Raw genomic sequence first — 260832 nt, forward strand, 5'->3', positions numbered from 1 at the left:
AAAAGCATTCTCGATTCAACTGGAAGAGGAAATGTTTTCCATAAGAACAACACAGTTTGGGACAGACAGAACCCAGTATTAAGGTGGACCTATGTTACTAACATTTTCTGTGATATTTAGATCCACATGGTTAGACAAAGGATGGAAAAATCAAATTACAAGTTTTGTGGCATCTTCAGTTTAGCTCAGTTTGTCACCATGACCGATGAAGACAGTTACTTTTCCTGATTTTCACTTGATGGAGAAGGCACTTCTCCAAATTTAACCCATAAAATGACTGTATTCTTTCACACCAGGATATCCTTCTTCATGATGTAACAGTTCTAATTTGTATTCTGCATTTTGTTTGAAAATTAAAACACAATAAACACCTGCTAATATTTTCCATATAATTTTAAAAAAAAGCAAGAAACTGTAACGATTCGATACCACTTTTCTGTATAAAAGGGTGACTAAAAAAATACATCAAACTGTATCTTGATTGCTTCTATTAAGATATCTAAATTGCTACTCACATTATGTATTTATCATTCACAAACAACACTGAGGTTTTGTGGAGACGAAACAGAAGTTAAACTAGGAAAACAAGCTCACAGCATTATTTTCAACTCTTACTTACGATTCTCCTTGTGCCATACTTTCAGGAACATAAACAAAGTATGATATGTTCGTAAACTGTGGTGGTCGAAATCCAGCAATTATAGAAACAGAGGCTGGCGGTCCTCTGGTTCCAAGTTTATCTGCTGCCAGTACAGTCAGCAAATACTCCTTGTCCCTCACCAATGGCAAACCTGTCGTTTTAATCAACCCAGTGTCCTTCTCAACTTCAAATCTGTCTTCACCACCTAAAAAGAACAGATCCACAAATTGTTGTCAGCAAAGAACATTTTTACTTGATTAAAATCAAGGGGAGAATACATTATAAATTCCTGAGTTAGTCTGGGCCCAGAATCAGCATGCACACAAAAATCCAGAAGTTTGATTAGAACTTAGAAATCAGCGATTACATTCTAAGTTGCATTATACTTTTCTAAACAATTATCACTCTTCTCTATCCTCCAATACATTGCTGTTGTTTGACCCTAAATATTCCTTACAAGAAAATACCCTGCTAGAGTCCTGGCCAAGAAGAACAAATTTACCTTTGGAGAGGTATTGCTACTCCCCTTCTGCTCGGACAGTTTTGAACTATTACTAAAGTTTCTTTTAAGAATCCCACAAAGAAAATAATTAGTGAGTCTGCACTAATTTTGCAAAGCTAAGCCAAATTGTTAGAAATGAACCAGAAACTTCTCCTGCAAGGGAGAAGGAACATTAACCCTCTCCACCCAACCACCTGTGCTCCATGTACTGCTCTACCTCAGGACCAGGCGGCCCCATTGCCACCCCCTTGCCAAAGCCCTGAGGAGCATCGACTGCTCCAGCCCCCCATTCCCTGAGAGAACCCCACTCTACACAGAGAATGTACTTCAAATCTAGCAAATCTTGCCTGCACCCTCAATAAAAGTTGCTTTTTCTCACACAGAAAGCTGAAGGTTTATGAACCTTTTGCAGGGAAGATTTTTTCACTAACAGAAGTGAGGATAAAAGAGAAAAAATTCACAATAGTGAAGCCAAATATGCAGGAAATGAGAGGGTTAAAATTTACCTTCCAAGAGAAAATATTCTACAGCTCCACCAATCCCTTCGTCTGCATCCACAGCAAGCAGCTTGTACACTTCAGTACCTCCCGCAGCTTCAGGGGAAACCACAGCCAAGAACGGGAAGGGCTCCATGGCCCATTTGGGGACATTGTCATTCACATCTGTCACAGTAAGTGACAAGTGCACCAGGTACCAATCCTTTCCTGATGGTCACAGAAAAACAAAGAAATCCTGAGGCAGTTACTTAATGGCACTCAGAGAAACAGTAACATGTATCAATTCCTGAGTGCGTATTGTCTGCAATATTGTTGGCATGTAATCCAGAAAAACTTGGCTTTTAAGGCTCTTCTGCAATCAACAGCATCCAGACACAATGCAGGGAAAAAATAACCAGCACAAGTATCGCTGAACTGCAAGATCAGGGACACACATGTTACATTCATCTTTTTAGGAAAGATCATGTATTCTGAAATTTTTAACATTTAAATATGTGTTTTCTGAAATCTTTTTTTGCTGAAGAAAAAAAAGGTATAAAGAAATATTTTGTCTCTACAATGATTACAGCAACTCTGAATTTTGAATTTTAAATAACTGTTGCCAAAAAATCCTAATCGATCTACTTTAACTAGTGAGTTGTCTGGTTAGCAAGTTCAGAGAAATCCTAATATGGTTTTCACTTCTATTAAAGATTAAATGTTGTTAAAAACAAACAAACAAACCAAACTCCAAAAACAAATCACCACAGAATGGAACTATGCAATTCCCCAAAGATCCACAGTACAAGTTCCTTAAAAATGGAGGAAAAAGTATTTGTTATACCTTTGCCATTATTTAATCAAGTAGTGAGGACAGTAGTGCTCCTAAACAAGTAATAAATATCAGGCAGGTGTTGCTGAAAAGGTGGCAGAAAGGAAGAATGTCAGACTAAAGAAACTGCTCTGAAATCTCCAGGAATGAAGTTAAGTATTTCTGTTAAAGGAGAAAAGAGTAGGAAAATATCCTCAGTGAAGAAAGTTTTTGAACGCGAGACCAAAGGGTAGGATTAAAATCTTCATGTTACAGAGAAAGCAAAGTGATACACAAGGCAGAAAGTCATTTTCTCCTTAATAAATTTATATACATTTTCAACTGCAAAATCGCTTCCTTCAGTCACACACAGCTAGCTCAGACTTCGAAGAAATTTAGCTGGAATAACATAAGACTGTGATAAAGTATATATTTTATTTTGTGACTGATAATATTTACCAGTAACATCAGGGATGTATAAACATAACTTAGGCCTTTTGGTCGGCCTGGCTCCAAGCAGACCAGCACTGAACTTATGAAAGGTTTTGCTACAGAAGCCAATGTGTTGCTGCAGCCCACGGTCAGTGCCTGTGGCTCCAAACAAGGGGGCACGCACAGCCAGCCCCTCTGAGAGCCGCGCAGATGCACTGACATGGTCCTGAGCCCTGCTAACAAGCCTGGGGAAGCAAAAGGGAATGTGGTCCAGGTAAAAACAGCTGTCTACATTTACAACATCATTTATCCGCAAGTTTAACAATGGATGTAAAGTCAGAATTTTTAAAGCTGATGGTGTTATGACTTGATTTCAGTGTGTATTTTTTATTTATACATACATGAAAACATACCTACACATGCATGTATTTATTTCCAAAATAGCCTTACAGGAACTGAAACAACACACAAAGAGTAACACCTAAAATTAGCAGTTTTAATTTAAATCTAATTAATAATACAAAGAACCTAGTATTTAAGACTCTAAATATAAAGTGTTGCCTAAACATCTAATCTTGTAAACAGTGTTATCTTGCTAAGGAGAATATTCTCCCAGGAGGATGGGCCACTTCGGCTCAGCAGCAGTAGTCCCTCTCCACGTCCTTAATTGCAGTGTTATAGCCTTCTCCGAAAAACACCCATGTTCCCATTAAAATACGTTACTTCTGCCTGATGTCTGCATTTACTAACGTTATCCCCTCACTCCCACGGCAGTACTAATATATCTTTCACATCAGTCTCTTGCAAGCTTCAGCTTTTCGTAATTAAGCACCTCTGTCTGATGGCGAGTGGCATATTTAGTACATCGTATCATAATCTGCAATCTATAAACAACCGGTAAGTGGATTGTCGTAAAGAAAACTCCTTGGTGCTGTGATTAACAAAGCCAAATGCAAGTTTCTTAGTTTAGATTCCTGAGACTTAATCCATCATGACCTTTGAGTACTTTCTGTTCTTATCCAGAAAATTCTCTTAATAGAAAAATCAGCATTCACCCAAGATAACCACAGAAGTTCTTCTTAGTTAAGCTTGTAAAACGGTATGAATTCATCTGAATTTTAGAACAGCAACTGTGAGTACATCACTCTTTTTTCTTTCTCTAAAGAGAAACAGAAAGCGAATTGACAGAAAACTTGTTAAATCCAAATGAATTGCTTTGTAATTATATCCTGTACTCAGAATGTAATGTTCCAGAGAATATATTAGCTTAAGATAGCACATATGCAAAAAATAGTGACTACAGCAAAACTAAACTTCTAATTTATCAAACAGTAAATCACAGAAGTTTCCTGAAAAATAACCCTAAACATGCCTTACACCATCACAGAACATGGATACATGCAACAAACATTTTTATATTTTCATGGAAAAAGTCTCAGTTACCACGTATACCCAAGTCTTACAAGGTCTTCTTGACTGAGACAAATGGTGCGTGTTGTGTATTGCACCGCTGCAGTGCTGGTGTAAGGATGCTCAGTTCAGCTTTCTCTAGCCAAATGTTCTTTATAACATAGCATGGAAGGCTAAAGTTTCCAATGCTAAACTCGAACTGCCTCATTCCAAAAAGAGACCGATGTTGAGGTGAGTGTACTGTAGCCCACAGTTATTGCACTGTCCTCGCAGTCACCCAGCTATTATTCCCTTCAACATTTAGCCTGTGAAATCAGCTGCGTGCTTTCTTCTCTGCATAGCACAAAAGAAGCCAGGAGGAGCATCAAAAAACAGTCAGCATGGACATTATTTCCCACTGCCATACTAACAGAACCAGGCGTGTTTCATGTCAGAATGTGTGTTCCAGAAGTTCCAGAGCAGCCAGCCCAAGACACCTGAAGAAACTGCAGAGGAGGGAACTCGATAGACATGGATCTGAGCCTGAAGTTGAAATACACCACGGCAACCCACGATGGCGTAACTTCTAAATGAGAAGTGGTAAATGAGATTATCGTCTGTTTGAATGATCCAAAGATTTTAATTAAAAGGTTGCCCCAAAATAGTAAGTGCAAAAGGGAGAAGCTTGTGTGATAATTGCCTGTCTCTTCCCAAAAGAACAGGTCTTGTAGAAGCTGTCCCAAGTTTGTAAACACCCACTATCAGCTTAGTTTGCCTGGGAATACTGCAGGCTTAAAATGGCAAGCACTAAATTAGAAGCTGAGTTAAGAACCTTCGGAAATCCACCTCTATAATAGCAAGATCTATTGAGGATTTGAATGTCACCTTGGTAACCCTGCCAGGAGCAAAAGGTTACTGATCTTTGTCTCTCTGGAGTCTGGAAATCAGTATCCTAATCAACCCACAGACTCCTTCTGTTTCAAGTTCTAAACATCCATGTATTCCTCTATCAAAAAATAAGTCACAATAGAAGAATAACTGATTTTTACTGAATGAGTAGTAATAAACCTGGGTATAAATTCCACTCCTGTCACTTCCTGATTGTCAGTTCACTGCTGGCACTTAGTTCCTAATTATAACTGAGAAATATCTCTTGTAAGGAAACTGTGTAAAACTGCATCAGGACCGAGATTAACCCTCACATGCTCTACTAAACTTTATTAATCAAAAACTAAAAGGACTTGGGCACGTTCCTCCAGGTACTTCTGTTTTAATAGTTAAGAGACCTTAACGTCATTTGACATCTTGGCAAGATCAAAGCTTTCAGCAATATTTGGTTACCTCTGAAACATCTGAATACTCTTAAGAAATCTGTTGGGCTAGTCAGCAGGAACCGCATGCACGTAATCAAAGAGACAGGCCTAAGTGCCTCTCTTGACCAGTATACGTTTCTACCACATATGACCTCACAGATTTTGTTGGTATATTATCTTCTTCCATCAACCATAGGCAATCTGATTCATAAGCAAAAATACTAAATAAATCATCATGATTTCACTTTCAGATAAAGGTAGTCTGGAGGAAAATGACTGCAAGTCAGTTTTCACTTGACTGCGTGCCATATATCAAAGCAAAAACTATAAGAGAAACACCGAACAGGACTGTATTTCTCTGCACAGAGACCTACAAATGTGACCTGACAACTTGTAGAAACAACATCAGGGTGCCCAATGAAGCGTGATCGGACAAGGACTTGCCAGAGGACAATGAGTGTGACGAAGAGACTGACATGGACAATAATGTTCAGTATGTGTATGTCTAGAAGGACAACGCATTAAGAATTTCAAAGTACATGTTTGTAAATGTGAATTTTTTTCATAATAACTTCACATTATAATGAGCACAGTAAATATTTAGAAGTTTTTCATTTGTCATAATTATCATGACATAAACATCACAAAATGCACTCTCTTATGTTTTGCAACTGACATAGCTGCTTCCTACAGAATAGTTGTTTTCCTACAGAATGGAGCTTAAACTAAACCTATAATTTTTATAAGGTATGTAAATGTCATTTTAATATATATAATATATTCAAATTATCCTATTTATGAAAATCATTTGTACTTCTAGATAGTGGAAGGAAATTTTAGAAAGATTCATCTCCTGATAGTTCAGGTGTCTCAGTGCCTCCTTTCATCAAAACACCCCCCATATGTATCTTGCCAATATATTATACATGTACATCAGTATATTAACACTAGTAGTACATTATTATGTATCTGCATTTGTATATTATGATTAATAATAGTTTATTAGTAGTATATAGGTAGTACACGTGCAATAATATTGCTACATTATGGGAGAACTAATATATTAGAATTCCACTCAAATCTTAGCAGAAACAGCTTAAAACTGCTAATCCTCTGTGGATTTGGGTTAAGACCTACAAACACACACTTTAATTATCTGTCCTAAATACCAGGCCCCAACAATGAGTGGAGATACCTACAACTATACTCCACAGTGTAAGTCCACCTACTACTGAGATCCTAAATCAGGAACCTGACACGGGCTTAATTATCCCTAAAAGAATTTTCAAGCTGTTTTGTAATACACTAGCAATAAGAATCTCCTCAATATTAAACACTAGATGCTTGACTTTAAAGCCAGACACACTGTAGATACCCTACACAATGTCATCCATTCAACAAAATCCTACTAAGACAATAGTTCTGTTAATTACACCATTAGCACATGTAAAGATTTTGCATCTGACAGATTTTCCTCCCCAGCTTCAGCTTTCTCACAGATACTGGGTAACGAGAGAGAAAACAAGGTGGCTCTTGCTGCATATAAACACGACAGTAACATAACACTGGAACATCTTATATTAAAAATTAGTATTTTTGAAAGTCATACAGAAAATAATACCTCATATTCAAAAAGGTGAAATCATATTTTCATTTTATCAGAAAGTATTTTTCCTCTTTTCTTACTTTTGTTCATTATGGAAACTCATGAAAACAGGTTCTATAAATAGATTCCTTTTCCCACATATTTGCAAACACCACTTTTTTGCCCTTTAGCAATATTAAAACTAAGCCCTCTCTACAGCTCTCTTTCAATTTATATAAAAAATTAAAACTGAAATTATAAACTCTAGTCTAGAGCTTTTTCCTACTTTAGCTGCTTAATTCCCTATTAGAGTCATTATGAGTATCATCAAAAATCCTTCTTAGGGTAGCTGATCCTGAAGTCTGCTTTTCCTCCAACATTGCCTCCAGTTGGAATTGCTTCCTTTTAACCTATTATTACTGACAAAAGCTGCAGCACTGAAATTCATTCCCTATCACCAAAACCAACCTTCATAATCCACTGCTGAAACCTCATCACAGGTATCTGTCCGTAATTGCTTATTTTTCATGCCTATCTATAGTTGAAAACTCATAAGCAGAAGTTACTCTGAATTCTGACTGCATTAGGTAACATAACACTGGCTGGCCCAAGTTCTGTTCACAGGAAATATGTGCTGTGCCGTGACTCACAATTTTTATCCTTTGAAGAAAAAAATACATAAGTAAAACATTAAGTGGTTTGCTGGGAAGTTTAACCATAGCAAAAATGCTCTTTAAAGCCAGCAATAAGTAACTACATTAAAAATGTGTCACAACTTCGCAAAATAATTAGTAATTTTTCACATCAAATTTAAGACATATGAGGGACAATATTTAGAAGGAACTGAAAGGCCTCAAAATCATGAACCTCTAGGGGAGTCGAAGGTTTGTCAAAATTGAAGAACATACTGAAAATTACAAGTGACCATATATCTTAATTGAACAATGGTTCCTTTCTTCTTTAGTTTCTCCACTAGTTCTTTATAGCTCTACCAAATGTGTGTTTATCTGAAAAAACTCTTTTGCGGTGTTTTTTATAAATGAGAGTTTCAAAGTAAAGTACCATGAACTAGCTCCTCCAACCTGACACCAAAGTCGGTTTATAAAGATTCACTGGATTGCACACAGATATTGCAAACCAATAAATCCTGTCCTTTCATACAGCAACTCAAAAAGATATTCCCCCACCTACCCATATTGTTACACCAAGGGTGGCAGGAAGGAGGAGACGGCTTCAGTATTTATTCAGTTAACAACTTTTTAATGTTATCCTGGTCAAACCAAGCCTTGAAAGCCATGCAGGCTGAAATAGCTTGACTGCAATTTCAAATACTGTAGGTTTAGTTGCCTCTAAACCCATCTCTTTTCACCATGTCAAATTATAAAAGATGCTGTCAATCTGTGAAATCCAACGTATTCTCAGACTTCTGATTTCATTAGAATTATATGACTGTCTTTTCTCTCAAAAATCCAATGGATACTTCTATAAGACAAGACCTGAAAATAAAATCCTCGCTTTTGTTAACAATGTAGGCTTCTCTGCATCGGTATAATTGATAAAACTGACAACGCCAGACATTCCGATTTTAAAAATCTGACAATATAGAATATGTACTTGACTGAACATGTCTCTACAATTGTGGACAAATACTGTACATACTCAGGGAAGAGGTATGATATTATTATGATTAAACAATAATGGGTGAGAAGCTAGGTCGCTCCTGGCATTTTTAGGTCATTTCAATTTATCTGTAAAAGGAGATTATGAGAGTGTGAAAAGTTTTGCAGGCCTTTGGGTCAATATTGCTATTACATTCTGGTTTGCATCTGCAAGCAAATTAAGTATTCAAGTTAGTTTGGGTTTGGTTTGGTTTTTTTGGGTTGGTTGTTCTTTTGGTTTTTGGTTGGGTTTTTTTTAAGTTGCTCCAGCTTCTAAGACTTTTACCTTAAATAGACAAACGTTTTCAAAAAACTCAGGGGGTTGTTATTTGCTTGGGTTACTACAAGTAAAATATTGTGGGTTTGGTTGAGAAGACGTTGTTTTGAGGAGACTTTGCAAATATAATACCGAACTCTTTGAACACCGCACTCTAGAATATGTCTTCATGTAGAATATCTACTGACCTAAGGTTTGGGAAGGTACATTTCCAGACCTGTCCTAAGTCTCTAGTTGCAATCAGGAGAAATCTCAGATCCCACTTTCAGACCATAGCATGAGGTAAAAGCTACAAGTTATTGTGCCCAGTCCCACTGTATACCCTTCAAAAAACAGGACAATTATGCATGAGCCTTACTGTCATTTCTGAAAAATTCATTAAGTATATGATGTGCTACTTTTAAGTACAGTAGTTTGCTCATTAATTAAACATAAACCTTCTAAAGAGATAACTTTGATAGGCTCAAGCTGTGGACAGCCCACTTTAAGCATTCTTTACCATTTTATATAATGAAGTGCATATTACAAATTACTAATAATAAAGGACACTAAAAAGATAAAGGACAAAGATGGTAGACTTCATATAAAGCATCTAAAAATCTGTCTTATCTTTGACATCATTGCCTGGGTTGAAGAAGAAACTAATGCTAGAATTAATTACTGGTTAGTTTTCAATTCTCATCTACCAGGCAGCAAGAATTAGAGGGGTAGAAAATAAAAAACATAGTAAAGTAATTAATACAACTTTACACCACTTGAACATATAGCAGCATCTGATACCATAAGTGCTAATACCAGAAAACCATAGCTGCTGGAATATTAATGGTTATTTACAATGCAAATTAAGCCAGCACAACTATTAAAAGCAAAAGAAACTGGAGAAAGAACCTGAACTTACACTTTTTCTCACAGCAAAATTCAGTGTAACCAGCTCCATGCTTTAATTCATTTTGAGAGCTCACTTCTGTAAATAGTGGTCTTTCCTGGAGCTTTTGCAATCTTCTGTATCTTCTTTATTTCAGATGAATAAAAACATCTAGTTCTTCTAGACATCTTTTTCCCTCTCCTAACCCATTCTTTTGATTATCTTTTCTCCCATCACTGAAGTTTGATTGTGAGCAACAAAATACACATCACATTCTAAATCTGTTTCAAACACCTATGTATTTTAACTCTGATAAAATGAGAATGTAAGCATTCTGCAACTTAAAAGAGTTTTAAAGGCGTCAAGTCATTACTAGCCTTTAGTTGATGAAAAAACTAGTACTAATACAGGTGTACTTTTGAATTTAAGCTCCTTTAAACAAAGAAACTTAAAATCATATGAAGTATGCCATTTACACTGTCCAAAATCAATTGCCATCTACTTAGTCTCTGAAAGTCAGATTCTAGTTCTACATATTTCTTAAAGATTATCACCTTACTGCTTCATACTACCGGCAGTAATATATCAGGCCAGTGGAAAACACTCCAAAATATTTAGTAAAACTACAAGATGGTGAAAAAAAATCCCTGAAAATAAGTTAAAGTCGGGGGGGGGGGGGGTGGTGTTTTGTTCTAACTGGGTTAGTAAACATTGCTTTGGAAAAGAAATCTCTCGCATGACAGTGACGAGCTTTGTTCCAGGCAATCTCAGATTTCTATATTCAGGCTACATAAGAGCAAAAAACACCACAAAGGTGAGACTGGCAGTAACCGGGGGCAAGGTTAGCTACTGCTTTCCTAGCAACATCGTCCTGATCCTGACAGAGGGAGCTGTGACACCAACAAAGGGCCAAAACTTGAGCTCCAAGACACAGTGGGTGAACATCCCAGCAACATGCTCTGATTGACTCGAGAGATTTTGTCACTGCCTCCCAGTAATGACATTCCTTTTGGCACCTAGCCTTGCTCAAGATTGAGTAGTGGAGACAGGACACAGAAAGCATTTGTTTTTTGGAAATTGGTCTATCAGCCTCCAGGTTAACAGCCAAAGCTCAAGCCGGAACACAGTGCAAAGCCAATACAAGTGACTGACACCAACACGACAAAAACCCAGCGAGAACCAGAGAAGCATCTGAGAGTTGTTCCTCAGGACCAGAGTGAAATGAGTTCACAGGAGGATGTATCCATGTCACTGAAACTGCCAGCACTAATTAGGATCCCTGCAGGCATCCTCAGGGATTTAACAGACACCAAGGAATAAACTGCCGCACTCCTACGGGCTGCCCCTCAGTCAGAAAACAGAAGAAATGAGGGCCAGGAATAGCGTGGGAAGTTTTCATGCCTCCTGCCAGTGCTGCTCTGTGGCCGACTGAAGCTCCTCTGAGCAACTGCGCTGCTCAGAAGTTAACAGTTTTCACAAACACTGTAAGTCACATTACATAAACCCCTTTCTAAGATGAAATCAAACCAACTCACTTCCACTGATAGGATTTTCTCCAAAATGCCCACATTCTAGACAATCTTCAGAACATTGTTACCATCACAAGTAAGATGAAAATAACGAGAGACATGGTGAATGTACACAGATATCCACCATTCGGTGAATTAAAAAAATGCTTATACTAAGCTGTATTTTAATAGGTGCAAAATATTAGACAAGATGACAATTAAAAAATAATTTTTAAAAGTAATAGATGTAATCAGCCAGAGATAAACGAAATGAGCTATTCTGGTAAACTTGCATAAGACCCTCTGAATGATGACAATTTAAATTGTAAACATGCCACTTAGATGGTGCACATTTGAATCCTCAGATTCTTAAAATAAGAGCAAGCACATAAAGGCACCAATCTTGAAAAAACTCACACCATGTTTGTGAGTCATATAAGTTTAACTTTAATAACGACTCAGATCTCAGTGACTGCAGCCGCGTGTTTCAGGTGGAGCATTTACAGGATCAGAGCTATGGGAAGTGTTTCATCAGGAAGTAATTGTGTGTATGAAGTGTGGCATATTTAACGTGCTTTGTCTCAATGTGTATATAAGTAACACTCTTTGGTTAGGCTGCACAATTTCCATTCCATTAATGAGTAAGACTTTTAACAGATTAAACAGTTCAATTTTGATAACCACCTTACGGCTGCAGGAATTTTACACAGCTATACAGCTCATATTCGCGAAACTATGGAATGCTTCTTGTCACCTCCAGTGTTTTAACAATTTACAGATTTAAAAGACCAAAACTACATTCCACAGTGTGACAGCACGTGACACCTGATGAAACCGTCGTTCCGTGCTTCTTGTCACTTGGGGACTTTTTACTCCTCAGAAGACAAACCACCCTCCAACCTGCTGACGGGACACGACCACTACTCCGTGCGGGACAAAACTTTTTGCGCAGCCGCGGGGGGAGCGTAGGAGGCCGCGGGCAGCCCAGTTCCCATGCCCGCACCTACCTCTGCGCTCCTGGACGCGCACGACGAGGTCCCAGGTGGGCGCCGCCTCCCTGTCCAGCGCCGCGGCCAGCGTCACCTCCCCGCTCTCCCGCTCCACGCGCACCGGCGACTCCTCAGCGGGCGGCGACACCAGCTCGAACCAGGCGGAGGCGAAGCGCGCCGGGGCCAGCGCGGCCAGGCGGCTGCCCGGGCGGGCGTCCTCGGGCACGGAGAGCGCCAGGGGCGCGGCGGGCGGCAGCGCGGCCCGGCGGCGGCGGCGGGCGGCTGGGCGGGGAGGTGGCAGCCGCTTGGGCTGTGGCAGCACCTCCAGCTCCAGGGGGTCGCTGAGCAGCGCGGGCCGCCCGCGGTCCCGCGCGTAGAGGCGCAGCGGGATGGGCGCGCGCAGGTGCAGTAGGGAGCGCACCAGCACCACGCGCCCGCTGCGCGGCACCACGAAGAAGTGCGCGCTGCGCGGGAGGGCGAAGTAGCGCAGCTCCGCGTTGGCGCCCGCGTCCGCGTCCTCGGCGCGCGCCTGCCACACCTGGGACTTGAGCGCCAGCGTCTCCTCCACGCGGAGCTGCGTGACGCCGGCGCGCGGCCCCCCCACGAAGCGCGGCGCGTTGTCGTTGTCGTCCAGCACTCGGACGGTGAGCGCGGCCAGCTCGGCGGGCGCGGCGCCGCGGGGCCGGCAGCGCTTGCAGCACAAGCCCAGGCGGAGCGAGTAGAGCGCCCGCGCCTCGCGGTCCAGCGGGCGGCGGGTGCGCAGCCAGACGCGGGCGGTGCGGGCGTGCAGCGACGCCTGGAAGTGCGCCTGGCCCTCGCCCAGCAGCTGCAGGTGCCAGCGGCGCCCCTGCACCTTGGCGCACCAGGGCTCGCGCCCCAGCCGCGTCAGGGGGATGCTGAGCCCGCGCACACGCGTGCCCGCCGGGCGGTTCTCCGCGACGTGGCCGCCGAACGAGGGTCTCCTCCGCGGGGCGGCGCGGGCGGCGGCCAGAGCGCAGCACAACAGCAGGCAGCCGGCGACGCGCCGGGCTCCGCGGGAGCCCATGCCGGCTGCGAGCGGCGGCGGCTGCCGGGCGGGCTGCGCTGCTCCCCGCAGCGGCGCGGAGAGTGGGCGGGCGGGGAGGGGCCGGGCCGGGCCGGGCGGGGGTCGGGGCAGTGCCCGCCTCTCCCCGGCCTCCCGCCGCGGGCAGCCTGCGCGCCTCCCAAGTCCACACGGAGTAAACTGTCCCCTGCATCTGGCGTAGAATGTCCCTACGGGTTAACTGCCCGCTAGCCCAAATGGTCCTTCTTCTGTAACAACCACCCCTTGCTTTCCCTCCTCAAGCCCCCGCCTACCCCAGGAGCCGAGCTCTTGGTCCACTCACCCCAGTCAGCAGCGCAGTGATGTCCTGCCGCCTGTCACACGGGTCCAACAGGCTCTCCCAGCTCTCAGGTGTCTGCTGAAAACAGTTTCTTGTTGATTTCTAGATAGCTACGTATTATCAAATCCCGGGTTTGCTCCCAGCTTGTACTTCAGCAATGTCACTGGCCTGAAGTTACACCTTTAGTCACAAAGAATCAGCTCCATAATTCCTCCTGATCTGTAAAGGTAAAACGAACTTTTTGGGTGAAATGCAGCTTAACTAAAGAATGTTTCTGGCAATAAACAGAAAGAAATAGAATCCAAATTTATCTAACTGTGTTGGATTTTTGGCATAAGTGAGTAAAAATTAAAAAAAAAAAACAATAAAACTTAATTTCCCCATTAAAGTTAACTGACTACATAAATCAGGTATGCTCCAGGAAAAGTTACTATATTAAGCAGTTCCTCTCCAAAACAGAATTGTGCTTTCAAGAATAAAGTCAAACACAATCTAAAACAGGCATTAGCTATATCTGTGTAGTACATCAATCACTTATTTAATCTTAAGAACCATTCTGAGATTAAAGAAAAGCAAAAAAAAAAAAAAAGTAAAAGATACTGTGTAATACAGCAATTTCAGACTGACAAATCACTTTAGAGTCCAGGGCAGGTTTAACTCCTCTGTTCACCCACAGAATGGAACAGACACAAGAACTTCCAAAAATAAAACATCCATCCCTAACGTGCACTGAAGTGCAGAGAGGGTAAAAAGGCTGAGGAAAAGCCATCTGAGATAGAACGATGCTACTGACAACACTCTGGTGGCCCATCAGAAACCCAGAACCACTTGCCTGAAACAAAATAAATTAGAGTACTAACAGGAATTGCTTCTCCTGTGCCTCAAATGTGCCTGTGATTTCACACACAGCATTGAGCACAAATGACCAGCTGGTTACTGAGGTTCACCTGTGTGATCAAGTGATGGCAAGGCTAAGGTAAAATCATAATTTCTGTCAAAAATGAGTAATTCGCATTTGAAAATTCCTGAATTGTTGTCTTTGTAACTTACTGATTTACAATATTAATGTAAACTTTTACAGAAATGTAATTCTGAGTATTTGATGCAGAATTTGCTTTTTACAGATTAGATTTCCTTTGAAATATGAACAGGAAACATTCTGAGGAAAATCTTGCCTTAACCTTATGGAACTGTGCTGTAAATATTGAGGCAGGAGAGAAGAATGATGCTAATAATTCTTCCTCGTTTACACACACCTTGTAGCTGAGGGGCAGGATGGCTTAGGGGAAGGTGGCACAATTTACTTTGCCTGTGATCAAAAGGCAAATATGCCTGAAGTGGTGAGTGCTCTTGACTACCGCACACTCACCAGCTGCCTTTCACAGGGGAGAAAGGAGCTGGGAGTCCCCTAAGAGCTTTTGCTATAAATAACTATAAATATATATCAATAACAGAACTAATCCTCCCCTCTGGAGCCAGGGGATCGATATGTCCCTGGTACACCTGAACAACACCGGGCTGAACTTTCAGGAAGGGTCCTGTCCCTGCGCATCGGGAGAACGGCAGCTCAGCTCTTCCTATGCTATTTACTTCCCAATCAGGACTCCCATGCCTCCACACACAGCTCTGCAGGTTCCAGTCCAAAGCGACAAACCAGTCCCTCTGCTATTTTGCACGGTTTGTTCATTGTCACTTTTTGTAACAACATTTGTAGCTCCATTTTCTCAAATGCAAGTACAAGTGATAATCCTTTCCTGCATAATTTTGCAAACTAAACCTAAATTATTCAGAAGTACAGCTGCTGTTGTCTAATCCTTGCGAGCTCTTTATGCGGCTTTCTCACTACACTTCACAATTTTTTCTTGGGATCTAGCAGTTGAACGAGTGCAGGAAACACCTTCTGTCATGCTAAGAGCAGAATCCTTCCTCTAAAACTGAAAAACTGATGACGTTTTCAGTATCTTTCAGTATTTTATAACATTTCCAGTTTATTTCAGCTAGCTGGCAGACCCTCTCTGCTGTTAAGCATACCGTGCTATATACAAGTTGAAGAAGGTTAGAATAAATGCTTTAATTACAATAATCTACGTAAATGGATGTATTTATGCAGTCAGAAACACCTCCTACACAACTTATAATCAGCTCTATACATACAAATAAACAAGTGAAATCTGAGTTGTGTTCAAATCAAACAATACAGTAATGATAAATTCTCACTGAATAACACACTAATGGTATATTCTGTTTTCCCTGGCTGGTGCCTTACTACTTAACAAATTAATTACATTATTAATAGTCACAGTAAACAGCTTGAAATTCTTTACAGAAAAACTTTCTTAAAAACCCTAAGTTTTCACATGACAGTTTTTCTATTAATCAGATTTTTTAGTGACTGACACAGAAAAAGTCATTTCACTTTTTTAAAGTAATGAATTTTGTAAATGGCTTCATACTACTCTCTGAACATCCATTTTCCTCAAAACTATGCTTCATTCCTAACTGCCTTAATAAAATGTCTATGTAAGAAACAAACTGCTGGTTTTGCACTCGATACATAAAACACAATGAATGCATATGCCTGACACTAAATCTTTGTAAACCTTGCTTAGAGCATTCTTCAATTATTTGTAAATATGCAGTAAACAGAAAGAATCAATTCATTCTTGCTTGTATTTCCTATTTGTAAGCATAATTCTCCAAAACTTCAATAGCTTTTGTTTTGGTCATCACATTTTTCTGGGTTTCAGAATCCCAAACTCTGTCCACCTCAGCAGAACTGATCAGAACACAATTAACGTTGTCAGAATTTTCAGATTTGGTGAAGAAAACATGCAATTCAGTTCTGCTCAGGTTCCAGTACAAGCCAGGCAGGTTTCTGATGAGCTTCTCAGCATCCTGCCTGCAGGATGAAACCTGGTCTTCCAGATTTGGCAGTTCTGGGAAGCACATCGGGTACACTGCAGCCTCATGGCTTGGGATGCTAAGGCCTCCAGGGTCTGGAGCAGAAAACTGCTACAAAATCAGGGAGCTCACATCTGCCAAGGCCAGGAGCTCTGGAAGGCGCAGATGGACTGACCTAGATCCGATGTAACGCTCCTTCCCAGAGATTTTCAAGGTTTGAGAGCGGTTTGCACCGAAGTGGTACAAACCAAATTTTTAAATATCACACATTGGTACATTGAACAAAAAAGTACTTACAACAGGTTTACATAGAATATGTTCATTTAAATAACCATGAACAGCTTGACAGCACCAAACACTGGTGTCTGTGCTCATTTAAGGTGTCTTACACTGTACATCAGAATTAGAATGTGTGTCAGTCAGATCAACAATTATGATAAGAAATATTTTGGTTTACAGAGTAATGAAGAATAATGTGCTACCTACAAAAAGCAGAAACTACCTTTAACGTTTTAAAGTAATTAGTTCATCTTTGTCTTTGAAAATTAAAGAAGCTCTTGAGTGATAAAAAGCTAAACTAATATTTTAATCTGGTTGACTTCCACTTCAAGCTCTTAGGTGTTAAAAATACCAAAGCTTATGGCTGTAATAAAGGCATACAGAAAATCTACACAAGGGAATACAGAGAAAAGATTCCTGTTTCTACAGCCCAAGGAATCAGTAAGGACTGATGCCTTCATGAAACATTAATCATCTTCCTTCCTCTTACAGGAAGGTGTGGTGAGACAAGCTGAAGGCTGCCAGTCTACCTCAGTTAATTCTATTGCAAATAATTCTAGGTAAAAGATGGCTCAGGCAGCAGATCACCTACTCTCCTTATAACATGGGTTTAATGTTCAATTTTGTCCTACTTCCACAACCCTTTTCTGGAACAGCTGCTGACTCGTGTGTGGAATATCTAAAATGCTGCAGGGGTCTGCTCAGATTTTCTCGCCATACCTTGACCTAAGCAACAGTGAAAGACAAAAATAAAAAAAAGAGCAAGCACTATTTTTTATCCCAGTCTTACCTTTCCTTTCCCAGCTCTAGTCTCTTCATCACTTTCCTCTATAGCATTCTGGGCAATCTGGCCTCCATTTACTCTTCTGTCTCTCTTCCCACCTCTATTTATGAAATATTAACAGCAGCCTAAATGGGTAACAGGCAGCAAGTGAAAGTGGCTTAACTTCAACGTTTTTAAAATGCATCCTCTATTCCATGGACTCTTGAATAATTAGAACCAATACTATTCCATACCATTTGGAGTGGATTTTCTTCCATAACCTAGACAAAAATATAATACTTGGAATGCAATAAATACTTCTCTTAATGAAGAAAAAAAAAATCAGTCTAGTGCGCTACTTGTGCCTGTATCAGTTCCAAAAGCAAGTTAAAAATAGCAATAGTCTATCTTTGTTACTAAAGAAAGCAGATACGTAATACAGAGGACAGGACTGATAGATTAATGTATTTGATTTTTACATGGTAGTATCTTTTAATAGAGCCATACTTCAAGCTTATCTACTTCAAAGGATATAGAAGGGTTGGTTTGGTTTAGGTTTTGGGGGTTTTGTTTATTTTGGTTTGTTTGTATGTTTGTTTTTAGCAACAATTAGTTTTGGTGGAAGACAAGGGTATATTACCATACTTAAATTAGCAAAAGTTATGAAACTCCTAAATAAATGCTTTTAGAAAAGTGAGAGTCTCTAATTTTATTACATAAAACAATACTACGGGCAACTACAATGGCTTTACTTTAGCCTAAAGAGATATTTCTAAATTGTCTCCCCCCTGTTGTTTATCGTTCAGTGATTTACTCAGGAGCTGTAGAACGTGTTTCAGAACAAGCAACGTTCAGCTGCAAGTACAGCTGAGGAAGAAGAACAATCCTGACCTTCTCTTACCAAAGTGCTTAACCTGCTCAGCAAAGCTAAGTACAACAGTTCTAGACTGTTAACACAGTTGTTCCATTCAAATGAATTCTTAGTTTCAATCCAAAATACAGTAAAAATGTCCTTAAGAAAGGACAGTAAGACAATGTAGTCAGCATTTGTCATGATTCAAACTAACAAATAAGTGACCAAGTGCTTCACCTTGTAGAAATTTAACAATCCAGCAAACACTCTTATAGGAGAATATGATGATATATTACAAATCCAAAAAGCAAACAGGAAGTTGCTTTAATCTACAGTCCACCTCTCACTTCATGTATGTGCTGATAATGCGGAGTTCACGTTTTATTGGCTTTGCTGTGCTCCAGCTCATTAAACACAGCTGCTTCACATGGGCACAAATACATTACCCAGAAAGAGAATGAGCAATCTGAGGTAAAGATTTTAGCACCAAAAAAAAAAAATGAAAAAAGGCATTCACGCTCTAATTCTTGGTAAAGGGAAAGAAAAAAATGTTTATTGCAGATGTTTAAGAAAATTAAGGCATCAAAGCAATAAAGCAATAAAAATCACATTAATGGCTTCATCCTACTTAAGGGAACTGCTGGCACTTCTGCAGCAGAGCAAATCCATGAGTGATGACAATCCTAAAGTAGGAATTATATATATATATAAATGTCACTGGATTTTCCCCTGGGCTGAAAGTTACACATGAACTCAAGTACTTTGCAGGAGTTGGACTTAAGCCCTGACTCAGTTCCCACTGAAATCTGTCAGATGTTATCATCAACTTCACAGCTTCAATATCAGACTTTAATTATACGCATAGCATAAGAAAACATTGGAGCGTGCTGCTCAGATTTGATGGCACTATATTCCCACAAAACATGTGCTGCTTATTCTTTGAAATAAAATGTAATAAAAATGTCTATCTATAAAAATGTAATGAATAATATTTTCCCTTTCTTCACTCCCATCTTTTACAGTCTGAGATCTCCTCAAATCTGACTCGCATGTTGACATCATTCCATTTCCAAATCTATTCTACTGTACTTATATATTGTTGCATACAAATCTTTGTAAACCCGTGACCTGGACATACACTCAATTATGAACATTTTGAGTTTCCCATTCTCAAAGAAAACCCATGTTACTACTGTATGAAGGGTCTTGGTTCACACATCAACTGTCCCATTCTTCATGCCTGGTCTTTCCATTTTCTGTCCTGTACCTTGTCTATAATCCTTACCTGCTTACTCACCCCAACAGTACAGTTAATAACTGCTGGTATCAAACGTCGTGAGCATTCGGCAAACATGACTTGACTTGCTAACAGCAACACAAGACAGACAAACTATCAACACTGGGCATTATTCAGGCAAGCTCAGTTTGGCAGCACCAGCCTAAGCTTATGAGATAACAACCAATCTCATGTTATTTACCAAGGTTTGATGTGACTGATAATGGGAAGAATTAATACTACTACTATATCAGAATATGCAAGATGCAGTATTTCTAGAACAATGTACATCATGTTAAGATGGCTGAAATGGTTCAGTATCTTAAAAGATGCCATGAAAATACTAGAATTGTTACCACATCAGTTCTGTTTAAATCAAACTTGCCTTTCAATGACATGGATTTTAACTCCTATTGAATTCGCTGATATTCATATCTGTGAAATTTGACCTGATGCCTCAGGTAGGACAAAATCATACCCCTATGATGCTATATAAAATTTCACTACCACAACACAATCCTATTTTTCGGCTTTTAAGCCCTCATTGGCCGTGCAACAAAGCCTAAGCTTTCAAATATCATTCAGCTTATGGGAATTGAATAGCCCAGTTTGCACTGGAAAATTATGTCTGTTGAAATGCCTCAAAACAAGATATATCAAAATAAGGCTCTTAAATATATTATATATTAAATCTATTAGAATATAAAAAATATATATTATCTATATAAATATATAGATAATAAATATATTAAATATATGCACTATACATTCATACTTTAAAATGCATTTATATTGTATAGAGGGATTAGTTAGCAATATATAACATTTTCTAGTAACTACACATAGTATGTTTGTTATGTAATGTAGTTAACATAGTTATATAGTACTTATGTAAGTATATATTTATAGCACTCTAAGAGATGCACGTTATCAGAAAAAAAAAAAAGTTTAAATAATAAAAGTGTTTTTAAAGCATTTCTCTTTTGTTAACCATTCTTCATCAATATAAATGACACATAGGAGTCTGTGGACATACCAAATGCATATAAAACTTTCAGGAATCCACTATTTCTGCATCACAATTAAAAGTCCTGAACACTGTAAAGCAACTCAACTAGTACTTCAAAACCTGTATCTATTGTTTCATGTTTTCACATTCAGAGCTGTCCAGTTTGCAGAGGTGATGATTTATACCTCTAACCAGATGAAAAAGAAACCAGGCAGCTGACTAGCCAGAGATTACATACAACATAAAGCACTGTGCTACATGCCTCCAGATTTCTTCTAATGAACCGACCTCTCCTCTTTGGCTTCCTGAATCTCATACCGTAATTGACAATAACTACAACGATACCTTCTCAAAACATAAAACATCAACTGCCAGCTCACTGCTAACAAACTCATTTAAAACAACTTATTAAGACATAACCTTTAAGTGTGTGAGCAAACAATATGCAATCAAACACGCAACACAAATATCTACAAAGCTAGATGAAGTATTAGGATTACTGCAGCTTTCTCTGACTGGAGCCAACCATATGGTTGTATAATGGAGCATGAATTTACAGCAGCAGAGATGTACGATATAGATTAAAGCTTCATCTGTAAGAACATACTGCAAAGCAAAAAAAAAAAAAAAGAACTATTTTCGTGTTTTTTGGTTTATGGCAGGATAAGCAACACTTTTGTAGAACTAGGGCTCCCTCTGCTGATAACAAAGAAGTAAAACCCAAAACTCTCCCTCAAATACATTAAATAGACCATAATCTTAATTTTGAAATAGACCCCGATTTAAAATTTATCAGCCTGAGAATCATGTTTATACCTTGATGATCTGGATGGACACAAGGTTTTCAGGTAGGAATGACAAGTTCGTGTTATCCTTTTGGAGCACACAGCATGGAAAGCTCCAAAGAAATTAATTCCACTCCACCGATTGTGTTTGCATTCACTGCAGGAGTACTTAATTAAAGGTATTATGAAACAAGCACTTTGATAGTTTTTGTTACTTTTTAAAGCTAGACGAACAATATCTAGCAACATCTCTATATAGAAACCTCTATTTTCAGGAAGTCATGGCTTATTTATCCTGGTAGAACAGCTTTTGATGTTAAAGTTGTTTCTCTGGTTAGTTACATCTTGAAGTATGAGTGAAAAAAACAGAGTCTTTCATAAGAATGTGTGGTTGACCAACATGAAAAGACAAAATTCGAGATGTCAAAGTTACTCATTTAACATGACTGAAGCTATCAAGTGAGTCTGTTGACAGTAGCTGCTCTTGAATTGATAGTAGAGTGACCCTGTACCAAGTCTGACCAAGGGCAGCAGCTTTTTGTCAGCTCTCTGCACCCTTAGGTTCCAGAGACAGGGCCAGACCTCAGAGCTCAGGGGCAGGATGCTGTATAATTTAATGCATTTTTTTTAGTCCCAATTGCCAACAGCGGATTGAGCTTGGGAGCCGTAGTCACAGCACAGTGAGTTATTTCTCAGGGAGTCACAGCTGAACAGAGTTTGGGGAAATGTCACTCAGTGTTTCATGTGCAGAAGATTAATCCAATCCTGCCAGCCCTGCCTTCTTTTTTTTGATGAAATCAGAGACACAGCCAAAGGGCCATCCACGCAAGGGCGGTGGCTCTGAACGCAGCACCAGACTGCAACAACACAGAGAAACTGACGTACTGAACCAAGGCGGTTTCTACCAGCCTAGTAGCAGCTTACCTGGCATAACAAACATGACCATCCTGCACTGCATCCTCACAGACGCGGAGCCAAAGAACAAGCAGGCCCGACCCAGCCCGCTTCGGGCTCCTCATGTGTGCAGGTTGTGAGTTCCCCCGCTTTCTCCTCACAGCATCAGGCTGGAGAAACCGAGCTGCGTGTGGGGTCACCGGCCTGACAGAGACGTGAAATTTGACCTGATGCCTCAGGCAGGACAAAATCACAGCCCCATGATGCTATATAAAACTTCACTACCACAACACAACCCTATTTTTCAGCTTTTAAGCCCTCATTAGCCATGCAACAAAGCCTAAGCTTTCAAATATCATCCAGCTTATGGGAACTGAAGAAAAGGGAAGAGGAAGAGACAAGCTCCTGAGCCAGAAGTTTGGACGGCACCACGAACTACTGCACGGAGCGGGGCTGAGAAGATGTGGGGGTGAGACCACAACCGGCACCTCCGCCATCTGCTCTCGGCCGCCCGGGGGGGCGGTGGCTGCGCCATGAGGCGGCACCAGGCGCCAGGCACTCGAGCGCTCGGCGGTGGATTGGCAGCGCCTGGCCGGGCCGCGCAGGCGCGGTGGGTGCGCGGCCGCGCTGAGCCATGGCGGACGAGGAGCTGGAGGCGCTCCGGCAGCAGCGGCTGGCCGAGCTGCAGGCCAAGCACGGGGTGAGGCGCCTCCCGCGGCCGTGTGCGGCGGGCACGCAGGAGGGGAGCGCGGGAGACAAGGGGGCGCGCCCTGTGGAGGTCTCTCGGTGAATAAAGGCTTCGGCTTGAGGCCCGGGGAGTGGCCCGGCCGGCACAGGGCTTTGGCTGGAAACACCGCTGACTGCGGGCTCGGTGACGGGCGCCAGGCCGGGGTGGGAAGGTGAGGCCCGGCCCAGGGGGGAAGGTGAGGCCCGGCCGGGCTCCCCCGGCCGCCTCCTCTCCCGTTACAGGAGCGGCCACCGCGCTCGGCCCGGCCCCGCCGCCCTGGTGCTGCCTCGGGAGTTCCGCACTGACGGTCCCCCCCCGAGCTTTTCCGTGCCGCTCGTGGTGGATTCCCGTCATCAGCCTTCTCAGTCATGGCCGTTTTCAGAGCTGCAGTGTATCAATCTGTTTTGTGAAGGGATCTCCCGTACCTGTGATCAGCCTCGTTTACTTTCTCTCTGGTTTCCCATTCTGCTTTCACACTTTGAAATGTTACCTGTAAAATCTGAGATGCAGATTCAACATAAAGCTCAGCTTGGCCCTCTTCTTTTTTGTTATTTGCTTCTGAAGGAAGAGTCATCTCAGCTGCCTGTGTTAGTTCCAAAATACCATGATAGGATTGTGGCTTTTTTAAAAATATTGATAAATACGAAGTGTTAGATTTAATTTCATTTGTTCTTAGCTTACTTTAATGAGTTTCAAATATTTTCATCTGTTTTCTGGGCTTTGGGAAAGTTCATTATCTTAGGCCTAATGGGAAGGCCTTTTAATGTCCAAACCTACAACAATGTGTGGATAGATCCAGTAGCTCTTGTCATCACACTGGTTTGCGTTTCTGCTTTGTGAGGAAAGCACAGTGTGGCATATTTATTTGCTAGGGCAGCAGATTCTTATTTTCAGGATCTCGTCTGTGGCCATGCAGTTTAGCAGGCAGGTTTAGTTTACATTCATTGTGATGGAATATCTAAATTTACTGTCCTGTATGTAATGTTTTTGGATGAGTGTATTTATTTTAATCTCATTCTCTAGGATCCTTCCAGTGATCAGTCTCAACAGGAAGCAAAACAGAGGTATAAATGAGAACTATTCGCTTTTGGTCTTACATCTAATCATTGTGAACCTTTTTTTTTTTTCCCCAAGTATTTCTTTGAAATACCCACATGATTTGTTGTTGTTGTTGTAAAAAATGACTGACAAAGAAGCCGAGAAGTCAAAGACTTAATCCAAGGGTAGCTAAAATGTGACTGATGCAGATGTGGCTCCCTGGCTGTGACTGTACTGGCTGGTCTCCAGCAGAGCTGTCACAGTCTGAACCCTGACTGGAGCGGGAAGGAGTGGAGGAAAACAACAGGAGCAGCTCATTTTTACTTTGGGACTCTGCTGAGTGCGATAACCTCACAACCCTTAGTGATACAATAGGATGTTTTTGGGAAGGGTCACCATTCCCCTTCTCCTCCCCTTCTGGAACTCAGAAGCCTGGGCTTTCCAGGGTTGGTGAGAGTTGGTCATATGAAAATCTTGAGGGCTGGCAGAACTCTTCCCAAACTGGAGTGTTGTCTGAGTGTTGAGTTGGGGTTTGGCTCTGTTGGTGCAATGGGAACATACCTTCCTAGCTGATTTTTTTCCAGGACATCTATTGCAGTTAAAAATATGAAACAAAATGATTCATGTCAGAGCTTAGTGCAGAAACAGCATTTTGTATTTGCACTAAGTAGAAAATGAACAGCTAGACTTGGCATAGAAAGTTTGTATTAACCAAAATGCATAAACTAAAATGCCAGTTTTGCAAATACTTGATCAAATGTTGTAAGCACATGAAGACTGACTGAAAAAATGTAAATAAGGAATGAGGTTTGCTTGTGCCTTGCAATTGCATGGACTGTTCCTTATGCCCACTCTGCCATACACGGCTTTTGCTGAAATCCCCTATGCCAGATCTTTCCTGTGGGTAGTGTGACTTTTGTCTGTAAGATGTCATAATAAACAGTAGGAAGGTGGAAGTAGTAAAATCCATCTAGATTTCTTGGAAGATGTTGTCACTTTGTCAACATATCCAGAGCTACTCATGACAAAAAAAATGCTATGAAAGAAATGATGTAAAGTTTGAAGGGACCTCAATAAGCCATTTACGTGAATTGAAAGTCTCCTGTAGTTTGCTGTCTTGTGCTTATTGTTTTAGGTATGTGACATCCCACTTTTAATGTGTGGTTTATTTTTCATTACAGGGAAGCAGAGATAAGAAATACTATTTTAGCTCAAGTTCTTGATCAAGCAGCTCGTGCAAGATGTAAGTATTCTGGTGACTTTCTAATAAAAAATTCTCACCCAGTTTATTCCAGCGCTGCTCAAATCAAGCACGTATGGGCTTCTATAGAGGCCAGACTAGAAAAATATTGCTGTTGAGGGGAAGATAAAGCTAATTACAGCTTTTCAGTTGGTGATGACAGTGATTGGAGGGGAACAGTTTACTGACATCTGAATTATGTTCATTTTTTTTTAATTAATAGTAGGAAATGTAGTGAGAGTCAAAGTTAGTTAATCTAAATTGGAACAAATATCTAAAAGTAAGAAATAACTATCTTGTATCTTTATTTTATATAAATGGAAATGGCTTTTTCGGTTTATTTTATGACCTGGCACAAAGAAGGTGGTTTCATAGGGGCATTTGTCACTTTTTAGTTACTAGTGAAAGTATTTGATTATGTTTTGAAACCAAATGAACAGAGCCTGTTTTTGTTGCAGTAAGCAATTTAGCACTTGTGAAACCAGACAAAGCAAAAGCAGTAGAGAATTACCTTATACAGATGGCAAGATTTGGACAGATACCTGGAAAGGTGAGTTATGTTTTTCTTTCTCACGTATATTCATTTCCAAACCAAATTCACTCTAAAAAAAATTGCATGTTTTTAATATCAGTAAATGAAACAACTGGAAAAGTCAATTGAGAGCCTCTAAATACAATTATATAAACACCTTTTGTAAGAAGGGGAAGTGTGATTCAGTTGCTTGATACTAAGCATCTCTCGGAATGCATTTATGTGGCTCTTCCTTTCCTAGGTGACAGAACAAGGTTTGATAGAAATACTTGAAAAAGTGAGTCAACAAACAGAGAAGAAAACAACAGTGAAGGTAGGCTTTGTTTCCTAAATGTGAATTTAATTTGTTATAAAATAGAGCAGAAAAATTGCACGTATTTGGCCATTTCAGTTCAGGGTAGAACTTAACTTTGTATTTACCACCTGTCTTACTACACTGCTAAGTGCTGGGATTAAATCTCAGCAGTGTAACTTGCAGATAGCAGCAGTGGGATGTTGGTGCTGTGAGACAACTGCCCTGTGTCTGTGCTCCTGTGCCAAACAGGGACTTGGTGGGGGCGGGTTGCGATGGGGTCCACGTTCTGTCCCCATGTAACATAACGTGTTCATTTATCAAACGCGTGGAGTTGGAAAGGCTTGCTCTATGTTGGATTTACTGTGACGCTTCACTTTTCACGTCATATATTTCATTTTAGTTCAACAGAAGGAAAGTGTTGGATTCTGATGAAGAGGATGATTATTGATACTACTGTAAGACTGTCTGCCAAACGAAGGCCTGGAGAAAGGCAACATACTATTACCAGGCAGGATGCAAGATCTGAAAATGTTTACGCTTCTTTTACTTCATTTTGTTCTGTTTTATAAAAAGGCCAACAAATGAACTTGTATTGTAAAATAAATCTGAGGATTTTATAACTTAAACTTTTGTAGTGTAAGAGGCCTGAGCAGTGTGGGGGTCCCTGCTGCTTCATTAGCATGAACTTTTTGTTGCCCTCTACTCAGTGTGTAAGTGATGCTTTCAGCAACTGCACATGTTTAACTGGCTGCTGTTGGAGATGCCACAACATGAGGAGCTGTTGGTGTAAAGCTGGGAACAGCCACTCCCTCCAGGAGTTTTAAGACTTGGCTCCAGGCTCTGAATCACAGCAGTGTTAGGAGATGTCCTGAGCCCAAGGGAAGGAGCCTGATCCAGCAGCTCACTGGATATTTATAAAATAAAGCAAAGGTATCAAAGTAGTGTTTGGATCACAGGACTTCATATCAGGCAGTCTGTGTAAAGAAACTGTAACCAGCACGCAATTGAACTGTTCCCCTATGAAATAATCAAGCTATCTCCAAAAAAGCAAGTTAACTGTGTAAAACAGCACTGTTCAGACACTAGGTATCGTATTTTTCTTAAAACTACCTCCACTTTTATCAAATGGTTGGAGTGTTTCTTACCTTGCAAAAAAGACCGTTTTCCTAAACTTTCTGCGACTCCTGCATGCGTAAAGTAAAACTGAACTTGTGCTATATGTTTATTCCAAAATATGGTTATGGAAATAAGTAGGATAAATACTGTATAATGTGCTGATAAACACTCTACACCACAGAACCCTTTTCTGACATAATTTAAGAACATGGTATGATGCCAACTGCAGTGGTTTTTGGAACAGAATAAAATTCTGCACTAAAAGTGAGTACTAGTGGGTGTTTTTCCTTTTGTATGAATGTGGTTTAAAAGTATTTAAACAGTTATTTTTGTTTCATTTGGACTAGATTGGGCATTTTGCTTGTGTCTGTAATGCTTTGGATTTATTTTAACTGAGAACCTTTTGGAGATTAATCTGGACTACGTGGCAGCATGTTTTGCAGACAAATAGTGTCATGAGGTTGACTTCAGTCTATTTGCACTAGGGACTGCAGGGGGAAGCTTCCAGGGGTACTCCCTTCAAATACTAGTCCAGTTTAGCCCTTGATCATCCTATCTTTAAATACTAAGGTGTTTTTTTAATTACAAGCTTGGTTAAGCATGTCAAAGGAAACGTGCAAACTATTTAATCTGGCTAAATAATTTGTTACTCATTATCTTTTCCTAATTTAGATGATAGTGGAACTGTTTGGCATTTAAGTGTTTTTTTTAATACATATGCTACCCATCCAAAACGTCTGGAAATAAGCTTTATCCTAGACTGGATACTGAATAAAACTGAAGCCTGGCTCAGTCACCGGTTCACAAGGACAACTGTTCTGATACTGTAATAGAATAGGAAACTCAAGGTAATGCTAATAAATCACTACTTTTTTCTATAAAACTCTAAAGAAAAAATATATTCTCCTGTTAGATGTCTTAAAACACAGATTTTGTTAACTAGGCAGGATGTACCAAGTCTGCATTAAGTTGCCTTAGTAAGCTACTACATTTTTTTCTTGCAGATGTTCTATTTTTTGGGGGGAGGAGAAGTTTTTCAAAGGCATCTGCTACATTAACACTTGGCCAAGTCAAATTAACCAATAATTACATAACCATTCATATCAAGGCTAAAACTTGGGAGAGTTGCAGCTGTCTCACCACTTGCATAGAATACAACAAAATACTTTGATGCTGAAAATATAACAGTATTGAACCAGCTGTTTTCAATAAAAGCAAATTTTGAATACAACAGGTTAATAGGGGAAAAAAAAGCAACTAAATAACGAGTTCACATCTTGACACTTATCTCTAACACTTTTCAGCATTATTTAATGAGCTATCTTAAAATCTGTGTCCAAAGCTCTTCGAGCACACTGTGCCTATTATTAAGAATTAAGAAAAAAGATGATACTGAACACTTGGTGTCACTGTTCTAACTCCTGGTCTGTAGTTGCAGCAGGATATTCCGTACTTAAACTCTGTAGCATGCTATCACCAGTATTAAAAAGCTTATAAACTGATTTTTCTCATCCATATTGTCAAGAAGGTTTAAGAATCATGTAGTTAAATGCACAGTATAATTAAAACACAAGCAAAAATCTCATTATGTAGTTTGGACCTATGGATCTATGAAAGTTTACTTGTATCTTAAACATTTTAAGTTACATCTAGGCTAAGTGACTTACTCTAGGTCATTGTTACAGTATCACAAGAGTAAAAAAACTAGTTCATGGGTTTTTCCTCTTGGTCGTTTGGCTTGTAATAGCTGAACATCCATCCTACTTTTCTTTTTCTAATGGGAATGTACGGCTAGAGAAGTTATGTGAAAAGGTTCAGTTTCACTGAATGGTACAGCTCTGCCTTCAATCCAAAACCACACAGCCTAATAACAGTAACCCATGAGTCTGTGAGGAAGAAGGTTACACTGAACTGCCAAGTCCAACAGATCCCTCAATTTAGACATAGACACAAAGTGAAGTCTTCAATTGCCTACAAAAACAAAAGCAAGGAAATGACAAACTCAATGCTTTGAAAAAATCGCTCAAAGAAAACAGCATTTTCAAGAGTTATTTTACTAGTTTTTTCTTTCAATCATTTGGCACAAATCCAAGGCACATTAGAAAAATCAGATAAGCTCATAAATTATTAGAAAAATAAACCCATGACCTTCATCTCCAAATGTCCATACGTGCACTTATTGCACATTTTACCTCTTGGATTAAAAAGTTACTTGAAAAAATGACCAGTATGTATTCCAGCTTTGTACTCTGCCAGGCAGCTTCCTAATACCACAGTTAAAAGAAGTACAATTATTCATACTAATAGTTTAGGAAATAAAATGCAAGCTGGATGTGACGAGCCAAGAATAAAGAATCCTGCACTTAGAAACCTGGCCTGTGCTCTTTACGCTTCTCTTACCGCAACTGGAACAGCAGAAAATGAAGTCTGAAATCCAAGCAGCCATCTCCTAGTAACCTGCAAACTTGCAGTTCTTCAGTGGTCACCTCTAGGAATGGGGTGATATTTGGCCTATTGCAACAAATGCTTACCCATGGGAGACTGGAATAATTGGATAATTGGAATTTCACCTTTTTAAAGAGAAGTCCAGAGCTGCCTCCTAAGCAGTTTTGTCTGCAGATGTTGCCCAGGTTCAAAATCGTGAATACTTGTGCATTTCTGCATTACTTGCTTTAGAGGGAGGGGGAAAAAAAACCCCACATGCCAACTTAAAACAATTTGGTGTATCCTTATACATGCTTGCTTCTGCCTTTTTTTAATTTAGCTGTGAACAGCGAGTCCAAAGCTCAGCTTTGTCAAGGGCTCTGTACTTTTTCCCCAGTATTTTGGCTCCTGTATAAGAACTTGCTCTTGCAGATCCAATACAGGGGAGCACTGCAAAGGCATTAGCAAGGATTACATCCCTTCACATTAATAGCACGTATATATTTCTAATGCAGCATCACACATGTTATGGACTATTGTTTTCCCAGCTACTGAAATATACAGAAATATATACTATAATTGTTTGTAACATTACAATAAAAATAGAGACATTTCAATTACCTCTGGCAATAAATACCTTGTTATCCAATATATCTTTATATATATATATAAATATATATTTATATACTTATCCAATGTAGTGATAAAAACTGAAAAAGCAAAAATTATTCAAAGACTTTTAAAAACAAAGCGGGTGGCTGAAAAATACAATACGGGGTTTCATTTGGTTTACTGTTACATATAGTTTTTTAGTAAGTGCTAAGTAAAATAGGAAAGGAATTTTGCTGCCAACATCTCAGTACGTCCCTGTTTGTTGAGATCAGGAATGATCCGGCTGTGAAGTTACCTCCAACATGAACAGAGGATTCGGTCTTTGAAAGCGCCAGAACTTTCTGTTTCTGCTGAAGAGTCGCCCCGTGTTCCTTGTACGTGTCAACTGAATTCTTCGATATACAGTGAACGGTTATTGAAAATTACCACCACCTCCTTCCTCAGCTTTTGACACCAAATTTGCACTTCCTTGTCAATGTTTTGAAAGCAAGTCATCACAGCAGTCTCTTGACTGTGAAATACTTGGATTTCTAGGGCTGGATAAAATATTATCGCCGACGTTCTCTGCTGAAAGAGGCACATTAACAGTGTGTCTTCGGTGCATTAATTTACTCCTGTGAGGAACTTCCGTCACGTCGTCATGTTTCACAAGCTCACCACTGCATCCTGTGTCAATCTTAACTTTGCTCTGGTCCAGCGTTTCAACAGATTTTAACTTGGTTTTATCAAAGCTTTTAATAGCTAACTGTGAGGATAGAAAGAAGTAAAATGAATATAGCATTTCTTGAATAGAACTATCCCATGAATTTCAAAATACTCTTTATACTGAGAACACAGCCAACAAAAGTAGCACACTCTGTAGGACAGTAATTATATTTGGTCTACATATGAGAAAACAAGAAGAGGCCAACCTGCCCCAGGCTGCACATCAATCAGCACCAGAACTGAACAGATAACAAGGGCATCCCAAAACTTATTCTCACTGCACTATCCTGAATATCATCTTAACTCTTTTGAACCTTTTGTAACACAAGTTTCAAGGTACTTGAACTGAACAGCCATTTCTTTTACCATTAAGAACATGTAAGTATTAATACAGCTGGGCTCAAGCAGGCACTGCTGAAGGCAAAGGCAGAAACTCCCCCATTCCCGGTCTCATCTGCCAGGGCAGAGACACCCGCCCCCACAGCCCCCTTAAAGACTCTTTTTGGTCATTCCAACTATTCCTGTCTTCCATATCTGCTCCTGATTTTTCCTTTTCAGAGTGGGTGGCTCTCCTTGATTACTGACCACCCTGCAAACGTTAAAATAACAAGAGAGAAAAAAAGAAATCCAAGGATGCTAATGGCAGATTTTCTAGGAGAAGAACTGAAGGCAGAAATCAATTACAATACCTTTTTACTGAAATAATGGCAATCTAGAAAATGTTTCAGACTGAGATTACACATTTGTAAACCCACTAACAATTTAAAGCTGTATAACCTGTATATTCACAAAGCCATGAGTCACACATGGTTTAAGTGCTATGTATCATGGTCACATTAGATTTTTGACACCTGCTGTACGTGCATGACATACCTCACGTTCAGCAATCCACAATTACAAAATCTAAATCCCACGTTTAATTAAACAAGCAGATTTATTATGTAAACGCCCATTTTAATCTGGCAAATTTCTCTCTTGTAAATGCATCTCTGCTTGGCTATTGCTGTAGAGGTTTTCAAGCCTTAGTATAATGCAGGTTCTGCCAGACGTGACACAGAAAACGAGACAGAGATGAAGGCCGCAGTAAGAGGCTTAAGTGGTTTAAAAGTAAGAATAAGGTGTTTAAGAGGTGTTACAGAAGCACCATTGAAGTTTGAATAATGATGAAACATTAACAATTTAGCAGACGGGTCAGAACTTTGGGGATTCACTGGCCACCACTAGTAAGAAACTTTCCTGTTGTATGTATCTATATTAATAGCAGACAAAACAAACAGATTCACTCTATTATACAAATAGTTCAAGCAACTATTTCCTCTTACCTGATGCAATAACTGAGAGTCAAAATTAGGAACACTTTTATCTCTTGTTATTGTTCTCCGTAAATGTTGTGCTCTAAAAAAAATATTTTAAAGAAATTAAATATGACCACATAAGCCTTTTCACAAGATTCTCAATCACAACAAGCACTATCTCAACAGAGAAAGGCTGCTACCTGACATCTCAGAATGACAGCCTGCTAGTATGTTAGTTTATCGCCGAGTAGACATTAGTAGACATTAACGTTTAAAAAGATCACAGGCAAACCCAACCACTGACTAAAGTGCTAAGATAATATTTTTAAGGCAGTCTGGCTCTGAAATTCAGGATTTATGGTACACCAAGTATTAGTACCAATGAAATTTTACATATGTTTGCCAGTCCTCCTTCCCCACCAGCGTTTCCCTCCTGCTGCCCAGCACACCACTGCTGTTCACCCCAATGCACCCCTGCCTGGGGATCCGCACCTGCTCGCCTCGCAGGATTCACATCCACCATCAAATTAGTCACATGTGATTCATTAACAATGCCTGACCCACGGCTGGGCTTTGTTAATAGTTGTATTTCTTGTTTGCTTATGGGAAACAATAACCGTACTTTGGAGGAACCTTCTATGCTTACTTGTTAAATCTGTTAATTGATTGGACCAGTTGAAGTTGTCTGCTTATGGGATCATCGGCTTTCTCACATGGCTTAGAATTCACTAGGGGTTTAAAAGAACAGGTAGCTAAAATTACAACTGAGTCACACTTTGGAATTAAAAAAACCCCACAGTTCTGAATTAAGAGAGGTATCTACTAACATTAGATTTTAAATTCTACAGTAAAACTATAATAGTAATAACTTGAATCAGAGTCCCAACTTATCTTTGGAAATTCTAAAGCATTTTAAGTCACATGAGTAAGCGTTTTTCAGGTAAGTATGGCTGGCCAAGCTTCTGAAGAGACCATGTAATTCTGGACTTTGAGGCCCTTAACTCCAATTTTTACAAGCCTGAACTAAGCACCACACAGACACTACACCACCTCTTCATTAATATTACTTACTCATGTTTTCTGTCGTTCTTTTAGAACTATTCTCATAATATTTGAAAGGACTACATCAGTCTTTGGTATTGGCATACTGTGATTAATTTTGGTTTTGTATTAATGGAACATTCACAGTCTTTCCTAGGGAAGCAGGCAAGAGTTATTTTGAAAAGCCTGACGAGAACTCCTGGATGCTGAAATGGGCACCGATGCTCCTCATCCACCCCAACTCCTGCTTAATGGTCCAGACTGTTACCTTTGTAGCTCTCATTTCTCTCCCATAATATGAGAGACAGTAATTAATGGAAGCATCACTCCCTAACCTGTTTTAGGGCAAGGTAAATGACAACTAGAGGCCACTTAAATTCATCTGGTTTACTTTGCAATGAAATGGACAATTATTACATGGTTAATTACATCATCTCAAATGTGGCAAGTTTTTTAAACTTGAAATGGTTTTGCATATAAAATTCACACACACAACCCCCCAAAAAAGTGAAAACTGAATTTGTGGCAATATCATTAATATAATACAAAGTCTGCTGCATTTAGTTATAGTATTTTAGGAGTTCCCTGTAATAAGTTTGCAAAACAGCTGTTTGTCCTTTAATTATACGTAAATCTATTACATAAAATATTTGATGCAGTTGCACATAAACTCCTAAATCCCTTTTTATTCACACCAGTAGAAATGACACGTACCTTTTTTTCTTATCTTGATAGTAGCGTGCTGCTCACACCCCTTCCCTCTCTCTGCGGATGCAGGCACACAGCTGGGTGCTGTTTCCAGCAACTTAATGATATTTGAATTCTTAATTTTAAAAGTTTCCGTTTTCGCCATTATTATAGAAAAAGAACAACATCAGTACAATTTAAGATTCTAGTCTATGCAAAGTGTGTTAATTAATTGCTGTCCAAATTTATGTAACTGTTAAGTAATGCATACAAAAATACCTCATTATCAATACGAACTTTAAATTGTATCATTTTGAGTAGGGACAAGATCAGTGTTCCACAAGTTGCACTGCACCAGAGTGATGACTGTGGTCTTGACCTATTATTTTAAACTTTATTATTTGCAGTTAAGCTAATTTCAGTTTAAATGGTAATACATATGCTAAAATGGATCCAGTACAGAATTTTGTGGTCATTATGCTATATCCCAGAGGCCATTTAAGGGCATAAAGATAGGGACCATACATCAAATAATTTAAAGAGTAAAATAATTCTTTATAATTCAATTTACATATTATGTTATTGATGTTATTAAAGGGGAAGTCAGAGTTATTGATGACAAGATAAAACATGTCAAATGCATGAAGGGCAAAAGACAGTAGGTGGAACAAAGAAGATTGCTGGCACTGTAACTGATTGGCACATGTTCATTTTCCTACGTTCAACATTTCTTCTGCTCTCTGTCATTATCAGCATAGATTTCAGTGTCATTTTCATTCACATACGTGCTTTCGTTCTTTCTAGACTCACCCTTTTTGTCTAGATTAACTTGTTTTAGAAACACACAGGGTTTCACATACAACAGGTACCATAGGGTATGTTGTACAGCAAACAGGCATCTTAGTCTACATCACATATAACTGCTAAATACAGACATCTTGACAAACGCTGTTGTGATAAATAGTTACATTTGCCTTCTTTCCCAGGTTGTGTGCATACGGAAGTTTAGAAACGAGCTCTGCGCACTCACGGGCTCGGCGCAGTCGGCCGGGGTGCAGTTCCTGTGGTTCCTGAGGTGCGGCACCGCGCCGCTGCGCAGCAGCAGCTCCACCAGCGCCTCGTGCTTCCCCAGCACCGCCTCGTGCAGCGCCGTGTTCCCCTTGGCATTGCACAGGTTAACGGCAGCTCCATGCTGGACGACAACAGAAAATGAAGGTGTAAAGACTGAGTAACGTGACATGGAGATAGGACATTGCTATTCTGGTTTTCTCGCCTTTTATTTTTAATGCGTACATCTGGAATATTGTGTCCAGTTCTGGGCCCCTTAGTTCCAGAAGGACAGGGAACTGCTGGAGAGAGTCCAGCGCAGGGCAACAAAGATGCTGAAGGGAGTGGAGCATCTCCCGTGTGAGGAAAGGCTGAGGGAGCTGGGGCTCTGGAGCTTGGAGGAGACTGAGGGGTGACCTCATTAATGTTTACAGATATATAAAGGGTGAGTGTCAGGAGGATGGAGCCAGGCTCTTCTCTGTGACAACCAACTATAGGACAAGGGGTAATGGGTTCAAACTGGAACATAAGAGGTTCCACTTAAATATGAGCAGAAACTTCTTCTCAGTGAGGGTGACAGAGCCTGGCCCAGGCTGCCCAGGGAGGTGGTGGAGTCTCCTTCTCTGCAGACATTCAAACCCGCCTGGACACCTTCCTGTGGAACCTCAGCTGGGTGTTCCTGCTCCATGGGGGGATTGCACTGGATGAGCTTTCCAGGTCCCTTCCAACCCCTGACATTCTGTGATTCTGTGTGATTGGCAATCACCAGTTCAACAATAAGCCACCTGATCATATTAGCTCCTCCTCTCAGCTTATTTCATTTCTGTGTCTATCTACTGCACATTGCAAGAGATATTATTATTAAAAAAAAAAAAAAAACACCACAAACCATGAAATCGCAAAAAACCCTGTGTGATAGAATCATAAGCAAGAAAACCTAGCACCTGCCACAAAAACGTTCCATAAAAACAGCGAGCTGTACAACAGTAAAATAATATTTATCTAATAAAAAAAAAAAAAACAAACAACATGAGGGGAAGGGATTGAAAAGAGTTAGATAACAAATTTTTCCCCAAGTAGTTTTGATAGAGAAACGCATAACAAAAAATACTGATCCTGAGTACCGGGTAAGCACAGATATCACATAAGAAATACTATTCTGAGCATTCTGTTTTCAGTGATCTTACCTGTAACAACAAGGCAGTAGTCTCATACTGACCATTCAAGCATGCATAAATTAAAGGAGTATTCCCATATATATCCTTTTTATTTTGTTTAGCATTATAATCCATCAGACACTTTACCACCTATTGAAAGAAGTAACAAGTCTTTAATTTAAGATACCAGCTAACCATAACCACGCAGTGACAGCTCTTTTTTTAAAAGAGCTTTCTTTTTTTACATCTAGAATGACAAAGAGATGGAAGAAAAAAGGATGGAGAAAACAAGTCTCATCTTTGCCAAACAGACAATAACCACAAGCATGTCTTCCTATCATACTAATTGTCATATTTTACCATACACCTTTTAAAAAACCTTAAGCAACTGGAAGAAAGGCCAGAAAACAAAATTCAAGGTATGTAAACACATACATAATCAATAACTTCAAACATCAAAAACAACCCCCCACAGCAACAGTATCCTTTCCCCCTCTTGAAACTCATCAGAACACTTGGCAGTTCTTTATATTGCAAACACCTTGTGAAATAACCTTCATTAACCTACAAGTTTGAGTTGTATTCTCATTTTCTTCTTGCTTCCCTAGTGCTTTGTCTCCCTATCATCTTCACAGTTCTCTCCATTTTTGCCCCTTGAACTCCTCAGCTCCTTATTCTTAAAAACCATTTTCCACATTTCTGCATATTCCCATTTGCCTCTCTGCACCTGCTTTGTCATGATCATTATTTTCCCCTCTCATTTCCCCTCTCCTGTATTAATATCCTCCCCTCATTTCCTCGTGTTGCTCCTTCACTGCTGACACTTCCCTGACTTGAAGTCAGGGCTGCGGTTTCCAGCTGCACTTGGCTTGGAATCTACTTAATGAGCAGAAGATACAGAGGAAGATCCAACTGCACGGGGTATTTTTGAAGTGTTTGATGTACCACAGTAGCTACTCACATTTCATTAAACCATTATTCTAGGTAATTTAGGAAAGAAAAAGTGCCTACTGAAACTGTTCCAGTCAAAAGATCCCCTTTCTGTCTGGAGATTTCAGACATTGAAAAAAAACCCAACAGAATCACCAGATTAATTTTCCCTGTTACTGGTCTAGTGTCGTTGGTAAATTGTTGCTAACAGCTGGGATTTATGAAGAGGCGCAGTTACCTGGAAGTGACCTCTCTGGCAGGCCAGATGAAGAGGAACGGCGTGTTTGGCGTTCCTGGCACTGATGCGGGCTCCGTGCCTCAGCAAGAGCGAGACGAGCTCCGAGTGTCCGTGCAGCGCTGCCACGTGCAACGGCGTAAAACCATCTTGGTTTGAAACATTGACTCCGAGCCCATTAGCAGAGATCCTGCCAAACTTCTGCTCAGGAAAACACACAATAAAACTGTATCGTTAAACATGCTACATTCTGTTGACCAAAAAACAGCCAAATACCTGCTAAGTATATACAAAACAGGTAGATGGAGATTACAAGAACTGCTCCAGAGCCTCATTTGAGACCTTCAGGAAAAGAGTCAGTAAACCAGAGCAGCTTGGTAGCATTTTTCAACAGAAAAATGAGTTATTTTTTCCTTCTTCTTTTCCAACATGATAGCTTCATATAGAGAAATTCCAGGCAAAGTATTCATGATATTAAGAACAGGCTAAAGCAGCACAGGATGAGACAGAAGTAAAACTCTACAGCTGTTAGGCTGCTCTTACATATGGGGAGTGTTAATACTATGAGTTACTTTAACTTATACAGGCAATTATGCTCTTGGAGACAGACACTACACACCTATTTATTGCTACATGAAGCTCAAGGTAATGAGGATACAAACTAAAATTAATTTTATTCATGTGGAAATAACACTGGCTCAGAGAACAGACTACCATGAGAAGTCAAGGTAAGGAACCCGCCTGGAGCACACCTCACACAGCAGTGCAGAACATCCTTTATCACTCCCCGCAAGCTGTGTAGGTGCCTAGCATTTACAGCAGCAGACAATCTTTCATTCTGCCTGTCTTCAATGAGCTTTTAAATGTGCGTCTGCCTAATACAGGGGTTAAGATTAGTTAACAAATTCTTTCTACTTTTCATTCAGGAGGCAAATTCCACAGCAAATGCTGTTCCTTCCCCTGTTATCAATAAAATGCACTTAATGGCCCGAGGCTCTGGCATGTTTAGCACCTGATCTCTGTGCACAGGGTACACGACACACATTATCAGAGAATGAGGCACGGTGTGAATGTGAAGCATTTAAGGACAAGCAGCATACTCTCCCCCTGCACAAAGCAAACATCAGGTAGTAGTGAGAAATTCAGAAGTTAAGCCATCTCACATCTTCTCTGTTCAGTGACATGGATACTGTTACGTCAAAGTAGCCACTACACTGAAAATTTATACTTTGGTTTGTTTTGTGATGATTCATCCAGTTATGTATACCTTCAGACACAGTAATACATTTTCTTCCTGAAAGGAAAGTAATTGGTTTTCTGTGTCCAAGAAGCTGGGATCATTCTTTATTTAGATTAAAAAGAAAAAAGTGTATCGTAAAGCCTTATTCTCTTCTACAGTTCGTGATAAATAAAGGGAAAGGAAGCCTTTGAAATTGTACTTAATTTCTGAATAGTTTTTAGGTATAGCTTGTATGAAAGATGTCACACAATCTAAAAAATACTTTAGCAGCATTATATTTATTATAGGATTAGCAGGTATCCCTTGCTAAACTGAATACTAAGGAGATACTCTGTGACAGTTAGCAAAGTAAACTAAAAAAAGAGAACGAGGAGAAACTCAGGCTTAGAAAAAGATTTTTCCCATCTTTCAAAGTTGTCCAAACCTTAATAACAGCAGTTCACGTATTCTAAAATCAAACTGCACACTTATTTCACTCCATTAAGATACTGAGCAAGTCTTTGAACACTGCTTCTGTATCCAAAATTTTTTACAGTTCAACTAAAAAGAGAACAATTTCATGACATCAGATGAACTCTGTTACGATCTGTATGTATTTGGTTTTTTAGACAGAGGTGTTGGGCAATATAAATGCTATTTCCCTAGAGCTAAAATTACGTTACCAGAACATAAATTATTCCTTTTACAGAATGAATATTCCAACCTTTTGTGCTGGCCCACATTTTGAGCACTGGCATAATGGATGGCAGAATTCTGGTTTCGATATACTGACTGTGTCGTCCTCATCTTCTAAGTCTTCTTCCATCCATTCCAAGAGATAACGTACCTGGAATAAAAAGCAAGTCCTCTTTTACAGAGTCCAAAGGTTCTGTGTCCCAATAGGTTTCCATATGTAGACAAGTAAGATTTTACAAACACAGACTTGTGAGTATCTTGGGGAGAATACAGAGCTACCTCCTGGCAACCGTTGCCCACAGGGCACATTAAAAAATGTTGTTGACAAAGCAGCCAGGAAGTTCACCAAGTAGAGCAGTGAAGTAAATGATAATTGACTTTCTGCTGCCTAATCAAGACTTCAGTGTTCACCCATTCTCAAGCCCTCCAAATCCTTTCAGCTCAGATGATTTGTGCTAGCTCATATCAACATGAATTTTGTTTCATCTTTTGCTTTAACGAATGTAAGAAGTGACAAGGATGACAACATTTAACCGCTATACACAACTACGCAGGGGCACTGACTTCTCTGATGTTTGCAATGTGCAAACAGTGGTGCTTACTGCATGTTAATTTTACACTAAATTCTATGCAACAAAGAAAAGCTGTTTAAGAAATACATTTTTACCTTGAAATTCATTAATCCACTGTAAACTAAAGACATGTTAGAATTAGCAGTGACTGTATTAAGTCTCCATTATTGCACCACCCAGCAACGTTAAGCCTGACGTCTATCTAGTGTATCATTCTGAGCTTGCATTATGGTCAATGAGACAAGTCTTTCAGAAACTCAAGGCAGAAGTGGGCATTAACTTGGTCTCATCACGCCAGGGATAATATGTTATCGGTCACCTTTTTGTAGCTGCATGAAAAGGGCCGAGATCACGGTACTCAGAAACCAAGACAGACACACACTGAAGCATCTCAGAAAATTGTCCATAATCTCTCTTTGCTGGTTAACTTGTCATCTAAAACCTTCTTTACATTGCAGAGTAACACACTTCCAGGAATATCTAGCAGAGCACCCCAGGAGCACTGTACCCTGTATGCCAGGCTTTTCACTGCTCCACAGGATTCATTTTATACAAGAGATTTGTTTGTTTCGTTGGTTGATTTTTTGGGGTGGATTTGCACATACCCATTCCAGCAGAATAGTCAAGACTAGCTGGGTAGAAGAAATTTCAGAAGAGTGCCCAATCCATTATTTTAAGCTGAGACTATGTCAGTTCTTCCTTAATACTGTTGGCAGATGTTTGATCAATCTCTTCCCAAATACTTTTAACACAAGAGGTGCTGTGACCTTCCAGGTCTGTTCTAGTGTTATCCCACTCTGATAATAAAAGGGGTTTTTTATTTGCTTGGGTTTTTTGTTAAATCTAAGTATCTTTGTTGAAAGCTGAATGGTTCATCCATCACAAAGGGGCCGTGGTGTACACCTGACCACCAAATCCAGTCACTGAGAATTGATGTTAAGCAGCATCCTCTACTTCTACACCATCCTTTACTGACCTAGAGACACCTAAAGGCTTTGTTCAAAGCAATACACAATGGGCTAAAACAATTCTGAACAGTATCCACCCCGAATGGAGCTATCATTATCTTTTACCAATTCAGCAACCACTAAACATGTCAGAATACACTTAGGGAATCTCTCTCAAAAAAGCTTCTACATAACTCCGAAATGCATTTTAGGATAAAGCTTAATATTTTCAATACAGATATTCCCTCCATACTGTCTAAAATACTTCTTTCTCACTACAGACATAGAAAATAAGGGGACTAAATTTATTTTCAAAATGTAGAAGTAGTTGCCATTGAGTCAGCTAATTAAAACAACTCGCTGATTAACATCACTCTCTCCAATCTGAAGCATACTTGCTTTTGAAGTTTGCAGGCGCTACGATGATGACAAAGGTTGTTTTCTAGCTTCCTGAACAATCACAGCATAGTACTTTTTTTTCAAATCTTCCCATTTCATAGCACTTTTTTTCAGTGCTTCCTCTTGCAAAGCTCAATTGGCTGTCACAGCAGGAATCTACAAGAGCACTAACAACCCTACTGCTGCTTCTGTTCCTATGGAGACAGAACTCAGGCTGTCAGAACAAGATGAAGTGGTTTTAAATAACCGTGGTTTTCTAATAGATAAGCAAGCTGTAACTTTTGCCATCCAACTGGACAATTCTCCTTATAATGAATGGTTTTACATGAACTTCAGCAATGTGGCAAGTAAAGCCACAAAAATCGGCTGATTCTGCCACCTGAATGCACAGGTTAGATTTCTATATGCTTTTCGTCACTGATACCTGTTGAGCAGTGCTAGATGTTAATTTTTCAGAGTATAGCACTATATTTAATTTTCTTCAAATGTTTTCATGATGCAGTTTAGATTTTAACACAGTCTATGAAAAGTTAATTGTAATACATTCAGGTTTACTACTTGCCAGGAAGATGGTAAATATCACCATCGTATGTGTTGCTGCTCCTTAAAAAGACTTAAGGGCTGACCTGGTAATAATTACTAAGATTAAGTTACACTGTAAAGTAGAATAACGATATTTACTTAACAAATGAGCTGTTCTTTCCTCTATCAGTTCATAAATTGTTTCTATCATCTAACTGGAATAAAACATAGGAGAATCAACATTAGCGTGGTATGTATATTGTGATGCACATTATCTATTTTATTCTGATTGTGTGATGCTTCATTAACATCTATAACTCCTGAACACATTTTTCAGAACACATGTCCAGCAGAGAAACCCTGCATTCCCACATGGGTTCACAATCTTGTTCTGTGAACTACCAAACAATTAAGACATGTACAGCCTTAGACATTTTCCAAAGACAAAGCTTCTAAAGATTTCTGTGTCCCCTTCCAATTTTCCAGTAGAATGACATTGCAAGCACCTTATTGTTCACATTTTCAGGAATAAAGGGAAATAGTAACTTTATGTCAAGTCAGGTGGTGAGTATCATCAATTACAGTACATCAACTCTGAAACTGGTGTTATAGCCATCAGCTATCTATTTGAATGGAAATCCAAATCACAGGGAAGTTGTATGTCCATAGGATAACTTCTCTGTACTGACTGCCATCACCTAACTTTCCTCTCTGTATGAAATATTAATAGAAAAGTAACCCAACAAAATATAAGAGCCCATTTTTCATTTATAGTACCTATGCACAATTATTACATGCAGCAAACACACAATAAAGAGTAGACAATATTCAAAGCATTAGAGAAGCCGGCCATTTAGGAATCAAAAAGCATTTGTGGATTTAAAAACACTGTATTACTGGAATGCCAAGTCAAAAACCCACAAAGCATAAATGCCACCATTCCATTTCCAGACCGGGTGCACAGCATGGCCACTCGAGCACGGGCTTCAGTTCACGTATGAGAAACAATATCATGTATTTCTGTGACGCAGGAATAATACTGGGAATACTAACACATTCTATTGGATTTGCTGCCAAAAACCAGGCTTACCTGAAAACTCATCTATTTTGCCTTTTTATTGTTGTTGTTTTGTGCTGACTGCACATCCAGTCCAATATTGTGACATCAGTATATTATCTTTTTACAGTTCTGCAACACACCACGATCTTTATCTAACAACAGCATTTGACGGTTCAGCTTGAGCACCTGCTAACAAATAAACTGCTCCTTTCCACAATATTTCTTTTCAATGTGCCTGCCCTGTATGTTGTTCTTCCCAAGTTCTCTGCATCTCCTAGAGGTGATTTTGCATACATTTTACATGATGGGCCTTCACAAAGGAATTATTCAATTTAAAGTAGTTCCTTTACTGTAAGGTGTCACAGAAATGTCAAAATAATGGGTCTTCAAGCACTGTGGATGAAATAATTCAGGGACATGGAGTGAATATTCTTTGCAGAAATTGAGCTGAATTTGTTCATTGCCGAAGGAAAGTATTACCTAAAGCATTTTTCATTTAATATTATTTACAAATAACTTCATCAATTTGAATGAGGTGAATCGGAATTCAATCACATTCAACAGCCATGCTAAGACTCACCATTTCCAGATCTCCATCAGCAACTGCTCTTAGGAGTTTTTCCACCTATGTATGAAGAAAACAATTTATTCGCTTTGTTAGTATTGGGATTAAGCTGTACACAGAAAATCCTGTTTTTTTCACTAACCTCCTAAGATCACATGGTAGAATTACTGCTGGGCCATTCCATATTTATCGATATAAAGGAAAAACCTTCTTCCTTTATGAAGTACAAAAGCTGTGTAAGGCCTGTGGCCATTTGATGACCTCTGACTTGCTTAGTTAAGCGGTATTACCTAAAGAGAGGACATGTAGTCCACACACAAACAAAGCCACATAAGCTTAGCAGCAGCTGACCATGCATTTCTGTTGTGAACCTAACCTTAAAAATCCCTACTCGAGACAAATTTCTACTCTTATAAACATAAGCATTGTTTGGACTCTTGCTGAGCTACTACAGGTGACCAGAAGCACCAAGGACAGTAAGTTTTGCAAGCTGCAGATTTCATGGACTAACAGCTACAGTCACATTTTAATCTTTATCTGCAAATGACCATCTTGTTGATTGTGACAGCACTGTTTGGTAACGCAAACGATGAAGCATGAGACTAAAAGGTGGTTGTGCTTTACTGGTCTGGTCTCTTCACGGTTTTAACAGAAGAACAGGACACATCTACAGGTGAAATATCAGATGCCAGATTAAATCCCTCCATCCATTTTTATCTCTTTTTAGTTTTATTTTATTACTACTATTTTATCGCTACCTTTCTAACACCAGGTGAGGCTCATGGAAGTCAGTGCAAGGCACTCAAGGTAAGATTCCTCTTGTCTAACTTCGAATGTCTACAAGTGAACTGCCTAAATCTAAGCCAGCCATTTACACTCCCTCTCTGTTAACCACCAAACACAATGTGGTCAACAAATGACACTCAAATGCAACTCGGGTCTAACCAAGCATGTTCAAAATTAATTTCTCTCCAGATAAATTACCACATCTGAAGTTAGGTAAGCCAAATCCCAACCTCTACACGTATACATCTAAAATTGACTATATATAGAAGGGAGATCTGTGCCTCCTATCAATTTCCCCATACCACATAGGATAATGTCACCGGAGAACATAAAGGTATTGATTTTCAGTAGCCAGTCTTATCACATATAAGATGCCTCACAGTAACTGCAAGCGACCCACAAGCTCTGATAATTTCTTTCCAAAAGGAACAACTTCCCTAGAGTTTCAAGAGCTGCAATTCACTCAGAGGCTCAGTTTTTCTGTTGCTGAACACAAATTGTGCAAGGAGTTATCAGTTCCAACAGAGGAAGCTGCAAATTTATACATCCAGCTCTTTTACTCTCCCTTCTCTAAGTTGTAGACAAGTCAGATACAAGATATACACCATGACTGGCTCATTTAAGCGGAGAGTTTAATTCATCAGCAGTATTGATGAATAAACATCTAACCGCATTCCCATGGGCTAAGCCTTAAAGTCTGGAAAACTGATCCTACTATCTTCCCATTACTTCCAGAGGTGTCCCCTTCCCTGAACTCGCTCAGGCCGGGGCCCTGGCCCCTGTGCTTCGGAACAACCAGAGCCGGGAGCACACGTGAAACTGGGCAAACAGCAACAGCCTAAAGCTGGATTACAGGAGAAGGTCAATCTAAGGTGTAAGCTGCTCGTAATCTTTTCCCCTGGTTTGAACTACAGTCTTAGCTCTTGGGTGTGATATATTTGTTCCTTCAAGGAAAAATAAATCCTCAATCTATGAGGTGGACTTTTACATTCAGGTAACTTTATGTTAAGACTTTACTTGGAGTGCTTGACTCCGTACAAACAAGGAGGCACACTCCTATGTTGAGGCTCTCATAGAATAACAGATAACGAACTCTGAGGTAATACCTTCCAGTCAAACTTTACATCTTTGAGCTTCTTGAGCAGTTTTAGAAAACAGAAATTTTGGGTAGGAGAACAATCTTCTAAAAATAGAAGAAAAAATAATTTGAATGGAGAGGTGATATGGAAACAAATATACTAAGGAAGTCAGTTTGGAAAAAATGGAGCAGCAGGACTGGGAAAAAACAGAGAAGCATCAGAAGGAGTGATGATACCACAGTCTTAGGAGGGGATAAATGGCAAGTATGGATCTGAGGTCCCACTTCAAAAAAATCCAGAGGATGGCACCTTGGTTGGTATGGACAGAGCAAAATCAGCAAACACACGTGCAAGATATTTAGTGTCAAGTGTGTGGTTCTTCACATGATGCAAAATTGATTTCCTATGCCTATTTTGAAAGCTTGTCTTAACATTCTAGTTTGTTGTTTGCCAGTATGACTGTACTAGTCTCTTTTCCCTGACAGACTCTGTAACCTAACAGTGGCATTTAAATCCTGGAGCACTGATTACCATTGTAACTTTGTAAACCTCAAATGATGTAGTTAATTGAAGTAAATCTGAACTCCAAATATGCTTTCAGTTCTTCCCCAGAACTAACCAGCAGAGCAACTGATACCATACAAAAATCAGGGTTTAGATACTAAGACAACAAGCACCTCAGGACAGATAATTTTCCAAACCAGACAGAAGGTTATTCCTGAAGAAGCAGTTAAAGCAGTGTTGCAAAATATCACTCTTTTAGCTTCCTTCACTTTGTTTATTGTCAAACTTATACCTCAGTCTTACCTCTTTATAACTGTTTTTTACTTCTTCTTGCCTAATTTCAGTTGATGCTGATGACAGGCTTGAGACAGATGATCCTCTGCTGAAGGTTTCTGCTGAGAGCTGAGGAGACCTAAGCGGTGACTTGAAGTTGGGGGAGAGAAAAGTTACCTATCAGATTAAGCAGGTTAAACATAGGCAAAAAAAGCTTAGCAACTTGCACTGGTTGTTACCTCGGAAGCGCACTGTCCTCTTTCAAACGTTAGATAGTTTAATTCCATCAATGACAAAATCTGCATAAAAATATTAATAAAAACAACCAATGTAACTTGACTTAAAGAGGAATTTACTGACTGAGACACACCTAATATTAGTAACAGATTATGACTGAGCAGATTAAAAGCATGCATTTACAAGTTTATGTTGTATACCACAGGCTGTATTCATGCTGTTAGATTCAAAACGTGACCATTCTTCCTTAAAGGCAAACATACATCTTCATTTTAATAGTACCAGACCCCAAGCTCCTATTAGCAGGTAAGCATCTACGCTGCTGTGGAATTGTATCAGAGAGAAACCAGGCTGGAAGACAAAGAGGAATACCTTGGAATTCAATGCGCACTGTAGGGAAGTCTCTTTCATGCGGTTTTGAATTTCTGGATTTGCCCCATTTTGCAAAAGCACTTCTATGATCCCTTGATAGCCCCACCGAGCAGCTATATGAAGAGGAGTATCTCCCTTTTCATTACCAATATCTAGCCTGCAGGAATGCACATCGTAGTAGACTAAAGCTTTGACACACTGGAAAGAAAAGGAAAGTTATCAATAAATTCTAGTATTGTCTCTCAATTCATAAAACAAGTGCAATCCTAAAAAGTCTTTTTCATTGCTGCTCATATAACTTGTTGTCTAAAGGACAGGCTTTCACATTTCAGTGTCATCAAAGCGTTAAACAACTCAACTAAAATTGCATAATACTGGTATCTTTAAAGTGAATACATAATAAAAATTGCTACGAACTACTGAACAAAGTCCTCATTTACAGTGTTAAATAGCCTCCAAGTCTTTTTTAATTTACTTTTAAAAATATGTAAGTTTAGTACAAATTTGCATCACAGTTTAATTCCCTTCCATTAGAATGCCCATTTAGTTTGTTACAAAACAATTACTTACATCCTCATGACCATAAGTGCAGGCTAAATGAAGTGGAGTATTTCCATTATTGTCCTGAACATCAGCACTTGCCTTATAGTGCAACAAGAGAAGCTTAAAAGAAAAAAGAAAGTAGACATTTAAGTAACTAAAAAATTAATGGACAAATAATTGTTATTCTGTGGATTCCTTTAGGTTTGTAGCATGATGAAGCACTTAATGAAAAACTAGCTATGCCTCTCCTGTTTCAGACACTACCCTCTTGGCATTACAGAACTGTTTTTCCCTACTCTAGGAACCAAATAAAAGCTCCTTCTTACATACACAGAGTTGTCAGTGAAAAATGAATAACCTACTGCAGCAAACACTGCAATACATATACTACGTGATAATTTATCCCATATTTTAAGAGCCTATGTAAGTGAAGAACAGCTGGATTTCAACAATGCTAATCAATGAATCTTGCATATACAAAATTCAAGTACACAATAATTAATGTAGTCACAAAGTCCACCCTAAACACAATGTGAAGTCATTTCGTTCATTCCAATGACTGCAATGGTTCTTAAGAGCAGAGACGTCAACAGGCTCTCCGTTTGTACTGTGTATTAGAGATTCGTATTAATAAAATGGATTAATTATCAGGCATGCACAGCTGTCAATTGCTTGGTTATTAGAAATGGCTGAAAACCTTGCAGTATAGGAAAAAATAAAATATCATGCAAACTACAATGATAAAAGAGCCACAACTCTGCCAGTGTACACAGTTCTGGTAAAAGCTTCTCAGAAGACCTAAATAACAGTAATAGTAGAACAGCTCAGTAGGAGTACTATATTTATCGTTTAGGTTAAGTATTTATTTTTGTTTCTAATTAAGCCTTTTGGTGCTTACCGTAACATTTTGATATCCCTTCTGACAGGCAAGATGAAGCGGAGTTGAACCGTGGTAATCCGTAGCATTGACAACAGCTCCTTTGGCTACCAGTAAATCCACGAATGCTGCTTGTCCTTGGAAAATACGCAGACATTAAAAGAAAGAAGTAAACTTTCCACGAGAACATTGCTAATTTTCAAATTCAAACACGAACTACAAACCAAGATGTCTTGCATACTATGTTTCTATATACCTTATACTTACTTCCTTAGTATTTGGAGTTTCTTTTGTTACAGATTACTCAGAGTTAAAGCTCCATAAAAGAACCTCCAGCTAAAAGCAAGCTCTGCTTCTATCTTATAAGTAAGAAAATAATAGAAAATAAAGCCGTGTCACACAAAGCACTCTCCTACTAGGATTCAATAATTCAAAAAAGAAATTATTAAAAAAACCCCCTCACTAAGAAAACTAATACCATCTTCTAATAAATGTAAGATCAATGGCATAATGAACCTTACAAGACAGGAGCTGGTAGAGGTCTACCATGCACAACCAGGTGCAGGAGAGAGAAAAGATTCACTTCTCAATATGCCAGTTTTTTAAAACAAGACCAGTTTCTGATGACACACCTTTAATTTTTTCACAGCTACCGTGGTAAACACTGAAGCAGGAGCAAACAGCCAGGAAACAAATAAATAACAACTTAGGCATAAGAAACTCAGCTTAAAAGAATATACAATAACTTCAGTCTGCGCCAAGATATCAGTTTGCATAGCAAATAAGAACAACACGATTTAATGTACAATTCACTCTTTAATGCAAAATTGGAAAACATGCTAACAGAAAAATAAGGAACATAAGGACAGTAAACACTGGTGAAAAAGCACCACCACTCACCACAAATAGCAGCTATATGAAGTGGTGTGTATCCTCGGTCATCTCGGGAAAAGGGAGTGATAATGGAAGGATCATTCAGTTTCCTTTAAAACACAATGGTTTAAAAGCAGCTCAGTTACCTACGCAGCAGTGGTAAGGAGGAGAGAAAGAGAAAAATTGCCAAGGCCGACACAAAATGGACTCTGGAACTTTCTATCCTTTATCATTTTCTCGTTGACAAATTATTCTATATAGAGTTCTGCATTTTGTTGAGAGACATGGTTTTGTCCAAGATGTTCAAGTCAGGTTCAAGAGAAGAAATTCCACACCGCATTTGCCCACAGACATGCAGCCTCCATCACAACACTGGCTGGTTCCAAGGCGTTCAGTATTCTCCCAATATTTCTTGTGCTCTTTCAAAGCACACAAACACACGCTCTCTACTACATCCCAAGCGTTACCAACTTACTCCATAACCAGAAGCAGCTTGTTTTCTAAAGCAAACCTTGGATGAGTACTTTTACATAGCTTTTTATGTATTTGTGGAGAGGAAAATTGCTTACCCAGAAACTAGTTTCTCACATTTGTCGCAGTAACAGAGCGGGTGACACATTTTCTGTACAGTGTCCTTATCACTGTCACCTTGACTTAGTAATCGCTCCACTTCCTCCTGATTACCTGAAGCAATATGCTACAAAAAGCCAAGAGAAGAGAATGAGAAACCAATTAAAAAGTCTCTTTTTAAAAAGAAATTTAAAAAACAAAAACACCTCCCCCCTCCATCACACACCCCAAAAAAACAGAGTAATTTACTGAAGCACAAAATGAAAGGAATTGATTATAAAAGATGTGTATTCAAGCATTAGAAAGCAGAAATGAACAATGTCACAGCACAAAACCCCATAATGGGCATTCAGTATTAAAAAGAATCTGTTCTTGGCTTACTTCACTTTCTATAAAAAATTAAAACAATTCCTATTGTTCTCTTTAGAGTCAGTCATGAAATTGAGCTCCCTCTGTTCAAAAACATTTCTTAAAATTACTAAGTCTCTAGCCATAAGCTGTGAACACATATAATTAGAAGTTCTGCTTTGTGTCCTTGTATAGGCAAAATTCTTTTAGAATGTCAATGTAAGATTAACACACAATATGAAGGAGTTGTCAGGTGATCACATTTAAATTATTTCAGAAACTCTGTCAATGTCAAGTCCTAAAAGCTGTGAGAGACAACCAGATAATATCACATCTGTGCATTAAACAGGCAAATCAACACCAGCAGCATTTAATCCTCATTTGCTTCCGTATTCCTTACAACATGTGCTGAAATCCATAAGATTATATTAACTTGGTAATGTTTTGGCACAGAAATGCACTGGATTCAAAACACTTTTAGCATCTACTGAAATACATTTTGCAGTACTAATGCAATTAACACTGCATTACATTTCAGAAAATTCCCAAAAGAAACGGATATAGATGTGCAGTAGGTAAGTAAATACATATTCTGCCATAAAAGTTATTAACCTTAAATAAGCCGTCTATTGGAGTAGCAGACATCTGGGACAAGTTCATCCTTTGTCTTAAAAGCAGCTTGTCACACAGTCTCTCAGATTCCTGCAAATAAAATATATATATTCATTATTTACATGCTCATTTACAGGCAGTGGAATTTACTTTAAAAATATCAGATGCTGTATTTTCCACTTACAAATCATCAGATGCACGTAAAACCTAAATCAGTCTCACATTTAAGACTCTGAGACCTGAAGAACCACACACCTGCTGTTCAAAGACAGAACAAGTAAATGTTCACTAGACTATTCCTTTACTGTAATTCTCCACAAACTAACTGAGCCTTAATGAAATAATGGTTGTACCATCTAAAAAAGAATGCATCAAAACAAGAAAATACATTAAAAAGACAGCAAGAGGTGCAATGTAGCTTTCTCATGAGGAGAAATTAGGATTCTTCACTCTGGAAAAGATTTTATTGTGCTACAGTGGGTCTATAAAAATCACAAAAAGTCCAAAGCAAATATGCAAAGAATGAATATCCGCTCTTCCTCGAAATGTAAGAACCAGGATGCCCAACACAATCATCACACATTAGGTCTGGAGAAGGAGTATGGAGAAGAGAGGGAAGAAAAGATGTTATTGTAGAACTCATTGCCACAGGGTGTTGCCAAAGCCAAGGAGCCATCAGACAAATTTGCTGAAGACACATCTACTGGGGACTATGAAAAAAGATGACCCAGATGCAACTCTGACTCTAAGACACGGCTGAACTTTTTGTTACTTGTTGGTAAATAGAGGATTGTAACAGGTAAAGCATCACATTGAACATCACAGGAAATAAAACAACAATCTAAAGAAAACACTTTCTAAGAAAGTAGATGGAAACGCACACAGTTGATTCTGATCAACTGCTGCTGTGGTTGGTATTATCATTTCTTCAGATGTTATTTTTGGATAGCGATCATCTCCCTAGAAATTGAAGGACTCCCAACATCCATCAAACTGAAGACCATTGCATTTAAGACAGATGCCTACATATCAGATAAACTTTGATGGTTTAGTATCTGGGCTGTAGCTTCTGCAATTAAGTCCGTAAAGACCAGATATAAATAAGTAAAAAAAGTCCAACTCACTCTTAACATTAGTAAGTCATCATGAAGTTTAAAAACTTGGTGAACTACAAATAAATAAGATCACTTGAACACTAAAAATAAAGGGTTCAGATTTTCTAGAAATTGGATCACTCATTTCAAAACCAACACAGATGCCACTCATAAAGCTCTCTCAGAAAAACTCTACTGTAGAGTAGCATCATTAAAAACATGTCTGTGAAGCCTAAAGATAAAGATTTGTATCTGTACTTCCCAGTAAGCTGTTTGGTGAATATCATCTTCATGTGTCTAGACACAATCTTTTCAAAGTGAAGTACTCCAGCTAAAGATACGCATGCGTATCTTTCCAGAATTACAAAGCACGTAACACCAGTCTCCTTGGATAGATTCTTCAGCACGACAAGTAATAACTTCCCTAAGAAATATTAGATCAACAATTTTACTAACTAGAAAAATCACGTTGAAGCTTTACTGCTGATACAAGTTTCTAATCAGAAGTTCTAATATGAATGCTCAGACAGCTTTATTCATTCACTACAAAAAAATCCTAAGTAACCATGAGCAAGACCTAGTGTAGTTCTGTACTGATCCTTCCACAGTGTATTTTACAAGAAAAGTGTTCCCCAGGAAAAAAAATTATTTTAAAGATCCAATTGAGGCAGCAATCAACATGCAGAGGTATTATATTGTTTATTATATAAATCAGAAAAGTGTCCCTCACAGATGAGATTAATATTTGAAGATATGTAGTTTCTTTATCTAACACTACTCTTCATAGTAGAGAAATGCAATATTTATATCTGTAAGAGTGTATCTGTATAATAACCTGTCCAAGGTGACTTTCAAAGATTACAACTGATGACTTGGGGAAATTATCTCCATTCCCTTTCCTCCTCCCCACACTTCATTACCCTCAGCTTCTCCCACCTGCCCTTGCTCCAGCTTCATTGCCACCCGCAGCTCTTTCCATACAAGAACCAAATGCCTGTTCCCCAGTGGCTGGCTCCAACTCCCACGGGTACCTACTTCAACCCTCAGAACTAGAGGGTCTTACTACACATCAGTTGTGTATAGGAACATAACTAAGGTCCAACACTTGTTAGCTGACAACTTCCAGAAGATAAAAATGGAATTTCTCATGCTATCAGTGACCTGCTCCTCTCCTTTCCACATCAAAAAATGTCCCTCTAAGACTTGCACAACCTTGGGTGAAGGGATTTGGCAGGTGTCTCATGTGCAATTTTCCCACTGCCATAAGGGTGATGATATGCCCATTATCCCACAGGGTACAATAGCTTCCTGCTGAGTTTTCTTTATGTATTTAGCTTCATTAGGGATTGGACAACAGCATCACTCAGCTGCCAGAAGCTCCATTTGAAGCCAGCTATAAAATTAAGTGTAGCCACATGAGGGGCTGTAATGAAGCCCCAGGGTACAGCAATGTTCCTGCTCACTTCAATCCCACAACCCCTTCTAGTGCCATCTGGAAAAGGAAACCATGGGGCACCAATGTGACAGCTGCTGTTGCTTTGAACAGAAAGGTTATTTCCTTTTAGCAGGAAAAAAATTCCCTTCACCAGAGAACAAAGGAAATAACTGATAAGTTCACAAACAGAGTAGTGCTACCCTACCAGAAATTCCTACCATGTTCCTCCAGCTCCTCACTACCTTCCTCCAATTCCTCTTCATTTTGTGCCATCTTCTCCCTGACCCTAGACTAAAGGGTGGTCAGTCTACCTCTTTCCTTTTCAGCTGTGCTAAAGGGCTAGACTTCATTGTCTTCAAGGTTCTGCTGTTTTCCCATCTCAGGCCTTCAAGCCACAATGACTCCTATGAAAGGCCATGTAGATTAAAGAAGTTCCTGCTGCACACCCTGTATGCACATCAAAGTGAGAACTGTAGAGGGTGGCACTCTAGGGCTAGAGATGATCCAGCTGAGGTACAGATAGAAACACTTATCACTCACCCTTATATTCCCTAACATTCTGCAGTGTAAACACTACCATAAGCAGTACAAGACCACCCTCAATTTGCCTTCTCAAATATGGAGTTCACCTTTCAAGACATACTATATTTATTTCTTTGGGAGATATCTTAATATGAGTGGCACTTAAGTTATAATGCCCCTTGAAGGAAACCACAGTATAAAAAACTGTTATCCTTAACTATATAAGGAGAGATAGGACCAGACATTTAATAGGAAGCAGTTTTTATTCTGGAAATTTAAGAACAGAGGTTTTTTTTTCCAGCTTGCTGGCATTGTTGTGGAAGACAATTGTACTTTGTTTCCAGTTCTCCATGCAGTCTCCCAGCATTGCTGGTTGTGTATCAATTGTTTGTGATAGCCAAGTGACTGCAGGAAATAAAACTGTTTGGCAGGTTGTTTTCCTTTTAAACTAACATTTATTTTTAACATAATTCAATACAGCATTACAGACAAGAAATACCACAGTCTCTTTACACAAAAGTGTCTTTTTTTCTCTCATGTGTACAAAAACTTATGCATGACAGGTTCGTGGAAAGATCATAGACAAGACAAAAATGCCAAAAAACATCAAAAGGCTAAAATGTTACTTTAAGTGCTTCTTTAAGATTGTGCCCCAGGTTGTCCCATCCCAAGCCCTGCACACTGAGCCATTATTCTGGCCCCTGCAATTAGATCCCAGTGCTTTGCAGTTGGGCAGACTGAGACACGTTGAATTCACTCTGGTTCCACGCTCACTCCTTTCGATTTCCACATCAGATCAGGAAAACCTAATTTTGCAACAGTAGAAAGTTTTATAGGAGCAGTAAGACTGGCTTACTTCACTAAATAAGCTATAAAGTTCTTAAATCATAGAAGTGTCTGAAGTCACACCAATATCATCCTTGACTGGACTGCAGGGATTTGACCTGACAGAAGGTCTAGTTGCCCAGAATGAGATAATTCATGCATCCACAAACTTTCTGCCCCTGCCAGGTTAGAGATCCCGAGAGCCAAATCTGGCCTTCGCACACCACCCTATCATAGTCCTGCACTCCCATTCAACTATCAGTTTGGTGCAACATAGTACTCTGCACCGCAAACACTTCAAATTTTCAGACTACAAAGATTTAGTGAGTCATTAATTTACAGTGCAATCTCCATTCTGCCAACACAGCTAAGCTTTTTAAAATTACTAAAGAAAAATCTGTTTATGCTGTGTCTGTTCTCAAGTACTGCATTGCTTTCACAGCCATGACAGAACAAGTACAAGAGATACTAAGCTTACTGAAGACTCAGCTGCTCAAAACAGCACTGTCATTATTCTTCCAACCATATGAAGAGGCAGACTTGACATTTAGCTACATGCTCAAGGACTTTACAATGAACAAGTACTGCTACAGAATTAAGACTTCATTGTAATCACTTAGATCATTTCAGCATTTGCTCCAGGTAGTTACCTCAACTCCTTTAAATCCAAAGAACTCTCATGTTTGTATCCTCTGCTTGTATTTACTCCCACAGTTGTACACAATACTACAAGCTTATCAAATACACATTTGACAAACTTTAAAAGTAGCTTACTGTTGATCTGTCAGAGAGGTTGCCTTGTCGTATGTATTCTATTGCAGCCTCAATTGAGGTTAGACAGTATCCCAATTCATCCTTCACTGAATTGCAAAGCCTGAAGTTCTTAATGTAACTCAAGTTGGCCATCCTGAAATAAAAAGTAAAAGCCATGAACCGCTAACAATAAGATGACACTAGCATGCACTATTTTAATACTGCAACTCATCTTAGGCAATCCAGGCAGACAATAGGTGTGTGTTAAGAAAAAGCTTCTAGCAAAACTACAGCTGTTCCAAGTTTTGTAGATTAATCAGAACTCTATCTTAACTATTCAATGAAAAGCTGTTAATTGGATATAAAGAATATGAAGGACAGGGTAAAGACAGCAGAGGGAGATTGTTTCACATGTTTCAAACGTCTTAATACTTCAAGTACCTTAAGCACCAGTGTAATGTGATAGCTACAAATTAGAGAAAAATGCTAATCTCCAAGATACATGATACGCCAACATTAAAATTCAGTTCAGGCTCAAGTGGAATGCTTAGATATAGTGATACTGATGACAGAAACACAATGGCATAGTCTAGCAGCAAGCAATTAAGCATTCAAATCTGGTTTCTCTATATGAAATGGATCAAATATTTCAAACAGTTAGAAGCTGCACAAGATTTCACAGCTCCAGACACAGATGGGGAAGGACCAGTCTGTAAAGTCCATATTGAACATACAGAATTGGTATACATATGGCCTTCCCATTACAACTTTTTCCCTAGGCTGGGAATCAAAACAATAACACAGCACTTAAATTCCTGATAGGTCCTTAACTCAGTCAAACCTGGAATATATCTTTGCTGTCTGTCCTACTAAAAATAGTTTCCTGCATTACATCAACCCCTCTCACACTTAAAGTTATTACTACATGTTCAGAAACATTTGCCCTTACAGCAGCATTACATGTATTATACGATGGATCTCTCTACAGTCAAAGTATAATTACATACCAGTTCGGGATTTCTGTTTTTACAAGTAAGTACAGCAAAACAGAGAGAAGATCATCTGCACACATGGTTTCCATGTTAACTAAAAAAAGAATTTACATCTGGTGTTAGCCATGTCATGGTTCAAATCAAGAGCAATACCTACAAATGGAGTTCTGCTTCCTAAGACTAAGGGCCAGCTCTGCTAGTAGAGAATGCATTGAGTAACTAAGGCAGCCCTTCAAATTTTCTCAATCTCCCTCTAACATAGGCTGCCAGAAGCCAAAAAACAAATACAGTTTGTACTGTACAAATTGCAATACTTGACTAATATCCCCTCCTTCATATACAGAAAGAGCCAGAGCATTAGACCTCAAGATTTCCAAAATTATTGAGGGCAAAAACCAGCCTCTAAGTTGACACACTCTTCCATAACCCAGGAGTCTTCCTAGAGAAAAGAAGAGATGAAGTAGGAAAAGCACAAGTTCATTGTGCTGCTCCATTTGCTTAGTGGAAGTGTTTTCTCTCTCCAGACTAAATAAAAGAAATACCAGGTGAAGAGGTCCATGCTGTCCTACCACAGAATCATTTCTGTAATCTATGGTAGGACTCTGAATGCAGCATACAGAAGGTTTGCTTGTCATCCACCAACACTGCATTTTGCAAAAGATGCATCTCAAGCATATTGATTTCAAGATTATCAAGGAGCATGGACAAATAGACAGGAATGATCTAGCAGCAATCCTCAGTGTTTAAAATTGCTCACCCTCAGTACTTCTGCAGGAGAACATCCTAGCACACACAAGCTTCTCACATGCACTAACACATGTATAAGCTAATCAAGTACCCTACCTCAACCAATGAGAAATACTGTCAAATTATCTATCTTGTCTCCATTTTGCTTTGTTTAGATACTTGCAAGACAGAGTCCAGTCTGTGTTTAACCCACAAGTTCTATTCAAACAGCTGTTTATATACTAAAGTGTTTTGTGTGTACTGGTTCAGGAAAAGGTTTAAAACTAAGTTATTAATTCACTAATGACTGACCTCTTTGGCTAGGAGATTGCATAATAATTTGTACCACTTTCCGTAGACAAAGTAGCTTCTGTTGAGGGGAAGTACATTTGTTCAACTGACCCAGTTCCCGCTTTGCGCGTGGTATATTAAAACTGTGAAATAATTTAAAAGAAATTATTAGCACACAGAGTTCCCATGCAGGATGTCCAAAAACCAAGTTTAGCTTGTTCAGAGCTGAAATGGAGAACGTTATTAAAATATTTCCACCCCTGCTCCAAGCACACTTGCATTTCTGTACCCTGTAGATGGGGAGGGAAGTAAAATAATATAAAAGCAAAGGAGAGAATGATCTCAAAGACTGCCATAAAACAACACTTGCAATGCTTTACTTTTCCATCTCAAAAGTATGGAGAAAAAACTTGCTGTTCTCTGGCAAAAAATACTTTTTGGTTGGCCTCGTACCTATTTAAGATCTCAGTGACTCCTCAAAGACTCCACAACCAATTTCTCACCTGAACTCAGGCTTTACTCCAATGTCTTTTTGCTGCAGGTCTTGAAGGCTTCTTGTGATTTTGTTAAAAGCGGCATCCTAATCAATAGAAAGGGAACAGTTGTGTTTGTTGGGTGTTTTAATGCCTTAACATAACTGAGCTTCAGCAATCAAACTCACCTCACTTGCCTCAATAGTCCCCACATACTTAAAGACTAGATCATAAATAGCATGGTGGATATACATCTGTAAAGAAACAGAAAAACACAACAGTACTTTAGGCATGAAAGGGAAAGTTAAAAATAGCTTGCTAATTATTTTCCTTCATTTCAGATGCTTACTTCAACTGCTTGTTTAATCAGATTCATCTGCTCTTCTTGCTTTGCAAGCATCTTCTAAAAAAAGAAAATCCATACAAATGGTGAGAGAAAGATAATCTATCACTTAAGTAATACTATGTGCAATGTATTTAGTTGAATAAGGGTTTACCAAGTGTGAATCTCTCAGAAGATGCTGGAGACATTTGGTATAAAGTGCATTCACAGAATCCTGGTGGGGAAGAACAAAAACAAAAGGCATTCAGGTTAATCTGACTTGAAGCAACAAACCATGAATAAGCAAAGAAAGGAAGCCTTCCTTGCCTTAGAAGTGTGCACAATGATAAGATCTAAGATCCTAAGCTAGAAAATTTGCCTTTATTAATAGATAATATGGTAATTCACAATTAACAATTCTGCTTTCTCTCTTCCCACCTTCCTCAACTCAGACTACTCTAACATAAAAAACCTCAATAAGACAAAGATAACCAAAGCAGTGAAGTGAGTTATACTTAGTAAATTAAACACCAAGCAACAAGATACTGACTATGTAGTGGCGGAGGCTTTTCCTTTCATGTTCTTTGAATGTTCTATAGAAAGATCCTATGTATTTATCAAATCTCTCACAGTGCCTTCCCAAGAATTCTCTAACATCTTCAATATTTTTAAGACAATAGGAGTTTGATGAAGCTGTAGATTCACCTAAGATAAAAGACAAGAATTAACACATAGATTTAACATGTATGCGTGCTAAAGTACTCTGTTCCTACATACACAGCCAGCTTGTGTGCAACAGAACACCAGTTCAGCTTACCAGACCTTTAACTGAAAAGTATTGCTTTTAATTAGAAGAATTTAATGCATCACATTTAGAGTAAGCTCTCTTGCCTTTTATCTCCAATATTTATTTATTTCATATAGCTAACACTGTTTTCACATGCCTTTATATCCCGGGGTAACTTATTGCCACATACACAACTCATAATCTGAGTGCAAGTCAAGCCTGAAAGTAGAAGAAAAGCACTTTACAGTATTGACTGAATGCCCATGCAGAAGTCAGCATGCTGCAAGTGAGCTGTAAAAATCCCATCTTGGATTTTTACATAACCTATTATTTATTTAGATGCACTTTCTCTGAATGGGAGAGCAAGGTTGCTTCATGTAAACATTAAACCAAATCCACTTTCCTTCTGAATAACACAACTGGAACCCTCACTTAAAATTCACATTGCTTTTCCAGAAGTTTTTTTCTAGGCAAGTCTTTCATTCGCAAAAACAGGCAACTAATAACAGCCTTAGATCTCATTCATTGCAAATTACTTTTGAAATTACAGATTAACTCACTTCTGAAAGACTGCTATATAACTACATTAAGTGGTGGTCAAAAAAAGAATGCCACAAGAATAATTTTTTAGATTTTGATTAACATTTATAGAATTTAAGCCTATATGTATGTCAGCTTTTTCTGCAGAAAAACCTTCATACATCCCTCACAGCACTATTTTCACACTACCCTAGTATTACTTCACTTTGTCATCTTTCTTTCCCGAAGAGATACGTATTTAGGAAGACTAGATGGTTTTATTTCAGAAAAAGCCTATGTTTTAAAAAGCTTCTGTTCCTTTTAATTAGTAAACACAGATTGTTATGCAAATTCACAAGGAAATCCTGTTACATTCCCAGCTTAATAGTAGCCTTGGAAAGTGTTCCAGCCTTACCAAGAGCACTTGCAGTACTAGGACAAAAATTAACACATTCAACTTAACGACACAGACCAGCACCCACCAGAAAGGCTTCCATGTAACTATGCTACACAAACTCCAACCACTGATGAAGTGATCATGAAAGAATTAACTGCTCCAGTTTTCTGTGCATCCATCTTGCATCTCAGGACACATCACATTCAAGATTAAATCCCTTTAAGCAGTCAGCACTGAACTCAGCATTGCTAAAAAGAAAATCATGCTGGATCAAGCATTCTGCAGATGAAGTTTAGTGCTGAGACTGGGGCACAGACCCTACAGAATTAAGTTTGCCTTGCAGCAGTCTAATATTTCTCCCCAGCAGCACAGCAACATCCACCCCAGCAGGGTAGTAAATGCCACGAGCTTTCAGCCAAGCCAACCCTCTTCAGAATGAAGAAGCACATTAAGCGCAAACCTACTAACTTGCTCCCTGTGCAAACAAGACCACAAAGTTAACACTTCAATACATACTTGAGCTTTCTGTTTCTTCCAATGGATGAGCTATGCACAATATACTGAAGCTTTCTTCTTTTTCATTGTAAAATGTTTCCTCAAAAAGAACAGGTACTGAGAGGTGATAATTAAAACCAGTTCCTAAAATGATGAGGTTTCCTTGTATGAAGATCTCCTGAAACAGAACAAAACACACATCAAGTGTAAAACTCTGCCAGAATAAAGTTACACTCTGGCTTCCACACTGCATTGCTACATTTCCAGGGAAATGAGAGAACCTCGCAAGACAAAGCCCCAGATTCCAGAAATTTCATGCTCTCCTGCTGTGTTGGCACCGAAACAGACTACTTCAGTCTACAATGGCTAGTTGAACCTCACTTGTACCTACTTTCTTTACAAGTCTACTACTAGAGGAGGTTTCAGACAACCTACAAGGTCAAAGTGACTAATTTGCAGATTTTTAAAGCACTTTCAATAGAAGGGAAACAGAAAAGCAACCTAGAATTGCGGCCTAAGTCCAGCTTCAGAAAAACACAACACATCTTGTCTACATTGCTCATGCTCAGCTTTATCTTCTCATGCAACTCAAGTGAAGACACCTGCAGTAGGAAGATCTAGAGTAGGGGTGTCAAACTCTCACCAGGGGCCACATCAGCCTCATTGTTGCCTTCAAAGGGCCAAACGTAATTTTAGGACTGTATAAGTGTAACTATTCCTATGTTTATACAACCCTAACATTATACACAGCACTTTGAAGGCAACATTGGTATACCAGTTAGCATTGGTATCAGGGCTCGTCGCTACACTGGGCAGTTTCTACCCTACTTACTGAACTGAATTAATACACCAGGCCTCAGTTACAACCTGATACCATCATAATTTTGTCTTAAGCCCTGATGAACTCACATCTGCATACAATATAGGTAGACTATTATTTGCCTGAAAGCTAGAGAGATAGTTCTTAACCAAGTGAAAGGCTCTTCTGACAAAAAATTGCTCAGCTACAAAAGAGATAAATTGACAAAGCTGCTTTGCCAAAGTAGTAAGATGAAATCAGCAGCAGTGTTACCATCTGAACAGGACAACTGTTGTGTATATGCCAAAACCCAGCTTTTGCTATAAGAAGTATATCCCTGAGAACCTTGGCTTAGATGGGCAGCTTACTACTTTTGCCAGTTAGCGCTAACTCCTGGTGACCTCTCCTGTAACTGCACTGTCACAGTCACCAACCACAGCCAATCACTTGAGTGTCCCCAAGCTACATTCCAATATCAATCAGAAATACCTTTCCATTTAAGGTCTGAAAGTTTTCTTCTAGCGGCTTCAGAACATAAGATTCAAACTGGCAGGCGGGCAGACTGCTGCTTGAAAGGCTCCCTTTGCATGGAACTAGGACCTAAAAGAGTCAGATCACGCTTTAGAGAGAAATGCCATGTATGACCAGCTACACCCCAGCAGCTTTTGCCCTTTAGAGGCAAGCAATTTCATCTGGTTTAGGAACATTTACTTGTAAACATATAGCAACTATTAGTGCTTTTGTTTAAATAAATAAAAAGGAAAGGCCATTGATAGACACACAGTCTGACAATTAACCTAGAAGGTTCATTTAGTGACTTATCTGAAAAAAGATGGCAGATGTAACTGAAGCAAACCATACTAAGATGAAGATAAATCTTAAAGCTACTTAGCACCAGTCACCTGAATGACATAAAATTAGGCAGATAACAAAAATCTAAGATACAAGCATCTCTGGTCTACTGCATGTCAACAAAATGGCAGTTTGAGACAAATTCTTAATTATAAAGCAATACATTATGAATACAAACTGTATACATGCTGAAAAGAAATACATCTCATTGTCAAGGGAGAAGCATGAAGCAAGTGGTTCTTTCAGTATCCAGCATGCTGTCAGAAATCAGTAGTTGTCTGTCCACCAGGGATTTCAAACCATTAATTTCATTTTAAATTACAGCAAGTGGGAGAATATGTAACTTTAGTTCATAGCAAATAAGCTTCCTGTGAAGTTTAGAAACAACAGCAACTTTGGCCTTTCATTGCCATGCAATATATCAAGAGGTCCATATTAGTAAGCAATAAGCAAATTAAACTAAAAGTTGCTGTCCGTCACTTCCAGGTTTTGTAGGCTTGCACTAATCTTCAAGTGCCATAGCAGTCATATGGTTTAAACTCACCCAGCTACTATTTATTAAGCAGTTTTTAAATTCAGTTATTTATACTTACAATACCATGGAATTCTGCAACTTTGCTGCATAGATCAGGACGCCGCTTCTGAATGGCCAAATAAAAGGGATTTTTCAAGATATCTTCATCATACATAGCCATATGGACTTCAGATATTCCAGGATTTTCTAAAATACATATGGAAAACTGTTAGTGTATCATACAAGGTATCTGTTGAAATATACTATATTTGGGAATACCTGGGGGGGGCAGTTTGATTGTCTAAAAGGAAAAAGCAGTTTGAAGTCTTGATTTAAGCAGCCCATGGCACGCTGAACTAATAAGGTAACTACAGTTACTCAGAAGTTATTCAGAAAGATTATTTTCTGACCATACACTTCCACCTACATAATTATCCTCATAATGTCTCCACAGCCCTTCCAGGTTTTAGAGTCTAACAACACATTATATGTTTGGAAAAAACTTAAAGGAAGAGGAGAGACTATCTACATTATCACTGCTTTGATACACAAGCTAACCAGCACTGCTAAGGTCTAAAATAAGAGACATGAACTAGCAGCTTCTTTATAGTAGATTCTAGCGCATCGCAGGACTCAGGTGAGTCTGCAGACTCACCTGTGTAAGGGTTACTGCCTGACACACACCAAGGAGACACACAGAGTGTAACAGGAATCCTTCTGTAAGGCAATCCCCAACTTTCCAGGGAAAGTTACAGGAAAGAGAGATGGATACACTAAGGAGATATGAATACCCAATGCCATAATTTAAAAGCCACCAAGAAATGCACCATCTGCAGTTACCCGCTCCCACAGAAAAAGACTCAAATGATCCGAGGCCAGGCTGAAGCACAACGTCTGGCAAAACACTGAGCAAAATAAGTGACTGGAGACAGAAAGCCCAACCTGTAGGCATTGGAAAAGCTGTCACCAGGTGTGTCACAGGGAAAAGACGATCTCTAGAGCTACCAGAGCCTCAACTGCTTGCTTCCTCAGTTCTAATTCCCTATTAGAACTGACACATCCTAGACACAAGGGCAGGAAAAACACCAATAGGTCCATTCTGGAATAACTCCATTATTTTATTCAGAAGAATTTAGATTAATAGGCTTACAAGTCCTTAATTAACTAGTCTGTTCTATGCCTTTGCCCTCATCCAGCTTCCTTTAGGAATCCACAGAAGTTGCACAATTTCCTCAAGCAATTTCAGATATATGCCCTAGGAAAGGGTGAGAACAGCAGAACTTTAACATGAGCAACCCACCCTTACACAATCAGTATTCCCTGTTTTCTTAAGTGTAGAATTATATCTGGCACACTATTTGCCCAGGGTGAGCTTCTTATGCCTGTTCTGCAACACTTGTAGTTTACTACCTAATGCTGTACTGGTACTAAACACCTTTGGAAGAGACATGAAACCACTGTACGGCAGTTTAATAGAGTGGAAAAACACACACCCAGCTCCCACCAATTTTTAGATAGCCTCTGAGTTTCAGCTGTGCTGTTAACTGATCTACCAGTCCAGTAACTGATCTACAGTCTGGCTCCTCCTTATAATTAAGCACAACCAGAACTCCCTTACAGATCTAAATAGGAACATGATCAGCTAAAGTTGCAAGTGATTTCCACTCTAAAGTTATCACCAGTTACAGCTTGGACAACCTCAGCCCAAACCACTGAAATGTGGCAGCAGCTGATAACTCCCTCAAGCAGAGTTTTCCTGTGAAGTTCCAGATAAAACAGTTCAGCCGCTTTGAGAACATACAATAAAACTAAGAGCTTCTGTGAAATAATGTTAATTCAGCAGACTCAAACCAGTGTTCTTTGGAGCATGGATCTTAAACTTGCTTACACAAAGGGGAAGAAAACATTTGCTCATTGGCACATTCAAAAGACTAGTCAAGTTTAGTAATTACAAGACTTCAAGCCTAGAAGTACAGCTTTGCACAAGGTCTGTCCCATCACAGCGCCTGGGTAACTGGGCTCATCACCAGTAATTCCACCACTGATGACCGCTGTAAACATTTCCCACAATCCAAGTTCAAGCTGTGGGCTTCCTCAGCCATGGGGGAAGAAGAAAAGGCAACACAAGCCTATCACTGATCCGTAGAAAAACACGGATAAGACAAACCATAATAAGCAGGACTAATTAGCTACAAACAAACAAACCTGCCAGCTGAACAGCTGGCTAGGCCATAATTCCAAGGAGGATCTTAAACAGCCACAGCTTACACTCTAAACATGAATCGGTACCAATTTACTATATATAGTAAGTCAAGCACTAAACAGGGTTGTATGTACACACATACAACCTGCAAAATGGTCTGCCACAGCAAGACTTATTTTGGGGTCCTACATCCTTTTTTGGGTGCTGCATTTCAGAGGAGATTAACTGACCGCAAGAGAATCTGAAGTGAGAAAGGTGAGAAAGCTCTGGAAGCAGAATCCAAAATATGAAATGCAGTGATGCTGTTTATACTGAAGAAATTGCATGGAGCAAGTAAGAATTTCCCCAGATGGATCAAGCTCTCAGTTAAGGGCTTTTTTTCCCACATTAATAGAAGAAACAAGCCTTAGCTGAAGAACAGAGACTTAAATTACAGATCAGGAGCACCTTTCAAAAGAAGATAAACACATGTTTTCTTGGTACATTGAAAATATTTAAGAAACTGTGAGACAAACCTCTACTAGAGGTGAAAAGGAGGCTAGGGGACTAGATTATATTATCTCAAGGTACTTTCAAAACAAGCTTTTCTGAATGTAGTTGGCCCACTCAGGCATCTTCGTCTGCCTTTTTATTTGGTGAATTCATGTTCAGTATCTGGTGAAGTGGTAAATGAGACTAGGACCCTCCCCACAACAGTGACGGAGAAGGTGTTGCATATACCATGTCCTGTGTCAGGGCAAAGAGCATGTTGACATGAGAAGGCAGCCAAGCATGAGACTGCAGAGAAAAACTGCAGTGCACAAGTGTTTCCAATTATTAGAGCTATACTGCTATTTTTTTCAGCTTAACAAATCTTTAGAAGCTCAAAGAGTTCTTTCCATAATAGTAGGGGGGAAAGGAACACATTCCACAAATCCTCCTTGTCTAGAAACATCTATCTCAACATCAAAAACACACAAACTACCAACCACACACCAGCTGATAAGGTTTGTCTAGAAATGAATTTAAAACATTTCTTCACCTGGCAAAACAGGTAGAAGATATCTATGGGAGAAGGAGAGCTCCCACAGAAAACCTGAGCTTATGAAGCTCGCTGTCTATACATCTGCTGTAGTTCTTAAGTCATTACCCGCACTTGAAAATAAAAACACAAGCAAGTAGAGTACTTTAAGAATAATTTCAATCAACCGATTATCACAGGAAGAGCTTGAAATTATAATCTTCAATTCCTGGCTCAGGAGTTAAACACCACAAATAACTGGTTTTAAAACACTTACTGGCAGCCATGTAGATTCTTCTACTACAGAACTACTGATGGGGTTGAGTAACACTTGAGAGCTTCAGCAAGAAGCAAAAAGAAGCCACATTCAAACCCTGAACTCTGGCACTTCAGCTGCCGTAACAACATCCACACGCTGTACTCCTATAAGGAAGTTAAAACTTCTAGTTCACATGGGTATTTGTCAGCCACCTTGACCAGAAGCAGACTGAACTCTGAACTGCTCAGCACAGGCATGTTCCTCCACCACCTGCAGCTAAATTAGTACTGCTTTGAGAATCACAACTCTGAATTTCCTTCCCTTTTCTCTCTCCCTTACCCCTGCATCTGCTCAGTGCTGCATTAGTGGATGGCTATTCTATCTGATTAAAATAAAGCTATGAAAAAAAAAGGTAGAATACTTGTCAATCAAAACAGTTAAGTTACTATATTCACTTGGACCTCCTTCACCTATCCACAGCAATAGTCAGGGAGACAAGTGTGCATGTATAAACCATTTACAGTTTAAGTAGTTACAGAAAAACTTTATACTAAACCTAAATAGATTAAGTTTACACAGAGCACACTAAAACTTCCGCAAATTTTGGCTCAGTCATTTTTGAGATTAAGTCAATTTCTTTTGCACCCCAAAACATTAAATGCATCTGAAAATACTGGCTAATGCATTGCTGTAATTCTAGGAACGTATTAAGAATACTCAGAGTTTGCTGCCAGAACACGACATCCAACTTCAACCTAATTTAACTGGAGGCATGGCACCAGGTGGATACAGACTTATTCTTCTAGTTGCACCTTGGACAGCTTTAGATTTACTAACATTAAACTAAAAGCGTACAAAACCTTACATACATTGCCAGATCTGTTCATGCTTAACAGAGACCCACTAAAAATTGTCATAAACCATATTCACTAAATTCTATCATGCTGAGCTGTTCAAGTAATACTCAAGTACTAATGTTATATAAAAAGGCTTAAATGGAATCACTTAAGTGTGTGTGTGGCTTTGTGCCTGTAAACACAGAAATAGCTCAAATTGCTGGAAGAAGAGAAGCTAGCTGATCAGAGAATCTAATAAGCATTACATTACTGTTTTCAAAAAACAGAATCATAACCTCAAAACAGCCAAATCTTTTCTAGATAAGAGGAGAGAGATAATTCTGATGATACAACTCATTATACAAGAGACAGCTACAGTGAAACACATACCGTGGAATTTAAGCACATTACCATTTCCTCCAAAACACTGGAAACGAAGACTTACGACCTTTGGTACTAAAAACCATGAGCAGGATTTAACTGACAGCTCATCATTGATGGTGTTTTTCTTTAGAGATGGGTCAAGTGGGGTACCTTTCACAGACCCATCAGGTTTCAGTTCCTTTTAACAAACAATTTAGATAAACAGCAACTGATTGTTACTTGGCAGTTACATCATGTCCACATGCAAATTATACACTATTTATTCAGTTCTTTGGCACATCATTTTCTGAATGTCCTGCTATACCACTATCAAAGATCTAACAAAACATACCGCAGAGAAAATGCCCTTCCTAACAGAATTGTGGATTCTGTATACAAACTTCATATTCAATGTTCAAAAGCGTAAGATTATGTATTTTCACAGAAGCATTTTAGTAATACTCTGGCAGAGCAGAGACGGTAAAACAGCTCCCAGAGTTGGTAAAGATTATTGGCCTAGCTCAGTAACCTGAAATGTCCGCAGGAAAGCAAGTTGGGATATTACACTGGGATGCTAACATCCAGTACATCAGTGTCCTCCCTGCAAAAGTCCCGCTACAAAGGAGCGGAATGCCACATTCACCAAAACCTTCAATGCCAGATCCATTAGCATGCCACATTTAAGCAGCACAAATTCATTGAATTTTACTTCCATAGCAATGCTGTGAAGTTTCACACAACAACATCAATTTCACCTTAGGTTGCAGACTCTACAACAGTAAAAACTAAGGCTTAGTACCCCAGTTACTAGAATAACCATTTGCTGAAATGGTCAAAATAATGACAGAGTCAGAACAAGCAGCAACTTATTAATCAACTAAAAGATGCTTAGCTCTGAGTAGCAGACAAACATTTCTGATAAAGTTAGCATGTATATTTATCACACTAGCAAACTGCAGAGCTCTGCAGAAGAAAATAAGAGGAAGCAATTGTTCCCTAGTTATAAATTACTTAATTTTTTTTCAGCTGAAGCTAAGCACATCTTAGAGCACTTTGCAAGCAAACAGGAATCTAAGAGTGGAATTTAACTAGCCTCAGTTCAAATAAAAATCTAGTTACCACTTCAGCCAGTTTTACCTGCACTATTACTCCTCAATTACCCCATTTCTGGGTAAAAGCTACAAAAGCTGAGAACGAGCCCTCAAATCAGCATTCACATCAAAATGAAAAACAGAAGATCCTTTTCTGTTTTCGAGCACAAAAGGAAACCTTGTTCCCTCCTCTAAGGGATGAACACTGAGCATCTTAGGAAAAACAGCTCTGAGACATGTTCCAGGGCCCTTTGCTCACCACAGGGGAGCACAGGAGGAAACAATATATTTATGTCCCTCTTCAACACAAGCTGCAGCTGAATCTATTTCATGAAAGTGAAGTATGTCAGAGTAACACCTCTGAATTATTACAGAGTGGTGAATGTGCATCAGTCAGCTCCAGGCTTCCTAGCAACAAGGGAAAAAAACACTAAGTTTTTACAAACCCAGAACATCGGCCTGACAGCAATGGAACCAGCTCTGGAAAGGAGGGGTCGGCAGCACTCCAGGAAGATGCTCATTTCTCTCAACACCTCCCCTTCAGGCACACATTTCTTCCAGTGAAGGTTTAAGAGCTGGCACAGGATCTCACAATTCTGGTTTTGTCTCTGCCCAACACGCCACAAGCTCATTTTAGGCCCAACAGCACTGGCTGTCCTGCCACTGCTCCCACCCTTCTCAGATAGGCCTCCCAGACCCCAGCAGCTGCACACCAGCGCAGACACCTCCTGTCACTCCTCACACAGCTTTTCATTGTGAACTCCACCTCAAACCCTAAAACTGAGCTCGTTCTTAACTAGTAATACAAAGTCCACCCTTTGTATTTTAACAATGCATTGTCACCGTAGCTTGATGTGGACACGTTCTTGTCTCAGACTTGAGGCTTGACTCTCCGCAGTCACTATTTCTTTTCTCCAGAGAAAAGTACATTTTAACAGGAGTGGCTTGTCCTTCAACAGGCAGGTTTCCCACTTTTATCCAGTCACTTCACTGATTTTTGAGATAATCTTTCTTGCCACTAGCCAAGTATTACGAATAAGCTGCATTCTCCTCTGGACAGCAGAATAGAGACTAGATTGCCAATTCTCAGTTCTTCCAGGTTTAGAAATCCAGCAGAGCAGCTGCAAAGAATTTTCATTCTTTGGCTCACCACTATGAAAGCTGCATTAAACTCTCAGATGGGGAGCCCTGAGCTATTCCCAAGCAAGCCCTGGAACAGAGTGCAGAGAGTGTTAATCAGTGAACCACAAACAATTACAAGAAACATGTTTAGAGGAAAAACATTAACAGAAAGCACAAAGTTCCCCAAACAGCTTCTCAAATAAGGCAACTTTATCCATATATTAATGAGTTATATTTAAGGCCACCTCCTCAGGCCTGCAGAGGCATCAGTACATGTACTTTTTTGGGGAGATGGAGCAAAAATAAAGGAGTTGAAATACAACTATAACCAGCATTTTACTTAGTCCAACTATTCAGATCCTTTAGTTAGTGAGGCACAGTGATCTAATTCCCAAGTGCATCGAGTGTGCAGTGGGTCTGAACACTGTGCTGTGAGATGGGGTCACAGAAGGTAACACCATCTCTTGGCTACAGAGTTACAGACCAGCACTGTCCACAGCAGGACCCATGCAAAGTTGGTACCAACTCCAAGATGAGCAGTAAGTCTGTAAAGAACCTAAGTATGCAGGGTCAGACCCAGCACAGGCCACCTGAAGAAATACACAGGAACCAAAGTCAGCAACCCTGTCTCCATTTACCTTGGTTTGAATTGTGTTTAGACCAGACAACCAGACAGGAATTCAATCCATTCACCATGCATCTCCACAGGAAAGCCAAGTCCCTGCAGGCCCACATCAAGTCTTACCTTGTCATTGCAAGAAACTTAAACATCAGACCATTACTAGACTATCCACTTATGGAAAATATTACAGAATTACACTAGTTGCCTTCTTTAGGGACCAGAGCAAGGGTAAGGATGGTTGGAACACAATTCAGCAGGTAAATTCTTCTAAGTGGCAAAATAAATCATTTTAACCACCACTGGTGTTTTGACACTACATAACACACCACACACCAGCCTGAGGTAATTAAGACCTTCCTGACTGTAAGCACCATGACACAGACATATCAGTCTAACATTCTTTCATTATATAAACTAGATTCTTGCTACGGATCAAATCCTCAATTCACTTCAGCAGCAAAATCCTTAGCAGAAAGCAAAGCACAGTATAGTTACTGAAGGAAGTCTATTAAAATGAGGATTTAGAATTTAACAAGTAGTGATGTTCAAGAAACATCACAGAATACTTCACAAACATTTTAAAGGGTACTGAAATAGGATGAATATGATCACTAACATCTATTGCAAGAAAGCTTTTCTACAGAAGCAGGAAATATATTTCTCCTCCTGCTCATTATGCTGCTTCCCAATTAATTTCTAAGGATTTTTACACTCCATCCTAATAGTTTTCCCAGGACAATATTTTAGCTAGCCAGCATCTGATTTGAAATTGGTATTAAGATTTGGATTTTTCAGAACACCATGCCTGACAAATGGCAACTGAATTTTAAGAGTTTCCACAATTTATCCAAATTGGATAATTGCATGTAGCTGAACTTAATTTAGAACTAATGTAAAAACAGCCCCTTTCTTCCAACATGACACATCCAAAAATGTGTTCGGGCATTATCTGATACAGATTATAACTGCTGCCACCTTTAGGTTTAAGTAATCACACGTTCCTGAAACAATATCCCTTCCCTCCCCTCTTCAGCTACTTTCAGAGAAGCAGTTTCAAAATTCTGATGTACCACAATTAACAGTAACTTTAGTGCTACATGGCAGACTTTAACCACATCTACTATACACACACAAATATACATAATTTAGTTAGCAATAAGCTTAACACTCAAGTCACACAGCTCTCCAGATTCAAATCCAGAGCTAATCCTCTTTCCACCTGACAATGATTAAGCAATTATAAGACTTCACTTATAATCAGGTCAAAATCATCCTGTGTTTCTTTATTCCTACAAGGAAACAGGAACTAGCAATTTGCTGCTTCCAGGCTACTGATACACAGGGTGGTAGAGAGCTACTCCATTTCCTCTGTAGTAACTTGCCAACCTACGGAAGCTAAAAGGAACTTTCTTCCACAGGTGCCAACCTGCAACAGAAGCTACACATGTCTCCAATTTGGGCCAAAATTAAGGCAGAAAAACAAAAAGTCAGTGGAGGCCAAGCTACCAAGATCCAGAAGGAACACAGCCTAGACAGACTCTTCAGGCTGGGCTCAGCACCAGAAAGCCAGCTTGCCTGGACTCTGCTACTCATAGCACACACTGCATTACAGAGGGGGCATGGGTAAGGGAAACGGTCACGCTCCCCCTCCTCACAGGACTGCGGCTCCACATCTTTTTCAAGTTACTATCGCAACAGGAAAACAAGAAAAAAAAAATCACTCAGTTACCCACAAACACTGAGGCATATGTAGTAACATATGTTATGACAAGCAAGTTCTCCAGAAGCCTACTCTAGCAAAGACACATCATCCGCTAGAGACAACATAGTTTAATGTGCTACACAGCACTCAACATCCTGACTTCTGTTCTTCTAGAAGGTTCAGATACACATACAAACACAGACTAGCGTCTGTCACTAATGACTACATTGTACTTCAGCACATTCACAAACATAGTCCGTGAGGCACCATTTCTGCCAGCACACCCCCGGTGCGTCTCCTGCACTTTTTAATGGATAATTACTGGAGTCAACTGCAGACATTCTGGCTCTCACACCGGCCGCCCTAAACACCCCGTGCGAAAGGTGAAACCACCACGAGCTCGTTCCCCAGCCCGGAGCGCTGCCGGTGCCCCGGGACACCCGCCGGCTGCCCGCACGGAAACACTCTGCGCGGCGGGGGATACATGAACTTCAACACATTAAACGTTCCTGCCCCTTCAACGCGGTACAGGAGCGGGACGGTAGGCAGGTGCCAGCGAGTCCGTGGGCACTGACAAGCGCCGCCTGTTCGTGCGGCCGAACCGCACGGGAACAAGCGCGCCCCGAGTCCCGCCGCAGCCCCGGGCCGGCGCAGGCCGCACAGCCCCCGCCCGCCGCACAGGCCGCGGCCCGGCAGCTCCGGGCACGCGAGGGCGCGCGCGTCCCGCTCCACTCCCCCGTCACGGCGGGAGCGCCCCCGCGGCGGCTGCCCCGCGGCTCCCGAGAGCCGCTCCCGCAACCGCACGCTGCCTTCTGCGCCGCGGGAAGCCGTCCTGCCGCCGGGGAGCAGCCCAGGGGCGCCCGGGGCGGGAGCGCTACTTACACCAACAACATTGTCTCCCTTCCTCCCCGGCCGCAGAGAGCCGCTGGCGACCCACCTCCCCCAACCGCTCCGCGCCTCCGCCAGGCCCTACCGGGATCCAGGGCGGGCCCGGCGCGGCGGCGGCGCCGCACGAAGCCAATGGCCGGGCGCCGGCGGGGAGCGAGCGAGTAGCCAGGCAGCCGCCGCGGGGTCGCAGCCTGTGGAGGCGGAGCCTGCGAGGGCTTATAGGGCCGGGCCGGGCCGCGCCCCAGAGGCCGCGGGCGCTCCCCGCGCTGCGCCATGTGACTCTGCGGGCGCGCAGCTGGGACGAGTTAAGCGCGGTGGCGGGACACGGCAGCTGGCGGCGGGACGGGGACAGCCAGCTTCCCGGCTCTCGTTCTCGAGAGTTTTAACCGGCGTGTATTTTTTTTTCCCTCCTTCCTCCCTCCGCGGTGTTTGGCACTTTTCAAAAAGCGACGCCTGATCGCTGGAAGTTCCCGCTGCGCGGTGCGGAATGAGCCGCCCCGGTTCTCCTGCACGGCGGCAGTAGCAGGCGGAGAGCGATGCTGCCCGTCCCCCGGGGCTCCCCGCAGCCCGCCCGGGCTCTCAGAGGTGTCGGTGCCGCCTGAGCAGCCGCGGGGACGCGAGGCGGGTGAGAAAGCGCTGAATGCAGGCGCGGCCCGAAGCTGCCGCTTGCCATGTGTGCGGGTAGCATCTGTCTTGGGCAGCTCCCTGGGGCCGGTACCGGGTAGCCGGGGCGAAGCGGCAGCCGGACAGAGCGGCGGGGACGCGGCCCCAGAGCCGCCGCCGGGACCATGGTGAAGGAGGAGTGCAAAGCGCTGCTGGACGCGCTCAACAAGGTGACCGCCTGCTACCGGCACATGGTGCTGACCATCGGCGGCACCTCGGACTCCCAGAACCTGCGGGAGGAGCTCAAGAAAACCCGGCAGAAGGCCCAGGAGCTAGCGGTGGCCAACAGGAACAAGCTCACCACGGTCCTGAAGGACAAAACCGTGAGTAAGGAAGATAAAGCCGAGTTCGAGAGGCTATGGGTGATTTTCTCCACGTGCCTAGAGATCCTGGAGATCGACATGAGGAGAGCCCTGGAGCTGGGCCACGAGTTCCCGCTAAACGTCCCCAAAAAGCACCTGATCCAGACAGGCATGAGCGGGGGAACCTCTGGTGTGGCCGCCAGGGCGATGAGCGTCCAGAACATGAAATACGAGGCTGAGCACAATATAGACGTGGTGGATTTGAAAGACCTCGAGAACGAAATAAACCAGGTAGGAGAGATGATGTACGAGATGGAAATGAAGGTCAATGTCCCCCAGTGGACAGTAGAGGCTAAGCAAGACCCAGGGGCTGAACTAAAATCCACCATCAGCATGGGTGCTTCTTCTATTGGCATGATCTCTGTGGAGGAAAATAAATCCTTCTGCGATATCACCAAGGTTCTAGCTGGGATTATTTTCTCCGCTGTGCTCATTATCGCTATAGTCCTGGCAGTGTGTGTGGTAAAACTCTCTTAGGGTGGTGCAGCCTCTGAACCCCCTCCATCTGTCTATGGAGTGTTTCACTTCTCACCTTTAATTTCAAAACGGGTCACTTGGATGAGCTGAGAATTTAAACCTAGCACTTGAAAAAGCAAAGCAAAACTTTTGCCTCTCAGTATCCTAAAATGCACGATTTGTTTCTTCTTGCTCTTTGAAGAAGAGAGATGCAAATCAGCCTGCAGAATAGGATGTCTTCATCTGCTGGACTTGTAACGGTTAACTATGAAGTATCAGGGTATTATCTCTACTGGCTTTAACAGGGATTTGTCTGCTATTAATAGTTCACTGTTCTCAGAAGCCTGTATTTTTTGTTCTTGAATAGGCTCTGGTGTTTGCTGCTGGTCACTGTTTACAGTATTTGTGAGTAACACAAATTTGGAGGCTAACACAGGTATTTTGTCTGACAAAGTTAACAGAATGCTTTTTCTTTCATCAAATTTATTTCAGTGGAGGAAAAGAGAAAGGATGAAAACTCCAATAAAAGAATGTAAACAAGCTCTATTTTAGATAAGTTAATGGCTGGGGAGGGATATGTGGAGAAGGATGAAAAAACAGAGCAAGCGATGTTTGATACCAAACCCTGTTTGTTGATTTAAACTGATTGTACAGAAGCCGGTTGCATGGGTTGGCACAGCAAATGCAAATGACTAATCGCTTTTTAAATCCAGAGAGAAAAAACAGGCAGTTGCGTATTCAGAAAAACACCAGCAAGCCTTGTGGTTCTCATCCACATTTACCATTATTTTATTACCAAGCTGATTCTTGCCCTTGGTTGAATTTTTTTTCCTTTTTTCTGTAGAAGCAAACAGCTTGCACTTCACAGTTAACTTTGAAAATAGGAGCAATGAATCTACCCGCAGCAGAAGCAGTAATTTTTGAAAATAGACTTTGGCAAACAAAAATGTCAAGTTAAAGCACCCCTTACTAATAATCCAAAAAGAGATCCCCTCTCATGTTGACGGGCAGGGATTGATTCCTGTAGTATATGTACAGCCACATTTCTGCAAGCTCTTGAATTCTTTGCAGCAATCCAGATAAAGCTAAAAATGTGTCTGTTTTATATCTCATTCATGTCTGATTAATAATGTCGGAAACAGGAACCGGTCCAGTTTGATACACTGCAATTTTGGGAGGTAAATGCAAGAGCAGCACTGCTTCCCTATAAAATTGTTAATGTTTAAATGTAAAAGTGGCGGACAGACACTAACTTTGCAGAGAAGCTGTATAACATTTTATGAGAGGACCTATGTGTTATGGTATTTATTGTGTAACTTATCTAAATGTCTTCTGTCACTGTGAACACACATTCAAGAATGCTTGGTATGCACTTTATAGTGTCATAGGTGTAAGAGGCACTCCACGGGCAAATATAAAGACCTTGTAATATAGGGGTTTTAATAAGGTATTATTCTTCTGCATTTATTATTATGGACATATTATCAAAGAATAACAGTTGGACATGTTTTGTGAAGTTACTAGACAACAGTCTTCAGGCTTGTTAAGTAAAATTATGTTGGTAACACTCAAACACCTAATATTTTTGAATTAAGAACTAAACACACTTTGAAAAACTGCAGCAAAGTTTATTCCTTGAAACTTATGAGAACTGGATTTGAAGAGAAAAGGTGTGTGACAAATTTGAATATGGTCACTTGTACGTGAGAAAAAAATAATGTAGGTGAGGAAAAATTGTAAGTGGACACCTGAATCAAAAGTCTATCATTATGTTGAAGGATAATGTGGTTCTGCGCATTGATCCAGTCCAGCTCCATTCTTATGGGAATTCACCTTTTTATGAGATGACTCCCACATTCCTTTCTAATGTATTTCACTCATTCCATAGGATGTGTTTCATGCATAGTTAACCTAGCTTCATAGAGATTCGCAGCAGCATTCTGACAAAATCAAGCCTGTATTTATCGGTGCTACTGTTTCAGTCTGACTAGACAAGGTGTAATTGCTTTGTATTGACTTACATGAGATGTCCTTCACAATCATATTAACATATTTATGGAAAATACAGCAAAAGCTGCAGAAGAATGTACATATTAGGATTGCAAACACTAGTCACTAAGGATCTGCGGGTATTTTCACCCTTTGCACTCTCCTTTTCCTTAGTCCATAGGAAGGTGGATAAGAAGTTGGACTCTGTTCTGTGCTTGTTGAAAACTCCGTGTTCCTTTTGGAATAAGATATCTTTTAAGCACATGTTCTGAAAATGCAAGTATTGCAAGTCTGGTTTCTGGTGGATAAGTAAAAGGTGCCACCTACAGCATTCATTATCTTGGATATTGGTATCCTGAAGCAGGTATACAGTTTATCCACAGTTAGCACGTAGAAGAACTTTTAATAGTTAAATGTCATCTTGAAAAGCAAGACTCAGTGAGCTGGTGAATTGTAAATTTACAGTCCATTGCATTTTTTGGAATTTGGATTATTGGATATAGGACTCAAAGATTTCATGTAAGTAACCTATAATTATGTAAGTCTTGCTCAATTACAAATACACACAATTAGTATTTAAAGTATTGGACTTTGGAAAAATAAAGTACTTTCAAGTCCTAAGACAAAGCTGGCTGGAGATTTATTCATCATTTGTTTGTTCCTAAAAATCTGTATCATATTTAGGATACCTGAAATTAAAATATTAAGTAGAATTGTAATACAGGATTGGCACCATCTAAATGGATAATGCTGCTGCCATTAATCACCTCCACTTGATACAAGTGTACACTCAATGTGACAGACTTCAGGTGCACAAGCGCACAAAATGAAAACAAGATGAACCCATCACTGCCAAAAAGTGCTGATGTTTCTTTTAAATCAAGAAATAAAGAGATGATGTAGATTTACAGTCTTCATTTTTTTCCCTACTGGAATGCAACTGGAAGGAGACTGGAAATACTATCTTTGTAAGTGAAAAATGGGAAGGCAAACTTCAAAAAACTCTAAATAGCATAAAGAAAATGCAAATACTCTCATGCGGATCAGTGAATGAGAATGTTATTGCATTTTCACTACAAAAGAGGATGGTCATTGCTTAATTTCAATGTCCTACTTCAGTTCTTTTGTCTTTATTCACAGGATATACATGTTACATTTGCTGTATACTCATATCTTATTCCTGACTTGAATTATACTGGTTTTGCCTGTGTATGGGTGGTATTTTTCTATACTTTGAATAATTCAAACTTGTTACTGTCACTATTTATTTAACTTAAAATAGAGTACATTCTTATAACTTACTGGTTGGCTTACAGCAATAGTTAAAACCAAACAAAAACTAGAATATTAATACAGTTTGTCAGCAAGCTCTTCTAAACAAAAAGTTCCTATTTCAACTACATGAATAAAAGTAACATGCTAAGCCCTCTCATTACAGTTTTCTTTACATAAATGTACCCTTCTCAAGCTCCCAAAGTTGAATATAGTGATACATCCTTAATTTATACTGCAAGGGAATCAGCAGTCAGAAAAGTCAAGAAATCTCTGCCTTAGGAAGCAGCTACAATAACGTTTAGGATCACAGGGCTGGTGTTGCCTTCAGCACGGCTTGCTCAGTCCTGTTGAGTAAAGTACAGAACCCTTGGCTTGGGCAGCTGAAAACTAGAGAACATATTAGACCAGAGGAATGTTTAGACCCTCTGTTAGGATCCAAACTCTGCCCCCTCTCAGCCAGCAAAGCAACTTTAGCAAACCTAAGGAGCGTGAAATTTGGTCCATTAGCATTGATAGCAACAACAATAAGACAGTTGTATCAAACTGTCAGAACTGAGGCTGTAAAATGAAGTAATTTGGAATTTTATTCCAGGACTTCTAGTCTATCACTGTAAAAACCCTCTACACTGTTTTCTTAGTTCACTAATAAAACGGACGAAGAACCATCTCCTTATGTCGCAAACAACGTAACATCAAACTTCAGCATTCTGAACATGAAGTAAAATTAGTTTCAAAATTCTTCATGAAAATATTTTTACGTGAATGCATTTATTTAAAAACGGACGAAACAACTGATGTCATTAGTTTTCGGATTAAAAATTAAACACGCTTATTTGTAGTTTGAACAGATTGGTTATGGGCTTTCTTTTCCTTCTAAGGTTTCTGTTGTTTATGTAAATTTTCCAGAAATACCATATATATAAGTGCTAATGGAACTCCTGTTCAACATATTTACCCTTCACAGATTTTCATTATGTAAAAAGTCATTCAGTAAAACCAGTGGATTACAGATCTCTAAGTGCTTTCTCTCAATACGATTATATAAGTCTTTTAATGCAGGAAGAGATCTGGACAAAATAGCAGTCTACACGTGAGCAGCATTTGCTGTGGTAAGCATACAATAAAACTGGGATTAGAAAACAATGTCTTTCATATTAAATTATCTGCATGTGTTGAGGGAAGGACTAGCGAAGGAAGGAGATGGATGTATGTAGTAAACATCTCAGCCTATGTTAGTAAAGTATGCTTTTTGTTAAAGATTATATTATAGCATCACCGTTAAAACATAGCTTCGCTGTAAGAAGGTAGTATCTTACACCCAGTGGGACAAAGAATGTAAAATATCCCTGAGTGGAACTGACTACCTGTTCTCTGAATAACTCAATACAAAATAAGACGAAAACGTTCTGATGTGCTACATGATTATATCAATTTTACAAAAGCCATAGGAGGCTGGATTCTGTCACCCACCCCAAGAGCCTCCTGCTGCAGTACTGTGATGCAACTGGAAATGCATCTTAATCAGCTGCCATGGATTAAACCTGTGGAAAGGTGAAAAGTCACATGGCATTTAAGCAGCATGAAGGTTCTTCCGCATCTTCTCATGCAGCCAAGCACAAGCATTTCAAGCTGGGGGCAATGTGACTAGAAGCCATGTAGGCAAACACAAGTAAAATGACAGCATCTCTGGAAATCTGTCACCTACACAGGCTAGCTAAGCAAAAACAATTATGTTGATTGCTCGGTTCCAGTAATTTTGTCAGAATATCTATTGTAGTTTTCCCAAGTGTCAGAAATTGACTTATTGAGCCTTCATAGGGTCAGGTGGGGTGTTTTGTTCCGGTTTGATTGATTGATTGAAGTGTATGTTTTATTTACACTGTATTGCATGACATTATTTATCGTATACTTACTAGTAACATCTCCACAAATTAAACAAACTAACATCTTCTAGTTCTAATTCAAGTGCATAGAAATGTCACAATCATAGTAGAAACGTGTGGTCTGTTATTTTGGTCAGTTTTCCACTATACATTAAAATAATCGCTAAGGTCTACAATCAGTCTAGTCTGTCTCTTGCACACAAATACTCCAAGAACATACACACTCAAACTCATTGATATGTCACAGCATTAAGGAATTGCATAGCCTAAAACATGACTTAAAAAATCATGGGGCTTTTGTAGGAATAGTAAATGTCAGGTCATACAGCCGTGTGAGGAAATGTCTGAGGAAAAAAACCAAAAAACAAATGCAATTGCTTTGCGTGATCTTCAATAATTGATATATAAATAGCATAAACCTTGGGAGAAAAACAAGGGAGAAAAGTGGAAATGAGAAAAGACGACAGAAGAAAATATTTAACTATTTATACCATATAAAATGACTAAGGAGTACCTGACACACCAAACATGATACTCCCTTAGCAACTTAATCTAATATGTTAATTGCATGTGTAACTTTATATATAAATAAACATTTGAGTTCCAGGTCCTAGAGGGAGTGGTCTGAATCATTACTCATGTGAGCCTTCACTACTCAGTTCAGCGAAAAATTACATGTGCAAAGACTATTCATGTAATTAAAAGCTGCAGAATTACAACCATGATTTTATTTTGCATAGAACATGTAATCCATGATGTGTCTGTTGGAAGTAGAACATTTCCAGTTGTTAATACTATCCGTAACCTAGTTTTCTGATCTGCTTTGATTTGTTGGAATATTTTGTATGAAGGTGCTATAATCATAAATCTGTTTTTCCTAGATTTTATATTTATTCACATTTTGGACACAATACTTAGAAAAATATACAGTGATTAATGTATTTGTATTTATTCATTAAGTCTATTTATTCATTGATATTATATGAGCTAAACAATGTAAAAGCTTTAGAATGTCATTTTGAATTAAGCCAGTTGAAGAAGTAGCAGAGAGGCACAGTGAAACCTCTAAGTCTTTTATACTTGAGATTGTAACAATTTGTTCACTATAGCAGACACTACGCCTGCATGGGGACAAAGCTTTTACCAGATGCATATAAATTAAACTAAGAACTTAGTATATATCATCTCCAACACACAGGACAGCATGTAAGCCACATCCAATTGTGAAATAATGGTAGACCTTGTTTTTCAACTGAAATTATTAGAGTGATGTCATCTGCACTGATCTGTATGTGCAAAATAATGTATGTAATTATGTGAGAAAAAGGAATGAAATAGTTCTATTACTTTTCTCATTACACACAAAAAACCCAGAAAGCTAATTTTAAAATCATTTCTATATACGTAGTGACCTGAATATTTTTTCTTTAAACAAACTAATGTTTTCTTTTTCTCATAAGCAGTAACCAAAGTGGAAAGATGAAGTAATATCCACACTGCTGAAATATGATCCCACAAAGAATTATCAGTGCAATAATCTTACAGTTTTTCATTTGGCAGAACTTCTGCATCACTTCACAAGGGTTTATTTTTCAATGCAACACAATCTGTTTTTGAAAACAACCTGAAATACAGAAGTATTTGGGCTCCATCAGGTTAACAATTGTATGTTCTGGCATACAAGCAGCATGAACGGCAGTCAAATTCTTAATTTTTTAGCAAAAATACTTTTTGTAATTATTTAATCTGGAGGTGACCTCAGACTCTCCAGCCTTCTCTCTTACACTTTACTGAGTGCCACATATTATCTCCAGCCAATTCTTGCTATGGAGAGACTTTTCTCCAAACTAAAATCTCCTGTATTCCCAGCTCACATGTTGCTCCTTGAAGGATAATGCCAGAGTTCAGCTGAACGTAGAATGCCATTGTGCCAGAATGCTCATACTACAGTAAAGGAATAAACTAGTATGCTCAGTTTAAGATTTGCATTCCTGAGTAACAGATTTTTGCCGATTTTCCATTCTTTCTGAAACCACTCATAATGCTGTACAAGTTTTAAGTGAGATGAGCTCTGCATTTTAGCAGAATATATGGGAACAAAGAAGTCATCTGAATTGGCAATGAAGAAATTAAACATGCTTTATAACCTTGCATCTAGTTTGGATTTGAGACATTTTCTATAATCATTTGAGCTATCTCCAGCAAGTTAGGTATAGCTTTGAGAGGGCAGATCTATGCACATTCACAGCCATTAGCTTTCGTTTTTCCTAGCAGGAAACTAGAAGGGGGTAATACTCCCCTTTACGCACTTGATCTTTGCTAAAAGAGTTTCTGAGAGTTCACCCTTAGAACCTACTGCCACCTCTTAGTCCTTATAACCAGGTCAATTAAAGGCTCATATGCTCCTGTAATTTTGCACGAGATGACTTCAGCTTCAGTGAACAGATATTGAACTACTCTGTAAAACAATAATGAAAGGAAAGATTAAAAAATTGCCATCAAAAGGGTGAATATGCTGACCCTTGGGTAAGGAACGTCATCCTTAAGGGGAAAAGCTGCCTTACATACAAAAATACAAACATGTGCGAAAATGCAGCAATGGGAGAATAACGTTTGTCTTAACTTGCACTTGGCTGTGTTTGGTGCCAAAGGACTGTTTTGGGTGCTGAGAACGGTCATGAAGAACGCTATAACCACACAACTATTTCTCTACTGACAGTCCTGTATTCTGTGTGTGTTTGAGGGTGGCAACAGCAGCACTTATGCCAGCCACACATTCGATTTCCAGCCCGCACACAAGAATGCCTATGAAATTAGATCTGCTAAATTTAATACCTGTGGATACCACTGAAACCAGAGGAATTGTTTTCCAGGACAGTCCTGCTTTACATACTAGCACTTGAGAGACTTTAGACTGCACTAGGTTAAAAAAAAAAATAAATAGCAATTTAAAAAAATATCCCATTTTGAAACTTAATAATGTAATCTGCACTGTTCTCTATTATCAGATTTTCCCCAAGAAGTTCTGAAATAATGTTCCAGGGATGACAGACATTGTATTTTTGTCACAGTAAGACAGTTTTGTGTATGTGCTGGTATTACAACTGATTTGAAAATGATGCTGTTTGTTATTGGTATGTGAGTACTTTTTACTTAAAATGCCTTTATGCTGAAATGATCAGACATAATGGACCCTAAATCTTTTTGATCAGCCATCAAGCTCATTGGATGTTAAACCTTGAAAAACAAGCTCATTGGATGTTAAACCTTGAAAAACCTCAGTAGTTTATTAATATTTCACCAGTAAAGCAGCTTTTAGGCAATGCACATTCCTAACAAGAGGTACACTTAATACAACAAAATAGGTAACTAAGACTGAAAAAGGCAAACAAATACATGGTGAACATCATGATTTTAGGTTCAAAATATCTTCTGTTGGGAACAGGCACATTAGTGGACCTTATGCTTCCATTGCTCAAGACGGTAATCACTGCTGAGCACTAATGGTTAAATTACTATGGATGAGGAGGCTAGAGTTACAAGATGTCCCGGTTTTGCTTGTTTATTTGGTCACGAGGAAGGGAAGGAGAGGGAGAGCAGACTCATATATTGTCTGGCGAGACCACAGCTGGTGTCCTGCCCCAGTTCTAGTATAAGCAGTTGGCTGGCTGACCTGTTCTCCACCGGCTGCAGCCTCGTGCCAGGATGAACTTATGGCCCAGCTGTGTCTGCGTAGACATCGACTGAATTTTTGGTTCTGTCAGCTGAAATATTCTGGCATCCCACTGGTTAAATTGCCTCTAAATATCATTTCAGTTACAGTAAGACACATCTCACAGGCATTAAGTACATGCTCAAATAGAAAATCAAGTGGAGAAGTTATCAGAGGCATGTGCAGGTATGCGAGTGTTTGCCAAAGAGAGTCTAGTGAGAAGCGTGACAAATAGGAGGATTCTCCATGTTACATGCAAATAGTATTCTTACAAAATTTCTCAACCTGTGTCATCAGCTTAAACTCCTCACAAGTTAAAGAAAAAAAATCTATTATTAAATTGGGGAATCAAAATAAAATGTTAATAAAATGGTTCCTACCGTAAAATACCTGTTCAAAGGGCTTTTTCAAGGTTTTGCTGTCTTGGCTGAATATGTCTTTTTTCCAAGTAACAGACTCAAAACAGAAGAGCTTTGTAATAAAAAGTAATTAAAAATCTACATACTTCTCCCCTTTGAAGTCTACCAGAACAAATTCAAACAACTTGAAGCATGACACCGTTAATTAAAGACCTAAAATTATTTCTGTTACCGACAATACCTTGATGTGGGCCTGAGATAAGGAGGTTTCTCCGAGGCCAGCTGGGGGGTCAGCAGCCTGTTGCAGTTACAAATGACCCTGTGCTGGAACCACAGTCCCCTCAGCAGCACTCGGGAAGACTTTGGGGTCCGAGGGAGCTATTCGACATTTACCTCTTGTCATACTGTAAATACACCAGTGCTACAAAACCTCAAGAACTGCAAACCACTCCACAGTTTTCCGAGTAAACTGAAAGTCAGCACCTCGTTTCTCTCTGCCATTCGCCCTATGCCTGTACGCCCTCTGTATTTCCTTAAGCTTTTGTCCTTTGAGGACGCTACTTACCGCCTTAAGGCTGACCGGGACTTGAGGCATTACCGGCCGTTTCTGACAGGCCTCCATCCCACCGCGTCTCCGGGCTGGACAGGTGTTCAGCTGACGGAGCTGCGCGGTGCCCGGCTCGGCCGAGCCCGCCCGGCTTTCCCGCCCAAGCGCCCGGCTGCAGTCGCTCCTCCGGGAGCCCAGGCGGCGGTGACGCCCGGGCGGCCCCGCAGCGCGATCGGGGCCGCGGCCACCGCCTCCTCCACGCCTCACGATGAACTGGCGGCTGCGGCACTGGAGGGAAGCGGCGACGCTGCTGCTGGCGGCGGGCACGCCGGCGCGGCTGCCGCGCTCCCCGCTCGGCCCCTTCGACTATGAGGTGCTGCTGCTGCAGCGGAGCTCCCGCAGCGGCTTCATGCCCAGCGCACACGTCTTCCCGGGCGGCCTGGTGGAGCCGGCGGACTTCTCCGCTGACTGGCTGGGGCTGCTGCCCGCCTCGCCTCAGTGCGGGCTGGGCCTCGTCAGGCCGGCGCCTGCCGGCAGCAGCCGAGCCCCGCTGTTCGCCACCGAGCGGGAGCGGCTGGGCTCGCCGCTGCCGGGGGAAGTCGCCTTCCGCATCTGCGCTATCAGGGAAACCTTCGAGGAGGCGGGAATCCTGCTGCTGGTGCCGGGCCGCGGGCCGGCGGCGGACAGCGGCCCCGCATCGCCGCTGCCCGCGGAGCGCCTGCCCCCGACCGAGCTCAGCGAGTGGCGGCGGCGGGTGCAGGAGGACGCGGGCTGCTTCCTGCAGCTGTGCCGGCACCTGGGCTGCGTCCCCAACATTTGGGCGCTGCACGAGTGGAGCAACTGGCTGACCCCCGTGGACAGGGCTGGAGCTGGCGGCCGGCGCTACGACACGGCTTTCTACCTGTGCTGCCTGGGGGAGCGGCCGCCCCACGCCTCGCAGGACGAGCAGGAGGTGACGGACATCCTGGTAAGAGCGCGGCCAGCCGGGCCGGGCGGCGTGCCCGTGGCGGCAGGCGGGAGGGACGCCGGGCAGCCCCTCCTCACCCCTCCTCAGGAACCGCTGGGCTGAGCCCGGGGCGAGCAGAGCTCCAGCTCTCGAGCCGCCCCCATAACGCTCCCTAAAAATGTGGGAAAATGGGAGTTTGATCTTCGCTTTAATCCTCTCCCTTGCACAGCCGTCCTTCCAGTCAGTCACCGCCGCCGCCCCGTTACCAGCCGTGCAGCTGGAACTGCTGGCAGAAAAGCGTATTGCTTTAAGTTCATTTTACACCAAGTTTTGTGGCAGAGGATGTGTGTCACATCAGATCATTTCCACCTTGAATTACTGTATCTTTCAAAGGTAGATGACAAGCAATCCCTTTTCACTCGTGCAGCATCAACGAGTATTGCTGTTACACCCTTAACATTCACCACGCTTGGGGAGATCCAGGGGGTGTGTGCAGTGTGCCAGGGGTGCAAGTCATTTTTGTCTTTTGTAGTTACTTGGAATATTTTAAGTAACATACAAACTTGTGTATTATTAAAAGCATATTTGGAGCTATATTTTAATTTTATGTTTTTTAAGTGGAGGGGGTAAAAGAGTAAAAAACTTAACTAAGAAACTTCTTAAAGATAGCTCAGGGTCTGGCACATGAGAGTCTTCAAGTTCTTCTAGAATTCTGAAAAGTCTGAAACCAGACAGTTCTGTAAAAGTTTACCTAACAATTTTTGTATTAGTGATGGTTTGATATTTATTTTGTAACATATCTTGCTACAGAACTTTAAAAGTACCTGAGATCTTATCTTCAAAGAAGTTCATGTTTGTTATAATTTTGTGAAGTAACAGCATAAATCTACTGCAAATGCTTATGCACGCGTTTATATTATGAAATTCACCATATGAGATGAAAAGATTAGTAACAGTTTAAAGATGTAGAATAACACAGTGTTTAAGCACAAATAGCTGGGTGTTCACGCTGAAAACAATGTGTGTAAGAAGCAGATGTTTAGAAGTACGTTATTTCTTTAAGCATCAGTAGCAATCTCTGTTAACTGAGTTCACATTAGGTTAAGGTTTTTTGTTGTTTCAGCAGACTTTTAGTCAGACCCTACAACCAGTCTCAATCTTAGTTTCCAAAGTTGGTATGCCTCTGTGTAAAATATAAGGTTATTTAATTTTATAGGCAAAAGGAGTAATTTTTATAGATTGCTTTTATTATGCTTTCTCAATTTTAAAAAAATCTTGTTGTTCTTATTTTGGTGTAGTTTATACATGGTTTTTATTGTGTTCAGAAAACGTGGACTGTTGAAAGCTCTTTTTCTGTAACGACTTGCTTGCTAACGGCTTTTAAAGTTGCTTATACTTTCTATCTGCTGATGACACTATTATTGCTTTCATCTTACAGTGGTCATCACCTCCAGAAGCCATTGAACGCCTTAAATCTCAAGAAATATGGTTTCCTCCGCCTCAGTTCTATGAATTTTGTAGGCTGTGCAACTTCTCTTCGCTCTGTGACTTACACAAGTTCAGCTTGGATCGGGCTCTGGAGGGGTGTGAGCGCTGGATGCCGGTGATGTTAACTGCTTCCGATGGCTACATCCAGCTATTGCCAGGTAAGAACACAGATCAAGGTTCTTTTAAAAATATGAAAGTTTGAGAATTGATACATACTCAAGCCACATGACATAAACCAGGCTATAACTGTAAGAAAATTACTGTTTTAAGTTACTGCATGCTTTTTCTACTGTTTGGCTTCCTTTTTAGATACAGTTTATAATAGCTACTCTCACAGACAAGCTGCTAAAATCAGACAACGTTGTTATTTCTGTACTTACTTACCATCTAATTGTCTCATATGATGGATAGTAATATGTTTATTTGTGAAGAAATTCTAGCATTTCAACTTTTTTTTTTTTGAACATCTGAAGGACGTATCAGAATTCCTCCTATTTAGTCCTTTTCAGTGGGAATTCTCATTTACTTCAGTTACCTGTTTGTCTGTGTAAGGACAAGCGAGTCAGGCACAACTGCAGTCTTAAATCTTCACAAAGTAGTGATAGGGCAGTGATGTAAAAAGATAAAACTAATTCATTTTCCTCCTGCCCTTTCTCCTACTTAAGTCTCTCTTATTTCATAATCATCTACATTTTTTCCTTCTCCTTATTAAAAGTTGTATCTACTATTATTATTTTCTGCTTCTTTGATTTTCATGATGCTTTTGCCTCTTTTTTGTCACAATTAACCTCTAGAATTTCTGTAGTAGTGGTGCATTTGCACTTTTGCACAAGAGTAACATGCATTTATATGGCAAAATACTGTTTTCTTCAATAAAACAAAACAAACTAACTAGTTTCTATTCTTAGTCCTACTGTTTTAACACTTGGAAAAGTATTGGTCTTGTTCTCTACCTATTACATGAAGTCATATCTCACCAGACTGTGATTATAGCATATTAGTATTATCAAGAACATTGGAACATTCAAATCAACACCTCAAATGTGCACTGCAGCATCACTGACAGATACTTCAAAATTTATGGCCCTGTCTTTAAATCTGAAGATGTTTAGGGGCAATTTACTTTTGTATTATGAAATACATTCCCACTGAGTTTCATGTCCTGATCAATACATTAAAATTGCTAGTGTCAATCAAAGGTTGAAAAATGAGGTAGACAATGTATAACTAAAACCTTTTTCTGCCCCCAGGAGATGAGTTATATCCAGAAGATCCAGATTATACAGGAGAAAAGAAAATAATCATGTCAACAGATAAGAAGGTTGAAGACCTCATGAAAGAGGGTAGTGTATTTCACAGAATAGTAATAAAAAACATCAACGATCTTGCTGTCTATGTTAATATTCAAGCAAAATATAAACATATTAATCCATTGACAATAAACTCTGATTGTTCAAATTACAATAGCAAATTATAATATCCATTTGATTTAAAGCTAGAACGTTCTTAATTACATTCACTGTGGTTTGGGTCCTTTCTAACCATTGCCAAATAGTCAGGAAAATATTCCTTTGTCCTGCCAAAGCCTTTGTGTGTGCGTGGTTTGAGATTCATGTGTATCTAATTCTTTGAGTCTTTGAAACTGCAGTTCTGCCAGTTATGATGTTTATAGGCTCCTGAAAATTTAGCATAACCATCAGCTTAATTAATAATTAACTTAAATGCAATTTGATGGTAATTATACTGAGCCATTATCACCTTATTCTACTTACAGACTGTTTGCAGAATATGCTGCAACACTGGTCCATTAGGTCACACAGGTTCTTTTCTCACTGAAGATTTAAATATATATTATGTTCAGAACAATATGTTTTGACCTGCCAAATTCTTTTACTATGTGTCCCAAAGTTATCTGTTAGACAACTGTAATGTGTGTCTAGGAATGAATGAAATCTCTCATTCTGTATATGCTGACATCTCCCAGTCTATTGTCTTTAATTTTGGGGAAAACCAGTGTATGTATATAAAAATATATATTTGTTAGCTAAAATTCACTTTAAAAAATTATTAAGTTAATGTTTATATTTAATATACCCAAATTCTTTCTACTAATGGTATTCTGTTCAAAACTTTACAATTTTTGAAAGGTAGAGATAATTTAGACAAACTAAGTCATCACACTGAGTGCATTCTCAATGTTCTTTTTATTCATTATCATTTTTATCTTCAAGTTGTTAGCAATTTAAAATTTAGAAAAATTAATTATTTAACTTCAAAAAGATACCAACAACTTCAGGGAATAATGTGCTACCTTGGAAACACCTACTTCCATATTTCAACATCCCACATTTTGCTTCTCAGCTACTTTACTAAATATATCTGAGATTTAAGAACTTCAGAGGAAGCTGCTTGCTTTTTTGTTTGGGATTTTTGGTTGGTTGGTTTTGTCTTTTCTTGTGCAATAAGTGGAGTAAATGGAGCAGTGACATAAGTTCTTTATCTGGAAGAAGAATGAATGATGACTTGAGATTAGCCAGTAAAGTTGTTCAGAAAGCTTTGTTTCAGCTTTTGTTCTGTATTTTAATTAAAATTTCCTGCAATATTTTAATTAAATTGAACTGGTTTGTAGCATTCATTTTGATTGGAAAAAAATGCATGTCTTTTTTCTCTCTGAACATGCTCAGACTGTTCTTGCATTTGCAGACCTTGTTGAAATTTGTATACCTCTGCTAAACACAGATCACACAAAGCAGTATATTATGTATATTGTATATTATGCAGTATTGTGTCTCCTTCAGAATATTCTGGCTAACTCTTCTGAACATGAAGACAACAGAAAAATCAAATTTGAGAGTAGAAGCAGCAAAGAAAGTACCTTGTATTGCTGTCTTACATGATTTTTAGCTTTTTGAGATTAACACTAGCCAGTAGTATTAGGAAGAGAAGAGGGAAAGGCACGTTTATGATCATACTTGTGGTGTTTACAATAACAAATATCTTTGCTTCAAAATGATTCAGTTATTTATCCATAATGGGCAAAATAAGCCATCTGAGTAGTTGCTAGGCTTTTTTACAAGTTATAAGGAGAAGATACACAAATCTACTAAGACACAGCGTTGATAAAGATGTATTCATTGGGCTCTACTTCACCTTCTGTGTAAAACCAAGATTCCTTATTTTGAGCTGGTGGACAATAATGCAGCAAGTTAAGGTTATTCTGCCAGCCCAGGAAAGGAGGACAGAGAAGCACCTGCAAAACTATTCCTATTTGATTGTTGTTTTGTAGAAACAATGGTAAACTACTCTATTCTGCTCCTGCAGATAGAGGCTTAAAAAATAGCCTCACTGTGATAACTGGTATCAGAATCATAGAATGGTTTGGAAGGGACTTTTTAATGATCATCTAACCCAGCACCCATGACATGGGCAGGGGCATCTTTCACTGGATTAGGTTGCTGAAAACCTCATCCAACCTGACCTTGAACACTTCCAGGGATGGAACATCCACAACTTCTTTGGGCGACCTATTCCAGTGTCCCAGCACCCTCACTGTAAAAAAGTTCTTCCATATATCCAATCTAAATCTAATCTCAGTTTGAAACCATTACCCCTCATGCAGTCACTACAGGCCCTGGTAAAAAGCCTCTCTCATCTTATAAGCCTCCCTTTACGTACTGAAATTCAACAACAGGGTTTCCCTACAGCCTCCTCTTCTTCAGACGAAACATCCCAAATTGTCTCAGCCTTTCTTCACAGGAGCGGTGTTCCAGCCCCCTGATCATTTTTGTGGCCTCTTCTGGACTCACCCAAGCAGGTCCATGACTTCCTTGCACTGGGGACCCCGGAGCTGGAAGCAGCACACCAGGCAGGGTCTCACCAGAGCAGAGGAGAAGGGGAGAATCACCTGCCTCAACCTGCTGGCCACGCTGCTTTTTATGCAGCCCAGGATACGGTTGGTTGTGGCCTATGTGCGATCATTTGAATCCACTTTTCTTGCTTCACGCATTTTTGCTACTGACTTATTACTTGCTGCTCGATGTTAGACAAAAAGCAAATTTGAGTGATTTTCTTATTCAAGTTCGAAATGGGTTGTAAAGCAGCAGAGGCAACTCGCAAGACCAGCAACACATTTGGCCCAGGAACTGCTAATGAATGTACAGAGCAGTGGTGGTTCAAGAAGTTTCACAAAGGAGATGGGAGCCTTGAAGATGAGGAGTGTAGTGGTTGCCATTGGAAGTTGACAATGACCAACTGAGCAATCATTGAAGCTGATCCTCTTACAACTACACAAGAAGCTGCCAAAGAACTCAGTGTCAACTATTCTATGTTTGTTTGCCATTTGAAACAAATTGGAAAGGTGAAAAAGCTCGGTAAGTGGGTGCCTCATGAGATGACCGAAAAACAAAAAAAAAATCATTGTTTTGAAGTGTTGTCTTATTCTATGCAGCAACAACAAACTATTTCTCAATCAGATGTGATGTGCACTGACAAGTGGATTGTATATAACAACTGGTGATGACCAGCTCAGTGGTTGGGCTGAGAAGAACCTCCAGAGCACTTCCCAAAGCCAAATTTGCACAAAAAAAAGGTCACAGCCACTGTTTGGTGACCTGCTGCCAGTCTGATCCACTCCAGCTTTCTGAATCGCAGCAAAACCATTCCATCTGAGAAGTCTGCTCAGCAAATTGGTGAGATGCACCGAAAGCTGCAACACCCGAAGCTGGCATTGGTCAAAAGAAAGGGCCCAATTCTTCTCCACAACAACACCCAACCGCACATCACACAACCAGCACTTCCAAAGTTGAACAAATGGGGCTACCAAGTTTTGCATCATCCACCATACTCACCTGACCTCTCACCAACCGACTGTCGCTTCTTCAAGCATCTCAACAAATTTTTGCAGGGAAAATGCTTCCCCAACCAGCAGGATGCAGAAAATGCTTTCCAAGAGTTTGTCCAATCCCGAAGCACTTCTTTCACGCTACAGGAATAAACAAACTTATTTCTCTTTGGCAAAACTGCCATAACTTATTTCTCTTTGGCAAAACTGCCAACTGTAATGGCTCCTATTTTGATGAATAAAGATGTGTTTGAGCCTACTTACAATGATTTAAAATTAACAGTCCAAAAACACCATTATTTTTGCATCAACCTAACAGTAGCTGGCAAGATCTCCTCCCCAAATGAGGTATATCTGTTGAGGCACAATTGCCCCCCTGAGGCTGGTTTGAACAAGGAGGGCCCAGAGGAGTTTCCCAAGTGCTGAGAGGTGGGACTCCAGCGATGGGGCGGTGATCATCTTGAGAATGGGAGGAGACCTGTGAAAGAACAGAGTGTAAGGGTGCATCCGAGCAGCGGGAGAAGAGAGGGAATCACACGATCTGGCCCAAGGGCGTGAAGTGCATGAGCACTCCTGTTCTGGATGACATTTTTCCCCTGAAATCCTCTGACTAAAATCTCTTACCATGTCACATGTTGGAGTCTGCTTTTCATCTTTTCAAGGAAGGTTAAAAAGAACCAAGCGCTTCAGTGTCTTCCACAAAGGCCTGGGCTGCCCCGGGGCCCCGCCCACCGGCCCCGCCCCCTGACACCTCTGCCCTGTGGCCCCGCCCCCACTTAGTGGTCACGCCCCCGCCACGTGGCTCCGCCGCCGGGATTGGCTTCCCGGGCCCCAATGCCCTGCGTTTTGCTTAGGGTGGACGGAAGATACCCAAGGTTTGATCGGCGAGTCCTCCCCTTCCGAGCCCGGATCAGGAGTAGCACAACGGTAAGAGTCCCATTTGAGACTCATTTGCCGCGACAATACCCCAAAGGAGCCGAGAACGCGCCACCGCAGGGCTCTAACCCCGCCCTGACGGCCTCGCTCCCGCCATCCCCTCAGCGCCGCAAAGTGCATGCGCAGGGAGCCCACAGCGCGGCTCCGAGCGCGCGCGGCGCGGTGAGTCCGGCGGCTGGGCTTCTGGAAACTTCTGAGGAGAGCGGCGGGACGCTGTGCGGGTGCGGTGGTGATGGTGACTAAGGTTAGGGGGTTATTTTTAAGAGGAAGAGCATGAATATGAGGGAAACTGGTGATGGGGGCAGGTTGGGTGGATAAAGAAAAAGATAGTTTCTTAAGAGTCTTTTTACTATGCTCTTTCCTTGCACTGTGTCTGTTACATGTGGGTTTTTTAAATGAAGTAAGACTGACTAGCAGGGAGAGATTGGGATAGTGAATTGGTTGATATTTCCAGGGGTGTTTGTGTCAGATGTGTTGCTGGAGAGGAACCTTTTCCCTTCTGTTATGTGGTCAATGTGGCAGTTTGGAGTGGGGGGTTTAGCAACATTTTGCTAAATATCCTTAGAGGTGGAATTTGAGCAAACATTTGAGTTCTCATTTAGTTTTTACCAACAAAGCGAACGTGTTGTTATTAGGTTTATGTGAGGAGAGCTAGTCTTTTACCTTGGGTGTGCTTTATCCTTGATACTTTGGCAGGTCATTTCTTGTTTTTGCACTTCCCAAGCTGAGAGATTAAGAGAGATTATTTGTGTCTCGTACATTTTATTTCTGAAATAAAAGTGCATATTTTTTTAGGCACCTAAGGCAGTACTGTGTTATAGTGCACTGTTAGACACTTCCATTTAACTGGGGTAGAATGATTGTATCATGTGATGTTAGGTAAAGCTTCTAAAACAGTTTGAACTGTATTCCCCCCAAGTGGGGAATAATTGGTGCCATCTCTTAGCAAAGCATGTTGCTTGTTATGGCCACAGTGTAGTCATATTGCTGCTTACTCAGTGTTGATGTGTTCAGCACTAACGGAGGGGATGGAAGGGCCATGTCTTGACTTTCCTCTTCCAAAACATTAGGCACGTGTTTCCAGAGTGAATTATTTTCAAGTGGTAAGATGGACACTGCAGTGATAATAAGATGTGCTTGGTTTGTGCCAAAATGAAAGGCACATTACTTCAGTGTGTAGGTGGTTTATTTTTCTGTTGTAATCCCTAAGTGTGATAGGTACCATTGCAGATTAATGTGATGTGAAATACTGGTAAAAATCTCTGTTAAAATTGTTAAGGTTAGGACTCTTTTGTGTTATCTTTGTTGTTTTGGTTTGGTTTTTTTTTAATGATGTAAGCATTTCTCTGTGGTATTTCTATTTATGTGGTCATGTAAATAGGTTGTAGCAGCCCTTGTCTTCAATTAGCCTGTTTCTGTTGACCTTTGAATGTAAGATAAGCAGCTATATACTGTGAGTAGGTTGATGATAATGGATATGTTTCGGTGTATTAAAAATTGAGGTGGTTGTATGGATGTAAGTGTGGATGGCAAATCTTAATTAGGCTTTAACATAGTGCATTCTTAAGAAGGCTGGTTTGAACCCTTTGATACATGTAATATTTCTGAGACATATAGCAAAAATCTATAGGCTTGGTTTTGGTGTATGCTCTTTAAATATGCTTCAAAATGAATCTCTACTTTAAAAATGCTTAATCAAATATTTGTTGTTCCTTTACAGTACTGTTGAGGAAGACTCTAGCTGAGAAGCATGGAAGTCTCAGTATTAGAGGTATGCTGGCTTTTTTAACAGTCTAAAGAATTGCTGTTCATTTATTTCAATGCAGTTATCTGTAAGTCAGATTTACAAGTAAGGTGATGCCTCTGTGTTTCCAGCAGCACATTCTTACACATGTGGGATCATATATGGATTATGTATGTTTTGTCATTTCTTTTAGATGTTTATATTAGTCTCACCTCAAAAGAGGTCAGCAGGGATAGAGCTAAAATCTAAAATGGAAGATGTGCAACATAAATAGAGTGTAGTAGTACTGCTGCATGCTACTGAATTCCACAGGAGATTGTGGAAGAATCATTTTCCCAGAATACACCCAGGACAGCTGACCCCAACTGACCAAAGGGATATTCTACACTGTATGACGTCATGCTCAGCAATAAAAGCTGCGGGGAAGGAGGAGGAAAGGGGGAACTCCAAGGTTACCCAGTTTGTCTTCCTAAGTCAGTATTACGTGTGAGGAAGCCCTGTTTTCCTGGAAGTGGTTAAACATCTGCCTGCCAGTGAGAAACAGTGAATACATTCCTTATTTTGCTTTGTTTGCATGTGCAGCTTTTGCTTTACTTAGCTGGTTTTATATTAGCCCACGAGTTTTCTTACTTTTACCCTTACAATTCTTTCAATCATCCTACTGCAGGGTGCTGAGGGAGCAGCTGTGTGGTGTTTAGCTGCCTACTGGGATTAGCCCACAATAACTGCAGACCCAGATCAGCTGAAAGACTGGGATATAAAGGATTTCAAAGACTGAGTGGAAAGCTGTGGCCTCCTTTTAAAGAAATTTACTATCTTGTGGGCTCTCTGAGCATGAGGAAAAGTCCATTGGTGATGGTTTTTGTCTGTTTTGGGGCTTCTTATATGTAGTTCTTGAAGACAATATAGAAGTAAAAAGATTTATATCTTTGCACTTTACCCACTGTTTGGTTTAGCCAACTTTTTAGATAATGCTACTACCTTTTAGACTACACATGCTATTAATTGCAGTGCTGAAGAAACTTGCAAGCTGAGAAGTCATGTAACAAACTAATGGTATGAAGTTGAAAAATGTTTTGCTTCTTAACAATACTTAACATATAGATCAATCCCCATAATTTTTAAGTTTTATTTTTACATTTGCTGCTCATATGTTCTTAAAAACATCCTATTATTTTAGCAGGAGCTAATACTATTTGTTATTTTTGTCTACTCTTTGCCCCAGATTGAAGATCCAGATTGCTTTTGGGTTACTATGAAAGGATGTGCACCTTACATAGTTGATGAAATAGAATATAAAAACCTGAATGCTGAAATGAATCAGTTCTATGACAAATCTTATGAAGATGTGGATGAAGTAAAACCACAAGTCATAGAAGAAGGCCAGGTAAAATCATTGCTATATTGTATAGATGGAAATAATGTGTTATTTGCATTGGTTTGGTGTGCATTTTCCAAGATATGCATTAATTTTTTTTTAATATTGCTATGTAGAAAAGTAGCTAATGGCATCCATACGAGTTATATCTTGTTATCAGTAAACTTCATAACTACGTAAGCTGCAATGCAGTGAGTGTTCTATGAAAAATACTACAGTCTTGCCTCTGAAGAATATGAGTGTAATTTGTTCTGTTTATAAGAACCTGCTGTCTTTTTCTTTCTTTTTCAGATTTGTGTGGTTTTCAGTGAGGAACTCAAATGCTGGTGTAGAGCAATTATTAAGTCAATCATGTACTGTAGAGATGATTATCAAATAGAATGTTTTCTTGTGGATTATGCCAAATACATTTTTGTTGGAACAAAGGAGTAAGTGTTTTTTTTTGACACTGTCACTGAAATGTACTTGTTAATTAATGCATACAAATGTTATTAACATTTATTTAGATTGATAGTGATGAGGCTTTTGTTTAGTTGAGGTGTGGGCTGGGTCCACAGGAAACTGCCAGCCATATGATAGGCCCTTGCAGATGTCGATGCCAACCAGTCTTCTGTTTTGTGGATTTTTAAAGATGCTTTTTATTGTCGGTTTTGGGTTTTTTGGAAGCTTTAAAACAGAAATAATGTCAGTTTGTTATGATTGAAATGTATGGTTGCCAGTTAACATTATTGATATATACTTTCCTCCATTATTAAGTGATATATACTAAAAAGATAAAAAGTTATAACCAGTGAAGATCATTTACAAAGTGTGTATGGAAACAGGGTTTCACTTGCTGAACCAGCCTTTGACATTAAGATGCAGGTATGTGGGTTTCTTCCCACTACAGTTTACAGGCTTGTTTACTAAGAGCTGACAGTCTGTCTTGGCATGGTGCAAAAAAAGGTGAATTTTCACAGATTCCTGTTTTTTTAATAAAACCCTATGAAACCTAGTGGTTCTGAAATAGTGAAAAATGCAGTTTCTAAAAATAACTGTTCCAGTTCTTAGCTAGATTTAAAGTTCATTTGTATAGTAAAATATGCAAGTTTGTATACAAGAAGCTTTACCAAATGTTTTTTTTGCAGTATTTCACAAAATTAAGAAAGCTTATTTAACTTAAGATTTATTTCAAAATATTTTAAATAATGTTTTTAAATTGCATGTTGCTGTATTGGAAAACAAGTTGACAATACCCCAAGTTTAAAATACATTCAGCTAGAAGTAAATATGTGATTTTACTGCTTTTTCATGGTAAAATAAACATTTGAACAATATTGTTAAATATATGGATCTTTAAAATTTGCTATATATGATGTGGTGCTGGCTATTAAAAGTCTCCAACCAAACCAAGTGTAAAGGATAAGATTAGCACTCTAGTGGTAGTTTGATAAGGAATAAATTATTTTTAGGAAAATGAGTATAAATGCAAATTACTGTATTTAATAGATTTTCTTCTTGCTGATGTTAATCATACCTGGTTTTTTACACAGAAGTAATAACTGCCAAATGGAATATGTGGCACCAGGTGGCATGTGTGACAGTATGAGGGCTGAATATCATGTAAAGAATTCAAACTGTAGTGGCAAAGGATCAGGAAGATTTAAAGTAAACAGGACGTGTATTCATGTCCAGAGTGAATCTGTTTGCTAATCGATACTGGTAGCACCTCTCTTGGAGAGAACAATCAAACAGTGGTTTCAGGGTGTTCCACAGTGGGCGCCAGGCTTGTGGAAGAACTGTGGTGTCAGATGCAGGGTAACGGAAAGATGCATATGAGACCAGTGATGTCTGGAGAGTGAAATCTGCCCTGTAAAATGAAATTATTTCTGCTTTGTTTTTAAGCATTCGAATTGCAGCGGAAGCATTTCTGCAGATCCCATATAGAGCAAAAAAGTGTAGACTGTATCGCACAAGGCCAGTGACGTTGCGTGTCGACTTTTGTGAAAATACTGCAAAAATAGTGTAAGTAGAGTTTAGGAAATGTATTCTAGTCATAAATTCCTTAAGTGTGAAGTTTTATTGCAGATTTTTTTTTAGAAGAGATGATGTTTCAAGAAGAACATAGGAAATCAGTTTTGGAAAACTTTTAAGAGGAGCAGTTCTTTAGGAGAACTGCTTCCTCAATGATTTGGGTTTTAATATTCACCTGTTTGAGTTTTTCAGTGTTTATTTTAAACCCTTAGGATGTTTAGATAAGCTACAGACATTTCTTGCCCTTTGTCTATCATCCCAGAGCTGTGTTTCTTAATTCCTAATGTATGAACTTCTTTACTAATCTGTCCTTAACTGCTGTTTCTTAAAGATGCTCATCTTATTCGCTACACTTTTTTTGTGGTAGTTACATGGTTGACTGAACTGAAGTTCTATAGGTGTTTATAAGTAGCTTTGTTTTTCCCCATCTGTCTTTCTCTTGACATACTTTTGGATTCCTCTTATGCTTTCCTTTTATTAATGACAGTTTTTTCTCACTGCAGCCTTGAATCACTTGAATAAGGTTTTCATGGGGGTCTGGTGGTAAAGAAAAATACTTTAGTGTCCTTGATGCTATTGTCAAAGATCCTACAAATTTGAGAGGGACGTGATTAGATCACTGTGGCGTATGGCTTCACAGTAAGAATGCTACTTCGGTTTGTGTCGTTAAGGAATATTCAAAACTACATTTGGTCAAGCAGTTTATTTTTTCTATGCTATTGTTTGGCACAAGAAATTAGTATTTGACTTGCAGTATTCTGACAGAACAAATAGTAGCATAGTTTGGATAGGAATAGCATACATCTTGTGTGGGCAGTCATTGTGAATAATTTTTAAAGTAGTAGATTTTCGTGTTATGTTTATAGTGCTCTTCATTTGATTATTTTTTTATTTTATACTTAAAGTTGCAGAAGATGGTAAAGAGTGAACTTGATTTTCTGCTACATACCTTTCGGTCTTCAGCGCTTTGCTGTTTGTAAAGTGTTTGTTCAAAATTGCTCAACACCTGTTTGATTAATATGTTCCACAAATGGATTTTTGCCTTACTTTTGGTTATTCTGTTTCACTTCTAACCATCATACTTTGTGTTGGATATAACCCATCATACCTTGACAAAGCAATATCCAGTAGCTTTTGGTCAGTTTACGTTATTGATGAGCTGAAACAATATTATTAAGACCAAAGTTACATTCGAAGTAGTAAGATTCCGCTCATGTGTCTAGTTGGTGTACTACTTAAGATTTGTTATGGTACGGAATAATGTCTCTACATGCATCCAAAGTTTTTTTCCAAAATTACCGTTTTAATTTTTGATGATGTGGGATAACTGGTTGTTTATTTTCCTAGACCAACCAAAAGATGGGACAGTGCTGCTATTCAGTATTTTAAAAACCTTCTCAAAGGTAAATAAATGTCCTGCCAAAATTATAATGGGAGCTTCCGTTTTGGGAAAAATAAACTGTTAGAGAAATGTAGTACTTGAGTTTATATATTTGATTGTATTTAAGAATGTTGTATATTAAAAATAAAGACAGGGTCTATATAAGGGGTTTTTTAATGGACTGGCTAAGGTAAAAATATTTCTGGAGCTGAATCTTGAGTGCTGTGGGCTTCCACGCTGCTTAAATTTTGATGGTTGACTAGATGGTGTCTGACTCTTGGTCAGGCTAAATAAGGTAACATGTAACATTTGTTTTGAACATTGGAGCCTTCCTGTGTGTTTAGTTTTAATCTCTGAATCATCATCACAGCTGTATTTTTGTAGTTTTTTGCAGAGATGTCAAGATTTGGCATATGAGTTTACCATTTCAGTACTTATACCCCAAACCTAACTCAGAAGAAGAGTTCCAACCTTAGCAAGCAGTAGTTATTTAGTAAGAGCTGCTTTTCCTCTAGTCTGTTCTTGTCCTTTACCTTGTTTGGTGTCTCAGTAGGTCATCCAGTCTCTCTCATATCAAACCGTCTATTTTGGTATTATATAGTTTTTGGTCTTACTAGAAAAGCGGCTCTTTACTGAGATTTGTCTTATATTGTCTTATATTCTTCCCCTTGAAAAACTACCTACCTGCTTACTCAGAAGTGTAAGAAACTCTACATAACAGGTATTTGGTGAGGAGAGGATGAGTTTATGAAAACAATATAGGGTCTGTGGGCTGGTAATTTCACCCACTAACTGGGATTGCTGGCACATCTTTAGCGTATACAGAAGTGCTGCTTCAGATTTTACTAATGGATTTTATCAGCCACAACTGCTGAAATGAAGAGCCTAAGCAGGCTATACAAATGTACAAATATAACTTCTTTCAAGAAAAGTAAATGTCATGTTTGGGAAGTATACATTTGTGCTACAGATTGTCAGAGGCTAAAAGATAAACCAAGACTTTTAGTGTAGAACTAAGACTAGTTTGTGTGGAGAGAGAAGTCATTAATCTGTTTAAGCTCTCAATCTTCCTTCAAAGACCGAGGACAGCTTCATTTTTGTAACTTTAAAATTTTATTGCCTTGTTACTTTCTTGTTTCATTTAAAAGTTATTAAATTTGTACTAGCTTATCTGAAGAAATAGGTTACACATCTGTGATTTGTAATTATGTCTATCTTGGAGAGTACCAAGTGAAAATATCTGATAATTTGATAATGGTTAAATATTTTTACTTCTTCTTGTGTTTATTATTACATTTAGTAACTACGCAAATGAAAGCCAATTTATGTGCTGTAGAAGACAACACATTTGATATTTTTCTTTATGCGACAAAGGGGGATGAAAAGGTGAGAGACTTTTATATCTACAAACCTGTTTGTGCACTTTGTACCTTATAATTCTGCAGTTAGGTTAAGACTGAAAAACATTACTTGCAAGTCAGCTTTGTAATTTCTGTCAGATACAATAGAAGCTAAATCATTAACTTATTAGAGGTTTTGTTTTGTATTTCCATTGCTTGTAAACTTTTGAAGGAATGCCAAGAGGCAGAAATCCTGTTTTTTCTTGATGTGAACCTCTTTTTGAAAGGTATTGGCAAGCAAGTGAAGTCCAACAAGTACTTCAAATGGACAACTAGGTGAACTATTTAATGCACTTTTCACCTTTTTGTGGTGTCATACTTAAAGATGTTTCAATAAGGCAGTTGCATAGATTACAAAAATAAGTAGAAGTTAACACTCGTTCCTGCATAAGACTGAGTCCTCGAACTTTTGGGAAAAACAGAACAGAAGCAAATGAAAAAAATCCCTGCTTCCACTTGCCAAAATGCTTAACTTGTGCTAGATCTGCTGTAGCTACTGTCAGACTTAAAATCATTTGTATCTAACATACAGCTGCTTATTTGCATGCTGCTGCTTCTTTGGAGTGTTTCACCAAGGTTTTTAACACTGGGGCTGTGGTCTTTGCCATAGACGGTAACTTTGAAGTTATGTATTTATTTGAGGATCTTCTCTCAGTTTAGAATCCCAGTTGGCAATATCATCACTGATCTCTGAACCAATGGAGTTTAAGAAGTTTTAAATATAGTGTTGGTTTTTTCTGCCAGATTTTAATGTACGCTGACTGAAGAAGACAGAAACCAGATTGGCTTATTGACAGCTTTTAATTTTTAGGGCTTATAGAAAAAGTTGAGCACAGAATTTTAGAAGCACGAAACTGGCAACTAATTAACACCTGTTTAGAGAACATACCGGAAGATATGTTAATAATCTTCAGAAAGCATTCACTTATACTGCTTATGTCTTAACAGCTATTGTTTAAAGCTTGAAATAAATTCTAACCAAGTATGTGGTGGTGTAGCTTATTGTTTATTGATACTGGTCAATAAAGATCTTGGTTTTTTAGGTATGCGTTAATGATGATCTTGTCGCCAAGAACTTTGCCCATCTTGAGAATGATGATCAGGAGAACCAAACATCATTATATGCTGAGTCCCTTCCAGCCGAACCTGTTAATCCTGCGTTTCCCTTCAGGCCAGTGCTGTGTCAGGATAAAACACCAACAAATCCTGAGACAGGTGGGAACCATGTGTATTGGGAACAGTCATACGTGCAATGCATCATGTGTCTGTCATTGGATACACTGAACATGAACCTACTGTCTCTGTTTAAATCCAAGAACTGGATCAAATGGTTCCTTTCTAACAAACAATGCGTATGTATCAGACTTTACAAAGACCCATCAAATCACCAGATGCAGGAATACTGTAAGGATTTTTGTATCGTATAAGGTGAAGGCTGAGGGTGGGTTACATGGGCATTTGTTGATATGCTTAATAGCATTCAATATTATTGAAATTATTTGATGTTGATCAATGATGCATTACTGTTCTTTGAGTTTGGAAGGATCTATTTGAACATGGGTACTTTTAACTAGTGCTTACCATGAGTTGTCTCATTTGTAGCGATTCAAGTCTTTTTATTAAGAAGTGTGCAATGTTACATCCTTGTTCACTCAGTTCATCTGCATAGTTATCTTTATATTAAGATACCTGTTTCTTTGGTTGTTCTTTTTGTCATTAGGAAATAGTAATACAAGCAACTAAACAAGTCAGTCACAACCCGCTGTAAGTAAAATACCGGGTTTTTATTTGTTCAGATAATGAGAAATGTGTTTCTGCATTTTTTTACTTTCTAGGTCTTGCTGTTTCCAGTTCCTTTCTTGAAGAGACATACCAAAGGTCCAGCACAGATTTAAATAAAAATACCGCGTCTGTGAGTATTTTGTAACAAATTGTGAAATATGAACTATATAAGCCTACATAGGACAAGTTAGGAATACTGTAGGCACCTAGCTCGTTCTTGTAAGCTCATTCTTGAGTGTCAGACTGTACTGAATTGAATAAGTAGAGCTATTGCAATGTATATGGGAGTAAAGGAAGATGAACTGATAGATTCTAGGCAGACAATCACTGTTGAGTGTATCCAGTCTCAGCTCTTTTAAAGAGCACGTGTGCTGTTCATATCCTGTTCTACATGCTTTAAAGGAGAAGTTTGCTTCCATGACAGTAATGGAACTACTTCTGTGAGGCCAGGGGAAAAAAAGGAGTTTTACAGAAGTTATTTTTTAGCTCTACTGAGAATTGAAGGATGACAACCACTCCTGAATTTAAACTATAATACCTTATTAAAAATTCTTTGAAAAAATTATTATGGATGTAGTAGTGTGCATTGTTACTGAAGCAGGATTACCTTTATACCCTTCCGCAAAAAGTCAGCTGAATTACCTTTACCAGCTACTCGAGTGATGTGAGTCTTTAACCACATCATGCAGGCGTGATTCCACCTGCATTGGCATGACCCACTGCAGGCCAAAGCTGAGCCAACCAGCTAAGTTGGTGGTACCTCTGTGAAAACATATTTAAGGGTAAAAAATGCAGGGCAAGAAACAAAAGTGAGAAATGGAGGCAACACCAAAGTCAAGGGAGCAGGAGGTGCTCCATGCTTGAGCGGGTGTTCATGAAGGAACTGCGGTCTGTAGGAGACCCACAGTAGAGCAGAGGAAAGAAGTGAGAGGGAAGGAGCAGCAGAGAGAAACTGCAACATTCTGGCTGCGGTCCCTGCCTTGTGCTGCTCCGTGCTTCAGTGGGGAAACTGAGTATGGCCTGCATTGACTGGAAGGGGAAAGGAGTTTGGGGTGAAGTCAAGCCTGGGAATGGGGCAGGAAAGGTTTTTCTGAAGTGTTTGTTTCTTTGTTTTTGTTTCCCAGCAACCAAATCAGCACTTATATATATTAATCTGCAACAAATTAGTTGACCTAAGGTTGAGTCTGATTTGCCTGCATCAGTAATTGTTAAGTTACCTATTTGTTATATGGTTTCAGAGTTCTCAAAATCTTAGTGAAGAACAAAACTTTGTCTTTCTTAGCAACAAAATTGAACCATTTTCAGCTCTGGAAACAGCACCACTTTTTGATGATCTGAAAAAGGTAATTCTAGTGTAATATATTACATTGAATATATTGTTAAGGCTAGTATCATACCCAAATGTTAGATACTAAACTTTACAGTAATACCTTTTTTTGCTTGAGGAATGTCTAGGAGGTTGTTCATGTGGTTGAATAAATGAAGCTTCAGAGAGATGCTTTAAGAATCGTACACATTTCTTCTGATATATCAACCACTGCCACAAGTCTTGGGATTTGAATTTTAATAATTTAACTTCTCAACCCAGAAGAACTTTTTCATATTGCATGTTAGGAATATTTATTATGTACACAGTTTTCACGTGGAACTCTTAATTTCTTTTTTTGTAGGAACTTGCTCAGAAAAACTTTTTAGGCCCTAACTTCACGGAATCTTACTGTTGGCCTCCAGTAGCTCGAGGATGTGATGTAGTTGCCATCTCATATCAGGGAAATGATCCTTCTTTATATATTCCACCAGTTCTTACATTTTTGCACTCGGAAAGTTACTGCAGAGCCTTGCCAAGCAGGAATGGAGTATGTATATATTATTAGAGTAGTAACAAGCTTTTTGTTCTAAAGTGCAGATGTAAAATAATGATTCGAAAGATAGTGGATGTTTAGAATGTATACATTGAATGTGATCTTGGTGTATCTTCATGATGCTGGCCAGTTTATATAAGCCCTTTGCCTAGAGGCTTACAGAGGTGGACTGTATGAATGTGGTATTCTAAAGCTTATATATCAGGTAATATCTGACAGGTGTTAATGTTGTATCACTTTGATACTTGATGAAGATTTGTTTTTAAGGGGATAGTATGTAGTCATTGAAGTAACATTTGTATTAGCTGTTTTAAATATTGTAACTCATTTTCTAACTTGTATTAGATCACAGAAAGATAGAATTACTGAGTTTGTAAGGGATGTCTGTAAATTGTCTAGTACAGCTCTAAGTAAGACAAAATGCTCCTGCCTCTGTTAAATTTTTGGACCTTTTACTGAATGTTGCTGTGTGCATCCTTTGTGTGTCTCCGGGTCGCTTGGTGTGTGGTTCCTTAGGTCTGTAACATCTGCAGTTAGGAGATGATACAGTACTAAAAGCTTTTGTTTTGAACTGAAGGCCTGTGTTGCAGATTTTGGGTTTGCCCTAAATGCTGAAGTAGTACTATTCTTAAGATTCTGAACTCTTGCCTAATACTGTGGTGTAAAATTTTATACATATGTGTGTAGCCACTAGCACTTATTTTATGTCCTGGGCGGAAGAAGGCACAACTTGTTTTTGAGCTACTGGGAACATATGGGCGATGCTCCAGAAAGCTTCATCCAATGCTGATAATACTTGGCCAGAACAAAGAAGCAGCTAGCAGTGTGAAAATCCAAGGATGTAAGAATACTTTCTGTCTTCTTAATTATGCTTGAAAACAACGTGGGCTGCCATAATTGCAGAGAATTGTGGAAGAAGCAATTTATGCTTCCTGAGTTTTTTGTTCTCTAATGCAGTAATTCTGTTTCTTTAATGCTCTATGTCTGTAGTGATGCATGAAGTTTCAGTAGTGCCATTTAACAGTAAATGGTATTAAAGCTCTTTGAATGTCTACATGTTCAGCATCTTTTTTGTGAGCTCCATAACAGTTATTTTTGAGCCTAATTAGTGGTAGGGATTTGGTGAAGATCACACTAGATTAGGATTATTCGTGGAATTTCTTGATTTAGAACCAGATTTTATAAGAGCTTTTTTTGATACATGAACATCCATTGCAGATCAAAGGTGCTGGGTCTGTCAGGGAATGGATTTACTTCTCTTCATCGTCTGTGTGGTAGCTTGTTCTAGATTTGTAATGGGAACAGCGCAGGTAACACACCAGTGTTTGGCTCTCACTGAACATCACATGCACAGCATCAAGAATTCTTTTTGCCAGCCTGCCACCCAGTGAGTAAGCCAGGCATGAGGAAGAACCCAGGAGGTGATGTAACCTGGACAGCTGAGCCGAACTGATCAAAGTGACACACAATACTGTATAATGTCATGCTTACATAAAAGCTTGAAGAGTGGGGATGATCTGAGGAGTGGCTGGGCATCTGTCTACTGGTGAAATGTTGTCAGTGGTTGCCTTTCTATCTCTTTTCCCACACCCTTCATTTATTAAACTATCTGTTTCTCAACCCATGAGTTTTTTCACTTCAGCAGTTCCTGTTCTGTCCCCTGCCCCACTAGGGATGAGGGCAGTGAATGAGCATCTGTGTGCTGTACAGCTGCTGACCACAGCCCACTACAGTAATGCACATGTGTATGTTCTTAAAAGTATTTTTAACAAATGTATTTCAAGTATGTGTGTTCTGGTTTTTTAAAGTGACAAATATTTGGGGGACATGTCTGGTGCTTTACTGGTTATATACACTTAGCACAATTCTTTGCTACTCTTAATTTAAAAACAATATTGGAAAAGTCAAGTATTAAGAGGTAAAATTTCTGTGCAGACAATGTTGCATAGATGTGCAGTTTAAATTTTAGTTTGAATTTCTTTTTTAGTTGATGGTTTCTAGCTTTCTTTTTGCAATAAATTCTGATTAATTCATATAACTTCAGTAGTATGCAGTGAATACTTCATAAAGAAGAGGAAGCATAGAACTACTAAAAGAGCTCTTGGAAGATTTGCCCTACTTAAGTGTGTTTACTTAAAACACTTAGTTTTACTGTTCTTGTTTGGTCTCTTTGTTACGCCTGAATTGATAAGTGCATTTTTAAAAGTGGCTTTTTTTGGCAAGAAAACAAGAAATACGGATCATACTATGAAGGATTGTGTCAAATTTTCAGTTTCAGCAGTTTGAATTCTTACGTCCATCATTCAAGTTTAAGAGCTTAGTGGATGAATTCAGATCTTTTATTAGTAGAGCTGTTGGTATATTTGCACAGATTAAGATTAATGTGGTTTTAGATACCGATATACCCACAGATGTGCACGCATGTGTAGATATCTAAGCTATAATGTGTGCTTTATTCAGTTTTAAGAACTGAACTTTCTAAAGACTGCTCTTGCACATGTTGGAATATTTATCTTCTGTCTCTTCGGTTTTGAAGTTCTTATCTCTACTTCCATTACCTTATTGGAAAATGAAACGGCATCCTGCTTTGTAAACTTGTTAACATTTAAACCTTTCACTCTTTAAAAAAACTCGGTTTTACCCTGTCAGGTCTTGGACGACGTGCAGGGATAGGAAAATCCAAGCAAACTAAAAATTAATGTTGACCAGAAGTCAGAAAATTGAGTTCAGTGTTCTCTATCAGGGAAGCAGGGGGGGCAGGAAACACCACACGCACCAATGACAAAAAGCCACACGCCACATCCCAAACCAACCAACCAAAACAAAGCCAACTTCAAGATGATGCATCTGAAATGCAAATGAGGCCTTTTTAATAAAATTACCATGTCCTATGGTATCTTATTAGTATTGGTTCAATTTTTAAGTTAATGTTAACAGTCTTTTCTTCCTACTTGTAGGTGAAGTAATTGTGACTACACCATATAGCTTCCTGAGACTGTTTGAACACCACAATTTATTTTGTAGACTTTGCCATCTTGTTCTCGATGAGGTTGAGGTACTGCTCTCTGAAGCTACTGAACAGGTACATGGCTTATACATTCAGATGGTAAATTGCACTTTCAGTTGTGCACCTGTCTTGAACTGTCTGCAACATACTGAAAAAAACAACCTTCTTGAAGCCCTGTGGTAGAGTTGAGAAGAAAATGGAATTAAAGGAATCACATCTATATACCTGTCGCAGAATGAAACACTGGAAAAGTAGAGCTGTAATGTATTCAATCTGATGTTCCCTGCTCCCTCTCCTCCCACCCCCCCAAATCAGAGTGCTCTGTGCTGCTGCTCCTTTATGCTCTCTTCCTTTGCTGTAGGTTGTTTCACAAGGGCTTGCATTTTTTTTCACTCAGTAGCGGTAGTTTCAGTGTAGGGATCTTTAATCTACTCTAAAGATCTGTCTGTAAAGAACTTTCTTTTCCCTTGATGCTGTTTGAACAGCTTCAGTTCAAGAACCGTCTTTGATGGGAAGCTCCTCAGTCTCTCTAGAATGAAAGCCAGAACTCAGTGATCAAATAGTCTTGGAAGCAGTTGTAAAAAAACTTCCCTTGGGCCGTAATGTCAGTGCAGGCGAAAGGAGAAACTGATCCCAACTCAGAGAATCTTGGAAGACAAACAGCATTAAGTTTCATGTTAACATGAATGTATATTTTTTAGCAGTTTTAAAGTTAGGATTATAGTTTGAGAATATTTCTTGGTTATTTTATTGCTGTTTTGAGGCTTCACAGCATATTACATCATCAGTATGCAAAAAACAGCTTACAATACATTTTTATTACTGTCATAGATTTTTTTTTTTTTAAATCATTAACTCCCTAACATTAGCGGTTTAAAATTGCGTGCTGGGACTAAAGGACCATGTTTCCAAGTGTGAAAAGCTAGAGAAACATCTTAATGGAGATCAATTGCCCAATTTGCTGTGTGCAAAGCTGTTAAATGTGCCTTTATAGCAGCAAATATAAAGTCAGAAATTAGATGAAATGTCATCCTTAGCTAGCAGGACATTCCTCTTTCTGTTCAGGCTGTTTGTTCTGTTCTGGTAGTTCTGAGACAGAGCGCAGGTTCACCATAAGATTGTCAAAAGGTAGTTTGTAAAATACTGTGCATGTGTCTGCAGTTTTTGTAGGATCATCTTCAGCTTTTCAAGTATCAGTCTTGAGTAGAAAAAAAGAGATGCTATTTCAGATGGTAATGATAATTTGATAATGTTTGGACTCTTGCAGCCCTTCTGAAGCATTGTTACAGAAATGTTACATTGTTGAAAATACTGCTGCTATGTTTAAGTTCAGTGCTAGGTTGAGAGAGATCTCTTAGAATTAATCTCTTGAGATAGAATCTCTTAGAACATCTCTGAGTCCAGTTGCACCGGAGGCATCAAATACTTCTTAGTGTGGGACTTGTTTGGCCAGACATCCTGATGTCATTCCACAACTGCACTGCTCCTCACTTAAGTAAAGTGATTTCATCAGGAATACATTCATGCTGTCTGATTTGAACAGATCCTATCCCTGAGATTTCAGTCTTCTCTGGACAGAATCCCATGTTATGATCCCATGTGCATGCAGATGCTGTTCCTTCATGCCATCCTGTTGCTTTCTTCTTGCTTCAGAAGTTGTTCAAGCAATAGGATGAAAGTGTACAAACAAAACACTTTGTTTTGGGATGTGACACTTGTGTCTTGCTATGGTGGTGGTTTTGTGACTGGTGCTGCAGCTGTACTTTTCACTGCTGTTAAGTGTTCATTGGAATAGAATAAGAGGATAGAAACAAAACCTTTTTTCTTTACAGGTTTTTACTATATTAGATTATTACAATAAATCCATTTTTGCTGAAGAGTGGGAGTATTCACCGCATCAGATTATTGCTGTTGGAACTCACTGGAATAAACATATAGCACGCTTGATGAAGGAGTTCATGAGCGATCCCTACGTTGTGATAACGGCTGTTGAAGAAGCTTCCATCTATGGAAATGTGCAACAGGTAAAACAATTGGGGATGATTTCACTATTTATTTACTAAAATATTTTGCTGTTTGTACTGATCTGAGTTTATATATGTGGCGGTTAAGTGGGTAGAACTACAATCCAAACTGAGACTGCTCAGGGGCACCTCCTCTGTATGAGCTGAGGTGCCTCTTACAGGGCCTGTGCATGTTAATCACTGAATGAGCTGAGGGTCTTTCACCTTTGTAGGACTGATGTGAAGATACTCCCTCGAGTATTTAATTGTTAGTGCAAATGAACCAGAATTTTATGTGAAGTATTTGCAAATGGTATAGTTCGTGAACAGAATTTCATCAGAATGTTTTTGCAATTGTTAATTGTGAATGGCAGAACTACAAGGTAACTTATACTAAGACAGAATTGTATCTACTTCTAGGTCGTGCAGCCATGCACAAACAGTGAGAGGACTGCTGTGTTACTTAAAATATTGGATTTTACCCCCAGTAATCTTCAGAAGGTGCTGATATTCACCGACTCAGTAAATGAGGCAGAAATGGTTCATCAGGTAAGAAAGCATGTAAATGTACATAGATAAGTGATTTTTATTTTTTAATTGTTAAGGTATGATAACATAAAGAATCTTGGCTTCTCAGAAAAAGGGAGTGTGAGATAATTATTTCTGCTAAATATAACCTGAACACTGCCCTTCTGCCAACTAGAAGCAAGCCAAACTGATAGGAATGGCTGGCATAGAATGCATTCGTTATTGAATTCTTCACTACATTCTGTCTGTCAGGTTGGAACTTCGAGTAGAATCAAACCGACTTTATTCCAGTAAAGTTCTGTTAAGTGGGGTTTTTTGAGGATGTGGTTGCTTTTTATTTTACTGTTTCTAGGAGTGGCATCAGGGGAGAAAACTTAAGCCCCTGTGTTAAGTAGTTCTGTTCTGTTGCTTTCTACTCCTGAGTATTTGAAATTTTAGAAGACTGTTTCTCTGATTTGAAATAAACATTTTCTGTCATCTTGTGAAAGTCTACCAGAATTTACTTAAGCTTCAGGTCACAGAGTGTCAGGGGAAGGTAGCATGCTTAATATATATTTCCTTTAAAACTGGCATAAAACTGTTCCAAATCTATTTGGAACAGAATGCGTTCCAGTTTTACGCCTTTTTTGTGGGATTGTATACTCAGCATTTTTGAGGTGGAGAATAAGGAGGAGTTTTCTTGCAATATTTCTTTTTTCACATATTATAGCAATGGATATATATATATGTGTGTATATATATATGTATCTCCTTAATCTCAGTCTTCAAAATTTCGTTAACTCCCTTGGCTCTTGCCACTAGCTAAGGTATGCTAGATACTAATAAGATACACTATTTATTAGAGTTTGTTGGAGCAGTCATTACTGTATTGGAAGAAACTATGACTTTTTACTTTCTCATGCAGGCACTGCAGAGCAACTCAATATTTTCCTTGAGAATACATAAAGAGAGCGAGTTTAATTTCACATATATCTTAGAGCAGTGGACAAAAAAGTATAGTTCTGGCCCTCATGTTGTGTTAGGTGAGTATTTTCTTGTTTAGTTGTGGTTATGTCTTCATGGTGACTCATGTTCTACACTAAGTACTTATACTAGGTTATCACTTTCACATTTATCCCTTTATTTATTATTAGGTCTCAGGATTAAGTGCTGTGAGGGAAAACTGTACTTATTAGAGGGAACATGAAAGAGGCTTTTTGATGCATTAAACAACTACTAGTACTTTCGGAGAAATTCTTTGATTTCACAGTTGCCTCCTACTACAAAATATACTTTCAATTTAAAATAATTTTAAACTTTGAAGACTTATTCTAATAATTTCCTTTATATTCTGACAGAATCTAATTTTTCAAGTTGTTGGCAGTAGTAAAGGTTTTTGCGCAGTTTCAGACTTATTTTTTTCCATTTTGTACATCAAAAGCAAAAAGATTGCTAAATTACATTTGCTTTGGAGCTTCATACAAAGGTGTTAGCATTAATGTAACTTCTGTGAAGTAATTTCAGTGGGCTGCTGTGTTTATTCTGTGATACTGCTATGAGATAGAGTTATGCTAAATTATCAGAGACTGTTTCTGCCATGTGCTTATGAAATGTATTGGCTGAAGAAATACAATGTCTTATGTAAGTGTTTTGGGAAAGACCTTTTTCTCAGTTCTTAAGTCAATGGGTAGGGAGAATAAACCAGCCATTGCTAATGGGAGGTAATACTTCACATACTTAAGGTATTGCAGTTATATGTGTGTATAAAACATGTGCTTAGTTTTAACAGATGACTGCATGGAGCCTTTGGGAATTACAGATGCAACTTGCGTGGTACACTTCAGTTTCCCTTCTCCAAGCATCTTTGCTCAGCGTCTACACAGCCTATCTGGCAACTTCTGTAATGTGATAAAGGTTTGAGTAAATCTTTAATGGATTAATATTACATTTTATTATTGAATGGTGGATGCATAAAAGCTTTTAAAAAATATAATTTTATTTTATTTTTTTTTAGGATTCTTCTGTAGATCAGGAATATACAAAGGCAAGGTCAGTCATTCTGCTAACAGAAGACAGTGCATGTCATGCACCGGGGATCCTGCACTATTTGCAGCATGCAGAAGCTGAAATACCACCAGAACTGCATGCTATTACTGCCAAGGTACTAGAGGCTGAAGAAGAGAAGAAACTTTCAAGGCCACTGTGTGCCTATCTTAAAACATTTGGGATTTGCAAGTAAGGAAATACCGAGTTTTCTTGACACACATATTTACACAAGAAGGCACTGTGTGCCCTGAATGATGGCTGCTTCTACTTCCTTGATGAATTTTCTCTTGCACACTTTTATTCAAACTGGGTTTTGCTTGTGATTTTTTGTTGTTGTCGTTGTTCACCGTTGCATCTGTTTCACTCTTCATAGGTACTTTTATGAAAACAAAATAACGTTTCTATGGAGACAAATCATACGTAGTCTGACATAGGAGCATAATTCATTACAGCTCCTGTGTAGAAGTTCTTGAGGCAACTTTAAGCCATTGTTTTGATTAGTATTGTAACCATAATTGCACAAGGTTTGTGCTTCTCTCTCTCCCATATCATCTCCTGTTCCTCCTGAGTGGGTAAGCAGATGATGACTTCTCAGAGCTGTGTGTAAATGATTTGTAATTAGTGCCTGAAGGAGGAAGCTTAAATGTTCTCAGGTGTGCCTTCTGTTGTACATAACCATAATTGCAAGTTAGAAAAAAAAATCAGTAATGCTGTTTGTTTTATTCTGAAACAAGTTTTCAGTTTTGTTATGTAAACTCTTCCAGCAAGAGCTTTTTGGCCTTAGTTGTCTAACCCCTCAGAGTCATTGGTGCTATTTGAGACAGAAAGTGAATATGAAAGACTGATGAAATGTTAGTGCTTAAAGTTGTTCTAAGTCACATCAAAATAGTTTTTGACTGAAAACAAACGACTCTTTTCTGAAACTTTTTTTTAATACATAGGAATAGAACAGTGTGTCCAGATCGTCATCAAATTAATTTTGAAATAGACGTGCCCCGGAATATACCAGATGAAATTACACAAACATCTGGATGTGTGACAGTAAGTTGTTTTTATTTACCTTGGCTTTGGGTACCAGGAAGACAGGTCTTAAATAGCTACTTAGCATATTATTGATTTTTTCATATTACTTTAGTGTAACTGTAGTATGTACACTGTATCTCTTGGATATTTATTTTTTTGCTTTTTTCCTCTTTCCCTTGCATAAATAAGTGTGACATATTTTCCCCTAATCCTTAGCTTGAATTGAAATTGTTTTGTGGGTGGTTGAGTTTACCTGGGATTTTCTTCTGCATTGAAGGTTCCTGTTCTATGGGAAGAGGGTTTATGTTCTTTCTGTTCCTTCCCTCTATAAATTGAGACCATATGCTGAAATTAATGAAGATTAAAGTGCCTTTAACTTCAGTTATATTTATTGTGTAGGGAACACAAACTAATCTTTTGAAGTGAAGTGGACAGGTAATACTGTAGTTCACTGGTGTTCACTTAAGTGGAATACCACCAAGACCCAGCAGTTCTTGCTCTGTAAATCCATGTCCACTGTTGACTGGTCTATGGGCAGTTACTTTCAATTAATAGTCTTTTGAATAATAACTCGTAATCTTCTGAAATGTGTGTATGCAGCAGCATCTCTTTCACCTCTTTGGGCTAGAAAGAGGTAGGTCATCTTGAATATGAAAACTTACATGTCGTTAATTTAAATAAATCATCCAGTCCTCCTTTTTTCTAATTTTTTTTTATTTTTTCAGATCCTGCCTCTCCACATTGTAAATGCAACAAACTACTTTGGTCGAATAGTAGATAAACAAAAGGACCAATATACCACTCTTGCTGAAGAAATTAATGAGTATTTTAAGAAACCTGGTAGTAAGATTTCTGTTGAAAATGTGGAGAAGCTGGCATTGTATGGATTATGTGAGCAAACACTTTTTCACAGGTAAAAGTGTTACTTTTTATAAATTATTTCTGTACACTTTTTATATAAATTAATTCAAAACACTGTTTAGTTTTAAAAAGTCAACCCACACCCAAAACCAGCAAAAAAATCACTGCTATCCACATCACTCTTTAAAAAGCAATCACATACTCTTTAAGTCACTGAATGGAGAACAAAATGACTACCCACATAGATGCAGTTACATATTTTGGTAAGAAAATACCATTTTGTAAAGAGTAGATTTTTTTTTTTTTCCAACTGATTATATGAATAATAATTCTGTGTTTCCTCGCTTACTGTTTGAAGGGTTCAGGTAGTAGAGATTTCCCCAAAGGAAGAGGAAAATGGGTTCTTTAATGTAAAAGTTAAATATATAGATGAAGGCAGAACAAGTCAAGTTCAGAACTATCAGCTGCTTCACTTACCTGCAAGGTTTCAGTGTCTGCCACCTCAGGCTGTGGAATTTGTGGTTTGTAGACTGAAACCCATTGATAACGAAATAGAATGGAACCCAAAGGTAATATTTATCATGTTTTCCATGGTATTTGCTTCAACTTCTTTAATTTCTATGTGTTATTTTCTACAAGAAAACAGTTATGAACTGCAAATTTAGTTACCAAATTTCATTGCTTATTAGTATTGCAAATAAATATCTGCTATTAGAACAGGTTTGAAGAGGTCAGTGTTGTTTGTTTTCCTACAAAATGATAAAGTGAAATTTTTGGGATTTTCTTCTGTGATTTAAATGGCATCCTCTAGAACATGTTATTGCTGCTTTTGAATCTGTGGGTCATAACAGGGAAAGGGTAGCTTCTGTACATTGACGTATGTTTGAATATTCTACCATTCAGGAAGCTCGTTCCTTAAAAGCTAGTTCTATTTTAACCTACACTAAAGTGGAAGTATTTCCCTAGTTTACTCAAAACTGGTTTTATTTGTTGAATACCCTGTGACTGTTAAGCTCAGATCTTTTCATTATAATTAAAATAACTGTAGAGTTATGTTGGTATAATTCTCAAGTGCAGCAAAAAATTCTTTTTCTAGGTAACTCATTATATTGATTACAAAATTAAAGGAAAACTACATGAAGCAAAAATAGTACTTACCTTGGGAAATACAGCTTGGGTTGACCCAATGGTAGGTATAGAATTGTAGCATTACAAAATATTTGTATTGAAACTCCTTTATAACCAGAGCACCCGTTCTTCTCTTTCCTTCTGTCTGTTCCTACTTTAGTTTTATTCTGCGTGGTGTTTACATAATACTGTTGGTTAATTTACTGTGATGGTGTCTGAACACTGGAGCAGGTTGCTCAGAGGTTGTAGAGTCTCCATCCCTGGGAAACCGATGGAACGACTTATCCTTGCTGCCATCTCAAGGCACATCAGGGATAAGAGGGTCATTAGGGGCAGTCAGCATGGCTTCACCAAGGGGAAGTCATGCTTGACCAATCTCATTGACTTTTATGAGGACATAACAAGGTGGATGGATGATGGCAGAGCTGTGGACGTGGTCTACCTTGACTTGAGCAAGGCATTTGACACAGTCTCCCACAGCATCCTCACAGCTAAACTGAGGGAGTGCGGTCTGGATGACCGGGTAATGAGGTGGACTGTGAACTGGCTGAAGGGAAGAAGCCAGAGAGTCGTGGTCAATGGGGCAGAGTCCAGTTGAAGCCTGGATCCAGTGCAGTGCCTCAGGGGTCAGTACTGGGGCCTGTATTATTCAATATATTCATCAATGATTTGGATGAGGGAATAGAGTGACTGTCAGCAAGTTTGCTGATGACACCAAGGTGGGAGGAGTGGCTGACACGCCAGAGGCTGTGCTACCATCCAGAGACCTGGACAGGCTGGAGAGTTGGGCAGGGAAAAATGTAATTAAATATAACAAGGGCAAGTGTAGAGTCTTGCATCTGGGTAGGAACAACTCCAGGTTCCAGTCTAAATTGGGGAATGACCTATTAGAGAGCAGCGTAGGGGAAAGGGACGTGGGGGTCCTGGTGGACAGCAGGATGACCATGAGCCAGCACTGGGCCCTTCTGGCCAGGAATGCCAATGGCATCCTGGGGTGGATTAGAAGGGGGTGGTCAGTAGATCAGAGAGATTCTCCTTCCCCTCTACTCTGCCCTGGTGAGACCACATCTGGAATATTGTGTCCAGTTCTGGGCCCCTCAGTTCCAGAAGGACAGGGAACTGCTGGAGAGAGTCCAGTGCAGGGCAACAAAGATGCTGAAGGGAGTGGAGCATCTCCAGTGTGAGGAAAGGCTGAGGGAGCTGGGGCTCTATAGCTTGGAGAAGAGGAGACTGAGGGGTGACCTCATTAATGTTTACAGATATATAAAGGGTGAGTGTCAGGAGGTTGGAGCCAGGCTCTTCTCGGTGACAACCAATGATAGGACAAGGGGTAATGGGTGTAAGCTGGAACACAGGAGGTTTTATTTAAATTTGAGAAGAAACTTCTTCACAATGAGGGTGCCAGAGCCTGGCCCAGGCTGCCCGGGGGGGTTGTGGAGTCTTCTACTCTGGAGACATTCAAACCCGCCTGGACACCTTCCTGTGGAACCTCAGCTGGGTGTGCCTGCTCTGGCGGGGGGACTGGACCGGATGATCTTTCGAGGTCCCTTCCAATCCCTAACGTTCTGTGATTCTGTGTGATTCCTTGGAGATACTAAGAAGCCGTGAGGAGGTGGCCCTGGGCAGCTGGCTCTAGGTGACCCTGCTTGAGCAAGGGGCTGGACGAGATGATCTCCAGAGGTCCCTTCCAACTTCAGCCATTCTGTGATGAACATGGCGTGTTTGTATATAGATGAAATACATGATTGAGTAAAACTTGAACTTGAAATCTGAATAGGCACCAGTAACGAAGCACCACATTAATTGTGTCATCCAGCCTATTCCACAAAGTTAATAACAAAAGTATCTTTTGAAAGTACTAGTTTTTAGGGTTTTGTCTTGTAAAATGGTGTTTGTCACATGTTGCTCTGAAAGACTGAAACTTTGATCCTGCAAGATTGTTTGCTGAAATCTAAGACCTCTAATACTAGACTAAATTTATTCTGTTTATATTTCTGAGTCTTGGCTGTCTTTTATGTTTCTTGCACTAGTTTAGAGTTAGCCTTATCCTAATTTTTTCTGCAAATTGAAAAGCTCTTAAGCTTTTTTCCTTAGTTTTCTTGATCAGAATCATAGAATTGTTTAGGTTGGAAAAGATCTTTAAGATCATAAAGTCCAACTGTTAACCCAGGGCTGGCAAGTCCACCACTAAACCGTGTCACTAAGCACCACATCTACACATCTATCAAATATCTCCAGGGATGGTGACTCAACTGCTTTCCTGGGCAGCCTGTGCCGGTGCTTTATAACCCTTTCAGTGAATAATTTTTTCTAATGTTATCACAATGAAATAGATGGTGATACTTTGTAAACAGCTAAATGTGGGTAGGTTCCTGTTTGAAAATCAGAGAAAACTGGTGGCTTACAGGTACAAATAAATGAGGATGTGTTTAAAGTTTTATGTAAAGAACAGCTTAGGGTTGGAGAGAGGCAGTTCATGAACTGTTGTTTCCATTTAGTATGTTTTGTAATTCAAGGTCCGGGTTACCAGGCTTCCAGGTTTGAACATGTCTGTCACTGAATACAGTGTTCGGTCTGTGATTTTGTCTACGGGTCTGGGAACTGACAATCCGGAACATATAACACAACTTCAGAAGCTGTGCAGACACATGCAAGTATTAGAGAATTCGAAGAACTTGGAGCATTCGTAAGTGTTTGACAATTTGTTTTCAGCATATACGTTACTAGGAAAAAAAAATATTTAGTTTTAACTGGATATTTCCATGATTAATATTACTGAATGTGATTTTCATTTAAACACAGACAATAGTGTCTGTGATATGTCTGATTTCCTTTAACTATTCTTTAGCCACGTAACCATCACGGGAAGAAAAATACCAATTCTAGAAAATGTTGCACTAATACTTGATGCAGATAGTTGAGTTTATCATAAAAATTTAGGGTCTGAATTAAAGTTATCTTTTATTATAATCAGTGTCCTTTTTGAGTGCGTACCAGTCTGTATATTGAGCATATCGTTGGTGTCATGGTGCCTGTCTCTGAGCTCTCAAGTACATTGATTCTTGCAGTGTTCCCTGTGAGTCCAGCCAGTGAAGCCCCCAGGTGTGCAGCTGCAAAGCCAGAGCTCTCACTAATAAACAAAGAACTTTGGAATATTCTGCAATTTTTATTTTTTTTAATGTCAGAATGAACTATGACCAAAAAAAGCCCCCAAACCTACTGGAATTACTTGTGAAGGGGAATTATGTCGCTATCTAGGTCTATCACGCACAGTAAGACCAATAGATTATGATTCCAAAGAAAAGCTGGTACCATCAGAATTGTGTATGTTATCTGACCTTGGATTTCTGTATACATGCTTCTTACTGAGTTGCTGAAGTTCAGCAATGCTCTGAGATTTACAGTTACTAGTTAGTTTCTATATATTAGAACACAAAATATAATGTCAAAAGGACTTTAAACTATTATTAGGAATCCTTTAAATATTAAACATATTTAAACCTGTTCTTTTAAAAATGTCTCTTTGTGTGTTCAGAAGCATAAAGGAGAATACAGCTGGTCCAGAGGATGCATCCAATCCACAGAATATGTCAATGCAAGGAAATTCTACTGAGAACTGTAATTCTTCCGAAATTACACCTGGGAATCATCCGTGTGGTAAACCTTCTCATAATTAAAACTTTAATTCAAGTTAGGTGCTTCAGTGTCACCCTAAAATTAATTTTACCAGATGCAGTCTTCTCTGAATATGCAGAATAGCACCATATAGCTCATGTTTGCAATAAGCCACAAATACCTGATAGTTAGCAGCCTGCAAGAGTAAGCCCTATCAATGTAGCTGAATCACTATTTGGGAAATTCTGTCCTTGAGAGATGGAATTGTTTGGCTGTGAATGGTGAGCATTTTGCTGTCAAAAACCATAGGATTTAAGGAAATTGAAATCTCTTCAAATATGAGGTAACGGCATCATTGTATGGGAGGTTTATTTTTTTTTCCAGGATTCAGGGTGGTAGAAAATGGCTTTTTTTTTTTCCTTTTTAATCTAATGGTCAGGGATGTTTATTCAGTCAGCAGAGGCTTAAAAGCATGTGGCTTTGTCAGTCACAGAAGGGGGACAGGGGATGATGTGGCAGCTGTTGGCACATGAGTTTGGAGTGGTGAAAGCTGAGGGGTTACAAAGCTGCAGCACACAGGAGGTAAATAAGATCCTGCAGTGCTTGTCCTGGGAAGCTTTTTATCCTGGTGTAGTACAGTGACTGTAATGTCATGTTTCAAGCTATGATGATAACATCAATATTATTTTTCATCCCTGTTTTGAAACTGGGAAAACCTCTGCCTGACCTGGAAAACTTTGCATTTTTGGTGGGTTTTTTAATTTTTGTATACCAACTGTAATATTATTTTTAGTTAAAATTCTCTGTTGAATTATAAACTTTATTAAATCTTTCCAAATAGGAAGTACCAAATATTAATTCCAAATACAGTCTTGCAGTAGTAATGTGATTGCGAGCAAGTTATTTTAATTATGGTACTGGGGTATTCTAGAAGTATCTGGTTTCTGTAGTAGAGAGAAATATAAGATTTTCTGGATTTCTTATTTTTAGATGATGTAGCTCAAACTAAGGAAGCAGAAGACTCTACCCTGCATCAGCATAAATGGTACAAAAATTCAGAGTGATTTCTTCCCATGGTTGTTTTTTTAATGTGAACTGCCAGACCTTGATGAGAAATGAGTGTTTGTGCCTGTGATCAGTTGAAAAGTTTACTTTGACTTTCAGAGGTTGGTCTTGCTACTGTTACCTTACCCTTTGTCATTACAAAATCAAACTGACGGCATCCTTAAATGAGAAGTAGGTTTGATCCCTTTGGATAGCAAAGTTAACGGAGTGTGTGTCCCCATGTGAACCAGTAGATGTGCTACTCCAGCGACTGAGATCGCTGCACTCTTGTGGCAAGCTTGGCTGACATCCTATCACGTGCTTTCCTGACACTGTTATTCAGTGACAAATTATTGTGGCTGAGTACACCTACAGATGTTGAAAGTCAGTTGTCTGTTTTGGAAAAAATCCAACTAAACTTCCTTTATTTTAGCTTTAATCCAGAAATAAAGTGGTTTCAAAATGAAGAGACTGTTACAGTGAAGGTAAAAATAGCAAGTGTGGCTGACTGTAAATGTGATTTCTCTGAAAAGAAGGTAGTTTTCAGGTAGGTTTAAGAAATGTAAGTATAGTTAACAAATTATTTGGTTGTCAGCTTGCATTTAATTTTTTTTCAACTTTTTTTATAATGTAGTGCTTATTCAGGAGACAAACATTATTTGGCTGACATGGAGCTACATCAAGATATACTTGCAGAAAAGTCTACCTGTGTGATTAAGGAAACAGAGGTTATTATTGTTCTTGTGAAGGAGAATAAAGAAATGTGGTGCAAATTACTGAAGAACAAGGTGAAGTGGAAATTAGTTTGAGAATTATTGAATGTTCTGAACATACTGACTGTGTGTCAGTGCAGATATTTCAAACTGTGTTTTTTCATCAACAGAATCTTCATGTGTCTTTTGATTTTGAACACTGGGAAGACTTTGAAGATAAAAGCCCTTTTCCAGTTGGTAAGGAATGAATGAGTTGGTGTTTATCATGAGTAAAATTATTAGCATCCTCATTTTTGCATAGGTTTTATCTGAAATACTGATTTATTTGAGATATGTGACACTTTGCTGGTGTGCTCGGATTCTCTGAAAACAAACGAGAAGAGCTCTAATAGCAAAATATGGGCAGCAAGGTATTTTTCTATCAGAATAGCACAGACAAAATGTAATTTTTAGTGTTTTGGTCTAGTTTGTAGTCTAAAGTGTGTGGGATTTTTTTGTTTTTAATACTGCTAAGTATTTGTGCTGAAGCTTTTTTTTTTCTTGCTTTATATATGTTACACTTTGCTAATTACTTGTAGGTAATAAAAAATGGCATTGCACTGATGCAGTGACTGAAGAATTGGTGGACTCCTCAGAAGACAGTGGAACAGAAAGTGATGATTAATTTGGAAACAGATCTTTCTCCTCTAAGAATTATGCTTCAAAATAGTGTCTCTTGCATGAGTGTTTACACTAAAATTGATAAAGCTAAACAGGTTGCAGAACTGTCCTTAATTTTAAGAGCATAATAGTGAACCAACTATTTACCTTTGGGCTCTGAGAATCTGAAGAAACACACTCTAGAAGAACATTATGCATGTTTTCCAGTGCATTGACTTCAAAATTATTTGCTTTAATGATGAAGTGTACATATGTATGTGTGCTATCCAAACAGTAAAATCTAAAGATTAAACCTGGGTTGTGAAACAGCTGAGTTTATTAGTAATGAGAGAGCTTCTAGTTTATTTTATCTGAGTGAATTTGCTGTGTTAACAATACTCATTTTTGAAATCCTGGTGCTCTGTCAATTGTTCTGCCACGTCTCTCATGTTCATACAGTGTCGGTTTGTTGGCGATCATCACCTTTGTCACTTCTGCATCACGAAATGATGCCTCAACTCCAATGGCAATTTTTGTTGCTTGATTGGAAATAAGTTGGCTTACTATGAAATACTGTACAGTGCAGCTCACTGTAGTCACTAACTGCTGTACAGCTGGTGTGGAGCAAGGCCTGTGATAGTAGATTCAGCATCTGTTTTCAGTTATAGTTTTTCTAGTATTAGCATATAATAAAACTACACCTTTCTGAATACTTAAGAATATTGCTGATGCCAGTGGAAAACCACTATGTGATGGACAGTTGTAATTGTTAATGTATGGTTAAAAAAAAGTGCTGTTGAGAACCTGGCTGTGATGGAGCTCAATTATAACCTTCACCTGAGTACAGGTACTTGCAAAGCTGTAACTGTTGTAGAAATACTTAAGGAAATAGCTAATGTAACTGTATTTTGGTCTTGCTTAGCGTTGTGATGCAAACAGAAGATTGTCAAATCACCTGATTGAAAAAAGTGATGGGGCAGGATGTTTGCCTTTGTGTTCTTTTTTTCACTTACCTGATATCTAAATAAAATATAAGATCATTTTTCTGCTGGCAGGTAAATCTAGTGAGTTATTTAAAAGACATAAATTATCTGTAATTTTTGTTTGAAAAGATCCCTCATGAGGTAGAAGCAAAAGCTGTTTTTAGCCATATGTTTTTAGCAGTCTATAAAGAACAGTGTAAAAAATGTAGCAATAACATTCCAATATTCTTTTGGCCTAAAGCAACTTTTGATCTTGAGTTTTCACGAGGAAGCGGTTTTCTGTGGATTTCCCAATTGAATTAGTTTAGTTGCATTTTGGAACTGATGTCAGCTTCTAACATGGCTCCTGCACTAAGGAATTCAGTAGTCAACGTTTTTTGTGAAGAAACATTTTTTCCGTGCTTTGAGGCCATCCCTGCTCTGTCTGCTTGAAGTCCTGTGCCTGCAAGATATAGGAGAAATAGCTCTTTTTTCCCATTTTCTTGTCACTTAAAGACTTTGCTCGTGCACATCTGTCATAATTTTTCCTGTTGTCCCCCAGTCAGGTATCTCTATTTCAGCCTTCAAAATAGTAGTAGGTACTCCTTTATACAAAACTATTCCATTCCTTTGGTCTTTCCCTGAACCTTATAGTCCTTCTCTTTGAAGTGATGTTTTTACTAACTGGGTGGGGGAACAGCAGTTGTCATAGTGTGACTGGAACAAAACACTGTGGCAAGTGAGCACTTTACATATAATGACATAATTACTTTTCCATTTTTAGCTCCACTGACTTTCTTAGAGATTCTTAACTTTCTTTTTGCTTTGGTTTTACCCTGATTGCACATGGAGCTGATATTCTCATGGATCTGACTATAATCACAAAATCATCCTCCAATGAATCACAGCCCATCATTTTTTTAATGCAGCATCTTCGGGATTATTTTCCATGTAGGTAGATGCAAAATGAAATACATGGGAGCTTAAGTTCTATCTTATTTTTTGGGGACTGCAGGATAATAGAAATAGCTGCTTCAGTTGAATTTGCTAGGCTAGAGTTAGTATGAACTTAAGAACTTAAGCCAGTTGCTTAATATTCTTGTGTTATATATTTAGGATGAAGGTGCTTAGGAGTTGTTGAGAGGACTTTGTGCTTCCAGTATAAACAGTCTTTCTCAATCACATTGAAATATTGACAGGTGACTTGATAAAATTCCTTTATTTATCCATTTGCACCAAGGGAACAGTAAAGAATGTTACCCAGAATCCTTAAGTTTCTTGGGCAAGGAGAGTAAAAGATACTTGCATCTATATATTAATGTAGTATCTGTTTCTTGTATTTAATTCATCAGTTAACACAGAGTGTTTCTAGGATTCTGATATTACTTCTGTAAAGTCACATTCACACTGAGGATAGTTTCTGTGGCATTTACTCACTGCTTTGTAACTTGGATGGTGTCAGAGATGTATAAGCTTGTCTTAATTAAAAAAATCAGCCTTGTCCTGTCAACTGTGCTTTCCATTTTCACTTGATTCTCACTTCCTCTCAGTCTTTAATTTTTTGATAGCTAGTGTTTGGTCTGAGGAACAGAGTTAGCCTGAGTTTGTGTTATTTCTGTCCATTCTGCGTGGCCTGTTGAATGCGATGCTGTAAGAAAGAGCTGCCTCATTCTTTTAGCAGTGCGATCAAAAGCACCTCGACAGTGTTGCTGGTAAGTTTTGCCATCTTCATAATTGAGACGTTCCTCTTGTTTGTTTTGAGGAACTTTAATGCAGAAAACAAGATACCATAACATATTAGCAAACAATGAAAACAGCTCTGCTGGACTCAAAAATTTTTTATTCTTATTTTTCAAGTACTAAAGTGTTTGCAAAAATAATACACCAGTATGAACATAACAACTTAGAAAGTATAAATGTGTGCCAAACTAAGTTGGATCTCCTTCACTCCTTCACTTAAAAACAACCTGGTACATAGAAAATATTTTATTCAGGAACATCTTCTGCTGGAACAACTTCCAAAAGCATCTGAAGGTGCATAGTGATGGGCTCTGAGGAAAAAAGTTACTGTTAGAGACTTTATGGGAGAACAGTGTTTCTATTGAGACTTACACTATTTGTCTAGGTGAGAAAAATATCCTTGTGAGTAGTTGTCTTCTCTGTATTGATATCTCAAAAAATAAGGGATGGAGTGAAAACAATCTTAAGATTCAAGCTGCAGCATTCCAGGGTTTCTTAACTTGCTCTTAGCAGAGTATGATGCTTCTAATTGCACAATTATATATTTAATAATCCCAGGGGGGCAGGAAAAATAGATGATGGATCTTTTTAATATCTATAGAACCAGTAATAATGTTTTCTTCAGCTGACTCCACATTCCCTTTTAGAAATATCTGTGTGTTCTGTTTTCCCTGAGATAATTGCAAAGAGTTTCTCTTGAGACTCTGCAGAACCATTTTATAAATGGTCACACTGGGTTCTTGCAACTTTCATTTACTCAGAAGCACTGTGGTTATTTTTGGTGTTAATGCTGTTAACATTTTCTTTAGTAAGTATAATAAAATTGATGACCTGAGCTAAAAGCACAGTATTTTGTGGCATAAGCATGTATGTCCACTAATCTTCAGTTGATGGCTGAAGTGATGTTTTGAAATACAGGCAAATGGGGAAAAACCTAACTTACAGATAAAACAGTTCTAGTCATCTTAAAAGTCAGTTTCTTTGCTCTACTGCAGTGCTTTAGTGCTTCTTTGTCAACTAAATTTTGTTTTTCCTGAAGTCAGACACTTTGTTTTTTCCCTAAAGGAGTAAAGTACAATCTCTAGTAAAGCTCGCTATATGCCCCTCATTATATGTCTGGGAAATTGCCTCTCTCCACACGCTGCTCGTGGGATGGAGCATATAATGAGCTTCATTATGGTAATTAATCTAAAGCTTAGCAATGTTCTGTTGAATTTGGAGCTGGCTGTGTGAGGTATACTTACTTGATATTTTTTGGGGCCAGCTGAATTTGAAATGAACAAAAAGTACATAAACTATAAGTCCACTAAGTATAAATAAAACACAGTACAAATAGGCCAGTTCAGGTGCGCTGATGATTGGTGCCAACACCAGTAAAATGGAGATTAATGTCACTAAGACTGGAATGACGATGGGTATCTGTAAGATATAATGCACACAATTAGTTGTTCATTGTTTTCTGTTCTTAGAAAAGTTGCGTACGTGAAAGGTTATTTTCAGTGCCTTAAGCAGTTTTTTCCATTTACAATTTCTGGAATTGGATGGGGCAATTGAAAGAGTAGCAAGAATATGGATAGGGAAGAACTGTTCTGCTAAATCAGTGACCAAGATCTTTTTGTCTATACTGCAAATTGCTGTGTAAAAATTAGCATTTTAATGATGTGGGACCTAAGTGCAGTGAATCTGGGTGATATTTCGGGCAGTCTGTCAGTGGCAGTTTGCTGGCTGCACTGTCGCATCCCGGAAAATCCGGCTTCTGCCCGTGGTCTGTGCAAGTGGAAATAAACCCTGTGTAATCTTCTCCCAGTCCTTGTGAGCTCTGTCTTAGTGCAAAATTGGAAGAGGAAAAACTACAAATAACTGGCTAGATTTCAGGTGAGGGGGGTGGGGAACAAGGAGTTGTCTGCCTGAGGATTGTGTTTAAACATCCAAATATTTAGGATGAGTTCTTGTTTCAGTGTTTATGGGAGTGGAGGAAAAACCACCCGAATGCTGAACTTACCCTGATCGGTCTCTTGAGTTCCTTTTTGGTAAACCTCATAACAATGAGTCCAAGTATGGTTAAACCATAAAATATCCAGACTGCGAAACTAAAATAATTTATGAGTGTGTTAATGTCACCAGGGATAATATAAATAATAGCAATGGCCCCCTAAAAATGAAAACAAAAATCAGTACAGTCTGTTAGAAAAGAAGGCGGAAGGTTACGTGTGTGTCAGGATGGGGTCTGGTCACAGTGTCCCAGAGAGTGATCTGGGAGTCCTTTTTCTGAAACTATTGTGTGTAAGTGTATTGCAACACTATTAAAGGGGGTGTCCACATCCTGCCAACATGCATATATTTTTGTGTGCAATCTTAATGCCATTTTAAGTCAAAAGACTTAAAATTTGTATGTGTTAGTCTGTTTTGTTGTTGATGTATCTTGGAGAAGGTGAAGATATTTTTTTGGTTATTAAAGTTATTGGGAGTTGACAGAGCAATTGAATTTTGAATTGATTATGTTTTGCCTTGAAGATAAATGGGTAAAATATATAAACATAATAAGATTCTTGATTTATTTTCAAATGAATTTACTGAATGGATTTTGTTTTGGTGAGATGTAAATGCATTCTTACAAGGAGGAAACAGGGTGGTGAATGCTTGCTGCCAGGCATCCTGTGAAATAAAGGGTTTGCCTAAGGCGTATCAGTCATTTAACTTTTTAATTTGTTTTCGTGCTGTGGATTCTTAAAAACATTTTTTATTTTAAAATCCAGTTCTGGAACGAAACTGTTCAAAGGCAGAAGGTGGGGGATTTTTATATAGTCTTTTTTCCTAATACATATGGAGCAATTTTCTTATCTTGATAGTCAACGATACGTGTCAAGACTGGTAGGAAATTGTGACAACATGTATTGCTGGAGAATTTTTGTTGATGATTTTTCAGTACTTAAAATACTTACATAAAATATGATAGCAGGTGCTGGCGTTAAACGCTTCACGCTGATGTAGGATAGAACCTTTAGCATGTGCCCTTCACGACCTGCAACATAAACAAGTCTGACAAAACAAAAACAAGGCGATCTAGTTAGTGTGGCACTTCCATTTAAGTGGCATTACTAATTAAAAAACAAACACATTTTCAGGTTTGATTTATTATGTGGCTACATCTTCATCAGTATTTCCTTTGATACGCAGTGGCATTTAAGGAATATTGTACTAGACTGAAATAAGGGAAATAACCCGTATTAAAGCAGTGAATGTGAAAATAATTTCAGAAACATTAGTTTGCACATTTAATCTAAAATTATTTTGGAAAAAAAAAAAAGCTGCTCTGTCCTTTTTAATTAAATATTTCCTTTTTAATTTGTTTCGTATCAAAAAGCTACGTTGTCCACTTTCTGTCAAAAAAATTGGTCTTCAGTGCTCTATCGTATTCAGATGGAGCTGAAATTTTAAATATTTTCAATAGTGAATGGAAGCATCGAGCAACTGATAGAAAATAATTGCTTGTCTTTCCAGTTGTTACGTTTGTCATTACTGATGTGGTCCTGTTCTTTCTGGTAATTTTAACTGTCTAATTCTGAGCTGTAAAGTTGATGAGAGGTAGAAAAAAACGTATTGTGCTATCCCTGCTTTGAATTAAGAATGAGGCATATTATTGTCTAATTGCTTGCATAGCCACTGCTTCTTTTCGGAAATAAAACATTATAGCCAGATTTGCAGGTACTTTTTAATTACATTTTGTACTTTTGGATCAGAAGAATGTCTGTATCTTTGTGTGTCAATACATAAATGTGTATATATATAATTTTTTCTTTTTTATTTTTAAAGATATTTAGAATGGGAGCTTACCTGCCTGCAGTAAAGCAGGTCCCGTTGGCAGATCCAATTGTAGAAAAGGCCACAAAGAGAGGAACTATCCAGGAGGCTGGATAAAGCACTCTGTCGCCAAATGTCTGGGATATAGGGGATTAAAATGAATAGTTTTTTGTCACTTTGGCTACCATTTGGTATATTTGGTAGTGTTAGAGCCTCTTTGAAAGTACAGTGAATGGGTATCTAAGGTATGTGACCAATAAAAACATATGTTGTATATTTTGCATAGTTTTTAAAGAATGTTTTGCCGAATGAAGGCTCGGATTAATTAATGAACCACTCTATGAAGAGTGGAATATCATTTTCATGGCGTTGGCGATGTAGCGTCTGTAGGAAACATTGGGAGGCAGATGTAAAAAGTACACAAAAATTCTATTCTGTTAAAGACCTGTGATTCAGAGATGTGTCTGCAAAACAAAACGCAGGATACCATGCAGCAGAGAGCCCCCGTACCCCAGCTGCTCTCAGCCTGCACTCGAGGAGCAGCACCCGTGGTGATGGCACCGCAACCTGTGCCGGGCAGTGAACGAGTCCGGGACATGCTACAGTCGTTCAGCACGCTTCACGTGTCACCTGTACTGCGGTACATCAGCTGTTACTGCAGGATGGATTGGATCTAATGTAGGTATGTTGATCTACTGTAAATAAATTTGAATTTAAACTTTTTTGACAGGCAGGTTTTGGGTTTTTAGTTGGGGGAGTGGTTACCTTATTTTAGTAAATGCACAAGCAAAATATTGGTGGTGTTTCTTTTTCCAGTAGCAGGGCACTCATCAGTGCTAAGCACAATGTCTGCTTAGAGATGTGCAGCCCTCTTTACGCAACGCAGTGGCAGTTCGGAGATTTCGGTGTGAATTTGGTCTGAGTTGAGTGCCAGCTGATGGGTGCTGTGCACAGATTGTAAGTTTAGGGGCATGTTGAACTAGTTCTTAGGATGTAACATGATATACATTGCTCTGCCTCTTGATGCAGGCAAGATGCTGACATGCACCAAAGATCTACATTTTAGAAGATATTATTTTTTTTAAGTATTTTGTCATCGTGTACTTCCTCACTGTGCTACACTGTGTTTTGCATCCATGTCATGTACAGTTTGTTTTCCCCAAAAACTAACATTAGGACACATTCTGCGTGACCTCTCGAGTTGTTTCAGAGACAAATGTCCCACGGAAGATTTACTGAGTGGAACCGAAGGGGTAGATGTGTTTGGTAAGACTTCCAGAAATTTATATAATCTTTAATTTTGCCTGTACTAGTATGTCTTAGAATAATGTAGAAAGGATCTTCCTTACCTTTGTGAAGCAAAAAAGCAAGAATAAGGAGGAACTGAATTACGAACTATTTGCTGTTATCTCCAGAACAAGCAGCTTTGATCTACTGCCATTTTGCTTGTGCTTATTTCTTAGAAGTACTGGAAACACTGAAAAGAGCAAAGCAGCAGCCACATGTTGTTTTTCCTTCCATCTTTTATGGAAAATAACCTCTGAGCTGCAGAGTTTACAAAATGTTAGCTGAAGAATACATTACTCTCATTTCCACTTTTTCCCTTGGGGTAGGACAGAACTGTTGTTTAAATCAAGCACAACTGAAATAAATTTTAGATTAAGAAATGACAGATAATGGGGGGGAAGGTGACACTGACAGCTTAGACAGAAATTAATTGTATTTTAAGAAAAATGACAGGTTCTTTCTTGCTCCTGTTAATGCTGAAGATACTTTAATGCACACAGCACTCCAGATGCTCTATTACAAAATAAAGCGGCTTACCACAGCAACTGCCTGGGACTGCAGGAGTTCTGTTGAAGTCATTACGGTGAAATAGGAAATGTTTATCAGAATGTAACAAACTGTAACCAAGGGGATTCCAATAATTATGGACAGCGGTAGATTTCTGAAGAATGCAAAAGTAAGACTCCATCAGCATTGCTGTATCACTCAGAGTTGTCATAGTAAACTGTAGACTCTTACTTTTCCCCATATGCTCTTTAGGTGTATTTACATTTCTTTATTGTATATAACCGTGGAAATCAGGATTTTAAAAAGGAAAACTGCAAACTTAGGCAATGTTATGTAATAGAGGTTAATTAGCTTTGTCTGTTAGTGCTCAAACCTTGAATAACCATTGCTTTTAAAAAATATAAAAAAAATATGCCTGCTTGTACAAAAGTATTAAAGTGTGTGATTTCTGCCATTAGAAACACTGATCTCCTACATAGCTTTACCTGTAAGGATTTTTAAGTTCTTCTGTGATGTAATTGAGTTGATTCCTGAAAGGAGAAAAAACAATCATACAATATTATTAGCAGTTGGGTCTTGAAATACTAATATATTATGAAATGTTATTTCTTGTGTTATTGTTTTTTACCTTTTCAGTTAAAAAATGGTACAACCAATCTTTAAGTGGTAAAACTTCAAGACAAAAAACTATGAGCTTCTTATCCAAATGTCAGCCTCTTGATTCACCATCTTTTCCTTCATTTTCAGGTCCTCCTCACAGTTTTAGAAGTATCTGAGATTTTGAAATGAGATCGTCTTAGTTCTTGGATAAAATATGCCAGGATAACAAAACGAAGATTTGGCAGACATCTCAAATTTACAGGATTACCTTTGAACTTCAAGCTTTGCAGTATCTGAGTCTTTTCAAAGAAAGGCACAAATGTGCCTATTGCAGGGACTGGAGCAAGTCTGCTGATGTTTCGCAGTTGTTCTGTAAGTCATATTGTCTAGAAAACTGTCCTGAAAACTTCCTTTAGGATTCCACTATAATTTCCAAATAACCATTTTTGCTAGAGCATGTAGATCAGATTGAAACAAGATATTTTTGCTCATCCACTTCTGAAAATGTGAGGAGGAGTTTGGTATTTACAGTTCAACAAGCTGAGTTTCAAACATCAGTATCTAGTGGTTCCATATTGAAATAGTTATTTAGGCACCAGCTTCCCTCCTGCCTTAGAAATTCTAGGTGAGTGTCTGAATTAGCAGACTTGGGTGCCTGAGGTAAGACACTCAAGCTTGGAAATAGAACCTGAAAGAGTCTAAATGGAACTTGCTTTGTTGTAAATTAAGATTTATATTCTTAATTCCTTCTGAAATATGAATCTACATGCAAACTTTTACGGTTTGAACACTGAAGGATGGATCAGATGGATCAGACTTTGATGTTAGATTTGTGCCAACAGAGCCCTAGACCAACTGACATTCCCTCTAGTTGCAGGAAATGAAACGTGTAAATTCCTTACTGAAACGTGGCAGAGATTAAGGTAAAGATTCCTGCCAGTAACTAAGTTTATTCGTATTAAAATAATTCTGGAAAGCACTCTTCTCAGTGTTAAATATAAATGTTGTATGTGGAGCATAAATGTAAACCTAAATCTGTCCATATTAGTCATTAGTAAAGATACTTTACCATCCATCGTATGCCCACAGTCCATTATAAAATGCCAAACCAATAGAACTAACAGAAATTTTGCTGCCTTTGAAAGAATCTTCAAAGTTTTCCGTGTTTCCTGCAAACAAGATGTAGATCACTGATCAGTGTTGCAATTAATTCCCTTCATCCCCATCAGATGAAGAAACATTCAAACATCTGTTTCATGTTCTGAAACATCTGTTAAAATCAATTAGTACCAGTTTTTATTAATTGTTCTGTAGTGTTGTATTTCCCACCCACCCCTCAGTGGAAAACTTTATAGTGGACATAGCAGAAGCCAAAGTATTTTTTGCAAATAAAGTATTTCTAATTACCTTGTGCAAGGAGAACAATTCCACTTACAATAATGATTATGACAATGATCATTTTAGCGGCCGTGAGAAGATTCTGGAGATAGCTTGCCAGCTTCACACTCAGTGAATTCACTATTGTAATTATCACTAAAAGAAAGACATCTATTAATTTCTGTGTTAAGTTTTTCAGAATTGAAAGAAAAGTTGCCTCTTAAAACCTCTTCCCCCCCTTACTGTCCTGCTTTTTCCTCCCACCGTTTGTCCATATTATCAATACGGGTTTTTAAAAATACTATGTTTGGATAACTTTTGAAATAGTGAAGAAAAACAGTTTTCTGAATTAGATTTTGATAGTAGCTTTAACAACAAAAAAATTGAAGTTGCACAGCATTCCAATAAATACAGAAAAACCACCTCCATGCTTAATTTTTCTTCATTTTCAGCTAGAGAGAAGCATTCATTACACAGCTGTATCTGTCTTAATAAAGAATGAAAGAAACTTAGACTAAGAACAAACCATTTTAAACCTATCCTTTTAATGTGCTATTGAATTAGTTATTGTGAGGGGGACTGGCTGTACCATCTTCCAAAGTTTTCTGTTGGGTCACTGGTGTATTAATGACAATTAACCCACTGAAGTTGTAGTGGGCTGAAATGCCCCCACTGATGGGGCTGAATGGAAATCACTTTGCAATTAGGGTTCTCGCCTCTTTCTTTAAAAAGGCCGAATCTTACCAATGGCAGCGGCTGCCAGGCACTTGATGACAACCTGGGGTGGATCGCAACCTGGATAAAAAGGAGCTGATGCATATTCCGCAAAGCTGAGACAAATGATGGCGAACGAACTGGGTTTTGCGACGAGTAAGCTTGTCCAGGAGAACAAAAATGCCGGAATTGGGCCAAATGCTTCCATAAGGTAAGGATATTCTCCTCCGGATTTTGTGATCATTGTGCCAAGCTCAGCAAAACAAAGTGCACCTGAATAACAAGAAAAGCATTTATTGTTTTAGTTTACAGACTTCTTTAGCTATGAGTGACTAGAACAGATTGTCACTTTTTGATAGGCAGAATAGTTAAGGAAATAAGTATATGTAATGCATCATTATCGTGTTTCTGTACATTTTACTGTATATGCAAAATCATATTTTGATTACTTGTGAGCAATTGGAAAAAATATAATGAAGCTATTAAGTTGCAGTCCAGAATTAACTACAATTGGTGTTCCAGACTTCAGGAATATAGTACGGACATTCTGACTTCATATTGGATTTCTTTTTAAGAAACCAACGCTGTAAGAAGCATCTCGGTGACAGCTGCAGTGGCTGACCTGCCTTTTGGAAACCTGAGTGAAAAAAATAGATCTGCTGCACAATTTTGAGGTAAAACGTCTACTAAGCTCAGCTTTAAAGTACAGTGGCACTTCTGGATTTATTGCTGTAGCTGGCATCTTGCTTAAAGATTTTTTGCGTATGCCATGTATCTGACTCAATGCCCAAGGTACTCTGGTTTTTTTTCCTTCATGAAATATTTTGAGGTGCTTAGTGCTAAATTTTCAGGTGATAGAATGTTAGATTTACACAATTACAAAAGCAGAAAAATAGTATAATTACCTACCTCACTGTCAATAAATTCCACATTTTGTCTGTCATTTAAGTAGAAAAGTATTCTCTTTATTACATTTAGTGGATGAAGTAAGCAAAACTAAAACTTGCTGTCAAAATGTGCTTTACAATTTCAAAATTTTATCTTTTATAACCAGCACATATTTTAAACTTTCGCCTGAGCACTGCTACGCTCATCAGGATAAGGATGGATTTTGGTCTGGGTGCTATTGGCTGATATGTGAAATGAGAGTATTATGCAGAAGCAGTAGATAAAAATATTTAAGTGAAGATGCATATTGTTTGTTGACTCGTTTACCTAATGTTGCAAGAACTCCACAGGCTGCCCAGATGGTTAAACAAGGCCCCACGGCTCCAGCGTTGGCAAGAACTGATTTTGGAGAAACAAAGATACCTGAGCCAATGATTGTACCAACAATCATACAGATTCCACTGATGAGGCCCACCTGGAAATCAAAGGAGACATTTTGGTAATTTCTAAAATTACTTCTTGGTTTAATACAATTAGTCATTGTCATTACCAATTTATTTTTTTCAGCTTTCCACATGTAGCTTTTACTAAGTAATACATGAAACTATGTGAAGTTTCTGTTTCCAAGATGCATTCCCACCCTGCAGCACGCTCCTGCTCTTTCAAAAAGTACAATTCTTTGGACTTCGCCTGCCTGTGTATTTGCTTTATTAAACCATCCTTCACATTATCTAGGTCTCAGATCTAACCTTGTGCAGGTGAGCATCCCCTTTCCACTCTTTGTTTAAACTCTGAAATTCATTTATGAGCACTCAAGGAATGCTGAATTTTTTAAGCTTCAAAAATTTGCTTTCTTGGATGGAGTTGTTTTGCTTTTAGCAGTTGTTTTCCTCTCCTGGCTTCAGGTATTTTTGCACAGGAGTTACCTTAATAGTGCTAGGTGGTAAAGAGATCATGTTTTTCTGACTTTGTAATGACCTACATGTTACATGAAACTACTAAAACTTGAGGCATCTGCTGAAAAAAAGTGGTATGAGCTACTTACTTTTTCCTGTTAGTTATGGCTAATCTAATAACATCAATTTTTTGCCACTCTTTGCACCAAACTGAAACCACACAGAGAATCTTTACGCAACCTGGAAAAAGAGGAATTCCACTCCCTCCTGAGCGCCGTGTCAGAGAGCAAGTGGCACATCTGTTCTCTAAACAGCTGTAACTTTCTCTAGGAGACAAATTCCCACTTCTCTTTCTGTACCAGTGATTATTTTATGACCAAAAACACTAACAAACTTCCCGAAGCAGTGAGCTGAACAACCCACTTCAGTTTGAGACATGCATGTGGAAAGAAAGTTTATCAAGTGTCTCACTTGATCAGTTTTGGAGGTTACCAGATAATTCAAAAACTTAAATACATATTCTTACTTAGTAACTGTGTTTATATCAGAGCTGTTTAACTAGTAATGAGCAGTTTCCTAAAATATAAAGCAGCCACGCTGTCAAGATATTAGTACAGGGTGCTAAACCAGGGCGCAGTTGCAGCTGTTGTAGGATGCGTGCACAGATACCCTGCTCTGCCAGCCCCTCGCCCACACACAGACTGATGGGGAAAGAAAAAGCTTTGCCTGTTTTTGTAGGTTCGTTGTTTGGGGCTCATCGCTCTGAATGGACTGGCCATCCTCTTCTCCGCTGTCCTCTCCTTTTCTTTTCCTCAAGCTTTCTTCACCCATTTGGTTTCCTTGTCGAAATCTTTAAGGTAGTAAAAACAAATATCACTCCAGCGTATCGTTTGCTTGAGTTTTGCCAGTATATATGGGTACAAAATATTGTAGTTAAATATCGTCAGAAACTACACACACACACACACACAAGCACACTGGCTCACAGGAAGAATTCCATCTCCTTACCTACCTGGAGATTAAACTGGGGAGGGGTTAAGTCTACTTCACCTCATCCAGCTGATTTGCTCTGTATTTTCTTCATACCCACCTGGCAGCGAATGTCCTTGTATCTCGGGTTACATCCGGAGAGGACGTTCTTACTGGAACAGTCGGGGTTTGTGGCTCGTCCCTCCTTTGAATTCCTCCAGAGGTCCAGACAGATTTAATCTTTTTCCCAAAAGCTGGTTTGTTTTCTTATCTAGGAGACCTTCTTTTTGATCTTCTGTAATTAGGCCTTGCCTCAATTCCTTGGAGATGCAGGTTTCTGCTAAACCAAGAGTTGTCTCCGGTAATTGACTAATTAGCAGCTCTTTGCCTCAAGGAGAGTCACCAATCGGTGTTGACTAAGGGTGAATGTCTTCTACTGGAGGTTTTGTTCTGTTTAGAATTAGAATGTAAACAGTTTGTTTTCACATTGAAATGTAGACTTGTGATATTTTTGTGAGGATTTTGCTTGTTTCCCGTAGCATTGGAATAAAATCCAAGCTGAGATAGTGACGGAAATTCCCTGGGTTAGGTCTTGATTATAAAAAGCTGATTCAGTCAAAAGTCTTGTCTCGTCAGACCCTACGCCTATAATTACAGGCATCTGAATGTTGGAGATAATTTTGCAGTTTTACAGACAGTAATTCAGCAATGCATCGTGTTTAATCGACTTTAGGTAGTATCCAGTAATTCTTACTACAAAAATTGCAGCATTTCACATTTACAGAAGAGCTACCTCAGTACTGCTGATCTACAGAAATATTTGGGCTATAAAAACATCTGGTTTGTGTGTCAAATTAAATATTTTTAAAATAAATCATCACGAATCCAACTTCTAAGATTAAACTTACAATAAAAAATTGCCCAGATAAGGAATGCAGGGCTTGGGTCACTGAATCTTATTACAGCTTTGTGCCCAACTTCTCTCTTTAAAGTCTTGTATTCAGAATGTTTTAATCATCGTATTTTAGCAATTCATACTTTCACTTACCTTATTTATTTATGATTGTTTGGTGTTAATCAGGCTCCAGGAATCTTTGTATCATATATTTCTTTATTTCTCCCATTAGATTTAGCAGCCAGTTAGACGACAAGACAGGTCCATGTCTGAAACCAGAATACGCAGAAGCAACCACAGCTTAAGTACAGAGGTTATAAAAGGTAATCATTAAACCCATTCTCAGCCAAGAAGCTTTGAGATAGGAACCACAGGTAAACCAATAGTCCAATTAGTTTATCTTTAAAAAAAAAAAAAGAAGTCTTTGTTCCATTTGTGAGGATGTTTGTCCAGTATCTAAGTAGCATATTACATAGTGAGAGTGAACCATAATTCAAAGAGTCTATTTTGATTTTATGTCAAGCAATTTCTAATTTTGGAATGCTTTGGAAAGATAACCTTGAAGTAATTGTTGTATTATGGGTGCACAGATGCCAGCTGCATCCTGTAAAAATAATTGATGTTTTTATCTTGACAACATAGAGAAGTGTGAGCAGAAATCTTGTTGTTTTTTATTAACCTGAAAACAAGTGAGTGGGCAGTTTGTGTTCCCTTCCAATTGCAGTTCCAATTCATTTTTCATTTTTGTAAATGCTTAAAAATACTGCTCTAGTGAAAAATGCCATTCTCCATTTCTATGCAGCTGTACATCCAGGAAAAAGGTATTGTTATCTTGAATACTGAAGTAAGGTAGTTTTTTCCATTCCTGCTAATCATCCCTCAAACACTTGCAAAAATCCCCCTAATCATGTTTCACATCTTTTTTGTTGGCAGTGTGGGACCTGTCCTGTGTGACATCCAAACCAGTAAGTCCTGACCAACCTGATCTGACTTCAGCTGACCTTTTTCAATACACATCTGCTGCTAAAAGCTAAAAGGTACGCTGGTATTAGTCACTGACATTAAGATCTGTCATCTTGTTAAAATAACACCTCATGAACAGTGGTAATATAGTGTTGGAAATATCAAGTCAGTTCCTTGCATGATCTGACAGTTGGTTTTGGTTTGGTTTTAGTGTTTGTTTGGGTTGGTTTGTTTTTGTGGATTTGGGTTGTTTGGGGTTTTTTTGTATTTTTTTAACCTTCTGTTTAAGCATGTGGGCTTGATCAGCAGGAATCCTGTCTTTCCTAAGGTTGATGATGTAAATCTCTGACTAAAAACAGACTCTTAAGCAAGCGTGAAACAGACTTATGTTGGCTTCTATTTGCCGTGTTTTGTGACGGTTCAGCCAGACTGTGTGCTGGGAATGTCCTTCTCCAGGACTGAGACTGCACAACAGTGTCACTACTGAAAACAAAACCAAAGCTGTATTTTTTTTCCTCACCCTCTTTTTCCTCTCTGTTGTTTCATTCTCACAGAAATAGGGTTAAAATTCAAGAGAAGCTCCTCCTTCTGAACTGACTTCTTGTTCAAAAATTACTATCTGGATGATGGTCAGACAAAAGTTCTTTTTTCCTATAAAGAACAAAGAGTGGTAAAATTATAGTCTTACTACAAACATACGAAAAGCCAAATATCAACAACTTATTCCTCTATTAAGCATCTTTTACAAGGACTTTAAAGTACTTTTCATGGTATTTGTGATGTAGTGTTAGACTGATGTTTCTATATCCATCAGCTGCAGATGCCTAGTTTGGTATCTGATATTATGTAATGTACTTCTTCGTTCTCTATAGCTGATAATTCTGAAATTAAGGTCTATACTCTTATTTTTCCTGCTTTTTTCCCAAAATGCTACAGACTATTGAAATAACTGATGTGAAAAGAAAGCAGATAAATCATATGGCAGGGCTTTGTACCTCAAAATGAAGCAGATGCACCTTTCACATCATCTCTACCCTGGAATTTCCAGACATCAAAAAGGGGAAACTGTGATGAAAGGATAATGGAGTATGGCATCTTCTAAGCAACACTTAAGATGGAATTAAAATTTTTGTAGATACTTAAAATTTTGTGCGGTTGCATATTCTACACATCTCATGATGTTTTCAGATGTCTCTTATTTCTACAGCAGATCTATACTCTACTTTGTTTCTTCGGATACAATACAGGCAACGCTGAAAATACGCCATTTGAGTTTTTGCCTAAGCAACCGGTTTCTTTAGTCAGCCTGGAATGTGTTTGGAGAGTTCCCAACTGTTGAACGGGCACCTTAAATCTCTGCCAGTGATTGACCTTAACTAGCCTGTGTTTACTTATAAAAGTGGAAAAGTATCTTCATTTATTGTCTAATTTTGTTTTAGGGGTTAATCTTCTTGGGATGCTATAAACTTGTTAAAGGCTTTGCAATTTTACTGGCAATCCTTCTTTTCCTCAGCCACTTAAGAAACAAATAAACATTGAGTTCAAGGATTCTAGAGTTATTTTCTTCATGGACAAGAGAAATGGCATTTTACAGCCATAGGAAGAGTGTCCTTCCCTCTCAAATACATACAGAGATGAAGAGCTCAAGGAGTTCAAATTCCAAGGAGTTGCAGGAGTAAACACTCTGTGGGCTGGTCCTGTCTAAACAGTGTAGTTTGAACCTTTTCAAATGCTACTTACCAATTAAATTGTAAAAAGTAATTTTCAACTTTAATTTGGGAAATAGCAAGGGCACAGTATATAAATACATCTTTTACTATAATTAGTCACTAATAATAAAGGTTAATGTTTGGCAGAGTTGGTATTTATTGCTTGCAGCAATGCACATGTTGTGTTTTGACCAATACTTAAGCAAATTCTAAGGGCTGTAGCTTAGTGGTATCTCGAATGGGTACTTTCCATTCTAACCTTGCTACTTAACAGGTTACTTAATTTTAATCAGAAGACAGGTCTGTTTACTTGCACTTGCTCTTTGAATCCCGCCGTTGATAGATGTGCTGTGAGAAGTCGTCTCACTACTGTCATCCGTAAAGGCATTTTAATGTTTGGTTTTTTTTGAGTAATTGCAGGTGTGCTGCAAGTGGAATGTAAGAATATGGTCTGTTTTTAATAGCTGGCTGCATGCCGGGTTATGCCACTGGATTGCAAGACCTTTGCATCTTGTGGGAATCAGTAGTAAAGATTAGATGACTATGTAGTTCATCATGCCCATAATATATATAGTATTGATATACCTTCATTTTTTTCCCTATTTAATCCTTGGTTACAGTGTTGTTGGTTTTGCCCCTGTGATAAAGACCCTTTCAACAGCCTTATTTAGGTTTGCTAAAGGTTTTGCACTAGACCTGCCTTGAGTAGTACATGTATTTTAGCAAGAAACACTTTTTAATTATGTTAAAGCGAAGCTCTTCAGACACCCTTCATAAACTTGTGAACATTGGATATGTTGTTCTAAGATCACAGAAAATCAAGGAGTGCCTTCTCAGGGATGTTCTAAGGGAATTTTGACGGCCTGTGAAGAATATTAGTTGGACTTCATTGAATTAATTTTGTCAGAGCACTCAGGAGCCAAAGTTTAGGTGTTTCACAGCCTGCTCGGAATTGGTGATTTCCCTGATACACAGCCTCTTCTTTTTCCCTTTGAGGAATGAGTGCTTCACTTTGATCTCCTTTTTGAGCCCTGAATCCAGGTTGCATTCCACTGGTTCCATCAAGGAGGTTTCCAGATAACCCACCTGTGGAAGGTGGGTCTTTAGCAAGTCTATTCCCAGCTGAGGAAGAAAGCAGCGAACACTGACGCACTCCATAGAGCTCATGATGCCCTGTACTACCTACTTTTGAAGTCTCAGTTTAATTTTACATTTCTAAAAACTAAACATTTGATAGGTAAAATGATTTTTAAGTGCTACAGTATTGAATCTTAAGATATAATGTGTGTTCATATAGATGTTGAAATTAGTACAGAAAACAGCTAAAAAATCTGGAAATGTTGCAGAGAAACCATATTTTAAAGGCAAAAAAAGCCACAAAGTGCACCTGCTCTTTTAGAGTCAAGCTGACTGATGCTGTAGGATTTTTGCTGTATTTATTTATCTTGGATATGCAGAGTAGGATGAGCGCTCAGAGCTCTCCTAAATGGAGGAGCTGTGCCTGGCCAGCCTGGCCTTTGTAGTCCTGGAGGAAAAGCTCTCCCAAGTCCTGATGCAATGTGCCAGGGCAGTGGCATCAATTTTTCATGGTGAAAAGTCTTAGGCTCTCTCTCCCGAGCTGCTGGAGAGCAACGCCCTGGTTAGAAAGAGAACAGCACCTTTCTGGCTTAAAAATAGAGGAAAAGAAGAAGAATACAGCTGGGTTTAGATGACTGCTAAATGGGTATAAGTGCAGTTATTCCAGGAATTAATTCCTTTATATTGTACATAATTTACAGCAGGCTTTCTGGTAATCATTACAAAACCACACTGAAATATCTATATGTGTTTTATCTCAATGATAAGCATTTCAGAGAATTGGCAACCAGCTTCTATAGATGATACTTCTCTCATGTGCGAGTTGCTGGTAGGCTAGAAATTAGCAAAGGAATGGCCCTCAGTTCACAGAACACACCTTAGCGTGTCTGAGTGTGAGAATCTCCCCGGTATTTACACAACTGAAGCACAGAGTATGAGATACTGTGCTCTGACAACAGAGTAAAAAGTCATGCAAATATGTTTTAACAATAGTAGGAAAATGCATTAGAGTGACTGAGGTTTACTCTGGAGTCTCCAGTGCTTTGGTTTGGTTTTGGAACAGTGGTGGTGGTGTTTGCTTTTTAATTTATAATTGCATGACTTAATCCCAACATTTTTCTAGGGGAAATTATGTTCAGTCATTATGGACAGAACATGGTCTGTAAAGTCAGCAATGAAACTTCAATGTGACTACAGTTCCACAAATTCTGAATTGCTTTCTCAGTTCCTTGACAGGAATTGAAGAACCCTCTGTGTTTTTGTGCTGTTTTGTGAAAGGAACCTGAAACCACTTCATTGGTTCAGTTTACAACTAGAGGATCATGTAAATGGAGGGAAGGTGCAGTGTACCAGAATCAATATGCCCCGGCAGCGGTGGCTGAGGTGAAATAGTAAGTTGCCAATGTCAGATGGGTAACACAAAAAAGATACATCAGCATGGGGAAAAATTATGTAGTAGAATAAAACAATCAAAGCATTTATTTGGCATAGTATCTATATTTGGTGTAGTATCTACGGAACAAGGTGAAATAACATGATTTTTAAAAATCTCAGTCCTGGAGTTTTAGGTACAGTTGTCTTCAATACCGGTGTACTAACCAAACTCATTTACTTGGTTACGCAAAATTCCAACGCGTTCACATTTGAATGTGTTTGGAACTTGTTTCCAAATACAAGGTGATGATTTACTTGGAACAGGATGGTTAAATCTTCATTTCAACATTTTAAAGATGCATAAAAGCTGTTACCTGTGAAAACAGGAAAAGTTCTGTTTGTTTCTTTATAGTAGTATAGTGCCTGGCAGTAATAGCTGTGACACTGGACTGTAAAGGAGTGAGTTGCAGTGAGTATGAACTTTATCAGTAATTCTGTCAAAATAAGTCGGGTTTATTTCTCAAAGTAATAAGCCAATTGAGTAGAGAAGAACCAGTATAATACATATGTCAATGTTGAAAGGGCTTTTCTTGGTGACTTTCTTTATATTCTCAACAACAAATTGCAAAGGAAGGTCTAAAAAATACCTGAAACAGAGTAGATGAACTAATTGAGAACCTTAGACAGAAAGCAGCAGTGTCTCACTGTCAGGCTGGGAAAAGGTTTGTTCTGCCAGAGTGTGTCCTAGGTCTGTTCCCTTCAGTGGTTGTGTTTAATTGCAGCTGAGGAAAATGCTGTAAATATTCACATTTGTGAACAGTACAAAATGGGGAGGGTGCTGTAACAGAGTGGGCTGGTGAAGGGCTAAAATGTATTGGCCATTGAAGTTGGAAGGGTTCCTTCATCACACACCTTTAATGAAAAATCAAACCATTATCTCTCAGTAGCAGCCCAGAAAATCCTCCTATATGGGCATTTTTCAGTGATCCTGGATTTTCTGTAGTGTGCTGAAAACTACCCCAAGCGTGGCAGAGAAATCAGAACAAATGTACCAGCTTTGTAAGACATAATAGTTAAACTCAGGACAAGCTTTTGTGGCTGCTTAATTATTGTGTATACAAAACATCCTGAAAGCTGTGAATTGGTGCTGTGAACATTGAGCAGGATTGGCAGCGTGTGCTTTGGTACGTGCAAAGTGATTTCTATGCAAATTGTGCCAGCTGGAGAGAGGAACGCAGACCTTTGTTTGTCTGTTTGGTTGCTGCAGGAGGCACAGGCTTCAAAGGTTCACAAAATCCCTGTCATGTCCACAAAGTACATGGGAGCTCTTTGGAGTTTAGGTGAGAAGTTCTGCACGAAGGTGACAAGCTCTGCAGCCTCAGTCAGCATCAGGAGTTGGAGATTCTCAGGGCTGTTGTTCTACAGGCCAGATTGTGCCTCTGGTACTTTTTCCCAATGCTACTTTCTTCCATGAACTTCATGTTGTTACTTCGTGTGGGTTGGTTCAAAGGTTACTTGAAGTAATTTATTTCCATCCTTGATGTTAACAGAAGAGTGAAGGAATGATTACAAGTTTTGTTTCTTCCTTAGTTTTCGCACACTAGTTAGAGAAGAAATCTGTAACTTCATGTTTCCAAGAAGCTCCCTCCAAAGACAAACCTACAGTAAATGTTGCCAGATCATTATCGTTCTTGTGCTTTAGTCCTATTGCGTAGTAGCAAGGAGTAGGCACAATTAAACTGGTCCATGGCTAGTATTGTATGCTATCAGGGCTAGGGAGTTTAAAAAAAATGTAGTGGGGAAAGTAATCTTTCATTCTGTGGAGAAAAGGTAAGAGAACCAGATCCTAGCAGTTAATTGGGGGTCAACTGCAGCTTGTGTCTAATACTGTAAGAGATAATAATGCATTTAAATTTCATCATTCTTAACATATTATCTATAGTAAAATACACAGAATCACAGAATGTCAGGCATTGGAAGGGACCTGGAAAGCTCATCCAGTGCAATCCCCCCATGGAGCAGGAACACCCAGCTGAGGTTCCACAGGAAGGTGTCCAGGCGGGTTTGAATGTCTGCAGAGAAGGAGACTCCACAACCTCCCTGGGCAGCCTGGGCCAGGCTCTGACACCCTCACTGAGAAGAGGTTCCTTCTCAAATTTAAGTGGAGCCTTTTGTGTTCCAGTTTGAACCCATTACCCCTTGTCCTATCACTGGTTGTCACTGAGAAGAGCCTGGCTCCATCCTCCTGACACTCACCCTTTATATATCTGTAAACATTAATGAGGTCACCCCTCAGTCTCCTCTTCTCCAAGCTAAAGATCCCCAGCTCCCTCAGCCTTTCCTCACACGGGAGATGCTCCACTCCCTTCAGCATCTTTGTTGCCCTGCACTGGACTCTCTCCAGCAGTTCCCTGTCCTTCTGGAACTGAGGGGCCCAGAACTGGACACAATATTCCAGATGTGGTCTCACCAGGGCAGAGTAGAGGGGAAGGAGAACCTCTCTGGACCTACTGACCACCCCCCTTCTAATCCACCCCAGGATGCCACTATATTGTTTACTTTTTATTCTTTTGTGTTGTTTGCTTTCATTATTTTTCTCAACTGAAGCAAGGTGAACGTGGAGCTTTCTGTTGGCGCAGGTCAGTGGAACAGCCTTTGCAGGTGGATTTTACTGTGTGTTGGTGCCTGATACATGTAACTGCAAAAGAAGCAGCCAGAGGTGTTGGGTACGGTGTTACACGGTGAGCACTTTTTCTCTCAGTAAAAGCCCAACATACCTTGCAACCAAAAAAACTTCAAGAATTTCTAAAGATGGTAAGAGCACATGAAATCACCTGCTATCTGGGTATTGTAAACTTTGCCCATCTTACACGTTTCTTCGTGCTCTCATTTTTTATAGCAGTACTCCGTTCAGATGCTGTTCACCTCTTCTAAGTGTATCCTGTTGTAAAGAGAATCTCAGTGTATCTGGAGCTGATGGCTTTGGTCTTCAAGACCATTTAATGATTAATGACTGTCATAATCTCCATTTGTAAGGATCACAGACTTCATAAGAGCAACTCCTCAAACTAAAGCTTTGTATAGAAGTCTGGAAAAGAGCTGAATTCTTACTACTTGTGCAAAGGTTACAATTCATGTATGTTAAAGCAGGGTTACAGCAATTGCTAGTAAGAGTAGAGTCCTGTGTTAGGCAACTACGTCAAAGCAATCAAATGTAGTTTTCTCCTGATTTAGTATCTTATCAGCCAAGCAGTTCAAGATCATAAAAATATTTGTTTCCCCTTGGTTGGAACATGCAGGTTGATTTTTGAATGGGTAGGAGTTTCTTTAGTTGCTTTTAGTCACCTTTTGTGTCAGAGAAAAAATATTTGCTATGATGGTAAAAAGTCCACAGCTGGTTCCCAGCAAATGTAGTGCTGTGAAATATGGTTTTCTTTGCCAAAGGTTTATCTGACAAATGTGGTTTCTAAGTTGGCCTTCTGAAATACCTTAAATCACCTGTAAACTCTGATGTGCTAACGCAGAATTGTTTATACTGGCTAATTACAAGGAAGCTCTAGTTCTTGCGCCTGTGCCAAACAGTTCTAGTTAGAACTAGTTCTTTAGGCTCAGGGAGCTATCCCTCGTACATTGCTAAAATGCAGGGTACAAGAATTAATTTTCAACTACTTTCTGTAGTCTACTTTCTGTGTCTTAATCCCTTGTCCTTTTAACTGCATTATTTTAGATTATATAGGCTAACAATTTTTTTTCATACCGAAACCTGAGAAATAAGGGTTTGTGCTTCTGCTCAAAATTGCAGGATGATTAAAATTGTATGACTGGGGGCAGGAGAACTATTAAGTATTAAATAGGGTTAAGAATACTTGCACATCAGTGTATGCAAAATTATTACCGCGGTGAAGATGGAAAAATTCAGATAGACCTAACTTTGTAGTGAAAGTGATGCCTTTCTTTTCACCTCTGATCTTCAGACCATAATTAATCCTTAATTAATCATTAAATTGACTTAGATTGAACTACATGACACCATTTTCTTGCAGTAATCTGATACTGTTTTAAAGCAAAAAACACATACCAGCAGCTGCTTTTTATTGGTTTGGCTCCTATTCTCACTTGTCCTGTTTATTTCTCTGTTCTGCAGCAGCTCTGTCCCGGCTGCGGGCGATGCTGCAGCAGAGCAGGGAGGACGTGGCTGTGGAGGAGTGTCACTGTCGCTTGGAGCAGAAGGCAGCAGCGCGTTTGAACGGGGCTGTACCAGGAGAAGGAAGGTTTGGCTGTAAAAGGAGGAGGAAGGTAGAGTCATAACTGGCAGCTCAAGTCAAATGGTGTGACACCATCTTGCCTGGGCACTTCTCACAACGTCCTTGATACCTGAGAACTGCCACTCACTCTACTTTAACTGTTATTTCGCACTATTACGTGATGCGTCTATTTCTTTGAACTTGTCCACCTGCTACCATTTTATTTAATCTGTATAATTTTCCTGCTCCTTTGATGAAGTAAAAGAAGCTTTCTGAAACACCGTTTGTACCCATCTCTTACTTGACTGGAACATAATTCAAAGCATGTTACAAATTAGACTCTCTAGCACTGGCACATAATTCACCGATTGTTACAGTGGTGTTTCATTGGCAGTGCATCTTTATGGAATTAATTTGTAATGAGAAATTTGTATCACAGAAGAATGTTGTCTATTCTTTCCAAAAGGATGGATCTTGTATTTGCACGTTAGCATGTATTTGGTGTTAATAAACAAAAGAAGTTATTAATTTTCCACATTCTAATGTAATGCTAACCTAACCCATTTAAAACTTTATTTTTTTCTGATTTTTAGATAGAACCAAAGCATTTTGTCATTTGTTTCAGCTACCTAACTTGAATTAGGATTCCTCCTGCTGGATAAATGTCCATGTTCTATAGCAATATACAGTAAAATGTATATTACAGGTATTTACAGTCTATGAAATAACTGTTCCAACACAGAGACCTTTTAAGTTCAGCCCATCATTTGTCCTTCAGTGTGCTGGTTACGTTGCATCTTTTCTGTGCTCCATGACGAGTTTATTTGCTTAATCCAAGTTGTAATAAAATGCAACACAGCAACAGTGTTTATAGGCCTGGGCACCTAAGGACACTCAGAGGACCTCTTTTCCCTGTTTTACTGAACAGACATGGGTGCATTGACTAAACCTGCCCACAGTTCCAGTAACGACAAGAATGAGGCGGTTTCTGGCCCGTTGTCACAATTCTGTGCAGCTTCCACCACCGTTTCCAAGCGTTCCCGACAGCTCTGCTGGGGCAGCCCTGGTACCAGGTTGGGTCAGGGCAGGTCCTGCCTAAGGGATGCTGCCTGCTGCCTGTTCTGCAGGGCAGGCACCTGAGAATCTGATGTGAACAACCTCTTTTCCCACTAAATATAACTTTTCACTTTTACAACCCCAATTTCAAGTAGCATGTTATTGGGTGTAATTACATCTGTAAAGGTAAGTTGTAAAAGTGCTCGGTGCTTGTCAGCCATGGCTGGCGCCAGGAGCTTGGCACCTTCCCTGGGTGGCACTGTCAGGCAATTGGCTTCGATATCATGTGTGTACATTTGGGTGGGGTGTATGTTATGAATTATAAATATATGTAATATTTAAATGTAAAACCAAAATGTACTGATAAACTCCCAGTAGCAATTCCTTGTGGGGTTTGGTTATCAAAGAAGGCAAAGAAATTCTCCTTAATTACACCTCCTAGAATTACCTCAGTTTTCAGTGTTCTGAAAGTGGAAAGACAGTACCTGCCAAAATACACACAATGCCTCTCACGGGGCTGGTTTCTAGGGCTTAGTCGGGTCTTTTTCCAGTCCTCAGAGGTAATAATGTTGGTTTTAACTGCTGCTTAAGCATAGAAGTGATGATGATCATCCCTTAAGCTCTTTCTGTTACTACTTCTGGTTAGCTTCTGAGACACTGGGTTTTTGTTTAAGTAGTAGTATTGTCTGCTGGGCAATTTGAACTCTTAAACCAACTTTGTTTGTAATTTCAGTGGAATTTCTTCTGTGGTTGCTTTTGGCTTCTTTTTTTATGTTTAAATGTTGTGTGTTTTCTTAAAAAAACAGAAGAATATATGTGTAATGCCTTTTTTCCTCTAATCATAAAATGGGTGGTCTGCAATAAACATTATTTCATCTGCTTTTTGTACATAGAAACATACTGAAAGCAAATGCTTTAATGCAAGATGAAAACATCCAGAGCCTAAGATGTGTCTTTTATCTGAAAGAAACTTAAGGGAAAAAACAACTCTTTTTAGCTGTTCCCAAAGCAGAAAATGAGTTTCTTTCCTAACTGTTGGAAGGAGTTGGAGAGAATCACCTGTCTAATCATTAATTCTATTTGTACAATACGTGACATTCTTGAAAATGTGTTTGCTTTTCTTCATCTGAAACAGTTCCAGGATTTTACTGTCCAGGAACGCTAAATGGATGATATGTACCTATGTATTGTAAATACCTTTCAGTAGGATTTTTTTGGTATGCCAAGCAGCGGTCCTGAGCCACAAAAAGACTTTTCACCAATGGGACGTGGTGTTTTCTCTGTTTTCTTGCAAATGCTGCGGAAAGCGAGTATGGATTATCTCCCAGGGGTTTGATTAAATGTTAGCTCATTTAAAGTTTAACATAATGTTTTAATGATATGCAAATGAACAAAGCAAGTGTAACATTTGTGAACATGGTGTTAGTGTTGCTGTCATGGTGCTTGTCCTCAAAAGACAATCTGTGCAAGCTGCTCTCACTGGCAGCTGTGGAAAAGGGAGCAGGTGTGGCAGGACTGGAGTTCTCAAACTTGCCCAGTTTCCTCAAGTGGAAGAACAGTTAAGCCAATACTGAGAGTGTTTTGAAAAATGTCACCTCTGTTTGTAAGGAATTACCAATCAGTTGTTTCCCTGTGAAGCTGTTGATTTTTACAAAAACTTTAGATGTTTTCAAAAGGACAAATAAAAACAGATGATGCAAATATGAAAATCATTTGCATAGGCAGTTCCAAGGTTCCATTTATATATTCAGAGATGCCTATCTTGAAAAATATGACATAAAATACTTGATTTTCAAAGCTATAAAAAATATGCTGTTGTCATTTTGATGACAATAAAAAATAGAGTAACTTTGAAGTGGGTAAATGTTCTATTGCATCTTGTGGTGTTGGCAAAGTCCAGTTCAGGCACTGAGTTCTCTTGGATGAGATGTGTAACGCATCTTTATTCTCATCACTAAGATTCTTGTTGAATTTCATTTTGAGCAGGGGATGAAGGTTTCACATCACAATAGCTAAAATCGTGTCCATAAACCAGGCCTTTCTGAGAGGTTTCATCCAAGTCTGGCTCATGAACTGCGACAGCACTCCATGTGTTCTTCCCCAGGGATTTATGTAAGAGTTCTCTCATTCTCCTGTTTTCTTTGGATGTGGATTCCCAAATGATTTCAAGTTCCCCTTCCACTTTCCTAGGAAAAAAACAAAGAGAAATCCTAACTTTAAAACCACTTTTCAACAGTACTTAGAGTATAAACTGCATGTATGTAGATGCTTAAAATTATCTGATTGAAATTAGTTCCATTTTGTTTCCAAAAAAGCCCACTAATGCTAGAGAGGATATGATCAGCAGAAAAAGCAATGGACCCATGTAAGAAGTTGGATTAAGGCCACGCAAAACAGTGGGTCCCCATGAGATTGAAATATTACTGCCACTGTCCACTGAGTCGGGATCCATTGCGACTGCAGTTCTGCTTCCTGTGACAGGGATGTCCCCTCTGTGTCCCCTCCGCCAGGTGCTGAGTTCTGCATGTCTGATCAAAGAGTGTCCAACTTCGCTGCTGATGCCTTGTTCTGGCGGTCAAAAAGAAGTGGTGTAAACTCTCTTCTTGGGAGGCAGAAGCAAAGATAGTGAAGGACAGTCCTCACGGCATTATAAACTTATGGGCTGATTTCTCTGACTGCCCAAGTGTAAATGAATGAATTATTTAATGCTTTTCTCAAGAAAAAGGTTATTTTTCAGATGTGGCAGCTAACACGGTTTAGTAATGCAGCGTGTTCCAATCACAGACCTTTTAGTAAGTTATATGTGGTCAAGGTTAAGCTCTTGGGTTTCCTCTGACTCACTTCCGATATGTGTCAAAATACAAAATAATAAGGAAATACATGTCATTTGAAGTGGAAAGCAAAGCTGTTGCATTGAAAATGAGCACACAAATCTTAATGCTATAGACTGACACAGTTACTTCAACTGCTACCTGAAAGCAGTCGCTAGAGCCAGCCCTGGATACTAATCCTGAATACCAGGTTCTAAAAACGAGAAACAAATCAATGCAGAACGTAAATGGGTTGAGATTAAATGCTGCCAGGCTACATTACTAGCAAAAGGTGTGTAATGGAAAATAGATAACCAGTGCTGCTTACGCAGCCCTTTGCACTCAGTAACACTCAGAATGCAGCGGTAAAAAGTGGCCCAGACATAGCCTGGCCTCCTTTTGTGTTTCATGTTATGAATGGATATCTAGACAGAAGTAGTGCAGAACATTACCCAGGCTTTATTTCATCTGCTAATTTCTAAAACTCAGACCTTTTTGTAAAAAAAAAAAAAAAGATTGTTTCATTGTTAATGCTTGCATGAGTTTGGGGCAGAGAAAACGTGAAGATGAACCAAAGATCCCCAAGTTCTGAGTTGTAGTGTAATGCTGTCAGCATGCCTGACAAATCGGGGGCTCATTTTCAGTCCATATGTTCGGTTCAATGGCAACTGCATTGATTTTACAAAAAATAGTTCAAAAAGATTTGTTTTAAAAGTATCCACAGGGTTAAACTTACTTCAGCAGCAAGGAAACAGATGGCTCTAGAGGAAGTGCTGTATCTGAACTCTTCTTGGAGGATTAATTTTTAAACAGAGCTGAGAGATGCAGCGTCTGGATGTGCTGGCGGACTCTCAGGAGTGAGCAGCCCCAGCCCGCTGCTGCCCGGGCAGCTCGTGGCAGGGCCGGGGCTCAGCGCACAGCACACCTGCCACAACGTGCTGCCTTTACAGTGCAGCTGCTTTCTGGGTGGGCATCCAGAAGTAGCAGTTATGACCCAACTCTAGTTAAACAAGAAGTTTTTGTCTCTGTTTTTGTTGTTTTAAAATTCTGATGTGAACAAAATAGATTGGGGAGGGGGTGTCTATATTCTTGCTAGTCACAACCTCCCTGCTGTGATAGGAACCTGGATTATGTAGCAGCTTCGTTGCTATAACTTCTGTACTTTTTTCTCAACACTAAAATTTCCTTGCTCCTATTTTAGTGGGCAATGGCCCTTACTACCCTTCTCTTCCATTTTTCTGTATCTCACCAGAAATTCCCTCAAGCTCTGCCAACTCTGCCAAGCATCCCTGTCCTTGGCCATGGCTGCTGTGACATGACCCTGTGCAGGGTCACCCTTGTCACTCCATTGTGCCCACAGCAGCTGGTTCATCTCTTCCAACACAAGTCTTTATCACTTGGTGTTTAAAACTAGATACATGCTCAGTAGTAAATATGTCCTGTTTCCAGTTGTCTTTAGTCAAAAAGCATTGTTTGTTTCTCATAAATGTAGGCTGTTGTTACTTACATAAGTAAAAATAAAAATTCCATTCAACCTCTAGCCTAGCCAAAATGTAAGGTTTTGTATCTTGTTGAGAGTAAGCAAAACATTAATGCTGTGTTTGAGGACACAAAACTTAAGCACATTCTGAAAACAGATTCTTCTTTGCAAATGACGAGTTTTCTGGCCTCACTGAGCTAAATTCATTCAGCCTTAATCTCTGGGAATCTTAGCTGCTGGCTCAAGAATTTTCATAAATCCTGTAACAGTTTATTTAAGGAATCATTGTCACAAAGATCAACAATTTTTATCATGGTTACTATTTTACAGGTAACCTTACAGGTAAGAGTGCTCCTCTCCCTTGCCTGTGTGTGTGCCTGGGAAGCTTTTCTACAGCCGACCCTCTTCTGAGGACAGTCTAAGGCACTTCCATTGCTGGGGCTTTCAAAGCCGCAGTGAACATCCCAAGTACAGCAGCTGTGAGTATCTCAAAATGCTGTTCCTCTGCAGAAGACTTACGAAATACACTGTGACCTAGAAAACTCATATAGGTAAGTGCCCCGTGAGATAAGATTTGAGACATTTATAGAATTATGAAATTGCTTTCGTTGGAAAAGACCTTTAAGATCATCAAGTCAAACCACTTTCTTTCCTAGAACCACATTAACAACTTTGTTTACATCTGAAACATGCAGTGCATTTAAGGAAATGTATGTGATAAAGCTGACTCATAAGATTACTCTGTAAACAATAAAAATGTCATTATGATTATCAGCTGCCTGAAGAACAGAAAACGATTCTGCTTTGTCATCAGTTGCTTTAGGCGAAAGGTTGCTGTGAATTTCCAATATTCTCTAGCAAAGGCTGTAATTATAGAAAAGGCTCTATGGAGCAATTTCTAGGAAGGTAAAATTTCCATAGCTTTAGAAGCTTTTATTTATCAAAAGAACAATTTTATCTATATGCGTTTCTTTTTGAAAGCCAAGAGGAAAAAATCTGTTCCTTGGATGCAATGTAGTGCAACCCCTGATTTTTGTCATCAGGTGAAAGTTGATGGAGGAAGGGAAAAACTTTCAAAGGAAAGTCACCTTTGTTATGTTTTATGAAGCCCATGTTAGTTTGGATGTAAACTTGTTAAAAATAGAACAATGAGAGAAGACACAAAAGTGCAGAAGCGCGTGGCTATCACTGCTGTGTCTGAACAGATCTTCCTTTTGAACACGCTGTGACCTGCAGTGGCTCCACCTCTGGGCACGGTCCTGGCCACTGTCCATCAGGTTTGCTGTAGACCTGTTCAGATTAATACGGCGGGGCTGCTCTTCTCTTCTGCAGTGTCTCCCTGAAAGAACTGTGCAGTTTCCAGACCTGAGGTGGCATCTTCCCTTGGTTTACAAGATAACTTACCATCACCACCAGATACGGTAAACTTTTACAACTAAGAATTTAATGGCAGTGGCTAAGTCAGAGTAGGGGGATGCTCACTGTACAATTCCCAGCTCCCCACACCTGTTTAATAGCTGTATAAATTGAGAGAAACTGTGCTGACATAAGGTAGATGATACCACACCCTGTTTTCTATTGTCTTTAAATCTATTATTTCACAATGGCAGAGATGACTTGCAAAAGAACTGCTTAATTACCTCTCTGCAGTTATAAAAAGTTTTTCCTGTATGCTGATTACATGAATGTGCTATGAAGATTCCCACTACCAGAGGGGAAAAATACCTTTAAAGAACTCCATTATTAAAAGGATATTTCAACACTGACAGTCATAATCTCGTATAAATCTGTTAAATTATCTTTTCGTCTTATTCTGCACACAGCCAATCTACATCACTTATTTACACAACAGTAAGGCAGATTCAAAAGGAAACCCATCATTAGATTCCTTTAATTTTGTGCTATTCTGAAAAGTGTTCAGCCTTCAGTAGAAAATGCTGTTAAATAATTAACATATATCTTGATGATTTATAGACACCCCCAAATCATCAAAGACTACATGCAGACTGTTGTTACTCTTAAGAAGTACTCTTATGAACAGCAGCAGTCATCCAGAATAAATTCTGCCTTCAGAAAGTCTTGGAGCTGGAAATTAAGGGGAGCATTTCAGCATTTTCAGCTCAAACAGAGTGAGAAAAGCCACCTGGAATTTACCATGTGAGGCTGCGATGAAAAGCATGAGCTCACAGCTGTGTGCAGTTCCCTGTCAGACCTAATTGGATTGTTTCTGCCTGTGACTGACTTACTTTTTCTGCTGCAAGACTTCATCCAGGGTTTCCTGTTTGTCCTGCAGCAGGCTCCGGAGGTGCTGCATTTCTTGCTGGTACTGAGCGGTTTTCCCAGCAAACTCTTTCTCCTGCTCCGTCATTTTGAGACTGATATCTCCAAGCTTCCCAGCTGCTTTCTTTTTATATACCTGTAAGGGTTAAAGATAACAAGAAAAAATGTGTTTATAGGAGAAAAAAGGATAACGCGCTACCAACAAAAGAAATAGTTAGAGATGCTGATTTGCAGTTTCATCTTTATATCAGTGCTGCCTTGCTTAAATATATCAGGTAGGTTGCGTTATGGCTATTTCTGTCTATTTGTTGATTTGAAGGTATTACACTTGTGCTTTGTTCTGCATATAAAACCAGTATGTACAGTCAATACCATACAGTGTGTTTGTCTTGTGAGTGAAAAGAATTAGCTGCCAAAAACCAGGTTTGTTTTCCAAGATGCAAAACTGCACTTCATAAAACGTGTTGCTTCCTGCTTGTCCAACAGTCATATTTATCAGTGCTACTGTGAAAAAGTCGTCTTCTGTTTGTTGCCTATTCTTAATTCTAAGAGGAAGAAAAGAGTGACTTCATGTTTTAAAATATCTTGTTGCTTCACATAATAGTTCTTTCTGTGCTTATTGGCAATAATAACCAAATATTTTGGTCTAATCTCAAAAATAATAAATCCTTTTTGTACAAAGTGGTTTTTGCTTTCTGAAATAACATCCCCATTAAATTACATAAGCACACAAGGAATTGAAAAATATGGCTGTTGTACTGTTACAAATTTCTACTTGCTGCTGCTCTTCACAAAACCAACAGGTATTATCCAATATTAACTTTTTTTCTTGTGATTACAAACAGAATGCTTAACCTGTTATTGTATCTGCAGAATGTGATGTTTGATATAGACTATAGGACAGAGTTTTGGGATAGAAGTACCTCTTTTAATAAAACTGCAAACTGTTTAGTGAAGCTTTGAAAATACTGCCGTTTGTGTCTTGCTAATATAAGGTTTTATCTAAGATGTTAACCACTATGGTTTTATCTTTATCTGAGTCAGAGCAGAGTCAGAGCAAAAAAGTCTGAGTATGCCTTTTGGAGAAAGAAAAAGAAAGTGTTTTAGTGATGTGCTGCAAGCTATGTAATCCTTTCCACAAACTGTTTCCTTTTTAGCTCTTGTTAAATGGGTTGTGTTGGAGTTTCATTCTCTGGAGGTAATAGGATAGTGATAAATACTGATATAGAACATTAGTCAGTCAATATTTAAGTCTGACTTCCATAGTGTTCTGTGGGGTTTTTTTCCCCTAGCTTTTTCCTGTCAGTCTAAAAAAGAATTAGAAGCCTGCAAGTTGATCAGTCACATCACTCAACTTTTTAGATTCCCAAGAGTCTTCCAAGTGCATCATTAGATGTTTGTGCTTGTCCTGCTATGGGAGGATCAAGGTGCACGCATTCATGTGGAGCTGGCCTGGAGCAAGTGCAGAGCACAGGGCACCAGCCACGAGACAGAGTTGTATGAAGCTGAAGGACTCCCCAGTGACACAAACATGTCCAAGCTCATTAAAAGATAAAACAACATGGAATTCTGACTGTAGAAAAATAGTTTTAATGCCAGAAACCTTGGTTTCCTCGAGTTCTTCCCACAGATCATCAAACTGCTTAGTAATTACAATTATGGAAGTATGAAGATGTTCCCCAAGGACTCCCAGTCAAAGTACGGCCTCAGGTGACTGTGCTGGCTATGGCACTGAGTCAGCATCTCGGAGTTCTCCGAGTCAGCTGGTCAAGGTCTCTTTTCAAAGCTGTGCAAGTGTGTACCCAGAATACTGGTGTGGCTGCTTGGATCTCTCTACTTGGGCTCTCTCCCTCTTGGGATCTATTTACTAGCAATTCAGAAAGTGACCCTAGGGGTTGTGTGTCAGTTTTGCTCCCTCCGCTCTCGCTGCGTGTCTGACATTTGGCTTCTGCCAGTGCTTCCACAGTGAAATGTGTGACTGCTCTTCACAGAGCTGATACGCAGTGTTTTATCAATTGGTAAATTTTTAACTGAACCATAAAACAACTTAATTGCAGGCTTTAATACAGTATGACATTTATGTGGTTTAGATAAAACATGATAACTTGTGTGACTACTGGCAAAATGACAGCATGGTATTGTATGTGGGGTTTTTTTAACTGAAAAGACGGAAGTTACTATCACCTGTTCCTTAAGTAACAGTTTTAGATGACCATCTCATTGTAGGCACTTGTAGGTAGCTCAAACCATAGGCTAGAAGCTCTTCTCTCATCATAACCTTGAGGACTGTATGCTCTAATTCATATGATATCATTTGTATTTCTTATTTTATATCTGACTGAAGTAGCTGAAGATGGCCAAGAGCCAATGCAAAACACCCTTTTCTAAGAAATAGGGTAACACTCACATTACCAATAGTTCCATTGCCCTTTCAGAAAAATGAATGCATTTTTAAATACTATTAGCCCTGGAGTCAGATTACAGCTAAATACCTCATAAGAGGTTTATTCTGTAACTCAACATACAAGGGCGGTCACGCAATTTGTGATTTCCCGAAGCAGGTGACAGATTATTCCTCCAGCTGATACCTGCAGACTAGTGAGACCTCTAATGTTTCTCATTCAACTAAACAGGAAACACATAACCTTAAAGTGAGCTGTTGCTCAGCTTGCTGCTCTCTCTGCACCTACAGTTTGGTTTATTTCCTTCGTTGTTAATTCCTGGGCTGTGTTGATCCTTAGAAATAAAAATGCAGAAGGAGCTGGTCTCTATTAACATAGTGGTGCGTGTTTGTGTCATTTGATGCAGGAACAGCAGTGCAGGTCTTGCCTGTAAAATGCAACGTATGGAGATTCTCTGCTTTGTAGGGTAGACGACACAAACTTGACTTGGTAAAAAAACAGCTTTTGAAATAAATATATATTACTTTCCATATATAGAAACCATATACCAGATATCCTTCTCCTTCATTTTTTGAGTTTGCACTAAAAGCAATTACTGTAGCACCAAAGCTGTTAAAACATTAAAGTTTCAAATGTATTTCACCCTGTACACTGTTACACTGCACATACACACTATGCTTTGTATTTGCTTAGGCAGCTATAAAGATAATCTATACTGTATTCTCTAATTAGGCTAGATGTTTGAACACCCACTGAGTTTCTAAACCTCCTACCCTATGGCCATATGAGAATACTGGAGGATAACTGGACACCTGGGATATGTTTTTAATTCTTCCAAATCTGATTGTAACAGACTTCAAGTTGAAGCATTAGTACAGCCTCAAGACAGTAGGAGAGAGAATAATTGGGCTACACTACAGAGCAAAAATGAAATACAAAATAAAGTATAATTTTTGATTATTTTTACAACTACCTGAAGAATTATGCCTAGTTATGTAAATGCAGTGACCTGGCAGACATGCAATGTACAAATACACTGGAAAAAGATACTTGTGAAAACTATACTGATAATCTATTTTGCTCTTTAAAAACTCTTTATAAAATAATCCATAAATCTCTCATATCAACACTGACACAGATTAACTACTGACTTTTCTCATTAAGAAAATCAACACATTTTACATAATATTTAGCTAAGAAATACTGCTTACCTTAACTTTTTCTTCCAGTCTTCCCAAGCGTAGACTGCCTTCTACTATTTTGTTGAGAACACTGTGATTCTCATTTTCCAAACAGTTGGCCTGCAAACATACAGCATACATAATTAAATGTAATCATCACTTTCGACAGGGCAGACAAAATACACACTGAGGAAGACAAAGCTATTCTGGTTTGAGCTCCAGTAGTCTAAAGAACCAAGACGGAAAAAAGAATCTTGGAAATTATTTTAATAATGGCTAATTAATAATTTGTCAGATGACAAAAACTCTGCTTTCCATGGACCTGTTTTGGGCTTTTTGCACATCCAAAAAACTTGCTTTTTCTATTGTGTACTTTCAAGGTGCAGGCTTCAGAAGGGAAGAATACGTCAAATACTGCACACTTGCAAAGACCGGGTTCATGGTACCTTGTGGTGATGAAGGTTAAGACATCTTTCCTTCTGAAACAGCCTTTTATTTTCCTAGAAGTATTCTGAACATCTACTATGGTATTATTAAGCCAAATGGCACGCCTTGGACTTACAGGTAATTCTGGATCTCTGGGATATTTCTAATGTGGTATGCTGAGTATTTGAAAGTAGACATACCAGAGATTGAGAGATAAGAACCAGTTCCCCTAACTCCCAGGGGGTGTTTATTGTGCCTGGTTTCACAATCCTGAAGTCCAGTTTGCAGTGGCCAAGGATTCAAGTTGGGTCACCATAGTTCCCCCTTCAGAATTAGGAATTAACTGCTATAGAATCTTTTACCCAACACTGAAGATGGCCTTTGTCTACTACTGGAACAACAGAAGCAAAAGCAGCTTTATTTTACCAAGGTTTTGTGAAAAGCTTTCCAGGACCAATTTGAAGACTGAGTACCACTATGTAAAACTGAAATTGTCTCCAAGATCTTGTAAAGGAAACCAAGTGCGCCTATAGAAAGCCTGGTAACTTCCAGACCAGGCACTTCCACTGAACAGAAGTTGCTCCAAACTCTCAACCAGCGGGGCAAAACCACTGCTCACCAAGCAGCAGCAATAACACGCACATGCATCCCCAATAGAAAGTCTATACAGACCACTTCAAGGATAATAGTTTACCTTTAGATTCTGAAACGTGTATTAAAAATTCATGATTGCGTGCTATTTTTAATATACATTGCTTCAACAAATGAAGCCAATTTCTAAAATCACATTAATAAATCCTTTTAAACTTGATATACCATTGCAGACCCTAATGTTCACGTGCATTTAGGCTTAACCTCCAGAAATCAGCGTAGCTGCTTTTAACTGCTCTTCTAGAAAATGATCTTTTGCTACTCCTATCCTATTTGCAAAAATCTATTTAAGTAGCTAAATCCTTAAACTGAAATGATAGCTTTCTTTTTTGATAATTCAAATGAATAAGTTGTGCTAGTAGGATAATTGTGTGAAATATCAATTAAGTCATATTAATTGTTTAAAGGTAGTTACCAAAAAAATAAGATGGTCACGTTCCTGAGCTATCTTCTGCACCAAACCAATAAGGTTTGTTAGATAGTGATGGGCTGCAACTTCTTTTTCAATTGCTTCCTCCAACTGCAGTTTCAAAACATCTATTTTCTTCTTTAATCGCCTATAAAATTAACAGAAGGAAAACCTTCAGATTGGGAATTAATAATGGCATTAAAAGACTTGCATTGAATGTGAAAATCAGCTTGTTCAAGTCTCAGACAATCAAATAAACATATCGTTAAAATTTCATTGACTCAAAGTATTTATAATGCTGAATGTATCATTTCCCACTCTGGGGGCTGATTTTCTTTAGAATATGTTGTGCGATTAATAACAGTGACAATGATTCAAAAGAACAATTTCTGCATTGGCTACAAGCTCAAATTTCTAAAGAAATATAATCTTGTTTGTACTTTTTAAAGTATTGTGAGGCCAACTCTGAACCACTCGGGTGCATTAGAAGGTCTGCAAACAGTGATTGTTATAGGTAACTACTAATACTAGCATTAAAAATATATTCTTAATTTGCATGTAGACATAAAAAAGTGTGCATGAAAACCACATAAAGCTTAATAAAGTTAAATGACTACCAGGCCTTTAGATGTGACAAAGATGTGTTTAGGGAAATGTGGGTTTTTTTCCATAATAGGTAGAAGTCACACACTCTGGGATGTCAAACAATATTTTTACAGGTACTTCTGCTGTTATTTTTAGAAATATAAGCATTTCTATACAAGAAAATGAGAACATGGTATGACCTGTTTGTCTTTTTTGTCATCTCCATCTCAGTTTCCAGGATCGTGTTGTCAGCCATGAAGTTATTTTTCTCTAAAAGCAGTTTCTTGTTTTGAGCTTGCAGTGACGTTATCTTCCCCATCAGATCTTCCACCTCAGAGCGCTTTTTCTCCCGCTCCTGTTGTAAATGGCTGCAAAAACCAACAGTGTAGAACCAGCGTCATGTACAGACCTACTTCACTAAAAAGCTAAGTTACAGTAAGATCCCCACCTAGAAGGTATGAAAAAGATACATCAGAGAGAGGTATTACAATCTCATGACATATCAAATAAGGAATGAAGCATAATAGAAACAAAATTATTCAAATTATTAATCCTGACTGCACTTGAAATATAATTTAAATGACAAAAATATCCTGTGTAGTCCAGCTGTATTCCCTTCCTAGTTTTTTTTTTTTCCAAAGAAATTACTAGGAATGCAAAAAAAAAAGGTCTATCCTGGGCTTGAAAGCAAACACATTTACCGAATGTCTTTAGAAATACATTACTTTATAGACTACACTGTATGAGAGCACTGTTCTGTTGTGTTGGTTTGTGTTATTTTTATATTGCAAAGACTGGAGAAATTTAGTATTTTTATTTTAGAATTTCAGGATCCCTCAGATGTTTTCCCAAAGATGGGAACAAAAGAATGAGAACATTCAAAAGACAGTGTTGGCAGAAGTCATTAGATTTGACAAAAATAATGTTTTAATGCCTTCTCTACTACAATTTTAAAAGGTATATTTAGCAATATGTACTCTATAGTAGAAATACTTCTACCGATGTCTCTAGACATGTGATTTCCTTTTGTAATTTCATCTATAAAAAGTGAGATGGTATTTTTGAAATATTTCTTACCGTTCTTTTTACTTTGGCAGTTACCTTCCTAGATTACCAGCATAAGTTTCCACTCACCTCCTACCTACAGAGTGAAACGTATGTGGATCTGTTCATGTTAATGCTTTGCAGAATTGTTTCTCTGTGCACCATATGTAAATTCATACCTTCTTAAATCATTCACCAAAGCAAAATGCTCCTCTGCTGCTATTCTGCTATCCACTTTGGTTTTCAGCTCTTCACAAGTAGAACGCAAAGCTTCCAACTGCTTCTGGTACCCTGCTATCTCTTCTTCTTGACTCTGTTTCTTCTCTTCTAAGATCATTATCTGTTTGGTCAATTTTGAAGCTTTTGGGAGGGGAAAACAAACAGAGTACAACACAACTAATTCAATAACCTAGTGAAACTCCAACTAAACCAATACTTGGTTAATTCCTCGTTGTTCGTAGCATTATGTAAAAGTGGATTTGTCAGTTTGTTTTGCTGCATCAAGCAGTTTGTTTTGGAAAATACTGAAATTTCAAGACTACTTCATTCAGGGCTATAAGTTGTTTGCTCGTTGAAGTATTTTACTCTGACAAATCCTCTGATTCAGATTTTACTAATTCAGGAGAAGAACCTAAAATGGAACATGAGTTCTGTAGCCCAGCAGACAGGGCAGACATCTAGAGACTGCCTAGTTTCTGTTCACTGATCTCCCAGTTCTTCCTGTAGCACATATGTCAATCCCTAGTTACGCTGCCAAACAGCTGTAGGAACTGAATGGAAGATCAGGGCTCCCCCCCCAAACACAAACAGAAAATCCCCAACCAAACCCAAAACAAAACACAGCCAACCCTGCAGTACCCTCTCTGGTGTAGTTCAAATGACAAGCACGTTACCTTCTTGAACATGTTGTCTGTGACTGTCTTTGGCTTTAGCTTGTTGAATTTCGAGCTGCTCCATCAACAATCTGTTTTCTTCCAAGACCAGCTTGGCCTGAGTTTGTAGCTGCTGCCTGCAATGACAACCAGCTTATAAATAAAATATAATTCAAATATTAACCATGTCCAAAGAAAAAGCACAACTGACTTCCAACAGTGTAAACTTATAAAATCATATTTGAATGTCTTATAAAACAAATTTAAAACCTTCATAGAAAGCAATGTCAGAATTCAAGATATGCTTATTAGAGACATAAACTCACAACTGTCCAACATGTAAATTATTTTAAATAATGTTCAAAATCTTTAAATAAAAAAAATTCCTACAGAGAGAAGGAAAAATATGTATGTGTGAATTAGAATCGTAGCACCATAGAATGGTTGAGGTTGGAAGGGACCTTGGGAGGTAATCTGGTCCAACGGCCCTGCTCAAGCAGGGGCACCAAGAGCCAACTGCCCAGGGCCGTGTCCTCATGGCTTTTCAATATCTCTAGGGATGGAGCCTCCACAGCTGTCTCTGGACAGCTGGCTGCAGTGCCCACACCAAAAAACTTTATCACATTTTGAGAACAATTTGGTTCCCCCTAAGCCTTCCCTTCTCTAGACAAGGCAGTCCCAGCTCAGCCTTTTCTCATATGACAGAATTAAAGTTAAATAATGGTGCCAGATGACTTGGAGACAGCTACGTACCTAAGAACTGAACCAAATTGTTTTCAAAATGTGATAAATTCTTGGATAGGATTTAGATGTACTAGGCGTTGAACTCTGGAAAAATATTGGCAGTGTGTTTTGTGGGCCTGTAAAGAAGATGTTTAAGCGTGTTTAAACTGAACTATCCTGAGCAGAACACTTAACTCCAGATTGTTTCCCTTTGCAAGAACGTCAAATTTTTCTAATGCTGTATTCCAGTACCACTTTATATTAAGGAAAAACTGATGTCATTGGCACATTCCTACTAGTAGTAGAAGAGTAAAAGTTAAGTATGTAACCTGCAAGGTCTGAGACAGAATTACATGGGCTTCAGGTGCAAAACTGCACATTCACTATTTAATCTTCACACAAAATTATTTCAGGCATTGCAGATCAGCATTGTTCCAACAAGACATAATCATGATCTTATTAACTCTTCAACAAAACTTAATTTGCCTGAGGGGAACACATTTTTTCCTTGAGAACTGTAATCTCCAAAGTTTGCATGCAACAAGCACAACAATGATTAGCTTTTAAGTTAATTTTTAGTAATATAACTTGCCATTCTGTAGGGGTAATAAAGTTACTTTTATTTAATTGCTCATGCAGGTCTTCATTCTCCTTCACCAACTCTTCCACTCGTGCTTTAAAATTCTTCATATCCTCCTGGAAGAGAATGGACTCCACATAAATTTCTTTAGAGGTATCTTAATTTTTACATCAACAAAATCTTTTGTAAATCTACATGCCTGGGTGCCTTCTGATTGTTATCTCGCTACTCATCTTTAACTCATATGCATGTACTTAACTTCAAAATTGGTTCACCAATCTAATAATATTTGATTAAAAATAATATAGATATTTGAATTGTGGCACATTTTTGTCAAGTGTCATTTGAATTAAGCAGGTTGTACAGCCTTAAAATATAGATTTAAAAAAAAAAGGAATTCTGGAAATTACTAGACAATACTGTACATTTTCAGTATGAATGACATGAATTTGAATATAGTAGGATAATATAGTGAATCTACAGTACTACAAAACTTTCAGTGTTCTTTGCTTACTTTATGGCTTAATTTTTTGAAGGAAATAAGATATTTTTAAAAGCTATAGCAGTTCTGCTCTGAAGCAAATCACAATTTTTCAAAGATTCAGTGACAAAAAAAATACTTCTAAAGAGCTAGAAGAGTACCCATTCCTTAAATATCTAGAAATAAATATTATCCTACCACAAAATCGCACGTAGGGAAAAGGGACCTGGGGGTCCAGGTGGACAGCAGGGTGACCATGAGCCAGCACTGGGCCCTTGTGGCCAGGAAGGCCAATGGCATCCTGGGGTGGATTAGAAGGGGGGCGGTCAGTAGTTCAGAGAGGTTCTCCTGCCCCTCTACTCTGCCCTGGTGAGACCACATCTGGAATATTGTGTCCAGTTCTGGGCCCCTCAGTTCCAGAAGGACAGGGAACTGCTGGAGAGAGTCCAGTGCAGGGCAACAAAGATGGTGAGGGGAGTGGAGCATCTCCCGTGTGAGGAAAGGCTGAGGGAGCTGGGGCTCTGGAGCTTGGAGGAGACTGAGGGGTGACCTTATTAATGTTTACAGATATCTAAAGGGTGAGTGTCAGGAGGATGGAGCCAGGCTCTTCTCAGTGACAACCAATGACAGGACAAGGGGTAATGGGTATAAGCTGGAACACAGGAGGTTTTATTTAAATTTGAGAAGAAACTTCTTCACAATGAGGGTGACAGAGCCTGGCCCAGGCTGCCCGGGGGGGTTGTGGAGTCTCCTACTCTGGAGACATTCAAACCCGCCTGGACACCTTCCTGTGGAACCTCAGCTGGGTGTTCCTGCTCCATGGGGGGATTGCACTGGATGAGCTTTCCAGGTCCCTTCCAATCCCTAACGTTCTGTGATTCTGTGAAAATCCACAGGCCTGTAACTGGAAGAGCAGCTACACAGGGCACTGCATCCCCATATCAATGATAATGGTAAATTCTTTCTATCGCTGACCGTGTTTATGGTTTACTCTATTCAGAGAGTACAATTCTTGTACATTTCAGTGTGGTGCCCGCTTCTACTTCTAAACAGGCTGACAAAAACAAGCAAGCGAAGTAGGATAAGACAACACAATAACTATTCATGGGACAGTAAAACAAAGTAAGTTTTAATTTTAGGCAGAAGACAGCTTTGACAAATCCCTTTAAACATTTTGCATCATTTATTTCTGCTTTAGTGTAGAGGTATATTTCCTTTAAATGGCAACTTACCTGATGTTCAAGATTTAAATCTTCCTTTTCTCTTATTCTATCTTCATATGCCAACAGAAGAGGTGACAAATACTTCATATCCAACTTTAAAAAAATCCATATAAATCAATTACAAACCATAATCTCATCAATATTCTTTACTTCTTCTCCTGCTACATGTTGCTAGTTTTAAAGCTATTAAGGGTTTTTGTATATGCCTGGCAGACAAAGTGCAGGACTTATACACGCACACAGAACACTGCACACAAAATGTTAGTGCAGAAGTACTTCAGAGCACCGCTTTGGGAAGGACAGGGCTGGATGCTGTTCTTGCACACTTCCCAAAAGAGCAGCTATTACTGATCAGTATATGTAACACAGCAGACTGTGGATGCAAATGAATACTAAATCAATCTGAAACGCTACAGTGAATACAGTTAATAACAATCAGATTTAGCACAGATTTGTTTGTAAGTGGGAAAAGATTTTTTTTACACTCTCAAGCCTGCATCTTTAAAACTAAATACATATATGATTCTTGTTTACTAAAGCTAGAAAGAGAGCTCAGAAGGATGACTTCCCTATTTCTACATAGTTCTGAATAACAATGAGGAAGGAAAACTTAAGATCTCATTAGCATTTTAAGGAGAAATTGTTTCATATATTACAAATGCGTTCAGTTTCATTGATTATTTGCCTTCTCCTTGCCAGAAGTTCATAGCGTACTAGTGGACCCACGACCATTCCTATCTTCAGAATCACTGAAAATATTTCATTTTCTTTTAGTATCATCTTAAAAATAATCGCAACACAAGGTTAACAATTAAGAAGATTAACAATTAAGCAACAGACCTAAGTGAAGATGGTATTTCTGATTCTCAGGGTAACAGTGCTTCTAGTTAATCTGCACTCAGTAGCTCACAGTTGGTGATTGTGTGCAGTCTGCAGCTTACTTTAAATTAAGTAAAAATTGCAAAGTTCTGCCTGACATTGTTTTAAGCAACAAACTAATTTTTATAATATTCTAGTAGTATGTAATAGTTCAGCAGTGTGACTAAATAATATCCTGAATATTTTGGTTACAGTAAAGAAATTCTCCTGATTTACTTAGAAAGGAATGAACAGATAAGTGAAAATATTATTTTACCTACCAGCCATGGTGGTGGTGGTCCTTTCATTGGTAAACCTTTCAGTTTTAGATGCTAAAATAGATTTTAAAAAAGAGACTGAAATTATTTCCTGCTTTTTGAAGCACCAGCCGCTGTCCACTGCAGTCACAACGATTACCCCAAACAAGCTTCTGTTTCTAATTATGTGTGTTTCATATGCAACACACACTCAACAAACTCAACAAAACTGGAAGTTCAAAATCTTACTAATATAGGAGAAAGTCTAACTTCTTAGGCTTTTTCCTGAAATTTAAAATAAGTATTTATTGTTAACTCTATGCCATTTGTAGATTTTGTGGCAAATCTGGAGATGATAGTCTTGAAAACTCAGACGAATGAAAGGACAATAGGTCATTTCAGTACAAACTGTCTTTACAACCAAGATTCTCACCTCTTCTTGGGACAATGGCCTGAATTTAGTTTGATAGCGACTTAATTCTACATTTAAACGATGGACTGTCATTTTCAAAGCATCGTTTTCATCTACCAGTTCTTGTGCTTGTTGTCTGAGAGAAAGTAATTCCGTAGCCTCCTCTATTAAAACAAATAGCCAACAAGAAATTTCAATCAAAATTCAAGAAATGTTCACAATAATCTGTTAACTGTAAGGAAAAACATCTCAATAAGCTAGAATCATAAGAGAACATTTCTCAAAATACCGTAATGGAACAATCCCATGAAAAATTACTAACAAAAACCCCATTAAATTACAAATAACAAGGATTTCTTTTTCACACTCATGTAAGTATTCCTTGACAAAATTCCCACAAATCTAGAAAAAAACTATTCAGAAACTACTTCTGCATAGATACTTGTTGAAATAAATTAGTAGGAACCTACTACTGCAGGAATAGGTTGCATGAAATTAGAAAAATTAGACAAGGTAGCTACAGAATAGCTATTGAGTTTCTCTTACCTTTATGTGACTTCTCTGCAGCTTCTTTAAGTCTTCTGTTTTCTTGTTCTAGTCTCTTCAGCTTTAATTGCTGTTCTTCCATTTGCTGTTTTGTTCCCTCATATTGTTGGACCACAGTCTGATACGCCTTGTTCAGAGACCAGTTTGCTTGGTTTAGTTCTCTGAGCTTTTCTTTAGTCATATTTTCCCGTGCTTGTCTTGCCCGAATAGACACATCTGTAATGCCACAGTACAATGTATTTAAACGGTATTCAGACTTGAATACAAGTTTCAACAAATTATAATCAATTTTTTTCTAATATTAGCATTATGAATGACACTTTCTAAATAAGCTCATGGTTCCCAGAAGCATCACAGAATCGTTTAGGTTGGAAAAGACCTTTAAGATCATCGAGTCCAACCGTTAACCTAACACTGCCAAGAAAGATAAGGCCAGAAAGAAAGAAAAAAGTGGATTTGGAAAGAGAGCTATGTGGCTGCAAGCTCCCATCTTTGCTCTCAGACACTGAAAACATTCCTTCGTCAAAGGGCAAAGAAAGCGTCAACAGATCTCTGTCTCCCTAGCACAGAGGACCAGAGAGGTTACACAGAAATATCCACTGTGTTAAACAAAGTGAATGTGCCCTGCACGGACTTATCAGCCGTCTTGCCTCCTCATTTTAATCACCCGTGTAATGAAACCTTTACCTTCCTTCCCACTGAACAGGCTTCAGTGACCTGTTACTGAATAGAAGTTACTTAACAGTCCTTACAAAAGTAATTTTAGATCATCTGCAAAATCATAGATACATTGTTGCATCAGTGATACTGGATCATGCTTTAAAATATGTCTTTTCATCTGTATGGACTAAACAGCTTACCAATGAAAATGAAGGCTGAGATTTTTACCCTTACCATCAGACTTTTAAGAGACAGCATAACCTAATGCAGGCGTGAATATAACTTAGTACAGAACAGTTCCTTAGTATAGGATACACATGAAACCCAATAACTGGTTCTGAAATAAAACTGTCTCTGTTATTGATGACATAAAACAGCTTCATGCGTTCATGGTCACTATTAACTTCCTATGGGAACACTTAAGATACTTTGACAACACAGAAACACACAAAATACACAAAACCCCATGAACTCATCATAGGCACGCATCCTGTCCAGGCTTAGAGAATACAAGCAGAAAAACGTATTTCTATATACATATGCATATTATTAAAGTACAGATTTGTAGTAAAGTAATAGAAAAATCAGAAGTACCTGGGGATGGTGGAGGCTTTTCACATATCAGATTTTCCGCTAATGATTTCTCTTCCTAGCAGAGAAATAAAAAATAAGACAACTTGCTTTAACAGCTTTCTGAAGTACTCTGAACACTGCTGGAGAACTTAAGAAACAGGAACTTTTGAAACAGATTGGTTTATATCAACAAAATTTAAGGTTGAACTCTACTGACAACATACAACTTGTCATTTACCCATCCTGACATCATTTTGTCACTTATCACTGCCACTTGAAACTGTTAATATTTTCTTCAGTTGTCAGAGATGTACAGGATGGATATTGCTCCCACTTGTTAGTTTGTATAAAATATGATTTTAGAATAGTCAATTATGATACGAACCATTAAAAACCAAAACAACATTTTTGTATGGCCCATTTACCTATCTAGTTGTATTTTTCAAAAGGAACAATTAGCCATTCTTGTGCTCCAAAAGAAAAATATTCCCTAGTGGCAATAAATTAATTTCCTTTTAAGTGACTGTACACTGTCAGCTCTTCATAACACCCTTTTTTCCAAAATGCATCACAAATTAACTTTCATATACGTCTTACCTTTAAATTCATGCCAGGATGTTCGTCTTCTGCTAAGGAAAAACAAATCTTTCAGTCAATTAAAAACAAAAGTATTTGTAAGTCTGTAAACTGTAAGGGTTCATATGGATGCATAAGCACGCGTATTATAAACTGCAAATAAATGTAAGGAAAATCCTCCCAAACCCACAAATTAGATCACTGACTTTCCATTATCTCTTTCATGGTGTATCAGAATACTGATGTGAGACCTTACTTTACCTCACACTGTATAGATTCAACGATGGAAGAAATGAAGTTGCATTGTCGTCTTCCACTATGATTTTAGAATATAACTAAATGACAAATGAAATATTTTCATTTGGTTTACTCAGCTTGAATCCTATTGTGTCTCTGAACCAGGTAAGTGCAAATCTGACAGCTTCTAAAAATCTGCAACACTTAGATGTAGAAGAGGGATTAGAAATGGTTTATATATCCCGTTCTTTTCAATTTAATGCATCCACTTCCCAAATGGCTTTATCAAAGCAACCTATTCTTTCTGGATATTGTTCTCTATAAAGGCTTTAAAATAATTCCACTGAACTAATATTGAAACAACGCTGGGATACAACATGAATAAAATTTAGAAAGACAAAGATTTTTCAAAACCAACTCAGTTCTGCTTCCTCTTTCCTATCCAATAGCTACCAGAGTGATGCCGTCCTCTGTAAAAACTGCATTTTGCAGCTCTGGAACAAATTCCAATTCCCCTTTTTCCTGATTTTAAAATAACGGACAAGATAATTATGCAATAAAACTCCTACACAGGTAGATCAGTCTAGCTCTCTGGTCATATTTTTTTCTCCACAATACACTATAGTTACAAGAAGATAGCTTAATGACAGGTCCAGTTACAAACTAAATGTCCCTGATCTAATGAATTTACTTATTACAAAAGAATTATTTGTTGAAGCTTAACAATTCAGAGCTTAAGGTGAACCTGAAACTGATGATGATGTTTAGCTCTATAATCTGTCAGAACCTTCCTGTGTGACTTCATATACAATTTTAAGGCCCAGACCTTAAAAGACAGGAAGAATAATACAATTTCTGTAGAAAGGAGAAACAATTCCAGTATCATTCTTACTTCTGATTTTAAGACATGACATTTTTTTATCCAGGCAAATGACTGATTAAAAATGTTTTCTTCTATCTCTTTAGTGTTTTTAAAAAACACTGATAGTTTGTACTTTTTCCCATTCTTTGAGCACAGTAACATTCCAATAGTTTCCAGAGTATAAACTGTATTGATTCTGGCACATATATAACCAGAAACATAGAGAATGGCTGTACTGGACAAGATAAAGAGTTCACATAACTCTCCCCTGCCAGCTCTTTTTACACTTTTAGGAGTTTCAGTTATGCTGTGAATATAGATCAATCTTCCCTCTTCATGCAGATTTTTAATTTTCTGTAATTACTAGAAATGGCTAAGTATTTAGTAGAATTTCGTTCATTGCCATTTTAAAGAAAAATTTATATATTTTTATCATATAGTATTCAGTTTATTTTAAAAATCCCTATTATATTAAAAGGTAAACTTACTTTAAGCTAAAATGGTGTATTTACCTTCTATTTGCACGTTTGACTCATCTACCAGCACCCGAAACTCAGTTTCATGAGAAGGCACCTCTTTCTTGTCAGCATCAGTACTGGGACATGGTGGAAACTCTTCCTATGTAAAAATAAGACAAGCCTATCTAAATCATGATAATACTGTTAAAATAACCCATGTGTCTTGACACCTGTATGAAACCTTTAGTCTACTAATGTCACAGTCACATTCAGAATTGTATTCCAATATTTTAAGACAATAAATTATAAGACATACTTTTTATTGTTTTAGGGCTCTATGTAAATAAAATCTAAACCTTACAATGAACAGGATGTAGCAAACTATGACAGTTGTTCAGTTCACAGGGCCAATATTCCCTGTCATCTTATTCAGTCACAAGTCTGTGAAATTATCCTACATTTGCTTGTTCTGTGTTGTATCTAAACTCTCTCTTATTAAAAGATCAACCAATTATCTACTGTATCACAACACTGAGGGATTAATGAATAATTTTTCCCCTGTTGATCACACACTAGTGTCCCATGTATTCTAGTCACGCCCTTTCTCTTCTTATTCCCCTCCCCTCCTCTTACTGAGTACTGTCTCTTCACCTAGGGCTGTTTTCTGATTTCTTTTACATACATAGCATTTTATTGCCTCTTTACTACTCAGTTACTTCTTCCTGTTCATTAAATTTTTGTATCATTTTGGAGGAAGATGCAACCCGAACCTTAAATGTGCCTTAGGAGTACTTGGCTGCTCATTGCTGGTTAAGACAATCCAAACATCTAACATAGAAAACTCCACTGGTCTTCAAGACAAGGTAATTTATTTTGTTTGATTCTGAATCTCCCTGTCCCTATACAGGTCTTTGCTCATTAGCACAATACCAAATAAATAACTAGGCTTTCACCATTTGTAAAAGTAAATTCCTAGTGCTTTTAAACAAATAACCTACTACATAAGTATCATGCTTAACATAAAATACTGAACATTGTACTAAATTATGCACACTATCCATGATCAATAACAAACCTAACTCATGCAGGAGTAAATGAACCACAAAAAAGAAGCATGTGAAATAAAAATTGAATAAATGTCTAAAGAGCCAGAAGAGAATGAAAAGCCTTAAAAATATTTAATATTTGCATTAATATATTAAAACACAGTAAGGGAATTAATGCATTTTCAAATCCTACCCTTTTATTTTTGTGGGGAAGAGCATAAATAGCATTGCTGCTAAAGCTTTCTCCCCTTTTCTCATTACTCTGGCAGCTGGACTCTGCCTCCTTATCAGCATCTGAAAGATAGGTATCCATGTCCTCATCCTCACAATAATTGCCTGATATTTCCAGGGACTGTACAGGAGATCTGTCATTACCATCAAGTTTCCAGTTGGGCCTGCAAGCAGAAAGCAGTTTAAACCCTGTTTCAGTGTTGATTACTCTTTGAAAAAAATAAACACTAGTAAAGTAGAACCATCAGTCTTAGAATATACACAATTAGTCCAAACAGCTGACACAAACAGACATCTAAGCTTGTGTCAGCGTGGATTCCTTGTTTGCAGCTATGTGTATCCTTTAAATGAGACAATTAGTGCTGGAGCTAGATTTTTTTCTCTGTCTTAAACAAAATGCCAGATTAGAGATAGCAGGTTGCCAATTCTACCGAAAGAGGAGTCTGAAACTATTTAGCTGACATGTAATTCAGGTGATTCCTCAGTGACTAATCATTCATTTAATTGACCATCATTTGGCAGAAATAATAGATGTTTTTATTTGTGACTGCTGAACAATCCAAATCTCCCTTTTCTGAAGACTGCATGCATGACATCACTTTACGAGGAATAGAATAAGGATCATAGACACTTCAGACCCAATTTATTATGTAGTGAGACAAAGTAAGTGGCTATAACACCAGGAGTTGAATTATTTTGCTCTAACTCTTTAGTAAAAATATATCATTGACAGATTCTACTTCTAATAGAAGATAATGAAACAGAAAGTATACACTACCCCATTCTGAGCTCTGCAACTGTCGCATATGGTTCAAAGCATTCTTCTTCCACATGGGTGGAATCACTTTCAGAAAGCGATCGCTGCCGAGGCTGAGGAATAGCAACAGTCTGCCCTGTGAGGGCTGTTGTAAGGATAACTGCTGCTAGAGCAGATCTGGAAGAAAATAGAATAAAGCAATGAAACAATACCAATGATGTCTTCTCTGTGTTCCACATTTCCTACTTTTTTTCTACTGCAAAATGTCTTCACTATTTAAGCAAAGCAAAAAGTTCACAGTTAACAAGCATAAACACCACTGAAAGTTCTAAGGGACTGGTTATAAACTCTTAACTCACAAAGTAAAGCACAAAACTGGGCAAACTACTGTAAAATAGCTATCAAACAGTAAAGTACAATACCTATCTGTTTTTCCAAATCACATGCATGAAAATCATGGAATATAATGAGTTATGTTCCTAAAATTGACACTGATAATTTAGAGTACTTAGCATTCGCTTTAGCCATAATAGTACTACGTGGCATTGAAAATGCATTCCATGTTCTGCTATATTGTTTCCATTAATCCCTACTCAGAACCTTTTACTGATGACTGTTAATAAATGCTGGCACACTGCAAACCAGAGCAAGCGTGTAGATAGAAGTGCCTATTTGTGAGATGCTGTGGAGTATATAGAGAAGGGCAAGATGAAGGGGAAAAAACGAGTAGGAACAAAGATTAAAGGAGAGAAATGGTGAGGACTGTAACAGGAATGACAACAACTGGAGGTCAAAAAGGAAGAAGAAATGAACTAGGCTTACATAGGAATGTTACAGACACTAGAAAGACCACAGAAAACAATCAGAATTAAATTAACCCTAGAGAAAACATAAAAGAAAAACTGTAAGAAACTATAAATGAAAAGAAAAATAAACATGTATTTTCTCTTTATGTAACTTGCCTATATAACTCATTCAACATAGTATTACATGCCAGTTTTTTTAAGTCCCTGCTTTTTTTAGTATGCAATAAAACGGCATGTTAGTAACATTTAATTTATGCTTTTCTAATGAGTTAAAATTTCCTGACTCACAATACAAGCACTGTTATAATCCTACACTCTAGCAGCCATATTAAAAATGCTCTAACTTTAAATAGTCCGTTTGTCTTTAATTGACTAAGATTTATAATAAATTACATATTCATAATGGTCATGGTCCTAATTATTTAGCATGCTTAGGAGTGGGAGAAAAATTGCTATCTTTAAAGTTCAAAGAAGGGAATTGTCCCAATTAAAAATATATTCTGTTTATGAAAAGGTTTATGTAAATACTGCAGCAAGGACATGCAATTCTTCTAATCATGCTTTTCTAGTATGCTATTGTAATTGATGAAACAAAAAAAAAAACCTCAAAACCTACCTGGGCCTTTCTGGAGAAGGGTTTGGACTACGAGGGGGAGGGGTGCGGGGAACTGCAGGTTTAGGAGCTATGGTAGCGGCAGGGACCAGGCCATGAGCTATATGTTTCTAAACAATTTAAAATAAAATTAGTTGACAGTGACTTTAAGGATCACAATGAAAAAAACACAGAATTGAACATGCACAATAACTAACAATGCAAAATAATACAAAAGGGAAAAAACAATTACATGCAATTAATGTAAACAGAAATGGATCCAAGTTTAATTTTTTAACATGTATGAACAGCTGCTAATGAAGGTTAGAAATGTAATTTACATAAGACCCAAGAATGTAGGTTCTCCACTTACTATATCACAATCTGCAAAACAGAATTTTAACTTAATCAAGTTGGTATTTTTTCCTGTATATACACAAGAAAAAAGCAGTAGAAATTAATTTTTTCTTCCAAATATTTGAGTCCTGCTTTAGAGTAACAGTATTAGTTCCTTTCTTGTAGAAAGGGTCTGTCAGCCAAAAGTAATCCTCAGTCATAGCAGTGTGAGATGGAAGAAAAAAAAACTATTGCTAAACAAGTCTTGCAATCAAAGGTTCAATCTGAACAAAAAATAAAAAATCCTAATGTGTTTTTATCAGCAAATCCAACAATTTTTTGAAAGGATAACATTAAATACCAGCTCAAAAAACTAGGACCAGAATTCCCTACAAAGAGTACTTTGAATGGAATCACACAATGTCCAGTCCAAGTCCCTGCTCAAGGCACAGTCAGCTAGAGAGGGTTGCCTGGGATTCTGTCAAGTTTTGAGAATGTCCAAAGGTGGACACTCCCCAACCTCCCTCACAACCTGTTCCAGTGCTGGACCACCCTCACAATATTGTTTTAATTATTATTATGTTTGTACCCAATCCCTCTTGTCCTCTCTCTAGGAATCAGAAAATGTAAGTCCATCACCTTCAGACAGATGTTACGTTTTTATGGAGTAAAAGAGGTTAAGCTTCTGCTATTCTTGCTACAGAGTTTTGGGTTTTTTTGCAACTATTCTGTGAGTGTCTTCTCCAACCGAATAATGAACAGGTGAACTGGGAAATATTTCTGTCTTTACAGGAAGCTGAATCAGGTAACTAAATGGTGCGTTACAAAGACTTTCTCAGCCTGATCCTGCACACGCACGGCTCCCTCAGACTCAAGTCAGCCTGGCATGCCCATTCTGCTTTTACAGAGCTCGCTGACTGTAGATGTTTTAGTGTAACTACCAGGAAATACAGCTGAGGTGAAAGGATGCTGACAGCCCACAGTAAGACAACAACAGAAGATCATCACTTAATTTTCATCTTAATATTAAAAAATAACTTCAAATACTTCAAGCACGTTAAAATACCCCACCAGTGCTAACAATCCTACAACCCTTGGCTCCTCTAAGGTTCCGCTATCAATGTTCATCACTTCACAGCAGACCCGGGACTGAGGGAACGGAGAGCACCCTCACCCCGTCTCCGGACACCTTCTTTTCTTTGCTTGGGATTTAATTTTCTCCCCGTTTTTCACTTCAAACTGCGGAGGGATCATCGGCATCATCCGCAGGCACCTTCGCCCTCCCGGGGGCGGGCCCCCCCCTCCTTCCCCACGGGCCCTGCTTCATGGGAGCCGAGAGCCGCCCCGGCCGGGGCAATACTCACGAAGGGGCCTCTCCGGCCTCTCCTGAAACTAAACGCCATCGGGACCGCGCACTGACGAGTCTCTGCCGCCTCCTCACAACTACTTTCTCGCCTCTCCGGACGCTTCCCCCGTCGCGACCCGCGTGGCAGCAACGGCGCGGCGGATTTGTTGCAGGTTTACGCTCCTCCAATCAGCACGTGTCTTACTCACCCCTCCTTCGGCCATAGCAACCTACCAGTGGCGAGGCTCGCCCCATCCCGCCTCCTCATTTGCTCACGGGCGGCAGAGCTCTCGCTCTTGATTTGTGGCCGCCGCTGTCAGTCAGGCGCGCTCTGAGGCGGGCGGTTCGGCTGGTGGCCGTGAGGTGACGCTGAGAGCTGGCGGGGTTTCTGGTGCGGCCTGCGGGGAGCGGCTGCGGCCCCGAACGGCCGGGCTGGCGGGACGGAGCTCAGCCTCTTCTGGGCAGGTCAGCGCTGGGCCGGCGGCCGCCGCCCTCGGACTGTCCCTTCTCCCACTGTCCCCTCTCCCCTGTGAGCGGGCCCGCGGGCAAGACTCACCCTGGACCGGGCTGCGGGATGTGGTTCAGGGGGTGTTTGCGGTGGTACGGGCTCGTCCTTGGCCCTTCTTTTTAGATGGTGCGTTATTCTCAATGGCTCCCATTTCCCTTAAAGTCAGAGCACTGCATACAGCTGGCAAACCTGAAAGTAATCTCTCCCAGGAGCTACCTTCCAGTTGTTCTGTCTGGACACACAGGTATTTTAACAAAGATGATGAAGGGAGTGGAGCATCTCCCGTGTGAGGAAAGGCTGAGGGAGCTGGGGCTCTGGAGCTTGGAGAAGAGGAGACTGAGGGGTGACCTTATTAATGTTTACAGATATCTAAAGGGTGAGTGTCAGGAGGATGGAGCCAGGCTCTTCTTGGTGACAACCAACTATAGGACAAGCGGTAATGGGTTCAAACTGGAACAAGAGTTTCCACTTAAATTTGAGCAGAAACTTCTTCTCATTGAGGGTGCCAGAGCCTGGCCCAGGCTGCCGGGGGGGGTTGTGGAGTCTCCTACTCTGGAGACATTCAAACCCGCCTGGACACCTTCCTGTGGAACCTCAGCTGGGTGTTCCTGCTCCGGCGGGGGGATTGCACTGGTTGAGCTTTTGAGGTCCCTTCCAATCCCTAATAGTCTGTGATTCTGTGAGGCTTCTGCCAGCTCAGAACTGGAGATGCCTCTGGGGTCAGCTCAGTAATTGAAGACGACTTGTTCCCACCAAGGGTGTGTGAAGGCATAGAAAAGGCAGTGAGTTTTGTTTTGCTTTGTTCTGGTTATTTTTTAACCATCTGTGTGTCTTAATTCAGGTGTTTTTCAGATTGACCGGCAAAGTTGTGAGTGAAATTTGCAAGCTATCAACCTGTGTTTAGGTAAACAGAGTTGCTTACTGATTTTGAAATGTTAACCGAAGTGTAACGTAGCTTTGTCGAGGAGACAGTGTCTCTTCCAGAGTGTTACATCTTATAAGCTTTAATTGTAAAATTAAGTTTGGAACAGGTTTATAAACTGTGTTAGTATCCCTTCCACTTTTCTTTCTAGGGTGTAACTACTAGTGAAGTAAAGATTTAAAGGAGGTCTGATGACAACAAAAACGAGCTTTCCTGTGACAGCAGGATCTATAGTTGTCCCTTATGGGCATGTGATTGGAAATGAGAAGTGGAGAGGGTCGGAGTTAGCCCAAAAGCTACAAGGTAAGCACAAACAAATTGGAAGAGGGAAAAAATTTCAGGCAAAGCACTCCCCTCTATCACCCAGTATTGCTAAGGCTGGCTGGAATGTGCTTTATTCTGTGCCTAAATTGTCCCATGTTTGTGGTACAACCTATGTTAGCAAGCTGAGAATGCATATTTGTCTATCATGTATCTACATCAGTTCTATCAACTTTGCATAGTTGCTGAGCACTGTAGAGAATAAGCAGAAGTAGCTGCTGTTTGGGAACCACAGTACTGGAGCTATTGCAAATACTCACTTCCACTGAAATCCCTTGCATTTATATGGATGTTGGGACTGTGCACAGAAAAGTAAATTAAGAAGATCCTTTCAAAATAGTATGTGATGTTTTTGTTCAAGTCCGGAGTTTACTGAGAAGCTATGGCGCTTTCAAATCCACAGTTTGAAAGTGCTCTTAATTGGCATTACTAAAGGCATCACACAGTATTTTAGATTGCTTCTACCAGTTTTGCTTACAAAAAATAAAGGTTTTAGAGAATACCAAGTTCATTGTCAAGTCACTAGGATTATTGACACATTAGGAAGGTTGTGCAGTGAAGTAACTATCAGTTTATAATTTTTTTTAACTACTTTTTTTTTTTTTTTTTCTTTTAACAATCTCACCTTAAGGGAAAGTAAGACTTATCTTTGAAGATGGCTTGGGACTTGTGGATTTCCATCTTTCAAACAGAACTTGCATTTTATATATTTCTGAAGCAGATTTGGTTGCAGGGAATGAATTCAAACGAAGATTGGTTCGGTTTAGAAATGTAAGTACTACAGAAAGAGTGTCTGTTTATTCCATGCTTCTGAAAACATTCTTGTGTTATTTTTAAATTCCAGTGGAGCTAAACTTATGTGATAATTTCCACTTGAAAACTGAAAAACTATGCAGCTGCGTAGTTATTCTGTATTGAAGCTCCGTACTGCTGCTGAAACTTCTATACTTCCTCAGATTTGCTTTCAGGCAGTTCATACGTGACAGTTTTCTCTCTCTTGCATTGCATCAGCTTGTCATTAACAAGGTCTTTTCTTTTTTCCTTTCAATACAGACCAGCAGTCTTGGGGGAGTTGTAATTGTAGAGAAAACCCAAATAAGTGATCAGTACTTCTTAGCAGTACAAAAGCTTGTTGTGCTAGAACTTGGAATGGTGTTGCTTCCTGTGGCAAATCAAGGAGAAGCTTCTCAACTTATTACTCAGCTAGTAAGTTTCTATGTTAGTGGACAAACATTTAGTAAAATATGGGACATGAGGAGAATTACCTGTTTTTCCACAGTCATTGCTCATTTCAGAAAGAACACCTGGGATCTTAAAGGAACGCAACATATTTTGTTGTTTGAACGTAAGGAATAAATATTCTGCAACGGCAACATGGTTTTAATAGTGTAGTTCAGTGGAAAGAGGGCTCATTTGAGAACAAAAGAGAAAAGTTGAATAAAATAGTGGATGTTTTAAATGTGATTTTGCACTGAGATGCCACTGGATAACATTAGGCAATCCTCAGAGAAGCTCCTTGTCAAAACTGACTTGAGATATTGCTTTGTCTCAGGCTGGAAAAACTGTGTTCTTATGTTGTTTCTCTTTTCCTTTCTCTGATTGCATCAAAAAGATTACAAAATCGTTATTTTAATTCACAGTGGGTATTAAGAAACTTGGTTTCTTACTGAGCCTTTGTGGATCTGCATCAAAAGGCTTATAAGGGCACACACTTAAGGAGGGATCTTGGTTTTTAAACTTTCTAGTGATTGCATTGAACTCTCGAGATGACATAAACTGTTTTGAAAACGAAAAGCAGAGCTCCAGCAGAGGGCACTCAGGGTCCCTTATGGTTTTGTTTTGCGTCAGGTCCGTGAGCATAGTACGGATCCCAACAGCAACCCCTTTCTTCGGAAACCATGTTCTCAACTGGTGGAGGCATCAGTGTTTCAGACGGTGCAACAAATTCCAGGAGTTGGGAAGACAAAAGCTCTGCTTCTACTGCAACAGTTTGGAAGCATCCACCGGCTTTGTAACGCATCTGTCAAAGAGCTTGAGCTAGTGGTTGGACAAACAGTAGCACAACAAATTCACACTTTTTTATGTTCCTGACATGCATGTGTAATAATGTTTTGCAAGGCAAGAGCTTTTTGTTTGTTTCTTGTGAATTATAAAATAAATAAATAAAATAACCACTTATTATTGTAATTTCTGAGGCAGGGGGGAAGGGAAGCTGTTAAATATTAATTAAAAAATACCCCCAACCTTTCCTCAAGGACTAGTGAGTAATGATGGGAATGGAAAGGCAGCTAATCATGCAGCTAAGGGGGAAGATACTTGTAGGAAGACTGTCATGGTGGACTAAGAGAAACTAAGACCTAGAAGGGTGATTCTTGTGATTCATATAACTTTGCTAAAGATTTCATTAGCCAGATAGTCATTTTATCCATACATGCAAACTAAATCTCTTCTGTATGGAATATTGTATGGCAGGGTCTTGTGTATCAGTATATGGCTGCTTGTGATGTACAAGAAGTGCTACTACAAATACATGTGAAGAGTAACTACTAAGGATAGGTGAATCATAAGTAATTTACAACATTTTAAATGCAACCTTCATAGGGAAACTCTAGAAATATTCTTAATGTTCTTTGTAAGAAAGCAAGTTTTAGACTATAAGTTCCTGTACTATCCAATATAAACTTCAAAGTAAGACAGTTTCTTAGATCATTTTATCATTCTGTAGTTTTCACTACAGAAACGTGCAAGAGGCATGTCAGCAGTAAAGATCCGCAAATTATGCTGTATCATGCAAGGCGTAGCAGAATCAAAAAGCTACAGTGAAATTGCAGCAACTGATTTTTATTCTTAAATAAGTATCATCAACATATTTACACCTATTACATAAGAAACTAAAAATAAATGACCAACTTTAAAGTTCACACCCATATGCAAACTTTCTCCTTAAGTTTTGAGTATCAAACAGCATATATCTACTCTGTAGATGGCAATGTTAACTAACACTACCGTGTTAGCAGTCCTCCATTAATTTCAATTTCAGAAAACAGAAGAAAGGCTCACACACTTATTTGTCTCTTTCCTTTATACATATATATATAGCCAATACTTGCTCATTAATTGTTCCAAGGGGAGGATAAGGATGATTTTACATTTATTCTTTTATTTATTTGGTGTGATAGTGAAAAAATATTCTGCCATTTAGACTCGGAAGCACTTTTTTCCTCATATTTTAAAGCATCACTGCAATTTTTGTACTCTTGATCAATATACTGGAATATGTCAGTTTTGAAATTCGTTCCACAGCTATCAATTTTATCAACACTAATGAGATCCAAGTCTTATGGTAAGTAGGTTAAATAATTTCAAGTTTGGAATAAAGCCTGGTTTTAACAATTGAATCAGCAGGCATTTAAAATGTAACCCAGATCAGGAAAAGAGCAGAGTAAAAGCCTTTTGTAGTTCAAAAGATCTTTTGACTTCTAGGCCTTCTAATTCTTTTCCAGAATTAAATTAACTATTCAGTAGAATACACATACAATACACATACTCTCAGAAAAGAGACTGTCTATGCATAAAAAACACAACTACATGACACTGCCCCTTGGCACAAGGCTAGTTTCTCCAAATGTTATTCTCTTTACCTCTGTGGTTTGTTAAGATAATTCTTTAAAATAGTGTTAAGTGATTTATTATTGACTCTAAACCTTTACAGCAAAATCATCCTTTTATGTATCCCCTATTGTTTTGCATGCAGTGTCGTGTTTGTAATAAATAACTCCCATCTATCACAGTTATAAAAAATTAGTCATGATACTGTATTTTGAAATTCCAAAGGAATCTGGTCCTGATGTAAGCAATTTTCTCATCTACAAATTGTTATTCCATACCTCACAAACCACTTCATTCTAACCTTCAAATACTTCAGTTTTACAGTTTTCTCCCAGCCTCTGACCTTCATAGTGGCTCAATACACAGTCTGAATTTATAAACATATCTATAAAGATAAAAGTGATTAATATCTTTTTTATACATTTTAAAGAAAAATGTCATGGTAACAGTTCCTTCTAAAAGATTCAATACAATGAACTTTCCGTATTCAGAAGTGTGAAAGGAGAAAGCTTCTTCTTAATCTGAGAACTTCCAGCCACAGCTGAGGGCAGGCAGAGCGTGCTTGCAGCTTTCTGTCTGTTTTTAGTTCCCCAACTTAGAAAAGGGAGTTTCAGTGGGGCTTTCTTGGTCTGATCAGTCTTATCCTCTTCCATGGCTAAGCAGATTAAGGAGTAAGTCTTCTGCATTCCCACAGAGTAAGTTGCACTCTTACTGTGCTGTAGGAAAAAGAGAAGCGTTTTAAGAATCAGTCATCCAAAATGGGTCAAAATTCTGAAGATAACAAAAGGTTACTGTGCAAATAGTTTTCCAAGGCAGACAACAGCAAGTCTGCTGCACTAATGACAGACCAGCTGAACACAGGGCCCTTCAGAGCGCTGTGAGTCTTGTAGTTTGCCCACCTATTAACATACTCCAGGGTTTACTGTGCAAAGCGTAAACAGACTTGTGAATCTTTTCCATGGGTCACGTTATAGTTAATGTTTACTGGCTTCTAGCATAACTACACAATATATGCACTAACTTTTCTGCAAAGCTTAAGTATGTGGTTCTTGCACAAATCTCCAAAGGGGAGAGTCGTTTTACGATCTTTGGACAGCTTCTGTGTTGATTGCAACTATGACAAGAGTTACTGTAGGATGTTCTTTTGGGATACTTGAAAGGCACAGCCTTCTCTGCCATATCTTAGCTGTGCCCCAAAGCAATGTGATTATATTCTAGCCTTGTGAGTCCAGCAGCAGTTTAGAATGGCAGGTGTGCAATTCCTTACTTTCAATAAGGGAAATCAACTTCTTAAAGAAATAGCAGCAGTAAGAGTACCTTGGTCACTTCTAAGGCAACAATACTTCAGTGCCTGAGTTTGCCAGGGAATGCTGGAAGCATGAAGCATTGGATTTAGCTGAACTACAGGTTCTCTCACACTACAAATAAGTTTAAGTTATTTAGAGCTTAACATTTTTTAATCTTGTGATAATTTTTCCCTTAGGCTAAAGCTTCTACAGCACCTTAGTAACTGACTAGACAGTTAAAGTCCAGCAAAATAAAAACTACATACATTAATTTGTGATCTAATACAAAAGTCATGGATCATTTATGTTAGCAGTGCATAGAAAATAGGCAGGAAGTCTTGGATTTTCTATTTCATTCCATTATTCTTTCACTGTGGCTTTTCCAGTGCTGAACAGGGTAATATTTTCATTCTCTGGGACAAGTTAAGGAAAAATAAAATGTGCCCTGGAATTTATAATGCAATTAATTTAAGTAGCTCCACTACAAAAACTCCCACCACCCAACAATTCCTATGCATACAGACTGTGCTTTAGCTTGCTAGGTCATGATAATTTAAACAGGCTGTTTAAAACTGAATGTATACCTGAATGCTTTAGATATTCACTGGTGGAGTGGAATATCTGACTACGTGAAAGCAAACAATCAGGGACTGAAGCCAGGAAAGTGAAAAAAACTCTCACATATCCAATCTGCAAAACGTATTTGCCTCATTACATACCATAGACGATGTTGTATCCTGGCAACTGATAACCTCCATATCAATGGGCTGCTCTCCCACGCTTTTGAGTTTTTCCAGCACCTCGTTCACTCCAAGCCACTTGCAATCCACCCCACCAACTGAAACAATGTAGTCACCTTCTTTTAGGCCCATCGACTGTCAAAAAATTTGCACAAGTTATTGTCTGGAATTATAAACATGCGTAAAGTGTTTTTGTGATCACGCAGTATCTGCCCTAAAGGGATTTCCCTCTTAGATGCTATGAAACCATTGTCTAGCCAGATGTGGAACAAAAGTATATACATAACATAGAAACATGCAACTTTTTCATCTACACAAATTACTGATTGGAGTTACTACTGACAAATGCGCTTCTGGCATACACAAATATTGTCTCTTTTTATGTCCTTTTTACTTAAGTGAAATGTGGTTTTTGCTGCCATGTTATCCCCCATGAGATATTTTCTCTACTTTGTACTTCTATTTCTTCAGTATTTTTATTTGTACTTCTGTGGTCACTTCTACCTTTCCTATACCTAAATTATGTTCATCACTGCATGCTGCTTTATCCCCTTAGTTTTTTACCCCAAAAGAACAACATATTAGAAGCCAATAATCTGTTCTTTCCCCTCTTTCTCCTTGGACACATGCTACCTTCCCTGCCTTTCCGGATTCTCATCCTTGATCTGTTCTAACTTTGTGTATTAGATGGGGAATAACATTTGCTTTTATTATTTGGGACTTACTATTCAGTGTGAACAGAGGAAGAGATCAACTCTAGTTCAATATGATGTCAGGGATATGAATACTCTAACATCTATGGTGTATATAGCACTGAAAATGTGTTCAGATTATATGAACTGATGGATATACTGATGGATAGTAAAACTCAATAAATACTCCATACACCAGGATGAACAAGCTAAAGTTACATTTAAAAGATTGTAATGCTAGAGTCTGGAGAGAAATTGTTAATATTGCACCAATGTACTTACTGCTGCAGAACAAGCTGGATCAAGACAGTAAATCTGTACTGGCGAACCTCCTTTCAGACTGAATCCTAGCTCTTCTGCTTCCTGCTGGATGCGAATGGTACGTGGAGCCGTCCACCTCTGCTTGGCTGAGAACACTGTCAGGGGGCCCTGCAGGTAACACAGCAGCAGACACATTACGTCTCACCTTCATTCATAGGTAAGCATTTCTCATTTTTTAAGTTAGAATGCTTTAAGCTCATGTTACTTTGGTTTTATTCAGGGTAACTTCCAGCTGCTTCAATTGAAGTGGAACAGTGACATTTATCCCAGAAAGTTAAGATGTCCCCTGAAGTGCTCGGCTCTACTTCATGACTGTTTGGGGGATGCTTCAGCAGAGTGGGATGAGAGCAACTGCCAGGTTGCTCTGAGATCTCTGTTAAGGTCTGCAGAGCCTTTTGGCTGCAGCAAGCTCTAAGGTCCTATATTACTCCATTTTTGAGGAGATAAATTGATTTATGAAATGTTGCCTATTCTAATCCTAACCTCAACTCCCATTTCTCTTTGCTCACTGATTGATACACACAGAGCCACCTGACAGACTAGCTTTGTCACCTGCAACATCACACCTTCAAGTACTACACGTTTCTCCCTGCCTTTAATTTGTACACAATTGTCCATTGAAACTTCAGGGGACTTCTATGAAGGTTATCAAGAAGAAACTCTGTGCAAAGCCTTATACAAATGGCACTTCTATTCTCTGCTAGTCTCAAGCTGACTTACACCTCTGAAGCTGGGGGTGATCTCTCCAGTAACTTCTGAAAAAAACCCAGTTACTACAGAATCATTTTTTCGGGCTAAAATACTCGTGTCCCTTCCCTCACGTTACAATGAATTTATACTTGCTAGCAAAATGGCAGAGGCTTGTTGGCATTAGCATGGTACTTACCAGTCTGTGAAAGAAGTCTTTAACTTTCACCTTGGAAAACTGAGGAGCAATTGTTTCTATTTTGTGCTCCGTTTTAGCTAAAAAACAAACAAACAAACAAAAAACAAACCCTCAAGTATAAGTTAAAAGTCATAGAAATGTATTTTTCTTGCATTCCAAGCTAGATAGAAACTTTTCCTAAATTCTTACCAGGCTGTAGAACTCACTTTGGTGAATATGTGTAAGACAAATATCTGAATCACCTTAAAAATATCTTCAGAGCTCATAGTACCAATACACAAAACTTAATATTTAAAGCCAGAGCTCATTCTTTCCCACTGCTTCCCAAGAGGAAAGATTTGGATGAGCTGAACTAAGGCAGGAAGAACCAACAGCAGTCAAACTGAATTAACAACTTAGACCAGTGTAAGAGTTGTGCTGCGAGAAACAGTAGTTTCATATCCCTGTGAAAGCGTATCCATGTATGGTTAGATACACTTCATTTCTACCTATGTATACTTACGAATGATATCTGGAGCCTGGATTAGGCTGAGAAAGTCATCCTCCGTCTCTTGCTGAGCGTATTTGAGAAGTGAGCGCTTATGTGCAGCTGTCAGAACCTCCTGGAGAACATCAATGTTTCGAAGTTTTTTGCACAGTCCACAAACTCTTAGAGCTTCTTCATGGCAAACAATGGCTTTGCGTAAATGTGCTTTCCCTGAACAAAAATCAAAGCTGTTGGTCATCCCCCAGAGACAATAAACACACCGTAATTTTCAAATTGCATGTAGTAGCTGGCCGAAACTGGCAGTTACCTAATTGTTTTCGCTGAACTTTGTCCTTTAAAACAGTGAGAACCTTCAGTCCTTCAGGCATGTAGTCATACAACTGAGAGAAAGCTTTTTCCTGTTGATCTTCATCATCACCAGACTGCACTATAACAATTGATACAGAACATTAACCATTGCACATCTCTTGGTGCCCTCTTCCTTTAGGTGTATCGTTGTGTAGTTATTACTACCTTCTCTCCAAATGCAGTCAAATATTTTTACACACATATATTGATGGGTATTTCAAGTTTTTAAGACTTTCATCAGTTTTATCATCTGCAGTATGCAAGTAATATTTATATGCCAGAACATATTAAAAAGAATTAAACCATTTAGTAGCATATAATGGGTACAACATTCCTTTTGTTTCCACAAAAGTCAGTTTATTGGAATTTCACATTCTTCTGTAATGGACAAAAAAGCGTGGCCTCATATCTGAACACAAAAATGGCCACCAATTAACATATATTGAAACCCTAGAGTTCCTGGCTCGTCTTATTCACAAATCAAATTATAACTCTTTATGTGTTTATTATTGTTATCTATGTGAATATGTAGAAAATGTATGATTCTTACGTTCATGGTCACAGAGAATGGTGGCAATGAAGTAATGTGCCAGAGCTTTGTAATGGTCTGACTTTATTTGTGCCAGTTTAGACCAGGAATAGGGAATATTCTCTTTCACTGGTTCCTGATTCATTGCAGTGTTAACCAGCATGTAAACCTCTCCCACCTAAAATAAAGCACAGAATTGAAGTATGAGAATTTAACACTAGTTTTTAGGAGTTCAAGTAAGGGATATTATATTCAGCCTTAAGATAATTTCATTTGCATCACATCAAAGCAGGGGAGGGGGGGAAGACAATTAGAAAGGGTTGGCAATAAGTTTTGAGAAAATTTTGTAAAACAGATGGACTATGTCAGTCAATCTATATAGCTTCAGAATTCAATAAAAACACTATATAATAAATCTGGGGTTTTTTTTAATTTATAAATACATCTCTTCAGCTTAATTCAGCTGAGAAAAAGGGTGAAACCTACTTATAGAGTAGGTTTGTGCTTCACTTCTGAATCCACGGAATCAAATCTAGCCTGAAGTTTGTGTGATCTAGTTAAAAGCGGGCTACTATTCTTTACGCAGAGTAAATAAAATAGCTTTTCAAGCAGTGAATGCTGCTTTGATGGCTCAAACAGCTCCACCTGACAGAATCCAAAAATCTTTCCCTTGCAGCTGATCAATCCTACAGATAAGTCAGGGTGGCTTTACAGATTTGGTAGGAAGGGCTTTTGCCAATTTGTCTAGTATGGAACCAATTATATATCTGCTGCTCTGAAATGGCTCAGAAAGCACATTCATATCTTGTTGGCATACCCGATTTTTTTATGTCAACAACCTCAATCAAGTCTGATGCTACCTCCTGGGGCACAGCCTGCAACCCTGCAGCTACTGATCTGCCCATCGGGCTCCTTCCCCCAGTTGGAATTCAATTATTCTTTTGGACTTGAGCTTTTTTAGGTTTGCATAACCTCTAGCTGCTGGGCAATAACAGAGAGGTTGTGTTCAATACTTAGAGAACTACACAAACAACCCTGTCCTTTTGTATGTTGTTCTGTGGACAAAATCTGTTTGAAAAAGCAATATGATAAATAGCTTGTAAATATACCCTCAGCAAGTTCACTGCACAAGTGCTCCAGCATGTTTCTATTAAACTTCATGGATTATTAATTGAAAAAATATCATAAAAGTTCTAAAATAATTATATCTAAATTGCAGATTTAATCTTCTGAAAGGCTGCGATTCTCATTGTAGCTTGTGAGAAATCCCTTGTTACTTTTGGATTTCTGTAGTGGCTGTTAACATTTAGGTTTAATAAATTTTGTTAATATTTAATAGAGGCTGTAGCTAGTAACACAGCACTGTAAACAGTTAGTTTGAAGACTAAGTTTTAAGTCTTATATTTTACCTTGGCAACTTCCTGTGTCATTTTCACTAGTGTGAAAAACTCATTGCGTATTCCAGGAAGACCAATCTGCTCAAAAACACACTCTTGAGCTTGTGCAAGCATCATTTTCACTAGAACGTTCAGCATCGCTGGGCTCATATCATAACTTGGTGTGTGAGTAAAGGTCTCCTTTAAGTAGCTTAGGACTCCTGAAATTACAAAATGGTTTTGTTAGCATTACAAAGAGAGAAACAAGTGAAATTAATTCTAGCATGTACCATAACAATTAAGATTGAAAGCATATTTTCTAGTATCGCACTACAGCAATCTGAAGGGATTCCTAGTACACATGAAATTAAACTGACCCACAGGTTTAGTTTTGCATTCCCATCAAACATCTCCAGGCACAGTTCTTGAAGGTACAACAGAAGCTGCAACTTTTAAGGGTAATAACTTCAGATTTGCTTATAACAGTTCTTGTGATTAACCATAAAGCTCTGCTGAACCGAATGTGACTTGTACATGGGAGTGGTAGGCTGGGGCTTATACAGAGAATGAGAAAGGCAAAAAAAAAGAAATCTACACAACTATAAGGAGGTGACAGTAGATCCCTCAGATGGAAGGAAAAAACACAAACATATAAGCTTGATTATTAATCTCCTTTTCAGATGCAAAGTGTATTGTATGTCCCAATGAAAGCTCAATGCCATTCCTAGAAGTAAACTAGAACAGTATATTTAATACAGTAAAATTAGATTCTGCTCTAGACATTTGGTTCCACTAACATATTCATAGTTTCTATCACTTATCAAATTAAAAACAAACACAAACTCTAGTGCAAATATCAAGTAACAGTTTCATGGATGGAAGCGTAACCTTCAGCATGCACGTCATCCAACTGGTTTAGTGAGTTCTACTGGCCCGCTAATTGCTGATAATACTACAAAGTGTAACGATAAGAGCTCTGCTTTTTAAGCGTCCCAGCTTGTGTAATCTTACTTCTTGCTGTGACATTCAGTTCTGGTCACGTTGTGCTGTATTTTCCTGCTACTGGTGTCTGAGATTTTTTATTTTCTGTGTTTCGCTTGTATCTTTTAGGTTATTACTATGTCCATACACAAATTTGAATTATGGCAGTCTCTGAAGGGAACTGAAAGTATGGGGGATCTTTTCTTTTCATTCTCAACATATTTCTGCTTATGCAGTAAGCATATACACACTGAGAGCTTTGTTGGTGATAAACTCTCCGCAGTATTTCCCATTCAGCACAGAGAAATGGTTAATGCGTGCTCTATACCATGTCTCCACCAACGTAATGAACAGTGTTACGGAGCCATGCACAGGTACAATGACTCCTGAGCACATCGCATTGGGGCCCTGCAAAGGTACTATGTTAGCAAATGATGCATTTCAATTTGTGAATTAATTCTGTTCTGCAAATATGTTGAAGCGAAAAGCAAGGGGTTTTATTTGCAAAATAAAAGGAGCAGCAGCAAAATGGAGAAACTTCTCAAGTATTGAAATTTCTTTAGATGAAATACAAAGGTTGAAAAACTATTTATTTAATAAATTCATGAAGAAATGCTATCATTTTTTTATAGCTGTATATTCAGAAGAGGGGTTTTATGACAATCCAACGCTGTGGTCCACAGTTTGTAGCCGGTAAAGCTACTCATACAGTGGAAACCAATAGCCACAGATTGTTAGTGCAGAAATAAATCTTACAGTACATATTAATTACATAGGTAATGTCTTTAAGCATTATGTGTAGCACAGATGACATTTACTAAAAATTCAAAATCTACTTGGAAAAAAACCAAAAGCTTCTATCACATGTTAGTTCAAGGGGTATGAGTCCCTTTGTTAGAACTGGTATTTTTCTTCACTTGGGATAGAGATTATTTTGAACTTGTTTGCCTTTGGAATCTATAGAAAAAATGTAATCAAATTTCAGATAACACAGATTCATTTTGAAGAGACTATATAGAAAACTAGGTTTTAAGCCCTTTATCAACCCTTTAAATTGTTTCTTGTACTGATTTTACACCAATGTAATACCACTGAGGTAAAAGCAGCTATATTGGTGAAACAAGGAACGAATAATGAAGCAGTTAACGTTAGGGCTATTACTTGGACCTTTGAACTGCAGTTCATTAATGGTTAACCACAGTATTCAGTGTCTTTGTCTGCACGTTCATACTGCAGTTCCAGGTTTTGAAGTAAAGCTTCATCTCAGCTCTTTGCTAAGATTCTTGGATTTCCTCCTTTTTTGTGTAATGAAGTCAATGGGAAACGCAGAAATCTGCGGGATGTCAGGATGAGATTAGGAATATTTGCATAAATAGCTTCCTGATATTTTAAAAGTTGTACCTGCAGCTCTCTGAAAAGCATCAACAGCATTTTCAAGTCCAGCCTGGGTCTGACGATTGCACCTTGTTCCAATCTGGGTGTAGAGGGCTCCAATGTTGAATAAAATACTGGCTTTTTCAAGCAACAGATTTTGCTGACACACAGGGACACCTGTGAAGGAATCATACCTCAGGAAACAAACAGAAGCAGCGTTAAGATTAGCAGAGTCCATTGAAACAACAGATACTTTCGTTCTGTTTTTCCAAAAGAGCAGTGGAATATTTGTTAATTAATTAATAACTGTTCTGCTACAGTGAAAATGAAGGTGAATAGAAAGACCATTATGTACTGCAAGGACAATCTAGGTGCTGCAAGACCAAGAATGGCTTTATTTAAGGCTTAGTTTTCTGCAGGTTTTACAACAGTGCCTCCATAAACATACCTAACTTTAAAGTGCCTATAAAACAACACAGACACTGAGAGTATACTGGGGAAGCATCCTTATGTGCTGCTATGTTCTCATACTTAGATGCTGCCAAAGATCCACTATTGGCATGGTCAGATCCTTCATAGCTTGTATTTTAAAGTTTCTCCTTGCAGTCATGACTAGAAATGTAACAGCTCCTCTTAGCTGCAGGCTAGTCATCTTTTTTCATCATAAAAATAAAAATTCTGAATTCAGAGTCCAACTTTGCTCATAGATGCAGTGAACACTCTATTGTAATAAATTAAGTCACTCCTCTCTTCTGGTCTAAATGTTGTTCTTAACAAAATGAAGGAAGGGAATTAAGGTCTGACCCATTCCACTTCTGCTTCGTGCACCGAGGTTCACAGTCCAAGAAATGTCTGCAGTTGTCCAAAACGAAGATTATTTTCTGTCTTTTTCCCTTGTGCTAACCTGCAGCCCAAATCATAATGTAGTCAATGGCTTAACTCAAAGCATGAAGAGTTTATTGTACTCAGATTTACTAACACTAAAAAAAATAAATTACAACACATACTGCAGGGATTTGGGGGGAGAAACACACTGGCATGCTTCAAATGAAACAGAAGACAGTTAAAGATTAACACTTCTAAAAAAAACAAAACAAAAAAGGCAAAAGACAAACATGAACTGTGCACTTACCATGTAAATAAAACTCCCATGTGCCTGGTGGGTGGGAAAAATCTGGTTTCTACATAACCAAGTTGAAGGAAATAGCTCATCAACATCTCAATGCCGGCTTCGTCTCGGCTTGGAGTGCGGCAGGCCTTAAAATACAATACATTAAAATAAAGTGTGTTCTGTTGAGGTACAGGGTGAATACTGAAACACGAAGGATAAAGCTCTGCTTCCTTTGGACTTTTGCATGTCACAGAAATGTGTGGAATCTGAGAGCAGTCAGCTTAAGGCCATATGGATGCATTCCAAATAAGAGCTTTTCAGCTGCACAGAAGTAGAACAAAACCTTTAAGGATGCAAAGAGGATCCGTTTGACAAGTCTCAGAGTTAACTAAGGAAGCAAAAGGGATCTGTTTGGCAAATCTCAGAGTTAATTAAAGATTGTAGGTATTTTATGAAAGCTACAAAGAAAGTTTATGTTTCTAGTATAATATAGGAAACAAACAATAGTTAGAAATAACTTTTACTACAATATTTTGCAGATAAATTCACTTCAAAATTCCTCCTGCTAAATTTAAAATACTTCAAAGTAAATAAAGTAGATAGGACAAATCTTAGATTTACAAGATTTACAAAGTTATGTCAATAACTCAGTTACTTTGCATAACTTCATCATTTTCTTCACTTGTTCTTTACACAGGTTGTAAAGCTCTTGGACAATGGAGATTCAGGTTCCTTATTTCAGAAATGAAGTCAATAAGAACATGGTAAGTTATAAGTAATAGTGGCATATTCTGATTCCATACAAATATTATTCACAACTGTAGATTAAAAGACCTTGAACTTACTTGTCTCAGATCCATGAGATCTGCTATTTCATCTTCATATTCAGAACTATCTTCACTATAATGTTCCAGAATAAAGTCCTGGGAGGGGAAGAAAAAAAGGTAAAAAATTGGAATATCTAACACTGACCTAAACTATTCTTTTTTTTTCCTGCAATTGCAAACAGTTGCTATTTGCATAGTGTCTGCTCCTTTCCAGTCAATAGGACAGTAACATGGAACAACGAGACAACAATAAGACAGTAGAACTAATAATTTGATTTGATATCTGAGACAAGAAATTTCAGTCCAGTGCAAAGGAACCAAACACCTATTACATCAACTCCACTGGGTTTTAAAACAACAGCACTTGGTGGTTTGGAAAGGGACAAATGAACCCTGTTTAACTAAAATAACAAGGGAATCAAGTGACCATAAAAACTTGTTAACAGAAAGAGACTGCCAAATTCTTGTCAGCTGTATTAGGGCAATTCCACTTAAATTAGCAAAGCTACAATGGCATAAAGCTCTACCATAATCTGACCATGGAGATTAACCTACAGAAGTAAAAGCAGAGGCAAATGCTACAGTGATATAAAATGCCTTACCATGAGTTAAAATCTATATTGCACTCTATACAGTAGTCTAAAAATTACAGAAGGTGGCTCAAATAGCCAGCAAAGTACATTAGCCAACAAACAAGCACTATTAATGATGCAACACTGCTTCCCAACTGAGCTAGCTTGGTTAGTGCAACTTGGAGTATCAGTGCATTATGCTGATTAAAGCCTTCATTACTACTTTCTTTCACACTTAGAGCTGTAATCAAAAGTCTTACTGGAACTAAAAACTGAAGAATGAACTTTTCTTTCTCTTTGGTTTAACTCTACTGTCTCTGAAATTGGATTTCTTATAACATCTTCTGACTCCTTATGAGCAATGTCCCAAATAATTGGTGGTTAACTTTTAAACACATTGTGTTCTCAGTTTTAGGGCAAATGAAAGAAAAAAGAATAAAGTACATAAATTATTTCTGTGTATTTAAACAAATCTGAAATTGAAGTTATTTCTGTTAACTATTCATTTGGAAATATGTCTCTGAAATTTACCTTGAGGGGGAGTGTAAAGTCTACTTCTTTGGTTTCCTTCAGGCCAAGAGGTACCAAGGGAATGCTGAAAGTCTCTCTATGGAAAAACAAAACAAAACACCAAAATAAACCCACTCAGAAATACTTATTTTCTGTTTGCCTGTTGATAATTACTTTTGTAATTAACAGAATGTTAATTTACTGATGGGTGTTCAGGTAAAAGGTACATAGTTTATAACTGTTCTTTCCTGTCCAAGAAACTCGGTTTAATGGCCTATGACTCCTCAAAAAGAGAGTGAAGATAGCTACTTGCCTGCATTTTATTTTTTTTTCATTTGACCCTATATTTTCTTCTAGGAAAGAAAAGGAGACTCTCACAGGTGGGCTTACTGCAATTTAGCTCAAACTTGATACACCTGCACAAGTTACATGGACAGAAAACTGCTCCACAGCTGCTAGATCTGCCACAGTAAGTGCTCTGATAATCACCAATAGTTACATCACCACCTTACAGGCTACCAATGGTTTCATATGTAGAAGTGACGTGTGTCTAACACAGAGAAAAGCAGGGCCAAAGGATACCAATGGTAAAAGGCCTGCGAGTAAGAAGTCTGAGAACTATTGAGTTTCTAGGCAATGCTGGGTGTTAACCTCTAAACAAGTCAACCACGAAAATATCAAAGGGCAATAAGGATGAGAACTGTGACTTTAAAAATTCTGATTCTTAAGTGAACACACATCTGTATCATGGACTTAAACCTGGATCATATTAGTAAATGACACTAGCAGATAAGACTATTATACAGCACCATTTATCCCTCGAAAGGTACATATATTGCTCTCCCACTGAGAATATTACCCAATTATAAAAAAGATAAGAATTGCTTCCAGATACATAGCTTGTTGAGTATGTTTAACAGGTCAGTATCAAGCAATCGTAAGGTTTATCTGATATCCCTTTTTCTCCTGAAAACAACTGATTGAGTGTCTAATCTGTGTAATCATTGTTTAGAATATTCCATTACCAACTACAACATCCCATGGGTGTGATTCATTTATGGTCTTATCAGCAAAACCAGCAAAATCACTTTCTTAGTGGTGAAAGTGCCATTTTGGGAAGGTCAAAGTGCAGCTTCCTCAGCAAAGGAAGAGTCTTTAAACTGGCTGGCACGATCCAGAAAGTGGCTCTGACAGCTTCACTTCCAAGATACAGAGCCAAAACTCTACTGCAGGTAGGGCAAATGATCCCATTTCTGATGGGGCTTTTAGAAGAATCCACAACACTCACAACAGATTGTATCAAGACTTTTTCCCCAAAAGGAAGTGAGACACATGCAAAAGAAATCCCAGCTTACTGAATTAATGAATTCCAGTACCACCCACAGTCCCTGTAGACACCAACATTCGTCATTCAAAGAAACTGAGTTTATTTTTTTAAGTTTCTAAGGTGCCACACCCATGGAGTTAACATCATGAGCACATTCAACAGTTAGGGAAGTGATCCTGGATTTCCAGAAATTAGAAGAAATGGCGTCATGCTTCTCAATCCAGCTCAGATATGTGCAAGTACTGGGAAGGCCAACCCTTCAGACTGGTGTAACACAATACACGGTAACCTAGTGATGTGGGTGCGACCTCATGTTGATGACTATATGCACAATAGATTCAAAGAGCAACTATTAATAGCTATTGCTATTAATTGCTATTAAAGGCTGGAGAGCAGTTACAAAGGGAATGAATTATTTTAGCTGGTGGAGCATAAAAAGCATTTAGAGCTTAGAACGAACAGCATCAGAAAGATAAAGCATCATTTAAAACAGATTGGGGAAGCAGGATCAGGAGAGAATAAAAAGCTTACTACTGTCCAACCGCAGGCTTCTACCTGCCTTGGGGCCTGCCCTGCTGCTCACCCTTCCTGGAGAATCCAAATAATTTGAATATTCTTTAGCTAGAAGAAGGAATAGTAATTCTGGAGTCTTGCTCACACTCCCACAGCCATAACTTTCATACTGCTCTCTATGCTCAGATGCATCTATGAAGACTGGTAAAATCTTGAACAAAAAAAACATTTTTGCATCAAATAATTGTCGAAGTTTGCTATGGGGGTGGAGGGCAGGAACACTATAGCACAAGTTTCTTTTTGAGAAAAATGAAACATAGTTTTTTCGCATCTGGTCAGCATTCAGTTGAAAGACGCCTCACTGTGCCCCAATGTGCTCAGGTCCCTCTACAGTAAGAATTCCTTGTAGTCCACCTGGAAATTTACCAGGGACCCAAAATTGTAGCCCACTCATATGAAGCACTTTAATTTGTGTCTTAAGCTGCTAAAGTTAATCAAATAATAAATGTTTAGTTTCAGGAGCAACAAGACATCCGATACAGAAAACATTGCAGTATTCAGACAATGCACAACCTTTAACTTTGAAATTTTCTCTTCGAGGAATCCATTGCAATTTGAAGTTTAGTATGTTCTTTAAAGCTGGAAAAAAGCCTTGGAACAATTCCAACTTAGTCTACTCCAAATTCTCCTGGTTTTACCAACTAATGTATAGATTTCTCTCACAGAAGCACACACCTTAATGATTACTCAAGTCTGCTTTGAGCTCCAAATTGGAATTCTACTTTCCAGCTAAAGAGAGGACTGTTGTATGCACAGCATTTGAGAACAGATCCTGTAACATTTACCAGGTTGGCTCACTCCAGAGTGCACTGAACCGATCAGCCATTCTAGTACTGGAAATTCTGCTGGGTGCCACGTGTCTCCCCGTGTAGCCCCAAGAGCTTTCAGTTCTCACAATACTCTCCTCCACAAAGGAACTTCGTATCTAAGGATTAGCAGTACATACCTTTCCCAAGTGAAACACAAATATGCAGACTAACCCTTAGTCAACAAATCTACCATCAAATATGTTATCTTCCTATCAAGTTCTCTGCTCTTTCACATTATTATTGTCCAGCATTCACACTCACCTAGAAACAATTTTGTTTCCAGTGGTAAACAGAACATCTATCAATAATTGAGTAACAGCTTTATACTTACTCTGTATTTTGATAAACCTCTACTGAGATATTCAGTCCTTCCAATTCCTCCTTTAAGATCTGCAGATCTGAGTTTACGAAACTCAGTTCCAGTAGTACCTGCTCTCGTACTTTGTTGTTGGTAGTTGCTCTGCAGAAAGAAAGAGACATACGTTTTTTTCACTGCCGAGGAAAAGGTTTTGTCCTTAAGTTTGGTTGACCTCCTTGTTAGCATTCTCAGCATTTTTCAGCTTCCTTAAGAGATGATACACAACCTCAAATCTGAGAATTTATTAGGTTTTTCTATCAAGAGAGAGCCTGGCATAGTTTCCAGATAACAGCATACAGACACATGGAAGGTTTGCTATGTGCTATTTTTTTGTGCGTGATTAATGGTCAGGCTTATTTTCAGATACGTTAATCAACAAAATTAAAGCATCTTAAACAGAATCACTATCCTATTTTGCATTATGTGATCTTTTCCTAGAAGAAGCTACAAGGGTGGAGACGGGGGAATCAGGAGATTGTTTTTCAAAAGAGATTTTCCCACGTCGTAAATTGAATAAGGATCTGTTGAGACTTTTGATCTTAACAATAAAGTAACACAACCTTCCCATAAAACAGTTACTACAGAATGTTTTACAACCAAATATAGAGGTAGAAATATATTTCCTTTAAATACAATACGATTTTCTCTATAATTTTATTTTGTTGGATGCAAATGGGATTTTTTTGTTTGCTCATTTCCTTTGCCATTTATATATTTACATGATAACATTTTGAACTGCTGTTACGGTGGATGTTAGCATCTGGCCCTCCAGAGCATTTCTGGGTGATTTTTTTATTGGTTTATTTCAGGATATTATATCACTTGACTACCTCTTCATGTTGTTGTACTGTAGACATACTTTGTAATGACAAACGGCAAAAGAGAGTAGCAGGGGCAATGGGATATCCTTGAGATCCACATTACTCTACTCTGAATTCAGTTTTAACTCAGAACTTCCAGAACAAAAGACAATGAAAAGGAGAGGTTGACTTTCAGAAGTTCTAAGCAAAAGTCTTGGTGCTGTATGGATCATTTGTTTCAAGCCTAGCGTTTATTTTCAGCCAAAACTAAAGAAACCCGCATTTCCAGTTTTTGCCTCAAGTCCTGTTGCAGGAGGCTCCTTGTGGACAGCAATTGGTTTGCTTCTCTTGAAACTTGATGAAATGCAAATAGCATCTGACAACATAAAGCTTGTTTATTTATCTTTTTCTTTAGGAGATTGTACATATGTCTAGTCATGTGAACTATATAGTGATCAGGTTACTCTTGAAAGTGCTTCTTTCAAAGAACTAGCAAGTTTTAATAGCCTAACAGGTACAAATTCCTTTTATATATCTAATAACTTAGACACAAATCTGCTCCTCTACTCTTCCAATAGGCTTAGTTCTCACTCTTGTCAATAGCAACTTCAGTATTTTAGCAGTTAACATTGGTATCAGGAGTCAAACTTTGGGACATCTTTAGGTTGAATGTTAGGGCAGACAGCGTTCACACTCAATATTACTTATTTAGCTTTTCCAAAACATGCCTGAGTTGGCATGCAGAAACATCTACTGAATGGTCAGTGTTCAGTTTCAAAAGCAGAGATAAGAATTCTGCTATGTCTACAAAAGGCAGCAAAAGACCCTAAGTCTTACTCCTTAAGTCAGTGACCAGAAAATGAAGCAAAATGTAGCCAGTCACAGAGCTAAAACTACCCAAGCTTTAGACCTACCACCTCTCTTGCTGAGAGTGGAGATAAAGGCAGGTGACAGGCAAAGGGCAACCTACTAATTAATGGCAAGTATAAGTGAATTTATTCAAGCATTTTCACTTCTCTAAGGGAAGTATATTGAATATTTTGTTCTTGGATACGCATTATCCCTCCAGCTGCAGAGAAACAGAAGCCATAGGAGACTATTGCAGATGAGTACTGGGGAAATTTTGAGTTCTGTGTAACCGACGGATGGATTGTTGGAAAGCTACAGGACTGTTTGCTAAGCAGTTAATGAGAGGACATAATAGCCTCAGGACAGGGTCAACATAAGGCTGTTCCTATGGGGACGGCCACATAAGAAACTGTGTCTTAGAAAAAGATTTGGTGGACAAAACAGAATAAAGGGCAAAGTCTTTTCCAGTTGCCTCAAACTGTAGGAGAATTTGATGGCAACTGTAACCCAGCTCAAATTAGATACGTGCTACCCTGCTATTCCTATATCGTTATTACATGGAATTAATAATGCAACTGATGGTCCTTTCCATTGAGGAGCACAGATCTAAAGGAGCTTGGGAAAAGCGACAGCATAGTGACAATACCTTTATTTTATTTAAACTGTAAAAAGACTCACTACAATATCCAGCAAGGTTCACTTCCCATTATCACTAGCAATAAAGCTGATGAAACAGAGCAAAATAAGGCTAACGTTCAGTTCATTTGCTACAACACAGCAGCTTTGCAAGTGCACTTGAGAGCAAGTAATACCTCTGTAGAGCTACAGCATTAAAAAAAAACTCCAGGGAGATTCACAGAGCATCCAGCAGTAATTTATACAGTAAGTTAGGGGAGCAGTTAAGCAGACATGGAAAAGGCAATCGCTAAGAGACTTAAACATAAAATAAAATAATAATTGCTCGGGGAAGAGAACTAGGAATTCACGACACGTACCTTAACAGATTCTCAGCACCAGCTCTCATTCTTACTGCTCTCAAGATCTGTTGGTTCAGGACAGCTCTTTGATTTTGCAGTTTGCTTCGGCCAGTCTCAGCAAGAGGATTACATCCCTAGAATTAAGGAAACCATTTTTGTTGTTGCTGTTGGAAGAGACTTTGAAAAAGGAGAAACACCGAATTTGAATGAACTTTAATGGCATGGTTTCTGTATGAATACAAATTAATTACCTTGACATGAGTGACAAATTATTGCCATTGTCTCTTTTCTCAAACTTGGTCATTAAAAGTGAAAGAAACACCATGATCAAAGCATTTTCCATTAAAATCCAGGCAGAAAATATTTGTTTTAAAGCTTATGTACGTGTGTGAGCCAGCCTGTTCACCCCTAGAAATCTTTTGAAGGTATTTTTCAATTACAACAAAACACGATAGTGTGTTATTAAGTTTCTACATGTTTCATAAAAACAGTATCTGGCAAGGTGGTAACTCCTATGAAAGCTTCTGCTTAACCTTTGCAGAATATCACAGTTCCATACTGGGATTTGTGCAGCCTTGAAATGTAACTCTATCAGAAAACAGGCTTTAGTGGCACCACTGCTCACAGTTTTGAGAACCCTCCTAAGGATCTGTGCTCTTGTTCCTCCTGGTGCTCACACCTTTGGTACAATTCCTACCCCTCCTTCCCTAGGTTCCTGTCTTTACATCTCAAACTCATTTTTGGCACAGTACTCATGATCTGCACAGCTCTTCTGCGCAATCAGGAAAAGCTCTCGGATCTTTAAGTGTACCCTACCCTAACCCAACAGCACCTTTGCATATGGCACCAAAAATGTGTAATATTAATACGATTTATAAGTTATTTCATCTGTATATGATCACAATGCCAGCTGCAATGATTTAGCTGCCCATCAGTCTCTCGTTACCTGTTGGCTAAATGAAGATTATGTATTGATAGCTCAGTAAGTATCAAGTAAGATGGGAAATTAAATGAGATGGGATAAGATGGAATATGAAATAATAGACCTTAACAGGGTGAAATGACTATTATACCCTCAGATACTCATCAAATGAAGCCCTTAAAAAGTAAAGCATGAAATCTGGAATTCACAAGAATGCAACTCGAACTACTGCGACCTGTGTTTGAGCAGGACTGAGCCGTTGTACTCTGGTGAGCACTGGCAAGCTGTAACTGTTACAGACTATTAGGGCTACATTTGTCTTTTTTATTGTTGTTTTTGAGAGAAATACAATCTTAACACGCTTTTTAAATACATTAGAAGTTTCACTTCCACTTTTTTATTCTTTGTCCTGCCTCCCTTTTTTTAAGTATAAAATAACTTTGAACATTAATACTCATTTATAGCAAACCAGCACATCCCTGCAGCCTTAACTACCGATTCTGAAGCAAATAAGACCACTCTGGTTTAAGGCTTACCCTTAAATAAAGCCTGTCCTACTGAGCGGCCTTGCTGGGTATCATTACAAAACATATCAGGGTCCTACTGGATAATGTATGACACAAGAAGGAGACTCAGATCTGACTGATACAAGTCTTCCCTCAAGTACTCCAGCCACTAAATTACGTACTATTTTGGGTCTCTTCCTCCTAGTTTTGACTAGAAAAAATTGGGTTTTATATAACAGCATTTAGAAGTCTCTCAACAAGCTCTGAGCGGTCAGGCAATGACATACCAGCACAATCAAAGAAAGTATTTAAATAGAACTTGAAGTTCAGTTCTTATTTGAGTTGGCAACTGAAGGCAAATTGACTTGGCAATAGAGAAATGAGCTTATCGATCCAGATCACAGTAGTTCAACTGTGAAAGCACATAGCCTAATATTGTTAATTTTCAAATCCCTAGTTTGAAAAGTTTATAATAAACAAGTGAAATAACAAGAAGCTTGTGAAACATCTTCAGAAGCACAATTTGCCGGATATCTTTAAAAAAAAAAAACATGCCACATGAAATTACTCCTGTTACAGAAATGTTTCTGCATTAAAATACCAATTAACAGCAGAAGCCCAAAACTTGGATGCATGGTATGTACTCTCTTCATTGAGAAAGCACCGGCAGCAAGCACAACACACAGATTAACTTCTTAAACATGCATGTGTAGCAAGCACATTCATTCCTCTCAGATTAAAAGTAGTGCTTTAATACCAAATACGTGATGCTCCTTTACACACATTTATACACAGAGACATAACAAGGCACACTGAAAGGTACAACACAGTCTTGTACCCACAAGTTGCTTTCTGCTCTTGGCACGTTTCTGTTTCTAGCCTGCTACTGCTTTTCCTACTTTGCTTTTTCTTCACCTTGTGTTGTATAGTCTTTACTACTGGTATCCAGAGTCTTCTCTCCTTCCATTCTATCCATGACATTTTTCATTTGAACCATGTCAATTATATCCTCTTGCTTTTTGCATTCAGTTTGAATACTTGATTCTTGTCTTGGGCCTTTTGTGTCTATATCCCAGCACAGATCTGTGATGCCTTCTTCCAACTTCTTTCTCGACCACTGAATCCAGGCATCTTTCCAAAATGTATCCTTGCTGTGCCCTTGTCTTCATTTTCTCTGTAAAGCTGCAGCTTCTTTCCAGAACTCCCTGCCCTTGTGTGTGCCCAACAAGTTTCATGACATCATTTAAATGCTTCTTCACAGCTCTGCTTCTGGGAAATTTTTCAGGAAGATCAGCTGCCTGATTCCCAGGCCTGTGAAGCTGAGTAGAAGTGGTGTGTTTATTTCAGTGGACCTTTGATCAAGCTCCAGCCCAGAAATCAAACAAGCTCCCATTAAACCATGAATGTAAAACCGCCATGATCTTAAACCCTGTGCAAAGAGAAAAAATGGCAGAAATGTTCCCCTGCATTTCAGGACCAGCCACTTATCTCTGTATGAAGCTTCGAAGCAAAAAACAGCCTGGCGACCTAAGAGGACACAGCACTGACAGCCTGAGGTATCCATATCACCTCCAGTGTGCCTGGGAGTCCTGCACTGCTGTCTCCTTGATGAAAGGCTCCTTGTGGATAGAGGAGTCTGTTTTCAGGATGGGCTCCCCTGCTGCAAGCATACACCTCCCATTTACTTCTCAAGGCCTACAAGGGACTCTTATTTTACCTTTTAGAAACATCGCTTTTTACATCTCCTGCCCAGGGGATGGGGCCACTCAGTTCGTTTGTGTTCATTTGCAGACTTAAACTCTTCATGGTAATCAGACTGCCAGAAAACTGATGGGTAGAAGTCAGTATAGAGGACAGTGAAAATAACCAATATCTGAAAAACACAGGAAATATACAGTCTGGGGAAGATTTCTCCTTGTGTAAAGCACAAATTCTGTGTATTAAAAAGTTATTTAGCAGAGTGCTCTAAGAAAGTGCTTCAATTTTTTTTTCCTCCATGTAGAAGATCCCTTTCCCAGACAGCATTTGTGCTTGGTTCACATCTGGACAATCTCAAGAATGCTAATGTTCAGTTCATTACAATATCTGGCAGCCAAACTTCCCAGCGGTTTCCACACCTACTGTTTCATCTCTTGTCAACAGGATGCTAGATGCTTCTTTTAATTACTGTTTATTTCTTTGCTGAGCCAAGACAACTTCGAGAGTGAGCTAGATTTTAGCCTGGCTTACACACTATGAGTAAAATTATTAATTAAATAGCAACAAAAGGACAGTTATTAGTAAGGAAGTTGGAAAAATGACCAAGAATTGAGTAGAATTTAAGCTTTCATTGCTGGTATTTGGGGGTGAGAGGGAGACAAATAAATTGAGTAACTCTGCTATGAAGACAATTAAAAGAGTAAACTCTTTTTTCCCCTCAGAGCATAGCTGCACTTCAGAAAGAAGTGTTTAAAGCGCTTAAATACTATCATCCTTAGCTCCTGAACCAACAAAACCTTTTTAAAACCCGAAGTTCAGTTAGCTAGTTACTTTATTTCTTCCTGCTTGGTTGAATAGTATTGTTGAACTGCAGAATCAGGAAGCTGATATGTTTTTAATATAACATTATCAGGGGCAAGACCTGCACAAGAGTCACAGATTATTGCCATATGTTATTTATGTAGCTAATTGGGTAACACCTTGAAAGAAAGAGACACTGATTTTGGATAAATAAACGTGCACCTCCTGCTAAAGGCTGGCATGCGCAGGGCCTGCATGTTTGACCGCAATCCTCTGACTAATTAATGGGGCGTGCTGACAGATTCCAATGGGATTGCTGCTCATCTCTTGTTAGAACCAATGCCCAAGCTTAGATGGCAGGATATCCCACCGGGTTTTATTTTAAACTTTAAAAACATTATCCCCCACACGCTTATTGGCAATCAGTTGTATTGTGAGTGCCTGTGGGATCTCAGTGCCGTGTTGTCTCTGTCAGGCCCAGCACAGCCGGCTCAAGAGCAGAGTGAGGGAGCAGCTGACTGACTGCCCGGGACTCAGCTGGGATTTGGGGAAGATTTTATTCTATGGATTACTTGGGGGTGGAGAGGGTAGCTGGCAAGCCTGTAGTCAAGTACTCCAGGTTTACTATGGATGGACAGTATCCTGCCTGTGTACAAGGCACCAGCATCTACGTCCCATTTGAAAGAGCCTTAAAATACCCCATTCTAAGGGGTATAAGCAAAATCTTTGTCATTTTCCAAGTTTTGGCTCTAGGTCTTGAGAAATCACAGAAGGAAAACAGCTGTCAAAAGTGTGGGTCCCAAATAAAGAAGTAGTTTTATTTAATTTGGATGCCAGGAAGTTCTTTTTTTTAAGACAGAAGTATTCTTTTAATATCAGAAATCCAGTTGGGATGGACACAAAAATCATGACTGTTTGCCAGACAATGAGTAACCACAGTAAGCATTTGAAATTAACATAAATATGATTTATAAAGTAGTGGTTTGAACTCTTTAAGATGAGCCACACACTGTCTGAAGGTGACACAGAGTTGAAACTGGGTGCGCCTTACCTAAAATAAAACATTCCTTTCCAGCCAGCACAACCTGTGCTGCTTGTCAAGCCCAGTAGTGTACGCAAATGGCCATATCCTCCAGATATTTAAATGTATGTAATTTAACTTATGCACATAACTTCTTTGGCTGTAATAGCCATTGTTGTAAACAGCATGATTCACAACAGTATTTCTAGAACTGGTCTGAAATCCTGCTAAATTATCAAGTTTATTTCCTTACCTTCTACTACTGTCGTTAGAAGTTTCTCTTCTCATGTTTCTACTAGTTCAATTTTGAAATTTTAGCTCTATACTGCAAGTCTTTCAATAGCAGAAGTTTTATCTGAGTTTAAAAAAAGGTAGGAGAGGGAGGAGGAAGATCTGGCATACTTGTGCCACAAACAAGTATTTTACAGTTCTAACTACCTGGCCCCAAAGGTGAATATAAAATTTTAGAACTAATTATTGTATTAAATTCTAAATAATTTTTTTCTATACAATACTCCATCTTGTCACACCACTCACTAAGCAAAATGAGTATTAATATTTCATCAGAGATGTCTGTCTCTTGACTAAGTAAGATGAGTCTTAGTTTCGCATGAAGCCCTACTTTCAGTTTTAGGTTTCATGACTTGGTATATAATGAGTGGATATGGAAGGATGTGGAGTGTGAATCATCACAACATTGTTTCTGCCGCTTCAGGAAAGTGGAAAGAGAATAAATAGGCAAATAAATATTCCTGTGTCAATGCTAATGTTGATGGTTGCCTGGCTACTAATGACTATAAAGAACCTCAGTGGAAGCGCAGGTGTAGCAGGCTGGTAAACTGGCATGTTAACCACAGTTTGGGGGAAGCCCTGCAGAAGAAACCCCGAAAGCTAAGGAGGGGAAGCAGAGAGAGTTAATTAGGGAAGTGCTGATTCATGAGCTGGTTACCATACCTATCATCATTTTCAACCTGGTCCTTTGTTTATGGAACTGCTTGTTTTCTGGTTTTAGCCTTTTCCCCTGACATGGAGGACTAATATATACTGCCTTTCTGAATCATCAGCTTGGTCTGTATCTAAGCACCAAGCCTCACAGATGGAACCAAAGCTTTAAGAAAGGGAAAAGAAAATAAGCATCTTCATTAAACTGATCAGAATCTAAAGATTCATTAAGCTAGCTGTCCTACTGCTCTGCCTCTGTGTAGCACAATGGACTGCTATCCAAAACAACCACACTGAAAATGGGGTGATGAGTGCTCTACCAGCAGACGCTTGGAGAGCTACAGAAAGGGTAACCTTGGAAAATGAACTATGGCTTTTTCTAATCATTTATTGCAACTTCCTGACCAATTCGGGAATTTGAAAATTACAGTCTGCATAAGATGTTGCAAAGCAGTAAAGCAACATGGGAAAGATATACTAGAAAGAACTTGCTAGATATCTCCTCCTTGCTCTGCTCCTACCCATCCAAAAGAAAACAAACAAACCACAAACCAAAAATGGGGCAGGCATAGCCCTACTAATAGATCACCATGCGAGCGTTAGATCCTGTGACTGGATGAGTACTGCTTTATACATATCCTCAGTCTTCTGTACTGACATATTTTAGGGATATTTACTTCATGAAAACTTACTGGTTAAGTCTGGTGGTGCGCTGTAATGAAAACAAAACAAAAAAAAAGGAGAAAAAATAAAGAAGGGGAAAACAGCTTGAAAAAGAGAGTTGTTTCTCCCACAAGAAAAGGTCTTGAGAGGTCAAACAACCACAGAGCCATGCCAGGCTTACAAAATACCTTCCCCAGAGGTGAGAGAAGCATCTCACATAAGCAAAACAGCCCATGAGGACAGACCAGCTTTAATTACTATCAGTCTGTTGAAAAAAATCATTCCTGTCTAAATGCCTTGCTCTGCTTTTAAAACAAATTGTTCTTTGCTCTGATCATTAATTTTGTCATTATTTTCTGCTGACCACAGACTCTTTCATAGGGAAGAAAGATCGGGAGCAGAATTTGGATGGACGTGCAGGATACACATGGCTGATTCACAAGTTGCTGCCAGTAATAATGAAAGAATGCGGAATTCCGCACAGAGGACATCAAGGCACGAGACTGAAGATCCAAGAGCACTTGCACCACCCAGTACAGGTACAGTTTGCCTTGGCGATGTACCGTGGGATACACTAAAATAAGCTACCTGCACATGATGGTTAAGACAAACAAAACAGTAGCAGAACCAGTTTCCTGGTGCGTTATCTTCCCAGGAAGTAAGAAGTTCTAGACAAAAGCTCCATCTTTTTGATGGGACGTTAAGGTGCCGTATCACCTTGCCATATCATCTTCAGGACACCAGCAAGAATTTGTTGTTGTTGTTTGTTTTGTTTTTAAAACAGAAATCCTTCTTGCAAGTTTGGTTGCAGCTAATCAAATGACTAAAGAGGGTTGTTTTGGAGGGGAGATGTAAGAGGAAGGGAATAGGGGCAGCACTGACAAAGTTGTATACACACTGTGTGGCTGCACAGTAATTTCCTTAAAAGCCATGGGGAAAAAGGAGATCATGGACAGAGATGGGGTAAGGGAAAGAGGAAAACAAAGAGGAAAAGGTCCCTACAGAGCATCTCTGACATAGCTGGAAGGGAATGCAGAGAGGGAGTCTGAGGAATGATGCAAGCAGCCTGCAGGAGCTGCCACCCATCGTATCTCAGACTCACCTGGCAGTATCACAGCAACCCGAACTTTCTAGTGTGGCAACAGAAGTCAAAGCAGGAAACAAGACTGTGTATCTGTTTCCCGGCTTCTGGTCATGGCCCTTTACATAGAGCCAGTCATAGTTTTACAGGGCCACCTCCCTACAGGAAGAAAAAGCGCTAAGCAAGAATTAAATAAATAAGTTACTTTACATATTGCATTCTGGGGATACTGAGGGTTGTTTTCTGGTATCCTATATTTAAGACTTCAAAAAACATAACACACAAAAGGGCACTACACAAACTTCAAGCATACTTCCCACAGTAACCCATTTATCGAAAGAAAATATAAGAGTCTAAAACATGGATGTTGTATGAACTGCTCAGTTTTTCCTCAATTACAAAATTTCATTGTGCACAATATTCTTGCAAAGTACAGCAGGCAACCTCGTTGTGTGAATAGTGCTTGAAAGCCCTTTTGTGAGCAGAACTGGTACAAAGGAAGTGTTTTCACCTTGCTCCACAGCTTATAGACTAAAAAGGTCAATTAAGCAAATGTCTTTTGATCTAAAAACACGAGGATCAGCCTTGGAAATTGATGTGGTTCTACACCATCAAAACTGGTAAACAAAGCCTCAGATCTTTTCAGGAAAACAAACAGTAGTGTGGTTTTAATAACAGAAGGGAAAGCGATACAAGGAGCTTGGAGGTGGTAGGGGGAAGACAGACCTGAACAGCTCAGTGATTAGTTTCAGTGACATTAAATAGTCCAGCATACCATTCAGATGAACATGTAAAGCCTGAAGATCATATGTCCAAACAATCTCCTTGGGTTCACAGCTTATCTGGTCAAGATTCCAGGAGTGGGATTGTTTTGGGTTTTGGTTGGTTTCCACCCTCCCCGTCACCCCCGCCTTTCTCCTAGAACTACTAAGTCAGAATGAAAACTCTGATCTTTGAGACCATTCAACTAATGTATGACAAGGAATACTGGTTTGCTGCTCACACCTGACTTTTAGGGACAGAAGGCTTTGAGCATCTAGCCTGATCTGCAGTTTGCAAAGATTAAAGATACTTATGAGCTGGATGATCCTCTCAAAGACCTGACTGAACAGAGGGAAGAATGTTCCACTGCAACACTGGCTCGCCAAGATTTGTTTAATATCAGATTCATATCCATTTTCTACTGCTTTAAGACATAATTCAAAAGTGGGAAAGATGCTCACGGTTAGGTATAAAAGTGATCTTATTATATTTTCATATATGAGAAAAAAATTATTCCTGTCCAGGATATGGGGTTTACACTGATCTAATGCTGTTTCAGTCAACTTAACCCTGACATACAACAATTTAATGGAAAATAAACTCAGTCCTTTAGCAAGTGTGAGTGTAAAACAAACAGGTGGAAGGCTTGATTTATCTAACTTAGCAAATTTGACAAGTTCATGAAAAGTCAGCTTTTTTTACTAACATACCTCAAGGCAGCCTACAAAGACCTCATACTGTAGAAAACATAGCTGTGAAAACTCTAAATAATTACAGCTTTGCCACACTTTGTGATTTCCTGCTATGGACAACTAAGAAAGAAGTGATTACTCATCAAATATTATAGCAGGATTACTCAAATGAAGAAACCAGACAAGACTAGGTCAAAGTTTTGCTTCAGCCTGTCCAGTTATTTATGTGGCAGCAGCAATTCCTTGCAGTGTGGCTGGCACAGGTAAAACTTTGCTCTTTTCAGCTGCAAAACAGTTCCTCTGCTGAAGGGCCATGCTGTTGCTTAAGCTCCTGCAGGCTTATGAATTTGGTGACTACTAGGGGCAAAACCCAAACATCCTGTAAAGAGGGCAACAAAGCAAAGCCTACGTGCCTTCCTACTGGGTCATCCAGGTGGCAGCTGAAGTGCATCGTAGGGGTATTTTTGTGCAGAGGTGAGCAGCAACAACCTGATACATAAGGCTTTTTTTTTTCTCCATAGAATAAACAGTTTATGGTCTTGGTTACAGTATCTACACCGAAACCCCCGCGTACCCACGCCCCTATTTGAAGCCCATTAACAAAATTCACAGGCGCAGAAAACTTAAAAACAGCGAGGGAAGGTGGAATCAAAGCTCCGCGAAAGCGGCACTTATGCCCTTTACCGCCAGTGAAGTTCAGAGGAGCCCACAGGGCTGAATTACAGGCGATACTCAACTATAATTACTGTTGTGCACAAAAGAATTCAGGTGCAGGTTATGGCATAAGCCGCCCACTCAGTCTGAAAAGTAATTAGGGCAGATGTTCATTAAAAACTTCCTAACGAGTTTATTAACTTCACTGCCTTACTCCAGCAAACTTTCTTACAGGTTCCCAGGGAGATTTACTAGAGAGCGAGCGAGGGGATGCAGTGAGGAGCGAACACGAAAGAGTGTGGGGTAGGATGGGAAAGGTGACATTTCATTTATTTCCTAGAGATTCGAGTGCACCTATCCTGCATGGTGAAGCCTGGCTCAGGGACAGCAGAGGGTCCCGCCGGCGGCTGTCGGGCTGCGGCCACCCCGGACCCCGCGGAGCGCCCCGCCGGCCCCCGCAGTGCGTCCCCCCCAGCCGGAGCCCGGTGCCGGACATCCCCTGTCCCCGGCCAGGCAGACGCGCTCAGCCACAGCCCCGTCTCGCCTCTCTTCCCTCCCCCAGAGCAGCTCCCCGCCGCCGCGGGACAGAGCTCACGGCGCTCCGGCCAGGAGAAAGCAGCCCACGAGCGGCGGACACGGCACCGCCAACCCCGAAATGCCCACGGAGGGGCTGCTTCGGGCCCACAGCCCATAGCCCACCGCCCCCGAGCCTCTCACCGCGCATCCCACCTTCCGAAAGTAGCCGTCCTCCGCTGCCTCCGCCGCCTGGCAGCCGCGGGGCGGCAGAGCGTCTGTCATCTCCGGGCGAGCCGACGTCCCTCCGCTGCTGCGAGGCGAGAGCTGCTGCGAGAACCGCGACCCTACGGGAAATGTCGCCGCTGCCCCACGGCGCCACCCGGCCCCACCTCCGGTGGTGGCGGGGAGGAGCTGCCCCGCCCCACGGCGCGGTCACTCGTTACCCTGGCAGCCCTAGCAGGTGGCCCGGGCGAGAGCCTTGCGGTGACCACCGGGCCGCTCCCCGTGGAAACCCCTTGTCCGGGGACAGGCGGTGGCTGTGACCGACTGGAAGCGCAGCCCGGCGCCCCACTGCGCGGCGGCGGCTCAGCCCGCTCCTCCCAGGCCCTCCGGCTGTGCTCCGTGCTCCGCGCCCCGCTGAAGCGTGGCGGAGTTTGGCTGGCCTCCCCGAAGGGACCGCTCGCTTCTTGCCGCTTCCCCGCGGCGGCTCCCCCGGCACTGTGGGGCTGCCGCCGGATTTCCCCGGGCCCGCTGCCCGCCTCGGGGGGATAAGCTTTCCCGCGGGTGGCTGTCCTTCAGCGCGGGCTCATTCCTCCGAGCTGCACCCTAAAGCCGGAGGGTGCTCCTCGCAGCGGGGAGTATTTACCGGGCACGGTTCCCGGGGCCCGCGGAGCCACATGGCGCTTTAGCACTGGGGTGCGCACGGGTCCGCCGGCACGGCTCACAGGCCCGGCCTCTGCCCCTCCCGCGGGGGGACCGAGCTCCCAGACCCCCCCCGAGAGAGATCCCAGAGCCCCGGGAGCTGGAGGGGTTCCAGCCCTGGCCCCTGATAAGGGCCGCAGTATCTCGATGAGGGCAGGGCTGGCCCTGGCTCCGGGAAACTGCTGTGGCATCAACCTCAGCATTGCAAAAATCTGCAGCGTTCGCACTGAAAACCTCCTGTCTTCGAAATATTCCATTGTGTAACCGGTTTTGCAAATGTTGTTATTGGATGCTTGTGTGAGGAAATTGCCAATATTGGTTCCTATTACTAGCCAGGCCTAACCTACCCGTATTGCATTTAGTGTTTAAAAATGCAATACAGGAAAATACTTCGGTCGATATTACCACAACTTTTCCCCCTTTCCCTTCTTTTTTTTTCATCTTTCTTAGAAGTCTGGTGAGTTGTGTCAGGGAAAAAATTTGCAGAGACAACGTTTCTTTATCAAAGGAAAAACATCCTTAACTGAAACTTTCTTTGAAAATGCCGATGTCTCCAGAGGGTTATGCAGAGCAGTCCAGTTAAATTGTGTGTCTGCTGCCTGTTTTTAACGGCAAATACCAGAGTCAGCAACTCAGAAATTGGGATCCAAAGATCTTCTGCTGTGTCTGTTGAAGTCAGCTGAATTTTGGTCTTTTTCCTTTTTTTTTTTTTCCAATAATTCTAAAGATACTGAATGCATGTATCCAATTGTTTGCTAAACAGAAAAAGGTGGAAGTGGGAAAGTAGTTTAACTTGCTCGAATTTCTATTATGAGGGCGTAAAAATGGTTTAGATTACTTTTTATGCTATTAGGAAATGTACTTACCCACCAAATGAAAATGGATTTTAAAGTTTAAATCTTGTGAGATCAGTGTAAAACTCCAATGCAATACATACAAACCACAAATTTGCAGAAGTTTCTGCACAGTACAATGCCCAAAATAACGTCTAATGTATCTTGGTGGCAAAACGCATCCTTTCTTCATTGGTAGTGGATTCTTTGTTTTAACAAAGTCAGCAGTGATACACACAGCAAATGTATACAGCAAATTCGGGAGGGTCCAAGAGAGCTCTCACAGGCTTCCTCCCCCATCTTCAGTGTCCTGGGTGTATCACCCAACACTCACAACTACCAGATTAGACTGTTCCTTCCCCTCCCTTGCACAAAGGGTACTTCATCGTGACTGCATTAGGACTGATATCATATTTCTTAAGTAAGTCACTGTAAGTTTTGTCTGCATATGGCGAACATGCATTTTTTTGCAAAGGGCACATGTTGATGGTATGGTCTCAGTAGCTAGTGCTGAGCTGTGTAATGACTGGGTAGCAGCACTCCCTGGCCCTGGAATGTAAATTGCAGCTTAGAACATTCCAAAACCTTGATTTAACCTCAAAAAACTATATCCCAGCTCTTCTCACCAATTGGTTAGACATCTTCACTAGCTTTTTGCTTGCTGTTAGAATTCCTAAACAGAGGTGGGTTCATACCATAGACATTGTCAGTTTCTCACAATTATATTAATCAGAAGGTTTGATTTACTGCATTGTAAACATTCAGTAACAACAGGCGAGGAATCTGGAACACATCCATTCAGAAAAACAGGCACAGAGATGCAGATGTTTGGTTGATATTTATCTTTGATATTAGAAGAGAGTAAATTCAATGATTTGGTGCACTGGACATGGCACTATCTCTAAGCAAGCATCAAATGCTTAAGAATTTGCATCCAAAGATCAGTATGTTGTGCCTGAAGTGTTGAAATTGAAGGAGTGAATCTTATCTCTGCATCAAATATCTTTGTTTTACAGAACTTGGTGTTATCTGGCTTTGTGCATCTTCACAGATAAACCAACCAGGTGATCCAAAGAATGGCCACACTGAAAACAGGCACAGAATGGCAGAACTTGAATTGCCCCAGATTTTGTCCCACAATAGTAAAGGTAAGAGGGACCAGAATATTAATATTCTTAGTGCAGACACACGACAGTATATACAATATTTAAGTACATGTGCACATTATATGCCATATTTCTCTTATATGTATATCACTCCACTTGGTCAGTCAGTCCCGTCCTTCTACCCCTCCCTCATCTTGAAAAAAATTGTGGATATATGAAATTCCATCTTAAGTGTTCTATTTGGCCGCTGGGAAATGGTCTCTGTTTGGGAAATTCATTTCCTGCTGGGACACACATTGATGCGCTGTTACATACTGAGTATCGGAATCTGCTTTGACTTGGTAAGGAGAGGTGCTGCTCTCTGTTAAGATAATGTTTCTTTTTTTTGTGATTTTACAGATCTTGCGGCTACAGGGTGGTACCAGGGGCCTCAAAGACAGCTTTTGTCCCAGAGAGACACACAGGCTTATCAGTGAAAGCACATTAGAGTGATACGGTATGAAAGGAAACATCTATCAACTTCTACTGTTTCTTAAGGTAGATTCCTGAATTTTAAACCTGCCACGGGGTTATATATTTCTGCCCTATTGTTGGTTTGAATATTAAACTTCTGTTCTGAGAGGAAAAAGATTTTGTCAGTAACCCTGGCAGCATGTAGCTTTACAGTGAGTTCAATTGCAGTGAGTTAGTCGAGTTAGTATCATCCTTTATTTCTGAAGACTGCAGTTCTTAATGAGCAAATGCCTGGCTACTGTAGCGAAGTTTTAGGTGAGGAGAGAGGAAATGGAGTCATAGGTTGATTTCCCCCCCAGTCTCAACTCTTCCCAAATATGTACTTTGGAGAAAAAAAGATTGAGAATGCCAAAACCAAGGCATGGGGGGACAGTAGCAATAGTAATGTGAATCTGCTTTAAGACCAGGAGATTTTCAAGTGAGAAAGCTTTGAAAGTAAAGAATGGGAAGGTGTTCTCATGAACAAAAGAAGTTCTGCATTTTATGGCAGATGAATTGAAAAGTGACCAGACAGGAACTGCAACTAAGAAGTGCCAGTAGGTTTCCTTACCAAGAAAGGTACCGAGTGACAGCAAAATGATACAAAAATGATAGTCGAAGGACTTTGGATGGCCATGGTATGACTTGCTATAGGTGCAGCATTTCACTGCTGCTGTTTCAACTTAACCGCACGGGGCATGTGTTATATGCAGCGTTATCTTCACTGAAGAAATATCCCATTTACTGTTGTATAGCTAATATGCTTTGTCTGTTGTACTGTGAGATCATACTGGAAACAAGACACTGCACTTTCAGTGGGAATTAAATATGTAAAGCCAAATATGGGCAAAATCATCAGCACTTTTCCCAGGTAATGCCTTGCCTTTAGCTGAGCCCATAGATAAAAATCTGTGTACTTAAGGCCATTACTCGTTATCTATTTTTGTTCGTTCTTTTAAAAAATGAAAATTAGCACTTTGCCGATGCTAAAACAATGCCTCAGGGTCTGCACTTCATGTGGCTGTTTTGTCAATTGATAGAGTAGCCACGTTTCGGCAGGAAGAATATTCAAGCAGATATTTGCATTGAACACAAGAGAAGGCAGAGGTGAAGTCAAGCTGTTTGTCTTTTTTTGCTCTGTTTTGAAAAATATAAAGGTAACGTATTTATTTTTGTATTTTTTATACTTTCTGTATTTGTGTTTTCCTTTTTTCTTTAACATGTTTTTAACACCTCTGTAAATGAATCCAGGTTTTGCTTCCTTCTTTTATATATTGATTATGCTGCTTTTAGTCTGAAGTACCAGTGACTGACAACTTAAAATTAAGCAACAAAGAGTTATTCATTTGAAGAACTGGTTTTAAATGATCTAATAAAAGATAGAGGAATACATTTTTATGTTCTACCTATCTATTGTAAATCTAAAGCCTGAAGTCCATCGATGGCTCAGGGGCTCAATTTGAGTACCGGCAAGTGCCTTTAATTCCAAGATGTCGATTTTAATTTTTCACGTGTCAAATGACTGTAAAAAATATTTTAAACATAAGCTATCCAGACCTACTAAGAATTTTAGTTTCATTGCAGTTATCAAAAGACACTGGAATTACTGTCTTGTTTAACAACTACAAATAGCAATTGTCACCTGGTTTAACCATTGTAAACGAGAGACAGAGTTTACGATGGAGAAGGAAATACCACTGGGATGCAAAAGTAATTCTAATCTGATAAAAACCTTAAAGGGAAAAAAGTCAATATTTGATTAACCCAACTCTTTGAACATAACAGGCAAGACACTCAGAAGATTTTCTGTTAACATTGTGCAAAAAAGGTTTATTTAAGCCTGTGTGTTAAATCAAAGTCACATAGAATTGACTATTCACGAACAATTATTCCCTAAACAAAGAGAAACAGCAACTGTGCTGGCAACTCATTTTGCCACTGTATGTTCTAGCTAACTGCTTCCTAATTAGTAATGATGAGAAAAGATAATGCATGCAGATTAATGTCTGTGGGTTCTACTTTATTGTTTCTAAGTGAATTAGAGACGTAAATTAAAGAGACTACTCCCTGTTTGCATGGAACCGTGTGAATATCTCCTATGGTAACCTGAAACCACAAGAAACTCGGGTAGTTTCACTTTGAAAGAAACCAGTTCTGTGTATACAAACACAAATACTGGATTAGAGAATAGGCCACTAAACTTGCAGAGTCTTATCTGATAAGGGCAGGAGTCTCTCAAGACTGTGTTGTGATTTTCCAGGATTTCAAGAAACTATTGATCCTTGCTGATAAAAGTTGTGGACTGACAGAGTCCATTTTGAGCACAAAATGATGTCATTTTTGTTTGGGTTTGCACTGTTTTGGAGTTTTATTAGTTTTTTGTTTGTTTGTTTGTGTTTGTTCATTTTAATTAATAATACATTGTGCTTATAGGGAATCTGAGGATTAAGGTAAAATGTAAGCTTGAGAAATCAGGTTAACCAAAATCGACACGAGTTTCTCATTGATAACACTGTGGGAAGCCACAGATTTTGAACACTTGTGTTCTACCGGTGAATATTACAGGTTCTTATGTGGTCTTTGTATAAGATACATTCAGTAAAAGTTTCTCTCATGAGACAAGACTCCCCAAACAGATGCAGAGATACCCGAAACTGTAGAGGGATAAAACTCTTTTAGTGAGGGTTTGAATGCAGAGACTTCTGCACCGATTCCTGTGCACATTCTTTCACAGCTTGTGAAGCAACGTGATTCACCACATTTTGCCATTTACCTGTTAAAGACGATAGTTCAAATAAATCCACACCCCCTTGGCCATATTGATTCAGGGTGGAGTTTGCTTTACACCTTGATTCAGATAAAATCTGTTCCATAGATGTTTTGCTGTCCATTTCCTCCTCCTCAGCGCCAGGTGCTGTGCGAGGGGCCGGATGTGGCGCGTTACACGTTTCGGGGCAGCTGATCGAATGGTCACTAATGGGTTATCGAGTGTCTCACATTTTCTGGCGTTACTAATTTTTAAACACACCAACATCTTGGACCACTGATTTGCAGCAGCACACGGCAGCACTTTCCAAATTTCTTCACAGGCTTCTCCGGGCCGCAAGGGCTGGCGGGGTCACTGAAGCGCCGGGTTTCGTCAGCTCTTGCACCGCTGGCGCGGCAAGAGCAGGCTCCGCTCCCCGCCCCGCTTTATCGTAGGAAATACCCTCTGCGCCGGGGACCGGGACGGGTACTTGCTACTGCGCTGGGCTCGGCAGCCCCGCCAGCTACCGCGCTGGAGCAAACCTGCCCCTGAGGGGACGCTGGGACGAGCGGCAGCACCACCGCTCCGCCCACGCCGGGCCCGGCTCCGCCCCCCAGGGCCCGACTCCGCCCCCCAGGGCCCGACTCCGCCCCCTAGGGCCCGGCCCGGCTCCGCCTCCCTCACGTGACGCAACGTCGTCCCGCGCGAGCCACCGTCGGGGCAAGATGGCGGCGGCCGAGTCGAGTGACAGCGAGGAGGAGGACGTGGTGAGCTACGGGACAGCGCTGCAGCCCCTGCAGGAGGGTAAGGGACCCCCCGCCAGCTCGTCTGCTCCTCCACGGTGCCCCCGGCTAGCGTTGTGGCGGGTGCTAGGGAGCAGCACGGCGTGAGGCGCTGGGGCCGGGTGTTGAGGTGGGCCTGCCTGCCTGCCTGCCTGCCTGCCTGGTTCGGTTCGGGCGGAGCTGCTGTTCGCTTCCTTACGGCCTCCACTTGGGGAAAGCTGTGGTGTGTGGGTCTAGTGTAGACCTGCCTCCCCTTTCTCCTGTACCAACTCCTTGGCAGCCGTGCTGGCCTGTGCCGGGGGTGCCTGGGCGAGGGGCCGCGGGGTGAAGCAGCCTTGGGTGCGGGGTGAGCAGCCCCTCAGCACCGCACCGAATTGTGGGTGTGGGCCTGGGGCACCCCAGGGGCTCTGCACTGGGCTGGTAAGAGCTGGGCACTTGTTCTCCTTTCTTTCTCCACACCTTCAAAAAAAAGACAGAGTTCCAATGTAACAGCTCAAGTGTATGCAGTTATAGTAATGTGGGCATCCTGCACTAATATTCATGAGACAGACACAACATCATCCAAGGGCTTCTGTACAGCTGTGACTCCTGATCCTGTGCCACTTAATTCTTATAAATATTTTTTTTAAAGGTGCAAACGTTTATGTCCAAGTCAACAGCTTCTGTGTTTTGTTTCCATTTTGGATACGTCTGATGTGGTGCAATTTCTCAACAGAGTCACTTAAGTGATGAAATCCTGTTTGCGGTCTTTCATACTTAACAACTAAAAGCTTCTTTTCACGGGAAAAAAGTGTTCTCAGAACTCCTTAGAATTTAGGATTTGTATTTGAACACTTAATGCTTTTACTTTAGCAGTGTACATCAACAATGTATACAGATATTTAGGGTGGGAATAAATGTAAATTGCTGATGCTTTCCTCTTCAGAGTGGCTACTGTTTGATCCAGTTCTTAATCACAAGAAAGAAATGGCGTCTGGAGCAAGTGGAGAGTGCGTTCTTCATACAGTGTTGTGACTTAGTTTCTGATTTATCTGATTGTAGGTGAACGAATTAAAAAGCCAGTTCCTCTTCAAGAACAGACTGTTAAAGATGCAAAGGGACGATATCAGCGTTTCCATGGAGCATTTACGGGTGGTTTCTCCGCTGGTTACTTTAACACTGTTGGTACAAAGGAAGGTTAGATATTTTCCTGTCTTCTGGGAAGGGTTAATTGATTACTGTAATGTAATGTGAGTGAAAACAAATTAACTGTCATAAAGCATTTTTTGGTGTTATTCCTTATACTGTAAATAGTTGAAACAGTATTGTTGAGGGTATTTCCTCTTGAGTTTTTTAGACTGCAGTTTTGTAGATGTTCCCTTGATGTATCCTTAAGGTGTAAGGTTGAAATGTTTGAATTGTTTTCAGATATTATGTTGCAGTTTACAGTACCTTACTTAAATATGTACTTTCTTTAAAGGATGGACTCCTTCAGCTTTTGTATCATCACGGCAGAAGAGAGCAGACAGAACTGTTCTTGGACCAGAAGACTTCATGGATGAAGAGGTAAATTTAAAAAGTAATACAAATCTTTTGGAAGTAGTTGCCATGACAGTGAGTTTTTCAGGCAATGAAATCTAAAGAACTTAGATAGTGCAAATGGAGGTAACTTTTAGGTTCCTTCTTGTATACTGTGTTATACTGCTAGGTTCTATAGGATATTTCATAGATTCCCTTAGGAATGTCCTGTAATCTCAGTCATAAAAAATCCCAATAACTCAATCCTTTCACTTTCTCCATCAGAAAATACAAATGCTTTTGGAACTGTTTAAAATACAACCATGCAAGTTATTGAAAAAACAACTGTATAAACTGCTTTAAAAGTTTAGCCAATATGAGGGTCATATCTTGTTTCATTTACATTACAGTAAGTAAGCATTTGAGGGAAACATTTTTAATCTAGTTTTTCCATTCTGTCTGTATTTTCCAGGATCTTAGTGAATTTGGGATAGCACCAAAAGATATTACAACGACAGATGATTTTGCATCCAAAGCTAAAGACAGAATAAAAGAGAAAGCTAGACAGATTGCAGGAGCAGTTGCTGCTATTCCAGGAACCACCGCGTTTGATGATTTAATAGGACCATCAAAGTAAGTAATTGTAAATAAAAATTAACCAAACAATTCCTTTGACTTAGAAGTGTTGTATTGGTTAGAAAAGTAATGTTAGATCACAGTAATCCATGAAAGAGACTGGAAGATCTGCAGTGTTACACTTTCAAAGTGGCCTCCGCTGGATTTTTGTTTTGTCTGTGCAGACTTGTACCAGGTAAACATTTACAAACTGGGCTGTTGGGTATATGCAAGTGTTGATGTATTTAGATTTGATTTTAAAGTAGGGTATAAAACCATGATTTTGAATGATACATATGTATATTTTTTCTCAAGAAATATTAAAAATGTGGTTTGAGGTAATTTGTTTGTTTTTGTTTTCTTCTTAGAATAACAATTGGGGTTGAACTGTTACGAAAAATGGGCTGGAAAGAAGGACAAGGAGTTGGACCGCGAGTCAAAAGAAAGCCACGCAGGCAGAAACCTGGTAAGTTCAGTGAAGTTCCTGAACTCATTAACAGAAAGTCAGCATTCATAGACTGATTAGAAAGTTCATTTTTAAGCCTCCTTTTATTTGGTTTGGTTCTCTAATCTTAGAGAAATTTAATAAAGAACTGTAATTTAATATGATCCTCTTATGTCCCTTACAGACCCTGCAGTGAAAATATATGGTTGTGCGTTACCACCTGGACTGTCTGAGGGTTCTGAGGTATTGAACAGGCAAAAGTTGTTGCTTGACTTATGTAAGAATGTGTGCGAATGCTTCTTTGATGTCTTTGAACACTATTTTAACTTGTAGTTCGATGCTTTGTTAAAATGCATTATGCTTATTGTGAAGAAAGGTTTTAATGTAACTAAATGTATTCTTTTGCTACATAAGCAGGCGTAGTTCATACATATTTTCACATGTGATTTAGGAAATGCAAACTTGCCTAGTCTCATGTTAACTAAATGTTGTAAAAACTCAACATCCAAAACTTGTAGTCAGATTTACTGTTGCATACTTTTATTTTGTACAAGGATGAAGAGGATGAATACCAGCCAGAGAATGTGACGTTTGCACCAAAAGATGTAATGCCCGTAGATTTGACTCCAAAAGAGAATGTGCATGGCCTGGGCTATAAGGGTTTGGACCCCTCACAAGCTCTGTTTGGTGTGTCTGGAAGAGGACACCTGAATCTTTTCGCAGATAGTTCTGAAGACACAAGCAATTTACTTGGTGATCTGAGACACAGTAAAGGAAGAAAACTCGGTATTACGGGTCAGGTAAGGACACTTTTGAATGTGTTGTATTATTAATGCAGTAAAATCTAAATAAATTTTGATTTGTCTTCTTTGGAAGGCACCTAGTCATTGTAGAGTTACTGTAAGAAATCTTAAGCCTGGTTTGAGAACAGTTGTTTTTGTTTTTTTTTTCTATTTTGCCTCTTTTTAATACATAATATGAAGATAAGGGCAAATCCTGAAACTCTTAAATGCCGTCACTTATCAGTTTTGTCAAAGAGAACTATAATATGCCTCACTCTGCCAACTTATGTTTTATTTCCTTTTGAGAACTTAGTCTGCTCTTAGTCAGACTGCAAATGTTACCTTGTGGAATTAGGCTGCTGTCATCCTGTACAGACCAAACTCACTCTCCCTCCCTGCCAAGAGAGTGGAATTTGTTTGCTTTTGTGTTTGGTTGAGGGTTCTTTTTTTGTTTTTGTTTTGTTGGGTTTTTTTTTCACTAGTTGATAGCACTTTTTTGTGTGAAGCTGTACATTTTTTCTGGTGTATATATGTACACTGGGCATCTTGTATGATATAGATGGATAGATATACATGTAGATGTGTTTTGACACGTGACTTTTTATTTAAAATATGTTTTAGGCTTTTGGTGTAGGAGCTTTAGAGGAGGAAGACGATGATATTTATGCAACTGAAACACTATCAAAATATGATACAGTTCTCAAAGATGAGGAACCTGGAGATGGCTTGTATGGCTGGACAGCACCTAAGCAGTATAGATCCAAAAAAAGTAAGAACCGTAGTTCTATCTAAAGAGCTAGTGTAATTTGTATTTGGGACATAAGTGTAGTCTCTGCTTTCCAAATATTTACATTTTCAGTGGACTGGTATCTTCTAGCCCTGATATATGAAATTTCCTCTAGTCTTCCTTCTATATTGAAGTGTTCAAATCTGAAAATAATGGGATTAGCAGAGGGCTTTGGAAATTGTAGGTTGAACCCCCCAATTTATATTTTTAAAAGGACAGTATGTGTTGCTTTGCGATATACAACATTCAGTTCCACTGAAGGAAACAAATGATTATTGAATCATGGCTACAAAATATGACCCGATACTTGAAAAGATAATTTTTTTTTAGATATAGTTGCATATTTTCAAATAACATTTGTAAGTTTTTATCTTGATACCACTTTCTTTTTAGTGCAACTTCGAAGTGCATGAAATACTGTAGTGATTTCTAGAGTACCTGTTGATGTTAGTTGCAAACAATTAATGGCATTTGTGGTGTTGTTAGCTACACACGATAGTGGTACTGTTGCTTCAATACTAGCCATGTTCATCTTACTACAGTTATGCTCCATAAAATATATTGAACATGGAAAATATTCAGAAAAAATGCTTTTTGCCAAACATACGTGTTTTAGATATTGACCACCTCTATGGTCATTTTGTAGGATCTGATAAAGACGTGAAATATATAGGCAAAATCTTGGATGGTTTTTCCTTGGCATCAAAATCATCAACTCCAAACAAGGTAAGCAGATATTGATATATTTTTATTAAGAATAATATCAGCAAATTGACACTTGAGCTGTATGGACTTCACGGTTGCTCAATGTTTTTTATGTTCTTAAAAATAAAAGTTCTGGTCAGCAATAAAGGTTGCTGAATGAGCAAAATTAAAGCATTGAAGGCTATTCCAGACAAAGCTAAAATTTGTTAGACTACTGGATGAATTTAAACTTTGCCTATATACGGACTTGGAACAAATGCCTTCCATGCTATTCATTGTTATTTGGCTTAGAGTTGGAGGAATGGTTTGATTTAACTTTGAAATAAATAAAAAAATAAAGCGTATCTTTTGCTTCTAGATCTTTCAGATGTAGCATTCAATTTTCCGTAAAAATCAAGCCCTGTGCTTCATCCAATTCACTATTTTGGTCACAGGTTAATTTTTTAGCCCTATTTGTAGGTTTGTATAATTTGTTGCATATATATTTGCATAAATTAGAATGACAACCGTATGACATGGTCCTCTTTCTAATGAAGAAAAAGGAAGAACATTTGTATGCTATGTAAAATTGCATCATACAGGAAGCACAGAATTAATGAAGAATGTGAGGGAAAAGGACTTGGAAAAACTTTAAAATACAGCAGGCACAGAAGTACTCAATAGTCAGATTAATTGATTGAATCAGGTGACTTCTACTTTAAAAAATTAAGCAATACCAAGAGCATTTTCTCAAATAAAAGCAGTGCATATTGAGACTCCTGTCTTAATTTTGCTGGGGGCTTGATGTGCATGTTTTCCTTTTTTTTGTATGTAATAGTTTGTTCCCAAAGTTTCTATTATGATGCCACTTACTGAGTGGGTCTAAAAGAATCAATAGCTTGCATAATAATTTCTGTTTCTACTGTTAAGATGTAAATTGAGGAATTTTTAGATTGAGGTGGCTTTTTCTGGAACATGTTTGTAAGTGTTAAATACAAAGGTGAATTCTTCTTAGTGGATTTTTGTTTTGTCATTCCCCCACCAAGATTTATCCACCACCTGACTTGCCACGAAATTACAGACCAGTCCATTACTTTCGACCTGTGATTGCAACTGGGAATGAAAACCACCATTTACAGAAGGCATTAGAGGAATCGACTGGAAAACTTCAGGGTGCTGTGACACAACATGGCAGGCATGCTTTGAATGCGGCTCAGAGGAGGGAACAACTGGGAGAGACGGGTCTAAAAGGTATTGATACCTGTGACCACACCTGTGCTTGTGTTTCAGGTCTTCTGTTTGTTTGTATAACAGTAAAAATTTGGCCTAGCCTTGTATAAATGTACTAAATCTAGTTGGCTTAGCTAGAATACCTTACCATTGAGTTTTGTCTCAACAGATGAATTGTTGACGTATCTACCTGTATTTTCATTGACTAAAATCTTTTAAAGACAAAGTACATGTGGTGGTGTGTTTTGTTGTGTTGGTTTTTCTTTTCCTTTTTTTTGTGGCCTTAGGAATACAGAACATAGTAGTCTGTGAAGCTTTTTTTCCTTGTAAAATGAAGTTTCACCAAATACATGTAAATTTACTAAAAAGTTAATTTGTAAATGTACTTTGCATTTTTATCTACAATAGTAAAGTTTATGAAGTAATATGTAAATATGTGGTAAATAGTATCGAAGATGCAATAGTGGTCAATTTTTATCTGTCTTCTCTGCCATTATACTGATGATTGCTTATATATATATATATACTGTTTATTGTTCATTTTCTCCAAAGGTATATGCATAATGGTAGTTTTTTTTCCTCCACTAAAATGGCAGAAATAGTTGTAGGAAATTTTAATTTCTATTTCTTTGTTTTAGGTCCAGCTCCATCCGTTTTGGAATATCTGTCTGAGAAAGATAGAGAGAGACTCAAAGAAGTGAAACAAGCATCTGAACAACAAATGAAAGCAAAAACGTTGCCTCAGCAGCCACGAAACAGCAGGTTCCAGCCAGCCTCCCCAGCTGATGCTCCTCACAAATGGCAAATGTTGTTGGGGGGGCAGTTGGCAGATGCTGGTTCTAGTGATTTCAAACCATTTGCAAAAAATCCAGAAAAACAAAAAAGATATGAAAACTTTGTGAAAAGTCTTAAACAAGGAGAAAAAGGTAACAGAGCAGATTAATTTTAATTTTTAAATTTTTCTGGTTTTGAATTTTTCTTCCCATTTTTTGGTCCTGATGCATTTTGTGTTCACTATGAGTTCTCTCCCTGAACTCCACAGCATTTCTTCTTCTACTTATTTTTAGGGCCAATACTAAAATAAATTTTTACTGATATTTAGTTGAGTTGACTTCAGGAAAACTGCTCAGTAAGTGTCAGCAAGACTGTGATTTTTCTGTAAGGCGTAAAAAGCTGAAATCTGATCTAGGGACATGAGCAGCAGCAAGTGAATCTAGATTGTCTTAAAATAAAATAGGGATTAGTGTGGTTTTGAATTTGTAAAACAAAGAGTTTACTGGGGAAGAGGAAAATGGGCACCAGTACAGTTTTGCAGAGGAAAGGGTTTAGAGTCCAGTAGAATACCCAGTTTTGTTATTTTAGGATTTTTTAAAATAATCCTTTTCACTATATGAAAAAAGGTTTCCTGGTCAGTAGCCTCTCCTGGCTACTGCATTGGGACAGACTACCTGAGTTCCTCTGTTCAGGACTGAGTCTTAGCCTCTGTAAAATTGAGTGTCCTCTTATGACTGCAAGTGCTTCTTTAGTCGTAATGGTGAAAATGGAGAAATAACTTGAGTGATTAAGATTCTGCTTGCAAGAGTGTCTTTGCTTGGCTGGTTTTATTTCCCATTCCTTCTGGCAGCAAGTGTGAACCCCTTGCTTTAAACAGGGTCTGTACTGGTTACAAAAACCTGTGTCCAAGTTCTGTATATACCAGAAAGCTCTCTGAGGTTACCAAAGCCTGGCCAGGTTTACTTACTGGTTAACTCTTTTGTTCTGTTTTAGTTGTTTGATAAAGCTTTGGACTATACATTTTGTTTTAAACACCTATTTTGAATGTTCCTTAGAGGGTAATGAGCAAGGAGTTATCATTACAAGTAAAATTATTTAAAATATCTGTCTTGCATTTGGCAAATGGTATCACTCTTGCTGTCTTGAAAAACTACCTCCTTACCAAGGAATAACACAGTTGAGATGAATATTATCCTTAAACTAAATACTCATTAAATAGTTGCAACGATGTTTATTTTTTATCTTATTTTATGTTTGGAAAGCATCAGGCCTAAGTAAGCTATTATCTCTGCTAAGCATTTCTCTCCTCCTCTTACAGGAGATACATTGGAGCATCATTTAGACCCAAATATGACAGAATGGGAGCGAGGAAGAGAACAAGAGGAGTTCTTCCGTGCAGCAATGTTCTACAAATCCTCAAATTCAACACTCTCATCCAGGTTTACTCGGGCTAAATATGAAGATGATGTTGACAAAGTAGAAGTTCCGCGGGACCAAGAGGTACATGCTGTTTCCAATCTTTTAGTACATTGGAACTGCAGTTGCTGCCTTAACCCTGACTTTAAAAGTTCTTTTTCTTTAAAACTCTTTTGTATATATAATGTCAATGTTTTGTTACCCTCTGTTTATCAAATCTTTGAAAACACTCACTGCATCCAAAGCGGTGATTTGTTAAACTGCACTTAAATATTTGTGTTTCTCTCCTGTTCTTAGTCTTACAACAGTAATAACCAATTCACTGAGTTGTTAGTTATTTAGCAGCTATAAATGTTTGACTTTTTCAGAGTGATATTGACGATAAGGAAACTGCTGTGAAGATGAACATGTTTGGTAAACTCACAAGAGACAAGTTTGAATGGCATCCTGAAAAGCTGTTGTGTAAAAGATTTAATGTTCCTGATCCATATCCTGAGTAAGATGATTCATACTGATATTTTTAACGCGTTTTGAAAATTCAGAGTTTTTCATATGCTTGTGGAAAATCTGTCTTGATGCTTGCTTTTTGTGTCAGAAGTAATATAGAACTGCCTAATGTTTTTATTTGTGCCATGGTGATCTCTGACAAAATAGGAAGCATTTTAAGGATTACTGTAGGTGTTTCAGTTTGTTTGTAGATAATCTGAAACCTTTTCTGTGTTGAAAACAATAACCTACAAACATTTTTATTTCCCACTAGTTCTTCGATTGTTGGGTTACCAACAGTGAAACGAGACAAATATTCTGTGTTTAATTTCTTAACTGTGCCTGAGCCCACCACATCTGTAACTCAACCACCAAATGAAAAAATCCAACAGAATAACAGTCTCAACAGTAAGTTTGTTTCTTTATTCATTTAGCTATAAATGAGATCATAGTATAGAAAAAGCACATCTTTGTCATAAAGAACTTACCCACCTGTTGTTGTTTTGGGGTTTGTTTGTTTATGGGTTGGTTTTTTTGTAATTAATAAACTGAAGTACATGATATTATACTAATTTCTTCTACCTAGAAGGCCTGTATAGGTCAGATATTAATTAGAAAGGTTTAAAAATGTCAGATTATACTGAAGAAGCAGAGTAATTTAAAATCAAGTAGGCCATGAGATACAGGATAATTTGGCATGCAACTGATTTAAATATTTGGGATGCTTTTAGAACCAAAGAAACCTTCAAGATGGGATGTGTCAGATAAAGAGAAGGAGAAAAAGGATTCTATCAGTGAATTCATTAGTCTTGCGAGATCAAAAGCTGATGCTCAGCAGCAGCCACCAGTGCCAACAACGGAAGAACGTGGAAGTGGGCCGAGTGAAACTCTTCCCACTGAGGTGAGTTTTCAACCATGTTTGAATAGCTGTAAACCTTCACAACCCTGAAATAAGGTTTGGTGATATATAGATTGATTTAATACAGATCAGTTTGCAGAAGAGCCAAGTCAGGATCAAAGATGTGAGATTGTACTCTGGAGAACTTTGAGGTTATAACTGTGAGATGTAAAACACAGCATATGAGGACAGCAAGTATGGCTATACCTAAAATAGCAGCTTAAGAAAAAATGTAGCTCTGCAGTTTGGGAGTTAAATTCATTCTCTTACACCCACTTTGCTCACAGACAGATTATGCCTTTTTCTGCTTTGAATGAAGGAGGGTATATACTTTGGAGTGAAAGGTGACGTTTTCCTTTTGCTTAAATTCAGTACTGTATAATTGAAGTTTGAATTAATTAATTAGAATTTTTGGTATCTGGGGATCTATATTCAAATGTCTATGTAGCACAAATTGCACTACCCTTTACAGGATGTTGATTTAATTTAGCAGTGTTCCAAACTTTAGACTAGCAGTTCCTAAGATTGTGTTTCATAGCTATTGTGGTATTTGAGTGTGTTGTAAATACATATCAGCTTGTTTGAAGTTATTACTTATCAGAGAGAGATTGTTAGTTTATTTTAGTGTTTAAACACAGTTGTTGTGATGCTGGTTTGCAGGTAGCAAATGAAGATAAGGATCAGGAAGAAGAAAGCAGACCATCCATGGACTTATTTAAGGCCATCTTTGTGAGTTCATCAGATGAAAAATCATCTTCCTCTGAAGAAGAGAGTGATGAAGAACAGCAACCAGTGACTTCAGCTATAGATTCAGAAACCACCAAGCAAGTTGATCTACCAGACAGTTCTTCATCTAATGCACAAGGTACTACTTAATGGATGTTCACTTTTAGAAATAAGTTGTAAAAACTTCATTTATGAATCAAATACTCCAGGACTGGTAGGACAGTGCTGTGCCCTTGTGCAGATCATCTGGCATTGGTGGAGCTGGGCATGTAGTAAACGTGAATAATACAGCACTGAACAAGGCCTTGCATGTTAGTGTTATTTACATTGTCATGTGTCTTTTATCCTACGTAGTAAAATTTAGTAAGCTAGTTGTAAAAAGTTCCCATATTTTCAGGGTGTCATTGAATTAACAAAATGTTCAATATGCTTAGCTTACAGTAGAAATACTTTGTCCACTTAACTGTCACTGTTGGTTCTGTTAACATCTAACTTTTAGTGTTTATTGGCTTTATATGTGGGGCCTTTTATTCATTCTAAGTAATGGAAAAGTAGTCCTGTGTTAATAAATTAAAGCAAACACATGCACTGATAAATTAATTAGTAATTGTGTAATGTAAAAGGACAATTTGGATTTAAAACAGACACACAAAAAAACAACTGACCAAAACCCACCAGTGTGTTGATGTGTTTCAGAATGTCAGCTATCCAGTTGGCCAAAGTCATCCAAAGAGATACAGGATGCTGATCAATTAGAGGTGTTTAGAAAGCCTCCTTTAACTTTCTTCAGCACTTCTTCAAAAAACTGTAACCTTAGTTTCCTTTCATGTAAGAAGTTTTTGTGTTGTTTGTTTGGTTTCTTTTTTCATAGAGAATGTGGCCGCTACAAGTGATGTTGGGATTTCTTTGTTGCCTACTTCAAAGCAGGAACTGGATGCATCAGAGGAATTTGGACCAAAGTTGCCTCCAGCTTTTTCTTCTGGTAGGTTCTGTAGACTTCTAGTGGGTAAATTCCGAGCATTGAAGTTGTATGTAAGATATACAGTATTTCTCTTTAAAAAATATTTGTGAACAAGCAATTTACCCCTTCAGTGCTTGTGTTGTGTCAAACTGACATCTCTAATGCTTTGTTATTGTGCTGTGATCCAGTAGCAGGAACCTCTTTGCCTGTGTACCAACTTTGTAATAGCTCTACAGAGGCAATGATAAAAAAAGGTAGGGAAAATATAGGACCAGCCTTGCAATTTCTTTTCATAACAGATTGCAAAGGCTTTTAACTACACTAGGAAGGTTGCAGTTAAGAGTTTTAGACATTGCATTTCCATTTGAAAGCTTTAGTGGGTTTTTTTTGTTGTTGTATTATTTTTCAAACTATTCTATTAGATTAAACTTCATACATAATTTAATAGTTAAATTACCTTTTTTTGTCGTTTTTGGTTTGATTGGTTCGTTTGTTTGGTTTGTTTGTTTCCACATTTGCTTTGTGCTTTAGGCCCTACTTGGCAAGGAGAGCCAGTGGTGCCAGCAAGTCTTCCTGGGCCTAGTGGGAAAGAAAAACATAGGAAAACCAGAGAGAAACACAAGACCAAGAGAGAACACAAACACAAAAAGGAAAAGGTAATTAATTTAAATAAACAGTTTATTGATTCTTTGATCTGCCAGTCAAAATTTTTTTATTATTTATGCTAGGTTGTAGAAAATGGATGTACTGGGGCTAGAACTTAAACAACTGAGTTTCTCAGGTGTCTTGAAACCTGAACTTTGGAACAGAAAATATTCCAAGTAGGATGCTGCTTTTTCCATATATACAATGTGACTACAGATTGTATCTTGCGGGTTGTTTAATGTTGCACACTGAAGATGTCAGGCGTATTCTGGGAACTGCTTATACTTCAAGGCTTGTGTACAAATAATAATAGTGAAATTTCTATTTTGGGAGGGTTGAGTGCTTGGGATGAAATGGGTGATTTTGGTATGTATTCTTTAGTTCAGTGTAAGCAGTAGAAAAGAGTCATTGTTAAGTGTTCAGTTTCAGTTAAGCTTGGAGTCTACACCAAATCAGCTTTTCACTGCTGTTGCCTTTCAGAAAAACTCAAGTCTTTCACAACTAAATAAGGATTATTTCTCTTCTTTTTACAGAAAAAGAAACGTAAGAAACAGAAGAACAAAGGAAAACACAAGAATAAAAAATCAGAAAAAGACAGCAGCAGCTCAGACACTGACGACAGCAGTGACAGCGTTAGTGATATAGATACCACAGCCTTGTCACCAAAAGAACTTCTGAGAAGGTATACAGAAAGTTTACTTAAACATTTGCAAATTTTGCAGTGGATAACCAAAGGCTCAGTTTATGAGTTGTCATTCTAGTGAACCTGTTTGCAGCAAATATGGATGAGCCAGTCTCTTTATTAATATAAAAAAAAAATACTGCTCGCTTTTTTTTTATAAAGTGAGGAAAGATTACAAATATTAGGCATCCTAAGCTAGAGGGTAATTAATTTTAGGATCCAAGCCTCTTAAGGTAAAGGGCACTGAATACACAGCTCTGTTAGATTGTGGAGGTTGTAGTTAAGGGTGACTGGTATTTTGGGAAGGTATTTTGAAAGGGAATTAAAAATTGAACAAGTGGAGGTGGTGATTCATATTTTTGTTGCTTCGTCTACTTCTCTTTACTTGGAAACATTGGAAGCAACATTGTCTGCTTCAGTTTGTTGATAATCAGTGAAAGATCGGATTGAAGTAGATCCATTGTGTGGTATTGATGCTTAAGGTAATTCTGTGCTGGAGCAAGGAGCAGTGAGGCAAGCAGAACAATGCTTGGGTCACGTACATGTTTGCTAAATTTAAACTGCTGTTACATTTTTGTAAACTAAAGACTTGAAGATAGAACCAACAGAAATGTGAAAATTGAACGATTTGCGATTTCATGTTGCTCACACACTTGAAGTAAAGTACAAACAAAAGTGACCATCTTTAGTTCAGATCGTAGTCAACTTCAAGTGCATCCCATGTGGAACGGTCACTGCGTTCGCTTCTGTTTAGTGTGTCATATTAGCTGAGAGATCTCAAGGTATTTATTTGAAATACTGTATCTAGCTGTCCTAATGGCAAAACGATTGGGGTCTAGGTATTGAGTGGAATGGACATGTTCCAGTGGAAAAGCTGGCATTGGAAAGGACTCTGCCTTCCATACCTTTGAAACTGAGCTTCAGTCATGTACTGGTGTTTTCTTATTAAAAACATAAAAAAATAAAACCAACAACAGCACAACCACAAACTAGTTCTCCTTGGATTTCTAAAGAGCTCAAATATGTGTTTATGCGTTTTGTACGAGAGAGTTGGACTTTTTTGTACAAGCAGTAATTTTGGAAGTCTTTGCCTGTCTCTCTTTACATCACAAACAAAATGTTTTTATCTCACATAACTCAGATCTCTCTCTTAAACTAAGTTTTAAGAAATGTGAAGTAACTAGATGTTCTTAACGTATGTTACTGTTCAGTCTGACCTCTTGCTTTTTCTTTCTCCCCTTTAGATTAAAACAACTTCAGTATTGAAGAGGTGGTTTGCTTTCTTCAGTGCTGTGTGACTCATTTTCCAGTTTTTGATCTCCTCTGTGATGGTAGATCAATCATGTGTACTTTAAAGCACTGTAGATACTGTATTCATATTGAATTTGTTTGAAAGTAAATGTGCATATGTTTATTTTGTGATGCTTCATGTGTTCAAAATGTATGGATTATGGAATGTTGAACCCTTTTGGGCAACGTAATCTGAAATACGGCAGGCTCTGTTTTAATTAACATGAAACAAGATATTTTAATAAACTTAAGTATTACAAATCATTTTTGTATGATAAGTCATTGCGTTGGACCTCTAAAATTCTGGAGATTAAGTTTCAATCTGAATTAAGTTTTGAAGTTAAAAACTAAAGCGATTTAAAATACATATTGGGTGCAAGTTTTTAATCAGTCTAATGCAGAATTTCGCATTGCAGTTTTGCAGCGTCTGACTGTGCTTGGAGTTATTTTTACATCCACGAATTGTATATAGTGTTTACTATTGCAGATCTAAACCAATAAACTGTCATTTTGACACAAATTATTAAGGCTAATGTATGAAAATATTAGCACTGTTAGTCTGCCATGTTTTATGTAGTTATAATGAAAACTGTTTATACCACTTCTTTCATGCAGTACATTTAAAAAGCAATTGTCATCTGCTAGAATTAAATATAAATAATACTGAGCTGCTTGTTGAATGATGGGGCTGTTAAAATAGACCCACAGAACTTCTCTTTCCAAGTGCACAGGGAAACCAAAAGAATATTCCTGCTTAAAACTGTGAACAAAAGCCTTAACTGAAATTCACTGTTGTAGATTGCAGTTCTCTGGAGTCTGATTTGATGTACTTTTCAGAATCCACACTTCTGTGGCAGCTCTTGATGCAAGCAATGCGATATAATAAGTCTTCTGTTGACGCACAGATTGTGCTGGTTTTAAATGTAGAGTCAAGAAGAAAACTTGAGCGATGGAAGGAGAAATAACAAATTGGGCCCTGAGGTTGCCTCCCTTACACGAGAAGCACGAACCCACGCCGGCGCTGCAGGGCAGCGGTTCGGAGCTGGGCCCGGCACAGCCTGAGGTGTTTGGGCGGGAACGGGGCCGCGGCCGCTGCTGCCTGAGGGAGGCGATGGCGGCGGGGAGCGGCCGTGAGGAGCCCGCGGGGCCGGGGCCGGGGCCGGGGCCGGGGTCGGAGCTGTTCCCGGCACAGGGGCGTTGGGGTGGCCAGGAGCCGGCGGCGCAGGTAGGCCGGAGAGGGCCGGGCAGGCCGGGCTCCGTGCCCCGGGGTGGTCGGGGCTGCTGAGGGTTGAAAAGCATTGTGTTGCTTTACATGCGGTCAGTGCTCATGGCAGGTATTTGTTTGTTTTTTGTTAGCTCTGTTCACACAAATGCGTGCTGGAAAGTCACGAGGAAACTCCCAAACGTCTGAAGAAAAGCCTTTTCAAAATATCTCTTGACAGAATTTTCTATGGTCTTTGCTAAAATGTGTGAAAGCTTCATGTGCTGCCCTTTGGTGGCCCAGAATCAAAGAAACAAGTGTTTGAGAGGCTTGTGAGAGTTAAAGATAAATACTACCTTTCGTGAAAGGAACAAAGATTTGGAAACCAAACCAAAAAGAGCTTATTTCCCTTCCAGAAAAAAAAAAAATCCACATTCATCAACTTTTCTTAACCAGATTTGGTAATTCTTCTCAGGGCTATTACCAAGGAGAGGATGTGGAACATTAAAATATTCTTCCGTTCTTGCTTTCATGCTCCCCCTCGTGGACTAAGCTGTCAAAATTAATTTCAAGGAAAAATATTTCTGAAGTTCCCTCTGTTCCTTTACAGATCCAGTTTAAAATTCTGAGAGGACACAGTGATACAGTGAGCTCCTGTCATTTTTGCTTTGAAGACGCAAAAATACTTTCATGTTCTTATGATAGAACAGTGAAGCTCTGGGTATGTTACGAATGCAGAAACAACAAATAAAAAGAAATCTTAAAGCTGAAATCAAACAAGGAATGTTATACAGGCCTGAAGACTGAATCATCAAGGAGTCTTCTGAAGATACGTTACTGAAGTTTAAAAATAGCAACTGTAAATGATTTTGCAGTCGCAGATAAATAGTAAAACAGCTATTCTTTGACATTAAAGCATGACTCTTGTAAGCATATGTAGCATGTACTGAATCAGAGCTCTAGTTTATTAATATTTTAAAACTGTAAGTTAATATACAAAGCTTACTCTTTTTCTCCTGAAACTTCCTTTTCCTGAGTTGTTTATGTATGTGGCTTTTTGTGGAGGAGAAGTGGAAGTTAGGGATCACACAGTTGTTAGCAGTGTGGCTGTGGTGTTTTCTTACTTGTCACTTGCTCTTTCCTTTTGTTTAAATCTTCATTTGCACCCTTTATTTTCTTGCTTCTTCAAGTTTTATGTAGTTAGCTGAGATTTCCCTAAAATTCCAGCCACCCTGGACAGAGTAATGGTGAGATCTGAATGCAGGAATTGTACAGATCCTGGGTGACCAAACCTAAATTTAGTCTAAAAGATAGCTTGGGGACATACAGTTATGTCAGCCCTTGCATTTTATGCAAGTAAATGACAGTGTAGCTGTGGTAAATTGATTGCAGGCTTTGAGATCTGGCTTATATTGCACAGTCATGACTTGCTTCAAGAATTGGTAAAGAGTTACAGTAATGCCTTAATATGATAGGAATACAGATGAAACAGGTTTTCTGCTGTAATCCAGACATACTGAAAAAAACCAAGAACCCCAGAAGTGTAAGAAGTCCAGGCAATTTTCAGGTTAGCACCGTTATAGTATCAAAGAGCTGTCAGTGGCTGGGTCCAAGGAATCAGGAAGTCCAGAATGAAAAAAATCCTATATTATAATGATCGGTTCCAAAGTAAATAAATGTGGATTTCTTAAGCAAATATTATAGATAAAAATAAGTGTATCTTGATGTGTTAGTCATGACATTTACAGTTTAATAACTGTCAGATTGACAGTTCCAAACATTCCTGCTTTGTCTGAACTCAGAGCTAGAACTTGTGCTTTTCTGTCTTTAGCAAAATGTTATTCAGCTGTCCTAGATGTAAGTAAACTGAAATCAAGACCCAAAAGAAAGACGATAATTCATTATATTTTTAAGCACAGTAGATCCACGAATGTTCTTTTTGCTGGAAAGGCTCTAATGTGCCACTTACTTGAAGTGTGGAAGGATCAATCTGTCTAATAATGTGATCTCTATAATTTTAATCTAAGAAAGATTCGTTCGACAATTGTTGATCAATACTTACTTTTAACAATGTCTAAAAGTGTTTGCCTGAGTACTAGGAAGTTTCTGATAGCAATCTATAGGCAAGATGATGTTCATTTCTTTTGATAAGCTTAATTTCCCCCTCTCCAGGAAAAACTGAAGCTATTAGAATTCAGGAGAGTGCGGAGGACTTGGCTGAGGGGTGGGGGTAGGCCAGCCCTGACAGTTTCACTTTGGAGTTTTCTGTAGTTTTTTTTCCTTTGAAAAAGTAGAAATCACATGATCGAGTGTACTGAGAAAGCATTTGAAGTTCTTCTTGAGAACAGACAGTATCTCACTGATAGTCCACACATCTTTTGGAAAACAAAGATTAATAGGGCGCACCTCAGACAAAGATGAGATCAGTCTAGAAGGGCAGCTGTGACTGCAAGGCTTTTTTGACTCAGAATAATAGAACAAGAGCACATGGTAACTTTGATATATTTGTTTTTCCTTTGGTCTTAGAGACATTCCTAGTGGTTGTAGTGTCAGTTGTTAGGTCTGTAGTGCATTGACACACATCAGAAAATATGTGAAAAAGTGAAAAATTAATTTACTGTCTGTCCAATTTTGTCTGTTATGGGGAGGTGCTGGGTTAGCAGGAAAGCTCCTTCAAGTGAAAGTCCTTGCAAGGAAGCGGCTCTAGATCTGAGACTGGACAGTTGATGTTTAAAAGGGGAATAGTAATCAAAGGTGCAGATTTTATTCTCATTTTGAAGAGAAATGAATGAACACACACACAATAAATGGCGTTGATGTTTCCTGCTTCCAGACTGATTCCGAAACTTCTTGACACTTACGCAAACAAAAATCTAATTGAAATAATTGTGTTAATTATGGAAATAGAAGATTATCTACCTAGATAGAGGTATGATGACTGATCCTGTGATACTTTGGTCTGTGAGTTACTCTGCATGTCAGCAGTCCTCCTGGTTTATTTTGTTTTTATGTTTACAGTTGGCATCATCATCAATTTGTAAAACTCTGTATTTTTATTTTATTACTAAAGACCTTCAGGGCTTCACTCATGGGTTAGACTTCAGTATGCTTTGGACATTATACACATGTGACAAAAAGATAGCGCCTTTCTGAAATCACTTAAAATCTCTGTAACAGACTGAGTAGACAGAAGATGATGAAGAAATATAACTGCCACAGGTTGCACCAGGAGACGTTTAGATTCAATATTAGGAAAAATTTCTTCACTGAAAGGGTAGTGAAGCACTGGAACAAGCTGCTGAGGAAAGCGGTTGAGGTGTTTAAAAGACGTGTAGATGAGATTCTTAGGAACATGGTTTAGAGGTGGACTTGGCAGTGTTAGCTAAATGGTTGGACTTAGATGATCCTCCAGGTCTTTTCCAACTGAAATGATTCTATGCTAAATGAACCAGTAATGCAGTATGGGTCATGATCTCAGCACTTCAGCAATCTGTTGATTGCTGGTTTAGGAATCACAAAGCAGGCATTTAAATGGGATTTTGTATTATGAGAGAGATTTCCAGTTATTTATAGGTGCCTCCTTCAAAACATGAAGGACAGCAAAGGGGAACTCATCAAGTTTGAAAATGCGACAACTGAGTGACAAAGGCTGGCATCAATGGTAGGGCAGAAGGGAGATGATGTCTGGGGAAAAATCGCAAGAAACTTTGTATTTGAAGGCTTGTGTTTGGTTGGGAATAGGGAATCCATGGAGGAACACAAGCAGGGAATGGCATAATACAGGCAGTAAAAGGAAATCTGTGGAAGCATTGCACATGGTTACAAGCAAGGGAGACTCTATTTGTGAAGAAAATGATGTTGCAGCAGTTGATGCAGGGGTGGTCTTGGGATTTTGAGTTTTAACTATGTAAATGAAAATGGAAGACTATATATTAGTTCATTAAGAAAGCCTTACCAGGTGTTAGGTGTGGACACGGATGTGAGAGTCTAAGGAGAACTCTTTCCAAGAAATTTCTGGTGAAAACTGTTGTGATGGGAGGGAGAATTTTATCTAAAATAGAAGTCTGGGTGCGATAGATGAAGGAACTCTGCTTTAGTCAGTCTTGAAATGAAAAGGAGTAGTCGCTGAGATTTTAAGAATAAAGTAAGGCTAAGTTTACTGATTTAACAAGTTTTGTTTTCCCTTATTTTGTGATGCTTTGTATGTTTTTACAATTTAGCAAAGCACTTCCTAATCAAACTCATTTGGTTTTATTCAAGGATGTTGAGGAATGTTTTCCTGTTCGAGTTCTTAAAGAAGCACACACTGCCCCAATTTCTGAGTGCAACTTGACTCCTGATGACAGAAGGTGATAATTTTCTATCTTAATGGTATTGGTTTTTGTGATTTCACAATTCAATTTCAGTGCCTGCAGAAACAGTACAGCATTTAGAACAAATAAGTTACTTCTTCAGTCCTTCCTGTGGTTTCTTGACTTGTACTTTTGTGCTCCATTGTAAGTCATTCTATTATAATTTTGTCTTACATTTCCCTGCCTCCATATGCTCCTCCTACTTACCTCCATCCTTGCACTTTCATTCCTGCTCTCCAGACTCTGCAGACTGTTTACTGCCAGACCCCTTTATCCACATAAACAACCATAAATCTCAACTTGTTCTCACCTACAATTTGTACGGGAGCTCTTAAATCTTTTCTGGTTTGCATATGATGTCTTCTGAATTTTATTGTCTTAAATGCACGTTGGAGTAGTCTGATTGATAGATTATGGCCTCTTTTAGGGCAAAGGGCTTGTCTAATTCTGTTTCTGAGTTATATGGGGTTGGAAGTCCATCTTTGCCGTATGTTCCAAAAGAGGTATATAGATATGTATCACTTGTATAAAAGAACAACAATGAATTAGCCAAGGTTCAGGGGTTCATCTGTCAGTGGAATTTATACCTTCATGAAAGTTCCTTCTGTCTGTATTGTTTATTAATATTCTATAGCCTTTCCATTAAGCCTGTCGTGTCAATTAAAGAAGAAATGCATCTTAATCTGGTGTCAATCTGGGGACATAATAAGTAAAACAACTGCAGCATATATTAACATTTGGTTAAGTAGGTCATGCAGTGCCTCCTGGAGCGCTATGTCTGGTATGTTTTATCATTAAGTCATAGTTTCAATCAATTTTTATCAGATTGTGGAGCTGACTGATCAGTTTTTTGATCACTGAGTGGTACACAGGCTATGTTGCCTATGGCAATTGTGTATATTTTTGAAAATTACTAAACGGTAACTAAAATGCCATTGTGTGCAGCCCTGGAAATAACTTTCCAGTCAAAAATGCTACCGGTTCATAAACTTCATGTGGTCTTTTGCATTACATGTTTCTGCTTAGGAGCGGAGATTGTGTTGGTGGCAGGAAGCATACACATGTGGAGAAAATAAAAATATTTTAATAGCATAATTGTAATTTTAGTTGCTAGAATGTTAATGCATCAAATTTCTTAGGCAAAATGTATAAAAGTGATGGTTTATGAACTTTATCAAAATAAAAAGCCACAATGGTAGTATAAACACTTGTTACATCCAGTAACATTCAATATACATATTATTTTAGATATTTTGGAATATTTTAATAAAACTGTGTGAGGGAAAAGTTTTTGACCTCACATTTAGTGGAAACCTGCCAGTTTTAGTAAACTCTACTGAATAGCTTTGTTGTCTAATGTGTCTGCTGTGTTTGTGCACAGCAGCGTTTGTGGTAAAGAGTTACCCAACAACATAACCACTGAAAATCAAAAAACCTACTGGCAAGAAGACTTCACATTCATTAAAGAAAAGACATCATAATGGCTTTAAAATTATTCTAATGTTAGAAATAATTAAATATCTTGTAATAGATGAAATGAAATTGAGTTGACTGCTTGCACTGGAAATTACATTAATGACATTTTTATTATTAATTTCTATCTGAAATATAAATAATCCTTTTTTCAACTAAGCTGTGCAATAATCTTTGCTGTAGCCTTTAAATATTCATATAGATTATAAATTAGTGGGTGTGAGGATGTAAAATCATGGTCAGAATTAAATGCTGTTATTTATTTTTAAAAATACATTCTTATACATTAAAACATTCATTGCTATTTTCATTAACATCATTTTTAGGGTGGTAACATCATCATATGATAAAACAGTCAAGGCTTGGGATATGGAAACAGGAAAAATGCTTGTATGTATCCTTTTGAATGCATCTTGCAGAAGGTACAACTGTAAAATTCAGATTTATTGCTTTGTTATTGGTAAACAAGAAAACACAACATTCTTTGTTAGCACAATATAATATAGGTAGGGTAGGCAGACTTGATTTTTAGTCGTGATTTTGGTACTGATAATTGCTTGATCTTGGGTCAGTCTCTTGATGAACGTGTCTCAGTTATTTCAGATACAAATAGGTATGACAATAATAACCTGTCTCAGAAGATACATTTAAGATTAATTAAAGTAACATATTAAGATCTGAACAGAATGGCCTTGTCTAATTTTAAGTTTATTGCTAATGCAAAAGTAGAAAAAATTGATATAAAGACATCTATCAGCTTTTACCAAAGCAAAGTGGAATCAAAAGCCTTCTTTCTGAATCTGCTTGCAGATTATAGAGCATCTGCTGTAAAACTCTCTCTAACCCTCCAGCGTGTTTGTAAAACCTTCTGTTTTCTCTTTAGTGGACAGTAGAACATGAAGGCATTGTGACTTCATGTAATATTTCTTGTGATGCTAGATATGTGGTATCTGGTTCAGACAAAGGAAATACCATATACATTTTTGATACAATGAGTGCAACAGTAGTGGCACGCATCCCAGGTAAGACTTTCAACTTTTACATCTTGTTTATGCATCTCTTGAGGTTTGGTTTATTTTTATTTCTTACAAAAATGGAGAAAATGAGTTCAGTTCAGTTCAAAAGTCCTTACTTGAGAAAGGCAAAATAAACTTATCTGTAAGACATTGAACCCAGTATTTTTCAGAATAGGTTTGTAAAAAGGAGATAATGGGCCAAAATTAGACCAAAAATAATTATTTTTTTGAAGGTGATTTCACTAGTGAGTCCTCAATTCCATGAGGCTGCCACTCAGGATTGCTAGTTAGGGAGTTTGCCATTCCTGCAGAATCAGCTTCAAAATATATGAGGAGTTTTAGAAATGTTAAATTACCATATGGTAGCAATATTACTGTGAATCAGAGCCTGATGCTAAAATCATTTGGATTTAAAAATAAAAAGTGCAACAAATGGATCATAATACCTTTATTAGAACTGTCTCTGTTAGGTGACACTGTCAGGACATACTTCATACTTGTTTACATTATTTTAATGGACCTATTTACATTCTCAAAGTATAATTACTTGATTAAGTGCTCCCCAAGAGCCTGAGCAGTTAACTGTCATTGGAATTATGGGGCCGCACTTCTGAACTTGTTTCCAGGAATGGAGCAGAGAAATAAGTTACTACAGGGCAGGATGTGTATTTCCATTGTCATATGTTGAGTACCTGGGTACAGGTTTGTATTTCCTACTATCTGCAGTAACTCTGGGGCCTCTCATCAAGAGGCAGGTGAGGAGGTGTCCTGGCCAGTGAAACAGAAAGTTTGAAACTGCAGTGGTTTGGAAATAGACTGATGCAAAGATTCTGTGGGTAGTTCTGCCTTTCAGACCTCTGTTCTGAGGTCCAGATGTAATTATTCAAAATAATGAGTAGTTTAATGTGATGTTTTTTCTATAGGTCATCACAGAAGTACAATCACAAGGTGTTGTTTTGACCCTGATAACCAAAGAGTGACTTCAGTATCATACGATAAGTCCATAAAGCTATGGGATATGATAGCACAATCCACCTCAATTACAATTAATGAGTAAGAAACAATACTATAGTTAATTATCCGTGGCATTATTTGCATCTTTCACAATTATCAGTAAGATTTATGCTAAGATTTGTACTAGAGAAAACTAATAATAATTGTTTAAGTAATACACAAGCAAATAACGTATATAGAAAGTGTGAATAAAATGGTCTGCTGAAGCTTCCTGCTGTAAATAATTGAATAAATGCATTTTGATTACTGTAAGCATTTCTGGTGCTATTTTTTAGAGTTTCTAGTTTCTTGGATATATATAGAAGCAGAAGATAGCATATGCAATATGGTACTGCAGTGTAAACTTCCCATTCTGATTTCTTCTAATTAGGAAAAATGTATAATCATTGATGAATGAGGACATAAAATATTACTTAGAGTAGTGAAGTCTTTAAAAACATTATGGAGTGAAGCAAAATAATACAGAGGAAAAGGAGAAAATATATCTAGATATTTGGAGTTGATAATTAATCTCAAGTTCTTCCTGAATATTTTGTGATAATGAGGTTTTACACTGCAACCAGATCACCCTTCATAAAATTCATGGGCCTCAGAGCAACCACAGAATGATCTACTCTGCTCCTAATGAGCTCCACTGAAGACCTCACAGACTTGCAGACAATCTGTTCCGTTGCCTTGCTGTGTTGATCACTAGGAAGATTTTCCTAAGGTGGTCAATTTTGACTGCAGCTTAAGCTCATTTTTCTGTTTAGATCCACTTCAGACATAGAGATCAGATTATTCCCTTGTTTTCTTCTACGTATTTTTATATATCCAAGAACTTGTGTTACATCTGCCGAGTAATCTTTTCAGTAGTTTAAACTACCCTTATTCTTTTAATGTTTAATTATTATTTCCTATTTTACTGACCATTCTTGTTGTTGATCTTTCCAATTTGTTCACATTGTTCTTACGTTATATGGCTCTATAATGTGAACAGTGGTCCTCCTAACTGGCAACAAATAGAAACAAGTTATTACTACGTGCTTCTCTGTGGATCTGCCTCTGTTCATACATCCTGGCTTGAGATTTACTCTTTTTTGACAGCAGTCAGTATTTTTTGCGTCCTTTTTTGCAGAACTGTGATATAGTTCATTGTTCCCACCCCTCATCTGTGCAATAGATTATTTATTTATATGCTACTACAAAATGTCAGACTTGGCAGAATTGAACTGATTAGGCAGTTCAATGAGGCATTGATTGAACCCTGTAAGAATCCTACAAACTGCAGTGACAACAGCATTGTTTCCTATACAGACTGTTATAACCCTTTTATTTTCTTGATATTTTCCTCAATTTGTGAAGATAATTTTGGATTTTAATCTTCTCCCTTATATAATTGCAGACTTGTCTTTGGCTTAGTTTTGTTTCTGTACTCTTTACCTCATTATCTACATCATTAATGGAAATATGAAATAGGACTGGATTCAGGGCAGATGCTGTGGGCCCTAGCTCATTATGTACTCTCATCTTCACAGTGAACCAATTATGGCCACTCTCTGAGTGCAGAGATCCTTTTTCCAGATCATTTTTCCTTATATGCTTTTGGAGAAGGTTGTGCCAGTGCCAGAAGCCTTGCTCAGCGTGATCTCCTGGGCCTTCACATGCTAAACTCTCATATCTCTCACTGAAGTCAGTAATACAGTAAAAACATTATGTCAATTTAGGATATTGTTATCATTTTAAGAAGGAAGTATGCAACAATAGAGATGTCAAATCAACCATTAAAATATCAGTGGCTTTAAATAAACTCAACCAATCTAGCTTTGAATTCTTAAAACAATAATCAGAGAGAGAGTCTGCCTTTAAACACTGTAATAAAATTGTATTTGAAGGATTAGGAATTACTTTGGATGGGAAATTCAATCTGCAACATTGTAATGTTTCTTTTAAATTGGAGCGACTACAGCATTGTTTCCTGTAAGAGATGCTCATAATCCTTTTCCCAGTGTGGATTTCAGCAAGCACCAGAGTCCTCACCCAGTTCTGGAACATCCAGATTTCTTTTCTGATGGGTACCACTGCTTCCAAAATTAGATTTTAGTTTAGAATTGTTTAAGCTTTTTCGTCTGAACGTTTGAGTTGACATTTGCATGTAAAGATAGATGCATGCTATTTATTTAAGGAAAAATGGGTGGCTTTTTTTTTTTGGTAGTTTAGTAAAATGTGGCTGTATGGTAGCTGCTGAACGATTTCTTGTTAAGCTACATTAAAAAAAATAGCCAGTCACTTAACAGCTAGGGTTCAGTCCTGCACAATGATCTGCTTCAATAAGGGCTATAAGCCTGTGCTGGCTGTGAGGTTGTAAGCAGCTCCAGAGACTTTACAGAACTATTCATATGGTCAAAATTCAGAACATGCTTATGATGCTTTACAGTATGGAGACAGAGTGCTCAGAGCTGCGAGATGCTCTGTGGGAGATTTGTAGGGGTTATGGAAGCTCACTCTTCCCATATTCTTCATTTGTGTTTCAGGGGACACAGCAATGCTATCTCAGATTGCTGCTTTACCTCTGATGGTCATTACTTGTGTACAGCATCCTGGGACAAAAGCTTAAAAGTATGGGATATAAAACGAGGAGAATTTCAGTGTCATGAACCCATTTCCTTGAACCAAGGACATGAGGGTTCTGTAAGTTCCTGCCTTTTTAGCCAAGATGGTGAGTTATCTTAATACTAGCACATGTTGTATCTCAGCACTTAGGTATGGGACATCTCAGGTTAACCATCACTCTGATCATGTAGATAATTAGTTTATTATTTCCAAAATAATATGTTTAATTATGAGAAAATGATGTCCATGTAAATTGAAGCTGATGATCTGCATTCTGTCTTAACCAGGCAACTGGGACACTTGCTTCATTGATATAACCATCAAGAGATATAATAAAAAAATAATAGTGGAGTAAAACCACAAAACTGTGTTAGAATAGAAACTTAGCACTTGTGGATATTCTCCTGATATCAGTTAGTTGAAAAATATGTTCAGTAAATACTGTACTGACCTGTATTAATTAGGAAAATGTGTCTGTCTTTGGTAGTACCCCCCAAAAGTAATGTTACTTCACAGCTCAAGCAACACATGCAACACTGTACTTCTGAAAAACTTTATGGATTTTCTCAGCTACACTGATGGAGCACATAAACTACCATGCTCAAAGTTCCTGATATTTGTGATTAGTAGCCTGATGGGCTGTTGTCTTCTGCAACTTCACATCTGAATAGTCCAGTAAAGAAGATTCCTGAACTGGTGGCAGCAGGTTAAAATCTGCACGCATAGCCAAACAGTGATTCTGAGTGAGGCAACTCAAATAAATAAATAGCAGCTCTAGGGGGAAAAACCTACCTGTGGCTTTGAAGACATGCAGATGTGGATAGGCCTATGAATATTGGAATCTGAAAGCATGCTTTCCACACTAACCTCAACTTCTTTGCTTTTATTCACATTTGACCTAACAATTCTGAAAGTATCTTTCAACAAGTTATCTCTTTAATTTTCTGAGTAAACAATTTTTTTCCCACTCAATTGTGTTTGCTAAACTTCTGTATCAATATTTACAAAATTAAGAACAAGTAGCCAAAAGGAACTTCTACTATCTTGTTAAAGCATGACTAATAGCTAATTATTCAAATTCTCTTATACGGTCTGACTCACTGTTAGAAGGACCCTCTTTTATTAGTCTGTATGACAAAGCAAAGATAAAATATAGCATTCTGATTTTGCATTTCAGCATCGCTTGTCGTGTCTGGCGGATATGACAAAACTATAGCTATATGGGATACAGATGCAGGCTATAAAAAGCTAAGCTTAAAGGTACTGAGCTCTTATTTGGTCACTAGTTTGATGAGAAGGTGCAAAATGTATTGCTGGTTTAAAAGCATTGTATATTTCATTATCTGACAAATTCCCTTGCCCGTCCTCTTTAGATACAGGCAGGAATATCTCCTGGATTTGTGTGATTTAATTTCCTACAACGCTCATATTCTTATACAATTAGCTACAAAGATATTACCTTTGTCAAGTTAGTTGATAATAAGCTGTTACGTTTTTCTTCTTATGAACAAGCTCATTATGAACAAACCCACCTGGAAGATCTTAGAAAAGACTACTTTCCTTCTAAACCTTGGGCTTAAAAATATCTTTCAGTTGCTGTCACGTTCAAGATAGCATATGAGAGAGCTCAGAAGCTTGTGCCTCACACCTATTACCTTGAGTGTAAACTCGCCTGCCCTCCATAATTGGAACTGTATTGATTAAATCTGTTAAGCTGTAACAGTATGTGTTCTCCACCAGCATCAGTGCTTTACAGAATACAACCACTGCAAATTTCCCAGTTCATAGCACTCCCTGTAACTCAGTTTCCCATAAAAAGAAGGCATCTGTTTAAAAGCTAATATCTTTGTAACTATGAAGAATTCCCATTTAGTATTTGTGCTTGGTATAATTATACTCTGGGCTTGTAACTAAATTTAAAAGCATGTTTTAAATATTCTGCTACAAACCTTGTGTTTTATGTATGCATGTTTGACTGCTTCTTGGTGCTGGAAAAGTACATGTTCATCTTTTTATCATATTTCTCAGGTGTGGCATGTGTCTATCAATATTACACCATGCCTTCCTAAACTCTAGGAACTTTATCTGTTACTACCAATTTTGTTTGTATAACCTTCCTAGCTGGAGTAAATAATTCAGTCATTAATTTTAGATTTTAACCTGTTTCTGTTCTTAACCTCCACTCAGCTGTGCTGCTGTTGTCAGCAGGAGGGTATCCCATACAGCTGTGTGCCTTGGCTGGCTTTCAGAACTCGTTTCCTTCCCTTAACATGGGAGGAGGCTGCTGTCTGTTCCCACAGCTCTTGCCTTCATTATCATGTGATAAACAACCTCAAGGTTTTTTTTTACAGTTCTTTATTAAACTGTTTAAAAAATAGGAAAGACCTGTACTTAAATGGAGCTTAAACCCATAGTAAGTGTATAGTTGCCATTCTTCTGAGGGCTGTAACTGGTGGTCTGCTTACCAGAGATTGTAACAGCCATTCTTTTCAGGTATATGTAAGAAAGTATGAACTTCAACATTTTTTTTCTTGACTGGACATGAGGCAGTCTAGATAAGAATTGTCTCACTGCATTTCAAAATGGATTTATAGTACAAATAGTTGGTTTTATTATAATAAAAATAATAAAGTTTTTTTTCCTTGTGTTATAGTTAAATTTTGCATTATTGTAGGGCCATTGGGACTGGGTAACAGATGTTGCAATCAGCAAAAACAAGGAATGGATTCTTTCAGCCTCAAAGGTAATCACTAACTCCTGATGTGCTTTCCAGAGCTATCTTCTATATGGACACAAAAGATCTTGTCCCTTGTTTTCAGCTTTTTTAAAAATGAGATATAACAATGATAAAGTTGCTCATAACAGTGTTAAGTTGTAATCAGTATTTACCTCAAGTAATACAGAAAAACCTTAAAAGAGATTGATAAGTATGTTTAATTTTGTTATTTTACAATGTGCAGGCAGTTTAATAGTTAAAGATTGTTTCCAAAGACATGATGGTATTTAAATGTGAGAGAGTGTAGCACTCATCTGATGAGATGAGATTTCATCCTCATGGAAATTATATATAAGTTACTCTTTTGGTAATATGCAAATGCATCAAAATAATTAATCTTTTTCTCAGGATTCTACTTTGAGATTGTGGAATATTGAAAAGATGAATCATATTCCTTCAGTGATAGACACAAGAAAAGCAAGAGGCTCAAAAATTGCTCAGGTGCTGTCACTTTGGGCTTTTTAGCCACACCTCATATTTTACTCAGAAATAAATTTGAGTGCTAGAGGAAAGCTGTCAGATTTCTGGGCTGAAAACACAATTTGATTGTGTTCTCTCTGCAAAAATTGTCAAACCATTTGGGGGGGTAGGATGTAGAAATAACAGTACTTTTAAAAATTTATTTTGGTAAGGACATAAATTTTCATATGCAGGTACTTTTGTTTGTTTTAGAAAACACAGTCACATATGCATACTTTAAAAAAATAAACTTACTTGGGTTTTCTATACTTGGTGCTTCTGTGGAGTAATTGGCCACTTATATAGGAGTGTTACTAAACCAAGGCAGGTAATATGCAGCAAGTATTCAAAAGCAGTGAGCAGCTTTTGAAGCTTTTAAGTAAGTTTTATATATGTGCCAGCAGTGCAAAGGTCTACATTGCTAAAAGTATCAATTAACAGAAAATTGAGAATATGGTTAAAATTGTTTTTGCAATACCTAAAGCATACCAAACAACCAGAAAAATGTCTGTCTTTTTTTTTGGTGAGTTTCATGAGTAGTGAATTGGGAATAACTTATGTTGACTCTGATAGACGTGGATTAAACTTCATAAGTATGTGTAGTCAAAAGAAAACTTCTTTGCACTGACTACAGTGGGTTAATATTTAATCTAAAATTATTGTTGTGTATCAATTTTCCTTTTATTACTTTTTGTTTCTACATGTCTCTTCTAGTGAGATAATGGCCAGGTTAGGAAAAAAGGGAACAAAAAAAGCCCCAAGCCTCCTAGTGGTAACCACCAAGACAACCACTAAAAACTGGATACCTATTAAGCCATTCACAAAGTAAAATATGATACTGTATTAGTTGAAAAAAATAATATCAGGGTTCACATAAAATATGGTTTTATTCGGGAAAAACCCTCCATCACAGAAATGACTTTTGAGCAGCACTGCCTGTGACAAGTTTACGACAGCTGTACATAGTCAGTGCATCTCAAAAATCATGCCCAGATATACGTGTGTGTATAGAGCTGTACCTTCATAATGAAGTAATGCACACCTGTCACTGAAGTGCCGTTTTTTTGCTATATTTACACCAGTGTGAAGAATGTGAAAAACCTTTCTTATGGCTGCAGTGTAGCGACTCTGAAATTACATCCAAGTGTGTGTTCTGTCGTCTGTCTTCTCCGCTGGGAGAAACTTTGCCATTCCCACCTTCCATTTCTCCTGATGTTTAAATTAATCTAGCAGTCTTGGGATGTCAGCACATTAAAGTATAAATGGAGTGTTTGTGTATCTTTATGCAATACATGTATAAAGCTAAGACTTTCCTGTTATCTGGCTCTAACTTAGTATTCTGTATGAAGAATAATAAAATACATTGTTCTAATCCATTAAATAGCCATGATGTATGAGGTAAAGAGTAAAATCCCCAGGAGTAGAAATCTTATTTATGCTGCGTGGTACTAGCGAATAAAACTACTTGTTGTCCTTTGGAAAATTTTAAACAATTTAAAGTGAATATACTAGTTCCAAGCTCAATTTACTAAAGGAAATGTGTGGATATGTAAATTATTGACAGGTTTCCTTCCATTCTTTAGATAAACCGTTTTTCTTTACTATGGCAAAGAAAGAGTCTTTGCCATCAGCGTACAGCAGAAAGAGTTTTGTGAATAGAACCATGAATAACACCATGATCTTTTTTCTAACTTGCTGCCGTATCCCTTATAAAAATGTTGTAAAGGAGCTTTCAGGCATTGAGAGTAAGTTATGGTTCACGTCTGACGTGGTGCAGCACCACTGAGTTCTGTGCAATAAAGGCTGCCCCCAGCAAGGAGCCACGTATTCTGCCCTTTCATAGGAGCAACCCCAAGAGGATTGTATCTATTCAGTATATGTGAGAGTGTCAGTTAGTGAAAGATGAAGTGTTTCAAAATGTTTGGAAGCCTGATACCCAAAATAGCAGTTTCAGCATTTTTTTCTAAAAGGAAACTTCAAGTGGGGAGAATGGTTGGAACTGGGGATGTGACAGCCTGGAATGCAGTTAAGCTGTGGCATACAAAGAAATCTAAGGAGTTAGATTTCTTCCCCCCACCCCCGGCCTTGTTTGAATTGCGTAGCAATAATTACACTTGAATCCAAGGTTAAATGAAAAGTATTTCTAGGGAATAGTATGTTTTGTACAGATTTATGGCTTTGAATAAGTATTAGATGATAAACTGTATTATTTTCCGCCATTCTTTTTTCCCCTCTGTACTCCTTAATTAAATATTGTTTTGTCACAGAGGCTAAAAGAGAATGCCGTGTCTGTGCTCCTTATATGTGTGGTGAGGTTATTTTTGTGGGGGGGCTTTTAAACCACATAGAATATGCATGTTTTATTGCTAAATTAGTTTGGCTTTAGTTAGTAGTACTGAACTAATTTATGTAAGAAAGGGTTAGTCCTGGAAAAATTGTTATGTTAGAATTGAAAGTGTTCTTTATTTCTTTCTTTACCCTTTTCAGTTGGTAAAATCAAAGCTACATTTTTTTCTGTTGAAACAGGAAAAAAAAAGCAGTTGCTCTATTGAGGCTTGGTTCATTTTGCATTAGTAATGTGAACAGGTTGAACATTGTCTTTTGAATGAATTTCTTTCTGTTCCCCTAATTGAGAAAAACAAGGAAAAATGAATTCCTACGTTCTGGTTTCAATAAAATCAGTAAATTTTATTACGCATTGCTGTTATGTGTCCATTACCATCACCTGATTAGTACTTGGGAGCCACATGAGTGAGCTCATCTCCAGCCCTGAACTGCGCTCACCTGCAGCAGTAGACACATATTTGTGTGCAGTGTTGGTTTTGTGGAGAATTTGATAATTACAATTCATAAGAGGGGAGATTTATCTGCATTTTTTCTGGCTCTTGTAGCCCTGTAGTTTGGTTAATTCACTCGATCCCGGTACTTTCTTGATGAAAAAGTTGTAAGACTGTTTTAGAGCAAGTCAGTGTGGCTGCCCTTCTGTAGGAGTTACCCAAGGAGTAACGTCTATAATCTGGCTGTAAATATGCTTTAGACACCTGTTAAATTGCCAAAGCAATCTCTGTGCTTGGCAGGTTCTGATAGGGCTCCAGGCCCGTGGTCAGAGATGGTCCTTCCCTGCTGACCTGGGCTGCGGACCAGGCTGCGCCTTGGTTCCTGGCGTATTGCTCATGGTACCACCATCCGGTTCTTGTGGTGGCGCATCCTGCGCTGCCCTGCACAGATAGCGGGCTGAAGGGCTGGGGCTCTGAGGGAAGGTGTTTTCCTGGTGGCAGCATCAACTTCGTGTGAAGAATTCTAATGAGCTCTGTAGAAAACAACACAAACCACTTTTTCTGATTATTTAGCTTGTGGAAACGTGTGTATGTTTGGTCAGGCACTCCAGTGTTACGTGTGTGCAGAGATCAGAAAGTGCATAAGCAGTGTGTGCATACGCATATTGTGGTTTAATTTTTGCATCATTATGGATGATTGCAGCAGGTGATCGAGGCCTCATCTTCCCTTGGAGTCTCTTGCTGTGAGCCTTGGGCAGTTGAGACACTGTGGCATAAGGCAGAACTGGAGCCTAACTGTAAGCAATCTTGCCTGAACGTTTTTTTTTTTTTGAAATGCTGACGTTTATGTATTTTCCTTCAGTCTTTACCTGTGCTGACGCCTATGTGCAATACACAGCCCTGCACAGAAGTTCCTCCGGCAGAGCCGCAGCCGCTCTTTCCCCGGCGGTTCAGGCTGCAGCACGAGGCGCTGTTCGCGTGTCGGAACCTCGGCAGGAGCTGAGCGGGACGGAGCCCCATCCTGCCGGCCTTTGGGCGCGGTTCCGGGCGGCGCGGGACCTCGTTGGCAGCGGGGCCTGGCGAAGGCAGGCGGGGACCGAGGCTGTATAGGGGCCGTGCGGAGGTTGAGCCTATCGCCTGGCGCCGTGGCTTAGTTGGTTAAAGCGCCTGTCTAGTAAACAGGAGATCCTGGGTTCGAATCCCAGCGGTGCCTGTGCGGGAAAGGTCCCTTTTGCGTGCGGGGGCTGCGGCGGGGCCGCCCGTGTGGCCGGGGCGGGAGGCGGGGAGGGAAAATCGGAGGAAAACCACGGTTATTTGTACGAAATTCAGGCAGCGCGTTGCGTGCCCCGGGCTTTCAGCCGGCTGCGGACCCTACAGCTGAACTTACATTTCCTCCCAACTCCCTCCCGGGTTTTTATTCATATAGACCCAGGAAAATGCGTCTCACACATCTCTTTTTCTTGTCTCCAGATCTTCAGCTGAAGACCGGACTACTCAGTCCAGCTGACTTCAGTGGAGCTACTGTTGTTCAAAAGCCTCCACAGGATTAAGGCCTTAGCTGTTCTAAGTAAATTTGTCTCCTAAGTTGAGAGGTAGAGCAAGAAACCCAAGAAACATACTCATCAATGGGATTGTGTGAAGTGCTTTAATGCATATGATAAAAAACAAACCTCTGTTTAAATGTCAGAATGCTAGTCGCGCCAAAAAGGCTCTGTATTATTTCTTATGTGAAATTCTACAAAGATAAGCTTCTAAGCTAGTTTAAAACTACTAAACGAATCACTAACACGTAAGCTAGATGTGCATGTTGAGTGTGTATGGTTTTTTGGTTTTGTTTTTTCTTTTATATTTACATGTGGGAATAAGACAGATGAAGCCTGCTTAAATGTAAAGTAAGATTGTAGTTACAGATTTGTCAATAGCATTAAAACTGCGTTAAGGCTTATATGTGGTTTGCCAGATAGCAGGTAGTAATATCCGTCTTTGCATAAATATTTGCATTTTTATTTTTAATGTGATCTGAGTAAGCTTCCTTCTCCCACCCCCAACCCAAATGTTACACCTTCACATCAATAACCAGTGAACCGAAGCAGTTGTAGTCTGTATATAACCATGTCATCACCTGCAAGCGGTGCTTGTAGACCTCCTGGTCCTTGTGCTACTGGTATTTGCAATTTTGTATTTAAAAATACACATATAATCAAGTGTGATGTGTCTGATTCACACCAAGCTCGGCCTGGCCTTGCGCACCGACAGACCTGCTCTTGCTCCTCAGCTCTGGTCTGGCTCCGGACACGCTGCTCTTAACTTTTGGTCTCTTTTGCCATCTGCAAAATTATTATAATACTTACTGATGTCACAGAGTTGCTGAGAGTTAATTAATGTTGTATGAAGCACTCCAAGCTTTGGATAAAATCCATATTATTAAAACCCTGTTTTTATTTTTCTGCTCCATAAGTTTGTCTTTCTGCATCTAGATCATGCTGGTGCTGAGGCTCTGCAATTGTGCTGGCACGTTCACAGATGCATTTGGACTGTTTCTGGGAAAAGGGGCTTTGCTGACTTCATCTCATTGATGGAGCAGAGAATCAGCTTGAAAGTAAAACTTTTGAAGGGTTTAAGTAAAGGCGTTTCCTGAAAATTTAATATGTAGGACTGTTTTAGTCTTTTTGTTGAAGATGCTTTTTAGCCATTCAGGTTATTTTATGTTTAGTTACAGAAATATATGTAATACATGCTTTTATAGGCCAGTATTTTTCTGTCAAGATAATTTTCCTTTTTTATTGTCCCAAATTATTGCAACATTTTACATGAAGGTGTGTGATTATTATGTCAATATATGATTGATATTCCCTGAGAAGAGGTAAGTGTAATAGGTAGCTTATGACGTGTATTTAGAGAATACCTTAAAATCCTTCTAATTTAAAAAAATTGTGGGGTTTTTTGATGCCAAACCCAACCAAGTGGCCACAATCTGTGAGAAAGGAGGATGCATACCGTATTTCTTATGACATGTTCCCATAGTGACTGCCTCCTTCAAATGGAACAAATTAACACCTGGTAAAGACAGGGAATCCTTGCCAGTTAAGTGTGATAAGCTATAACCTGTTGTAAAAGTGTATTACAGGAGCTCATATGTGACCCTGACTGGTTCATGCCATAGACACGGGTCCCTAGAACTGTTAATTGTTCTCTGGTCCTTTTATCCACAGAGCATTCAGCGTTCAGCATTTTTAGAGCTGTAATGGATCCCTGAAATCACACATTTTTATGTATGTGATTGGAAGAGTATTTTGTGTTCTAGCAGCTTTTCATGCTTTATTGCAGTGGTGCTAAATTTACTGAGGTGAGACGGAAACAAGGAATCTGTCTGCCTGTATATTCACAAAGAACGTTTCCTCTTGTTTTCTAGCAGCAGCTACATCACTGGAAAATGTGTTCTAATGACATATTCATTTTTTAAATGGGAGACTATTGAAATAACTCTGCTTCATAGAGCTCTGGATGGGGGCAAGTGACTCTTTAAAGCCCAGGAACTGGGCTGAGAGGTGTCAGCTTAGATTCTGGGTTTGTACTTGGCTGCTGCAGGTTTTCCCTTTTGGTATCTAACTGACATAATCTGAACACTTAATATTTGACCTGCAAGTGTATGACATATTGGCATACTTTATTTGATTTCACCACAGCATACACAGAACCTCTAAGGAGCTGTAGAATAATAAATTTAGGTTATCCTGGTAAGTATATTTTAATGATCCTTTACCTTAGACACTTGTCAAAGCTCCATAATTTTTGCCCATTATTGATTTAGGATTGAATTAGGAGCACAAAACTAACCTGTTTTTGAGAATCAGCTGCTGAGATCCAGTCAAGATGCCATAGGAGAATAACATGTGAAGTAATAACAGTTTAGCATTTACATAAAAATAGTGTGAACTAGTGAAATAAAAAGCCAGTGTCTGGCATTTTAAAGAATTCTCAAAGCAGCAAGAATTGCTCCAGAAGATCTTTAGCTCCTGTACAGTTGTAACTAATAATTTTTCTTGGAGTTTCATAACCAGCGTGTTCTGTGAAATTGTATCCAGAGCTGAACTTATCACAGTCATGGTGACTCTGTGCTACTGACTCCATGAAATTAAGTATATTAAGTACCACTTAACATAAGAAGAGAACTGTGCTCAAATTGCATCAGACCAAAGGTGCATCTGGCCGTGTCCCCTCTCTAACTGTGGCCAATGGCCCATGGCTGGGGCAGAACACAGGCACAGGGCAAACACACAGTGAGATTTTGCCAGAACACCCTCCCAGCCTGTGGTGATTTCCAGCTCAGGGTCTTGGACTCTCACATGCCGACCTGATCAAATGTAATTTTTCATTTCTCCGTGTCTGTGAATAGGAAAAGGTGAAGTGACTCCTGCAGGCAGATGTGCATATTGGAGACGTCTTTATCATAGGGACAGTTGCCTAAAGAAGGAAAATATTTGAGGCAGTCAGATGTTTAGTGGCTGTTTATTGCAGCAGTGACTATAAGCTTAGGGGAAGATAGTTTCCAGTTTGCCTGTGAGCTGGCATTGCTGCCTGCACGTTATCCACAAAGATTTGGGTGAAGACATTTGATGAGAACATCAAGTGAAGCCACATCGCCTGTTAACCCCAGTTTGTAAGACTGCCCTTTCCCATCTCCTGATGCACTGCTCTGTGATGTGTCATGCTTCGACAGGCATGTCCACTGTCATGGTGTCACGTCTGTATAATGTGATGTGATGTATGTGTCATGAAAGGATTTGTTGGAGTGTAATATGTCAGCTCTGAACTTTGGAGATGAGGGGAACACACGACTGTTTGAGATACTGTAGTGTGCGTATTGGAAAACAAAGAAGTTTTCCAATTATTGCTTTGCTGCTTGTAGAAAATATTGGGATGGATGGCTTAATTTGTAAGTAGTTTGCAGAAATGATACCTATTGCTTGTAAGATTTTCATTGTCTATTCTGCTTATTGAGAAGAAAGTGACCTGCCCACACCACCCAGATCAGTCCCTTGTGTATTCTGCTGTTGATATTTGCGGTCCAGATTTCTATGGAGGTAAAACCAGCCTGTGAGCTTACAGATCTGTATCCCATAGTGTCACCAAAAAGACAGAAAACACAACCGAGGGCAGCAGTGAAGAGCGGAAGGGATGGACACTGAGCAATTTAGATTCTTCCCTGTTAGGACCTGTGTTGCACCATTCTCCAGTCAGCTCATAAGTACATCTGAACAGGGGGAAAAAAGGTTTTTAAAAGCTTGACTGTATTTCAGTTCAGAGTGAAAACTCAGATTCTCCACGCAGAGAGACCTGTTAGCTGCAAAAATTGCAGGTTGTGTCTTCCTGCAGCACAACTGAGAATTTTTCATCCAAAGGGCTGAAATCCCTGACCATAAAACATGGAGTTCTGTGGGGTAAGTGGGAGAAATGAGGCAATTTTGGAGGTGTTCTTTGACCACTCTGAAAAATGTTATTTCATTAGCTACGTTTGGCTCATGCTCAGAAGTTCTTGAAGGTGTTTTCACTTCTCGTGGTTTTAAATGCCTATCTTGGCAATTTGAATTTATTAGATGGTGAAGCCATTACAATTTGGTTTATTTTCAGCCTAGCTTTCTATTTCAATTCCAATAGACTATAAGTGGGTGAACAAATGTGTATACATAAAAGTTAATTTTTGTATTTTGTTTTTGTGTAGGAGTAGCATAGATTTGGAAGCTCTGCAGAGGGATGTGTGGAACCTGCAGCACGATCCCTGCAGGTGAGTGCTTTGCTCTGGGTTTATCTGCACAAGCCCGGTTCCAGGACATTGCTTTTCTAATCCTGGAGATGTCAGATTGCACAGGCACACACGCACTACTAATGTCGTCGTGGGAACTTTAGTTTCATGCATTGGAAGGGCCAGCGTGCAAGTTATAATGTGTTCGGCACCAACAGGAAAGCCAGCAACTTACCTCTGGTTTGAGTCTTTTGAAAGGTGACGCCTGAGGTATATGAAACAAGGGACATCTGTCTTTCCTTTTTGCAACCGGTCTTCTCTTTCCTTTAAAAGGCTGTAGTTAAACTATAATTAAGGTTTAAATATACAAGGATATTTTTAATATTAGTTGGTGAGATAACTGAGAATTAACCTCGCTGACGCCAATGGCAAAACTCCCACTGACTGTGCTGTAGCCAGGTTTTCATTCAATAAAAAGATAATAAAGAATCTGATTCATCATGAAGGGAGGAAAAGATGAATCAACCCAAACCGTGTGGGCAGAGCTTTTCCTGTTCTGTTAACTGTGCAGTTCCATCCGAACAACAAGGTCTGTCCTTATCTGCTGTAGTATTTACAATTATTCTTTACTTACATACTACTAAACACATATAGCCCTCATGGTATTTCTGCCAAAGTGTGTGTTGAGCGCTTGTTGTCAATGGAAACTGTTGAGTGCTGAGTTTTTCTGGAAATCTCTTGATAATATTTTCATGCAAGAAGTATTTTGCAATTGTCATCTGAATTACAGCTTTTTATGACATGAAGGTTGACTAGATTTTGTTTCTGGATTTTTTTTTAAACAAATGTGCTTTTTAGTATGTATACTATATACATTAAAAATCTTTCTCTCTTTTTCTTCCTTGATAGCAAGGTGTAATGGTTGAAAATATTGTTAGAGCAAATAATATGACCATTTATACCTGTAATTTCATTTGACACATCTCACTGAATGAAAATACTAGAACATCATAGCTCAAAATAATTTATTTCAGTGTCCCTAATTATTATGGATTTGGGTTAATATTTGGTAAAATGTCTGATACAAACTATTCAATTAACTTTGTGTGTTTATTTCTGATGAATTATATATAGTGCTTTTCTGTTAGAGTAATTATTTACTGTCAGGAACAGAAATTGTCAAATAACACATTAAGTCAGCTCTCTTTGACCAGCCCTAAGTGGCTATTATTTTCAGTACTAGACCTTTTTTTAATTAGTATTTCAATTTGCATGTAATTATCAGTTAAAACAGAATCACTGATTTTTTTTCTCAGGTATGGGTTATCCACTTTTATTCAGCATTTCACATGGTTGTTTTGGTTATCTTTATATGACAAATATGCATTGATGCATTATCTTGATTGAACGGGGTACCAATATCCTATTGTTTCCATACCTTTAAAGCAACCCAACCCCAGTCCTTGTACAGTAATATCTATACTAGCCAAGGTCTAAAGTTTGTTCTCTTGTTTTCTGAAGGAACATCCTTTTAAAGTGTAAGAGATGTGCCCTTCATTACTATAACTGCACACACGTGTGATGAAGATTGGGATTACACAGATCGTTCAGGTACCATTATTGCGTGACAGCCTTTTATTTTGCCTGAGAACGTGTATCCAAGGTATTTCTAGCAAATTCCATAAATGAAACAATAGTATGTAAAATTTACATAATGAATTAAAAAAAAAACCTCAAGATTTTTACTTCTCAACTCTTAACCATCTGAAAAGATACACAGATCTCTGCATCCTGCAGTTCTTTGACTACCCAGAAGAATAAACCATTCAGAGAACAGTAAACTTGAAGCACTTTGTCAAAATGAGTGTGCTGCCTTGGTCTCCATGGCCAGGATCTGCCCCTCTTCTAAGACAGCAAGAACAGGGTGAGCTTCATGTGCTTCTCTAATGTCGTTTCCATGAGGCCAATCACCATTTCTTCTGGCAGGCTCTCTGGCTGCGGTCTGTGGAAACAGAACCTGGAAGATGAGGGCAGAATTAATGAATTAGTAGTTGCAAATGAAGATTTGGAATTATTAGAGCCCAAGCCTGCTACAAGTTAGCGTATCTCTTTAAAAGGTGCTAGTAAGACCTCTAACACTGTAGTTCAGATGCAGCTGTCCAAATTCAGTCTTACATGACTAGAAATAAGAGAAGGATTTAGTCACTTTTTCTGATACCATCTTGTTGAATCTGTGACTTAATAATTTCCAAATGATTTCACATAAATTGATTATGTAGCTGCTGCTGGTTTCTGTGTTTCAGCAGCTCGGAATGCGGGGCCCTCAGGAGAGCGCAGAGAGAGATCTGGGGCTGTTCTGCATGACTGGCTTTAGACTGGACTGCCGCTGATCCCAGCTCGTTTGGCTGCAGAACTCTTGGTTGGTACCGTACAAACTGAAGTGGATCCAGATCTTTGCTTGTGTCTATTCTTCCCTGTGAAGAACTTCAGGAAGAAAATTCAGTAATGACGACTGGAGTGAAAATTGCCCATAAAGAAGAGAGCACCCTTGATTCAGTAAATACAAATATTTCTGAGACAAAGTTACATTGTGGTAATATGACAATTGTGAACGCTTGCACATCAGGATGTGTGTATCACTAATGTTTTTTGCATTAACTTTTTGTCCCCTGAACTCTGGACATCACAGAGCTTTGCAGAAATTTCAACGAGCCCATCTGTGCTGGAATGCATCAATTAAATTGCCTGCAAATACAGCCAGACTTGTGCCGAGCTAAATGTGAGCACTGCAGTGAGTAATTGTAATTGTTTCCAACTGGGATTGCTGTACTTTCAGTAAATCTATAGACATGGGATGAAATATTTAAAATCGCTTGGCAGTTAAATATTTGCTAGTGTGCCTCACTTTTGAGAAACAGGAGACCTCTGTGATTCATACCTCTGTATCATCACAATCAATGGGCACTGCTTCGCCGTTAGGGTCAGTGAATGAAGGACTGAGAACAAATGAACTAAGCAGAACACGAGCTCTTTGCAGTAGGGGAGACAGGAAGAGTTGAATTTGCGATTGCCACCCCTGTGGCTGTGGAAATGGATCAATGCCATGTTGGCTAATGAAGCAATGGTATTATATATTATCTCGTTGGATCATTATTTTTTTCAAGCTAGTGTAATGCCATTTTACTGGACAAAACTACCAGTATTGTTTTGTAGTTAGAGCAGAAGCACATTGTGCAAGTTAAAAAAATAATTATTGTAATTAATCACTTATGAAAGTTGACAAGTTACTGTGGCAGAATAATACTTTTAAATGCATAGGTTTTCCTGTTGCATGAAAATTATACATGAGCAGCCATATTTTTAGTACTCAACAACATGAATGCATAAAAATACTTTTGTTCCAGAATGTTCTGTAAATAACAATAGATTCATAAAAGCTAATTGCAGTCAACTAGCAAAGCAACCGGTTGGTTGAGTTAGTAACAGAAAAGTCAACACAACCTGTCTATAAATGATACTGACAAAATGAATACAAATTTAAATATAAATAAATACTTATTCTTTTATTCAAAAAAGTTTTAAAAACTCATTTAATCCTCACAGCACCTCTCCAGACATGGCCAAGACAAAGCATATGCTACCATTGGAAAAAGTGCTATAATGAAGGACGTTTGGACACTGATAGCTGTAACTGCATCTGCCAGTCTGGGTATCATGGGAACTTCTGTGGTATGTATCGATTGCATTACCCTGAACTCCTATCAAATCTGTACAAGATCACAACACTTTTCTGTTAGCTACTTGTAATTTAAAATTTGTGACCCTGCTCATTCTGTCTACCCGTTTGACTACTTTCTGTACATGTAATGTATAAATATAGAGAATCGCATGTATAAATTTGTTGTTATTTTTGTTGCCTGTTGCAGTGTTCTCCTCCATCCCACCCCCATGCCCTTTGGAACACCTGTTTCTTTTGAGATTTCCCAGACTGAGAACTCTGTGCAGAAATGATGTGTTTAGGAAAGGTAAAATTACCTTCACCAGATACTAGTGGATATTCTCTTAAGTTGTTCTATTGCCTTTTTTTTTTTTCCCAATTTTATTTCCTTTTTTCCTGTTAAAATAATATTTTTCATTAATTTTGTTGGCTTCTCTACCTGGCACCTTCATCTCCCACTCTATTGGGGGAATAACTGGAATGTTTTGACAGCCATGTACGGATTGTGGGAAGGGCTGATGTGTCCGGGCAGCAGTGCGTGCAGCCCTGTGCTGCTGCCATCAGGGATAAATAAGCACATGTCAGCTGGGGGCAGAACCCTTGATCCGGTGTGAGAGGTTGATGGGATTTCGTATGACTCTGCCTTCAGAAGCTACTTTCTTATGATGTGGTTCTTACACAGTTGTTGCCATGATTTTACCCTCATGTTCTTCAGCCCATTTACTAAAGGCTCTTACTTACCTGTTTTGATCAGAACATCCATAGCTCTGTTGCACAGACTGAATCGTAGTTAAAGGGTATATTGGATTATGGGGTTTTCTTTATGCAAAAGAAAATCTGACTTTCGTGGTTTTAAGCTCCATTGAAGGTGGAGCAGCTTTGATTCTTCTGCAAATCTCTGACATTTTTGTTCTGTGGTTTATGCTTATCCTCTTTTTTGTTTGTTTCCTTTATCTCCTTCAGCCATGTGGTCTGAATTAGCATGCTCATTCGTCAGAATGTTATTCAGTTTTATATTAATCAAATAGAGTTCACTTGCACGCTTCAGACAGCTTTTACTTTTTAGGGATTTTGTACACTGTTCAATACTAAAAAATACCCTAAGCAGCAAGGAACAGAGATGAAATCACTACACCTTCAGGACACGTATAATTTCCTATCTGTAGCTACTATCCTGCCATCCCTGATGACATGCTTCCAGTGCTCGTTTGGGACTTAGCGATGAACTCGACATCCCTGTAACCCTTTCGTGGCAAGTGTTGGCACACAGGCTGCATGACAAGCTGACGTTCACATGTGAGCACATGTTGATATCTCTTTTTCCTGGCCCTTTAAACTTGGTTTGTCTTTCAGAGAAATCAGCTGAACAGATTGTCCTGATGAGCCGAGACATTGTCATCCCATGTCCTTATTAATACGATACTATGAATCTGGCTGTATTATCCCCGTGAAAAATAGGCAGAATTTTGTAGGTGAGCTTGTGTTCCTTGACATGCTTTCTCATTCTTCCCATGGAACAGCCTCACTGATGCATAGTTGCAGATTTTTGCTGCGTTTTCTGTCTATGCATGTTAAGAAGAGCTTTGCAATCATTTGGGAAATAAACTGCAATTTGTTATTTTATGAACCCCAAAATCATTGTGCTATGAATATGTATCCAGAACTTAGAACAAAAAAAATGTGGAAGAATTGTTAGTAATAATAATTTTAGTTGATTCCAAGGACACTCTCATACTGTAAAATAATTAGGACTTTAAAAACTATGTGGGGTATCACAGTGAATAAGAAGTGCAATAGTTTGTGCAGAATGGGTTTAACAGAAATTTATGCTCAAGAACAGGCTACTGGAACTTTATAAGTATAGTAGACAAATAAGGGAAATGAAGCCATAAATCTGGGTTGGTGAGAACCCCTGGGAGAGGTGAAACACAAGTTACATTCACTAGGACCAAATAAAGCCTCTGAGGAAGTATCTGGGCCGAATTTTAATGAAAAAAAGTAGCCATAGCAGCTATATTTTAGGTATTGGTAACACAATGAGTAGTAGGAAAAAAAAAAAAAAAGAAAAAGAAAAATTATTTAATTGTCAATGAAACACGAGAAACCTGGTTATCCTTACCCTCTGTGCTTTTCCTGCTGAACTGGTAATTGGATGCAAGTAAAATGACAGTCTGGATGGTATAGACTATAACTATATTTGGTTTACAGTGGAATTGCTGCAGTTCTCAGAGGTCAGTTCAGAATTGTACGGTGGGTATTGCAGGGATTGTTACCCCAGCGCTTGCCGGTGGCACTGGTAGAGCACCAGCTCTGCGATACACGCTGCACCATTCCTCACGTCAGCTTGCTGAACGTCATGCTCCAGCTAATTTATATCAGTCTGAAGTCCTTGCTCAAGTTTTCCAGTTGTAAGAATGGATGGAATACAGCTCTAAATATTGTTAGTGTTCCCAGGCGCTGGGTAATGTCGCACCAGAGAGCCTTTCCTAGGCTGGCTGTGGGACCATGACAGGGTCTGCTGCCTCTCCCCCTGCCTCGCAGCTGCGTCCAGCCCTTCTCCACACAGCACAGGAGCCACTCGCTGAACTCACGTGAAGGTGTCTGTTCGGTCCTAACTATACATTTGCTTTTCCATGCATGCTCAATTTTAGGTAGCCCGATTGCATGCAACACATTACTTAATTTCTATTCTTTTTTTTCCAAACAGAATCGAAGGCAGGAAGCACATCGCTGAGCAACCTCATCTGGCTATTTTCATTTGCTCTGATAACAATATGCACACTGAACAAAGAAAATATTTGTTCTTTCTGTAGGAGATAGTTTTAATGCACATTCACTGTGTTCATCCTGTAACTTAGAGGAGCTTTCATGTTTCTCATTCCAATCTGTTTGATCTATTTAAATTCTAAAATAAGTCTGTGGTAATTCATGCAGCTAGTGTGTGTTTGGCTAAGAGTGTATTGATAGTTTAATTTTCTTCTGTAGAAAAGAAGTAATAAAGACAACTTCAGGCCTTACTGAGCCCATTATTTCCCTGAAGTCTGAAAGCACATTCATACACCTGCAATGTGATTCAGCCTTATTTTGCATTGCTCTCCTATCACTAAGGAGCAGAAGGGACTCACTTCTGAGTTACTTTAGCCCTCATTTACCAAAGATTTTGTATGTCAGGGAGAACAGTAAATCCTTTAATGACTCCAGTTATCAGCCAGAGTAAACCCCTAACATAACCAACGCATTAGAGGATTTATCATAAACTAAATTAAATCATTCAAATGCAGGTCATCAATAGATACGAAGCAATAGGTAGAAGAGAGAAATCAATTTACCATCTTAGTAGATCAGGGGACTCACTATTCTCCTGCAGTACTTTTCCAGTATGCAGATAATAAAAACTAGCTTCACTACATTTTAAATCAATCCAGATACAGTTATTAAATGATTAAGTCACTGGGGAGGCAGGAGGTGTGGTGTTGAAATAGCCTTTTAATGTGGTGTCACAGGTGAAGTAAATTTGTAGGGGCTCATGGCACTTGTGTGAGCTGCAGAACCTCCACGTGAGGCCATGGGACCAGGAGGTGCTGGGAGCGCTGGCCGGGGGTGGACAAGAGCCCCGTGAAACAATGGGCATTCTTGCCGGCATCAAACAGCACCGTGATATCGCACTGTTAAAACTGAATCACACTGAAAATATTTAAAGGCAAAAAGAAGAGGAAAATGAAAGACTGCTGGTCTTGGCCTGGCTTCTTCTCTTTCAGGTGTCCAGAATGACTTGCTGTCCGGTGGGGTTGACTGATAAAGTGCAGGTAGATTTTGATGAGAAGCCTTGGTTAAACTTCCTCAAATTATTTCTGTAAGGATTAGAAACAAAGACAATTCTGATCCTCTTCCATAATTATTCTGCAGGCTTCAAAACTCTGATCTCAATAACACTGTCAAATAAAAACAAGACCTAATTTACTTAATGGAGCAGGTTATGTATACCTTCCGTTTTCTTAAGAGAGCTAAGTTATAAGTATTAAAGAAAGTTAAGATGCAATTAATGCTGCCTTGATAGTAGTTACAAAGACAACTGAACTCTCTCAAGACAGAATGATTTTTATTTTATTTTTCAAGCAATTACCCTAATGTAATTACTACATATAATCTGGTCTGCTTGATACAAATTCAGGATTTCATTGAACATTCAAGGTGTCATGCAGGAATATCCCAGCTCTGCGCTCTCTTTGGAAAAATGCCTATACATTGATGATCATCTTATAGTATTTCTCCATCAAACAATTTGGATTCGCTTTCCTGTGATACCAGGTTGCTTATATTCATTCCCATCACATTTCATAAAATGGATTTGAATTACAATGGGATTTTTTGAGCTCTTTGTAGAAAACATTAATAATAAATTCCTAAAGAAGAGTGAGGAAAAGAGTTCACTGTGAAGTTCAGCAATGATCTATAATGGAGAGGACAGGAGTAGTGCTAAGTTGGTGCAGCAAAGTACCCTTGAGAATTTTCTTCCCTTTTAGGGAGAATGTAGTTGTCACTAAATGTAAACCTTATTAAATCCAGGCAGAGAGTGTTGTATAGTGGTGCAATATGAAAAATTAAAACTGTAAAAATAAATCTGGTGGTAAACTCGGTGAGATTGAGACAATCCATGTTACTGCACCTGATGTTTTCTAACCAACTTTTCTTGAATGCCAGGTTTCAGAAGGGAACAGTGGTCATTAAAATATATGGGATTGCAGGTTTGCATATCTCCACAACTCTGTACGAGCTACCTTTGCATTGAAACAGTGAGAAAGAGATAAATGCATAAAAAGAACTTGTGGAACAGGTTTAAAGAAATCTCAGCCAACTTAATCCAAAGTAAGAGGTGCTTATAAAAGAAGCATAAGCTTTTATGAGTTACAAAAAGTAGATACAGAGGAAACTGGTGTGGGAAAAGCAAAAAAAAATGTATGTAGTCAAACTAAAATGGAGATTGCCCAGATGGACAGGATAAGGTTCCAAGTTATTTTAGCATTCTTAGTAATAATAGTGATGAAATCTGCAATCTCTTTGTCAACAGTGCTATATCATTTAATGACGTCTTCATCTTTTCACAGCATATTTAAAACAAACAAACAACTTGTGATATCTTTTGATTACACTCAGTAAAACTTTACCAGAACTTTATTTTGGTGGTGGTGTTACATAATTTTTTTGTAATCCAATTCTGTCAAAAGCATTAAAATGAATGAATATGCCTATGGCTCCAGTGTATGCAATGTATAACTTCTAGTAATGAAGTTTCTTAGAGCCATTTCCATATCAGATGTTCTGAAACGAGGTATGAAGGCTGGACCCTTGGCTTGCAGTGATGGTTTAGCTTGGTGCAACTCTTCAAGTAATTTTAAAATGATCTGCAGATCATCCTGAAGTAGAACACCTAGAATGGGTTCTGCTGGTTACATTTTCCAGGTGTTCGTGTGGATGTTGTAATATGATAATGAATTCTGCTCTACCAGTAGATACTGGAGCATATGTATATGTGATTTCATGTATCATTTTCTCATTTGTATGTATGTTTCTATGAACACAAAACTGTGTGACTGAAAATCCCGTTTCAGAATTTTAAGTTAATCTTACATGAACGCTGAAGTATAAGAATAATTCTTAAACTGAGTCAGTTTAGCTTAACAACACATTAGTGGCATGGATAGAATCTGCTAAAAAAGAACGTGCATCTGTCGCTTTGCTTTCAGTCCTACATAGTCTACTGTTTCAGTGAGATGCAAGGATATTATTTAATGGAAATGAGAGATGCACTTTACTGATATTTATCGTAAAAAGGGTTAATGTGGAATGTAGAGGTGATGAGCTACACTATTTTATTAGAATAATAGACTCGCTGAGGAAAAACTCCTTGACACATTCCATTATTGCTGTTACAGACCTGTAATTTTAAGATTACTGCTCAAAAACCCAGACGGAATGATTTTACAATCATGGGCCCATTAAAGGTTTAAGAATTGTCTGGTTAGATTAGGAAGAATTTAGTTGTGGAAACTGAAAAGCACACAGACACGTGTACTTGTGGAGCTGGCTGTGTCTGCAGAGCAGCCAGGTCCCCTCCGTGCTGCGTGCGGGGCCTTCTCACCTACAGATAAACTTTGTTTGTATTGATCCGCTTACTACTTCTGCATCTTTAGTATGGTAGGAGTATTTATTTTAACATCCAGTTCTCTCATCCCAAGTAGACAAGATGTGATAGAATTGATCCTCAGGCCAGTCATCCATTAGGCATCCATTAAGATCCAGAGTGACAGACAAATGTGAGTTACAATTATTATAATTCCATCAAAGGGCTGCTAAGATAAGGCGCAAGTCTATAGCTCGGCAAGGATAAGGATCGCCTGAACTCCAGAGATATTACTGTAGCCACACTTCATGTTGCTGAAATAAAAAGGCCTAAAGCAGTATCTCAGTGTGCTGAGCGATGTCCTTTGGTGACCTGTGGTGCTTCCAGGCACTGAGGCCCTCAGCCCTCTGTTGCACCACTCTGCCAGAGGTTTTCACTATCAAATAAGCATCAGCAAAAGGGAACTTGAGTCTGTGCATCGACTTTAAAGTGCTTTCT

The 260832-nt window shown here is 38.9% G+C and overlaps 12 protein-coding genes, 1 long non-coding RNA gene and 1 other non-coding gene across 28 annotated transcripts in view; 9 read left to right on the forward strand and 5 right to left on the reverse strand.

Moving 5' to 3' along the window:
• LOC136107363 (neural-cadherin-like) overlaps nucleotides 1–13490 on the reverse strand; it is a 55298-nt gene extending 41808 nt beyond the window's left edge. Inside the window, exons 1-3 of the mRNA XM_065848356.2 lie at nucleotides 12464–13490; nucleotides 1649–1846; nucleotides 620–845 (exon numbers count right to left, since the gene is read on the reverse strand). Coding sequence (XP_065704428.1) covers nucleotides 620–845; nucleotides 1649–1846; nucleotides 12464–13490 — 1451 coding nt within the window. The remainder of the gene's footprint in view (nucleotides 1–619; nucleotides 846–1648; nucleotides 1847–12463) is intronic.
• A 9658-nt stretch (nucleotides 13491–23148) lies between these two features.
• Nucleotides 23149–27782, forward strand: PDCD5 (programmed cell death 5). The gene is made up of 6 exons (XM_065848148.2): nucleotides 23149–23266; nucleotides 24317–24357; nucleotides 25513–25574; nucleotides 26030–26121; nucleotides 26345–26416; nucleotides 26799–27782. The coding sequence occupies exons 1-6, from the start codon at nucleotides 23201–23203 to the stop codon at nucleotides 26844–26846; spliced, it is 381 nt and encodes a 126-aa protein (XP_065704220.1). The 5' UTR covers nucleotides 23149–23200; the 3' UTR covers nucleotides 26847–27782.
• A 1770-nt stretch (nucleotides 27783–29552) lies between these two features.
• ANKRD27 (ankyrin repeat domain 27) lies at nucleotides 29553–83966 on the reverse strand. 5 transcript variants are annotated; one of them, XM_065848434.2, is made up of 29 exons: nucleotides 83848–83966; nucleotides 62577–62704; nucleotides 61621–61731; nucleotides 60354–60510; nucleotides 58685–58839; nucleotides 58310–58369; nucleotides 58162–58215; nucleotides 58001–58066; nucleotides 57843–57919; nucleotides 57361–57482; nucleotides 56338–56416; nucleotides 55352–55484; nucleotides 50702–50791; nucleotides 49741–49868; nucleotides 49199–49281; nucleotides 48320–48435; nucleotides 47449–47541; nucleotides 46879–47076; nucleotides 46509–46568; nucleotides 46300–46419; nucleotides 43643–43687; nucleotides 39591–39713; nucleotides 37651–37848; nucleotides 36513–36632; nucleotides 35309–35470; nucleotides 34306–34414; nucleotides 33197–33278; nucleotides 32578–32650; nucleotides 29553–31295 (listed from the first exon to the last, which is right to left on the reverse strand). In XM_065848434.2, the coding sequence occupies exons 2-29, from the start codon at nucleotides 62676–62678 to the stop codon at nucleotides 31023–31025; spliced, it is 3189 nt and encodes a 1062-aa protein (XP_065704506.1). In that variant the 5' UTR covers nucleotides 62679–62704; nucleotides 83848–83966; the 3' UTR covers nucleotides 29553–31022. The 5 variants fall into 5 exon arrangements, with proteins under 5 accessions (XP_065704506.1, XP_065704505.1, XP_071670424.1 ...); XM_065848433.2 differs by lacking the exon at nucleotides 83848–83966 and adding an exon at nucleotides 72669–72776; XM_071814323.1 differs by lacking the exon at nucleotides 83848–83966 and adding an exon at nucleotides 72633–72763 and having other exon boundaries at nucleotides 34306–34396.
• RGS9BP (regulator of G protein signaling 9 binding protein) lies at nucleotides 72807–81362 on the forward strand. The gene has a single exon (XM_065848436.2). It carries the CDS (start codon nucleotides 73372–73374, stop codon nucleotides 74083–74085), a length of 714 nt encoding a protein of 237 aa, XP_065704508.1. The 5' UTR covers nucleotides 72807–73371; the 3' UTR covers nucleotides 74086–81362.
• A 28-nt stretch (nucleotides 83967–83994) lies between the features above and the next one.
• NUDT19 (nudix hydrolase 19) lies at nucleotides 83995–88876 on the forward strand. Its single transcript, XM_065848435.2, has 3 exons — nucleotides 83995–84796; nucleotides 86214–86421; nucleotides 87514–88876. The coding sequence occupies exons 1-3, from the start codon at nucleotides 84098–84100 to the stop codon at nucleotides 87738–87740; spliced, it is 1134 nt and encodes a 377-aa protein (XP_065704507.1). The 5' UTR covers nucleotides 83995–84097; the 3' UTR covers nucleotides 87741–88876.
• TDRD12 (tudor domain containing 12) lies at nucleotides 87518–121245 on the forward strand. Of its 4 annotated transcripts, none has more exons than XM_071814321.1 (29): nucleotides 87518–87606; nucleotides 93760–93810; nucleotides 95009–95170; nucleotides 95453–95589; nucleotides 97046–97165; nucleotides 98522–98577; nucleotides 99856–99941; nucleotides 100999–101170; nucleotides 101791–101867; nucleotides 102976–103080; nucleotides 103408–103593; nucleotides 104287–104440; nucleotides 106557–106681; nucleotides 108439–108630; nucleotides 109030–109158; nucleotides 110042–110159; nucleotides 110897–111030; nucleotides 111131–111351; nucleotides 112104–112203; nucleotides 112911–113098; nucleotides 113405–113615; nucleotides 114143–114235; nucleotides 116691–116860; nucleotides 117710–117831; nucleotides 118780–118834; nucleotides 119267–119380; nucleotides 119468–119621; nucleotides 119717–119783; nucleotides 120125–121245. In XM_071814321.1, exons 2-29 carry the CDS (start codon nucleotides 93790–93792, stop codon nucleotides 120208–120210), a joined length of 3555 nt encoding a protein of 1184 aa, XP_071670422.1. In that variant the 5' UTR covers nucleotides 87518–87606; nucleotides 93760–93789; the 3' UTR covers nucleotides 120211–121245. The 4 variants fall into 4 exon arrangements, with proteins under 4 accessions (XP_071670422.1, XP_065704501.1, XP_071670423.1 ...); XM_065848429.2 differs by lacking the exon at nucleotides 87518–87606 and adding an exon at nucleotides 91295–92030; XM_065848430.2 differs by lacking the exon at nucleotides 87518–87606 and adding an exon at nucleotides 92043–92283.
• Nucleotides 121246–122973: 1728 nt separating this feature from the next.
• SLC7A9 (solute carrier family 7 member 9) lies at nucleotides 122974–135114 on the reverse strand. Its single transcript, XM_065848385.2, has 14 exons — nucleotides 134975–135114; nucleotides 134048–134376; nucleotides 133684–133807; nucleotides 132389–132536; nucleotides 131204–131446; nucleotides 130490–130615; nucleotides 130152–130251; nucleotides 128968–129012; nucleotides 128513–128636; nucleotides 126722–126825; nucleotides 125830–125926; nucleotides 124890–125039; nucleotides 124132–124306; nucleotides 122974–123198 (listed from the first exon to the last, which is right to left on the reverse strand). The coding sequence occupies exons 3-14, from the start codon at nucleotides 133786–133788 to the stop codon at nucleotides 123134–123136; spliced, it is 1482 nt and encodes a 493-aa protein (XP_065704457.1). The 5' UTR covers nucleotides 133789–133807; nucleotides 134048–134376; nucleotides 134975–135114; the 3' UTR covers nucleotides 122974–123133.
• On the forward strand, nucleotides 132406–136576 carry LOC139829037 (uncharacterized). The gene is made up of 3 exons (XR_011741244.1): nucleotides 132406–132560; nucleotides 135054–135144; nucleotides 135755–136576. It is a non-coding gene; the product is annotated as an uncharacterized lncRNA (long non-coding RNA).
• Nucleotides 136577–146595: 10019 nt separating this feature from the next.
• CEP89 (centrosomal protein 89) lies at nucleotides 146596–173106 on the reverse strand. Of its 3 annotated transcripts, XM_065848156.2 has the most exons (20): nucleotides 172963–173106; nucleotides 171287–171393; nucleotides 169886–170041; nucleotides 169252–169271; nucleotides 169070–169170; nucleotides 167885–167990; nucleotides 166295–166326; nucleotides 165719–165773; nucleotides 164465–164680; nucleotides 163940–164082; nucleotides 163531–163581; nucleotides 162401–162484; nucleotides 160696–160803; nucleotides 159406–159517; nucleotides 158692–158872; nucleotides 157669–157836; nucleotides 156890–157031; nucleotides 155428–155517; nucleotides 151781–151950; nucleotides 146596–147430 (listed from the first exon to the last, which is right to left on the reverse strand). In XM_065848156.2, exons 1-20 carry the CDS (start codon nucleotides 172999–173001, stop codon nucleotides 147199–147201), a joined length of 2313 nt encoding a protein of 770 aa, XP_065704228.1. In that variant the 5' UTR covers nucleotides 173002–173106; the 3' UTR covers nucleotides 146596–147198. The 3 variants fall into 3 exon arrangements, with proteins under 3 accessions (XP_065704228.1, XP_065704227.1, XP_065704226.1); XM_065848155.2 differs by having other exon boundaries at nucleotides 166295–166323; nucleotides 169070–169271; XM_065848154.2 differs by having other exon boundaries at nucleotides 169070–169271.
• A 150-nt stretch (nucleotides 173107–173256) lies between these two features.
• Nucleotides 173257–176881, forward strand: FAAP24 (FA core complex associated protein 24). 5 transcript variants are annotated; one of them, XM_065848344.2, is made up of 7 exons: nucleotides 173257–173408; nucleotides 173614–173695; nucleotides 174293–174355; nucleotides 174525–174676; nucleotides 175326–175465; nucleotides 175748–175900; nucleotides 176543–176881. In XM_065848344.2, the coding sequence occupies exons 4-7, from the start codon at nucleotides 174565–174567 to the stop codon at nucleotides 176783–176785; spliced, it is 648 nt and encodes a 215-aa protein (XP_065704416.1). In that variant the 5' UTR covers nucleotides 173257–173408; nucleotides 173614–173695; nucleotides 174293–174355; nucleotides 174525–174564; the 3' UTR covers nucleotides 176786–176881. The 5 variants fall into 5 exon arrangements, with proteins under 5 accessions (XP_065704416.1, XP_065704415.1, XP_071670426.1 ...); XM_065848343.2 differs by lacking the exon at nucleotides 173614–173695; XM_071814324.1 differs by lacking the exons at nucleotides 173257–173408; nucleotides 173614–173695 and adding an exon at nucleotides 173415–173577.
• Nucleotides 176882–177519: 638 nt separating this feature from the next.
• RHPN2 (rhophilin Rho GTPase binding protein 2) lies at nucleotides 177520–207211 on the reverse strand. 2 transcript variants are annotated; one of them, XM_065848562.2, is made up of 15 exons: nucleotides 206496–207211; nucleotides 196055–196170; nucleotides 193384–193512; nucleotides 190365–190440; nucleotides 189280–189357; nucleotides 188456–188580; nucleotides 187351–187517; nucleotides 185002–185189; nucleotides 183614–183770; nucleotides 183023–183142; nucleotides 182731–182925; nucleotides 182229–182305; nucleotides 181304–181450; nucleotides 180309–180464; nucleotides 177520–179019 (listed from the first exon to the last, which is right to left on the reverse strand). In XM_065848562.2, exons 1-15 carry the CDS (start codon nucleotides 206574–206576, stop codon nucleotides 178768–178770), a joined length of 2064 nt encoding a protein of 687 aa, XP_065704634.1. In that variant the 5' UTR covers nucleotides 206577–207211; the 3' UTR covers nucleotides 177520–178767. The 2 variants fall into 2 exon arrangements, with proteins under 2 accessions (XP_065704634.1, XP_065704635.1); XM_065848563.2 differs by having other exon boundaries at nucleotides 206508–207209.
• Nucleotides 207212–213046: 5835 nt separating this feature from the next.
• Nucleotides 213047–227356, forward strand: GPATCH1 (G-patch domain containing 1). Its single transcript, XM_065848603.2, has 20 exons — nucleotides 213047–213196; nucleotides 214216–214350; nucleotides 214634–214719; nucleotides 215144–215304; nucleotides 215655–215752; nucleotides 215916–215974; nucleotides 216286–216531; nucleotides 217135–217282; nucleotides 217947–218026; nucleotides 219031–219235; nucleotides 219853–220140; nucleotides 221307–221488; nucleotides 221773–221900; nucleotides 222165–222298; nucleotides 222622–222791; nucleotides 223449–223653; nucleotides 224386–224496; nucleotides 225007–225131; nucleotides 225654–225802; nucleotides 227047–227356. Exons 1-20 carry the CDS (start codon nucleotides 213118–213120, stop codon nucleotides 227066–227068), a joined length of 2811 nt encoding a protein of 936 aa, XP_065704675.1. The 5' UTR covers nucleotides 213047–213117; the 3' UTR covers nucleotides 227069–227356.
• A 685-nt stretch (nucleotides 227357–228041) lies between these two features.
• Nucleotides 228042–244472, forward strand: WDR88 (WD repeat domain 88). Its single transcript, XM_065847995.2, has 11 exons — nucleotides 228042–228317; nucleotides 228904–229014; nucleotides 232554–232642; nucleotides 234445–234508; nucleotides 235002–235140; nucleotides 236058–236187; nucleotides 238662–238846; nucleotides 239918–240000; nucleotides 241415–241483; nucleotides 241865–241957; nucleotides 243058–244472. The coding sequence occupies exons 1-11, from the start codon at nucleotides 228042–228044 to the stop codon at nucleotides 243193–243195; spliced, it is 1377 nt and encodes a 458-aa protein (XP_065704067.1). The 3' UTR covers nucleotides 243196–244472.
• A 1419-nt stretch (nucleotides 244473–245891) lies between these two features.
• Nucleotides 245892–245965, forward strand: TRNAT-AGU (transfer RNA threonine (anticodon AGU)). Its single transcript has one exon. It is a non-coding gene; the product is annotated as a tRNA-Thr (tRNA).
• Nucleotides 245966–260832: the final 14867 nt, after the last annotated feature.

Source organism: Patagioenas fasciata, chromosome 13 (genome assembly GCF_037038585.1).
Source record: "Patagioenas fasciata isolate bPatFas1 chromosome 13, bPatFas1.hap1, whole genome shotgun sequence".
Lineage (NCBI taxonomy): Eukaryota > Metazoa > Chordata > Aves > Columbiformes > Columbidae > Patagioenas > Patagioenas fasciata.

Coding starts and splice junctions, on each gene's coding strand:
- PDCD5 (XM_065848148.2), top strand. CDS start 23,201: ATGGCGGACGAGGAGCTGGAGGCGCTCCGGCAGCAGCGGCTGGCCGAG. Junction 23,267..24,316: donor AGCTGCAGGCCAAGCACGGG/GTGAGGCGCCTC, acceptor CTCATTCTCTAG/GATCCTTCCAGTGATCAGTC. Junction 26,122..26,344: donor TTGGACAGATACCTGGAAAG/GTGAGTTATGTT, acceptor TTCCTTTCCTAG/GTGACAGAACAAGGTTTGAT.
- ANKRD27 (XM_065848434.2), bottom strand. CDS start 62,678: ATGGCTATGTATGATGAAGATATCTTGAAAAATCCCTTTTATTTGGCC. Junction 58,840..60,353: donor GGAAGAAACAGAAAGCTCAA/GTATGTATTGAA, acceptor CTTTTATCTTAG/GTGAATCTACAGCTTCATCA. Junction 32,651..33,196: donor TCAATTAACAGATTTAACAA/GTAAGCATAGAA, acceptor TATTTTTTTTAG/AGCACAACATTTACGGAGAA.
- RGS9BP (XM_065848436.2), top strand. CDS start 73,372: ATGGTGAAGGAGGAGTGCAAAGCGCTGCTGGACGCGCTCAACAAGGTG.
- NUDT19 (XM_065848435.2), top strand. CDS start 84,098: ATGAACTGGCGGCTGCGGCACTGGAGGGAAGCGGCGACGCTGCTGCTG. Junction 84,797..86,213: donor AGGAGGTGACGGACATCCTG/GTAAGAGCGCGG, acceptor TTCATCTTACAG/TGGTCATCACCTCCAGAAGC. Junction 86,422..87,513: donor CTACATCCAGCTATTGCCAG/GTAAGAACACAG, acceptor TTCTGCCCCCAG/GAGATGAGTTATATCCAGAA.
- TDRD12 (XM_071814321.1), top strand. CDS start 93,790: ATGGAAGTCTCAGTATTAGAG. Junction 99,942..100,998: donor CGACAAAGGGGGATGAAAAG/GTGAGAGACTTT, acceptor TTGGTTTTTTAG/GTATGCGTTAATGATGATCT. Junction 113,099..113,404: donor GAGCAAACACTTTTTCACAG/GTAAAAGTGTTA, acceptor TACTGTTTGAAG/GGTTCAGGTAGTAGAGATTT.
- SLC7A9 (XM_065848385.2), bottom strand. CDS start 133,788: ATGGGTGAAGAAAGCTTGAGGAAAAGAAAAGGAGAGGACAGCGGAGAA. Junction 126,826..128,512: donor AGTCCCAGGCAGTTGCTGTG/GTAAGCCGCTTT, acceptor CCTATATCCCAG/ACATTTGGCGACAGAGTGCT. Junction 125,927..126,721: donor ACCTGCTTTACTGCAGGCAG/GTAAGCTCCCAT, acceptor TTGTTTTGTCAG/ACTTGTTTATGTTGCAGGTC.
- CEP89 (XM_065848154.2), bottom strand. CDS start 173,001: ATGGCGTTTAGTTTCAGGAGAGGCCGGAGAGGCCCCTTC. Junction 158,873..159,405: donor CAGACAACATGTTCAAGAAG/GTAACGTGCTTG, acceptor CCCTCCCAAAAG/CTTCAAAATTGACCAAACAG. Junction 151,951..155,427: donor GACTGGAAGAAAAAGTTAAG/GTAAGCAGTATT, acceptor TAACCCTTACAG/GTATATAAAAAGAAAGCAGC.
- FAAP24 (XM_065848344.2), top strand. CDS start 174,565: ATGACAACAAAAACGAGCTTTCCTGTGACAGCAGGATCTATAGTTGTC. Junction 174,677..175,325: donor GTTAGCCCAAAAGCTACAAG/GTAAGCACAAAC, acceptor TCTCACCTTAAG/GGAAAGTAAGACTTATCTTT. Junction 175,466..175,747: donor GATTGGTTCGGTTTAGAAAT/GTAAGTACTACA, acceptor CTTTCAATACAG/ACCAGCAGTCTTGGGGGAGT.
- RHPN2 (XM_065848562.2), bottom strand. CDS start 206,576: ATGACAGACGCTCTGCCGCCCCGCGGCTGCCAGGCGGCGGAGGCAGCG. Junction 182,306..182,730: donor CCAGGCTCCAGATATCATTC/GTAAGTATACAT, acceptor TTTGTTTTTTAG/CTAAAACGGAGCACAAAATA. Junction 179,020..180,308: donor AGGATACAACATCGTCTATG/GTATGTAATGAG, acceptor TTTTTCCTACAG/CACAGTAAGAGTGCAACTTA.
- GPATCH1 (XM_065848603.2), top strand. CDS start 213,118: ATGGCGGCGGCCGAGTCGAGTGACAGCGAGGAGGAGGACGTGGTGAGC. Junction 215,305..215,654: donor GATTTAATAGGACCATCAAA/GTAAGTAATTGT, acceptor TTTTCTTCTTAG/AATAACAATTGGGGTTGAAC. Junction 219,236..219,852: donor GGGAGAGACGGGTCTAAAAG/GTATTGATACCT, acceptor TCTTTGTTTTAG/GTCCAGCTCCATCCGTTTTG.
- WDR88 (XM_065847995.2), top strand. CDS start 228,042: ATGGAAGGAGAAATAACAAATTGGGCCCTGAGGTTGCCTCCCTTACAC. Junction 235,141..236,057: donor AGTAGTGGCACGCATCCCAG/GTAAGACTTTCA, acceptor TTTTTTCTATAG/GTCATCACAGAAGTACAATC. Junction 241,958..243,057: donor GAGGCTCAAAAATTGCTCAG/GTGCTGTCACTT, acceptor TATTTACACCAG/TGTGAAGAATGTGAAAAACC.